General features: G+C 42.5%; 4 protein-coding genes and 2 long non-coding RNA genes across 29 annotated transcripts; 3 read left to right on the forward strand and 3 right to left on the reverse strand.

The window, feature by feature from the left end:
• Positions 1 to 1,417: 1,417 nt before the first annotated feature.
• KIF1A (kinesin family member 1A) lies at positions 1,418 to 131,848 on the reverse strand. 22 transcript variants are annotated; one of them, XM_079976819.1, is made up of 51 exons: positions 131,242 to 131,848; positions 110,798 to 110,958; positions 88,251 to 88,327; positions 86,935 to 87,114; positions 86,093 to 86,158; positions 84,730 to 84,908; positions 84,110 to 84,221; positions 82,921 to 82,998; positions 82,329 to 82,394; positions 80,991 to 81,008; positions 79,584 to 79,659; positions 79,081 to 79,159; positions 77,246 to 77,388; positions 75,907 to 75,933; positions 72,253 to 72,464; positions 71,703 to 71,782; positions 70,997 to 71,072; positions 61,872 to 61,951; positions 60,588 to 60,694; positions 59,670 to 59,750; positions 58,947 to 59,127; positions 58,508 to 58,580; positions 57,623 to 57,716; positions 55,989 to 56,137; positions 54,973 to 55,151; positions 53,703 to 53,840; positions 52,277 to 52,501; positions 45,402 to 45,520; positions 42,609 to 42,694; positions 41,366 to 41,504; positions 39,878 to 40,046; positions 39,257 to 39,347; positions 38,249 to 38,367; positions 37,619 to 37,674; positions 34,524 to 34,632; positions 33,138 to 33,204; positions 31,594 to 31,678; positions 30,312 to 30,417; positions 25,400 to 25,426; positions 20,240 to 20,263; positions 17,880 to 17,994; positions 10,702 to 10,835; positions 9,883 to 9,944; positions 8,846 to 8,991; positions 8,489 to 8,701; positions 7,553 to 7,630; positions 6,782 to 6,906; positions 6,499 to 6,645; positions 5,207 to 5,399; positions 4,607 to 4,725; positions 1,418 to 4,285 (listed from the first exon to the last, which is right to left on the reverse strand). In XM_079976819.1, the coding sequence occupies exons 2-51, from the start codon at positions 110,901 to 110,903 to the stop codon at positions 4,243 to 4,245; spliced, it is 5,454 nt and encodes a 1,817-aa protein (XP_079832945.1). In that variant the 5' UTR covers positions 110,904 to 110,958; positions 131,242 to 131,848; the 3' UTR covers positions 1,418 to 4,242. The 22 variants fall into 22 exon arrangements, with proteins under 22 accessions (XP_079832945.1, XP_079832930.1, XP_079832949.1 ...); XM_079976804.1 differs by having other exon boundaries at positions 52,277 to 52,525; XM_079976823.1 differs by having other exon boundaries at positions 52,277 to 52,525; positions 72,253 to 72,386; positions 131,242 to 131,847.
• A 5,663-nt stretch (positions 131,849 to 137,511) lies between these two features.
• LOC307216510 (allantoinase, mitochondrial-like) lies at positions 137,512 to 153,813 on the forward strand. Its single transcript, XM_079976893.1, has 12 exons — positions 137,512 to 137,677; positions 138,566 to 138,723; positions 142,752 to 142,903; positions 144,509 to 144,623; positions 145,295 to 145,441; positions 146,565 to 146,610; positions 147,124 to 147,217; positions 147,988 to 148,174; positions 150,472 to 150,610; positions 151,526 to 151,698; positions 152,469 to 152,501; positions 153,514 to 153,813. The coding sequence occupies exons 1-12, from the start codon at positions 137,647 to 137,649 to the stop codon at positions 153,673 to 153,675; spliced, it is 1,437 nt and encodes a 478-aa protein (XP_079833019.1). The 5' UTR covers positions 137,512 to 137,646; the 3' UTR covers positions 153,676 to 153,813.
• LOC307216539 lies at positions 137,736 to 171,060 on the reverse strand. Its single transcript, XR_013839128.1, has 3 exons — positions 170,936 to 171,060; positions 161,790 to 161,845; positions 137,736 to 138,443 (listed from the first exon to the last, which is right to left on the reverse strand). It is a non-coding gene; the product is annotated as an uncharacterized lncRNA (long non-coding RNA).
• LOC307216538 lies at positions 155,027 to 156,391 on the forward strand. Its single transcript, XR_013839127.1, has 2 exons — positions 155,027 to 155,557; positions 156,146 to 156,391. It is a non-coding gene; the product is annotated as an uncharacterized lncRNA (long non-coding RNA).
• AGXT (alanine--glyoxylate aminotransferase) lies at positions 158,512 to 169,036 on the forward strand. Its single transcript, XM_079976912.1, has 11 exons — positions 158,512 to 158,810; positions 159,873 to 160,065; positions 161,799 to 161,863; positions 162,139 to 162,239; positions 163,047 to 163,117; positions 164,625 to 164,709; positions 165,769 to 165,864; positions 166,356 to 166,425; positions 167,382 to 167,477; positions 168,135 to 168,263; positions 168,634 to 169,036. The coding sequence occupies exons 1-11, from the start codon at positions 158,544 to 158,546 to the stop codon at positions 168,739 to 168,741; spliced, it is 1,281 nt and encodes a 426-aa protein (XP_079833038.1). The 5' UTR covers positions 158,512 to 158,543; the 3' UTR covers positions 168,742 to 169,036.
• Positions 171,061 to 173,969: 2,909 nt separating the features above from the next.
• ARMC8 (armadillo repeat containing 8) lies at positions 173,970 to 226,709 on the reverse strand. Of its 3 annotated transcripts, XM_079976857.1 has the most exons (23): positions 226,442 to 226,709; positions 221,811 to 221,887; positions 214,358 to 214,429; positions 204,219 to 204,361; positions 204,039 to 204,136; positions 201,144 to 201,236; positions 197,940 to 197,999; positions 193,867 to 193,947; positions 191,334 to 191,409; positions 191,135 to 191,225; positions 190,004 to 190,064; positions 188,349 to 188,549; positions 187,759 to 187,854; positions 185,321 to 185,403; positions 184,358 to 184,439; positions 182,968 to 183,054; positions 181,676 to 181,768; positions 181,242 to 181,391; positions 179,713 to 179,808; positions 178,920 to 179,015; positions 178,331 to 178,403; positions 176,776 to 176,869; positions 173,970 to 176,035 (listed from the first exon to the last, which is right to left on the reverse strand). In XM_079976857.1, the coding sequence occupies exons 1-23, from the start codon at positions 226,484 to 226,486 to the stop codon at positions 176,002 to 176,004; spliced, it is 2,082 nt and encodes a 693-aa protein (XP_079832983.1). In that variant the 5' UTR covers positions 226,487 to 226,709; the 3' UTR covers positions 173,970 to 176,001. The 3 variants fall into 3 exon arrangements, with proteins under 3 accessions (XP_079832983.1, XP_079832985.1, XP_079832984.1); XM_079976859.1 differs by lacking the exon at positions 214,358 to 214,429; XM_079976858.1 differs by lacking the exon at positions 197,940 to 197,999.
• Between the last annotated feature and the right edge of the window lie 2,628 nt (positions 226,710 to 229,337).

Raw genomic sequence — 229,337 nt, forward strand, 5'->3', positions numbered from 1 at the left:
ACTCGATTACTTCAGTATTGTTATTTATACAGTGGTACAGGGTGTGCCCACAGCAATCACATATATACAAAGCAAGAGAAATGGTCTCCCAGCATTTGGAGATGATGTCACAGGAAGAACTCATTTGGACAAACTAGATAATGGAAGCACAGGCAAAATAAGATTAATAAAAAATAAAAAGTAACCACAACCTTCATTTTTATACAGTAAGTTCTTGATATTGAGTCACAGCTCATGAATGATAGTGATCCTCCCTACAGTTCATTGAACACACAACAGAAACAGTAAAAGCATATTAGAGAGTTATACATCTTGTGTTGTCACTTTTGCATGTTACCATATGGATAAGCAATCGCCTCTTAGTCCCACAGTTATTAGCTAATTGTGCTGCTTTTACTTGTTTCTCTGCTTTCCTGTTGCTCCTTGATAATTTATAAGACTACTTATACTGGGCTCTGCTATCCCCCTACTGAAGGGCAGTTCAGAGAGCATTTGATATTTTAGGTGAGCTCATTCCCCAATAATTTATTGGAATGGGAAAGAGTTTTATGTGAACAAAATAACACTGGCTTTTACAGTTACTGAAGGCCAGTCTCTAACCAATATATAATCTATGGAATAGGATAAGTATGACATAATCTGAAATTATTTTTCTTGTATAACATTATTATCTCTCACCAGCCTCCACCTTGAGATAATTATGATATGGTTGTGTAAACAGAGCAGAGATGGAAGTCCATCCTGTCAGTATTTTATGCTTCATTTAATAGGTTCCTTTTCCTGCAGGACTTTCCAAAATATGCTTTATTCAGAAATGCTGTTTCTTGCCCCCTAACAAAGGTCTAGATGATACTTGAAATTAAACAATTAATAAAAGGATCATTCAAAAATCTTTACATCTCAAATTAAGTAAAATGACAGTAAATCAGTGGAGACACTTCTCAGATTGTCTGAAGAGTGGTTGATAACTACCGTATTTTTTGCTCTATAAGACGCACTAGACCACAAGACGCACCTAGTTTTTGGATGAGGAAAACAAGAAAAAAAATATTCTGAATCTCAGAAGCCAGAACATCAAGAGGGATCGCTGCGCAGTGAAAGCAGCAATCCCTCTTGTTGTTCTGGCTTCTGAGATAGCTGCACAGCCTGCATTCACTCCATAAGACGCACACACATTTCCACTTACTTTTTAGGAGGGAAAAAGTGAGTCTTATAGAGCAAAAAATACGGTATATCAATGTGGCTTGACATTTTGGCAATGGATAAAGCCATAACCAGCAGAAAATATACCAAACATAATGATATGCTGGGTTATCTAAATAACACTATGATGGACCATTAGATCTCTGTTCAATATTCCAACCAAAGTACTAAACAAACAAATCCTTCCAGGATATCCATGCTAGTTGGAGACTGGATCATCTCCATTAAGCTACTGTCAATTTGTTGAGTTAACAATACTTTTTTTGTCATTGCATTTAAGCCCTGATTCAAACATTGCCTTTCATTTTTAGGGGCTTTGGGTCAAGCCTTTGATCCCTAACTCAAGTCAGTCATGTTGTCTGCAGGTTTGCTGGCCCCAGAAACATGGAACTCTTGAGCAAGACCAGACTGTAGCCCAATATTCACACTGTCGGGAACATGGTCTTCAGGTTGGCTGACCTAAGCCATGCCTCTTATCAGCCTATCACTCCCCATAAAATGCAGCTCTTCCAAGCTCTACTTCTTCATTCACAAGGCAAGGTTACATATACATTTTTGCATCTCTTGATTGTATGGACAAGGAAGGTACTGACACAACTACTTCATCCATTGCCACTAACATAATTAAATCTCTTGACAATTTGATATGGACATAAATGAAGTAAAATATTTTTAAAGTTGTGTTTTTGTATGAAAGATAAGTGTTGTGATCCTATATATGACTTCCTTGTTCTAGGACAGCCTTCAATCCTGTGCATAATTACTTGGGAGTAAGCCCCACTGAACACTGAAAGACTTACTTCCAAGAAACATGTTCAGGGCTGTACTTGTCCTGTTCTTTTTAAAAACAAGTTCAGATGATTTCTTCAATGTAGCCCAAGGTAGCTTTGAATTTATACCATGACAATCACTCAGGACATTTCAGAGAAATTCATTAGTTGGTTGCTGTCTGACTGCAAATTTTGTTGTTGAAAGGCTTCTACTAGATCAGACACTGATAAGAGAGTAATAATCACCACTGATTAGAAACTGAGAATCAGTTATGGATTTTAATTATATAATATTTAGACTTAGGCTGGGAAGTTAAAATGAATCAAAGTTGCCACCAAGGGTATTTAATTTTGCTGTTTATGCATAAAGGGAATGTAAACCATGGGGATTAACTACCACATATTGATTTGAATGGGCTGTAAAATAGGATCCTATATATAAAGAGTTAACAAGAGATTCTTAAAATCGGATATGAGTCATGCTTAATTGATTGGTGCCAAAAAACTATTATTTGTTTTACTTTGTCTTACCCAAATTTAAAATAAAATTGACTATTTGTTTTACCAGAAATAATTGCTTAAGATGCAGGTGTATTTTTGAAGGAGACTTTTAACATATCACTAGATACAAGAGTGAAAAGAGGTCTCTTTTATAACACACTGTTCCAGTCTTATACAAGGGTCCTATCAGTCTTGCTACATAAAGTAATCTATTTCAAACCTACTTTTCTCTTAAAAGAAAATGACAATGGGTATTTCTAGACAATCAGTTTTGAGTGTAATAAACATACAGTAGTTTTTCACTTATTCTGGGAAGCCCAGGGGTTGTCCCTTGCAGATGCACTTCTGCTGAGCAGATATTGTATTTCTCCCAAGTGTTCCCTAAATACTGTGAGAGTTTTTATTAAGTACCTTGGAAAATGCAATTCTTCTCTCAGATAGTGCAACTGTTACTATTTCAACTGCTGTGTAGGATGTGGTTGTGTGAGTGTCACAGGAACTTACTGAACACTGCCTGCAACAAGAATGGTGATAAAGTGGCCCAACCTGTTCATCCGATGTCATGAATAATTGCCGATGGGGAAAGGGTGAAGCCAATCCCCCTCCCACCATTCCTTTCTTGGGAAAACATGAACTCACCTCCAGCAAAACATCCCTATTAAGATTGAAGGTCAATTTCAATGTTACATGCAGATGCGTGTAGCATCCCACTAATAGACTGGGGAGGGAGTGTTGACTGTTTCTTTAAATGAAAAGCAACCTTGGGAGGTTGCTCATGGGAACAAATAATACTAATGGAGAGGTCGTTTAATCCCTTCCCTACCAGCTATTCCTTCTGCTCAAAATGGGCATCTGGAAGAGGCTGTTTAGAGAAGAAAAAATACAATGAGAAAAATTCGGTACATGCTTCACCACAAGCCTCACTGCTATTCCTTCACTTCTAATCACAGTCTCCTGAAGCTAGTTTTCATTATATAAAGAAGATCGGGGGAATGTTATACATATTTGCATGTAACATGTAGTTCGGCCCTTAGTTGAACAAAACAAACATTGGCTAGGTGACTGAAAAGAAGAAGAAACCTGCTAGGCAGCAAGTGCAGTATTTGAAAGAAAACCAAGATAGGCTCACAGAAAAAGCTGACAGGGCCCTCTCCCATCACTACACTGACTCACTTCCACATCTTTTCTTTTAGCAGAAATGAGATGCAGCATAATGTATGTGCGTAGGTGGAAAAAAACAACACCACATGATAAACAGAATGTACATTTTTCAGTGAAGTAAATAGAAATAAATACTTTATAAATATAATCTCATCCTACTCTTTCTTGCTCTATCAAGTAAAATGTCAATAAGTTATGAATTAGCTGAACACAATCCTATCACTTTTATCTCCTTTGAGTAACATGTTTTATAATGTTCACACATTTACAGATTCCTTTCTCCTTAAATCAAACAGTTGCTTTAAAAATTAAATCATTTTTATTTTTTAAAAAAGACTCTTGCTTTGTTAGTGGTCATATGTCACCTAGGTCACCCAATAAAGAGATGGGCGGAAGATCACATGTGCACAAAGATTCCAGGGTGTACCAGGCTTCTAAACTTACAACAGAAATGAATTTGGCCAATGAAACTGTAACTTGAGATGGATCGCTCTGTGGCGCAGGCATCTGGCGGGATGAATGACAGAAGAGATCCAAATTTAAAATGGGGACCCTCAAACAGCACCCATTATTTCACTTGGTTTGATGAGATGGGCGGCGCTTTAGGCTAAATTCTGGTTTGGGCTGTCCTCCGCCTAGACAGTTTGGACCTGTCAGAGAAACCAAGGAAGAAGAAAAATGAAAGGATAGGGAAAAGAAATAAGATAGAGGAATCTTCAGAATCCCAACCCATGTTCAAAGAGACAAAAAACAAACCCAGACTTCTCAGCTGAAGCCTCGAATGTTGCTCTTTTTCTAGATGGTGTTCTTCAACATTGGATCCTCTTATTGTTGGACTACAACTCCCATCATCCCTGACCACTGGCTAAGCTGTTTTGGAACGACAGGACTTGTAGTTCAACAACATCAGGACCCCCAAGGTTGAAGAATTCTGGTCGAGAGGGGTTTGGGATTTTAAGCTATTCAGTTACCTTATTGATCCAGCCAGGAGAGGATTAAATGCATACAGCCAATCATGCATATCCTTGTCGTTGCTTGCCTGCAACAGGATCCCACGATGTTCAGTGCACACTGCGAATGTGTTGGGGGTCTAAAACAGGGGTGTAAAGTTGCATGTGAAACTCAGTTGTAGAGGAGAAGCATACAAAGAGGCATACAGTAAAATACAATGAGTCCTATAAAACATACTTAAGACATCAAATCTGTTGTCGATTCATTGGTTTGTTTCTAGTAGACCAAAGTATTAGGTTGACACTAACTGCAATACCTGCAGAATGTGTTTCTAGCTGTCTTGACATGGCTTTGCACCCCCGCACGTTCAAGGGAGGAGACTCTGAAACCATCAGGTGCAATTGCCCTCAACAGACAGGCTAGATGTAGCTTGTTCAGAAACAGGTCTGGTTATGCCACTTAAGATTCTCTGGCTCTGCTGTCATTCCTTTCTCTGTACTTCACACTCTTCCTGGATTTTAGCCATTGCCATGGCCTCTTCTTTCCCTTACAGCCCAGTCTCCAATAAAGCACTAGCTGTGGACTCTCTGATTTTACCCAACCTATTAAGTTGTCCTTACTTTCAGCATCGCCTGCTGGTCTTCACTGTATTCCACCTGAGCTGATGAGAGATTGAGGACTGCTCTCTCCACAGAGTCCTTGTCGGTGTTGTAGATGTAGACATAGGGGCGTCTCACAACCACATAGCGCTTCACCCACCCATTTGTGTGGGGCTCCAGAAAGTGCAGGTAGCCTTTCCTGGAGACAATAGGGCTGTAGAGGAGACACATTGGCATCATGCTTTGTAACTGCATAAAAACTGCTCCACACAGATTGATTTCTAAAGATTCTTAGTACCATTAGAATTGTGCCTTTGCTCCTCCCTCTGCCCCAGAAGTTATACTCCTGTGGATGCTCTTGACTTGTTTGCTTTGTTTCTCTTTTTCTGCATGGCGATCCCTATCATGTGGGGAGGTGCACATGTTAAGTGAGAAGGCACATGTGATGCCATTACTGGACTGTGCAGTTCAGAATAGAACATTATCCACTGATATTGCTCATCCTCCTTATGATGTGGAATGTTACACCCCTGAGTTACATTCTAGTTTGGATGTTAATCTGAGCCAAAGAAGAACTCCTCCATTCCACAACCTGCCCTACCAGTGGCTGCTGCTGCTGTTTGGGCAGCAGCAAGGCAGAGAAAATAATAATAATAATAATAATAATAATAATAATAATAATAATAATACCCCACCCATCTGGCCACTCTGGAAGGCTTCCAACAGAACACTAAAAACAGAATAAAACTTCAAACATTAAAAACTTCCCTAAACAGGGCTGCCTTCAGATGTCTTCTAAAAGTCAGGCCATTGTTTTGTATTTCCTCCCCTTTCCCTCCAGGCCACCTGGTTCATTGGCACGGTCATATTCCAGGTGACAGAAAGGGAGGAAGGGAGGAGGGAAAGAAAAGGAGAAAGACACCCCACTCTCTCCAAGCCACCCCTGCCAGAACGGCAGTAAGAGCCACTATAAAAAGGTATTAGGGAGCTCATAGGGAGAGAGTGGACACTGTCCCTCCCAAAGAAACAATGGGGGTCCAATTTTAGTTCTTAACAAAACAAGCTATTTTTTGATCTATTGGAGGAATAGATTTGCTTGAAGGGTCTTGCCCAGAACCCATTTTCATTTCTTAGAAATAGCTCTGCTAAATTCAAAAGGAATGCACTCCTGTTAATTATTGCATTCTTCACCATGCAACTGCTTCCCTCCCAAGGGAAGAGGCACAGAGGAAAAAAAATGTACCATGTACTTAGGTCGAGCCCTTCCGTTTAGTCAAGAATAAGATCCTTTCCACAAAGCCCATAACTTTTACCTGACCCGGATCTCTTGAATATCAGGGACCAAAAGGCGCTGGGTCTCCTTTTCATCTTCAGGCCCACAGGTGGGGGATTTCTTTTGTTCTCCTTCAACTGTGGGCTCAAATTCAGGGCTTTCTGCCCTTGAAGAGAGCTGCAGAGTTCTGCAAAGGAAAAGCAGGTAGGTATGTAATTTCAGCTTTGACCTCCATAAAAAAAAGCTGACACAGCGTTTGAAACTGTGCTCATAAATGTGTCTGTAGACTGATCTGAAATTCTTAGCTTTGCCATCTTCCTCACCTGGCATCCGTGCCACTGTACCGTCCTTCAACCAATGATGGGCAGGTGGAGGAGGGGGTCAAGGTGGAGCCACCAAGGGCTGGCATGGAAGGGTCTCTTAGCAGAGTCACTGACATTTCAGATAGCTGTACACAAAAAGAATTAATCACTGTAGCTGCTTTACTGCAGGCCTCTCTAAACTAAGAAGTACAAGGTGAGGATGAGTATCAAAGTCAATTTCTATTAAAAGTTAATGTCTACTATTTTCAATGGGTATACTCTGAGTATGACTACTTTTACATACAGCCCAATGAGCTATTGTGGTACCTATGCCTTTTATTTTCCCAAACATGGCACTGTGGCAAAGGTTTTTAGGTGCATAGGAAGCTGCCTGATACAATAGATCCACCTAGCTCAGTATTGTTTACACTGACTGGTAGTGATTTCCCAGGGTTTCAGACCTCTTCTAGGCCTACCTAGAGATGCTGGGAGTGGAATATGAGATGTTATACATGCAAAGGATGAACTCTACCAGTAAGCTACAGCCCTTCCCCTTCTGTTTGCATGTTCCCTTAGAAAGACATAGTCATGGGGTGCTTTTTCAACATGCACTTTTATTCCCAACAATTCTGTACTTAAAGAGTCAGCTCTTTGCACCTGTCTGTTCCTGGAAGAAAAGTGCCACAGCTAATTGGCCACTGTGGGTACAGTTTCACACCACCATTTCCATCAGTATTCACACATCTTTGTTGAGTGACAGGGCACCCCACGAAAGCACAGAGTTTCTCTTACCTTGCTCTCACTTGCGCTGACACAGACATGGCTGTGGGTGTACTCTCTGTTGAATGTGTGTGTAAGGAGGCGCAAGCACTGTAGAAAAGATGTTTGGGTGAGGGGTTGGAAGAGGGAGATTAAGAGATACAGGTTGTAATAAGAGGCTTGGCCCTGACCAGGACAGAATTACTGTAACTATTATACTAAGCATGCTGTAGAGCAGGAATAGTTAACCCTTTTTCCAGTCTGAGGACCACATTGATGGTCCACTACATCTCTAAGGGTGCATGTCAGCAATGGGCAGGGCCAGTGTACAGTATATACATGCATGCACACACACACACACTCACTACATATACAGCACACATACAGAGCACACACACAACCGACACACATACAGACCACACATGCACCCTCACCATATATACTGCACACACAAAATCCACATCTTCATGTATCAATCTACTTAAACAGAGCTGGGCATCACAGTGCCGCCTTGTAACTAGTTGGATATAGATGAAGTGTGGGGATAGTGTTATTATATAGTTTAGCCGTAAGGTGACACTGGATCTAGTTGGATCTGGATGGAGATGGGAATTTCCTGTTGCTGTTTTGTTCCTGTCAGAGGGAGACCTTAAAGCCCTTGCCTAGCTTTGTAACCGGCATGTCCTCTAAGCCTCCCACGGCAGACAATATCGTTCATGTGAAAAATATAAACCAGCCCAGATAAATTTACGGCAAGACCACAATCTCCTCTGCTCAGAAATCTCATTTTCACTCCCTCCCTCAGCTCCTGCCTGCATTCAGGGAAGACCATCTGTTTCATAAACAAAAGACAATGCTGAGACCAGCAGTTTAGGCACCATGAGAATGCAGGTTCTAGCGATGCCATTCCCATGCCATGCCAAAGACAAAGATGTAACTGGCATGATGTTGCCCCAGAATAACATATACCTTGACGGCAAGTTCTTTCTGCCTCTCACTGGGGGTGTCCAGTGGCAAATTCCTCCCCTCAGGGGTACCATCTGCTGAGATTGGAGAGGAGACACAAGATGTACTGCGGGAATCCGAGTCTTCACAGGAGCTTGAGGAAAGGGAATCGAGACCCAAGCGCTGGGTTGTCTCTAGTTTCTCACGCAGAAGCAGGTAATGCCTTGTTTTCTCAACCTGCGGAAATAAAGCTCTGGCTAAGTCAGGTCACGGACATCTGCAGAGAGTCATCTCACACAGAGGTCAATCCACACACCTCATGTCTTCCCACCCTTCCCACCAACATGGACATGGACAAGGACCACTGGGCTTGAGTCTTACCTCTTGCAGGAGACTCAGTTTCTCCAATTCCCACTGATGATCCAAGATGAGACTGTCGCTACGGGGCCGCCAGCCTGCCAGGTTCTCCTCGCCTCGCACATACGCCACAGATGTGTCAAGCACACGCCTTCGTCTTCTTTGCATGCCTGCAAAAGACAAAGTTGCAGGTTGCATTCAGCATTGCTCATGCCCAGTCTGCAAAGCATGTGGGCAGTATTTCTTTTAAAGCAGATTTCCCAATAGCACATCTTCCCCATCAAGGCACTCCACAATTAAAAAAGAAGAGAGAAATGAACATAAAGCAGACTGTACTAGTGGTAAAGCGGTTTCTACATAAGAGTCTGTAGTTCTTCTCTACTATACAATAACTAACAGAACAAATGCCTTTGCACAGATTTAAATCCTAATTTGGTTGGCAAGGTCATTTTGACCAAGCTGTGCCCATCTGCTCTCATCAGGTAAAGATGCAACTTTGCAGGGGCCAATGATCAGTTGATTGTCTCTGCTTGCAAAGCGTTGTCACCTGGTGTTGTCATTGACAGGTGGGACAGCCCAACCTACCTGTTAAAAATGGCCTGTGAGGGTTGGTAAGGTAAGGGTCCAGTCCATTGGCTAGATCTGCACCCCTGTTTTAGGGGATCATATTGTTTAGGCATGCAGCCTTCCTCTCCCCCTCTGCCCCAAATCCTCAAAATGCAACCAGAGGAATGGTGCATTAATAGTTTTCACAACACTGAGTTTTCACAATACTTGCCCAAAAAGCATGATGTCTGGGCAGTTTTCAAGTTATGTTGCACTGACATTGCAGACAGATATGTTTCTGTGGATGTTTACAATTCAGGTGTTAAATGCAAAGGGCCACCCATATTCATTCAAGTAAAATAAATAAGTCTCATGGCAACAGTAAAATTAACTTTCCTAATGTTAGATTCTTTTCCTCTTAGCACAACCCCAGCATCCCCTATGGGCCTGTCATGATGACAGTGCTAATTAGAACGATCAGAAAGTGAAGCCAAAACCAAAGAGAAATTTCTCACCTGGACTGCCAGCATCAGCCACCCGACAAAGGCTGAGTTCATATACCCCAGTTACACGGTTACTGCAAGGAAAAAGAGTGAAACATCAGAGCATAGTGTTGGAATAAATGACCTTCATGTGCAGGTGGCACATTAAATGTAATGGCCAAGGTAACATAATTTTTTTTAAAGGAATCCAGAGAGGATCCTGGAAATTACAGTCTAGTTGGCTTTACATCTGTCCTAAGAAAACTGGTAGAAAGTACAGTATTGTTAAAGAAGGAATAACCATATAAATATGAGAGAACAAACCTCGTTGAAGCGTAACCAGCATGGCTTCTGCAAGGTTAAGCCCTGTCACACTAGCAAAGGAAAGTATTTCTTTACACATCACAGCGTTAAATTGTTAAATTATGGCATTATCTCCCACAAGAGGCAGTGATGGCCACCAACTTGGATAGAATTAAAAGAGGATTAGACAAATTCATGGAGGATAAACCTATCAGTGGCTACCAGCCACAATGGCTATTGCCTCCATGGTTGTGTAGGCAGTATGCTTCAAAATACTAGTTGCTTGGGAGACTGCTGTTGCGATTTAGTTCTGCTTGTGGTAATTCCACGGGCATCTAGTAGGTCACTGCGGGAACAGGAAGCTGGACTAGATGAGTCACTGAACTGACCTAGCAGGACTATTCTTATGTTCTTAACTAATAAACATTAGTTGGTAACCCCTATGTTTATATCTAGACTTATATGCATTCTTTCCAATAAATCAAAAGCTTTTCTTCTTTGAGGTATGCTCTTATTCTGCCAGCAGAACGGGAAATGAGACTTCTTTACCTTTCTGAGGCTCGAAGGCTCCCACTTCCAAAAAGATTGCGGATGGATCGAGAAGCAGGGAGTTTGGCGTCTCTGGAGTAGAAGACCATGCAGAAATCTTTGGTGATCACAGCTGGTTGGGTGCAGTTCTCCATCTAAAATAGGAGGATACTTGCTAGGTTTTTTTAATTTAAAAAATGCTTTCCTGGGATGCTCTTGGCTGTTGGTACACAATGAAAGGCTCTCAGATGGTGTGAGTTTGCCTTCAAGAGCAAAATGATGTTCTGCAGCAGGTTTCCCAATGATGCCATGCGGCATCATAATCCATAGATGTTTATATCACTGCTATTTGGAGCTACACTCATAAAACTACAGTCTTATATACACTTTCCTGTACATACAGCTACATGGAATCCTTGCTTTAGAAACCTGGCACCTAGCAGAGTACTAGTATCCCTTTTTTCTGTCTTTAGTTAAAAACAACAATGCATATCAGTTAGGTATACTACAGGCAGCAGCGCTTCATTGGTGTTACTCACTGCCTGCCTACCCATACTCTGCTCCAATAGCAAATGCCTAGGTAGGTATCATATATCATAGAGCTATCATCCAGCATGGCCCACTGTTATAATTTGGATTTGCTAATTTAAAAGATTTTTTTATAACAGCCTTCATTCTTTTTAGAATTTCAAGGCACTCTACATTCAGTTTTGTTGTTGTTTAGTCGTTTAGTCGTGTCCGACTCTTCGTGACCCCATGGACCAGAGAACGCCAGGCACTCCTGTCCTCCACTGCCCCCCGCAGCTTGGTCAGACTCATGCTGGTAACCTCGAAAACACTATCCAACCATCTCGTCCTTAGATCAAGCATAAAATACAACAATAAAATCATTGTTTTATTGCACTTCTTATGCCAAGAAATATAAGGTCAAATTACACATGATGGTGTCAGAAAGAAAACAAAATTCCCAATAAAAAATAAAAAGCAGTCAGTGAAGTCCGCAATCCTTAGCAGAAGACAGCCAGGTAGACAAGAGGTACATAACCCTTTCCCTTCAGGCTCCCTCTTTCATCAGGGCTTTTCATCGCTGGAACCCAGTTCTGGCACCGTTGCCATTCTAAGACAACAAGGGAGGTTGTTATGTACTGAAGTTCTCACCCTGGGCCAGCAGGGGGATACTGTAGATAGTTTTCACTCAGGTCCACGTCAGTTATTTTAGGCGGGAAACCCTGGGTTGTTGTTTCTACAATGTTGACAGCCGGCTGCCTATAAAAGCAGGCCGGCTGAGCTGTTTGCTGTTCAGTTCTGTCCAGCTTACAAATGAAGAGCTGCTCTGGAGAAATCGCTGTGTCGTCTGCTATGTTCGCCCACAACTTAACACTGGCGACGAGGATGGGATCGATGGACATCAGAGCACAGCCAGATGCAGCCACCTCTGAGCAGAGCTGAATCACTGAGCTGAATCACTGAGCGAAATCATTGAGCAGAACCAATTCAGAGCTGACTGTTCTGGCTAGAGCACGGTGTTCCATCGGAATCATGCCGGCATCGGAATCATGGCTTCACTTGTGCCTCTACCGCTGTTTGTGCCAGCCTCTGAATCATGGGACTCCTACCTCGCTCGGTTCAACTGCTACCTCCAAGCCAACGAGCTGACGCAAGTATCACAGGAGCGTAAGCGGGGCCTATTCCTCAGCCTCTGTGGGCCTGAGGTGTTTGAGACGGCCCGAGCATTGGTTGCGCCTGAAGCAGTCCAGGCAACACCGTGGGACACGATCTAAGAGAAGCTCCGCAACCATTACGCACCAAAGCCATCCAAGATTGCTGCCTGCCATGTGTTCTATCACCGGAACCAGGCAGAGGGGGAGTCAATCAACAACTACACCAACGCCCTGCGACAGGCTGCAATGCACTGCGAGTTCCGAGACTTAGACGATGCCCTGATGGATTGAATCGTCTGCGGGGTCCGGGACATCCATCTGCAACGGTTTCTCCTCGCCAAGCCAGACCTCACACTACAGAAAGCCACTGAGGAGGCTGTGGCCTCAGAAGCTGCTGAACGCTCCACCCAGGAGATCCGCAAGTCCAGCAGCCCGCGTCTTGCTAGGAAGCCAGTTCCAGTGCATCATGAAGAGGCCAGCAGCGATGAGGTATCCTCCAGTGAAGACGATGACATGCACCAGACAAAGCGGGAGCGCAGGAAGTTCCAACAGAAGTCCAAGGGCCAACTGGAATGTGCCGGCTGCGGAGGGAACCATTCCCGTGCCAAGTGTCGATTCAGAGATGCCATCTGTAGGAAGTGTTCCAGAAGGGGCCACATCGCTAAGGTCTGCTGATCGGCTCCGTCTGACACCCCCCCTTCACCGACTCGCAAGTCCAAGTCTTCACTCCAGTCTGCCAAGGAAAGCTGTTTCGCTCTCACCAACTGCCGCTGCCCATCTGGAACCACGATTGGCCAAACCGACTCACCTACGCGACGCAAGCTGAACGTCACGGTGCTCATTGAAGGAGCTCCATGTGACATGGAGATCGACACCGGGTCTGCCCTGTCCATCGTGTCTTGGAGCACCATCAAAAGACTGGTACCCAGAGTGTCAAAAGGCAACTCGACTCTCACTGCGTACACCTTAGAGACTATCAGGGAAACGACATTCCCGTGGTAGGCGTTGGCCGGTTCCAGATCGCCTTCAAGGATTTTTCGGGCCTGCTCCGGTTGGTGGTGGTCAAAGGTCAGCGGCCAAGCCTCCTAGGGCTAGACTGGTTTGATGCCCTCGGCCTGGAAGTCACCGGCATCAACTGCATCTCTAACGCAGAGACTGAGGGTCTGGTCAAAGACTTTGCCGAGGTTTTTGACGGCACTTTGGGGCAATATACAGGTATGCCCATCTCCTTTAGCCTTGATCCACAAGTCACCCCCATCAAGCTAAAGCCACGCCGAGTTCCCTTTGCTCTCAAGGCTAAGGTGGACGAACAACTGGACAAGCTGATCGCCCAAGGAGTTTTGGAGCTGGTTGACCACTGGAGCTGGTTGACCACTTGGCTGGTTGGCCAAGTGGGAAACCCCCATCGTCACACCTGTCAAGCCAGATGGGTCGGTGAGAATCTGCGCTGACTACAACAAGTGCACGATCAACAAGGCACTTCAGCAGCATGCTTATCCGGTTCCTGTTGTCCAACACCTGCTGCATTCCCTGAGTGAGGGTAAGGTCTTTGCTAAGCTGGACCTTGCCCAAGCCTATCAACAACTGCCCGTCGATGATGCCACTGCTGAAGCCCAGATGATCGTCACCCACCAAGGGGCATTCCGTTGCCGCCGGTTGCAGTTTGGGGTGAGTGTGGCTCCTGGCATCTTCCAAAGTCTTATGGAGCATCTCCTGCAAGGGCTTCCGGGCGTGGTACCATATTTTGATGACATCTTGGTGTCCGCAGACTCACACCAGCAGCTGTTCGAGCGCCTCCGTGCCGTGCTGACCAGGTTCCAAGAGGCCGGGCTCAAGGTAAAGAGGGAGAAGTGCCAGATCGCCGTTCCACAGGTAGAGTTCCTGGGCTATCTTATCGACGCCTTCACCCAACCACATCCAAGATCCGCGCTATCCAGCAGGCCCCCATCCCAAAGAACAAGACGGAGTTACAGGCGTTCCTGGGGCTGCTGAACTTTTATAACTTTTATAACAAAGCCATGGTGGCTGAGCCTCTTCATCGACTCCTCAGCACAAAGACGCCTTGGTCCTGGGGTCATCGGGAGACGGCGGCCTTCAACGCGGTCAAGACCCTCCTTTCATCGGACCGTGTGCTGGTACAGTACAGTGAATCCAGGCCGCTGGTCCTTGCCTGCGACGCCTCACCTTTTGGCATCGGTGCTGTCCTTAGTCGCCGTTTTCCAGACGGAAGAGAAGCACCGCTCACCTACTTTTCCAGGACGCTATCTCCGATGGAACGGAATTACAGCCAGCTCGACAAGGAGGCACTGGCACTTGTGGCTGGAGTGAAGAGGTTCCATGAATACCTCTATGGCAGGACTTTTGACCTCATCACTGACCACAAGCCGCTCCTGGGCCTCCTCGCCGGTGATCGTCCAACTCCACCGGTCCTCTCGCCACGCATGCTGCGATGGACTGTTTTCCTGGCTGCCTACCACTACCGGCTCGTCCATTGCCCGGGGAAATCGATGGGCCATGCCGACACCCTCAGCCGATGCCCTCTTCCAGCGTTTGTGGAAGACCTGGCTCCAGCTTCATCGCTCCTCCTGATTGAGGATCTTCCGGCAGCGCCTGTATCGGCTGCCACTGTGGCCTCCGCATCTGCCCAGGATCACACCATCAGCCAGGTGCTCAACTGGGTGTAGAGGGGGTGGCCACAAGGGCCTTTTGCATTGGAGTTCCAGCCCTTCGCAACCAGACAACATGAACTCTTGGCTCATCGCGGCTGTCTGCTGTGGGGAGACCGCGTCGTGATTCCCCAGGGACTCCGTCAGCGCGTCCTGGAGGCTCTGCATGTTGGCCACCCGGGAATTGTCAAAATGAAGGCGTTGGCTCGGTGTTACGTCTGGTGGCCTAACATGGACGATGCCATCACTGCCTGGGTGTCCACCTGTCAAGCGTGCCAAGAGTCGAAGCCTGCACCACCGGCAGCTAAGGGACACACCTGGGAGACGCCAAAGACACCCTGGTCGAGGGTGCACATCGATCTGGCTGGCCCCTTTCACGGCCGGACCTTTATGGTAGTGGTGGACGCCTATTCCAAATGGCTGGAGGTGGCCCTGATGCCCTCCACCTCTACCGAGGCCGTCACCTGGGTGCTGCGAGGCCTGTTTGCGACGCATGGGTGTCCTGATGTCCTTGTCTCTGACAACGGACTGCAGTTCACGTCAGGCACTTTTGAGCAGTATCTTTTGGGACTGGGCATCCGCCATGCCCTAATGGCAACCTTTCATCCATCCAGCAACGGGCAAGTGGAGAGAATGGTGCGCTCGGCAAAAGAGGCACTGGCACGCCTGGACCGGGGAGACTGGCACGAGCGGGTTGCCAAATACTTGTTCGTGCAACACATCACCCCTCATGCGGCCACAGGGTGGAGTCCTGCTGAACTGCTTATGGGCCGCCGCCTCAGGTCACCGCTTGACCGGCTGCACCCGGACTTTGCCGTGGCCGAACCCCCAGGCTGTGCCAATGCGCCACGGTCATTTGTTCCAGGAAACCAGGTCTTTGCCCAGAACTATGTGGGGGACATTCCTTGGGTGCCAGCCACAGTAGTGGGAGTCACTGGACCTCGCTCGTACCAGGTGGCACTCGAAGACGGACGCTTGTGGCGCCGGCACATAGACCAGCTTAGGTGCAGGGTTGGGGACTTGGACACTACCGTGGTGCCCCCAACTGCGCTTGTGGCTCCAGAAGAGACCCTTACAGATGGCGAGGCTCCACCTACACCTCCCTCGCAAACTGCCAGCGTGGAGCCGAACCAAGCCGCTTCAGAGGGTCTGCCAGACTTACCACAGACTCAGACCACTCCACTTGCGGAGGCTCCATCCACAGCAGCGGATCCAGGGGATTTGGTTTCAACACCACCTAGGGTCACACCACAGCCTCAGCAAGAATTGTGTGGCCCCCCGGACTTGGCTACCAGTCCCCGGTGGTCAGGCAGAGTTTCCAAACGCCCAACTTATTTAAAGGACTATGTTGTTGGACATGTATCACTGTTGGTCTAAGTATGGGAAATGTAACCGATATGCTTTTGTGCCTAATTGAACCATTACGTGTAGTGCTGTATATAAGGAAACCATTACGATTGTAACTAATGCCTTATCTCGGTGGGGAGGGGTGTTATGTACTGAAGTTCTCACTCTGGGCCAGCAGGGGGATACTGTAGATAGTTTTCACTCAGGTCCACGTCAGTTATTTTAGGCGGGAAACCCTGGGTTGTTGTTGCTACAATGTTGACAGCCGGCTGCCTATAAAAGCAGGCCGGCTGAGCTGTTTGCTGTTCAGTTCTGTCCAGCTTACAAATGAAGAGCTGCTCTGGAGAAATCGCTGTGTCGTCTGCTATGTTCGCCCACAACTTAACAGAGGTGTTCATAATGAGTTCCATCACCTCTTCTTTGTTGAAAAATAGCACTGTCTTTCATCTGAATGACTAAAAATCAGCTGAGACCAGAAGAGATTTCAAGAAGAAAAATGGTCCGGAGAAGTTTTAAGGGCCTCCCCCACACGCTCTGCAGCCCACCCACTGCAGCTGCATTTCATGTTACTTGCCACAAAAGCAATTATGGGAAATCATACATCATTTTATCATCACATTTAGAGCTGTACTATATTTTAAAACAAGATGGTGATAATGCCCATCATTTATAGTTCTCCAAAAGTAAGGAAGTCTTGTGGTCTAGTGGATAGAACAGGAATGGCCAGGTGTTGTTTGACTACTACTCCCATCATCCCTGACCAATGGCAAAGCTGATGGGAGTTGTAGTCCTGCAACATCTGGAAGGCCCCACACTGGCTGCCCCATAGATTGACTTGGATGAGGGAGATCCGAGTTTGAATGCTTGTTAAGCCATGAAGCTCATTGGATGATTTTGAGCAAGTCTCTGTAGGTCCATTTAGTCACTCTTCTATATGTACCTTAAATGCATGGAGGAAAGGACAAGACTGCTGCACATGCTGCCCTTGCAACTGATGTTGTCCCACTTCTATACATTAGTCTGAAAGAGGGATCTATGTAGCTGTAACTGTGTGCATGTAGGCATTCTACATGACCTGGAACCCTGTGCAGTTTGAACCCTGCTCAATCAAATTGCATGGTGCACCTACTCATGCATAGAAGGTGTGCACCCCATTAAGACCTTCCAACTAATGCATGGGAGCAATTCATTAAGACATTCCAGCTCCCCCAAACAAACTTCATGTACACACAGAAACAACATCTGAATGGATTTTATCACTCAGGGTAAAATGCTGGGCTGGGGCTGATGTGAACTGTAATCCAAAACATCTGGAGAGCACCAGGTTGGCAAATGCTGATGTAAGGGCTTCTTGTATTGCTATGTTATCCTAGTGTTTTCCAAAACCCCATATTAGTTTGAGAATCACAAGGAATTATGGGACTGCTTAAGACAGGGAGGGCTGGAGTAAATCAAGGTGGAAGCCCCTTTCTAAAACTCAGCTCTGTGTGGTCTATTTATAGGAAATGACACTGATGGGTCTTGCCTCAATGTACGCCGAGAGGGTCATGTAGATTTTCTCTCTGTATGGGGTGACACGATTCAGCAGCAAAGAGTTGTGCATGGAGCTATCCCATGCCGCTTCAAACTGGTAAAACGTCCTGCAAAGAGACAGCAAGATGGTTGGTTAAAAATAAACACTACCATCAACCACCAAACTGTGACAATTGCATCAGCAGCAGTACGCAAACATGCACACACAGAGAGACATATTTGTGCTGAATGGATGCAGCCATCCTGGAGTGCTGTGGCTCAAAAACACCCCTTCATTATGAACAGCAATAGTAAAGGCATCTGTGGGAATCCTCAAGGGAAACTTCTGTGCTGTGAATTCATGGTTGTTGTTTTTAATACTGCATATGAGCAGAGGTGATTTGGGGTATGTTTTAAGGTTAAAATTTAAGCCATGAGATGATGGGGTGCCAGAAAGACATAGACAGAGGGACACAGTGATAGAAAGAAAGTTGCATGCAGGTGGCATTCTCTCATCTAGAATTGGCAATAAACAAGTTTCAAGTTGTCTGTAAATATTATGGCTTAGCAGAAAAGTCACATGTTTCTGCTTACATTGCCATGGTAAAGCCAAATATCTGTTCCATACTTATACTGGGGTGTAATTTAAACATGCCCTCTGAGAGTGAATGTGGGCAAGGGGAAAGGAAGCAAGAGTCAAGGGGGAAAATGAGGAAAGCAATACGAAAACAGAGAGCTTCTCTTGATCCCTGAAACAATTGGGTATTTTCAGATTTTGTCTAAAGCACTCCAGGGCCATATCTCTTCAGTCAAACATAGCACACAGACAATCTATCTTCCTTCCACAGGAAGGAGGTACTAATTTTCAGCAAGCATGTTCAGAAAAGAAAAGAGTGAGGATGCTCAGTGCTGCAGTCAGTTCCATCTCTCCAGAAGCATTTGGCATTGCAGACCTTAAAAGTTTGATATGTTCATAAAAGTGCTTTCAGTGAATTCTCTTTGAAGTTCATTTCCCACATACAGCTACAGTCACCAAAGCTCCAGAAGAAAACTGACTATTCCACCAATCTCTGATTTATAGGGAGTATTGTGACTCTGAATGATAGGGAGATATAATTCTCTCCAGACCTAACATACCCTAGCCTTTTCCTGTTTGGTTACTGCTATCTCAGAACTACTTCTTGCTTTGTGAAATTAGGTACATAAGGTACCTGAGTTTAGTATGGGGAAAAGTGTGGTCTTTTAGCTGGCCCTATTAAAAAAAACACCCAGATTGTCTTTTGAGAACAATAACTGAGATAGTCTACCAGTACTGTGACATACTATCCCACTGAGGAAGCCAGGGTTTCCAGAAAGATCACCACACATGAAATAGAGGTTCAGTTTTGCATAATGGAAGCACCAAAGCAGATGTAAGCTCTGATGACATGAATGTGGCCCTTCCAAGCCTCTCCCTCAGATTCTCAGGATTCTCCCCAGGCCACACACCCTCTTCTAGTATCTTTGCCTTGCTGAGATGTTTATTTGAATGATGACAATTCCTTGTTTCCCTGGATGGAGGATGGAGAGATGGTTGTGCGGTGTTTGTGCATAGAACCCTCTGGCTTTCGTAGCCCATTGTAAAAGTCACAACCATGGTTTCGCCCACATCTGCCTTTGGCCCTGCCCGCCACCACTGGAATGCAGTCCCCAGAAGGCTGCTCATGAGCTAAAACAGATCTCATGCTGAAAATGGTTCTCCCTTCTGGATATACAGACACCCAAACGTCACTCTCATCCCCTTTCAGTAGCCTTTCCCATTATGATGGCATTCCTTTGGTGGAACCTTTTTGGCCCAGCATTTTTGTGCCACTAAATGCCAGAAACTACATTCAAAAAGGTGACCAAAATACTGGGACTTTAATATGTGTCTGAGCATCCTCGTGATTCAAAAACATTTCCACATGGACATTCCACTTTCACAGCTCACCAACACTCATATCAACATAGTCAGAAGTCTCTTTAAAAAAGAAGCCAAGTCTCCTCTTGGGAAGATTGTGCATTATAGTAGGTCCACCTCTCAGAAATAGTTGTTGACTCTTGTTAAAGAGGATCTGACTATTAGTTGATGATGCACAGTTTCTATCCCATTCTAAACATTGCATCTTGACACTGAGAGTCGCAGCATCTTGCCAAAACCAAAACTGAAAGAGCTGAGATCAAGATCACGGAGACACAAGCCACGGGAGAACAGGTAACTCCAATAGGAAGGAAGGAAAGAAGATTAGGAAAGGAAGAGGAAAAGGGAAGAGGAAACAAGGGAGAGGAGAAAGAGAAAAGAGAAGGAGGGAATAGATCAAGCAAGTGTGTGAGAGTAAAGTGAGGTAGAAATACCTAGTGTCATTTCCCAGTGAAATGCTATAAGTGGAAGGCAACCCAAGACAAACACATGTACACATACACACATACACAAAGAAATCAAAATGTCAGAAAGCATTGTTTATATGGTGCCCTGTGGAAAGCTACCCAGAGAGGCAGCTACATGGGGTAGATGGTGATTTGAACAGAGTGCAGCCATAGATTGTTGTGAATTTGGTAAAGGTGGGCAACAAATGAAAAGCAAAAATACTATTGTCCCTTCACTCTGGGAGCTTCTAGACCAGCTGTTTGTTAAGCATTGATCCTGACACGTTTGCACAGAGGCTTTACAACATTGCCTGTTTATTGAGCATTAATCTTGATATGTTTGCATGGACGTTATACAATATTGCTAGCTAGTGGTTGTTATCCTGCACTTTCCAGGGCAATTTTCTTATCAGACCTTTTCTGATGAGAAAAGTGACAGGATATTAGCACTAGAAACTGCAGGATAATAACCTCATCTTGTATAAGTGAACTGTCAATCTGGAAGTGCCCTCTCTTGGTAGAAGAGCATGGTCACAGAATGAAATTCAGAACATAGTTTTGCGTATTCAACACTCTCCTTTCACTTTTTAGTTGAATTTCTAATATCTGTGTCCATCCAGCTAGGCTCCCTTCCCCTGCATTAGGGGATCAAGGATCAAGACTGTTTTCAGTGGAGCATAATTCTTATCAAGATTTTGATTCACAGTGTGAAAAATGGACTAAAATGACTTGAGCAAGGTAAAAGCAGAAAGGGGTTCTGGGTGAAATTCGCACAAACAATAGTTTTCAGCCCTCTTCCAAAGAAAACATGCCAAATACAAATGAATCACTGAAAACACATTGCTAAGCAAATATTGTATGTGGTGGGGGTGGGAAGGTGAGGTTGTGGGTTCCTTTTAAAAGAAGAACACAGAATTTTGCACTGTCAAGAACTTAATGGGAATGCCACTAGTATGACTTTCAAATCTAGAAGTTAAGATGAAGGAAGGCTATTCTGGGGGGCTAAGTGCATGGAATTCTGATTATGTCACTTCATTCATTGTATGTGATATTTGTACTGAGAACCTTGGGTGTTCATCCATTGCCCTAGACTCATTCACTCAACAATAAACTTTAACCCTACTCCATAGGTTATGGGCTTGTCTACACTGATACACTAGAAAAGAAGAAATGTGTATGTGTGTGCTCTTTAATTATTGGATCCTTTGACAACACCAGAAATATATATTACTAATACAATCACTTTCCTAAGCATCTGGTATTCAATTTGGAGAATTTAGAAATATATTATCAAGCAGAAGTTGCATATAAGCAGAAGTTGCATTTTTTTCAACAGGCAATTTAGCTCACACATAAATACATTGCTAGTCAGATGGTAAGGATGAAAATAAAGCTTTAAATTCTATAATCTAGTCTAGAATTTACACTCAAGTATCCAAGGTAGTGAGTTAGGAAAATGTATTATCAAAAGTTTATTCAATTGGTCATTTGCAGGTCACATTTTAGAGAAGTTATTGAATCAAAGCCAGTCTGAATTATATAGAGCTGTTATGGTGGATCTGGAAAGCTATGAGTATGAACTTGCACCTCAATCTCTTGAACAGCCTTACTGTAGTGCTACACAAAAACGCCTCCGTGTTGAGCCAGCATAAGAATGGTAATAGAAGAGGGAGCATTCCCACTGTTTAACCCATGCTGCCAGCTACTGCTTTAAACAAGGGTGGTTCACTGCACAGGAGGGTTCCTCTAGCAATAGAGTAAGTTGCTTCGTAAGGCAATACAGGACTAGGACAATGTGGGGCATCTTTGCTGGTCCCTGGCAATCCATCCTCCTCAACTGGATTTGGGCCTGAAAGACCAAGGAAATTTGAGGGTACATGGAGAGCAAGTCATAAGCAAGCACAATTTGTGACACTGCACAACATTGTCACTGATCACGGAGGCATGCTTGTGAAGACATCAGGCATCACTTCCTATTTCCCAGCTTTGTGAAACTGAAGCCAACATGAGATAACCTTCTGGTCTTAAACCAGCAAGGTTTAGGAATCACTGAATTAAAACATACTATACAGTGAACTGTGATGAGCAATGGTGCTGCTAAATTGAAAAAGATCAACTTTTCTGGTCCAGATTACAGCATGCCCTGATAAACAAAGAGAAGGAGCAAGCAAGGTGTGCCATGCAAAGGTGCTATAGCAAGATACGGAATTCAAGATATAGCAATAAATACTGGTAAATATCAATTGTTGGAGGAAAATCAGCTGGTGTCTCAATTTACATAGAAGTGCTAAAAGTCTATCAGACCTGGGAAAAGTTCCTTCCCAACACCAAATACACACAACAACTGTCAAGTTCATCCCAAGGAGAACATTACCCAAGCTCACACACAAACCAATAATGGAACACAGTTCCACCAAGCTACCTGGAACAAGCAATAGAACACAGTGGACGAAACAAACAGAACTGCTGAAGAAGGAACTGAGCTCTGGAATGTTGTTACTAAGGCTAGGGTTGGGGAGCAATTAAATCCACTTCCCATTTAAAGCTGAATTTATCAAATTCACACTTTCTCAAGCAGTATGAGAACCAATATATAGCCATCCTTTGAAATGCACATGCATCTCAATTTTGAGATGCCATTCTCCAACTAGCTAATGCTTACAACAATTCATTTACCTGCGGGTATAGGGTGGTATACAAATTTATTTATTTAATCAATGATGATGATGATATGCATAAAATGAATATATTCATGAAATTTATACATAAATGCATTATATTAGGAGAAATTGCTTACAAAAGCCTTACATTAGTCAAAGCCGCATACAGAACTGTGCTTGTTAGGAAATATTGGCTAACTTTCATGTGGATTTTTAAAAAGAAAATTTGCAAATTGCTGCAGAAATGTTGGGACCCAAATTTAGGAATGGAAAAAATGAGAAGCTCAGAGAACTGAAGCTGACGAATACTTCCATTTCTATCCAAGACGGAAAGGCAGAATCTGAAGATTGAATCTATTTATTAGTTAACACTTATTGATATGTATTGTTATTTAACAATATATAGACCCCTGCCTTAAGCATGGGCTGCCTAACTGCACATGTCTAATTTGGTTCTTAGGTATCTGCCAAACACTGACGGTCTCTGAGTTCTGGAAGTACACTTATTCCCTGGAGTTAAAGGCCAGGCTAGTGATAACAATGAATGACTGGATGGCATATCATTATTTATTGGACTGCTATACCTCTGTAATGACTACCTGCACAAAATGGTGCCTGGCACCAATCAAAGAGCTCATTAAATAGGCCACATGTAAGCAATAAACCACATATTATTGCTTTGCAGCATCATTGTACAGTATACAAGGGTAGTACAGTGGCACCTTGGTTTAAGAACAGCTTAGTTTATTAACAACTTGGATTAAGAATACTGCAAACCAGGAAGTAGGTATATTGGTTTGTGAACTTTGCCTTGGAAGCAGAACATGTTCCACTTCCTGTTCGGTGTAAATTGAGTCCCCCACTGCTATGGGAAAGCACACCTTGGTTTAAGAACACTTTGGTTTAAGAACGGACTTCTGGAACAGACTGAATAGTTACTCCAGAGGAATCAGAGGGCACTTAGCATAGTCCAGTTTATTCCATTTACTCCATGAAATTTATTTCTTAGCCTATCTACACTTCCCTGAAATGACAACTTTTGTACCAAACTTTCAGAAATAGAAGGTCAATAAGCATGTGCCTCAACATAACCATCATCCCTAGAGACACCTCAGATCAATCAAATATCTGCAAATGACTTGCAATCAAGGTAAGCAAGAAAGGTCTCATTTTATTCCTATTCTGCCCATGCTGGACTATTGACTTCTGCCCATGCTGGACTATTGACTTCTGCAAATCCAAGGCAGCCAAGAACTAAGTCCTGGGCTCTCAATAGAATTCATTCAGAAAAACCAGTAAACTAAAACAAACCTTGATATCCACAATCCCATTTTCTCAGCATTCTCTTCCTTGGCTCTAAATAGAAAGGGAAATCCCAAACACACCTTAGGGGAAGGAGGAAGTCTTCCAAAGTTAAGTACAGTTTTCAGATTGTATGTAAAGATTGTCCACCTTGGATAATATTCTAAACATCAACCATTCCTGCTGGCTTGGTTTGCATGCAGTGCTAGGCCAAACCATGGCTCAGTGTGAATGCACAAGTGTGCAAGCTTCTGGAGAGGAGGTTGCAGCCACCTTGCTCTTCTTCCAGTCCTGCTGCACCTGTGAGTTAAGGTTTGGTTTAGTGTGTCATCTGAACCCAGACTCCTGGTTTGTCTCCTCCAGAACTGCAAACCAAGAACAAACCTTGGTTACAGCTCATGGAGTGTTCCAAACTACGAGCATGCTAAGTCAAACAATTGCTTGGCTCAACAGCAGTGCAGCAGCAGGACTGGAAGAGGAGCACATTTGTGCTAAACCACTGTTTGGCTTAGCATTACGTGCAAACCAATCATTGTCAAACTTGCAGACCATTTAATGCTTGAGTTTGTTCAGCTGCATTTTGCCAAACAGTTTTAACAGAAGCTGTTAACACAAGGCTCCTTTCCACAAAGCCTGTTAAACTAGGTTCTTTCCTCATCTCTCACACAGCAATGGCTCTCCTGCACCCCCTTCCCCTTCTTTTCATCACACCCAGCCCAGCTTCTCATGCAGCCTGCATCAGCACACAGCTATCCAAACTGCCTTCGTGCCAGAGCTGGGAGCAAGGGAAGGGGCTTCAGCATGGACAAGGGGTGGGGCAGCATAGTTTTGGCAGATGTCAGAAAAAATCACAACTGCAGCAAAACAGAAAGTAAAACCAGCCAAAAAAAGAACATAGATTTACAAGAATTTATTTTTTTTAAAGAGAGCTGTTTTTTTAAAAAAAAAATAAAGGAAGAAAGAAAGAAGAAAAGGAAACCAAACAAGGGGGTGGGGAGAGAGACCCAAGGAACAAAATGGAACAAAAAGTCCAATGATACAGAAGAGAAGGAGAAAGAAGCTGGTGTATTTGAGTGGGTGGAGGGAAGTTCCAACTGTAGCATTGGTGACCACAATGCTGACTTGGGTAGGGGCACCAGGGAGGAGGTCAAATCAATAAATAAATGGGGAGGGGAACAAATAATACCTAGGCATATCCGAATCAAGAAACTGCCTGCAAAAACACAAACAATCACATGGTTAGTGTGGGTTCAAATGGGTGGTAACAGCAGCAGCAGCAGTAGCAGCAGTTCCATAGTGCAGCTCCTCAAAAGCCCAAGCCCTATAAATAGCACCTCTCTCTGCCCACTGGCAAGCCACAAAAAGCTGCAGTAGAAAATAGCAAAGCATCCAATATCACAACCATTATGAGTGAGCGGAGTGAGTGAGTGTCCGACACTGACACCGAATATTGGGGCCTGAACTGGGGAGAGCTGAGCAAATCCTGGTATACTCATGAAGTCCAGTGGGTGCATCACTTTTTGCATGCTTACCCAATTTCACAGTGGTCTTGTGAGCAAAGCCCAAGTATGCCACCTTGAATACAAATGTAGTAAGGAACAGGACTACCCTCTTGGTACTGAGATTTGAATCATGTGATGCCAGCCTCATTTATTGCACTAGGATTTACCTTGAGTTCTTGGAACATAACTGCATCAACCATCACCCAATAAAGTTATTAAGGCCCGAATGAGCCCCTGAGGCCATTCTGTCCATGTTAATTCATGCTTAACCACTACACATTGGGGGGCGGGGGTTAATGCCATAGCAACAAGGAGTTTCCAAGTTCTTCACTGCATTTATAAGAATGAAGGCAATGGAACCTTCTCTAGTCTCATAGAGGTTTCAGTGGCCGGGGGATAGAGGGAATGAGACCAAAATATATTGTTATTTGGTCTTTGGGAAGGCAGCTAGGTAACACACAATAGCAAAGCAGTGAGCAGAAGCAAAAGGTTCACATGATGGGTTAGATAGGTTCAGACCCTTCTCGCTTCAGCAACATCAAGACCCAAAGCAAGCCCCCAGAGCCCATGCAGAACTGAAGGGTGGGGACTCTGGAAGATGGTCCATTGTCTTCTTCAGTTGCTCTAGATTGTCCTCCTCCTCCTCCTGCAAAATCTGGCCATCCTGCTAGCAAACTCTGAGGCATCAGCCAACAATTCAGTTATCATCCATGCAGGCAGCTGAGAATAATGCTCTTATGCCAGGCACAGATCCAGAGAGGAAGAACCAAAACATGAATGCTCTGTATATGTGATTCCTATCCCTCCCCAAGCAACCTGAAAGGTGGTTCATGACCCAGGATAAACCTTTTTATTGTTCGTGACACTTTTGAGTTTTAATTGCTTTCGTCAAAAGATGAATTTTAATGAGTTATGCTGCTTTGCCAGAGAAATTGATAAATGTTGTAAATGAAACAACCCAAACATGTCCTAAAGCATATGAATGCTTTGCTAGTTGATTTGAAAAGTCATTTTCAAGTATTCTGCTGAGAGTCTGAGTAAGAAAGAAGCAGAAAAATCCATTCCCAGAATATGCAGTACAGTGGGGTGGGCAACATGTGACCTTCCAGTGTTGCTGGACTACAATTCCCATCAGCCCCAGCCAGCATGGCCAGTGACCAAGGAAGATGGGAGTTGTAATCCAGCAACACTGGAAGGGCCACTGGTCCCCCATCCCCACAGTAGAGATATCCAATCCAATATGCAGAATTACCTAAATGGACTGCACATCCAGGATGACTCAGTTATTTTACTGATCAATATCCACCATACAACTACAGAAAATCTTTAATGTCAGCTTTATTCAATGATCCTAGAACATTTGCAGGTGGCTGGCATGCCAACAAGCTGGGCACTTGCAAACCAGGTTTGCTGTGTTTATCCCTAATAGCCAAATGTACTCACAAGATTGTCACGGGGGAGCAGCAACTGTTGAGCAAAACTAGGAATGATCACTTTGAACACTCATGATAGCAGTTACTTTTGCTGTGAGGTTCTTCCTATTTTGCTTGTGCATGCAGTGTCTGTTGCTAAAGAAACTGCCATTTGGAAATACTTTTCCATAACTGCATCTCCTCCCTCTTAATCCATGGAGCAGGTCTTTAGTAGCTACTGTTTCATAGAGACACTGCTGTATGCTGGTTGGACCTCCTTTCATTGATTTTTCTGGGTTGGGTTCACTTAATCAGCCCCATCACTGGAACTCCTGCACAATGACTTCTGCTTGTGCAACAGGCTTCCCCCCTCCTCCCACATACAGTACCCCAAAATTGGCTCAAGGGGGTCAGCAAAATTTCCAGAACAGCACATGGGAATGGGGGGCTTGTTCTGTATGGCAAGCTGCAATGTTTGTGCCGACAGAAGGTTCATCATAGCACAGCATGGAATTCCACTCCTTGGTTTTGTTATGTACTGAAGTTCTCACCCTGGGCCAGCAGGGGGATACTGTAGATAGTTATGCAAATAAGGGATCGAAAGTGACATTCAGTGATTGGATAGTTTTAGAAAATTGTTACAGTTACATTGTACTGGAGCTCTATATAAGCAGGCTGACTGAACCCTTCAGTTCAGTTCTGTTCTGGCCTGTGAATAAACAAGAGCTGTTTGAAGAATCGCTGTGTCGTCTGATATGTTCACCCACAACTTAACAGGTTTTTTAACATTTCACTTTATTTGTCATTTATATATTGCTTGCTTATTTGGAAGAGAAACTCCATTAGAGCTGAATACTAAAAAGAGTCTTTGCTCTTTTGTTAACATTAGGAAGTTCACATGCCAGTCTTCCTTGCAGTGTTGAAAAAATGGGTGAGGGGGTATAAGCTATGGGCTAGCCTTGCCTCCATGACTGACGTGAGCCACAGCTAAGCCTGATGAAATGCTTCCCCACCATCCAAACATTCAGACAGCACAGGAAAAGGGCAGAGCTAGCCTGTGTGGCCCCACAACCCCTTTCACCCATTGTTTCAGCACTGGAGAGCAGGCTGTGTGAACCTCCCTACTGCATAACCTTTGACCTAGGGTAACTCACCTCAGACAATTTGTCTTCTCTTCCAGCATTTCTTCGGCAGCTTCTGTTTTTCACATCACATACTAACACCTTGCCTCGTCCGCAACCCCATTTTAATCGTTCACAGCTCAACTATACAAGCTCGTGATGAGTGGGGGTTTTTGCCAGAGGGTCAGGATAAATGATGTTATGTTAAATGTCTGAATGGAGATGAGTATTGAGGGACCAGCCTGGGATGCTTCAGTAAAAATGGAGTAGCCACACAACTACAGGAGACATGGAAAGGGATATTCCCCACCCACCACCCAAAAAAGTGAAAGAAACTGAGATTGGAAGCCAAGTTGCCTCTTGCCTGTTGTTCTCCTGACATAGTAGCATGAGTACCCCATCCATGGGACCAAACTCAGTCCTTCATCTTATGAATTATAACTGTTACAATGCATTACCATCTTGGCTGTCTTAGTGCAGACCCAGGTCATTGAGCCTGAGCTTTCACAGCCGTCTCCCGCCATGAACCACCGTTCACAGGATGGGCAGCAACAGCAGCAGATATGTTCTATGCTTATGATAATATTTTATTTTCTTGCTAATTATACTGTTTTATTTAATGTGCATTTTATACTTGACCTCCTTTGTAATGTTTTGTTTTGAAATATTTAAGATAATTACATTATATTGCTTTGAATCTATACTTTATATTTGACGTTTTTCAGTAATGTTTTATTCTGGATTCTTTTATTTGACGTTTCAATGTGTTGTAAACTGCTTTGAGATATTTTTGTTTAAATATAAAATGATATAGAAATGGAATGGATGATAATAATAATAATAATAATAATAATAATAATAATAATAATAAATGACCCTTGGTTAAGTCCAGTCAAAGGCAACTATGGGGTGTGGAGCTCATCTCGCTTCAGGCCAAGGGAGCTGGCGTTTATTCACAGACAGCTTTCCAGGTCATGTGGCCAGCATGACTAAACTGCTTCTGGCACAACAGGACACCGTGAACGCTGTTTACCTTCCCGCTGCAGCGGTACCTATTTATCTATTTGCACTGGTATGCTTTTGAATTGCTAGGTTGGCAGAAGCTGGGACAGAGCAACGGGAGCTCACCCTGTCACATGGATTAGAACCACTGACCTTCCAATTGGCAAGCCCAAGAGGCTCAGTGGTTTAGACCACAGTGCCACCCGCATCCCAGCATATTCTGAATTTGCCCTGGTGATAATGTGCTTGGTGCAAGCATTGCTATTCCAGCTCCAAGGAAGCAAAACATGTCCAAGCAGCTGGTGCCAACTTTCAACAATCCTGTTCTATCTTTCCCCCAGAAAACCAGCTCTAAGTGCATGAACAAGGAGCAGTGATAGGCAATAATGTGATTTTTGCTAATGTATAAGGAACAGCATACCACAGGCAAAGCCAAAAATTCTGTATGTATGGGGTAAGACCATTGATTATTAGTAGAGCACAATATTTGCACATAGAAAGTCCCGGATTCTATGTGTGGCCGTTTAAAATATTGGTTAGCATGTGGTAGGAGAGATCTCTGCCTCAAACCTTGAAGAGAAGCTGTCAGTCATAATAGACAATTATGGGCTAAATGGACAAATAGTCTGAGCCTAGTACAAAGTAGCTTCTGATATGGTTCTAATTCACTGGACATTCAGTGATAAGGTGATGGATGTTCATGGCCAAGGTCAAACAGGAAAAATTAGGCCTGTTTGGCTGGAATCTTTGTTACCAGCCTGGTAAAACTCTTCTCAATCAGATGGATGCTTGGGGAAAATAATTTGGACAACTGTTGCTTTCCCTTTCTGCTACCTGGACACTGTAGTCTTGTTACTTAGCTAGCCTCAGCATGGCTTTAGCTCACTGGGTGTCTGTACTGCAGTAAAGGGGTGGGGCTTTCAGAGAAATGCCCCCCCCTCAATATATATTTAGGTATATACACTCCCTGAAAATCTACAGGGAGGTCATGTTTGCCTCAGGTTCAACTCAACTCAACTTTAAGGTTAAATGAGCAGAGCATGCTTTGTGGCCAGACTCACCGATCATCCTGGGAGGGGCGGATGTATCCTGATGACAGGATGTTCAGAGACAGGATGTTGGGGTCAATGAGGGATTCATCTCCTTCTGGGGTGTTCCGAATCCGACCTAAAAGCAGAAAACACCACATACACTTTATTCCCGAGGGAACTCAAACGCAGGTATATTTTTCAGCCTATCAATGAGGTGATCCTGTCAAGCAGTAGCTATTAAGAGAATCATATTGCTGTGACATTTTTGTTTCTCTCACTATACAGATCCATGCTGCCCTGGAACAAATAAGAGTCAGCAAGCCTACCACACCACTATAATTTGGAGACTTCTCAAAATCTGCCTGCATAAGCAACATAAATTCCCTGATATAGTAGCCTCGCAGCCCTTGAGGTTCTAGGGGCAGAATAGCTCCTCACAATATATAAATACCATTTTGAATGGTTTTCACTGCACCACATACCAGAAAAAGACACAGATCTCCAAAGTACAGACTGTCTACAAGTCAGTAAGAATGCTCAGGGGCCTACTTAGGGTCTCGGAGCACTGCTTTTGATGCTCAGCACATAGCATTTGTGTCTATAAACCTCTCTGGAGTCAATGGGAGTAAGGGGCTGCTCGGTTCAGGCAACCATTTGGCCACAACAGGGGTGGAGAACCATTCTCAGACTTAGTATTGCATTCCCTCATGGGGAACCTTCCAGGAGCCACATGCCATTGGTGGGTGGGGCTAGAGGCAAAAATCAGCAGAGCAATGGATGTGACTCTTACTCCTGTACTAGTGAAGGTTGGAGCTAGGGCACTGCCCCACTAACCTCCATCTGGCCTCATCTAACCCCCACCTGCCTGCCTTCTTACTTACAATCAGCCCAAGGAGTGGCACCAGCTATCGGCTTTCTACTCTTTAAGACTCAGGGCCGCCCTTGTAGAATTCGGCAGGGAGGAGAACAGAGACGAAACTAAAGCGAGTTGGTTTTGCCTGCCATTGGCTCTGTCTCTACTTCCTGTTGGCCTTCCTGCCTTCTGCCCTACCAGTTCCAATGGAAGTGAGCCACCCTTGCCCTGTTCATTCCAGTCGCACAAAAGCCACGAGGTTTTCAGCCCTGCACACACAACATCCACACATCTTCACCGTCCATCTAGGCAAACCATCCGCATTATCACATCCAAGCCCATCACAAAGCCAGACCCATGAGACGACATGGCCCAGGGTGCATTTTGAGACTCCTGGGCCTGAGACTCCACCCCCTTGGCTAGGAGATACATGAAAGGGTAGACACAAGCTTTACTTACCCACAACTAGCTCCCGCACTTCTTTCCAGCGAATGTGGCTCCCTGTCTCATGCACCAGGGTGACGGTGATCCTCCTCTGGATACCCTGTCATCCACCATGCCCAAAGAGAAAGGAGGCAGCGGTTGTGAGAACTTCAGCTAAGCAATGAGCAGCACTGGGTGGGTTTTGCCCTTTGCAAAAGGATATGTGCATGAACAGGGGCAAAACTATTGGCCAAGAGAGGGAGAAGGACATGGCTCCTACAGCAGGTTACCTCTTATAAACTGGCCCCTAAATTAGGCAATCTACAGTGCTAGCCACATAGTTCCCACACCCTCTTCTTGACAAGTGCTTTGCCAAGATAGGCAAATAAATACAGTTTGTCTTGAGGATAACCTCATTTAAAAGGGTCATTTGGGCACTGCTTTATTATGCGTATGAGCAAGATATACAACAGGGGACTTCCTACAGCATATCAAAACTTTTGGCTGCTTTCAATTTTGATTCTGTGTTACTCCTCTTTTATTGCACTGTGCTGCATCATAGTTACTAAGGGGGAAGGTATATTTTGTTGCATATGTGCTGTTGTTTAACCTATAAGAAGAAAAGCAATAAAAATACTTTTTAAAAAAGAAAAGAAAAAGGAGGAGGCATTTTAAAGGAGGTAATCTGCAGTGCAGAGCACAGCTGAACCTCTCCCGTTTCCTTTCCTGACAAAAGATTCTATGTACTGCTCAGCATGAAAAACAAATTTATGGCAAACCAGTAAAGTGAGAGCGTAAGGTACAGCAGTGAGCAAGTGCTAACTCAGTCTCGTAGCTCCTACAAATGGAATGAAGAAGTTAACCGAGCTAGGAGCAAGGCCAGATAACAGTCCAGTATCAGGACACAAAGTTCTAAACCCAACAAGTTTGATTGCCAAGGTGGGACACACACCTAATTAGCAAGAATTAGTTTTGCAAAAATGTGTAGCCTACAGGTGCAGTGGCGTAGCGTGGGGGGTGCAGGGGGGGCCGGCCGCACCAGGCGCAACATCTGGGGTTAGGGCAAATCCACGGGTTAGGGGGCGCAAATCCACGGGTTAGGGGGCGCAAATTACTTGCCTTGCCCCGGGTGCTGACAACCCACGCTACGCCACTGTACAGGTGCACACTCCATTGGGGTTGGTGCAGCTGTTCTCACCAGGGGAGGCATCACATGGCTCTGGGAGATAACGCCAGAACCTCCTGCTCCTCTGAATCCTGTTTAGCCACCCCAGGCCATGGCTCTGAGCTCTCTCCAGTCTCTGGCAGCAGTTGAGATTCCTGTTTGACAGGAGAGAGCTTTTTTCCTAACTGTCTTAGCATCCCCACCCCATTCCATCTCATGCACCTCTTCATGTGTCTCCAGAGTCTGCCATTCCAAGTCTGTGCCCAAAGATGCTTAGTTAATCATGGCAGGAGGCTTGTATTTTTATCGGTGTTTCACTACTCACCTCCAGTAATTTTTGGATGTAGAACTGAACCTAACAAAAATATCATTACAGAAAAGAGCCAATGAGCTTGGGTATTGGGGCAGAAAATACCTGGTGTAGAAGGAATGTTCCATGGCAGGGCATTCCTCCACGATGATCCACAACAGCAGGGATGTAGCTATAAAAGAAAGCTACAGTGAGACAGGATGTGGAATGTCAGCCCACAGCACCAAGTCCCCCAAACAGTGTAAGTGAAACACACTCTTAGAGATCCTTGCCTGTGTTGACCATGCTACCATGCTTGTATTTTTTGAACAAGTTCACTGAACATTGTATTTGCACCAAATGCATTCAGCCTGTATTATGGAATGCCCTGAGCCCGCATCCCATCAAAGGCCCCACATTGCAGACAGGGACGATTGCTACAGAACACACCACAGTGGTCCCCACAACTTCAGGGTCTATGCTAGGTTTATTTGCATCAGTCTATCCTTCGCCTTGTGGGAGAAGGGCAAAAGCAGATAAGAAACAGGGAAACACACAGAGAGAAGCTTTCAGACTGCTTCACAGTCACTCAGCAGGAGGGCATGCAGGATTAAGGTACCAAACTGCTCTTGATCCTGCATAGACCACACCCAGAAAAAAGGGTATGATCATACTGTGTGGCATGTAGGGATGGTGGAGAATTTTGATGCAGTATGCAAAATCTATCAATTTTGCAATTTCTGAAACAATATGTGAACCAAAGCACAGCTAACCTTCAAAACCTGCATTTATCCAAATTTTGCAATGCAGTTCTCCCAAGCAATGTTTACAAAAATGTATACATTAAGGGAAGGGGGGCAGGGAAATGAAAATATTAGAAAAAAAAATAACATGCAGAAATGCATTATACTGTATTAAGGGAAACTGACTGCAAAAATGTGTATATTAGTCAAAACTGCATACAAAAATGTATTTCTTAGGATAAATTTTCACTAAGATGTCAATGTACATGAGGGTTATTTTGGTGGGAAGGAATTGCAAATTGCTGCAGAATGCAGAGAACTGAATTAAAGTTTGGAAAAATGAGAAACAGAGAGAACAAAAATTAAGATTCTTCTATCCATAGTGGCATAAGGATACTCAGTTCAATTATTTGTGATGTACAGTAATTATTTGTGATATACAGTAATATATACTCTTATCTCATTAGGCAACTATTCACCCACAGCTTGACTTTTACATACAGGTTATGTATCCCAAATTCTCTGCGGAATTCTTTGCAAATATATAGCTTGTTTCTAACTTGCAGCCTTTGGATCAATCCAGTAGGGCTCTTCTTATGCATGTGCACAACTCAGCAAAATAAAGAATGAGAGAACTAAATGAGCATGTTCCTAAGAAGTCTCCTAAGTCATTCCTAAGACAAGTTTCAGGTAAGATGATCAGATTATGTCTCCTAGAACAGAAAGCTATCCCCATCCCACTGATCCATTGACAAATAGAGACACTTACTCGCCATTGGCCTCAAGCTCACAGATCTCAAAGAAAACCATCAGATCATACTTGCACTGGCAGGGGCCAACGCTGGGCCTTGTCATGGCACTCAATTTGGTTGCAGGCACTGCAAAGGAGAAAAAATGGAATTAGAGGCCAAAGATAAGGGCAAACAAGCCCTATCTTCTCAGATTGTAGACTGGCTTCACAACTTGGGCTTGTCCACATTGGAGTTTACAGTATGTATGCAGCTGTTTGCATTCCTATTTGATTTATGTAATCCACATGGTGTTACCCTTAAAGAACACCAATCTCAATGCTTCCCCCCTGCAAATTCAGGTTTACCTGAAATGGGGATGATCCAATAAATTGGGGGGGGGGGGGAATCAGGCTCCAAACAATTGCACTTGGGATTTCAGAATATTTGTTTCAGGGTTTGGGTGTAGGTGGATCAATCATCATTTTCTGCTACTCCCCTTTTCACACCCGCTATTTTCTTAATGCTTTCATTTATTTTCATGCCCAACTATTTCTGAAGTACTCCTGAATGCAGGAGCATAGCCTTATCTATATTTTTCTTTGGAACTCTCAAATTTGCACAAAATCACAAGCAAACCACATTAAAAACTTTATAGCATTTAATTGGCATAATAGAACCAACAAAGAAGAAGGTGGGGGCAAACACAAAAGGGAACTCCTATTGGTATGAACTGAAAATGCAGAGGTATAATTCAAATGGGGGGGGGGAGTGGATTAACAGCTAAATAATGCTCAAATATGGACAAGCCCTACGGCACAGCAAGGGCAGGACAGTCAGTTCCACCAACACTTACTATCTAAAATTTAGAGAGAGTCAATGGTAAGATCCATTAATGTTTGAAGAAGGCTTTTGGACCCAGATATACAAAGAGGAAGATGGATGGGGCTCTGTAAGCAAATGCATAAGCACACACAAAACACATCTTTTCCTGCACTGAGATCAGCAGACCCACATATATGAAAACAAAGTCTTAGTTTGTTTTCATCAGCAATGCAGTCTCTCTGAATGACAAACAAGAAGGACTGGGCTTAAAGATTTTCATGAAAGACACAAGACACACAAAGAAAGGGAGATGGCTAATGCTCACGGCATTGTTAAGTGGTGTAAAAGAAGAACCATGTAGGTAAATAAGCTTATTATTAAGAGCTAGAGGCATTTCTTCTGGAGTGGATGTTTGGAAAATATTGTGGTTGGCTAGCATACATATAGACAGCAATTCTGCATGCCTGAACTTTGAGACATCCTGAGGAGATCTATTGTACCATGTCCTAGGACTCCAGAAATCAATCCCATTAGGCATCTCAAGTGGAACTTTTCATTTCCCTCTACTTGTGTTCCTCACTGGTGAAATTGCAAATGTCTCAAGTTAGGTATTCTGTCTTTGCTTTCACCCGCCTGCCCCCCAATACTATTCTGTAAGGTGCTGTGTACAGTTATGGATTTATATGCATTTATATCCCTATCCTTAAGCATTTTCAAATCTATTGGGAGTGGCCAAACATTGAAGACAGGTATGGGGAACATGGAGTACAACAGCATCAGGACAGCCACAATTCCCATTAGCCCTAGCCAACATCATGGGAGTTGTAGTCAAGAAACATCTGGAGGGCCACAGGTTTCCTCACCCCTTATTTAAGAGAGGAATGAATGGCCCAATACCATCACTGAATCCCCTGAGCTGCACTAACAGCCCATAAATAAATCTAAGCACAAGACACACACACAGAGAGAGAGAGAGAGAGCTCAGAAGAAAGAGGTAGCAGGAAATCACATAGAACACTGCACACAGCAGAATGGAATATCCCGTTGACTCAGGGATCAAAGTCGTCCTGTGAGGGACTCACATATGTTGTGGATTCATTCAAGACACTATACAAACTAAACTTGGGAACAGAGAGCAATGCAATTACACTGCTTTATGTTGTCCCCTTTTTTGCTGTCCTTCTGAGTAGTGCATTGGTGCCTTTCTCAGGAGCCCTCCAAGTCAAGATCCCTGAGTCTGGGCCTTCCAAAGCTTTGTCCAGGGACCAACCAGGCTTCTGAGCCTTTTTCACAACACAGTTCCCAAGTAAGAGGGATGGTGTGGTGCTGGAATCCTCCCCCTCTCTGATGAGGAAAGAGGAGGCTGTGCTGGCAGCATACAACATGTGTCCAGAGAATGTTTCCAGGAGCTGGCCAGCAAGCACGTTGGGTATCAGACCCTTAATCATCAGGAGGGATCTCTCTTGTTCTTCACCAGGGAAACAGAGAGGCAAACAGAGAGCACAATACAATATGAAACAATTATGCACAGAAACATGATGCAGCCTAAACAAAATACATAAGCAACTCACCCAGTGCTTGCAAACCCCTATAGCCTTAAAATGTAGTGTGCCATTCAGAACCACAATGTGGAAGAATGAGGAAGCCAGCCAAGCATTTATCACGTTAGCCAGATACTTAGAAGTGGGGGTGATACATACTGGTGACAGTAATGCTGTACGTGGATATCACCGTGTTATCAACAAACCATCTATAGTGATTAAAGAAAGGGATGGCGCAGGCCTAGACAGTGTGCACACCATACATTTAAAGCACATGGCTTCCTCCAAACAATCATGGGAACTGTAGTTTACCCCTCATAGAGCTACAATTTCCAGCACCGTTAACAAATTAAGGTCCTAGGAATTTTTTTTGGGGGGAGGGGAGTTCCTTTGTGCTTTAAGTGTACTCTAAATGTATGGTGTGTGCACAGCTCAAGTTTAGCCTCACTGCTAGAAGAGAGCTGTGGAAAAGGCAAAACTTAGAAACTTGCTGAAGATGTATATTCAATTGCTGGAACAAAGCAGCATACAGCTTCTGAGCAAAAAAGAAGACCCCCCCACACACACACTTAAAATGGAGGGTATTCAATATGCCACAGCTATGGGGCATGCTCAGGTCACTTCACTGGCTCTGCTGAGACACCTGCTCCATCACATTCTTTCATCCCTGGCAGCAGCCATTCCATGAGACTGCAGCTGCTTCTCCTATCCTTTTGCTTCCTACATTTCTATTTACAATCATGCTAAATGAAAAGCAATTTCTCTCCTACCTGGTTTGGATAATGGCATGACCCGAGGGAAATGACGCCGGGATGGTCTTAGGGGGCTGTAGAGAAAGAAACACTAATTTTAAAAAGGGAACACAGGGAGAAGAAATTAGAATATATCAACGTAGGCCCAATAGGAATTTGTGCTTGGTCAAATAATAGGACCTGAACATGAGCTGATAGGGTACTAAGCAGTTGCTCCAACTCTTTACCCACCCAAGAATCAGAAGTTGCAACCAAGACTTCAGCATTGATTTGTCTAATCCAGCTGAGTGTCAGACTTGTACTCTGACCAGACCAAGACTTTTTCAGCTCTAACAATGTATATGTAACAGCAGCATCTGCCCTTATACAATTCCCTGACTTGGATGATATACCTGAGCATGCTTTAGTTGTTCTAACATACAACAAACTGCAAGGCAGTTCTAAAAATGCACCATTGATCCTTATCACTGAACACATGAACCTGATCAAAATAAGGCCAATGAAGAGAGCCCCAATGTCCTTACTGCTACAGCCACAAGCTTTTCGTATTATAAAATGGATGTAATCTGGGCTAAGGTAGGGCAAACCCCAAAGCCAGTGAGAGATTAATTCTATGACAATGGCAGTTGTTGTGGAGGTGACACTTACCTGAGGACATCCTTGCAGAGAGGCGGGAAAGGATGCTGCTGATAGTGTCCAAATACCTCGAAGACAATTGGCTGGCTCTTGATATACTCAATGAAAGATTTGGTGACCTCCACTGCAATCTGAGAGACAGGAAAGAAAAGAAGAAGAAAAGTCATTTGAAACAGAATATCTACAAGGTCCCATTCACTTATTTATTTCAGCAAATTTTAGGGTTAACATTGGTTATATGGCAAATGAAAGGCACTCAGTGCGACTACTGCTACTACGAATATCCTTAGTAAAATTATAAACTAAAAGCGGTACTTGGGCACAGATTTTTATTACTTCATTTCACAGATTTATACATGAACTAGATGGCCATTGGCTGAATTCAGCAGGACTCTAGTCCTGTTTTTATGTTAGGTTTGCCATGGACTGATCTGGCAAAGTCATGGCCTCTCAGTTCTCTAGCTGTGTGATGGTAATGATGTTGACTTATGAGGGTGAACACAATAAAGATTGCAAAGCACTTTGCAAATTCCAAGTGTTTATACCAATGATAAAAAGAAGCAGCAGCAAGTACAGCATGCGACACAGGGCATGATGTGCTGGTGCAATGGTTGTGCCTCATTTTGAATACTTGTTTGCTGTTGCAGCACATAGAAGTATGCAATACAGATTATAGTTAACAAGCTATAATATGCCTATAATACAGCTTTCAGATTGAATGGCAATCATTGTTATTGATGGCTCTTTTTCATCCAGAAGGAGGTCACCAATTATGCACAAAATGAACAGCTTGCTTCATTCTTCGTATAAGGACGGCACCCTGAATCCAGAACAATGTATTTTTTCATATCCTTGTTAATCAGGCTGTTTCAAGTACTGTTGCCTGACATTAAAGGTGTCACCATTAATACCATCTCTATGGCAATCACAAATCTGCTCTACCAGAGGCTATTTCCACCCTGGATGCAGGCACTGCCCATGGAGTTGTCAAAATGAAGCCTTCTCAGATTCTATACTTACGTTTTGTACATGATAGAAGCCAAGAGGTGGGCCTCGCCCAGTGTTCTTCAAGGGTTCTGTGGAGAAGGCCTCGTCATGGCGGTGGATAAAGCTGTGAAGAAATACAAGTTTTATTGTTGTTGTTGTTGTTAAATATATTTATCACAGGTATGTTCCATAGTTGCATATTGCTACACAGGCAGAAACCATTAAGCACTAGCTCAGTTGAGGTCTGATGGTCACCACTGAGGCTTCCTATACTTTGAGTGCTACGTTCCTGTTGGGAGCACTCACATACTGAAAGGCCAGTAGGACAAGGACCTGAGGGGGGATAATCCTCAAAGGGTTCCTCACTCTATCATGCAGGGATCCCTCATAGTTATTAGCTGTCCTCCTCTTCTCCTGTAATAATTAATGGCTTCCACCAAAGGAAGGTCTGATATCTTTACTCTAACCTTCATTCTTTAGCCTTTTAAATGCTAAAACGTTTTGGCTGTCAGGAATCAACTTCTGTCAATCTAGGTTCTCCCATCTGAAAAGAATGGGATAGTCACCGAAGGGCAAAGGGTGGAGAAACTACAATCTCCTAAGGTTATCTGAAATGGGTAAAGGGCAAAAAGAGAAGGAAAGACTGTAACTCACTTAAACTGGCAGAAGATGTCTGCATATTCTGCTGAGATGCTAGATGCCTGCAAAACTGTCACTCTGAAAGTGAAGATGCTGCCCAGCTTCAGGTGCTCAAGGGCTGCCTCTAAAGGCCCATCCACCACAGACTTCTCTGAACTGTCCAGGAGAAGATCCTCAGGGGTGGCTGGAGAAATAGAATATTAAAGTTATAAAGGACATTTCCTCATTGGTATAAAGCAGATGCTTCCTCATATCCTAAATGGTGCACACATCAAAGTGAGAGCAGAAGAAGGCGTCCTGGACACTGGAAGGAAAAAGCTTGCTTGTCCCATTGGTGAACTTTCTTGTACAAAATAGCACGGTGGGCACAACAGCTGAATTCTATGGCTTTGCCAGGTAGGGTTGGAATGACTCCTGCCTGAAACCCTGGAGAGCAGCTGCCAGCCAGTGTTTACAATATTGGGCTAGATGGCCAAAGATCTGACTTGGTAGAAAGCAGCCTGCTAGGTTCCTAATTCTCACAAGTGGAACTTTCAGTAACATGCTGTAGTGTCTAATCATCTCCTAGTAGGAGCATTCCTGTCCATGTTTCCTGCTATCTGGCTAACTTTCCTCCAGGATAGCAAAAGCTGTAACAAGCTCAGTCAGAGCACTCTACTCTCTCATACCAGTTCTCTGTTTACTTTTCCTACTGGAACCTAATATTCTGAAGTTATTGAGCATACTAAGTCCTCATTGGACTGTTTGGAAAAAAAGGTTGTCTCTTCGTGTGTGTTTTTTTAAAAATGTACTTCTGTTAACATGAGGGTTTCCCTTAAAATGCTGATACCTCCCTATTGTTTCTCAGTAGCCTAGTTGGGCTCTGTGTTTGTCAGCATGCACCATTAGTGCATTAGTGTTAGTGGGAGTGATGCCAGGAAAAAGCATATCAAACATAACAGAAACATGGCCACACAATACAATGTTTTTCCTCTCTCAGTCATTACACACACTAGGTTTTGCTTCCAGACAACCTGTTTACTGTGCATTCATACTGATTTGTTTGGACAAAGTCTGCAAGGTTAGACCACACTGACTGTTTATTGAGCATTTATTCCGAGTGATACCGTGTAGTGTCAAGCAAATGTTATCCCACACTTTCCATGCATTTTCAGTCACTTTCCTCGCAAAAAGTCAGATTCCGAGGCGAAGCGGGTTTGTTGAGCAAGAGTGCCAAATGAACTTTAATTGTGTAACCTGAATGTCCTGGCATGTGACTGAATCCCACCCCAAAATAGCAATGGTCTGGAAGTGTCCTGGAAGTCTTATCTTTTTAAAAAACATTCTTCTTTTTAAATCTCATTTGCTTCACTGTTTTCAACCACAAGAAAATATAGAGTGGCTGCTGATGTAGCTTTCCAATGCTCTTTATGAGGAGCTCCAAAAAGGGGCTCAAATCTTTGGCTTTTGCAGCTATGCACACAGTTCCTCAACCCCTTTCTGACCTAAAAAAAACCCCTTCACCTGCACAGGTGTTGTTGTTGACTTCATCTGCAGATGGTCCTATGTCAGTTACTTGTCCCTGTCCCTCTACGATACGCAGCTCCTCCTGTGAAGTTCCAGAGCGGGACATTCCCACCACAGGACAGGACTCAGACTGGAACTATAAGGAAACAAAGGATAGGAAAAGAATACAAGATAAATGTATGAAGGTTCTGGGTGGTGTCATTAGGTTTCCCTTGCAGTGGTGTATTTTGCTGTTCTCCTTTTAAAAATATGAGGTTAGGGAAATGCAAAGTCAAGCTCAAGATGCAAGTGAAACCAGCTGATCTAAGAAGAGAGGAACTCCTGGGCTATGAAGTTCCATTATTAAATAACTTAAAAGAGTTCAGTAAGATGAGAACATATAGACTAACTTATCTCTTCTCAGCTACTAGAATTTTATAAGCAAGAGAATAAACAGCCATAGTGCCATCTATTAAAAATGGCAGAACAAAATATGAGATTATACATCAATTGCCAAATTATCTTATTATATTATATTTAAGGATCAAACCTATAGGCAGGATATTTTCTTGTCTAAATTGATTAAGTTTGTAGAGAACTGTATTTAATTGTAGGAGATGTTAATTCACAATGTTTTGAAATTTAGCAGTGCTGTTGGAGTTTCTTCTGTCCCTTATATTATGTCTCTCCTTTTGTTCTCTGTTTTTGTATTCTCTTATTCAGACAAGGTAGAAATAAAATATAAATATGATCAAGGAAGAGAGAGAGGAAAAAACTTGTACAGAGCTTTATATTTATCAATAATAATCTGATGTAGTATTTGCTGCTAAATAGCAAACATTTCATAGAATCTGGGCTGAAATCTAAGACTTCAGAGGTCGCTAATGTTTCCATGTCACTCAGAAAAAACAAACCAGCCTGCTCTGTTTTCCATATGTTAATATATGTAAATTCATGTAAATTTAGGCCATCTTTTGCTTAGCTTTGGGTATAAATTACAAAGAACAGCAGGTATGGCATACAATTGAGCAGGGTAGTTTAAAAGAGAAGAGACAACAAGCTTTGTTGTAACTCAGACTTTAAGTAGTCTCTAGAGACCAACATTACTTTGCCACACTACTGAGCCCTCTGAAACTTCTGAATCTGCACAGCAAATTGGTTAATTAATAACCATTTATAACCAGTTAGGTTTGGGTCCAAGTGCTGAGTGTGATCAACGATCTGGCATGATGCTCAGCTAGTTCTGTCTTTCATAGCATACCTTTTCAAAGTGCTGATCATCAAAGGAAATTTTGGCTGTTCCAGATTGCCGCACTCCTGAGCCATAATCTGGCGCTTCTTCATCAGCTGGAAACAGGAAGGCATCAAGAGGTTATAGTAAGGAAAGAGAAGCTCAGACTCTCCAACAGATTGAGAGCCATAGCCAGGAACTCTTAAACTGCAGTCCTATATCCACTTCCTCATTGGACTCAGTGGGATTCCCTTCTCAGTAGAAATGCCTAGGATTGCACTTTTGCTCACTTATCTTTTCACATTTATATTTTCTTATGAGTACACTTTTATCCCACCTTTCCTACAAGCATCTCAAGAGGGCATGCAAGGTTCTCCCCCTCACATTAAATCCTCACAGTAATCCTGCGAGGTGCGTTGGGCTGAGAGACAATGAATAGCCCAAAGTCACCCAGAGAACTTCATGGCTGAGGGGGGATTTGAAGCTGGGTCTCCCCATTCCTAGTACAACACTCTAATCCACAAGAAGGCACTAGGGAACTGTACAGGGCAAATACAGTCAGCCACCAAGTGTGGTTGCATTTGGACTGGCATCACTCCACATTTATTTTTGCATGTGGTAAATTTCTTCTATGAATACCATTATCCAGCCACATTGTGAGGAAAGAAATATAAAAAGTGGGGATGGTTGGTTGTCTGGATGCACCTTGAATCATCCAAATGAATGAGGAAAGGTACCACTGGAAGTCAAACAGTAGATGGTCTAAGTTTCACTACATCAAGGAAGAGCAAATGCCTCTGCTAAAATTAAGCATGATGCTGAAAAATGTGGAAACAGAAAGCATCAATTAATCCATCTCTTTGCCATCAAAGTTACAATCTTTTGGCCAAGCTGCTCTGTCCTTATTTTAGCCCAGCACAACTGTGACTGCACCTCCAGAGAAATGCAGTTGGCTTATAAGGCATTGCATTTTATTTCATTGACCGATGGCTCCCTGTGAAATTTTGCAGGATATGCTTAAATTGCTCTTTCCTTGTATGACAGAGACATGGGGTTGTGCATTTCTCCGTACGATGCTTTGAAATACACATGTTATGTAAACATTTAATTTAAAATATTTTATAGAGTAATAACAAACACCCAGTCTATACATGAACAGGATGCAGAGAAGGCACACCTACACAGTCCAGGAACAGTCTTTTGGGAATAGAACAACTATTTAAAACACAGAGTCACTTCTGTTATAGTTGCAAAGGTGTAGATGGTTATGTATGAATTCAGTAAAATCAATATATGCAGTAATATGACAGCATGAGCTGTGACATGCTGCAATGCAGAATAACCCTAGAAATCTTTGAAACAATGTGCCTATGTTTGTACTAATTATAGATAGAGATAGGATATACATTCATTCCTATAGATCAAGGTGAACCCAACTGGTGCAGAAATACAATGGACACTGAGGATTCATACCAGTGATTTCTGCACTTGAAAAACAGCATATGTAGCAGCAGTTCCCCACTCCCCCATATTTTTTGATGTTAACCATACTGCATGTCTGGGCTATGCATGGAAGAAGCTCACAGCATACTAGCTTGGGATATTACACTGCCCTGGTGTAATAACTAAGGTATATAAGGTAGAGATAGGCAATTGGATGGACTCAACCTGGTCTCTAGAAGCTTCTCAATTGGCCTGAATTCCAGGGACCTGTGTTATTATGTATCACCTACAAAGGCTGAAACACAGGGCTGCTGTATATTCTTCACTTGATGGCTGCATGTGTATGCTTCACTGGATGGCTGCAACTAGAAGTGGTGAGCTGTACCTATTTCTTGTTCTCTCAGAAAACAGGATCTTCAATCATTTTTAAGTCCACCTTCTATTAATCACTGTGATTAATTAATTGCTACTGCTCAGCTTTAAGGGAGTTTGACTGGATGATCATATATTTACACCTTATGAAATTCTGCACACTATCTTGGAAGGGCAATCATTGCCTCCAATGCAGTTTATAAAATCATATAAAAATAAAACAATATAAATGTGTGAAGAAGGCATTAGAGATCAAGTACCACAAAGAAAACTTATACATCACCTCAAATGAAATGCTCTTCAGTGGATTCAGTTCACACATTCAGTTGTAACCCTTCAAATGCTGCCTAATCAAATTATGTATGAACTGGTCTTTGGTCAAAGGACTTGTCTTACCCACGGTGAATAGCAACAGGTGATTTGGCAGAGCCCTCCCCTTAGTACTAAACACTATGTACCTTAGTTTTTTTACCGTATTTTTTGCTCTATAAGACTCACTTTTTCCCTCCTAAAAAGTAAGGGGAGATGTGTGTGCGTCTTATGGAGCGAATGCAGGCTGTGCAGCTATCCCAGAAGCCAGAACAGCAAGAGGGATTGCTGCTTTCACTGCGCAGCGATCCCTCTTGCTGTTCTGGCTTCTGAGATTCTGATATTTTTTTTCTTGTTTTCATCCTCCAAAAAGGATGATGGTCTGGTGCGTCTTATAGAGCGAAAAATACGGTAATTCCAACAAAAGGCAAAGGGCTCTTCTGCTCTCAAGTCCTTGTTAAAAATGAGCTGCTTGCCAGGAGAAGAGGGAATGGCTGTATAAATGCAAGTGCCTAGAACAGGCAAGTCCTCTAGCCTGATGCCCTCCAGATGTTTTGGGCTACAATTCACATCAGCCCCAGCCAGCATGGCCAATGGTCAAGGAAGATGGGAGCTGTAGCCTAAAACATCTGGAGAGCACCAGGTTGGAGATGGCCAGCCTCGGCTGTCCCTCCTTCTCCATCTCCGGCCACCTCTTACCTGAGATGGCCTGAACAGCCACGCGCAGGAACCCTTTCACTTCCCCCTTCTCGCTGACAATGGCGACGCGGTGCACCAGAGGTACAGGATACAGCAAGTTGCTGAGATACACAAAGGCTCTGGAAAGAAAAGTGACATAGGAGAGTGGTCACTGCGCCTCACGCACGAGCTTCTCCAAACATACTCCATAGCCGATGGTAGCTGGGACCACAGTTCACCGCTCACATCACAACATGGTGCTGCAAAGCAAAACTAAAGAAAGGCAGCCATGGCCAGCCGGACAGAGAGGGGGAATTCAGCGTGCTTAGAACAGAGTTCCTGTGCTGAGCAGTGAAGCGAAAGTGTAGTGAGTTAGTGAGCGCTAGCATAGCGTACCTCTCGTTCTGTCATCTCCCATGGCTGAAGGGAGGGGAGGGGGCGGTGCTGGTGCAAGAAGGAAACTAGGAAAAGGACCTCTGGCAGGAGAGACTAGACAACTAGTACCCTGGGTGCTGTAATTCGTCCAAGGTCCTGCTGCTGAGTAACAGTGGGGCAAAAGGGACAGAAAAGAGGACAAGCAAAGACAAAGAGGATTAGAGGTTTAAGGCAGGGAAAGCAGAGGGGTGGGGAAGAAAAGGGAAGGAAGGAAGGAGATAGGTTCCTTCTAGAGAGGAAAAACTCCCCAGGACTTGAGAGACACAAATTGTGCTGAATTTTAGGCCTGCTTCAAAGGAGCTGTCAACTAATCAGAGTTCCTTCGTGGAAAGGAAACATGCCTTTAATGCAGGGGAAGGAGACCTGTGGTATTCCAAGTGTTGTTGGGTTCCCATCAGCCCCTGGTAGCACAGTCAATAGTCAGTGATGGCAAGGAATTGGAATCTAGCAGTATCTGGAAGACTACAACCTTCCCACCTGTCATAAAGAGTATAATATGCTGCAGCCAGCTTCATTCCACCCACTAATCTTAGGGCACAGATGGTTTCCCAAGTACCTGTCTTCCTTGTAAATAAACCCATGAACTGGGTGGGGCAGTATCCAATATCCTTGATATAAATAGAACCCCAGCTTCCCCTCTCTTCCTGTCTCTACACATACACACTTACTTTGCTTGGGTTATTTCAGTTTGGAGAAGACATTTAATAAAAATTATAATCTATGGGGGATATTGAATCTTTGACATGAACCTGTGTAGCCTATGCTTAAATATTTACAGTGAAAGTTGTTTTTTGGGAGGGGAGTTTACTGCTGCTGCTGTACTGTTGCAACCAATGGCTGCTACCCAGGGTCATTATGGTCAAGTTGGAGGTAGTACTCAGTGTGAGATGCATGGAGCCAGATACCTGTGTCCCCTAGTGAGCTCTATTTCTCCGCAACATCTGAATTGGGAGAGGCTATGTAGGCCCTAGATTAATGACTGGACTCAGTGGTGGGGTCAATACACTGAGCTTGAATCTGGGCAAGATAAAGGCTCTATGGGTGTGGTTCTGGAAAACTGGTCAATTACCTGCACTGGGAGGGGTTCTACTCCCTCTAAAGCAGTGGTGGCTAAACTTGGCCCTCCAGCTGTTTTGGGACTACAGTTCCCATCACCCCTGACCACTGGTCCTTATAGCTAGGGATGATGGGAGTTGTAATCCAAAAACAGCTGGAGGGCAAAGTTTGGCCACCACTGCTCTAAAGGAACAGGTTCATAGTCAGGGGGTGCTCTTGGACCTAGCCAGCATTATCATTGGAGGCACAAGTGTCTTCAGTGGCCAGGAGTACCTACACCTGCTTTGGCTGGTAAGACAGCTTTGGTTGTTCTTGGACCGCAATAGCTTACACACAGTAGATCACACACTGTTAGTGTCAGTACCTGATTGCTGCAACATGCTTTATGCAGGGCTACCCCTGGGTTGGGTCTGGAAACTTTAGCTGGTACAGCATGTCAAATTCCTGGCAGGAGGGACTTTCCAACAGCATGTAACACCTGTGTTGCAGGAATTGCACTGGCTGTCTGTATGCTATCAGGTCAGCTTTATAATGTTAGTCCTAGTGAACAAAGCTCTAAACAATGTGGGACCAGGGTACTTACTCCCTATAGGTTGGCTAGAGCCGCTAAAAATTATCACTGAGATTGTCATAGGCTGAGTTTTTAGATGTGCCTTATTACCCATACTCAAATCCCTCTTTACTGAGAAAGGAGCACTCAGTGCAATAGCCCTTCCATTATGGAAGATCTCCCCAGCAGATGTGAGGCAGATATTATTATTATTTCAGCAAACATTTCAGTAATGTTAATTTTTATCTGATCACTTTTGCAATAATAGCAATATATGTTTATTTATATTGAATTTCATGTTGGTTTTAGTTTAGGCCAGTGTTCCCAACTGTGACAATAACATTGAACCTTGTTTCTGTCTTCTCTGATATTACCTATCCCTCCCAGTTACGTGTCTTCTTAAAGTTTGACAAGCATCCCTCAATGCCCTCATCCAAGTCTTTTCTAAAACTTTTAAGCAGCACAGGACCTAGGACACAGTCCTCTGGCACTCCACTCAAAACTTCAGGTTTATGCTGAGCCATTAGTATTGTAAGCATTTGTTGGGTACAATTGCTCAACCAACTATGAATTCACTTAGCAGCAGTATCATATCACTCAACCAACATTTTCTCATCTTGTCAACAAGATAAAATAGGAGACCTTTTCAAATTCTTTGCTGAAATTAAGATATATTGTCTTTGTTGTTCCCATGATCTACCAGACTAATAACTTTATTAAATAAACACATATTAAGAGATTAAGAAAGAACCCATCCAAGATTAGAAATTTATAAACAGCCTTACAGTATTTATATTATTATAATAGTATACAATATGTTGTATTACTATAATTGTTCACGTCATGGGAATCAATAGGAAGTAACTAGTTAAAGGACTGGGGGCTGGTCACATTAACAGAAAGAAGGAATAAGTCCTACTGAGCCAGATGATACATGTCTCGGAACTTGTTGGTAGGGAATGATGGGCATTCTGGCATTGATTTGGGGTATATTAAGTCTCATATTTGATTCACTTCCCATCTAACTGTGAAAGAGAAATGCACCGGCCTCAATCTGGAAGCAATTCCATTCTCTTGGTGGCATGACTAATAATGTCACCAATAAACGTGTTGGCATTTCTTCAACCAACATATATCATAGATGAACTTCAACAACTACATCCTTAAATTTGTCAAGAAGGTTGCCGACACTGATAAACCTTTTAAACTGCTACTGAATTTTTGCTCTGCATTTTTTTTTAACATAGGGAAGACATACATATGCACCAGGAACTAACATCAGGGATGCTTTCCCCTTGGTCTTAGCAAAATAATCAAAACTGAAATATATCTATACTGCAATCAGGCTTTTAACTATGAAAATGTTTTCCGCTAACATATGCGACAATTGTCATTGTTTCAAGCCATTCTCCTAAATCTGTGCTCATAAGAATAGTTTAAAAATGATCATATTACATCAGAATCAGTTTATAGTGTGACTCTCTGGGAAATGTGTGGATGAGCATGATCCTTAATATTTTGAAAAGTTCCTCTGCAGATTAACACTTTAACTTTAAATCTTGTGAACAAGTGACAGCTCACCTAATACTCACAAATAGGGGTCTGTGCTTGGAAGGAAGAACTGTTAAAAAGAAACCAGAAATTGCTTTCTTCAGACAAGAGAAATGACCGGTGTATGGACTTATTCTGCACAGCTCACATCCTTGATAAAATAGGTTATTATTTAATAGGAGTAGCCAACACGGTGCCCTTGAAATGCTGCTAGACTGCAACTACTATTACCCCTAACCATTGGCTATGCTGGCTGGAGGGCATCATGTTGGAAGTGGCTGCCAGTGAGTGGAGAAAAAGATGGCAACAACTAGACTTGTTTTAAGTTGGTTGAGTCACTGAAAAAAAGGACACAGCTGAATTTATCTGGGACATTCAGAATATGAATCCTATTGGCCTCAAGCCATTATTTATTTCACCTTCTCCTTTCTGTTTATCTCTCCATCATCCCCAAATTCTGAACTCTTAGGAACAGCATAGCATAGAATAGCATTATCCTGTAGCATTATGAATCTTACTAAGAAGAAAGTATCAGTTTATTCTTTGCTTTCTGTTTGAAGAGAAAGCAACAACAGCTGTATTTGAGTTGGGGTTTTTAGTTTGATTGATTTTACACAAGAGGCAAGTTTCCATGTATCCTTCCAGACAGCATCAATCAAGCAGCAGTAAATGGGCCTGCCCATAACATGGTTAAGAAATGCCTAGAGTTGGGGTTGGGAACTTGATCTGGCAGGTGGGTTGGTCACCTGTCAATCACCTGATGTCAGGTGACTTTTTTGCCTTGCACGTGTATTGCACAGTGCATTGAAAAGCACTTGGTAAGACCCAGTAATCAAAATGCCAGGTCTTGAGAAGTCCCTTTCAAAGTGCTGTTTTGTACAGAACAGCACTACCTAAATGGGATGGCCTGGTGGACTGAATCGGGCCTATGGGCCAGAGATTCCCCACACCTGGCCTAGAGAAAATCAATGTACCCACAAACTTCCTTGGAACTGCAAATCTCCTTGATGCTCAAAACCCATGGGCAGATATTCTGAAAGAATGCAGATAACATCACCTTCTCAAATCTAGTCTCTCTTTTATTCAGCATAATCTTCATCTTCTTCATATGAGGTCTGGAATGTCCTGTTTTGAAATTGGATGGCTAAAAGGAAGCAGGAGGCATACATCTGTTGAAGTGCTGTTATGGTCACAGCCAACAAGGGCCCATTATGAAACAGGCCTGAAACCCAGAAGAATGAAGGAACTGGCAAACTGGAGAGGTGGAGAGGCAGAAGCAGTAAGAAGAGAAAGGGGTCAAGTCAGGGACGTTGGGAGGAGACAAAGAGGTAGAGGGATTGATAAAGGAAGGCCGAAAGAGGCTGTGTGTCATTAAAAGAATAGAGTAGGATAGAGGCACTAACCACAAGATTGGTGAGGTGCAAAGATGGCATGCTCAGACCAAAGAAAAGCCTTTCAAAAGGAAGACAAAAGTGAAATAACCCCCAATTTTGCTAAAGCTTTGGAGATAGAGCCAGCAGCTAAAATAATAATAATAATAAGGAAAAAGAAAAAAAAATCAAAGACAAAGATCCAATCAAAGCACACTTCATGAGAAATGTGAACGGCACAGCTGCTGCATGGGGGGAGTCAATTTTGTCTGACTCAAAAGACCCCCCAAGAACAGTTCACAGGATTGGGGGAGAGGGTGTTCCCTCATTGAGCTATTTGGTAGTTTGGCCTGTTTGTTGATTTAAAATCTCAAATCCCCCAGAAAAAAAGGAAGAAGCCAGCTCTTTCGGTCTGAGACTGCAGGACTCTTCCCCAATCTCCCTCTCTGGCTTTTCTAGGCCCTTTTCCTCCCTTGCTGGCTCCCATTTTCCTGACTCCTACTTAAAAGTGAGGAAACTAAAGCTTAGGACCTCTAGCCCAAATATCAAGGAAAGAACCTTATGTTAATACAAAGTTAAATTAATCCTAGTATAAAGTGAGCAGCTTCTGAGGTGCAGGTTTATGAATGTGGGCCCGTGAAGGGCAGGGCTTTGAAGGTAAAATTATGAATATTTGGTTCTGCCTGAGCAAAACAGACAAGGATATTGCAAGGACCCCAGTAGGATCCTGCCCCCTCATTTGTACAGAGTATGCATCCATTGCCAGAACGTGGTTGCTTTTCTGCCTTTGTGAGAAAATTGAATAGTGTGATGAAGAATCGTATCTTTCTTAACAGCAAACTCAATTTGCAATCCCAAAGGCACAAGGATGAAGCCTTTCGCTGCCAAATATGGAAATTAGAACTAACCATGTTTGCCTTCAATGAATAATTTCTCTCCAGTGCTTTTCTCTGCCAAATTGTAATGTAGCAGAAATAGCTTCACTCACTTACTAGGTGGGACAACAAATGGCACTGGTTGGTAGGGTCATCCCAAATCATTATGGTGAAGGACAAGATGGCATCCCACTCCAGTTCAGCTGAATCTTACTTGAAGACTGGTAATGGGACAGAGTCCTCCAGAATAGGCTACATGGCATACACAGCTCTGTCCTTCAGCACCTGCTGCCTGAGGTAGCTGCTTCACTCTGCCTACTGGCAGGGCTGGCCCTGCTGGGTGGCCATTCAAAAGCAACTGTACTTTCAAGCATATTCCAGAATTCGTTCCCAGAACTTTATTCACTACCCACTGCTCCTGTGTGCTGAAATCCTAGTTTCTATCCTTTGTCAAAGTTAAATACCCCAAATGCCAGTCTTCAGCATTTTCTGAGCAATGCAAACAAGATAAGTTTGCCTAGTTTCTTAATGTTTTCAGCATTTATTTCCTCTTTCTATATTCTAGTCCAATCAACTATCCTTCTCTCTGGAATGATGCCCTAGCGTTCCTTTATTCTAGAGCTAAATCTTAGTTCCCTCCATGTCTCCTAGATCAGAATTATCAGGGAACTGCATTAAATGCACACTCCTCACATCATACTGTACAGGAGCAGACAATGAAACTAGATTATCCTCCTGTTTTTGAGACCATAGGTATAAAATACTTTTTTAAAAAAAAACAGTCTTGAGAGAAGGCGCATAATTGCAGAAGCTTTAGCTCTGCAGGCAGGTTCTGGACATTCACTTCTAAGTTGTTTTCTCACAGTATATCTGATTCCTCCTTAGGTATGCTCAGACCCTTACTTTTTTGTTTTGTTGGTTTTGCCCCCTCATTTCTGGAACTTGTTAGAGAGCTCACCTGTCCCTGAGTGCCTTAACATGGGAACAGTGTCAGAAAGCAGGTCTCTTATGCGAAAGAGCTAGTTCCTTCCCAGCATGCTCTCCTAAGACCTCACCAACCTTCCTACTAAACTGAACAGGGGGGAGCGGTCGTAAAATGGATCCTGGCCATCATACAGCGGGTACTCCGGAAAGATGTCTTCCTCCAGGTCATCCTCCTCCTCCTCCTTCCCCACGTGCTGCTCGTCAGCAGGCTCGGTGATGTCGGAGTCAGGGTTCGAGAAGGTGGGGGAGGGGGTGAGATCAGCCATGCGCTCGCTCATGCATGTGTTGAAAATAGGAGAGCTGTTGCAGCCAGAGATATCTGAACTAAGGTTAGTACAACAAGATAGGAGACAGGTTAACACCAGCTATTCCAAACACACAGAGAGATTCTAGGCTTGCTCTGCCTTTTCTTTTAGACCAAGCAGCAGTGTTAATAAGGAGGAGGGAAAGGAATGGAAAACCTCCCAGGCCAGATACATCTAACAAAGGAACCACCAATGCCATCAGCTAAAAATGGTGAAGACCCAATAAATTTGATGCGAATTCCTCCAACGGTTCTCACCAAAACAACTATGGAGCTTGATAAGGTTCTTCTGACTCATTGGTATGGGAAGAAATTCCATTGTGAATCCTGACAATGGAATATATAATGCCTCAGATGTACCCAGATTTATTAAAATTCAATGGGAAACCCTTTCTGCCTGGCCCCCAACAATTCCCAGCTGGTGGCATCACATTTGTTTCTAACAGTTGCATGGGAAGCACATGATAACACACATTATATACTGGGCAGTATATAGGCAGATACACTCCAAATGACACACACAAATGTACAAATCCTACAGCAGGGTTTCTTAGCTGCATTCCATCCTACAAGCTATTTTTTTCTTCAGGTACAAGATCATATTACCTCCCCACAGCCAGCCAGAAGGATCTTCTGCATGGTAATACTGTACAGGTGGGTGGCCACAGTCCTCTATGGCATCTATTTGTAATGGTTCCCACCAATCCAGAGGTCACAATCTGCAAGCAGGGAATCCTGCTTGAAGGGCTACAATTTAAGACTTTAGAAGCTAAGGTGGTCCATCCTGGATCATGGAAAGACCAGGCTCTAAAAGCCTCTTTTGACCTTGCTGTAGGAAATTTCAGCCATCAGTGATGGTATTGAGAAAGAGAACATAACTTTGGACACCATGCACTGGACATCATGCGTAGCTTTGTGAAAGGGCTGTGTCAGCATATATGTGCGTGCATGTGCAGCTCACAGTAAAAGAGCTTCTACACCAATATAAATGGGAAGACAACCCACTCCATAAATCTGGAGAGCAGAAAGCGATCCCTACAAAAAGGGCAAGATGCTGTGCAGTTATCTTGTTGTGTGATCTAATCTCTACCCAACTGTGGAAGGAATGCTTGTGCAGCACAACATCAGTTCTTGGGCCATTTCCTTCCTTGGGTCTCTTCAGTTTGGCATGATATTTTGACAGATCAAAGCTCTCACCTGCCAACCAGCCTGAACCAAGGGAAGCGATCATAAAAGGGGTCTCCGCCTGTCACCACATTGTCACAGTCTTCTATAACACTAGAGGGCACTTCAGCCGCCCGGTCATACATCTCCCGCATCAGGTCCAACCTCTGCCTGCAATGGCAGAGAAAACAAATTAACTCACACAATGGTGGCTGAGTAAGCAATTCTCCACTGGGCTACTTGCACCTAAACCATTATCTTACCTGTGTGCCCTCAAAAGCTGGTGCTGAAATCTGCTCTGCTCATTAGAGGCACATTAATACATAGGAGAAATTCCCATCTCTCTTGGGACTGGCAAATAAAAAATGCTTCTCAAACAATAGTGGGAGCCTGTTTATACTGAATTTTGGCCTTTTTACTCAAGCACTAGTGCATGCCCAGAGGAAGTGGATGCATGATTATTCTGGCATGTGCAAAAATCAGAATTTGGTCCAGGTGATGAACTTGTCAAAATGTAGACTGATCAGAGGCATGTCAAATGCAATCTAGCTTTGATACATGTCAAAAGGTTTCTATGAAATTTCTGCATATATAATCACATTGCATCAAATAGCAATGTAAGATAAGGTGGTCATCCTGCATTGCAGAGACTATAAGCTAAAATTTATCTTTTGACTTTACCTAGCTATTTCAGGTAGTATTGGGAAGGAGTATAATTTGGAAACCAGGCACAGGTTGTGTTATTTTGCTGACACATCCACAAAACTTAATTCCAATTTCCATACTCGACTCACCTTGCCAGATCATTGCATACTTGAATGCTTATGTATATAAGTCCTAAAATAACCTGTGAAGGCAACATTAACACGTTTATAGATATACAGTCGTACCTTGGTTTTCAAACAGCTTAGTTACTGAATGTTTTGGCTTCCAAACGCCGCAAACTCAGAAGTGGCTGTTCCGGTTTGCAAACTATTTTTGGAAGCCAAACAGTCCAACAGGGCTTCAGCGGCTTCTGATTGGCTGCAGGAGCTTCCAGCAGCCAATCAGAAGCTGCGCTTTGGTTTCTGAATGTTTTGAAAGTTGAACGGACTTCTGGAATGGATTCTGTTCAACTTCCAAGGTACGACTGTATTTCCCTTTGTCAAGGGCACAGTTGGCTTATTGTGAAATCAGAGGGCTCACTACCATGTCAGACAATAATCCTATATTCGGTATCACCTTCCTCCCAGATAATCAAAGTTCCTTGACTTTCTGTCAGCCACCTAGTTGCCCATGGTGCTATTAAAATATATTTGCTTACCTGAGTTTCTCCAGAGTCCAGTAATGGGTTGCTCCATTCTTCTGGTCCTGCACCTCCACTGCCACAATAGTCCTTGGGAAAGGACGTTTCTCACGGTCTTTGGCAGCATCCGGAGGAAGCAGGTCTGGAGGCAGAGGTGAGTACAGGGTGTCTGTAAGGAGCACAAACTGAAATTGAACCTGGAAGGGAAGGGAAAGGAAGGGAAGAGTCATTGTTGCTGGCTAGTACTTTCTCATGCACAGAGGTCACTACTCAGGGCACCCTCTTCTCTCACACAACATATAAATTATGATAGCAGGATCTTCACTCAGACAAGAACCCTCAAAACTTACTTGTCTTTATCCAGGTCACTTGCAGTTGCAGCCAGCTGGTCTGTGGTCACTCCATTTCATATCTTAAATAATTTAATAACAGCAGCAACCACCACTGCCTTTCAACGGTTATACAAGGATACTTTTTTGCTAATGGACCTAGGTGAAAATACTCTGGTAAAATGCTGCTTTTTCTTATTATTCCTCCCACTCCCAAGTTTTTTTTAAAGAGTAACTGCTAGTCAAACAACGTAATATTTCTCTTAACTTCAAGGCCCTGTGTCCCTCCTCTCATTTATATGTTGGTTATTTCAATAACCATAAAAATTCCCTTGTGGGATCAAACAAAAGTCCATTTAATTAGTTTGGTTTTAAATCACAGGTAGATGCTTTTGGACATTCACAAATCTGGCATGGCCTTTTCCTGTTCTCCAGAGCACCTGGTAATCAGAGATATTATCAGTTTGTACACTTAAGTTCAAAATAGCTGTCATGGCTAATGACCAATTAATCAGGGCCAGCCACACCATTGGGCAGGGGGATGCTACTTCCTCCAGTGGTAGATGTGGGGGAGAGCACGGTGTTGAGGGTACAGTTGTAGGTGCCCAGTTCCATCTGGAATACTATTTCATCTGAAGAAACAGCAACAGAATGCGGAATAGACAATGCCAATCACCATCTGTCACTATGACAGAACCTGCTCACCTTCTTCTTCAGCTCCACACTGATGGCATTGGCCTCCTTCAAGAAAATGGCATTGCCCCACAGCTGGTCCCGAAGAGATGTAAACTGGTACCATTTCCACTTCCTGAAGGCCCAGAGTGCCTGCTCAAACTCTCGCTCTGTCCATTGTACTGGTGAGATAAACACTCCACATGGTCACTCTCTTCAAAGAGCAAGTCCTTGCTGACACCCCTTGATTATAGCTCACATTATCTTCTCCTCAAACAAACTGTCTACTGCAGGCTTCCTCAGACTCGGCCCTCCAGATATTTTTGAGACTACAATTCCCATCATCTCTGACCAGTGGTCCTGCAAGCCAGGGATCATGGGAGTTGTAGGCTGAAAACATCTGGAGGGCTGAGTTTGAGGAAGCCTGGTCTACTGGCAGATGGGCAGAACAAAATCCTGGGTGCAATGGCCTTCAGACAGATCCCCCAATCTCTTTTAATACCTTGGGATACATTCTAGTATGCCGAGCTTGAAAAAATATACTCTAAGGACTGGTTTCAGCGAACCACATCCCCTAGCTAGTTAACTTCCCAGCAGCCCCCCTACAAAGGCTCCAAAGTGAACAAGAAGACATTATTGCAATGTGGTTGCTCAGCTTGTTTGCATGAGCCCAACTGCCATTTATTTTCATACCTACCTGAACCTCTAGTTCTGGAGCAGCTAGCATTGTACCCCACATATGTTGTGAACTATAACTCCCATCATCTCTGACTACTGGTTGTGCAGCCTGAGGCTGATGGGACTTGTAGGGTGGAATTCAACATTGCGCTGATGGAACCATCTCCCCTCTCCTCCCCCTGTACACTGTTCTGGGGTTCTGCTAACTGTCCAGAGTGGATTTTAGAGGAAGGGGGAAATGGGGAGAGGAAAGAGGGGAAAACCCCATTGCACTTCCACTAGAGCACCAGATTGGCTGAATTCGGTGCCAAATCACCTGGAGAGCACTGGATTGGGGAAGACTGTTCTAGCTCATATTTGATTTCCTGCGTCTGCTCTGACTAAACTTGCTTCTGACTGAATTTTTTTTACAAACACAGCTTGTTACATTATGCAATCACAATCATTCAACAACATGACAAAACAGCAATCCTAACAGAGTAGTCCACTAAACAATGCAGTATTTATATTTATTTAGTTCTTGGAACTGGGTACAGCCAGACTGTAGCAGACCCCTGTCCTGGACAGCCACTTCTAATCAGTGTACTGTAGACATTATTCAGCTTGATGAGCCAAAGGCCTGAGTCAGTATAAGCAGCTTATCTGGAATGTATATGCCACATAATCAGGCTTCTATGTATGGGAATAGAGACCTAATCCCAGTGCTTTTTTCCTTTTTTTTTTTTTAAAAAAAAGTGCCCATACTCCCAATGAAGTTGTTACAGCAAGTGCCACACTTTTTAACAAGAAGAGGTGCCGGTACTTTGTACCTTTGAGAACCCCCTGAAAAAAAGCACCGCCTAATCCTTTTCAATATATTACTTCCATATAGTGAGTGAGCAGTTCAAAATAACAATATTTTGTTTGCATTTTATATTAGAATATAAGTAGCTGAATACAACTCACTGAATGATAGGTTTAATAGCTCTTTCTTTTCAATGAATTATTACCTTCATCCTCAGGCTCCTCCTCTTCCTCATTAGCCTCAGGATAATACCTTGAGTCCATCTGCTTCTGTAAAGCCTCCAGTTTACTCTCATAATCCTAAAAGAGCAAACAGATGAGCAGTTAATAATCCTATTGCCTGAGTTTTGATATTATGTGCTGAGTCCAGGTAAAACCAAGAAATTATTCCATTCCCTGATCAATACTTTCCATTTCCTTAGTAATCACCATTTCAGTTTAGTGGATTGTGAAGTTTCCTGAGATACAGAATTATAAGAAACCATACCTACATAGATTATTCATAATCTTAAACAATGTGGGACATTAGATGGGGACTATTATGTGGAGTTCTTGACCTTTTACAAATGTGATTATATAAGAATCTGGCTTGCTGGGAAATGCAAATCCTAGTCATTATTTCTCTTGCACTTTAGGTGGTATAGCGCAGGGGTGGGCAGATAGATTTTATGTAGATAAAGCAGGGATGTCTGACTTCCAACTGTTTGATAATGGAAACAACAAAATGACAGCCCCCCCCCTCTAAATTATACTGTAGAAATGGGGGGCGGGGGGCAGGGCGGCACACACACAGACCGGGAATGGGTGTGTGTGAAAACTGTGAGCTCAATTCTCTCTAGTACTCAAAACAAATTCCTGAGCTCAGAATTCTTTAATTTAAGTAAACATTTTTTGCACTTGGCTCCAGTTGCTGCTTCTCAGGACACTACTAAAACGCATACACACAGTAGATCCTGCAAGCCTAAAGTCTGCCCTGTGCTATATAGTGTCACATCCTGGAAATGATTGTGTCCCCTACCAATTACAGTGCAACTTGTCTGCTTTATGCTACTCTCGTAACATGTGCAAAAAGCAACCTGTTTATTACTTACAAGTCTTTGCTGCTCCAGAAGGTAATTGGCTTCTTCTCTTTCCTTCCGGTACTGATCTTCCAGTTCCTGAAGCCTACAGAGAAAAAGGAATGAAAGAATGTCCATGCAGTACTGAAAATTGCAGAGAACCATTACATTTCCTATTCCCCTGCCATGTTACCTTCTTCATATCCAACCCCTGCCCCCTCTCGTGTGTGTAACTGTGAAGTTGCCTTATACTGACTTAGACCATTGCCAGGTAGTCCAGTATTGTCTCCTCTGACTTCAGGATTTTCTGGCAAAGGCCTTTCCTATCAGCTGCCAACTGGAGATGCAGGCATTGGTTCTGGGACTTCTCTACATTCTCTGCATGCAATGCATGTACTCTGTTACTGAGATACCACCCTCTGAATTATGCAGCCCTGTCAATGAGCTCTTCTGCATTCTTCCTTCCGCTCACCTCTGTTCCATCTCCTGCTTCATGTCAATGCCTTGTTTCTCCAACAGCTCTCTTTGGGCAAAAGCCCAGTCCACTGGTTCAGCTGGGGTCTCTGCACATGGAGTTCGCTCCCGCTCCTGGCGTGCCTGCTCAGGGTGGTTAAATCGAAATACATGGCTCTTTCCCATGATTATGCGATTTCCTGTGCAGAGAGGGGAGCATATTTACTAGGGGGGTAGAAATAGGATGGGATTCCAGTAACTGATCAACACATTGCTAAGATGATGAAATTATGTCCAACTGCAAAGCTTCTGTCCCATGTCCTATACAACTCACCTGTCCCTAATGACTTCAATACAAACCATGATCAACCACCAGCCCATTTGGGACAAAGAGGCCCTCTTTCAGAAAATTATTTCCATGAGCATTATTTTATCAGGGAGAACTTTCCAACCATAAGAGCTGTTTGAAAGTGGAAGGTACTCATTCAGAAGGTAGTGGAATCTCCTTCATTGGAGATTTTTAAGCAGAGTTTGGATGGCCACCTGTCATCTCTAATTGAAATTTCTGTTTTGCAGGGGGTTGGACTAGATGATGCTCAGGGTCCATTCCAACTGTACAATTCTGTGATTCTATGATTCCACAAGTCTATCCCTCCATGGTAGAGAGCTACCTGATTTTATGGAGTCTCTTACAACACTTTTCTCCTATTCCTGATTCCCTTCTACTGGAGAATGAACCTACCTGATCTTAAGATGCTGGGCTCTGTTACTTTCTTTCCATTGACATAGGTGTCTGCTCCCTCACAAGGTTCTAGAGTCACCACTGCTATGGAAAACGCACAAAGGGAATCGGGAGAGGACAGGGAATAAAACAATGTGTGAGAATTACAGAGAACAACCTTCCCCACAATCTTCTTACAAATACAATCAATAAGCTTACTGAGAGGGGAACCAAAACCTCTGCATTAAACCTACATACAGAAAACAAGGCAATGCCTTCATTCAAAAAAACAATTTTTGTTAGATATGATACTTTAGACTTGAAGGTATCTGTTCATAATAACACATCAAGATATGGCCCAGAGGCTCCAAAGGAGCTATAGGGATAAGGTTGGACAAAAATATTTGCTGCTTGAGGCAAAGGATAATATTATGCTCATTCCCCCATAACATATACAAATGCAGGCTGGACTAGTGGTTGAATCTTACTTTAACACTCAGTGGGACAGTGTCCTCTAATGCTGGGAAGGGGAACCTGTGACTCACAAGAAGATTTTGGACTCCAACTTCCATCAGCCTCAGTCACCATGGCCAATCAATTATTATGCGAGTTGTAGTCCACAGGTGCCCCGTCGTTACTCTGTAGCAACCAAGGGCAACATATATGAAAGGCTAGAATTCAGTCTTGTGGCAGGACTGTTGTGATTATTGCTAAAAGCCTGCAGAGGTCAAACTGAGCTGATACAACCGAGAAGCAAAGAGACAGCACTTCCCAATGCAGTTACTTTCCAAAGTGCTCCATTTTGAAAGGCAGGTAGGGAAGAAAGTGGTATTCTGCATACCCATTGGCAGCAATGGAGACAAATGACTTAAAGAAGCTCAGTTCTAACTAGGTAGAAAAGGAAGCCCAAGAATCGTGAGGCTCTCTGTATGGGGGTACCTTCACTGCCAGCCTTAGTGTCACTTCGGAATATGCAGTGCTCTTCTTTGATGAAGTGACCGCTGAGGACAATGTCCTGCCTCCTCTCAGCATCTTCTCGACCAACCCTGTTGGGGCAAAACACAGTTGCTGAGGTTTCCAAAACAGCAAAGCATTTTAGGTGCTTTCTGATTAATAACAGAGCTCCTTGGACCAACCCTATTAGGGTCCCAATGGACAGGAAAGCTAGAAGAATGCCTTTGCAGAAAGCATCACAAACACCCCAAGTCTTGTTTACCTGCAGTAGCTATTGGTTTGCTTCTAGTCACTATTCTAGACGCAGGTTATATAGAAAGCCTTAAGCAGGCTGGGCCAAGTCTATCTTAGTGAGCACCGTCTCTCTTATGAACTACTGTGTCCACTAAAACCAACAGATGGGCCTGTTGGGGGATCTCACTTCTGCTCCATAACCATAAGGAGCAGGGCTGTTTTTGTAGTCTTGTTACAGCTCTGAAATGTCCTCTAGGCAATGACTCAGTCCAGATCTAGTAACACAAAAAGGTACTTAAGCATGAGTCCTTTACCAAAATGTGGGTGAGGTTCAAATACACATCCCACTGAAAGCAAACCTAGGCAGTATTTGCATTCAGATGCTTGTGTGATTTACACTCATAATTACTGTTCCAGCAAATTATATGTATATGGACTGCAGAAGCCTGCTTCCATACATGGATCTCTTTAGCCTTCCCCAACCAGGCGCCCTCTAGATGTTTTAGGCTACAACAATCATCAGCCTTAACTGGTACATAGTCCAAAGTATCTGGAGGGCATCAGACTGGAAGGCTGCCTTAGCTGAATGTATGTATGAAAGGAGAACTTGATCTGTGAAATCCTTTTAGCTTTGCCACTTTGTGGCTCCTAAATAGTTGGATTGTTTTGGATAATCCATCCTTTCGTTGTACATTTTTGTCGTTGTATTTTTGTATATTTTTTGCTGTTTTCCCTCTTCTTCACTGCTAGATATGCATGCACAGACTTGGAGAGTAACTAAGTGTGTTTTACTACTTTTAGTATTTGTTAACATTTTGTGCTGTACACTGCCTAGTGGGGGCTTTCTTTAGATGGAAAGGCAATGTAGAGATGTTATAAATAACCATGCACACATACAAAAAGGTACGATGTGCCAAATTCAGTCTGTGACATCTCCAGTTGACATTTGAATGTAAAACTGCTGGTGAAAATCACATCAATGTCCATCTTCTCTGTTAATCCTGGCAAAGTTGTAATTGTTACTATCATTATTACCTGGTTATTCCATCTTTAATGTAATACAGAAGGCACTCGGACATGAGTGGGTCCTCATTTAGGTTGACCAGATGTGGTGTCTAAGAAAGACAAGAGAGAGGTAGAGCGGGGGGCGGGGAGAGATTAACACCATTTTCTTTCACAGGCCAAGGCCTAGCCTTGCTCTTCCGACACGTCTGCCCTTTTTCAGAGTGACCTAAATGTGCCACAGCATTAATAGCCCAAGAAGTTTTGCTGCCCAAGGAAGGCAAATTCCACCCCCCACCCCCCCCCACATATTCTACATATTCCACATATGTGTGTGGGACTGATGAATCTTACCTGAACACAGGTTGATAGACAGTGCCTGCCACCAAATTTAAGGGGAACAGGCTAGTTCAACGGGTGCGGGGTAGGCCTGCACCCCCACTGCTCGCCCTTCCCAATCACTTACTGCTTGCCTGTGCTGCTCACCCTTGCCCCCCCTTCCCACTCACCCTCCTACCCAAACCCTCCCACCCAACTCGCCAGTGATCGACAACAGAGTCGCACCAGAGTGATGAACCAGAAGCCGCTTTGGTGCGACTCTGCTGACAATTGCCAGAGTGAGTGTCTTTTGGTCAGGCACTCATGCCAGAGCGCCAGACCAAAAAAACCAGGACATTCCAGGATAGAAACAGAAGCCGGGACTGACTTTAAAATGGAACAGTTGGCAGGTCTGCTTGTGGCACCTTAAAGACATTAAGATTCACTTCATCAGTATGATCCAATGGATGACATATGGGGACTCCTCCAATCACAACGTAGAACCTTTTCAGGCTGAGGGGTACATGGAAAGTTGTTGGGGGCTATGTCCCAGCATTGGCAGGGGCCAGATCCATACACCCTTTACACACACTCACACACATACCTCCCATGAAAACATAGCCATATTTTAAATTCTCAGTAACTCAGTTCAAGTTGCACCTTCCATTTTCCTCACATTCTTGATTTATAAAGCTTATAAGAAGAGGGAAAGCTCTGCTACCTCCATTTTCTGTCCTGACTGTGCAAAAAGCAGAACGAACTCGCTAATCCCTGCAAAATAATTCAATTAACATCAATGTATAACCAAACTGCAAGCCCCACCTTAATTACTCAAGGCCTCAAACTTCAACACGCATTTACATTCCAAAAATATTATGTATGCAGTCACAAAAAACACTGGCACTTTTCATATTTGCAAGGGCCAAAAGTCCACCTCTTTCAGACCCTCCAAGTGTCCCTATTTCCTAGGGACGTCCCTGATTTAGAGAAGCTGTCCCAGTTTCTGATTCAATCCCAGAATGTCCCGCTTTTCCTTATGATGTCCCTATTTTCATTGGAGAAATGTTAGAGGATATGGAGTTATCCAACCCCTTAGCCATCTGAGCCACCTTCCTGTATAGGGAAGGTTTTTTTAATGTTTAATGTTTTATTATGTTTTTATATGTGTTGGAAGCTCACAGAGTGGCTGGGGCAACCCAGTAAGATGTGTGGGGTATAAATAGTAAAATTATCATTCCTTCAATTTCTATGACTCCTCTCCAAAATGGAAATAATGAGCCATTTTATCAAGCATTTTCCCACACAATACAAAGTGATATAAAAATTATTAATAAAAATGTGAATCATCCTACTGAAACAACATGCTCACATTACCAAGTGTTCAGAAAAAAAGCACATTTTAATTTTAAAGGTCTCACTCTGCCATGTGCAAGGTCCTCATTTTGGGGGTTCAACAGATCAACATTATGTTAGATCAAATGACTTACAGAACATTACTGCCAATGCCATCATGGAATCCCTTCTTGGAAAGATATTAGCATTGCAACTTTCTTGGAAAGATATTAGCATTGCAACTATCACAGCAATCTGAACACCATGCACAGTGGACCAGATACCATTTACTCATGCAAGGATTGGAATCCCACAAATAGCAAACATGCATCCAAGCAGTTTTCCACTTGTCCTGTGCTTCAACTCCAGAAAACCTGCTCTTTAACACTAAATTGGAGGGGGGGGGAGAGGCTGAAAACTCAACTGCCATTTGTTCCAATTTAGCGCTAAACCATGGGTTTTCCAGGGGGTAAGCAGATGGGCAAATGGAAGTGTGGATGAACCCCAAGTTTCAACAACTGTTCTCAGTATGAAATTATCATCTTCACTGAAAAGCTGTACCTATGCACTTTAAACACTGATCAATCAGTCAGAAGTAAGGCAGTGAAATGATTACAATCAGTTGATTGACAGACCTGCTTATAAGTATGAGCAGTTACTGGAGCAGGCACGCAGATGCAATTGCCATGGCTGAGCTCTGTTCTCCTGCCTCTAAGCAGTCAACACCTGAGGCCTCTCTGGAGAGATGAGGCAGTATGATGCAGAGCTCTCTCCACTACTGAATTAGGCACCATGTAACGTAACATACTTTGCTTGTGACATGGGGCAGAGTCATGGGTGAACAAACAAGCTTATTACATCACCCTTTGTAATGATTTCAATTATGTAATTCATAGAAAACATTCTGAATGTTGCTGTGCCTTCCTTCTCCCTGAACTACTTCTAGTCACCGTGTACAGAATTCAGAATGTTTTCTTGGCACCAGACAGTACAAACCAATTGTCTGAAAAGGAATCACACAGATCACTCCAATACAACCCCTTAACAAGACCAACCTTCTTGGGGGAAAACACCCCTACACTCTCCAGGAAAACATCCTGGGGTTTAAATGGGGGTTTAACTGGGCGTGGCTACGTGACAAAGGAAGAAAGAAAAGGAAGAATTCAAATGCGCAATATGTCAAAATAAATCATTATCACAAACATATGAATCAAAGTGTTCTACTATAAACTGTTCTAGTAATCATATGTACATTTTGCTAGAGTGTTGAGTTCCCCACTCCTTGCTACCTTCTGAAATATGTTGTGCTATTGGACCTGTAATAATTTCACACATACCCAGGAGAACAGGGGTTGATAAACTGTATTAGAATCAGGACAAGGCTTCTTTTGGCTCTGCCTGAGCATAACTAATATGATGTAAGAAGACTAGTTCTAGACCAGGGGTCTGCAACCTTTAAGACAAAAAGAGCCACTTGGACCCGTTTCCGAAGAAAAAAAAACTGGGAGCCGCAAAACCATTGCGACATTTAAAACAAATATATCTCCGGAGCCGCGATCTGACAGCGGGCGGGAAGGTGATGTCGGGACGGTGCGAGACTAACGCACGCACAGCCCCCATGCAACGTCACAGCCAGTACAGCGCCCGCCACAGTGGGGAGTGTCGGGGCGCACAATGCGCCTCCCCCCCTCGCTAGTATCTGCCCCGGAGCCGCAGCAAAGGTGTAAAAGAGCCACATGCGGCTCCGGAGCCGCGGGTTGCTGACCCCTGTTCTAGACAGTTGGGTTATAGGGTTGTACAAACACCATTAGTTCTACATCTTGCCTCCCTATGCTGTTGGGTGGGGAAAGTGCTATCAAACAGTCCCCTTTTTGTGTTCACTGTACTGAAGAAAAACACCTTTAACATATCTATGTGTTTTAATAGCAAGAGAGTTTGATTTAAAATATCAATCAATGAAGAGAGAATATGCATTCTGTTGTGTATTGAGTCAAAGGATTTTATATCTGTATTATTATTGTCTGTATTTGCATTAGGGTAAAGTAACTGCCTTTTGGTTCCAGAGGGTACAGCTACTATTGGTTCATTTAAGCTGCTGTATTTGGATCCTCTGTCTTATTGGTTTCCTCCAAAAGGCAGGACTGTGATTGCCTGATATTGTTCCCTCCAAAATGTATCCTTTCTAGCTAGTTCCCTGTCCCTATAAATGTAGCTCTCCCCTCCTCAGGTCTCAGTCTTGTTGCTTTAATAAAGAAGTGTTACTAGAGAACTGTCTCCAGCATATTATGTCAAGAGAGCTGAAATCACAGACCCCACGTCACAACAACTGGCGACGAGGATGGGATCCGGAATGCCTAGGAGCGGTTAAACGCAGCCCTGCCTCAGAGTCCAGATTGTAGCTAAGAACAAGACTCACTGGCCAGCTGAGAAGACGACCCTGCCCACAGGACAATGGAGAGTCCAAGGGTATTGGAGCCCTTCCAGCCATCAGAGCCCCACACATGGGAAGACTATGTCGAACGCTTCGAGTTCTTCGCAGTGGCTCAAGGGATCACCGATGCCAGCAAAAGAAGGGCCACATTCCTGAGCTACTGTGGGCCTGAGATCTTCACGCTGGCCAAGGCATTGCTTGCCCCAGCGAAGCTAAGTGAGACATCTCTCAAAGATATTCTTGCCTGCCTAACAAGCCATTTAGCGCCTACTGAGACCAAGATGGCCCGGCGGATGGAGTTTCATAAGAGGCAGCAGCGTGCTGGGGAGTCTGTATCTGCATTTCTAGCTGAACTGCGGAAGCTCACTCAGCACTGCGACTTCCAAGATGTGGAAGAGACTCTCCTGGATCGGTTTATCGGTGGTCTGAGCAGCAAGAAAGCCAGAAGACGCATCGTGGCTAAAGAAGAGGTTACCCTTGCTTCAGCCTTGAAGGAGGCCACCACCACGGAGAATTATGAAAGAGAGGAGCTTGATGCCAGTCGCAGGGCCCCTAAGCCACAGATAGAAGTTGCGCATGCCATGGACGAGCTAGAGGCTACTCCGAGCCAGAGCCCAGTCCGTGGGGTCGAGTCAGTGCGTCAGGCCTGCACAGTGCACAAAGATCACCGAGGCAGGTGCCCTGGTTGTGGCGGAAACCATGAGCGGAAGAGTTGTCATTTCCGGGATGCTATGTGCCGGACGTGCGGAAAGACAGGTCACATCGCCAGGGTCTGTAGATCGGCGGCGTTGGGAGCGACAGGAGCACCTAGACTGGAGCATCGCAGATCGCCCATAGCAAACCATGTTCTAAAGGACTGCCACTACGTAACGGAGATCAACGGGAGGGTCGTGCAGTTTCCAGCGCAAGGCAAGGCACACGTCAAGGTGAAGACTGAGGGTCAGCTGTGCGACATGGAGGTGGACTCCAGATCTGGATTCACTATCGTGTCGGACCAGACCACGAGGACATTCTTCCCCAGGGGTAAGTTGCCCCCTCTGGAGCCCTTCCCGGCAACTTTGCAGTCATACTCAGCGGGCCGCATCCATGTCATGGGAATGTGTGCCGTGAGAGTACAGTTCCGGGACAAACAGGCGGTACTCAAACTGGTGATTGCGAAGGGCAGTCGCCCCAGTCTCCTGGGCACTGACTGGTTCCCCGCCCTGGGACTGAGTATATCAGGGCTTAATTCAATCCAAACCTGCCCTGAGATGAGCGAGGCATTATGCAAAGAATTTGCTGGTCTCTTTAATGGAAAACTGGGTTGTTATAAAGGGCCCCCAGTTGACTTCAAATTGGACCCTGGGGTGGCCCCAATCCGACTCAAACCAAGGCGAGTGCCATTTGCACTGCAACCCAAGATCGAAGCAGAGCTGGATAAATTGGTCAAGCAGGGAGTTCTCTCACTCGTGGACTCCGCTAAGTGGGAGACTCCAATCGTCACGCCCCTTAAAGCAAATAGGGAAGTCAGGATCTGTGCTGATTACAAATGTACTATCAATAAGGCACTCAGGGGAAACTAATACCCCATTCCAGTCGTATCACATCTGTTGGCTAAACTGGCTGGGGGCAAGGTGTTCGCCAAAATTGACCTGGCACAAGCTTACCAACAGCTGCCAGTAACCCCACAATCAGCGGAAGCACAGACTATTGTCACACATAAAGGGCGTTCAGAGTTAACAGATTACAATTTGGAGTTTGTGTGGCCCCAGGGATTTTTCAAGGGCTCATGGAACGCCTGTTAAGAGGTCTGCCGGGGATCTTGCCATTTTTTGATGACGTTTTGATTGCTGGAAAAGACCCACAGGAACTGGTTGCGCGTGTCCGTGCAGTGTTGCTCAAGTTCAAGGAGGTTGGGTTGCAACTAAAAAAGGAAAAATGCAGTTTTGGGGTGCCAACTGTGGAATTCTTGGGGTTTAAAATTGATGCATCAGGCATCCACCCCACAGATGCTAAGGTTAAGGCCATCATCGAGGCACCACGACCACAGAAGAAGACGGAGTTGCAGTCATTCCTGGGACTTATTAACTTTTATCATTCGTTCTTACCCCAGAAAGCTTCGGTAGCTGAACCATTACATAGACTGTTGCAGAAAAAGAATGTATGGCGATGGGGGCAGGAGCAGCAGAAGGCTTTTGACTCCTTGCGAGGAATGCTGAGTAGCAAGAGCGTCCTTGCTCATTATGATGAATCGAAGCCGCTGGTCCTGGCATGTGATGCCTCTCAATACGGCCTGGGGGCGGTGCTGAGTCATAGGGAACCGGATGGGTCGGAAAAGCCCATCTCTTTCTATTCCCGTACGTTGTCGCCCACGGAGCGCAACTATGCTCAAATTGACAAAGAGGTGCTTGCAATTGTGGCAGGAATCAAAAAGTTCCATGATTATGTGTACGGTCGTCATTTCTCCATTGAAACGGACCACAAACCACTGTTGGGGTTGTTCAACCCGAACAAACAAACGCCACAAATTCTCTCCCCCAGAATGTTGTGTTGGTCTATATTCCTGAACGGGTTCCAGTACACCTTGACCCATGTGCCGGGGAAACGGTTGTGCCACGCTGATGCGCTGAGTCGATTGCCCCTTCCTGGCGGGAGCAATGAGGATCCTGCTCCAGCGGAGCACATAATGATGCTGGAAACACTTCCGGGGGCTCCTGTAACGGCTACTGATATTGCTGAGAAAACGAGGAAAGATGCTGTTCTCTCCCGTGTGCTCACTTGGGGGGGAGGGGGTGGCCAGGTGGTCCACATGAAGACAAATTCAGGCCTTATGCGACAAGGCGGCACGAGTTATCCATGCATAAGGGTTGTCTCCTGTGGGGAGATAGGGTGATGATCCCAGCACCACTGAGAAACAGGGTTCTTGAGACGCTTCACATGGGACACCCGGGAATGGTCAGGATGAAGTCCCTAGCCCGATGTTATGTGTGGTGGCCTGGAATGGACCACAACATAGAACAATGGGTACGAACATGCAAGGCATGCCAAGAGGTGCGGCCAGAAGTGGCCAGAGCACCAGTTCACTGGTGGGAGCAGTCCAGATCTCCCTGGAGCCGGCTGCACTTAGATTTTGCTGGGCCATTCCAGGGGAAGGTCTTTTTGGTTATCGTCAATGCATATTCCAAATGGTTAGAAGTGGCGATGGTCCCTAGCATGGCATCAGCTGCCGTAATCAAGGTGTTGAGGCAGCTGTTTGCAACCCACGGGTTACCTGAGACCATTGTATCAGATAATGGGGCAGCTTTTGTATCCCAAGAATTCAGGGCATTCTTGGCTGATAACTTCATAAGAGGGGTCACATCCGCGCCCTTTCACCCATCCTCCAATGGGCAGGCGGAGCGCATGGTAAGAACAGCCAAAGAATCCATTGCGCGCTTAATGGAGGGTAACTGGTCAGCTCGCATCGTGCGAATGTTATTTTTGCAGAATGCGACGCCGTGTACTGTGATGGACAAGTCGCCAGCTGAGCTGCTCTTGGGTAGAAGATTGGTAACGGTGCTGGATTATGTCCACCCGGATAAAATGCCAAACTGTAATTCAAGAGCAAACCCCCGGGCTGAGACTGACACAACAAGGTATTTCGCCCCTGAAGATCTGGTCTGGGTGAGGAACTATTCACGAGGTTCGCGGTGGGTGGCTGGTGTGGTCACCTGGACTAGTGGACCTGTGTCCTATTATGTGACCTTGGAAAATGGGCAAGTTTGGAAGAGACATATAGATCAGCTGAGGCGCTGGGCGCTCAGCAGGGAGGAGCCTGATAATTCATCCCTAGCTAACGACGCAGAGCTGCAAGACCAGAGTGAAAATGGCCCAGAGGTGCAATCACCAGGGGCTTCAGCAAATGAACCAGGGTCTGCTAGTCCTCAGGATGATGAGGTACAGGTAGGGGACCCTGAGATGTCTGGGACTCCATCTGTTCCTGACGAAACCCCTATAGCAGCCCCCCTACCACAGGTGACACCCAATCCAGAACCGGCAACACCTGTTGTCAGGAGATCAAGTAGAAGTTGTAGGACCCCACAGTACCTGAGAGATTACGTCTGCTGTGCTCACTAGGGGGGGAGGGGTGTTGTGTATTGAGTCAAAGGATTTTATATCTGTATTATTATTGTCTGTATTTGCATTAGGGTAAAGTAACTGCCTTTTGGTTCCAGAGGGTACAGCTACTATTGGTTCATTTAAGCTGCTGTATTTGGATCCTCTGTCTTATTGGTTTCCTCCAAAAGGCAGGACTGTGATTGCCTGATATTGTTCCCTCCAAAATGTATCCTTTCTAGCTAGTTCCCTGTCCCTATAAATGTAGCTCTCCCCTCCTCAGGTCTCAGTCTTGTTGCTTTAATAAAGAAGTGTTACTAGAGAACTGTCTCCAGCATATTATGTCAAGAGAGCTGAAATCACAGACCCCACGTCACAACACATTCATAGAGTTTTTGGTCCTCCAGCAACTAGAGTGGACTGTTAGTGGGGATTAGACACATGCATAGAAGATGGGTCTATCAATGACTATTAACCATGAAGGCTAAATGGGACCCTCATGTTTGGAGGCAAGATGCCAGTGACAACAGGTTGCTGAATATCTGTCATGCTCTCCTTGTGGGCTCCCTTGTGCCATCTTGTTGGCCACTGAGTAGATGGATCTCTTCTTATGTTCTTATGAATAAGGGTGTACCCCCAAGTGTAACTACTCAGCAGGACAGGCCTAATTCTGTTTCTTTCAAGCAGCCCAATGGAAACAGAAACAAGCTACTGCTGGATCTTCTAATAGAAATTTAATATGGGCTATTGCTAGATGAGTACTAATTGTGTAGCAGCAGCAGCAAGCAGCAGCAGCAGCAGACCATTCAGAAAGGGGGAAAACATTCATTCAAAATGCTAATGAAAACATCTATGCATCACCAAAGTCTCAGGTGGAGTTTTGTCTCTATATTTAATTGATATATATATATATATATATATATATATATATATATATATATCGCCATTAGCAGATATCAAAATGCAATTGAGCACAGTGGAAGAGGCAGAAAAAGAATCCTACCTTTTTAGGTGAAAATACTCCCAGTGTACCACCATCTTCTCTCATAGCCACTCCCATTTCTGCAAGCAAAGCTTCCCTGGAAAACACCAAAGGATGCAACTAGAACTTAAACAACTCTGCCAAGGCCTGGATCTTGTAGCATTCAGAAAGAGACTGCACCATGCTCTCTAAACAAAATTGATGGTAACAGACGTAAATCATTAAAATGCTGGTCTTGGGGAAGTATTGATGTTGGGGAAGGATAAACAGGGGTGAGTGGAATAGTAGCAAAGGTAAGTGTTAACAGCAGGCTCTGAGGCACAGAAAGAGCCATGCTTTTAGAGGAAACATGTGATGAAATGAAAGATGAGCCCTCTTCACTTGGCTTTCTACTGAACTTGATGGGGCGGGGAGAGATTTCTTGCACTCCAACATGCACCATGCGTTTTTCAAAAAGTAACATATGAAATCGTTCTTCCTGGTCCAACAATTCTCAGCCTCTCGGGATCTCTAGTTATCATAAATGGGGAGTCTATGAGCTGAAACAGCCTCCATATGGCAATTGCTCCTCATGATGACTTTAACAAGTGGCTCTCTGCCAATACATGGAGTGTTTCTCTGTTATACTGAGGCCATACTGCGATGAAACAAAATGTCAAACCACAAAGACTCAGGTGTGAACTTTTTATATGAATATACCACACCAGACGGATAGCTTGACTCCTACCTCTCCATACGAATTGCTTCTGTCCTGCGCAGCTTTTCTTCCCATGTTTCATTCAGCTCAGCAATGATCTTCTCAGTTTCCTGCAATGGGAAAGTTGAACATAAAACATCGAACTAGGAATATATTGCCTGCAATGCATTATGTAGAGCTTATCAACCTTTCTATAGGACAGGGATGGTAAATCTGTGGCCCTCCAGTTTTGCTGAACTAAAACTCCCATCATCCCCAATCAATGGCCATGCTGGCTGGGGTTGATGGGAGCTGGAGTCCAAGAACTTCTGGAGGGCTTCAGATTCCCTGTCCAGGATGCAACAATCAGAACAACTTTATTCCACGACTGGAATATGCACAGTGCACATTCACTTTTGACCTGATCATAGTTAAGAGGTGGCTTCAGATTCTTTCCAACATTATCAGAACAAGGTTATAATATTTAAAGGCAACACTGGAGACTAACAATTTTTGTCTCTGCTATGGTCTCTTTCTACCAAGTTTCCCACCATCAATAGCCCTGTAGTACAAATATGGCATGCATAATCTTGGCTCTTACCTTCAGTCTCTCAATGGCTTCTTCACTACCTGGAGCAAACATGATGCGTTCGTGGAGACTGGAGACCGAAGCAGCTCGGCTGGACAAGGCTGAGAGTGAGGAGGATGGGCTCATTCCTACCAAGGCATTGGTCACTGTGGAGAGATTGTCATGGCGTTGACTCATATCTGCCACTCTACGATTATCATTATTGTTCTCAAAGTCGGACATGTCTAAGGGGTTCGGGAGGGGAGAAAGAAGAGGGAAAGACACAAAGACAAGAAGGAAGGAAAAGATAGAGAAAAGAAATGCAGTTGGGAAATAGCAACATGATGCAATGAGGAGAAAGGTAGAAATTCAACGAAGAGATACACAGACAATAATGTGGGTATGGGTGCCAGGGCAGGAGCCTAACATCAGCTTATCTTAAGTCTCACTTTGCTCATGCCTGTGCCTTGGGGGAAATGGACAGCTTACTGAAGATCTTGTCTACAACCACTGTGGACCCCTTCTCCTCTAGCATCATAGGCAGGGGATAGAAAAATTCCTGGATAACATGTCCATTAAGGCCATGCAGGAGAAGATTTCAGGACAGATGGGATCTGGAGTTTAACAAAATCTGGAAGGTCATGGGATCCCTACCCCTGCAACACATGTTCTAGATATGTAATATAGACATCTGCTCTCAGATAAAGGTTGGATCTTTGGCTGGTGTCAAATGCTCCAAAGCTTCCTGTCATTCCACATCTGTTGCATCATTACTATTGATAAAAACCAGAAAAGGCCCCAAAATGAAGAGCATAGAATAAATAAACTTTTTAGGTCTAACAGGAAAATTCAAACACTGTTGAAACAGGTAAAATTAGTATCAGCGTTTTTTACATCCAAGGGTATTGCATGTTAACAACACATTAGTTTTATGAGGTTCATGTCCAAACTAAAACAAATGAATGTTTCCAGCAAAAGTTTAGTGTTTTAAGAGTTAGTGTTAGCATAATATTAATGAGCCCAAGAGCTTGAATTTAGAACCAAGTGTTCAACTTTCCATCTGTTTGTGAAGGTCAGAATGGAAGTGTTGCTTGAAAAAGCAGGACCATAGACACGGCATCTTCCCTATATGGCTCAAAATAGTCATTGAGTATCAGCCATTTCAGTCAAAACTCAAAGAAAAAAGGGAAAGTAGGAGGTTAGCTGTTGGGAATTCTCAAGGCATTTCTTGTTCATTCATCTAAATCAGGATAAGATGGCTGCTGTTTCAGTTTTTTTGGCATCATCTAAGATTAGGACAAAAGCTGTGCCTTCTAATTTTTACCTTTTTACTGCATTTTAACAAGGAATAGGAAACTGAAAGAGTCCAGGGCATGCATCTTTGTAATGCCAAAAAGGCCAAACATACCTGAGATGCATGAAATCCAGGAGAAAACTCTGAGAGTTTTACATGATGTAAATCTCATTTTCTGCTTCCCTAAACATTATAAACAACAATGACCAGGAACACCTTTCTCAGACTGTCCAGGTAAATCTTTTTGCAGCAATGTATAACGCTCTGGCCTTGCAATACAGTTGTCCTCTCCTCTGCACCTAAATTATCAGCCTCTGTTCAGAGGCCTAGCTAGCAGAGGCCTAGCATGGGGGGGTTGCTGTCACCCCAGGCATGGTTTTGGGGGGCGGAGTGCCCTCCTGCTGGTCATGATCTGTTGCATCCTTCTCAGGCACTCTCCAGCAGGACGAAGCCAAAGGAGAAGGAAACAGCTCAGGCGTCCTGCGAGCCCTGAGCTGATCACAAAAGGAGCGCGGGGTTGGCGCTTGCCTGTTGCCTCCTTTTCAGAGGCTCTCCACCTGGAGTCTGGAGGGCACCTGAGAAGGGTGAAACAGCTCAGGCATCCTGCAAGCTCAGTGCTGAGCATTGGAGAAGCAACACTCCCCCTCTCCAATGCTGGGATCCAAGGCTGTGAGCCGGCCGCGCCTCCAAGCATTGGAGATACTGGAATGATCCAGGGCTGCGAGGGCACCCAGAAGGAACACGGCAGCTCAGGCACCCTGCAGGTCCCGTGCTGCCTGCAAAAGCAATGTGGGATTGGCACACGGAGCTGCTTTGTCTCTCCGGTGAGGAGAACGCAGTTGCTTCGGTGGCACGCCCCACCTTCATGGCGCGGCGCTCTCTCTCTGGCGTGTGCCCACCAGCCCCGGGGCTCCGCCGCCGCTGGCTAGCCAACACAGCCTGGCAACCAGGCACCACTCTCACACCATTACAAAAGTTTGTCTGCTTCCCCCATCCCCCACCCTTACAAAATCTCTTTTGAGTATGGAAAGCCAAGACTATGGCTCTTGAGTAAAGAGCAGAGTAAATATTGATGCACTATTTCCCAAGGCTATGTTTTAGAAAAGGGCATTAGCAAACAGGTTGGTAACTCAGCATATTTGTTAAATTAGTAACAACATCAGAAATCCAGGTGTAATCAGGTGAGCAGCACTGTTAACTACTCTGATTTGGGTTGGATTTCTGGTTCAATAAATCATATGTTCAATATGTTTAATAATATAAATAGATGTCTTGGGCTTTGTTCAGCAGATGGGTGGGGGGAAGGCAGAACCTGTGCAATCCAGGGGGGGCAGGCCTAGTTGGGTTTTTAATGCATGGACACTGGGTGGTTTCTGAGAATATACAAGCCCTAGAAAATTTGGTTCGCCTGCCTGTGGTTTAAATGGGTGTTTTAGATCAGAGCGTAGGCTGCACTGCTCACAAACAAGGCACAGACTGCAGCGCCTTTTAACATGCCAGCAAAAGCCAGTTCATTCTGTCACACCCATCAGCCAATTAACTATTCCAGCAACATTCCTAACAGGTACAACCATACAATCAGCAGGAAGGCCAAATAGGATCACCAGTAACAACTGTGCCACCTGTGGCCTGAAGCAGATACCTTAGTTTCCTTCCTCCTTCCTCCTTCCCTCTCCCACCCAGAACATATTCGTTAGACCCAGTCCCAGCAGAAGCAGAAGCAGCAACAGCAGCAAAAGCAGCAGGAAACACAGTTACAGCATAGAGAAAGGAAACCTCAAGAGCATAGACTGCCCAGAAGATTTTAGCAGGAAATGTTTCCTGGATAATAAGATTGTGAAAGACAAAGTCAAGGTATGGTGAAGAGCTGCAGGACCTCCAACTAAGGATGCAGGGCAAAATGGCCTGGAGGAGGTATAGATTGTGAAGTTTATTTTGTCTATGGGTCCATGTGTCAGTCAAGCCCAGAAAAGATCTCATTACAGGATTCTCAGGGTTTGGGATAGATCTTCTCCAGTTGTGAGGAGCAGTCTCACACTTGGGCCTCTTCATGGGAAGAAAGACCATTTCTATGGAACAAGGTTATAATTAGAGTGCAGGACTCAGCACAGCAATCTCTCATTGGTGCTGTTGAAAGCAGTGGGTGCCCATCAAGGTTATGTTTAACACGGTGACTGGATTATCGCTGATGCTTCTTTTTTCCCTCCTCCCTACAGGAGACTGTATGAATATCAGATTGGGGAGCTATGAAGGCAACCATGTTCCCAATAGCCTTGCTGAACTGTACTTGGGGAACTGTCTCCTTTCTCATGCTGTAGTTATGTTCCTTAGCTATGACTGAGCCTGTCAGAAGCAGAGAAGCACACAAAATATCAGCAATGGGGAATACACACATTTAGGTCCTCCTGGAACAGGATTGGCTAAGAGAGATAGGAGAAGGGTGCGGGGGGAAGACAAAGAAAACAAGAGTAGGTTTATCTCATAGGTATAAAGAAACAACACCTGAGGGCCTTTCCACATTACCAGAAACCTGGAATTTGTTCTTCTGTACAGTATGCCATGTATTTCCATAGTGCAGGATAGGAGTCAGACTGGCTGCAAGGGGATAGTCTTCTGTCAAACTAGTTTAAATTGGAAGATGTGTAATCACCTTTTCAGGAGCACACAACATCCAAGCTAATATAGGGGTGTGGAAAATGAAACTAAAATGCTAACAAAATGGTGGTTTTCAGCAATGACACAGTCACCGTCCAATAAAGGAGACATGAAACTTATAAGCCCATCTTCTCTGCAGCACTTACTCGCTGTAGGTGGTAGATTACATCTTCCTAGCATCAAAATACTGCTGTTTGATTGCTGTGGGATAAAGAAACCAAAATCCCTACATCTCACAACAAATGTGCTATCTGGGAGAAAGACATCTGGATCCCCTGCATCAACTGAACTTTTTTATTGCTCAATTTATATTATTGGCAGGAAAGGCCCTGAGATGCATATCCTTCACGTCAAACTATTTCTCCCTCATTCACAGCGTAGGAAGCTACCACAGCAATATAATGTGGTGACACAATTCTCCCAAGTCAAGAACTGAAATACTGCTATGATCCTGTGCAGTGGTGTCCCCCCCCTAAAAAAAATGTTTAGGGGTACTCTCATTTTCCTACTCATATTGAAATACTGCCCCTCAATGAGGCCAAACTTAGATTCACAAAACGTTTAGGGGTATGCGTACCCCTGCGTACCCCCAGAAAGAAAGCACTGATTCTATGACTGGGCCTGTAAAAAGCTATGGGTCATGTAGAGGTATGTGCCTGAAACCAGGTGTGCAAAGACGGATAATACTTTTAGGGAATCAGGAGGAAACAATGGGGAAGGAAAAGATAAGCAAGTCCAGTAACAGAGCTGCCTTGGGGTCATTTTCCATATTACCTCCATCTGGCAGGTGTGACAACACAGTGAGCTATTCATTTGCAGTAGCTCCATACTTAGATTGAGCAATTGTCACCATGTGAGAGCACATCTTTTGTTCAACAGTTTGTAGTGACAGCCATTGTATGCAATGACTTAGCTTCCACATGGTGGCTATAACATGTGACCTGACCCTTATACCTTCTTATTGTCACTTTGCAGTAGGGCAGGAGGAAAGGAGGGCTATCAAGCAGAAAGGGAAACCACACAGAGGGTGGATCTTGTTCTATTCAAGGTGGGGAAATGCGTAGAAATGTAACATACTGTCAATGATGTCTCCCAGGCCCTGGGCATACAGCAGGTCTCTCAGGCGAGCCACTTCATCCTTCAGTTCTCTGATCAGTTTGTTGTTAGGATCCTCATTAATGACGGCGTTACATCTGATCTGCTTAGCTCGGTCAGCATACCTGTAGGAGCAAGATTCATTCTGGGTAAACTAGGAAGGGCTGCTGACAGTGCCATACTATGTGGCTTCTACGGAAGCACACTGAGGTGAGCTTCCTCATTTCCTCAAAGTCTCAGAAAACCCAGCTATTTTCCCTCCCAAACTCAGAAAATAGCTCAGTTAATTCCAGTCCAATTCTGAGTTATACAAGACCTCGTTCCACACTCAGTTTTGGTAACCAAGGACACAGAGAGATCAATTCTTTTGCACATCACCCTGGTGAGCCTCCAACCCCACACCCCTTCCATCTACCTACCTGCCCACCTGCCTCCATCACTACACACACACACACATGCCCCCAAGCTGGAGAAAAACATTCAGGTCCATGCCACTTTTTATTTTATTTGCAGATTTGTAAATTGCTTCATAACCCAAAGTTACAAAAATGGTGTATAATAAAATAAGATAAAATACCAATACAAATGAAATATTTGAGGTAAGAACTAAAAACTGCCAATATTACTACTTCCACCAGGAAATACAAAATATGGTTACACCGCTAGTATAGTAGAGAGATTCTGTAGGGCCCTGGATAGGGGAGCATACTGGGACTTTCCTGGCCTCTACTGCACTCTAAGAGAATCGCCGGCAGAGCTCTTTAGAGTGGTGAACCAGCTGGCCCAGACCTGGGTTGTATCACTGAAAACAGACCAGTCACTAGTCTGCTGTGAGAGATTTGTGGACTACTTTGAGGGAAGAATCACTCAGATCCATGCTGAGCTTGATGCCACAATTGGTCTGGCTCCATTGGAGGTCCCCGGAGCACCATCGAATGACACCTTGTGGGACTGGTTTCAGTTGCTGCAGCCTAAGGATCTGGCCTCCTCAGACACATCAATAAAGCATCTTAGTCTGGCAGTCTGAATCGAGAGGGGCTGCTCACAAGTGAACAGGGATGTTTCATCCCTCTTATGCAGTCAAGCTGATAATAATAGCACAGTGAAACCCCTGAAGGACAACAATACGGACGAAGAAGTGGTGGAACCTCAGACTGTTCCTGTGGCAACAACATTAGTTAACAGCAAAGCATATTCAGTGCCTTCCATAGGAAGGAGCTCTGCTACACTATCAGCAAGGAACTGTGGGGATGTTAATAATGGTGGAAAGAGATAGGATGTTAGGAGGAGAATATACATGGATACCTTCATTCAACATTATTTGCATAGCTCCTACTATAAAATCAAGCTGTTTTTTCACCATGTAAATTTTCTTCCTGCTTGATGTATCTGATCAGCATATCAGGGTGTATCAGCATGTTTTTCCAGGCTCCAAAAGGACATACTGTATTCACCACTGCTGTTATTGTGAAACTACTGTGGGTTAATCAAGTGATCAAAGTGGCAGTAAGTTAATATACGCTCAGTGCTTTTCTGTGGAAACAACTTGAAATTGTTGTGATATGAACATTATATGCAAACCTGCATTTCCAGACTTGAAGGATCCAGATTTTCCATTAATTTATTTTTTTTTACTTCATATTCCCAAAATAATCCACTGGAAAAAAAGAGTTCTTGTTTACTCAGTATCCAAACATGTTTTCCTCCTGGAACATCTTGAGAGTAGTCTCATACAAGCAACATAGTCTAATTTCAAAAGGGGAATCTTTTACCCTTTGGCCGCATTCAGAGTGTGAGAAAACTTGCATGGGACCTACCTTAAGGTGCTGAGAGTCTCATCATAGTTGATGTCAGCTGGACTGAGAGCAGCAACCATAGCAGTCCGAGAGTTACCACCTGCCCAGGAAATTAACACAGAAAAACAGTGTCCGGTACAAATATAAAGTTACATACCACATCTCTCCTTTGGTTCCCTTCCTTTCCTTTCTAACACTCTTCCTCTATATATAGTATTTCACTCTCATGTTCACCATATCATTTTGCTCACAAGGTATGAGCAAACAATAAAACTGCCCCAAGCACCATGATAGCCTCATCAGTCACCCAAACGTTGTGCAAGTTGGAGAAAAATTGGGTACTAGCAATGTACTATCCATGCTTGACCATATTGATGCAATGAAATTTCTGGCAATGGTGCTGCTTATTGGAGTGTTACCCGCCCCTCCAATAGAAGGAGTCTTATAATAAACAACCTGCAGGGCCACTGCCAAGAAATCAGAGATTAAGGATAGATCTAAGATAAGTCATGAGAACAAAGTACCTAGATTTTCTCGGAGCAGCCAGGTAAGTACAGAATCCCGGTATGGAATAAAGTCTGTTTTTTTCTTCTTCTTATTCTACAGGGAGGACAGAACACAATTAAACATATACTTCTGATTCTGAAATTGTTTGCCAATCCAAGGAAGACAGAACATTAAGCATATGTACACCCCTGTTCTTTGAATCCATGTACGTAGTACCCAGAATTCACTTGTTTCTTCTGAAATTCTGCATTTTGTTGCAGTTTCCCCAAAGCCAGTTTCACTCTGCATTCAGCACTGTTTGAGTGGTCAATCCCAGGTACACTCATATGCATTGGAACTGTTTCCTGGGGGTGGTCCTACATGACTGATGACGGGGGCGATATATCGTGAAGGACCCCCCCACTTCCCACCCACCGCCTATCCTCAGCACAGAAGTAAGCCCCACTGAATCCATGGCAAGTGTGTTAGGATCTAGGCCATTTTATGGGGTGGGAGATAACAATGGGCTGGATCTGTCTCTTCTCGATCATTTTGATTTTATTTAAGGTTCCAACTACCAGGAGAAACAAAGCTGAGAACTTCAGCACCATGGAACACATGGGGAAACACCTATGCCCCTCTTGCTAACACCACCCCTGCTCTCTGCACAAGAGCCCATTAGTTGCATCAGCTGCAGCTGACCAGAAACAAATATGGTTGGCTTATTAAAAGGTTACATGGAGTAGCCATGGAGTTGGGGGGCAGAACTGACCTGATTGGCCAGTTAATTAAGTATTTCTATTGTTTTACTTGACTGGGGGGGGCAACTGCCCCCCTGCCCCCCTCCCTTGAATACACCCATGCATAGAAGGAAGACAAGTATGTGTGTCAGTTAGACAAAGGAGGGGATAGAAATGCTAACAAAGACTTAGCATGTCAAGTCTGTGATGTGCTCACATAGACTTTTCCTCTCTTGCTTGGAAGTAAATTCCATTGCAGTCGTAGCTCAGAAGTCGAACAGAATCCATTCCAGAAGTCTGTTCGACTTCCGAAATGTTTGACTTCCAAAGCATGGCTTCTGATTGGATGCAGGAAGCTCCTGCAGCCAATCAGAAGCCCTGTCGGGCGTTTGGCTTCTGAAAGAACGTTCGAAAACCAGAACACTCACTTCCGGTTTTTGATCATTTGGGAGCCGGAACATTCGACGCCCAAGGCATTCGGGAGCCGAGTTACGACTGTACATCTGGAAGATGTATAGGATTGCAGCTGCAGCCACAAGAAGATGTGGGCCTCCACAAAACCAATGGCAAAGTTGAAGCCCTTTGTTGCAGGCACCCACAATCTTTGGCATGAGGTGGCACCTATGTCTCCAAGCTAGTTATGGAAGAGAACAAGGGAGATCAGCTCATTCCTATAACCCCCTCCAAAGCACAGGTATTATTTACCTTATTTGGTCCTGAATCCTGGGGGAAAAACAAAGATCCTGATTAGAGTTGCATAAACATGTATTACCAAAATAGGTCAAATAAAAGAACAATTGGATTTGGGGACCAACTGAAATAAGAAAATGGGACCAACATCCTGACTTCTCACAAGCCAGATACAACACCCACATGCCCAGATGGAGAGCCTTTGCGACACAATCCAAACCTAGTTCTGTGCAAATGGAAGGGGTCAGGATAAGGTACAGGGAACCCTCTGACAACTTCCACTGGTGAGGAGAGCTCTGTACTCAGTGTGGCAGGAAACTACCAATAGCAGTTCTCTCTGGCCATCCGTAAAGTGTGGGAAAGCCCTGAGACAGAAAATTTTGGGGCAGGGCAATCCAAAGTCCTGAAGATATCCCAACCAATCCTGAGGCCTCTCTGCTGTGCCAGCCTCAAGCTGGTGTAACAAGAGACATATTCTGACCTAGTCAGCACAAGCAGCAGAGTTTGGGAAGCAGTGGTTGCTCCACCTTGATACTCCCCAACCTAGTCTTATGATTGCTCTGCCCATCACGGTTCAGAGGTAAGGTTCATAGAATTATAGTGGTGTGGAAGATAGGGTGCTAGACTTGACAAAATAAGGAGCATATGTCAGCCATACAAAGGTTTTCTCCCGCTAAGATCCATTCCTGAAATGTTCAGACCTTTCAGCTCAAATCAACTACATCTTGTATGATTAAGAGCTGCCAGAATGTTTTCAAACAAAAATAACTATTCTTTACAGATATTCTTCTCTGGCGTTTTAATTTTTAAAGAGACAATTAACAAAAATGTCCTGTCTTTGTTTTTGTTTTGTTTTTCACATAACATTTTTGGATATTAGACTTAATTTTAGAAACTTAAATGTATTGGAAATTTCCTGTTTTGATTATCACATTCCCTCCCCCCCCCCACCCAAAAAGCACATAAGGAGACAGGGGCAAAAAAAAAAAAAGCCTAATTGCACATGCATATTTATCTTCCACAAACTGAAACACAGGGCATCTTCCAAACTTTATTTCTCTTCTCTCAGGCCTTTGGCTAATTAAACAAGCTATGGCCTTTTAAACTGTAGAGGGGAGAATATTGCTTTAGTTTGTTACTATGGTATGCATTTTTTGTGTTTTTATACTATAAACTGCCCTGTGATCCTCAGATGATAGTATAGAAATAATAATAATAATAATAATAATAATAATAATAATAAAGATTCATAGCTGCTCCAGGGACCAGGCTGAGCAATTCTAGTGAAGCATTGCAGAGTGTGTATTGAGAGTTGTAAACTCTGTATATAAACTCACAACTATCAATCCTTACCATCTCAGCCAGAGCAGAAATCACCTTCCCCAGCGTAGTGAGTGATTTATTGATGTTTGCTCCTTCCTGTAAGAACAAGACAATCCTTATTTGGAGCAACTAATTCCAACACAAACTTTTCACAAAGAAATTTCAATCGCTGAGGACATTCTGCTTCACACAACCATCAGGATTAAGAATTACTCCCTTGAGAAGTTACCGCCTGAATAACAACAACAACAACAACAGTAACAATAATAATAATTTGGTGAAACTCCACTCCCATGCAGTAACAGACAGCTTTGCCTGTATCTCAACCAGAATGAATGAAGGGCAGCAATATGGGGTGGCATTAATAGTTAGGCAATAAGGAACCAGCAGCAAAATGACTGAAATGGAAAAGAATGGAATATGAGCAAGTATGGACTGCAGAAAAGGACTGGTACATGAACAGTGATAATTAGCAGGCCACTTTCAGACATTTCAGGGTTTTTTTGGTATTTTCCAAGAGATAACCTTATGCCATAGTGTCTGAGAGGCTTGGTGTACCCAATCCTACATACAATAAAGACACATGCATCCATTTCTAGTTTAATTTGGTCTCTTCTCTTACCTTCAGTCTTGTGCCTTTTGCTCCTGTGGAATCAGCTCGTTCACTCCCTGCAAGATCCACTAAACTAATTTTGCTGACCTGAAATCAGAAAAACAGATGAGGAACTTGTTGCCTATGATATCTACCACCTGAACAAGAGGCCACCTAGGTACTGACATATGCCACTTTTGAGTCTGATGCAAGAAAGGCAGGAAAGAAATAGAACGCACGACCACGATGATGTTTCATAACAAGGCACAACAGTTTAGCAGCAAATGCTTTGTTCAAATGAAAGTGTTGAACTCATACCAACTCTTGCTTGGCATGACACTAGAAAGGGCTACATGCAGTCGAGATGTTGGAAGCTTTAAGAGTCTTATTCGGAAGGAAATCCTTCACTCCACTCATCGCACAAGTGCTGACTAGACAGGCTAAACTGAGAACTGTTTCTGTGTTTTTTCCAATGTTTTTAAAAATTAAAACTTGTTCATTTCCTTTCTGTCAATAACAAAACTCAAGGCAATGTACAATAAAACAACCAAGAAACCATAAAAACACAAGATGCTTGCCCAATTGGGCTCTCCATGATGACCACATTTGTCCCAACTTTGGCAGCAGTCCAGAGGATCCAGTATCCAGAGCATCCAGGCCCATTAAAGGTTCATAGGCCTTAAGGCTAATAACCATGATGGCTACATGGCACTTCCATAGTCAGAGCCAGCAGCAGAGGACTACTGCCATTTAGCTCTGCTGGTGGGCTTATTGGAAACATCTGGTTGCTGGGTTAGATTGACCTTTGTTATGATCCCACTCTTTTTACATTCCTAGTATCCATATATTTTGGTGGAAGTTCTGACAACACAAAGCTGGAGCATATTTTGATTATTATTTTTATTCCCAGACCCAAGCCTAAATCATTGGTGGATGGAGGGCTTTGCAAAGGAAATGTAAGGAAGATTAAAGAATAGCAGGTTCGTCTTCTAAGCAGTCCCATCAAGCTATCCTCACCTCATTTTTTTGGAATAATGATTATCTTTGCCCCCATTCCATTGAGTCATGTTGTTTAGCTAAAGAGCCAGCTGAGGTTAGAGGCTGAGTCATGGCCGTGTAGTTATAACAAGGAAGGTGGCAGGAGGCTGCACCCATTCCACCCCTAACCTCTTGTGCTGCTGGCAGGAACACCAACTTTTACTGGTCTGCCTACACTCACCTTCTCAGTGGTAATGTCAGTCTCTGCATCATGCCGTTTCTGGGTGAAGATAATGTTGAAGACGGCATGTGAGCGGCTGCTGGTTTCATTCATATTGGTGGCAGCCACCGTCCTGTTGAGCAAGAACAACAGTGAAGTGTTAAATTTCTATTTCTGCTTAAGTTGGGAATCCAAGTTTCACTTTCTACTTGCAAAGATCCAATGCTATAAGGAGGTCTTTCTCCAAGGTCTCAAAAGCCTCATTCAATTGGGAAGCAAGGCTGACAAGGCAGGAGTCCAGGCTGCAGGAGTCCAGGAATTAAGATTCTAAACAGTGCTCAAGTGCTTAAGCAATTCTTTAAAACAGGGATGGGAAACCTGTGAACCTCCCTTCAGCTGCAGCCATCATTGTCAATGGTCAGAGATTTATAGTAGTTGTAGTCCAATGACATCTGGAGGGCCACGGGTTTGCTAGGGGGTCCTCATGTCCCAGTACCATCAACTGTCCCCTTAGGCAACCTCAGCTCCCCAATAACCCCCCTTGCCACAAAGACCTCTGGTGGAAAGAGCTCTGAATAACAATTATGTTCATGACTACATGGGAGAATGAGGTAGGCCTTCCTGCAGTTGTTGTTTTTTACCTGGCTTTGTTTCCAGAGTCCATTAGATCCTGGATGTCATTATAGGATGTGACAGCTAGTTTCGAGAGATCTTCGACGTATGGTCCAAGGAGTGGATGCTCTCTCACCCTCAGGTTTCCTTTGTTCTTGGGGTTCAGGAGGTCACGCACACGCTCACAGTATATTTCCATGTAGCTCACCTGTGGGGCACAGTGTGCAGACAATGAGAATTATGCACTGAAAAATTGGATCTATTTGAACATAAGCACAGCTGCATAGGAGAGGGCACATCTTGTGGACACCACCTGATACACACATAGTGCAAGTTATCTCTTCAGAACACAATAAAACAAAACCCCTCTGACCTGAGCCTACAATATATTATTTCTAAACAGTGAGTTGGGGAGAAGTTCTTTGGGAAGACCTCACAAAGAAAATCTATGAACAGATCAAAGGGGTTTAGGAACACAATTAAGCAGAATCCTGGGCACACTTATCTGAGAGTAAAGCCCATTGAACACAATGGGACATACTTCCAAATAATTAAGCACCTGATAGCTCTGTGTTCCACTGATAGCTCAGACTTTCTTTGGATTGCACTTTTTACCCAGTGCTCTCTTCACAAGCTTTTCAAACCCTGAAGACAGATGTGTAAAAAGAAATATGCACAGCAGATAGTGCTAACATAAACACTGGAAGCAGATTTTCAAAAGGGAGCTGCTTTGTGAGCAGAGTTGCATATTATTCATCCGATAAGGGGAGGAGGGAGCACAGCTGTGCGGGATCACCAGGTTCACACTGAAAGCTGACTAAAGGCTTGTCCACACTGCTGCTTATCCAAGCAGTTTTGCATTTGCCCCACCATTTCCCCCTGGAAAACCTGCTGCTTAGCACTAAATAGGAACAAACAGCAATCCACAGAAAACGCAACTGCCATTTGTTCCAATTCAGTGCTAAACTACGAGCTTTCCTGGGGAAAAGCAGCATGGCAAAAGGAAGTGTGGGTGAACCCTAAGGCAGTTGCTGCCCACTAAATTTGTACCTAAAAGTAAACACGGTGAACCCCTAGGGTGGAGAGATAAAAAGAAGAAGACAGGGCTGCTTCACCTAACAGTTGTGTAGAAAAGGGAATTTCGCGTTAAAAAGCCATAGCTGCTGAAATCCTTTCTTCTAAACAACTATTAAAGGCCAGGAGTCTTGTCTTCTTTTTTACCTGGTCACCCAAGAATTTAGTAGAACACTATTCTGTAACTTTTGTTGTTGTAATCCAATGACTTTGTGTTTCCACACGCCAATACGACTTTAATTCATGCTCAGAGTACCCATCCTATATTCCATCTTGCCCCAAAGGAAGTATGGACTATGACCAAGTACCAGTTCTTACCTCCACTGAGTATGACATGTTGTCATTTGTTGTGTCATTGATTCGAGAGAAAAGATCCTCACAAAGCTGCATAACATCAGAAGGAAAGAAAAAGAGCTGCATTTATCTATGACAATAGTACCATTTACTTAGAATCTATCAATAATCTGGCAGCTGCCTAGATTTCTATCTAGATGTTTGCTGAACAAGAAAATCTATGTCACTGGGATAGCTGGGATATAGCTAGGGTAGCTCCACATATAAGTTCATCCCTTCACTGAAACAAAGACAATTCTGGTAGTTTTGAGTAAATTTTCAGCTAAATCTCTTTTAAAGGTACAGGCTGCAGGCAGGAAAGCCCTGCTTGTCCAGCCAGTAGGCCTGAGCACCCTCTCATTTGCTCCTTCCTTCTAGGCTCTCTCCCCGCCAGTCAATGGTTTACTTCAGCCAACTGATGGACAGAGGTGTCAACAGAGGCCCTTAGCCTTGTGCTGCTTCGCAAATAATGAAATGTATCCTCCCTCCAACACCCATGCTCTCTCTTTCCCTGTTGTCCCTCATGGTTTCCTGGATTCCCTCATGGGTTGAATCAGTAGCCACTGCCCTTCAGCTCAGTTATGGCCTCCCAGAGATATTATTGGTGTCCCCTTTAACTCACCTACCACTAGGTGGTACTACATCTTTCCATTTTCTCAATGAGCCCATGGACTTCCACCCTCTCTTTATTGCCGCTCAGCAACTTAACTGTTCCACACACTCCTTACCTTTCTTATAGTTATTCACTTTCCAAATTCCACCCTAAACACCCCTTTCTTGGACCTGCTTGTTAGTTTGTAGCTGCATTCTCTTGTTGTTATAGTTACCTGGGGGATTATGCCTTGTTGGTCCTTCTCCTGTCTGCCCATCATAGTGTAGGACTTGCCAGCCCCAGTCTGGCCATAGGCAAATATGCAGACATTATAACCTTCAAAAGCATGCTGCAGCATCTCTTCTCCAATGTCCCGGTACACTTGCTTTTGAGAAGCATAGTTGATGTCTTCAGGCTATTAAGAAAAAGATGAGGGATACTGAGAAAGCATCAAAAGAGAAAAGAAGAGAACTTTTCTCCCCTTTCCATGGCATGCTGTTTGTTTGTTTTTTAATCAAGAATTATTCTAAAAACATCTCAGAATTAATACGACCTCACGTTGGAACAGTTTGAGCAGAATATTTTTTTTGTGTGCTAGTACTTCTGAGCAATTATGGAAGCAAAAATAAGAACTCAGGATGGAATTTGGAGCCTTCCAGCAGAGGAGGATCTTCTCAAACGATTTCTTTGGAGGCTTAGAAGACATAATGCATAGCGCTATGTAGCCATTTGGAAAATGGCAACTCAAACTGCCCTGCAGAGCTACACAGCAAAGGGGCCTTGGGCATGAATTCCACTAAAGTGTACAGCATAATAATCATCCTATATTTGATCTATATTTAGTTGACCCACTGTTATGACATGGTGGGTCTCAGAAAGATTTCTATTGATGTTATATTAGTATTGTAACTGAAGTAATAACTGAGGCATTTGACTCCAGCTTACGTAATGTTGAACAGCACTATCCTGATGAATATCTCCGATGCCGCACTCAACACTTCCCTGTCTTTTGGAGCATATATTAGGCAGATAAAATAAAAAGGCCCATAAACCCAGCTGTGCAAATACAGAGAGCAGCTGAGTCACAGTTTCCCCACTATTTGTCCATGAATTGCTTGTGATTACTCCTCAAAATTATTTCTTGTTCAAAAGCACTTACTGAATAATTGCCTTGAATTATTTTTAGACAAATATATATTCAGGAGCATCTCACTATACAGTAACTTCAAAATCCTAGCCCAATGCTAAGCCAATTTAATAGTACAGTGGTACCTCTAGTTACGAACTTAATTCGTTCCGGAGGTCCGTTCTTAACCTGAAACTGTTCTTAACTAGAGGCATGCTTTCGCTAATGGGGCCTCTTGCTGCCGCTGTGCCGTCAGCACACGATTTCCGTTCTCATACTGGGGCAAAGTTCTCAACTCGAAGTAACTCTTCCAGGTTAGTGGAGTTTGTAACCTGAAGCGTTTGTAACCTGAGGCATTTGTAACTCGAGGTACCACTGTATGCAAAAGCAAATGCATCCCCAGTTGTAGTCTAGTGTCTACTTACTGTTGTGTGAGACCAATAGGAATAGTCGAAGTTGAAACTTTTTGGTGTCTCCTTGGGCTGCTTTGGGTTAATGATAGCTAAGAAGAAACAGAGAGGGGGAAACCATGATATGATATGAACCCTCGGCAACCAGCATTTCTACATTTCAATAGAAGAATTGTTACTTTGAGGCATCCAGGTCCCTAGAGCCATTCAATCGACTGATTTGGAGCACACGTTCCACTAGCACTCACTATCAGGCAACTCGTACGCCACATGTCCCCACAGATGGATCCCCCAATAGGCCAGGCTACATCAGACAGAGTCCTGCCCCTCTTGAAACATGTGAACTAGTCAGCTACACACTGCAGGGCAGTGCCTTCAAGTACTAACTAGGCTTAAGAAATAGCTAGGGAAATACTCAAGCATAAAACTAGAGTCTCTTCTATCCTTGTACACCTAATATATTTGAGGAAGGGCCATAGCTCAGTGGGAGAGCACATATTTTGCATGCAAAGGATCACAGCAGCCGCTGTGAGCTGCCCAAGAGAGGAGGCCAGCAGCAGCAGCAGCCGTGGAGAGGCCATGGAGAGGCAATGGAAGCTCTCTCGTGGCTGCTGCCATACTCCTCCCTGAGCTCAGTGGGGGAAGCAATGGCGGGGGAAATATGGGCATTCCAGGATCAAATCAGAAGCTGGGATGAAGCCTATAGAGACATACATTCAACTATTATGTTCTTAAATTCAGTGGTGCCTCGCAAGACGAAATTAATCCGTTCCGTGAGGGTCTTCGTATAGCGGTTTTTTCGTCTTGCGAAGCAAACCCATTGACAGCTTAGCGGATTAGCGCTTTTAGTGGATCAGCTGATAAGTGGCTTATCAGCGGATCAGCTGATAAGTGGCTTAGGTAAAAGGTAAAGGTACCCCTGCCCGTACGGGCCAGTCTTGACAGACTCTGGGGTTGTGCGCCCATCTCACTTAAGAGGCCAGGGGCCAGCGCTGTCCGGAGACACTTCCGGGTCACGTGGCCAGCGTGACATCGCTGCTCTGGCCAGAGCCAGAGCCAGAGCCGCACACGGAAATGCCGTTTACCTTCCCGCTGGTAAGCGGTCCCTATTTATCTACTTGCACCTGGAGGTGCTTTCGAACTGCTAGGTTGGCAGGCGCTGGGACCGAGCAGCGGGAGCGCACCCCGCCGCAGGGATTCGAACCGCTGACCTTTTGATCGGCAAGCCCTAGGCGCTGAGGCTTTAACCCACAGCGCCACCTGCGTCCCTCGATAAGTGGCTTAGGGCTTAGGAAAAGGGGGGAAAAGGGAAAAAACCCCACAGAAACTCGCAAGACATTTTCGTCTTGCGAAGCAAGCCCATAGGGAAATTCGTTTTGCGAAGCACCTCCAAAACGGAAAACCCTTTCGTCTAGCGGGTTTTCCGTCTTGCGAGGCGTTCGTCTTGCGGGGCACCACTGTTCTTCCATTCAGCGATATCCTCCCACAGAAGGCAGATATGTTGACTGCTGAGCCATTAAAGCCATCTACAGCTGCTATGAGTTCTTGGATGATTTCTAATTATCAGTTTGGTTTAGCAATGTAAATGATGACGCAGCCAATGCAGGTGGCTCTTCACATCCAAAGAGACCTTAGCATGATGTGATGCCACCCTGCGGGGACACGCACATGAATGACATAACTACAGAAATAAGGCTGACTTCCTGGGTCTTTAGGCTGCCCATTCAATGGGAAAGACCTATGGAACCAGTTCCATCCATTTGCCCTTCTTTTTTATCCCCCCCCCCTCACACACACACACTCCTGATGTGGGATCAGATCACATGCATAAGCTCCCACTGCATAATATCCACAGCTCGATATAGTGTATTTATTTAGATTTTTTTTAATGTGGTGTTTTTTCAATGCATAAAACAGCTTACATAAAAATACAAGAAAACTTGCTTAAAACAACAATGCAAATTGGAGGGGGTGGGGACAATGATTTCATCCACTGAACATGATCATAAACAGCCTACAAATGAGTCAGCAGCCAAATGCTACTCAGCATAGTTGGGTTTCATGTCCCTTGGGGAATGCAGAGAGGGAAGGAAACAGCTCCTGACCTTGCAAGGGGGGCTATTTTTATTTAAATGGTTTCAGCAGAAGTTTCAAGAGCAGTTTACAAAAGCACGATAAAATACAAAGAAAGCATGAACAGCATACTTTAAAAATCATTAATACATTAGAATGCACATAAAAGCCTAGGGAAACAAATAAGGTTATTCCGCAACCTTGAGGCATTATCTTTTTGATTAGAAGCTTGTGGGTAGGAACATTGCAGGTCCCAGCCCAGCACACAAGCACCTGCATGCCAGCTGGGGGAGGGATGCATCACGTGACGTGTAACGTGACGCATCATGTGATGTGCCCCCGCAATGTGGGGGGCAAGTCAGCCTTTGGTAAGAACTCTGTATATTGTTTTCTACAGCTGTTCAATGTAGGCACTACATCATGTTATTGTTGTTGTTGTTGCATGTGCATTAGACTTTCAGTTTCAGTGTGCTGCTTCCTATCATACATAGGAAGGAGTGTTTGTACATCCATCTGCGGTAACAGTATGCCTCCATTTACAGCAACCAAGTGCTTCTCTTTGCTGGTATGCTATGCAGCAACAAAACAGGCCTAAAACATTCAATGCAGTGCTGGCCTGAGTAGAGAGACATGGAATGAGTGTATAGCAGAGCTTTGCCTTTGTAGCAAGCAATGCTCTTAAGACCACAGAAGGGTCATTAACCATGAGTCTTGATGTAAGGGACTCAGAGGTAATTGATAAGCATAGCTGACAGCAAACATGGGAAGGTCAGTGGTTATGTGCACCAATTACTAGAGCTAGCTGCAGACACAGCTATGACGAGTCTCCCACACGTCAGAAACAGCAAGTGGCAGAGTGTCCTTAATGTGAGCCACTCACCCTTATTATTCAGCCAGAAAGCTATCATGACTCATATGTACAGCAACTAGCTAACCAGCCATCTAACACTTCCTTATGGACTATAGAGGGATGGCCCTTGAGTCAGAGAAGGCATGAGAGATGTCTGTCCCTCCCCAGCAACAATTCATTCCACTTTCTCCCAGAACTGTCTGCATTTTAGGGTGCATAGAACTCAATGAGACTAGCTACTAAGCAGGAACACATAAGATTGCACTCTTGATTTTTATTATTATTATTATTATTATTATTATTATTATTATTATTATTAGGTTGCATCCAGTGCTGTCATTCCACTTGCTCAATGCAACTTCCCCATTCTCTCCTCTGCCCTGCAACCGGGCAGACACCGGGGTGTCATAAAATGCTTTTACATTCAGCTAGGGATAGAATTCAGTACAGGTTTGGCATCAGTTGGTGGGGTGGGGGTGAGGTGGCATTGCTCACCCAGCTTGCCAACATGGAGGGTGCTGCTGGTAAACATGAGGGAGAGGGATTAGGTGGAGGCAGAGGAGCCAGCTCCTGGAAGCCAAGGTCACTTCGGCCCCGCCAATAAAATATTTGAGGGGGCCACCCCTCCCAAGTTGCTGGGCATTGCCATTCAAATGGTGTGTATGTGCCACAACTTGTGATCAATTATACAGGGCAGGGCCTACCTCCCCCCCCCCCATTTTATTCAAGTTGGCACCTCTGGGTGGAAGGGAGTTTGGTGTGGTGCGGGCACAGTGGTGGAGCCAATCCAATGCTCCTGCCCCTACGCCCGTACCATGCCAGCTTCCTTGACATCTTGCCCATCGCTTTCTCAGATCTCTGCTTTGGGATGCCATGTGAACAAGGGCTCCCCCTACCCTGCTCAGCCCCACCAACTGCTGCTGCTTCCTGTATAGTTCAGTAAGTATAATACTGAACTCTTAGACACATGTATAATTTATATATATTCTGGAGTCCTTACTATCCATTTTATTCTGAATTTTAAAAATACATACATGTGTGGAAATACAGGCAACCACCCCACCCCCATTTACGCGGAGGTTATGTTCCAAGACGACATGCATTTAAGTGAAATTGCGTGTGTGTATTTGAAACACCACTGAAAACGCCTGAAAACACCCTGTACCACCACCACCCCACCCCTTTTTGATGTTTTTGTGATGTTTTGGGTCACTCCCAAGTTCGAAGTGATGCGTGTGTTGGGGTCACACACATATTGAACATTTGTAAATGAGGGGTTACCTGTACTATAGTTCTGAATCCATACATTTCTAAATTCTTAAAGACTTGCTTTTTTCCATAAATAGAAAAAACAACAACATGCTCTTCTTCTCTTTTTTTTTTTTAATGCAGTGCTTAAAAAGAAACCTTATTGAGATTGACTTTCGGCAAAGGATACAAACTTCTAAAGAGAGCGATAATTGCTTTTCACCCTCCCACGTTGCAGAGCTGTCATACAAATGTTTCACCACTCAGTACCAAACTCAGTATGGGATGGGTTGAGAATTTATGCCAAATTATCATTATAACACTTTAATCCTGCAAACTGTCCCATGAACCAGAAGGGGTATCCTGTCCATTGCGGGCAATTTTGAAGTGACCACACTTTCAATTTTTAGGACACCGCTTCTGCTGCCAAGGAGGCGGCATTCCAGCATGCAGTGTTGCCATTTGTCTTCCTTGCTCCTGGGTGGAGAAGCCAAGAGAGCAGCAACTCTTGGAAGAGTGCCCCGACGCCCACCTTATTTGGTGAGAGCCAGGGAGCAGCGTCATAACTTTTATATGCCTGTTGTCTTTGTCCATGGAGTTTTCTTGGCAGGGATACTGGAGTGGCTTGCCGGTTCCTCCTCCAGGTGGATCACGTTTGGTCAAAACTCTCCACTATGACCTGTTCATCTTGGGTGCCCTGCTCGGCATAGTTCATAGCTTCTCTGAGTTCTTCAAGCCCCTTCGCCACGGCAAGGCAGTGATCCATGAAGGGGATCCCTGCCAAGAAAACTCCATGGACAAAGTATCCATGCCAGTATCCCTGCCAAGAAAACTCCATGGACAAAGACAACAGGCATATAAAAGTTATGACGCTGGAAGATGAGCCCCTCAGGTCGGAAGGCGTCCAACATGCTACTGGGGAAGAGCGGAGGGCAAGTACAAGTAGATCCAGAGCTGATGAAGCGGCTGGGCCAAAGCCGAAAGGACGCTCAGTTGCGGATATGCCTGGAAGCGAAAGGAAAGTCCAATGCTGTAAAGAAAAATATTGCATAGGAACCTGGAATGTAAGAACCATGAACATGGGTAAGTTGGAGCTGGTCAAAAATGAGATGGCATGAATAAATATTGACATCCTGGGCATCAGTGAACTAAAATGGACGGGAATGGGTGAATTCAGTTCGGATGACCATCATATCTACTACTGTGGGCAAGAAACCCGTAAAAGAAATGGAGTGGCCCTCATAGTCAACAAAAGAGTGGCAGAAGCTGTACTGGGATGCAATCTCAAAAATGATAGAATGATCTCGATACGAATCCAAGGCAGACCTTTTAACATCACAGTAATCCAAGTTTATGCACCAACTACTGGTGCTGAAGAAACTGAAATTGACCAATTCTATGAAGACTTACAACACCTTATAGAAGTGACACCAAAGAAGGATGTTCTTCTCATTATAGGGGATTGGAATGCTAAAGTAGGGAGTCAAGAGATAAAAGGAACAACTGGCAAGTTTGGCCTTGGAGATCAAAACGAAGCAGGGCAAAGGCTAATAGAGTTCTGTCAAGAGAACAAGCTGGTCATCACAAACACGCTTTTCCAACAACACAAGAGACGACTCTACACATGGACATCACCAGATGGGCAGCATCGAAATCAGATTGATTATATTCTCTGCAGCCAAAGATGGAGAAGCTCTATACAGTCAGCAAAAACAAGACCTGGAGCTGACTGTGGCTCAGATCATCAGCTTCTTATAGCAAAATTCAAGCTTAAACTGAAGAAAGTAGGAAAAACCACTGGGCCGGTAAGATACAATCTAAGTCAAATCCCTTATGAATACACAGTGGAAGTGAGGAACAGGTTTAAGGATTTAGATTTGGTGGACAGAGTGCCTGAAGAACTATGGATGGAGGCTCGTAACATTATACAGGAGGCAGCAACGAAAACCATCCCAATGAAAAGGAAATGCAAGAAAGCAAAGTGGCTGTCCAATGAGGCCTTACAAATAGCGGGGGAGAGAAGGCAAGCAAAATGCAAGGGAGATCGTGAAACATACAGGAAATTGAATGCAGATTTCCAAAGAATAGCAAGGAGAGAGAAGAAGACCTTCTTAAACAAGCAATGCAAAGAAATAGAGGAAAGCAATAGAATGGGAAGAACCAGAGATCTGTTCAAGAAAATTGGAGATATGAAAGGAACATTTCGTACAAAGATTTCCATAATAAAGGACAAAAGTGGAAAGGACCTAACAGAAGCAGAAGACATCAAGAAGAGGTGGCAAGAATACACAGAGGAATTATACCAGAAAGAAACGGATGTCTCATATACCCCAGGTAGTGTGGTTGCTGACCTTGAGCCAGACATCCTGGAGAGTGAAGTCAAATGGGCCTTAGAAAGCACTGCAAATAACAAGGCCAGTGGAAGTGATGGTATTCCAGCTGAACTATTTAAAATTTTAAAAGATGATGCTGTTAAGGTGCTACACTCAATATGCCAGCAAGTTTGGAAAACTCAGCAGTGGCCAGAAGATTGGAGAAGATCAGTCTACATCCCAATCCCAAAGAAGGGCAGTGCCAAAGAATGCTCCAACTATCGCACAATTGCACTAATTTCTCACGCTAGCAAGGTTATGCTTAAAATTCTACAAGGAAGGCTCAAGCAGTATGTGGACCGAGAACTCCCAGAAGTGCAAGCTGGATTTAGAAGAGGCAGAGGAACCAGAGACCAAATTGCAAACATGCGCTGGATTATGGAGAAAGCTAGAGAGTTCCAGAAAGACATTTACTTCTGCTTCATTGACTATGCAAAAGCCTTTGACTGTGTCGACCATGGCAAACTATGGCAAGTTCTTAAAGAAATGGGAGTGCCTGATCACCTCATCTGTCTCCTGAGAAATCTCTATGTGGGACAGTTAGAACTGGATATGGAACAACTGACTGGTTCAAAATTGGGAAAGGAGTACGACAAGGCTGCATTTTGTCTCCCTGCTTATTTAACTTATATGCAGAATTCATCATGCGAAAGGCTGGGCTGGATGAATCCCTAGCCGGAATTAAGATTGCCGGAAGAAATATCAACAACCTCAGATATGCAGATGACACAACCTTGATGGCAGAAAGTGAGGAGGAATTAAAGAACCTTTTATTGAGGGTGAAAGAGGAGAGTGCAAAATATGGTCTGAAGCTCAACATCAAAAAAACGAAGATCATTGCTACTGGTCCCATCACCTCCTGGCAAATAGAAGGGGAAGAAATGGAGGCAGTGAGAGATTTTACTTTCTTGGGCTCCATGATCACTGCAGATGGTGACAGCAGCCACGAAATTAAAAGGCGCCTGCTTCTTGGGAGAAGGGCAATGACAGGCCTAGACAGCATCTTGAGAAGTAGAGACATCACCTTGCCAACAAAGGTCCGTATAGTTAAAGCTATGGTTTTCCCAGTAGTGATGTATGGAAGTGAGAGCTGGACCATAAAGAAGGCTGATCGCCGAAGAATTGATGCTTTTGAATTATGGTGCTGGAGGAGACTCTTGAGAGTCCCATGGACTGCAAGAAGATCAAACCTCTCCATTCTGAAGGAAATCAGCCCTGAGTGCTCACTGGAAGGACAGATTGTGAAGCTGAGGCTCCAGTACTTTGGCCACCTCATGAGAAGAGAAGACTCCCTGGAGAAGACCCTGATGTTGGGAAAGATGGAGGGCACAAGGAGAAGGGGGCGACAGAGGACGAGATGGTTGGATAGTGTTTTCGAGGTTACCAGCATGAGTCTGACCAAGCTGCGGGGGGCAGTGGAGGACAGGAGTGCCTGGCGTTCTCTGGTCCATGGGGTCACGAAGAGTCGGACACGACTAAACGACTAAACAACAACAACAACAGGGAGCAGCAGCAGAAGTGAGGTGCAGTGGTTGGAGCCAGGAGGCAGCAATTCCCATTTTGCCTCAGGTGGCGAAATGGGATGGGTAATTGTGGCCAAGCTATCTAAATTCAAGTAAGGTCACAGCTGGCATAAAAGTTAAAGCTGATAAAAGGCACTTGAAGCCACAGAGAGGCTACCTAAGTCTTTAATTAATGATGGTGCAGGATAAATAAGCAGTTCCAGACTGCAAACTTGATGCTTTAGGGAGAGTCCAACCACATCTAGAACAGACTGGGCATTGTTTGGTTGATAAACCAAAAGTACCTCCATCTTGTCTGGATTGACATAAGTTTATTTATCTTCATCCAGTTTCTTGCTGTACCCAAGTACTGGTTCAGAACAGCCATTTAGTAAAGTGGTATGGAAAAGAAATAAAGATTCAGTCCAGATAGACTGCATTGTAGCTTCCATAGCCACACTTCTACAGTACATTGTCAGGAACTAGAGAGACAGAGCTCATTTTTTTTTTGCTTTATTTTGTTGCCGTTGATGAATGGAGCATCAAGCAAAGTGCTTGGGTTGTAGGAACAATCATAGCTTATAGTGGCAGAACATATGGTTCCATGTTCAATCCATGGGAAATCTCCAATCAAACTGACTTCGATAACAGAACTGGAAAAGCAAAATAGGAATGGGTTTGGTACAAGGAAACCATTTCCTTATAGGAGTCTGGATCAACTGGACTATACTTCTGATGACCCTTCCAGACTTTTGATTCTAACCAAGCCAAAGAACAAGGATTTCACTTCAGTGTCATTTAAAATCCAAGTGCAACAAACATATACTTTTGAATTCTGTACCACACTTCTCCTCTGATGTGGAGAATGTTACCATGGCAATCCAAGAACTGAGACTGGCTTGCTCTGTCACTGTTCCTTAATTGTTTATTGCATTTTAAAATAAGAGACAGCAAACAGAGGCACAAACACAGAATAATGGCAAACCTTAAAATAGCAAATCTATAAGTTTAGGCGTCATTCAAATGACCTTTCAGAAGAAGAAGATGGTGCTAAGTGAAGAATTAGCAGGCAGCTGATGTGCCATGCAAATAAAAGAGGCTCAACTCTCCCAAGAGGAGGTTCTTTTATTGCAGAAGGGAATCAAAAAAAGTAAGTGACGCAGAGGAAGGCATGGAAGGGTGGCAACAAATTACAGCAAAAGATGGGAAAGACTGGGGTTGTGTATACTGTACATTAGTGGTTAAAAATGCAGCAACATTGTTTTCCTTCACTGTGTGCTGAGATGCATTACATGTTGCTGTACACACCACACAGTGATAAAATATGGCACACAAAATATATAGGGAGAACAAAAGACTGCATCAAGGATAAGTGGTGTTTGATGTGGAGAATTCAATGGAACTCTGATAAGAGGAAATGTTGCAGCAAGAATCAAAATAAATAAGGTGGGTATCTAGCAGCAACCTTAGTCATGGTGTATGCTATTTGCTTACACACTGATCTTGTGTGTATTGCTTTTTTAATAAAAATAAAACTAAAACAAACAAACAAACAAACCTGGGCCAGTTAAGCTAACATGTATTTCCTATGAAGGAACAATGCATGAGATTTTCTAAAAGCTCCCAGGTGCACCATATTTAAATGCTTGAATCTATTCTAATGAGTCAGTTAATTATTTGCACATCTGCCCTGCAGGAAGTGGTTTTCTCACCCATGCAGTAGTGCTAGCAAATTAACTGTACCTATAACAGCATGTTGTTTGTACAGTAGTCCAGAAGGAATGAACCCCAGACAACTATTTTCTGATGTCTTTATTCATCTTGGATCCTAAATTAATGATAAGCCTTCCTGCAAAGAGTGGTAGTTGCTAGGGAGACTGCCTAGGGATATAAAGTTGGTAGGTGTAGCCATCAAAAGCAAAGGCAGTGCAAGCCATGGAATAACTGAACAACATGCAAATCACTGCAGAAATAAACACAGAGCAAGCAGGTTGATGCCTTTACAAGATCAAATGACTCTCAAAATGCCATTAGTGGGCTGCTCAGTTAAAACTCATTCCAGCCTTGAAAAACAAATTCATGACTTTACTTTTATTCTGACCAGTTTTTTGCTTAAGTGTTCAACATTCAGTATTATAGCCTGTTATTCCCCTACACTTTTAACAGCACAATTCTAGACATGTCCGCCCAATTGAGTTAACCGCAAGGAAAGTGGATGTAGGATTGGAGCCTAAACATATTTTTTAACACTTATCTCAGTATTTTTTACAACAGTTTTGTTAGGCAGAGGAAGCTAAGAAGCAGAGATGCACCGGAGGCCATTGATTAGCATCATCCCAGGTAGGGAAAGCATAGCATAACAAAATGAATCATCTTACATTTTTGTGCGGGATTATTATTTGAATGCAAATATTAAAATATATTCACTTTATATTTGTTGTAGCACTGAGAACAAGAAGGGGACAAGGACTTCTAGACAGGGGGAGATGGCAACTTTTGAGAATCCTAACAAGATAGACAAGTCAAGTACAGGAAGAAGAAAGGCTGTGGTAAAAGGCCAATCTGCATCTTCCTAACTCTGATGCATAAACTATGCATCATAGTGTGTTCCTTTGTGTCACAGCTGATGCAATTCTCTGTTTTGCACAAATTGGTCCCTTAGTGACAGATTACATTCAACCTTTGCCCCATAAGCCTGCTGAGTACATGAACCCAGAAAAAAGGCTTCATTCCCTTTGTAATTCAGAGGGCTGAAAATCATGTCCATACACAGCTAACAATGGGCATTTCATTTTTAAGAGAAATTTTTTAAACCAACAAAGCAGACAACGCCCCATCTCTTCATCAGAGGTTTTACAGCCAACGTCTCAAGACTCATATGTCTTTGTCTGTTGTGGCAGCCTCTTGAGATTCCACCTAGCCCTGCTCTACTTTAAGCAGGTCTATGGCAAATACACAAGCCTTTGCTATTAAATAATGCAGGGAGCTTTGTGAATTTGCTTACACTTTTCTGATTTTGTGCACTGAATTCCATATATGCCAACTGTTTTATTGTGTAATGAATTTTTGCTTGTTCTGAGTCTTTTGTTCTCTTTCATTAATGACCCTCCCCTGCCCTGCCCCCTAAAAATCAAGTGCTGCGGGGAAATATTTACAATTTTACAAGCCTTTATTGTTTTCTATTTTAGCTGAATTTTCTTCCTAAGCTAAAAAAAGCACCAAAACTGTTTAAGCTCTCCCTCTAGAACAGAGGATTACCAGTCTCCCTGGTTGCATTAGTTGCCCTCTGTTGCTCCTTCTCCAACTATACTATATCGTTTTAAAGATAGGATGAGAGAAACTGAATACTGTGACTGAAAGAACACTACAGCTAGTTCCTTGTTAAAGCCATGCTAATGGAGGCAGCAGCAAGGGTAGTACTAGCCCAAAAGTGGAAACAGCAGGAAATACCAACGGTGGAGGAGTGGAGATTTAAGCTGTTGGACTACGCAGAGCTGGATAAATTAACAGGGAAAATTAGGTATGTAAGAGACCAAGTGTTCATCAAGGATTGAGGAAAGTACGTGGATTATCTGGAATGTATTAGTGAGGGACAAACAACGCTAAAGGGATTCAGAGACGCACTGTGAAAGACTAAGAGTTATTGTTTAAAGCAAATAGACTAAGAGTTATTGTTTAAAGACTAAGAGTTATTGTTTAAAGCAAATAGGAGACAGAGATAGGTTTAACGACAATATAAGCAGAGAAACGTGTGAACTTGATTACTGCTTCGAAAGATTTATGGACAAGCTGAAGGAAGTCCTGAAAGGGATGGATATGTAATAATGTCAGTGGGTAAATCATAAGTTTATGTATTTCTTATTCACTTTTTTTTTTGTAAATCTTTTTTTTTTTTTACTTTTTGTATACTGATTTTTCTATATGTGTTAGTTTTTACTTTCTTTTGTGGAATCAATTAATAAAAAGAATGATGAAGAAAAATAATAATAATAATAATAATAATATATTGCCCTTCATCTCAAGATCTCAGGGGGGGGTCACAGTTAAAATAAAAGCAATACAATAAACCCCCTCCCACAAACAAATTTAAAAGGATATTCATCAGCCTTATAAAACAAAAAAATACAAATTAACATACAACACTTAAGTACAATTTAAAACAACTCCACCCTGCTAAATAAACAACACCCAGCCAAGTTAAAAGCCCATCCCCATTAAAACCATAATTTTAGCACAAGGGGGCTGGTACTTGGTCCGCACCCTCATTCCACCCTTGAAGCACCTCCCCCAAAGAGATGACCCCCCTTTGGTGTCTCCCCTTCAGGGGCGGCCTCTCTGGGGGCAGGGGTGACCCCCCAAGACAGGCAGGCTTTATAGAGCTGTTCCAGCAACTGGTGCACACCTAGCTGGGGCAGCAGGTGTTTCAAATGCCTGCCAAGGGTACTGGTCCCTGCCCTACCCACACAGTTTCATCAAACACCAGCTCTCCATGCTTTTTTAAAAAAACCAAACAAAGAGATGAGCTTCAAAACCTTATTGTGGTGTGGCACATGGGTTTGCAGTTCAAAGGGGTGAGGAATCAAGAACTCACCAGGGAATGCCCAAACCCATGGGTGGTAAAGTAGCAAGTTGAATCTCAGCCTTTTATTTGGATTTGAGCCTCAACTGTGAATGTGAATTATATAATGGAATAATGATCTTCAGTGTTTTGTTTTCAGTGCCTTCTATAATCATTTTCTTTTTAAAAAATATAAACTGGGCATTTGCCCCAACAAAGCTCAGAAGATAAGAGCTGGTATCTTTCCAAAGATTCATTTGAGCATCTGAATCACTGTACAGCTGAAGTTGAAAGACCACATACACAAAAAGGAGCACATGCACAGGATATTAGTATGAAGAAATCAAGAGAAGACGAACAGGACAAATTCAGAAATAGTCTCTGATTTATAATATTCCCAGAAATACCATTAAGGGTCTCAGCTGTTCTCCACAAAGCAGCCAGCAGTTCTGCTTGATTGAAGCAGTGGGAAACAGTACATTCATACAACAAATCAGCTAATTACCAAAATGTCAGCAATTGCGTGCTTTATGCAGATGGTCTCCAGCAGAGCTTCCCAGAGAGCTATTTCAAGATAGCCCATAACTCAGGGCTAACATAAAGCAAAAGACACACGCTTCTATATGCCAGTACCAAACAGCATATTTAAGCCGCAACAGTATCACTCCCCCTAATAGCGAAGTCAAATGGTGGGTACCAACAGGATTGTAGCAAAAATAGAATTCTTGGAAAACAAAATGGAGTATTAGCATACTTGGGGAAACCTCAAGGTTTGCCAAAATACAATTTATTTTAATGAAAGGGCTGAAAAATCTGAAATAAGCCGATGAGTACAAAGTATGCTCAGGATTTAGATTCTACATTATAGAGTGTCTGTTGGAAAAGAAAAATGGGAAATCAGGGGTGAGGAGTGGAATGTCATTCTTGGTGGGAACTACTAACTGGCCAATTGTTTCTATAAGCTAGAATAGCCCCAGTAATTAAGACCCATTGTCTCTGGATAGATTCTATAAGATTTGAAAAGGATATCCAGGTGATAGTTACTTAAGGGTAGGATATAAATGAGGGCTATTCCTTATTTGTATAAATGTATATATAATAAAAGGGGAAGGCTGTTGTCATACAACAGTTTGCTTTGTCACCAACAGGCAGTGCTGTGAACTACAGCATGATAGCAGCCTTCAGAAAATTGCTAGGGAGGATAAGAAGGGCAGTGAAGTGTGAGACAGAGGAGGGCAGCACAGGTGAGCCATGGAAGAACAATTGTAGGGGAAAGGGGAGTCGTTTAGCAAGCTCTAAGGGGAGGTTTGGTTATCTCTAAGGAAAAGGGTGGGTTTGGCAAAGTGTATGGGAAGGAGGTTGGTGGGGGTGAGGATAGGTGAGGTTGGCAAGAGGAGTGAAGTGAGCAGGGGCCCAGCCTCTAGTATTTATATCATTTGTGTAGAAAGGGGAAATGCAGCAGGTGCCATTTTCCTCACATTTGTGTGACAAGTGGTGGTTGTCAAATTCTCTCTCTCTCTCTCTCTCTCTCTCTCTCACACACACACACACACACACACACACACTACATCCATAAGGCACAGGGTCCCTGTCTTCCTTTGCATCTGTTCACCCTACTTAGAGGTAGCATCTAGATGTCTTTGGCAGTGTGCTGCTTATTGGCCTGTGTCCTGTTACAAACCTCTTTCAAGTCTTGAAGCAAATCCAGCACAGCTCACTAGTAATCAAAAGCTGCTTCCTTCTCCGGTTGTTGTTGTAAATGGCACTCTCACAAACCACCCATTGAAATAGAGTGTTTTTTTAGCATCTCTTCAAAAGCTAAATCATTAAACGATGGAGGGGGTACCAGCATGTTTAGTATTTAAGCACATTGGAGAGCTTTAGTGAAGCAGATCCTAAATTAATGTGGATTATTTTGTGATCTCTTATTTTAAAAATGTAGCCTTATATTGACATTTTTCTCCAAGTAATATAAAGAGGAAGTGAGACAGCCAAGTGAGCAGAGCCTCATTTTCCCACTTGGCTGTGTGCTCAGCTGTGCCCTTTGTTACTGAGCAGCATCACCCAATATTTAAGATATGAAGCCACTAGGATAGTATCTCATAGAGACTGGCAAACAAGAAAATGTTACAGCTGTTGAAAGACGCTTAGGCATGTTCTCTGCAGCAAATCTACACATTCAAGAAAATAACAGGTGGATACAAACTAATGAACAGCTAATATAGAGACCCCTTCTAAAATTGGTGACAAGCCTATCATATATTTGCTCCCACTTTATTAGAATGACATTTTGCAACATGCAGTTATCTGGTAGCTGCAGTCTTTGATGCTGCTACAGTCACATGCTGGTAGAACCCCCTAAATAATGAAATGCTAAATGAATGTGGATTGTTTTGAGGATGTTAAAAACCAAATTTGAAAAGTATAGATTAGGGATAAGGATTTTATAACGTCCCTTCCCCCAAAGGAGCCCAGGGCAGCAATAAATAAGAGAGATAAAACTCTCTCTCTCTCTCTCTCTCTCTCTCTCTCTCTCTCTCTCCATATTTAAAAGACTGAGAAAAGCCTCAGTTTCACAAGTGTTTGATGGATGCAATAATGGAATACTGATTGGTATAGTTTTTGCAAAATATGCTGGGATTTAAGATATGTAAAATGAATCATGGGAAGAGAAGAAGGGAAGTCATTGATATCTAAAGGATGTAAAATGACTATTTGAAATTGTAAAACAGAAAATTTAATAATAATTTAGAGAGAGAGAGAGAGAGAGAGAGAGAGAGAGAGAGGTCTCAGCTTCAAAGCAGCTCCCTGTGAAAGGTCAAAGTTTGGCACCCCCGCACCTCTCGCCTTTCGTTTTGCTCAGTTCACTATGTCATAGTTGCGACACCCTGTGGCACCCAGTGCGATGGAACCAGTCATGCTGCTTTAAATCTGCCTCTGTTTAAAAGTTTTATTGAAAGAGAAATCTATCTTCAGAAATGGCACCTATCTAATATCCAAGGGCAGGGAATTTCAAAGAGCAGGTGGCACAACACTAAAGGCCCAATTCCTACGTTGTATAGAATGGTGATAACTGTAGGAGGCTCTCACCTGAAGAGCACAGTCATCAATGGAACAAGTCCCATTATTCTTGACCATTGGCCATACTGACGGTAGTGGAACCCAACAACATCTGTTGGACCCTAGGTTCCCCATCTCCAACATAGAAACAGGTATTTAGAGTCAAGAAATTGAAAACACCAAGTGGTAAACAATCTTCCACTTACCAATGTGATGCATATATTCCATGAACTATCAAACCAGGCCAGTGATGTGGAAAAGGACATAATTGTTCTTGTTCTGAATTTCTTTAAAAGTTTATCTACCTGTGTAGTCTATTTGAATTCTTGTATATTTCAGATTGATGGATATTTGTGACATTGGACCATCACATAGCTACGTTTTTCTTATTTGAGAAAAATATATTTTTAAAGGCTTCTGGCATGCACATTTTAAGACAGATGCACATATACTTTGGAAGTCAAGTATAATTCCCCAAACTACCACACATACCCCAAAATACCACATACTCTGCCCAGATTCATGCTAATACCCTTGTTGCAAACCTGCATACATCTAACTCTGGTTTGTTGTTCTTTTCTTTCCAGTAGCTATAAATGCTGCAATACGTGTTTTAAGGAAAGATAGCAGTGGCTGATTTGGTGGGGGTCTGTAAATTAAATGTTCTTTTCACTCTGAGAGTAGAAGCACAAAGCACAAAGTGTATCTGATAAAAATCACAACGTATAACTGGCTTAGCGCTGCACATATTGTGACAAATTTGCTGTCCAGTGACTATGAATGGATGTGCTTTTGCCTTCAAGTAACTATAAATCGGAGTACAGAAATTTTGTTTTTGTTTTTTTAATGTATTTTTTATTAAAGATTTATTGGTTTACAAAAGTATGTGCAATGTCTCTTTTTTCAAGTTACATTTTCTACATGTCAGTTTCATTTGCTGAGACATTAGTGTTACATTAGGAAGAAAAGGGGGGAAGTGGTGGAAAGGGCCATGATGGGTGGGAGTGGGGTCAGGTGGCTATATTTGTATTTTACTTAATATATGCATGGGGTTTTGTGTCAGCATCGTTTGTGCAGGTTCTCTTTGCTATTCGCTTGTGTTTCTTTGTTGTTGAGAGAAGTTGGGGTTGGCCTAGGCCAGGGGTCTGCAACCTGCGGCTCCGGAGCCGCATGTGGCTCTTTTACACCTTTGCCACGGCTCCGGTGCAGATACTAGCGAGGGCAGGAGGCGCATTGTGCGCCCCGACACTCCCCACTGTGGCGGGCGCTGTACTGGCTGTGACGTCGCATGGGGGCGGTGCGTGCGTTAGTCACGCACCGTCCCGACGTCACCTTCCCGCCCGCCCACCCGCTACATTGTAAGGGGCATGTACGCTGGTCACTGCATTGAAAGGGGGCATGTACGCTGATCACTGTTTTGAAGGGGAGTGAAGAACACACACACAAAAAAGGTAACTTGTTAATTTAACGTTTATTTCTATGAGGAGGAGTAATTCTGAGGGGTCAAACAAAGAAATAATAAAAAAGTGACAAAAAAGTTATTTTTTTAATGACGAGTTTTGCAGCTCCCAGTTTTTCTTCCTTCGGAAACGGGTCCAAGTGGCTCTTTTTGTCTTAAAGGTTGCAGACCCCTGGCCTAGGCTGTGGTTGCTTGTTTGTGATTGGCTGTGGTGAACTTTGTTTTCATGTGTGATAGGGGTGGGTGGGTGTTTTTGAATCAGGTTAGCCATATTGATTTATATGCTGTTGGTGGATTCTTCTTGTTGTCTTTTTGGGCTGTGTATGTGATAAAGGGGAGCCATGCCAGGGTGAAGGCATCTTCCTCTATTTGTCCCCATGTCAGTTTTAGTTGATTGGTTAATTTTTCTAGTAAGGCTGTTTCCCATACTATTTTGGTACAGGTCTCTCCAGGGTCTGGTTAAGATGTTTCTGGCTGCTGAGAGTAGGTGAGTTATGAGTTCTTTGTGATGTGAGTGGGCATTATTGTCTTGGAAGATGTTTAGTAGGGCCAGTTATAGGGTGATTTCTAATACTTGCTTAGTTATTTTACATTTGATAGAAACATTTTAAGGTGTCTTAGTGGCTACAGATGGTCTCCTAAATGGATAATTCACCTGCAGGATTGGATCTGGCAGACTGTGAGAAAGAGAGGGTGGTATGTAACTAAAAAGTGCACTAACACAAGGATTAGCACTAGTGCAGCAGGATTGTCTCCCCCCTCCCCATGCATGCCCTATTCCATCCTCATATTTGCTCCCCAAAACAGATTGGGGGGTGGGTGGGAGGGAGGAAAGAGGAGGAAATTATTCTGCTGCACAAACTGAACATTTGTCTTAGCACACATTGCATACAACCCTGGGTAATTTTGAAAACACAGAACCAACTCAGGCATGGTGGGACCTTTATTTATATGTCCACCTCATTCACATACAAAGTGGAGTGGTGGTAGAAGATCTTAGTTTCACAATAAAAGGAGTGTGGGTAGAGAAATGCTGAACCAACTCCCATCCCGCACCTAACCTCCCCTTCAGTCCGACACTCCAGCCATTTTTCTCTGCTCAGTTAGAGGCAGAATTGAGAAAAGTAGCTGGAGCAACCAACTGCAAGAATGCTAATGTGCCTCTGGAAGTAAAGCAATGCTCCTTTTTTTCCTCTCAGGGAAGGAACAGCATGCACCAGAAAGAGACTGCCCCATGTGTGGCTCTTAAAAGGAAAAAACAAAAACAAAAGATGGACTGGGGGATGAAGGAAATAAAGACTGATTCTTGAAGCTGTTTGAAAAGGCTGAATTGTGGTGTCCATTCCTGAAGTAACAGAGAAGAGTGAAGTTGCAGGGACACTGTGGTTGGTTGATGCGCTCTAGGGAGGGTGATTGTTCAATAGAAACAAAAGTGTGATGCTGGGAACCAACATTCTGCATCTGGAGCCAAGAGGCAGAGCAACAGGAATGCAAAAGTATTTACACTTTCCTTTTACTAGTTGAACCAGACCATGGAAATAACATTTGGAAGCAGTGCTTTTTTCTAGAAAAATAGGTGCCAGTACACACCCTGAAGTTGTTACAGTAGCAGTCAGATGGACAGGGTATGTATGTATGAATAAATAAATAAATAAATAAATAAATAGTAGTAATAGTAAGTACCACACTTTTTAACAACAACAAAAAGGTGCCGGTACTGCATACCTTTGAGTACCTCCTGGGGAGCACCGCTTGGAAGAAACTGTGGCTGTGAAGTATCCCACTTATTTGATGGATTTAAAGGGGCAGAACTAATTTCTGGATTGTTGTGACCTAGTCGCTCTATCCACAGTATCAAAAGAAAATACTTGTGGTCTGTGCTAGTGTGAGCCAACAACAATATTGGTCGGCTCCTTTTCCTGCTCACTGTGAAGAACACCTAGAATTCTGCTCACTACAGCAGTTGGGGAAGTTGGTAGGTGGAAAGACCAAAGGAGGAGCTCAGATAGGGGGAGAAATCACAGTTGCCACATGTGCAGCTCAATCAGAAGTTTTTAAAAAGGCAAAGCAAATATCTGGATTGTCATGAGACAACCAAAACTGCATGTTCAGAGACATGAAATGGACTCTGCATGTAAACAAATACAACAACAGTACAAAAGGAATTTGTGATGGGTTTGCATAAAGAAAGCAAGGGTTCCTTCTGCTGGGACAGGAACCTTGTGGTGTCATTCTGGAAGACGTTGCCTGCAAGACTTAGGTATTCCACAAAATACATGAAGATCCCCAAGTGGAGTCTACTTGAAACTCACCAACATGGGACAACAGTTTCTTCCATTTCCAGTAGGATTATTTTGAGTGCCATAGACCTTTCTCTGTTATGGCCCATACTCAGTTACATCTCAGCTTAAAAACTTTGTAAATAACACTTTAGGGGATGGCAGCTCAAGTGCCCACTTGCCTATAGATGTGCACTCTTCACCACTTCTATGCATGTCCACTTTATGCTCAAGTTAAGCCATCAGTACACCAAGCCCCAACTCTTCAATGACATTTTCTGTCCCCATCCGTGTTTCTTTATTTGCCTTCCTCAATAAAAAAATAAGAGGATTGAGCAATGTGTGACATTAAATCTGTTGTTTGTAAATATGTCAATGTTTGTTTGTTTAAAGTAGAACTGAAGTAGTGTCTGGGTGAAGAATCACAGCGCATGGGGATGCTTAACCTTTCTCCCACCCACAGGGAAGGGCAAGTTAGCCCTTCCATTCCCTGGCATGTTCCTGGGGGAAAACTGTCTCACCTCTGTGCTGAAAACAGCAAAGGGGAAAAATCTCTCATTGATTCCAATTAACTCTGGGGTTGCAGCGCTCATCTCATTTTATTGGCCGAGGGAGCTGGCGTACAGCTTCTGGGTCATGTGGCCAACATGACGAAGCTGCTTCTGGAGAACCAGAGCAGCGCACGAAAACGCCATTTACCTTCCCACCGGAGCGGTAATATAATAATAACAATTTATTATTTATACCCCACCCATCTGGCTGAGTTTCCCCAGCCACCTATTTATCTACTTGCACTTTGATGTGCTTTCGAACTGCTAGGTTGGCAGGAGCAGGGACCGAGCAACGGGAGCTCACCCCATCGTGGGGATTCGAACCACCGACCTTCTGATTGGCAAGCCCTAGGCTCTGTGGTTTAACCCACAGCGCCACCTGCGTCCCCCCAATTAAGTGTAGTTTGTTTCTTACCCCTATTTGTAGCATGGGGATATTTTTTTTCCAGGGTCCTGGTGGTGGAGGAAAATATTAATCCTCTCCCCTCAGCATGCTGTTGTCCTAATCTTGATCAGACTTCCTGCACTTGTTTTGTTTTGTTTTTGTCCTGGCACTTTCCCTTGGAAAACCCTCGTTTTCCCACTGAATTGGAGCAAATGGCAATCTGCAGAAAATCTGATTGTCATTTGCCCTGATTCAGTGGTTAAATATGGCTTTTCCCAGGGAAAGCACCGCGGGGTGGGAGTGGAATATTCTTGTAGCTTTAAAGCGTTGACCTGTGCCTCAAAACATGACACAAAAGAAATCTGGGTGAGCCCTTGGTGGGTGTACACACACACACACACACACACACACACACACCTTGAGGCATTTGACATCAAGTGTTGTTAGGCCTGAAGCAAACAGAACTGCTGAGCTGTTTGGAGTCCTTCAATTCAGTGAGACTCAAAAAGGAAAAAAAGGAAAAAGAACCAGCATTCATGTCCAGCTGAGGGGATTAGCTACTCATTTTGCTGCTTTGGTCTTCAATCGCTGCTTTTGTCTTCTGGGCAATAGAAACCTCACTGTCAGCAGGTCTCTGGGTCATTGGCTCTGGGGTCACTGTAGGCTTCTATTAGCATGGAAACACCAACAGCACCAGCACTGTTCAGAAAATAAGATATGCCCTTAAGAGGCTCATTGGGAGGGCAAGAGCCTCGCATCTCCCCAGTTCCTTCCTACTTGCTGTTTTATATTTGAATGTCTGTAAGAGCAGAACAGCGCATCACAAATAAAACACAGGGCTCCTATTTCTCATGTTTTCCTCATAAGGCAAACGCAGGTGTAAGGGGGCACCTCTGGGGAGAACTGGAAAGGGATCAAAGTCTTAGTCAAGGTCATTGCTAGGCACTTAAAATACTCAGGGTGCAGGCCCATGACACAAATCTACATATACTTTATATGTAAAGATGCACATTTTCAACCAGCTTTCAGGGAGAATTCATTAAGGGCACGTTAATTAAGGTGGTGGGTGAAGTCTCACTGGTATTGTGTATTGCAGTATACCCAGCTGCCCTGCTAACAAAGCTTTTTTTTTTTTTAATCAAAAACGTTTTTAGAAGTAAAAAAGGGCAGGAGTTGCTGGCCTTGGTGAAGAAGACCCACCACTCAGATCCCATGGGTAACACCTCCCAAACAATGCCTTTCCACCACCAAGCCACTTTTGCCGGCTGTTTGGTTCCAGATCTACATTTGTAAGATAAATGCAACTCCAGAACCATGGTGAAGATAAAGTGATTTAGGCTGCAATCCTAACCTCACTTACCTCAGACAAAACCCCATTGGATTCAATAGACAGAAGTAGTTATGTGTATGTGTGAAATAGCTGGTGGAGGTGGGGGGAAGTCTTCTCCAGGTCCTTCGCTTTCTACAAGTGTTGATCCCCAGCCCTCTCCCCTTTAATTCCCATGTAGGCAGCTCATGCAACTTAGCAATGCCCTCTAGGAGTACAAAGGAAAAGTTTTCCCCTTGGCAGCTTCAAGAATTCTGTGGAGGGAACATATGGGCTAGAGCCATGGTAAAGACTCAAAACATTAGACTGTCCCATGTGCCATGACCCTGAAATAAACCCCACCCCAGCTGCTTTTTCAGAAATAAATATTAATTTGGGAGTTATGACTACAGCATTTATGCAGTAAAGAGTAATTTTTTAAAAAAGTATTTTTATCCACAAAGAATTGGTATCACCCTATCAGGCCATTTCAGAAAAGAAATGAAAAGACACAATTGTTTCTATCTAGTGGTTGGTGCATTGCTGAGATGGTTCTCTTTTTTCAATACGTTGCTGGCCTACAATTCAGATGCTCACATAGCAATCATAGCAATATCAGATATTATGAGGGAAAGCAAATCCTTGGGGTAGACCTTGTCTGAAGCCTTCATAAGCAAAATTCTCTCTCTGTCCCCCCCCCCTCCAAAGTGTACTCCCAGGTAAGTGGAGTTAGAAATGCAACCTAAGTGTTTCTATGTTCTGTAATGCAATTGTAAAACCTCAGTGACTAGCAAGTACAATTGCATTATCTCTTCCACATTCTTTCCTGGATTATTGATCAGAAATGACAGAAGTAATGTGAGAGACACTCAAACCCACTCTGAAGTGTCTTGCAGAAAAATATGCAATGATTACTCACTTGTGGTGTTTCCTGTCATCTGTATGATACATTTGGAGTCCTTGCCCATTTCTCGGGAGTTGAAAGGACGCACCCGCACTGCCACCTTTACAGAAGCTCCTGCCATCCTGATGGTTTGAAGGTTTTACTCCTCTTGCTAGGATTGTACTCCTGAAAATGCCCTGAAGAAACAAGAAAGAGATGTTAGGAACGGCAACCTGGCCGATGAATTCTGCACCAACTAAGGTTTCGAAACCGTCTTCAGAGGCAGCCCCACACATTGCAGTAATCTAACCTAGAGAGTGCCAGAGCATAGACAACAGAAGTTAGGCTATCCTGGTCCAGATAGGGGCAAAGGTGATGGAAGTCTCTCCACATCACCAAGGCCACATGAGCCTCAAATGACAGCAATAGATCAAGAAGTACCCCAAGGTGCGTACCCAAACCTTCAGAATGAGTGTAACCCCATGAAAAGCAGGCCACCTCCCATACATCTGGTCTAGGAAACTGCCCACTAACAGTGCCTCAGTCTTATCTGGACTGAGCTTCAGTTTGTTGGCTCTCATTCCGTCCATTACTGACATATGATAACAGTTCAGAACATCTGCAGATGTTAAGGAGAAGGAGTGCTGTGTGTCATCAATATAGCTGACAATGTATTCCAAAGCTCCAGATGTCCCTACTTGCATGTAGATGTTAAATAGCATTGGTGGGGGGGGGGTGAACTCTAAGGAACCTCACATGGAATGCTCCACAGGGCTGAAGAACAATCCCTAAGAACCACCCTCTGGAAACAACCATCCAAGTAGGACCACTGGCGGAGGAAGAGGAGTAAGGGGGGAGAGTACCACCCCCGGCAGCGCAATCCTGGTGGGGTGCCATTGCTGCTGTTTCTCCCACCCGCGCTGAGCGCCACACCCCCACTGGCAGTGCACCACACCCCCAGGACGCACGTCACGCCCCCAGGACATGCGCCAGCCCCGCCCCCGCCTGCTCTCCGTCTCCCGGTGCTGGAGCATGAAGCTCTGCCACTGAGTAGGACTGAAACCACCACAATGCCACCAATTCCTAACTTGGAAAGCCACTCCAGAAGGATACCATGGTTGATGGTATGAAAAGCTGCTGGGAGGTCAAGGAGAATTAACAAGGGCACATTTCCCCTGTCTCTCTCCCAAGAGAAGTCATCATATAGGGTGACGAAAGAAGTTTCTGTGCCAAAACTGGGCCTAAACCCTGATTGCCTTCTTGGTTGTCAGAAGATCTTAACTGTGATATGCTCTTAACTCTTAGTTTGGCCTTTGGTCCTGCACCCTGATTGCCCTTGGGTCCTGGCTCCTAGCTCCTGACTCTCTCCAGGCTGTTGCCTGTATCCCAGCCCAGTCTTAGGTCCTGATCAAACTGGACCATCACTGTGGATTAATGCCATTTTTTCGGCATGGGAAATTTTGTAGGTTCTTATTTTTCGTAGGATTCATTGCCTTCTAAATTTGACAGGGTTTATCCCTGTTGGGTGCATGAGAGCTGATAAGAACCCTGCCCCAAGGAGACTGATGCATATTTGAAATATAGCTAGTAATTTTTGTCAACTGGAGAAGCAAAAGGGCCATCAGAAAGCACTGGTTAATCCTGGTGGATCAAATTAATTTAGCAAGGCTTACTTAAACAAGATTTTCCTTAATCTGTGGCACTATCTACTTTGCCACATGACCTTCCTTTTTCTGGAGAGAACCCGACCACCTGACAGCTGGCCATCTCCTTGCCTAAAATTCAAAAGGATTATTCACAAAGAAGGCAGCAGCTTTTGCTCTGCTTTCAGACAATGCAAGTAAAGAGACAGATAGTGCCCCCTGCCATGTATTTGTTTTATGGTAAGTTTTGAGAAAGACAGGGTTTGTGGGAATAACTGTCACAACACAAGACATCAGAACTAGTTCCCATGAAATGATGCCCTAGTAAAGTTGTACAGTATATGCAGGCCTGGATCTTTGACTTGATTTCTCCTCAAACTCATTGGTTACCCCCCAGCTTAAGGTGATGCCATCGTATTCCACAGTGAACAGAGGCTGCTCAAAGGGAAGGAGGACATTTTGGAAAATTCAAAACCAGTTTGAGTGGGATCTCCCCTCATGTTTTCTGCTTCCACTCTCCATAACTGGTATAAAATCACATCAGCCAGGCTTCACTATACATCTGAGCAGGGGCGCCGACTTATAAAAAATATTGGGGAGGGCGGGGGCCCATACCGACTTATAAAAAATATTGGGGGGGCCCAAGACCTCCAAACCGCTGCTGCTGGGGGAACGAAAGGGGCGAGCCCCGGGCTGCCCCGACCTTAAGTGAACCTGTGAGGGCCCGCCCTTTGCGGCAGCCGATTGGCTGCCGCCGTGGGCGGTGAATATTAATGAGCTAGGGGGAATCCCCGCGAGATTGTTGATGGGTCGAGAGCCCGCAACCCCACCCCCTCTCTAGATCGGGAGTGGCTTTGTTTTAACTCATTACTGAATGTATTTTAAAAGGTAACTATCGTCAAACAAGGAAAATAAAAAATACCAACATAATTTTGTGATTTTACAAAGCATAATATAACTAATAATTTTCTTAAATTATTGGGGGGGCGGAGCCCCCCCAAACGAATTTTTGAGGGGGCTCGGGCCCCCTCAGGCCCCATGGAGTCGGCGCCTATGCATCTGAGTAAGAGAGCTAAGCCTGCTGGACCCACCCTAGTTTATTTTCAGTATAAATAATTCAGTGAGCTAAGTGCAGTGCTCAGCTCAGCACAGTCACAACCCTCAGCTACACATCTAGGATTCTCTCCTTACTGGCGGAAGATACAAAGCACCAGAGAAACCACAGCGGAATTGAGAGGGAATGTCAGATGAAAACCCCCACCCCCGGCTGCCCTTTTCAGTGCTTTTCTTCAGTGTGATCTGCCAACTGGAATATTTGCTCTGCAACAAACTCAATAGCTGCTCCAGATTTGCATAACTTTATTGTATTTCATTTCATTTTAGTCATTTTAATATTTGTTAAGAGAAACAATCTTTCCTTTTTAAAGGGGTATGTTGTGATTTGTCAGGGAAATTCAGCATTCTAAGTTTCCTCATGTTATAGCTTATACATATATGTCCAAGTTAATTTCTATTTCTGTAATCTTGTTTTACATTTATATTCTTAAAAGCCTTGTTCTGCAATGGTCCAATGGCTAGATAAAAATAAATGAATCTGATCAGAATAGCTGCTGCTCTGTTCTATATAGTCACAGCCCTGCGATGTATAAACATCTACAATCGCTCACTTTTTATGAGGCATCCACACAACACAATCATTTATCCATTCTCATCTTGTATTTTCCTTGTGGTTCTTCCTTCTTTTCTCAGACCATGGAAACGTCACTTCCAGACAACCCCTTTATTGAGCATTTGTCTTGATATGTTTGATATGTAGAGGTTATACAATTTCCCAATAGTTGATTGCTATCCTTCAATTTCTAGTGCATTTTCCCATCACTTTCCTTACTGCAAAAAGCAAATTTATTGTACCAGAGCACTTTAATTCTGCAAACCAGGATTTGCTGGTATGCCATTGAATTCCTTCCATAAAATAGTGACATTCTGGAAGTGACCAAAGCGTGGCTCCACACACACACACACACACACACACACACAAAATCACTCCACATACAATCAATGCTATTACCCCTGTTGGTTAAATTGGCCCTACTGCTAAAACATTGAATATTTCAACTCAAAGGGACAATATTTTCGTTATATACACATGGGAGCACATTTTTCCTCCCTGTACTAATAAAACGGCTTTCTGCTACTACAGCTTAGGCTGTATGTGAAAAAATGAGTGCTGGAGCCACACACAGAATGCAGTTATTAAGTGATAGCCTCAAAACTTCCCCATCTAAACATCACACAATATCAAAAAGATTGTTAGCAGTGTGCATGTCTGAAATTGTGAGAACTGGACGGAAATTAGTTTTTGCAGATGCAAGTCACCAAGCAGATATTAAAGATGAAGATAAGCAGTCAGTATCTGCCTTAGTTGTTTGTCTGTTCATTGCTCATTTCTGCTCATACCCAAGAGCTGTCTGAATGTCAGGAGCTGTGGAAATGGGCATATTGAATGAGAAGACTTAGATATTATGGTGGGAAAACACGTTTTCTAACCCCATATTCCCTTCCTAATGCTTGGCTAGGTGGGGTGGCAGGGATGGAGATTTACAGGGGAGAACTGGCAGGTGAACCAGAGCGCTCGACCTTTCTCTTCAACACTCAATGGTTTTGTTCAGTCCACATTTTTAAGCAAACTGACCAGAATATCACTTCCCAAACTAATTCATGGATCAGAACAGTTATCCTTTGGCTTTAGCACTCCTCCACATTATGTAATATTATTTGGCTCAAGAAATGCACCACAACATTTATAGAAAAATGCATATTTTAGCCAAAATATATTTAAAACAATGAAAATATTTATGTGGTTTTTAAAGTAATCATTGCAGATTGATGTAGAAATGGAACAAAATGGAAATCATGAATGAACGTATGTGAAATAGATCAGAAATGGATTCCATCTCTACTCCTGCAAATATCGCCCCCCTGGTACGCCATTTAAGAGCCCAACTGGGGTGGGCTGGAGTTACCATAGGGCAGGGAAAAGACACCCCTCCCTCCTACCTGCCAGTTCTTCCCTGCAAGTTGTCCAATCCCTGTGTTTGCATTACAGTGGTACCTCGGGTTACATACGCTTCAGGTTACATACTCCGCTAACCCAGAAATAGTACCTCGGGTTAAGAACTTTGCTTCAGGATGAGAACAGAAATCATGCTCTGGCAGCGCTGCAGCAGTGGGAGGCCCCATTAGCTAAAGTGGTGCTCCAGGTTAAAAACAGTTTCAGGTTAAGAACGGACCTCCGGAACAAATTAAGTACTTAACCTGAGGTACCACTGTACTGTAACAAATGCATATTTGCTCAAATAATGCATAGCTCTACCTGAAAAGACAGTTTGCTGCACTGCTGATTGTATGATTTGTGCTACACCAGAAATGCATGAGCTGAAAGAGTAAAGGAAGAAAGAGATGCAAAACTGCACACAATGTTCCTGGAGAGTACATCAACTGAACTGTGTTTTCTGCTAGGCTCACTAATCTCTTAGTGTGCCAAAATGGACAGGCAGAGACACCATAGTCCCCAGATGGCTTGTGGCTATTAAGAGTGCTTACTTTAACAGCCAGAAAACACCCCCATCTATAAATGTCTCGAATGCTGCCTCTATTTTGAAGATCCATGTATTTAGTTCTATCTTACATTTATGAGTTTCTTAAGAACACTCTCCCAAAACCCTTCATAATTTTCATATAATACATTTTCTTTAACTAATAGATTTTTACTAATATATTTATACTCTGCCTTTCTGAAAATAAAAAAAATCAACTAGGGCAGCTTACTTATATAATAAACTACAAAAACATGATAAGCAATCCCAAATTAGAATACTTTTAAAATGGTAGATGCCATATAAAAAGGCATTGGGGAGGCATGTTTAAATAAAGATGCTTTAGACTTGCTACAGCTTCTGCTTGAAAATAAAGGTTACCCTTATTAATTCACAAGAATGCGGCTTCCAGAATGCAGAACAGAAGCTGTGTGTTTCCCAGAAGAGCCAATGCAACAACAGCCTTTTTTAAAGGAACAGAATACTTCAAAATGGCGAAGAGAGTGGGTGAGGGAGGGGGCCAGACCTCATTAACAAGTCAAAGGCATCCGAGTCCAAGATACGTCAGCAACATTGCACTTACTGCATAAGAGCGATACTAATATACATCACACAGTGATCTGGCTCTGGTTTTAATGGTTGGAATCCTACCTACAAATTGCAAACTCTTTCTCCAAGTGTGGATCCTTATGCAGCTATAATGGCATCATCAGTGGGCTTGGGGCAATCCTACGGTTTGCAAAAGTACCAAAAAAAAAGGGGAGGGGAGACAAAAATAAAGATGAGGGGGACAGGAAAATACCCAGCAATAAATGAGCATACTTGGTAGGCACAGAATGCTGACTGTCAGGATAAATGAAACTGAAAACTAAGAGAAATGGAGTGTCCTAGAAAAGAGCATGGCTGGCTGGATGACTGGTACCCTGAATAGCAATACAGTGGTACCTCGGGTTACAGATGCTTCAGGTTACAGACTCCACTAACCCAGAAATAGTACCTTGGGTTAAGAACTTTGCAGTGGGAGGCCCCATTAGCTAAAGTGGTGCTTCAGGTTAAGAACAGTTTCAGGTTAAGAATGGACCTCCAGAACGAATTAAGTTCTTAACCCGAGGTACAACTGTACTTCACACTCCAGCATTTTCTTGCCAATCCCACATGTCATTTATAAAACAGTTTACTGGAGCTATGTTTGTGTTCTGTTGTTAGGCTTAATGAGACAGTGCTAGGAGTGCCTCTTGACTGATGTAATTCTTCTAGAGACTAAGGTGACAATTTCTTGGTCTCACAGGGAATTTCATCCAACTTAGCCAATGTGCACTACAGTGTATCACCCTCTCAGTTCCAGCCCACTGAACATGACAACCAAACCTTGAGCGTTGGGAGCAGTTTGTTCCCTCATTCGCCAAACCAAAAGCAGGAAATAGATACCATAAAAGTTCACCCTCCGCCTGAAATTCAAAACACAGAAAACAAAACTAACAAAGAAGCAGAGATGTTAAAAGAATACCCATGAAGGAGCCATAGTAATTAGTAATTAAGATAATCACATGCATTTCTAATAGGGCTGTCTCATTGTGCAGTTCCCAACACAGCAAAGCTGTTACTCTGCTAAAAAGGTTTTGGAGTGAGTGAAGCATTTTTGTCTGTGGTACAGAGCAGGCTTCTGAAATATACCTAATCAACAGCCTGAATTTGCTGCCCTCTGGACTGCAGCCCCAAGATAGGATAGGTGGATATACGAGGTGCCTTCCCAAAACTTTCAGTTATTATTTTTAAAATGTAGTTTTCCAACCAACCAATGTTTACAAAAATGCATAAATCTGGTGAAAGAAAGTGCACATAAAATGAATATATAATTGAAAATAACATGCAAAAAAATGCATTATATTAGAAGAAACTGCATACAGATCTGCATCCAAAATATGTTAATTAGAAGAAATTTGCACTAAAATACTGAAGAATTTTCATGAGGATATTTAAAAAATCCTCATATTGCTGCAGAAATGCAGAAAAGCAAATTTAAGAATGGAAGAATGAGAAACTGAGAAAACCAAAATTGAGAGATCCTTCCATCCCTACTCAGAAATAAGGCCCACAGTGGAGCTTATTTCCCATTAAGTGTGTTCAGGATTACAGACAAACTCGCTTTGGCATATTAGACTACCTATATTTAGATTCTGATTCATTTTGCATTGAGTTGATAGCCCCCCACACATAACATGCACCCTACATCAGGGATGGGGGATCCTATGGCCCTCCAGATGTTGCTAGACTACAACTCCCATCATCCCTGACCGCTGAGCATGCGCCTGGGGCTGATGGGAGTTGTAATCCAACAACAGCTGGAGGGCCACAGGTTCCCCATCTCTGTCATATGCATTTGGCCTGCTCCCCACATAATTGCCACTATAATCCTGTTTGGAACCATTCAGAGTAGGTGAATTTGACTGTCAAATATTCTGCCATTGAGTGAAGTAATATTATAATTAAGAATTTCCAGAAGACAAAAGTTGCAACAGTAAAGTTGCATAACACCAATGCACTGCTGGCATTTTGTGTCTCTATTTTAGAAAGGACTACAATGCATTTATGTCAGGCAGCAAAGAGCTGACTCCCATTTTGCCTTTGTTCTTCAAATGACACACATTTTACTTATTTACTTTAAATATTTATAAGCCTGCCTTCACGCAGCAAATTCTAGTTTCCTTGCTGGTTTGGAACTTCCTTAGTTTGTTGTACACATCCTGCTTCAGCAGTCATATATTCAAACAATCATATGCCCCCGTCTGATGTTCTTTTTTAAAAAAAGTGGGGAAGGCAATTTTTGTTTTTAAGCTGAAAACCAGCTTTAGGTGTGCAATGATTAGATGTCCCTGTTTGTGTCTTCCCTCCAGTCATCTTGATCAATAGTTATTCTCCTTTATATTCATGGTATTCTTTTAAATACTTCACAAAATTTTGCTTTTCATAAACTTTGCTCATCTATCAACTGTCTACAAGTTTGTTTGCTTTTATTTATTTAATTTCATTTATGAATTAATCATGTCCCATAAAGCACGTGAAAGCGATTTAACAATAAAGACAGTGACAATAATGACATATACAATTTCAAGTCCAATACAGATGCAAACTAAGGTAAAAATCTCCACTTAAAAGGTTTGCTGAGAAAGGAAGGTCTTCAAAGGGCACTGAAAGGCAACAGAGGTCTCTGATATGTAATGAAAGCGAGTTCCAAAGACTAGGTACTGCCACATTGAAGGTCCAAGTTCCGCATGGTACAGACCAGATCTCTTGATGACCTTCTGCTGCAGGATGCAGTGGTCAGATGGTGAGATGATATTTTAGGTGTCCTGGCCCCAAGCTGTATAAGTACAACACTACCAGCCCATTGAACTTTGCCCAGTAATTTGATGATGATATTCTGCCCTAGTGAGCAGTCAAGCAGCTACATTTTCTACTAGCTGCAGCTTCTAAACCAACCATGGGTCCAACGCTATATGGAGTGCATTGTGGTAATCCAATCTGGAGGTAAAAGTACCTTTTACCAGCTTCAGCTGTTTCTTGTCTGGCATAGCCTGATTGCTGTTATCCCTGAACAGCAATCAAGCTATGCCACACAAGAAACAGCTGAAGCTGGTAAAAGGTACTTCTATCCACTGAGTTCACCTGGCCTCTAGACTACTAATTGTCAGAATTCAGGGCCGGTCAGAGGTATGTGCCTATCTCTCCAGGCACCGGCTGAATTCTTTTGACCTCCCTCCGGCGACTCCCGGCAGGCGAAATACACGAGGTCCGTTCCGGCGATTTTTCTCAGGCTGTGAGAAAAACACACCAAACTGCTTCTCCTCCTCCCTGCTCTCCAGCATATCCCCAGGGAGGGGAATCAGACACAGACAGAAATGTATCTACATGTTTTATTCCTGTCTTCAGCAGTCATATAGAGAAAACATGTCTGCTCTGTTCAACAAACAGAGAGAAACTCAAAACTCCACCCATGTACATCCTGTACAGGTCATATGACACACACACTGAGCTAACATCCGGTGCTCAGTACAGAATGGACTGCCCCTTTGTTCCCATGGCAACAGTCACACACTTCCTGTTTGGCTTTCCAGCCACAAGCAGCAGACTTGGCTGCTATAGCCTTTGCTTGCTGCTGCATTGCTGCTTTAGAATAACATACTCCCCCTAAAGTATCAATGCGTGCTGCGAGCAAAGCGTCATCCAGAGAAGAAAACAAACAGTTGTTATACTTATAACACTCCCCTGTTGTTTCAGTTCCACCCTTGGAACTACCCGCCACTGGTTTTACCAATGTACCTCTCTGGTTGTGTGACTTCCAAGGAATGAGTGCTTCTGCATTACCTTGGTTAGCAACTCTCTGTTGTGCCTTTGTCTCTGACTCAGACACAGCTTCAATTTGACCTTGGTCGTTTACAACAGCAACACATGCAATAGCTTGGTTGGCAAACTCTTTTGAATACCTCTTGGGTGGTACACCCTTCGTTGCTCTCTCAGACCTACGTAAGAGGTGCTGCTCTTCTCTGCTTTCTGGTTCAGCCTCTGAACTCTCTGAAGAACCAGTACTAAGCTTAATCAGTGGTTCATCCTCCTCTTCTGAGGGTCTAGTCATTGTGTGAGATTTCCTCTCAATGACTGTGACAACTGAGCTGTCTGAGCTATCGCTGTCATCATCAGTACTACTGAACTCAATAAGATCAAACTCATCATCATCATCATCAGAATCATCATCATCTCCTGTGGGAAATGTGTGAACAATCACTCTCTCCTGTTCAGGAGCACTCTCTAGCAATTTTGTGAGAATCACCTTACCAGATTCAGACAAAATTACTCTGTAGAGACCCTTTTCATAACCCACAAAAATGCCTCTGGCATTCTTTACTCCACCCGGAGCTTCTGTCCTCACATGAGACCCGAAAACCTTGAAATGGGCAACAGAAGGTTTTCTGTGGAACAGTTTCTCAAAAGGAGAACATCCCAAGTCTTTTGAAACCTTTCTCAACCACGTGTAACAATATGACATTAGTGACTCAGCCCAGTACTCATGTGGCAGACGTGAACTAAGCAATTGCGCATGCTTTCCCTTTTGCAATTCTTTGTTCACCCTAACACAGATACATCTCTTCCAAGCTTCTTCGGAAGCTGCAATTTTGTGTCTTATCCCTTTCTTCTTCAGGAACCTCTGGAAATCCTGTAAGAGAAAAATTGGCTTCTCATCTGTGCAAAGACAATCTATGTCAGCATCATGCATATTTTTAACTTTGTCACAAAACTCTTTAAACCTTTCTAAGGCTTCTTTCGGTCTCTCCAAAAGATAAATCCAGACAAAACCTGTAAAAGAATCAACACATATTAGGTAATACTTTGCATTGCCTCTAGATGGTGCTAAAGGACCAATCACATCAGCATACACCCGCTGAAATGCCTTGTCGACCCTCGAGGTGACCTGCTTGGTGTTCTTTTCAGCTACACCTGCAAAAGAAATCATGTTAGAATCACAAGAATTACATTCCATGTAATCACTTTGATTAAAAGTCAACAAATACAGTCCATCTTTCTCTTTGGCAGAAAGATACAACTCTCCATCTTTGTAGATCTCACAGTGTTGATCATCATAGGACAGTTTTAGTCCCTTCTTGGCAATCTGCGAAACGCTGAGCAGACTGTACTTCAACTCTGGAACCAAATAAACATTGTTTATAGTCAAGTTCAGACTTTTAAGATACACAGTCCCAATTCCGGTGGCTTCCAGCTCTCGACCGTTGGCTTGTTGTACAACGAAGCTTTGCTTCTTAAACGACGAAAACAAATCCCTGCGATGGGTCATGTGAACCGTCGCTCCCGTGTCTAAAATGAAGGAATTCCCCACTTGTGGTGTGGCTTTTAGGGACATCAAAGCCTTTGCAGGCTTCGCCTGTGACTTGGCATGACTTCTGCCTGACGCCTCAGACTTTGTGGAGCTTCCCTTGGCTCCTTTGTTCTGACGTGGCTTCCTGCAGTTCCGCTGAGGATGCCCAGTCTGTCCACAATTGTGGCATTGGACAACGTTCAAAGCTACAGCATTTTCTCCAGTAGCAACAGCAGTGGGGGTGTTAGAACTCCGTTCTTCCCTCCCCCTGTCCTTGACTTCCAGGGCAGCAAGTCTGTCATGTTCGTTCAGGACCACGGCAAAGACCCTGTCCGACGTTAGATCTTGCGCTGGGAGAGACCCCAGCTGACTGGCAACGGTTTTGTAAGTCCGATTCAGGCTGTTGATCACCATGAAGCAAAACACTTCCTCATCCAGACGGAAATTGCGTTCCACCATCTGCTGACGCAGAAATTTCATTTCCGTCAGGTGCGCTTGAACATCTCCATCAGGCGCAAGCCTCAGGTTAGTCAGCTTTTCAAAATACAGCAATGCTGAAGAACCTGCATCTCTCTGATGTGTCCTTCTCAGCGTGTCCCAAACATCTTTCGCGTGCTCTAAATCTTGTATATGAACAAGCTGAGAGTCCGACACGCACAGAATTATAGCGGTTCTGGCCTTCACATCCTGTGACTCCCAAGCACGCGTTGGTGCTGCAGGGATGGGGTTCTCAATCACCCCAAACAGTCTCTGATTCTGCAGCAAGGCCTTCATCTTAATAGACCAAGATGCATAATTGTCACTGGTCAAAAGGGTTGGAGAAGGCAGGCCTCCCCCCTTCTTGGCATCCATTTTGAGTCCTTGCATTGACTCTCAAACACAAGCCTCTAAAATCCAATAGCTGGCTTGTTTACACTCTGTGCACCTGGCAGCAATAACACTAGCCGCTTGGAAAGTCCCTTTCCAACAGTTCCTGTGTAAAGGCCTAGTCAAAACACGACTTGTTTGTGCCACTCTGGGCATAGCCTGACTTCCAGCCCTTATCTGCGTTGCTAAGCAACCACATTCCTTTCCTTGGACAGGAAAAACCACAGGAATGTTTGGAATGCAGACTCTTCTCTCTCGGAGCTGTTTTTCCCAAACGTTGCTCCCATGAAGCAGAGAATTAATCAATCTGCATTCACACTTTTAAGCCCGAAAATCTCATACCTGGGCTCCGTAGCTTGACTTTCAGCTTCCTCTGGTCAGCTTCTAGCTGCAGAGAATCAGCTTCCATCTCAGGCATCCATGGAGAGGGATGAATACAGTCTCCTTGATGCAGACTCCCATGGATCGTAGCAACCGTCAACTGCTACCAATGTCAGGAATTCAGGGCCGGTCAGAGGTATGTGCCTATCTCTCCAGGCACCGGCTGAATTCTTTTGACCTCCCTCCGGCGACTCCCGGCAGGCGAAATACACGAGGTCCGTTCCGGCGATTTTTCTCAGGCTGTGAGAAAAACACACCAAACTGCTTCTCCTCCTCCCTGCTCTCCAGCATATCCCCAGGGAGGGGAATCAGACACAGACAGAAATGTATCTACATGTTTTATTCCTGTCTTCAGCAGTCATATAGAGAAAACATGTCTGCTCTGTTCAACAAACAGAGAGAAACTCAAAACTCCACCCATGTACATCCTGTACAGGTCATATGACACACACACTGAGCTAACATCCGGTGCTCAGTACAGAATGGACTGCCCCTTTGTTCCCATGGCAACAGTCACACACTTCCTGTTTGGCTTTCCAGCCACAAGCAGCAGACTTGGCTGCTATAGCCTTTGCTTGCTGCTGCATTGCTGCTTTAGAATAACACTAATATGCTCTTTCAGGGAGAATATGACTCCATTCAAAGTGGGCAACTGACCGAGACTTCTGGGTTGGCACCTCCGACAATGGCAGAATTCCTCTGATTGGGAGGAATTTGCTCCGTGGAAATTAGGGTCCGGCCGCCACGGCGAAGGCGGAGACCCACTAAAAATCACAGGCGGGAGAAGCCTGTGAATGTGGGATTCGGCTGGCACCTTTTGCGCCTCCCCTACTCGCGGGGAGACCCGGTTTCGGGGATCCAGAACGACGTGGGGTGAGCGGCGCGGTGCTTCGAATTGACTGCTTCTTTCACGGAGTGAAGACGCACTGCTGTTGCCGGAGAGCGCTGACTTTTTCCTGTGGGTAATTTGATCCTAAACAACTACCCGTGAGTAGAACGTAAAACTGGATTTTTAAACGTCTTAATTTGGCACCGAAACGGGGAGGTTTCAAACAGGAAGTCCGCCTCCCCCTTTTGTAAATAGATTGAAGCAAAGAGCTTGCAAGCTAAAGTCTTGGAAAGTCCTCTGTAAAGGATTAAACTTCCATCGGCTAAAATCATTAAACCCCCCTTGGAAGCAGGAGAAGGGGGGGGATTTGGGATCGCGTAAGCCTGCAGGAGAGAGTGAAGAAAGTTAAATTACCACCGCTCTGAACCTGGAAACGGGCTGCTAGTAAGATTGACGTTTTGGGAGGGTTCATTGACTGTGAATAAAACGTATCTTGACAGCTAGTTAAATAAGAGAAATACATTGTTTCCATTGTCTCCTTCTGCGTTTAAAAAGGAGTAAAAGTAACTGAAAATTGAAACTAATTTTATTGCTTGAACTGTGCTTAAAAGGATTGATACAAATAGAAATTGTTTCCCTCTAGAGGGAGCCTTTGAAACTGTTACAAGAGTTGAGCTGGTGGAATCTCCAGCTGCAAGATAAAAAACCGTGAGAACCAGGGATTGACCTTGGATAGGTTAAGAATGTCGACAGAAGAAGCCTTAGTGATTGCATTATGTAAGATAAGTGATTCATTGGAACAGCTCCACAAGAAGACGGATTTGATGACTGTTAAAATTGATAACTTGGGACAAAGAGTGAACATCCATACAGAAGCCGTTCAGGAATCGATGCAGGAATCTACTTTGGCATGGCAGGCTGTGGAGAAGGCGAGGGAGAAAGTTGTTGTTGTTGAACCTAAAGTAATACGGGTGGAGAGGGAGAGAGCCCCAGCCTTACAGAGGCAATTTGATGACTATAAGTTGTTGCCTTCTATGATTGAATTCAGAGAAGGTCAGATTTTGAGGATTGGAGCCCTGCTCAGACTGGAGAAGGAAAGTTGGATAGATCACCTCATGCAGGGATTTACTGACCTTTGGGACCTGGACCTGAGTCAGGAGGAGATTGGAGTTGTGAGGACTTTCAGATTTGGAGGGATTTTGAAACACATCCTGAAATATCTTTTGGATTTTAGTTTTTATTACGGAGATTTGGCTGACCTGTCGAGAAGGAATAAAAACATTGCTAGGTCGGAACTTACTCGAGATCTACTCTTCAGCATCAAAGGAAGGAAATTAAGAACAAGATCAGCAGAAGACAAAGTAAAGTGCATGTATAAATATGAAGAAGACCTGCAGAAGGGACTTGGAAAAGAGTTAAGAGCCTCGGACAGAAGATCACCAGGTTGATGAACTATATGGAATTGACGGAAATGAATGGCAGAATTCAAGACCAGGGAGAAGAGACGGTGGAAGATTGGAAAAAGTTTAAAGTTTATTTATAGAAATACTGTAAAATTAATGAGTGTCAGAAAAATGTTGAAATGAAATTATAAGGCTTTAGTAGAAATGTTATAAGGAGTTAAGCATAAATAAGTATTATAGTATTAATGGAAAATAAGGTTAAAATAAGTTAAGATAATTATATGACAGAAAATATAGAAAGATGGAAAGGAATTGCTGAAACAATTAATAGAAGTGGAATACAAAAAGGGAGGTGAGAGGAGGTCGATGAAACAAGGGAATGAAAGATAAGGCATTGAAATGGTATGATGTATGTTTTTAAATTGTTTTTGCTTTGTTTTGTTTAGTCTAATGTGTTAATGTTGCGTTGTGTACTGTTTATATATTGTATCATATTTTTTTCTTTCTTTTGCTTCTTTTTTTCCTTTCTTTTTCTTCTTTATTGTAAGGTTTAAAAGTAATAAATAATATTTTTTTAAAAAACAAAGTGGGCAACTGACCAATTATCTGGACTTGAGACCCACTCACCCACAGCACTTTCATCTTGTTGTGATTCAGACTCAGTTTGCTGGCCCTCAGCCAGCTCACCACCAAGTCCAGGCACTGGTCCAGGGTTTACATGGCCTATCTTGATTCTTATGTTACAGAGAAACAGATATGTGTATATCACCAGCATACTGATTATACTTTGCCCCAAATCTCTTGCCAGCTGATCTCAACAGCTTCATGTAGATGTTAAATAGCATAGGGGATAAGATGGTAACCCTATGGCACCCCACAGCACAACGTACAGGGAGCAAAAAAACACCCAGTGCTATTCTGCGAAACCCACCCTGGAGACAGAATCAGAACTAATATAAAGCATTGCCCGCAGAAGCCATCTCACCCAACCAATTCAGATGGATACCATGGATGATGGTGTCAAAAGCCGCTGGGAGATTATTTAAGAATAACAGGGTTGCACTCCCCTTGTCCATCTCGCATTAAAGGCCACCCATCAACCAAGGCCGGTTCAGTCCCATCAACCCAGAATGAAATGGGTCAAGATTATTATTTGAGTATTTGCAACTGTCCCACCATGACTCTCTTGATTACCTTCCCTCAAAGGTATTTGTGACAAACTCAAGGGTCCAGTATGAGGGGTCCCCCCCCCCAGAAGTGATTGGATCACCATCTCTTTGAAGACAGCCAGGACCACTCTCTTCTGCTAGGATACATTGACTACACTCTGAAGCCACCTTACCATACCTGGTCAGCAGGCTTTAATAAGATAAGAGAGGCAAGAGGAACACATGGTTGGGTACATCGTTGCAAGCAGTTTGTCCACATAATTAGGCCATATAAACTGAAACCTATGATTTCAAAGTAGATGCTGCACTGGATACCTCATGGGAGAATGCAGTAAATGTGGCATCAAGATAGCTATGGGGGTGAGCCACTTTACTCTCAAAGTGCCTTGCAAACAAATCATAGTGGGCTTCCAAATGGTCAAAAACTCCATTCCCTGGAGCAGGTATTAAAAAGCTTCAGGCAATACAAAACAACCCCTCTGCTACACAGGTACGGTACTTGAAGATGTGATGGAAGCAAAGGACAATCTTCACTGCCCTTACTGCTCCTCAATAGACACGATTCTTTGCAAAATGGCATATCTGGAACTGGACCCCATCAGTGACAAAGAGCCTTTTGTGCAGATAATCCTTTTGTTAATGCATTTCAAAATAGCACTTGCCTTTTCCTGCAACCATCTCACTTTGTTGACTCATTCAGATTATGAATCATTTTTACTCAGTGTTATATAGCTTATATCTTGCACCTTTAAAGACAGAGGAAGGACTTATACTTTAGTGCCACTTTGTATGTCATGGTTACCACCTATGCCTGAGGCGGCCTGGATTCAAATCCCCACCATTGTCAGATCTTGGAGTCTCAAATTTCAGCAGGGCCCTGTACAATGCCAAAATTCAGTGCCCTAATGCCTCTAGCACTCCATTCTAAATCATAGTTGTGGAGCCCCCAACAGCACCCCTGAGGCTCTGTGACCAGTGCAAGTGATCCGGTCATGTCCCCTTAAATCTGCCTCTGTCCCCACTCAACCACAAAACCTACTGAGTGACCCTGGGCCAATCAGCATCTCTCCAGTGGTGGACTTTGGGCTTTAAAATTTCAGAGGCGCCTGAAATTCAGTGTGCCCCCTACCTCTGGCTTTCCATTGTTCGTCATTGTTGAAGTGCCCCTCGTGGAGCCCTCTCAGCTCATCACCCAGTGCAGGCGAACCAGTCAGGCTACCCTAAATCCGCCTCTGATCTCTCAATCTAATATACCTCACAGGTTGCTAAATAAAGTCTAGAGTGAACAATGCATACTGCCCTGGACACTTTTGAGAAAGAATGGTATAATAATACATAATTGTAGTGTGTATTTTTTAGGGCTAGGGAAAAACTCTCCCACTGGACCCTTGCTGCTAATGGGATAATGCAAGCATGGGTCATTCTTCTAAGAGAGTATAAGGCAGCATTTTACATTCTTACTGCTTTTTGCACCTTGTTCTGTTTTCATCTTTAAAGTAGCCTTTTGATTATTTTTATCTATTTTCTGTATTTCACTAGATTTAGATGCCTCTTGATTATAATAAAACCTCAAAGCAGATTACAAAATATAATAAAGCAATAGGGTTATCAGTTTAAAAAACAGTTAAAAACAACTCTTTAAAACATTCAAACAATAATTAAATTCACTAATAAGCTAAAAGAAAAAACACATGTCAACATTCTACAAATAAAGGAAATCAATGTGAGCTGAAGAGTTTGCATGGAAGAGACAAAGGAAGATAATTTGTGGGAAATGGAGCCAAGAGCTCACAAGAAGATAAAGGGTAACTATATAATAGCAGTTGTGAAAATATGATCTGCAAATGCAGTGATCCATACACCCCCTTACCCTTTGTCAGAATGAAGTTGGCTGAGAATTGAATATTCCGTAGTATCTTAGCTTTTACTCTGCCCTCCCACCATGTTGTCAGTGACCTTAGTCCTCCCCCACGAGCTATGAAATGGTAAATGGTAAACTATTCAGAGGATGTAGAAGACTGGGCCTGGCCTAGCTAGGTTTGCAAGGAGATATATCAAAAGAAACCCATAGCAAATCATAATGGCAAGTCATAGGAGTCACACTGTGACCAAAGCAAACTAAAGCTGAGCCAAAAGAAATGCTCTGAACTTCTGATTATTAAAAACTTCTGTGCCCCGGTTTGCAATGGCAGATGTAGAAGACAGGCCATAACCTTGTCAAAAGGCCAGTGTGGATGAACATGTGTTTGCATCATCCAGAAAACAAAAAAGCATGTGACCTGCTCCCTATTATTTCACTGGAAGCTAAAAAAAGGCAGAAGTAAAAAATGGTGATTATCTAGTTTTGGAAATTTTGGAGCGTAGCACTTCCTCTTCAGTGGTGCTGCAGGGCAGGACTTCAAGTACTCAGCAGAATGAACAGGAGGACCCCCAAATGCAGCAGGCCTGGCTTACAACATTTTTAAGTACTGTAATGCAGGAGATTATCTAAAGAGGGCACCCCACCCACAAGACTACGAAGCCCAGAGCCCAAAATTATCTAATTGAACCACAGGTCCTGTTCCCTCCTTATATGAACTATTTCATGAGGCTTACAACCCTAAAACAGCCACCTCATCTCTTATTGATAGTGGCAAAACCTGGTTGTTGTTCTGTGCCCTAAAGGAATGAGCGTTGCAGCAAATTCGTATTCCTTGAGGTGCTGTTTGCAACTGCCTGCCTGGAGGACTCGTGCTATGACATGCACAGATTCCTTCCACTTCTATTTCCAACTCTGAATTTATACTGCTGAAGTATAAAGGGTTCCTTTTCCTTAGCATACTTCATAGAGGACATGCTTTAGGCTGGGGATGGGGGAGAGATGTCTCTTGCTCAAAGCCCTTGGCACAATAGCATAAGTCATTATATTCAGCCATGTTGTCAGCAGGCATGTTGCTCCTAAGATGGCCTCGGTTGACTTCCAAGCAGGCCACACTAATAGTAGGGTCCCCTCCCTGCTTATAGTCATCACCTCTGCCATGTATTTAATGCCCGCAGGCCCTTTTGTCTTTTCAAGATCATTCAGGAAGATGCACCGTTTCTATCTGACACCCAAAAGCATTATGGTTCTGCCTGGGATTATAAAAGAACTAGTAAAGGACCTTGTGGTGCTCAAGGCAGGTGCTAGATTTAAGCATGGAGTCGGTGCCCATTTTTCACACCCTCTCCTTTACCCAAACAAACCCCCATCCAGGACATATTTAAGACCAGGGGATGCTATAGTACAAGCCTATCCAGTGATACTACAGCAGTGTGGGCTCTAAACCCTATAAAATGGCTGACACCCAGATAGATTCTCCACCCACATCAGAGCAGTCCTATACACACACACACACACACACACACACACACCCCTAAAGTATTGCCCCTAGCTAACAGCTTCTTTCCCCTCAAATGCGACAGATGACATTGTACCCACCTTTGTTTTGCTGCAGCCAACATTGTTCCATCTTCATCAAACAGGATTGTATTTTTATAAAGATATATGCCATGCCACAGGTTCCCAAGGTTCTCCACACACCCACACAGAAATTGGGAGCCATAGCATGTGCAGGAAATGGAGACTGGAATGTTATTGCTACTGCTACAACAGACATAGTTCCTTCTCACCCTCCCGCCCTTGTCTCTCATATGTGCTTTCATTAAAAGGATGCAGGGTTTGGTTCGAATCAAATAAGTGTGAATTATGGGGTGCTCAAAACATAGGTTATGCTGGCTGGCTGGCAAGCCCTCGCCCAGTCCCCATGACTCTGCATTCTTTCCATGGTCCCTGTGTCACAGCCATTGGCGCAGGGGCAGGTGGGGTGGGGTGGGGTGGTGTTTATTAGCAATGCATTTCTGTTGCCTAGCTGGACATTTTTCAGAAGCTTGCAGATTGGTTTGAAAGACAATAAGAGGGTCTTCTTTCTCACAGAGCAACACAGACTGATCAAGGGGAAAAGGTGCCTGCCCTCTCTATGATGGATTAGGAAAAATAAGCAAGTGGAGAAAGCACAGGAAACTAGTCAGGCATCACAATAAAAGCTGTGCCTGGTGGGTGTTTTTGTCTTTTGCGTCTGAGCAAATGGGTTATCATTGCAATCTAAACTGAATTTTATTGGAAACATCACATTTCCTTTTACGAGGGATGGTTCCTGTCTCCATTAATTCCTAGCATCATTTTCCAGTCTGACTGTTCTCTTACCTGCTACCATTACTGGCCATAACACCCCCTCATACTTCACACACACACACAGCGCTTTCCAACGGAAAGAAAAATAGATAACAGAACCTGTGTTGTCACTTAAATATTGCTCTTTCTTTAATAGCCTCACACATCCAAGGGACAGAAACAGTGGCCCGATGCTGGGGCCCATGATTGGACACACGCTGAACGCCAGACACACACCCGTGATTGTTCCCCCAGAGAATTCAAAGCAGCATCGGCTGGAAACTGGTGTCCATTGTCCTTTCTTGAAACCCAGCCAGCCGCAAGGGAGGGGGAGAGATGCGCAACTACCAGCTGCATTCAAAGCAGAATGAATAGGACCTGCGAGAGGACCTGCGAGGGCTCCCGAGGCCTCTCTCCCGCGGATACGGGCCGCTAGAGGGCCAGTGCTGCAAAAGGCGAGGCAGCTCCAAGGGCGAGAGAGGAGGAGGAGCGGGGGGTACCAAGAGAAAAGGCGATGGAAGGCTGCGGGCTTACCTTTTGCGGGCTCAGAGGCTCCGTGCGGTCCGCCCTCGGTTGGGAAATGCGGGCGCTGGCATTGGCGAGGCTCCGGGATGCGGCCCCTGCCTGCTTGCCCGATGGAACGAGATGCGAAGAGACGCGCCTGGCCGCCTCCCCGGGTTTGTGGTGCTGATGCTGCGCTCTCTGGGGATGCTCGATTCCTGCAGGTTCACTGCGCGCCCCGCCCCTCGGCCCTGTCAGCGCGCTGATTGGCTGGCGGAGCAGAGGAGCCTGTCGACCGCAGCCGCCAGAAGGGCGGGGCTGGCGCTCGGCCTCTGCCGCTGTTGATGCTGCCTCTCCGGAGGGAGGGAGGGAGGCGCGCCTGCTCTGGGCGCTCCAGAGGCCGCCGACCCGCTCACTGCGGAACTGCGATGCGTGGCCCCGGGGGAAAGCCGGCAGAGGCAGCCGTCTTCGCCCTGGGCAGAGCACAAGCGCCTCCCCGCCCACTCCGGGTATGACTCCTCAAAGCAGCGAGCGAAAATGGAGACGGCAGGCATCCGTGCCAACCGCATCCATGCACTTGCTCTATCGCAGGAGATCTGACTCATCATCCCCAGCCTGCGCATCCACACAGGGCCAGACCAACGCGCTTTTGGTGCTCGAAAGTTGCATTCCTCGCCGCCCCGCTGCACACACGCTAGCAAGGAAACGAAATCAGTGTTATGACAAAAACAAGCGAAGAAAGTGATCACATGTGATGTAGCAGAATCAAGTAAACACAGCTGATCTCCTGCCATATTTGTGTGCTCAAATCTTTTTGCAGAGTTCACATTTCGGGATTGTATGGAATTAATATTGTATGCATTGGTGGCATCAGCCACAATACGTTGATAACCTTTCAATTTTTCATATGATGATTCTGCAATGCCTCTGGTCTTCTTGGGATATATTTCATCTAGCCTTGACCAATTTGGTATTAGGAACCAAATCATCATTGCAGTAGCAGCATAACCACGACGACAACAACATCAACCTACCCTTCAACCCCAAGGTTCTCAGGGCAGTTCACAACATTTCAGTAAAATACAAAATATCCAGCATTTTCTAAAAGGGAAAGGTTGGACCATCCATTAATCAAGCTCCTTAAAAGGAAGGAATTCAACAGTGAGCCTTCTATAAGATACACAGATGATTGTCATCTAGTGACAAAGTAGAAGCAGGTGTTTCCCACAGTAGCACTAACCCTCTGGAACCCTTGCCCCTGTAATCCAAGAGGGGTCCAACTGTGGCATGTTTTAGAACTTCTTTTTAAAAATTGCTTGCATTTCCTGGCTTAATTTTTATATTGTACTGCTTAGTATTTTGTCTCCAGATTTTTATTCTGATATTGAAAGTACGTGTTTTGTTTTATTGGAATTTTCACTTAATGATTTTAGGGTGTCATTTTGTTAAATCACAGATTGGAGGTTTTTATGTATTAAATGAACTATATATGTTGATGAAATAAATATTCCATTGACTGCTTTAATATATGGGTTTTTTCGTTTTGCTATATTGGTATTGGTTTCAGCCGTAGTGTGTACAGTGGTACCTCGGGTTAAGTACTTAATTCATTCCGGAGGTCTGTACTTAACCTGAAACTGTTCTTAACCTGAAGCACCACTTTAGCTAATGGGGCCTCCTGCTGCTGCCGTGCCGCCGGAGCACGATTTCTGTCCTCAACCTAAAGCAAAGTTCTTAACCTGAAACACTATTTCTGGGTTAGTGGAGTATGTAACCTGAAGCGTATGTAACCTGAAGCGTATGTAACCTGAGATACCACTGTACATGCATTTTTAAATTGTAAACTGCTTTGTAAATTAAATTTGGCAAATACTGCATATGAATAAACAATACTGTATTCTGTGGATAATTGTTTACATTTTTGTTTTACTGTATTTTATGGACCTTGGGTTTTTAGTTCTGTTTTGTAATTTGCCCAGGGCTCTCATAAGCAAAGCAGGGTGTTACCCAAGAACAACCCCCATACCAGTGTTAATCTTGGCCACGAGCCCAAACAAGATCTCTTAGCACTTTGGATAGAGTTCATAGATTAATTAGGTAAATTAAATCAACTAATGTTTATAGTTGAATAAACAGTGGGGGGCAATTTTAATTAGTGATCACTTATTTTGTTTGGTGTTACTACAAGTTAAGCAGTGTTGTGAGCTAAACCGTTTATCTTTTGTAGGGTTATTTTGTTTCTGTAATACTTGTTTTAAAAAGTTGGCCCTTGCTTTAAACTGTATCTGAAAGCTGTTGTCAGGGGTTCAGGAGCAGAGGCACAGGGAAGAGAGGAGATGGAGAGCGAAGGGGAGGAATCCGAGGGGAGCGTAGGAGAAGAGGACAGTGGACCGAGGGATTCCATGAGCCTCTCCAGCGAATCGGAAGATTCACAGAAGGGGGCGCCAGTGGCCAGGGGTAGGGGGTTGCCAAGGGGAACGCCCCAGGAGCAAGGGGGCAGCAGGGACTCCCAGAGCAGTAGTTGGAAATCAGGACCAGCTTCCCCACCAGAGCAGAGTGGGGGGGAAGAGTCCCAAGGATCGGGGCCAGTGCATTCCCCACCAGGGAGAGAAGATAAGGCAGGGCTGACCACACCTCCATCGGAGAGTCAGACAACGGAGGGGAGGTCAGATCCGGCCAGTATCCCAGAAGAGGGAAGCAGTGACAGAAGTAGTGTAACGGTCAGGAGGAAGGTCACTGGGTTGGCGCGAGAGGCAAGTTCAAATGTACAGGAGCGCGGGACAGCAGAGAATGAGGATTGGGAACCGGGTCCTAAAGCCCGCCGGAGGGAGGGGGAGGAGCTAAGCGACTCAGCGTCGGAAGAGTCCAGAAAGGGCAATGCCCCAGCGGGCAGGAGGACCCAGAGGAGGAGAGAGCAGCGTAAAAGGTGGAGCAGGGCTAGGATCTTAAACTGGTGTCATAGGGGAGGAGACTCAGACGGTAGTTCGCCGGTCTAGGGTTTAAGACGTAGAGCTGCGCGCTGCGGCTTTGAAATGGAAACTGAACCTCAATAAAGACTTTTGTACATAACGACAGCCTAGCGTTGGTCCTCTGTGAGCTGGGACCTAGGGGCAGCTCTGACAGCTGTTAATTTCTGTTTGGTTCAAAAATATTAGCAATAACTTTCAACATAAATAATCCACTTGATACAGGAAAAATGTATTTAATAAAAGACTTATTTTTCTAATTTCAGGAAAATAGCATCCTATGCCCATCCCAGCATCAATTATTGTGCGCATCCAATAACACCTGTTACTTTTTGTCCCAAACTCTTCATCACATCTAATTACTTAATTTTCCACTTTGCTTGCTTACTCTACCATTTCTGAATCTCAGACACTTCCCCAGTATTCTAAAAGTGATGACTATATCGGTCCATATTGAAGCTTTTTGTTTGCTTGTTTTATCTCTGTCATCTAAAAAGTGTATACATTCTTGTCTTTGCTGCAGACCTAACTGCTTACGACGTGTGTATCTCCCTCAGCTGAAGCATGCATGTCACTATTTACAGCAAGGGCATATGAGGTTGGGCTTTGCATCTTTTTAGCTTTATCTCCAATTTTACTCAGGCTGGCATTTGCTAGTTAGAACACTGACCTTCCTGCCAGATGGAAATATTCATTTATACCAGTAAGAAAAGAAGCTTACATCCAAGTTTCCTAGCAAGCAGATGTTGAAAACAGCATACGGGTCATCCCTTGGTCACACACTCTTCTCATATATTCTTTTTGAACGAAGTTACAGCATTTCAAAAGCAAACTACAATGAGAAATTCTATACCTTATCTTGCTTTCTTGTGATATACAAAAAAAATTTTTACTATCATTATCGGTCCCATTAAAGGTACTGTGACCATGTAGGTTTTGAAGTTTTTCAAACTTATGGCTGCCTTTTAAAAAAATAAAATAAAAATAAATATTATTGTTGTTTAAATTTATTACCTGCCCTTCATCCTAAGGTCCTAGGGCGAGTTACAACAATTAAAACACGTTAAAAGCAGTTAAAACAACTTATAACTAAATTAAAAGCAACTAATTTTTGTTTAAAAATAAATAAAAAAGAAGTAAGAATTAAATACTCCCAGAAGTTATATGTTTCTGAATATCAGTTGCTGGAAACCACAGAAAGGGAGAGTGTTGTTGTGCTCAGGCACTGCTTGCAGGCTTCCTATAGACATTTGGTTGACCACTGTGAAGGAAGAAAGCTGGACTACACATATATGCTAGGGCCAGCTTTTTCTGGTATAGCCTGAGATTTCATTGCTTCTATAGCCTCATGCATTTATCCTCAAAAAAATGAACCAACCAAAATGGTTTCTCTGGAAAGAAAAAATACAATTGATCTTTTTCTGAGGAAGCAGCTGAGTGAAGTCATCTGATAAGTGTATCTGTCAGGAAAAAGACTTCAGGGACATGGGGAAACCTGACTGACTTCACAGGAGAAAGCACATTTGTATCCTCTCATCACTAAAACATATCTCAAAACCTTTTATTTGTCAGTGGTGGCAGATTTAACATTTAGTTATGAGTTAATGAGTGGTGAGCTATTCAATTGGATGATGTGCATTGTCTGACTTTTGTGTCCTCTAAGCCTTCCATGACGTACATGCATTTATGAATCCACCCTAAATAATAAGTCTGCAGGCTCAGAGAAACTTGGGTTTAAAAAAGTATGGTCTGTCTCCAGTCAGTATACTCAGATAAGGATTTTATCTGATAACCCTTCTTATCCAGATCTTAACACTCAGGATCACTGCAGCACACTAGCCTTTTGAGAAGAAGCATTTGTGGATTCCCTTTTGTGTTCAGGGCTGCTGGAGTTTGCATCATGCACCTTCTGCCTTTACTACACCCCCATCCCCTTATCTGGAAGAAGATTGTTTCCCTGCAGTTCACTAGTCCCAGCTGGAGCATTTCCTGTTTGACTCAAGCCCTGCTGGAATATATCCACTCCATTGCTCTGTTGTTATCTAATGCCTGTTTGGCAGGGTTGCAGAACTGCTGTTATGATGGCATGAAGGAGAGAAAAGGAAATTAATGTTTGTACTAAATTGGGTAGGATATTGGAGGTGTCTGCTTTCGAGAATTCATTACCAACATTTAGGATAACTACTTACACAAGAGCACCTTGGTTACAGCAGGACTCATCTCCATATTACTGTAAAATATTTGTCCCAGGACCCAGAAGCCACAGAGACAGCAATGGCTCATATAATCAGGCAGCCATGGTACATGGAAGCAAGCCATCCCTTATTACCAGCAGTAGGACATAACTTTAGCATTAATAAAGACCCTGGTGGAGCCATCCAAGCAATTTTTCCAGAATTTTCTATTCTGAAATGGATGGCTTATGCAGGGTTAAGGGATAAGTGCATTGTCAAATAAGGGGCACAGTTGCTCTATAATCAGTTGATTCCATAATCAAGCATTTTTAAAGTTGGAAGATACCTTGGAGGTCTTAGAGCCTACCCTCCTGCTCAGTTGCAGGAATTTTGCAACTACAAGATCCCTGAGAGGTAAACATGCAGCCTCTGCTTAAGTATCTCCAACAAGGGGTCTTAATTGCTTTCAGAGTGGGATGGGATAGCCTGGGCACAATGCTAGCCAGAATTTAAAGGAGATAGGCATTTTAAAGGCAAATGCAGTACAGGGTCTCCCATGGCAACTTTTCAAAATGAATTGGATAGATTTGGTTCAAATCCCATTTCAATTCTGAATTGTTACTGGATTGTTTTTATTGTTTGTTACTCTGTGTCACTTGCTTTGCTTAAGATTCCCCTGCAACTGACACAGAGCAAATATCTGCTTGGTCCTTATGGACCAAATTGCCCATCATCATCATTATTTATGAACTACTAGTGAAGTAGCACTGGACAGCCAACGTTGTTGGCAAATTGCAATAAAATATTAAAAGTAGCGACATTCAGCTGAGTGGTGGCAACGCCACTGCCCACCTGTGTTTCTTAGCAGAGGCATATGAGCTTCTTTTTGCAAAACCCTCTTATTGTATTTTATTTTCGTAACACCTAAAATATTATAGACTGTGGACAGAAGAGATAGTCCATTGAACACTTAGTGATTAATTGGGTCATTCATGAAAGAAAAGTAACTTTCTATTTGCAAAAGATTAAGCAATTAATGATTAACCCCACCAGTTCCATCACTAACTTCCAAGGTCTCAAAGTAGGACATGGGAAATGTATTTATTTGTTTGATTAATTCATACCATTTGAGTTTTGGTCAAGACCAGGTCCTCATCAATCTACTGTGAGGTTCAGAAAGTTTCTTTTCTTGTAACACTTCATGTCAATGTTTGCCAGAAAGCAAGAGAGAAGGAACTGAATGAGAGCCAAGCAGGCAGCAATACTTAAGGGTTTGGATCCTTGTTGCCAATCTTAACATGTCTAAAAAAAGCAATGCCACTCAGGCAGGTAAGTGAAGGGCCGCTGGGTAGAGGGAGCCTAAAATAATTTGATAAAGAGCCTCTGGATGGAAGATTGCATTTTGAATTAATAAAGAAAGCAGTAACAAGTAAGGATGGATGAATATGTCAATTTTGTTTTCTCTCTTTTACTAATTCAGTTCTCCACATTTCTGCTGCAAACTGAAACAACTCTCATGAAAATCTGTCAGTATTTTAGTGTGTATTTCTTCTGAAACACAGATTTTTGAATGCAGTTTTGACTAATATATGCATTTTTGCAACTTATATTATCTAATATATTGCATTTTATTATAATTGCCCCTCTGGATAAAAGGCAGGATATAGATTTAATAAATATAACCTTTTTTTTTAAAAAAAAGTTATTTTCCACCAATGTATGCATTTTTATGAACACTTTCCCCTAATATATGCATTTTTGTACACATTGCTTGGTCAGAAAACTCCATCACAACATTCAGAGAAGTGCGAATTTTGAAGGATAATTGAGTTTCTGTTCACATACTGGTTTAAGAAGAACAAATCAGGTAGTTTCTCACTCAAATGCAAACAAAATTGGATTTCCCTCCCATCCTTAATATCAAGCTAGCAAGAAAAAATATTAAACTTGGAGTAGGTTTGTTGTCTTGCCTTGTCATGGAGAATGCCTTCTAGTCAGCAGGACTCATCTTCTGTGTTGTGTTCAGAGTGTCATTATAGAAGCATCTGTACACATGGAGGAAACTGAAGCAATTTCACAAGGGCCTAAAATCATGCTGAAAGGAAGAGAAAATGTGGTATCTTACTATGAGTTTATAACAGAAACAGTAACATCAGTTGCAGAAGTTTGATTGGTTTGTTTTTGCTGAATTCTGCCTCTCTACTAATTTAAATTAAGGGCCAGCCAAAGTGGAAGTGGGTTCAGAGATTGTGACTGTAAGAAGCAACAGGGTCGTGCAGAATAATACCATTGGCCCAGCGGAGATTGTCATCTGTGATGGAAAGATAGCTGATCTTCTTCCAAAGAGAAACTGGGCCAGACCCAGTGGAGAAAAGGTATGAACTCATTTAACACTTTATCGTTTGTGGATTTCTATATTAGTGTTCAGGATCTGTTTCTAGCATGTTTCACAAATAAAACAGTAAAATTAAATAAAAATGCAATCCCATACAAAAGCAGCATAAAATACAAATAGAGGACCAAAATTCTTTTAAAAGCCTGGGAGAATAAACTATAACTGTGTAGGTGCTAGGCATCTCCATGAGTATCCTGGCTCCCCGCATTTGAACTTGAATTGATATAATGGCTGAAAGTTTTGGAAATTTTATTAATGAAGTCAGTGAAGTGTCCCAACATGGGTCTACAGTTTACAAGCAGGTCTACAGTTTACAAGCAGTTTACAGAGGACGTGACTAGGATTAGCTAAATATTATTGTTATAGAAAGTCTTAACCATTGTATGTGGAAATGAACATGCAAATATATTTTATAAACAGGTTCAATTTCCAATATATTCTGAAGTATTTAAAATGCCAGCAGTGCTGAAAGTTCAGCATTTAATAGCACTGACATTTTGAAGCACGGTTTTATATGCATAAACCTCCCAGAATGTTTCATTGTTAATCTGTGCTGATGAAAAATTCTAAGACAGCTCAAGGTAACACTGATCCCTTTCTTAACTGTGGTTCTAAATGAATAGCTACTGCTCTAAGGAGTAACACACAGCATCTTTCATATCTGTTACATCTTTCCTACACATTACAGTTTTCACAGACGATGACAACAACATACAAGTGCAATTAGGGGGTCCTGTGTAGTATTGCACAGTGGTGGAGTAAGATGGAAGTGATTTCACTTAAAATCCCACTTTAGCCATGAATCTTAATGGGTGACTTTGGGCCATTCATAATCTCTCAAGCCCAGGGTCCGCTGCAAGACTCTTGTGAAAATTTAACTGGAAGAAAACATGTATGCCACCCTGAGTTTCTTGGAAGAACAGTGGGATGCAAATAATATAAATAGTAACATTAAAATTGTATTTATAAAAAAGAATAGAGAGAGACTGACCTGACTTGCAGGGACATGAGTCAGGAAAGCAATAAAAACATTGTCATGAAATGCAATATGAAATGTATATAAATCACAGAAGCAACAGCCAAGAAACAGCAAAATCCAACAAGCATAAAACAAAACCCAAAACAGATCAGGTATAAGACATGCTGGAATGTCTGGGCAAATAAAAAAAAGAAGAAGTATTCAGCTGGTGCTGTAAAATGATGAAGATTGGTCCCAGGTAAGCTTCTTTGGAGAAGGCATTCTGTACATGAGACACCATTACTGAGAAAGCCCTCTCCCTAGTCGTTATCCTCTTAACCTGAGATGGTAAGGGAACCTGAAGAAGGGCCTCTTATGATGAATTATTTGTTCAGGCAGCATCATGCATTAGTAACCAACTTCAGATAACCAAGCCTCAAGCTATTTTATGAACGAGAAAGGAAAATATATTCTGGAGCATGGTATTAGGAGAGCTTTATGAGGGAGCTTGTGAAAGTGAACTATCCCAACACAAAACATCACATCCCTGGGGGCTAATTCTCCACTCAGTTACACTAGTTTCACGCCATCATGATTCCATTGACTTCACTGTAACTGAGTGGAGAGCTAGACCCTATGGTCATAATACCAGTGCGGAGCATTGAACCAAATTCACAGTGAATGCATTGGATAGGGGCCAGGGTAAAGTCTTCTCTTTTTTTTTACGTGGTTTTCCTTCTGGGTTAAACTTTTAGTTGCCTGACCAGTGACCTTTAGCCAGTGCCTGTTGCTGATCACAGCACACTCCACATTACCTCGACTAATAATTAACGCAACCTGCTCTGTCTGTGAATTGTCCATGAGCTGCGCATGAGATTCTCTCACTGCTTGGTTCATAGGGTAGATTTTGGCAGAAAAGCTATTGGTTCTCTTTCTGTCCATGTAAGTCATCTGTGTCAGATATGGCCAGTTGTGGAACATAAGAAGACCCTTAATGGAGCAGAACAAAGGACTATCAAAACCAGTATCCTGTTTTCAGGAAACCCACAAGCAGGATATGAGCGCAATAGCCATTTCTCATTACAGTGGTACCTCGGGTTACAGACGCTTCAGGTTACAGACTCTGCTAACCCAGAAATTGTACCTTGGGTTAAGAAATTTGCTTCAGGATGAGAACAGAAATCACGTGGCGGTGGTGCGGTGGGAGCGGGAGGCCCCATTAGCTAAAGTGGTACCTCAGGTTAAGAACAGTTTCAGGTTAAGAACGGACCTCCAGAACGAATTAAGTTCTTAACCCGAGGTACTTTTACCCAGAAACTGGTTTCCTGACGCAATCTCCCTTTGCCCCTCGAGGTAGTGTGCAGTCATCACAATAAGCAGTAATTGATAGGCTACTCCTCCATTAATTTCTCTAATTCTCTTTTAAAGCTATCCAAGTTGGTGGCCATCACCACATCCTGCAGCAGGAAATTCCATATTTTGGGAAATTCCATATGTACTGTGTTGAATTGCTACTACAAGATGAGACTACGGCTCTGCATGGCCTGCTACAGGGACCATTATGAATGAGAAATCTTTTTCTAGATACAACCTTAGCTGAACTTGGATGGCCTTGTGGCAGTTATCCATGGTCTAGTAAACTACCATCTAGACTATTGCAATGCATTATATGTGGGGCTACCTTCAAAGATGGTCCAGAATCTGCAGCTGACCCCAAAAAAGGCAAGAAGATTGTTAGTGCAGATTGGAAGATATCACCATATTATGACACTGGCTATGTCATCTTCACTGGCTTCCAGTCCATTTCCAGGCCCCAATCAATGTGCTGGTAGGAGGGACTGTGATAGTGATTTAAAAATGAAACGAAAAATGAAACAGAGAACAGTAGTATTTAAAAAAATTAATAGAAAATACTAGTACAGTAAATACTAGATGTGGTCAATGTTTAGTAGATCCTTGTCCTTCCTTGTTACAGTCTGGACTCCAAAGATAGTGAATGCTCTTCTGAGAGAGAGTTTGGTTCCTGCTCCCCTTAGAAAGGTAGGAATTAGATCTCAACTGGAGGGGAAAATTAGATTGGAAACTTCTCCAAGCAGCCTCTCAACCTGAGTCAGTCTTGTTATTTCTGCCTCTGTCCCTTTAAATCTGAGGCCTCTTTTGTACATTAATGCAGGGTGAGCATTTTAAAAGATACAGAGTACACATAGATAGATACAGAGTACGCATGTTCCACAAGGCCTCTTTTAAAAAACTTACCCTGTACAACCTAAATAAATGTTTGTGTCTTAAAGCATCTTAAGGGAATGAAAAATGACTGGAGATGAAAAGAGAGAGAAGCCTTCCTAATTAGGAATGTCATCAGATGCAACTTAACTTCTGAAAGTCAATGTATTTCCAAAAAGAAGGGAAAAGACAAAACAATGGCTATGCCTGAATTCATCCACTCGTGCAAAGCAGCTAATGAAGCATACTGTACTCATTCTTTAAGGCGCTGCAAGACTATTAATTGCTTCCAAGTAATTTGAATCTAACTTTCTCTTAGGAAATTTGAGAAATAGTTGAGCTCTCAATGACAATGCAAGGAAGATGAGTGTCTGATGAATAATGGTTTGCGACAAAGATGCAAGTGTTTTATTTTGTGTGCTTTTTTAAAAAAATACAATTCCTGGCATGTTGGAATTATGACAGATCTCTTACTGGATGAGTGTTCTAATAAGATAGAGTGAGCAGGAAGCCTAGCAAGAAGTCCAAATGATCAAATCAATTATGAAGCGTTCTTAGAAATCTCAACTGTTGTGGGCCACAATCCAGCAGAGAATGAATGGTTTTAAGAGCTCTTTTAGTCTGCAATGGATTGTGGCTGCGAGTTTTTAAAGTGTTCCTCCAAGCTTTCTATAGCGTTCCAAAAAGCAAAATACTAAACAGTGTTTTGAATTAAAATCCAGAGTTTTTAACAAGGAACCTGTACAAGCATTCTATGGACCACACTCATGATGAAGACAACTTTAGAATATTCTGCAATTAACCTGCAATTAACCTTCTGCCTACAGATCTTAGATGTTGGAGACCTCGTGGTCATGCCTGGAATAATTGACCCTCATGTGCATATATATGAGCCTGGACAGCCAGCTGGTGAAGGATTTGCATCTGTGACTCAGGCCGCAGCTGCAGGAGGCATCACCACTGTTGTTGACATGCCCTTGTACGTTTCCAGAGGGCTGGAGGGAGGGAATAAAGGGAGAGAATAAGGACTTTCCTATTTTAATGCAGAATTCACAATGAAATTCCCAGGTCAACTCATATAAACTACAGTGTAAGAGTTTATATGTCTCTTCCTAATATGATCTAATCCCTCATCCCATTGTAGGCCCTTGGCTCAAATCCTAAGACTTTCCTGAGGGTCGCTTGACCCTCAGGAATTGCTTTCCAAGGGGTTCAGGATGAGTTGAGAACCTGTGTGTGTGGTGTGCGTTTTTCCAAACAAGTTTTTAATAAACATTTCCCCAATAGGAGACTAAAGAGGTAAAGAAGCGACAGGGAATTATGCATAACTGAGCATTCTTGTGCTTGCACTGCATCTGGTAAAGGCCACTGTCTTTGTTGCTTTTTATTTATTTTCTTGTATTATTATTATTATTCTGCCTTCCATCCCACATGGAAACCAAGCGGTTCTCTGTATCATCACATTAACTTTCTTTGCACACCCATGTGCTCTGGCCCGTCTTACAGATTCCTAACACCTGTAGATAAAGAACACTTTGGGTGGAAGGCAACAGCTGGAGCAGCTTCTGCAGGGCAGGATTTCTGAAACACCGTATATAGTCCTGTAGTGTCACCTACTGGTCATATTCAGATATTGTAACCAAGGGTGAATTCCCATGCTCAATTTCCACACCAGAAATCCATGGTTGGTTGGCTGGTTTTCCTTTTTGAGGCCCCACCAAATGCCTAGACATAATTATACTGCATGAACAAAACACACACACCAACAGCACTGAGAGTCAGTGTGGTGGTCGTAGTTACTGATTTATCTATCAAATGCATAGCCTGCCTTTCCTGGTCATTTGAGGTGGTTCACTATAGGAGAAAAATACCAGACCTATCACTCCAGAATTGGAGATACTGATGTTCAAATCCCCACTCAGCCATTACACACACTGGGCAACACTGAGCCAGTGTCTGTCTCTCAGCCTCACCTACTTCACAGGTTGCTTGTTGAATGCTGGAATGTATAGTATTTTGAGCCCTTTGCTAAAAGAAAGCCATGATAGAAACATTATTTATTAAATCAATAAATAAACATTTATGCCTGGTGGAAGCCCATATGTGAATAGGGAAATCCATCATCTTTGGCATGTTAATGGGATCCAGTGGCAGAAATTCAAGTAGCTACCACAACCTAACAGAGGCAAATTTAAACTAAAGTAGTGTTTTTGTTGGAACCAGTTTGTGCACGGGTGGTACTGCTTTGGTTGAAAAATGAGGTCAGGATGTATTAAAGGTGTGTTACAGATTGGCAGCTAGACTGGGCTAGAAACGAGCACAGTTTAGTTGCCTTCTAGGTAGGAATGGTTCTACAATTAGGCAGAATGAGGCAACTGATTGTGTTTCTCATAAAAGGGCAGGGAGTGAGGAGACATGCTGAGATTTCTTGTTTCAGCTGCCATCTGCTCCCTGACTTTGATTATGGTGGTAGTGGTGGTGGAGGAGGAAGACAGGTATCATTTGCTGCTCTTAGGCAGCAAAATGTGCTGGGCCAGCCTTGTTTCCAAGTAACATCTTATTCTACTTCATCCCCTTAACTCAGGTACTGTAGTCCTCCAACCACAACCTTGTATGCCCTTGAGAAAAAGCTGCAGTCTGCCAAGGGAAAGTGCCATATTGATGTTGCATTTTGGGGTGGCATCATTCCTGGAAATCAGGTTTGTATCCAGCAATGAAATGGCATCAGCTCCCCTGTGTCCTATGTACTTTGGAGGGAGGGCCACGAAGGCAAGATAAATAGAGAGGGCTCCACAAATGAAAGCGTTCCTTTAGATAGCATGATCCATTAAAAGTAAGAGGCTGCAAATGGATGGAGGATTCTGCCATGTTTTTAGTTATACTAGGGTTGCTATATTTCAAAAAGTGAAAATCTAGACAGAAACTTTTTTGAGCTTTTCAGCAATTTCCACCCAGACACAATTTCTGACGGCCGATTGCCAGCTATGTACAGAAAATTCCATACATATGGCAACCCTAAGTTACACTGCACCCTATGCAAGAGCTCTGGAAACAGTACAGTACAGTACACAGTTTTGAAAATAAGAGATGTGGCTTGAAATAAATCACTTGGCTTGAAATCCCAGTTCTAATTCCATATATGTATGAACAAATTGCAGCAAATTGTTGGAAGTGGGAAATGAACTCTGCTCATCCTCATAGGGGTAGGTGAAAACTTAGATTCAGTTTGCATTTAAATTGAAAACTCAATTGTAGCTGAATATGTGCAGAAATTGCAAGAGAGCAGAACTTAATATGCAACTCAGCTATTCTTCTGCTTTCTTTGTATTATTAGCAAACTTTCCAAGTGCTTGTCCTTGTGCTCTCTTAGGCTGAGCTCCTACCAATGCTGAAGGCTGGGGTTCCTGGATTTCAGTGCTTCCTAATGGCCACTGGTGTGGAGGACTTTTCCCATGTTTGTCTACATGATATACATGTGGCAATGAATGAACTGCAAGACACAGACTGTGTGCTCCTGGTAAGGAGATGAGTTCCTACGCTTTTACTCGCTAGCACCTTTGACATTAAGTACCTGTTTTCCATTTCTCTTCTTTCTTCCAGTGAATTTCCAATCTGGATGGCAACATTTCACACTTTCTCTCCTTGGACATTACTTATTTTTAATTTTTTATGTATATTTTATTAGTGAATTGAAATATTCACTAGTGAATTGAAATATTCACTTTTCCCCAGTAGGTTATTCAGGTACTATAAATGACACAAAAAAGATGAATGAAGATTAGTACAATAATTAAAAGAATTTACTAATATCCACATATTAATAAAATTAAGCAATGCCCCTTCATAATAAAACATTAATTAATATTAAATATACAGAATTAAAATTTAATTGTGGTATATTAATTCATGATCTGCACATATTTTAAAGGTGTGAGAACAACTTCCCTATTTCCTTTCTTTTATTCTTATGTGTATAAGCTAATTCTTATTTTACATATTGAATTACCAAATCCCAACTTCTTATAATCTGCTTATATTTTTTTCTATCTTTAATCGTTGTGGTTTTCACTTATTTGGGTTATTTATACCTGCACTTTCCACCTCAAAAGAGACACTTAATGTGGCATACATTCTTCAGCAAACACAGAAAAATCCGCTCTTGGAAAACTGGCATCCAGCAAAAGATTCAAGGGAGAAAAGAACCAGGACCCACTGCTATAGACTATATTAGCCTGAGTACCTGGATTCTAGGGCAATAAGCAGTTTCACTGTTAAATTAGAGCAACTCCCTTCCCAGCACTGAATACTAGAATGAAAAGGTGCTGTTATGATTTGATATATCACAATAGTGTTTTGTTTTTTAAAAAACAGTAGGCAGTCTTCCCTGCTTTAAATTAAGCACTCTTGGTGACGTTTAGCTTTCATAGGCTTGTCTGAAACCAGACCACTGGGATGGGGTGGGGGTGAGAAGGAAGAAGATGTATTTTTAATCTTTGTTGGAAGCCGCCCATAGTGGCTGGGGAAACCCAGCCAGATGGGCAGGGCACAAATAATAATTTGTTGTTGTTGTCACATTGTTATATCTTCCTGTAGAAATTTTTATATAAACTTTCCCCCCCTTTTTGGGAATCTCTACACAGTTCCATCCAGAACAGGAGCCAAGTCACTCCTTGCCTGTCCAAGAGGGTATGTATTATGCTAACCAGTACCTTTACTTTTACCCCACCAGATATGTCTGCCAGGAGACATGGGAGCATTTCCCCCCTTCATCACAGGACCCTGGTCATCCCTTTGTGTTCTTCTGAATGGAAGTGTTTGCTCAGCTTAGAACTTGTTTTGCACCAACAAAGAAATAGATAATGGAGACCATCAATAGGGCAAATAAAGGAGAGTAGATAAGAGAGGAGACAGCAAGGAGTCTGGAGCAGCCCTGGGCAGTGAACTGTCTGAAGAAAAATACCTGAAGATTTCAGAATGGCCTCCCTCTGATGAAATAGGAGGGAGGGAGATTTCAGTTGAACAAGAAATGGGCACAATCTTTCTAGGATGTGAAGGGAGCTGGGAACCGTTCCCCTAAGGACCTTAAGTGCATTTTAATATACTAAAACACTAGAAATAATCTTGCTAGAACCCACTTAGTAGGGGCACCGGTATTAAATGTGTGCATCTTTATATTTTTCTCTCCCTTTCCCCAAACAGACACCATGGAGTACAGCACTTTCTTGGACACACGCCCTTATACCATGGAAGTGGAGGCCACCATCACCATTGCTGAACTGTGTCTCCAGTATAAGTGAGTGTTTCTTTCTGTTAAGCTGGAAATGAGAGAGCAGGCCAAGGACATAAAAAAGCCCTGCCGTATTACACCAAAATCCCATCTAGTTCAGCATATTGTTCTCCCACTGGCCAACTAGATGCCTATGGGAAACCACAAGCAAGACCTGTGTGCAAAAGCTCTCTGCTGGCATGTGCTTCCCAGCAACTGGTATCATACTCCAACTGCCCCAAAAATACCGGGATCATCACAAACACCCTTAAGCAACCACATCCTGAATTCCCAAGGGTCCTTCCCTTCAGTACTGGAAGTTCAGACCGTGCATCCCTCTAGAACATTTCTTAGATCTATGCCTCCCACTTCCTTCCTTCCCTCCTGACTCAATATGGCCCCACTTCCTGTTTATATGAAAACAAGATCCGGGTCACTTGAGGGCCCCTAATAAAGTTTTTCACTGTTTCCTTGCTCCTCGGTCGGTTGATCTCTCATAAAGAAACTGATGAGAGGGAGCTAAGCGGGCGAGGCCTTCCACAAGGTCACTGTCCACATGGTTGCGAGGGGTGCCAAGAGGTCACAAGTGCTGAAGAGCAGCTGTTACAGTCACTTGGCTCTGGTTTGCTTCGTTCAGCTACTGCATCTGAGTCCCTGCCCCAGCCTCTGAGGAGAAGGCAGGCTGGGGGGCACTGATGTAGAATATGACCCTATTTTCATCTGATGAATGTTGGAGGGCATGTGGTATTCAGAGGCATACCACCTCCAACAATAATCATATGCTTTTAACTTTACAGGATACCATGCCACATCGTTAATCTCTCCTCTGCTCAAGCCTTGCCCATTATCAAGGATGCTCGACAGAAGGGAGCACCAATTACTGTAGAAACAGCACACCACTACCTCAGCCTGGCATCTGAATGCATTCCTCCAGGAGGCATCTACTACAAATGCTGCCCTCCTATCAGGGACAAGAACAACCAGGTAAGAGCTATGGGAAATGGAAGTGGTCCAATCAAATGGCAAAAAATAAAAAGATAAAATAAAAATAAAGTGATGGCAGAGAGAGGACATATGAAGTAAGATCTGAGTACTATTAAAAAGAAATGCTTGATAATGTCTGCAATAATTCAGTAAGAAGAATAAGACAGGAACTTTATATGATCAACAGACTCCACTCATGTTGAAATTATAGGTTGTTCTGGATGAACAAAGCATGACAGGTTATTAAAATGGCATTCAGAAAAGAGTGAGTACACATACACACATACACACAATCTTATGCAGTTGACTCCTATAGATAATACACAGATCCAAACGATTGTCTAGAGACATATCAATGCAATGTTCAACTACTTAAATCCATCATATACATTATGAGAAACAAAAAGACAATAAAAACAAATAAAATATGTTAAAATTGACAGTGCAAAGTGCATTTGTGTCACATCCAGACATGTTCAAAGAGATGGTAGTTTAGTGCTTAATGTAAGTTCATTGTTCTTGTTTAACGAACTCAGCTTAATAAACCATGCTTGAGCACAAGAATCAGACTATATGCTACCTCCTTGTCCCTCTCTTCTTCCCATGATGCTATGGCTTCAGTGCCTCCATCATGGTTAATTTAAACCACAGTTTCCTGTTACATCTTAACTAGGAAACTATCATGTAATCTCGGACTACAAATACCAGGATAAGATGTTGGTTTTGCATCCTATTTGGTAAGTTGAGGTAAAACGGATGTAACTGGAATTTTTGGTTTAAAATAGCCATAATAAAAACACTGGATCCAAACAAGGGGGAGGGGAGGGCCAAACACATGGGTCTATTCTCAGTTTAATAAACTATGGTTTATTGGCCTTAATAATTGCCCCAAAGTATGAGGCACGCCTTCCTAAAGAAATAAGGGCACTAGAAAGGGAAAATGTCAGTTCCTGCACAATACATAATACAAGATTTTTGGGTATTGAATTACAAGAGGATCTGTCCTGGAGTGTCAACACAAGGGGGCTTGTGAAGAAGGCGCAGCAGAGACTGTACTTTTTGAGAATCCTAAGGAAAAACCATCTTCCGCAGAAACTGCTGCTTGCCTTCTATCACTGTGCCATTGAGAGCGTGCTCACTTATGGCTTATGTGTGTGATACGGAAGCTGTACTACCCAGGAGAGGATGGGGTTGGGCAGAGTTGTTAAGGCAGCAGAGAGCATTGTTGGCTGCCCACTCTCCACCTTAGAGCAGATTTATGCCACAAGGTGCCATAGGAAGGCACTGGACATAGTAAAAGATCCATCACATCCTGGTCACTGTCTCTTCGAGCTCCTGCCGTCGGGACGGAGATACAGGACGATGAAGACAAGAACGAGCCGTCTCAAGAACAGCTTCTTCTCCAGAGCGATCTCGGCCCTGAATGGGAAACCTGGACTTTGAAAGTCATCTAATCTTCCTTGCTGTATAATATGATATTGTTTTAATTAGTGTTTTTATAGTTGTTCTGATTTTGAGTGGAGTGCCCTACCTGGGTGGATGGAGCAGCCAAGTAATTTCGTTGTCCCCGAGAGGGGGCAATGACAATAAAGATATTATTATTATTATTATTAAGTGAATTAAGTGTTATTGTGATTCTTTATTGGGCCAGGATGCAAAATCCAGGAGTGGAATCATTGCAAAGCAATCCTTCTGTTCCCAGTTCCTTAAAACATTCCAGAAGGCCTTGGTGGTGGTGGTGAAGAAGAAGAATCAGCATGGCCAGAAGAATCAGCATGGCCACACTATCCTTATCTGTTTCTAAATGCGGATCTTTAGTCAAAGAAATTTTCTTTCCATGCCCATTCCTTCTTGCTTTTCCATTCTAAGGAGAGCTAACTTTCAGTGGCAGCTCTGTCACTGTTGCTTTGGACGGTCTATTTTCGAGCTGAAAGCTGATCCTGGATCTTTGGTACAAAGTGCATTACCTCTGTATGCATCAATAGATTAATGCAGGGGTCACCAATGTGTTGCTTGTGGGCACACATATGCCCACAGAGGCCGTTCCTGGTGCCTACGGGGTCCCCTTTCCCACTCCACTGAAATTAGTGTTGAAAAAAGCATGCTCCTCTTGCTAGTAGAACAGGTTGTGACGTGTGCTTGGCTGTGGTGCCCACAGCTGTGTATCCAGTTTGCAAATGTGCCACTGGCCCCAAAGAGGGATGTGACCCTTCCTTGATCATTCACTGGCTTCACCTTATTCAAGGAGAACTACAAAAGTATTTCCTTGGCATAAACTCTTCCTCTCATGTCTCCAGGAGCAGCTGTGGGCAGCTTTGGAAGTGGGAGAGATAGACATGGTTGTCTCAGCCCATACTCCTTTCTCCCGAGACTTGAAAGATTTGAACAATGTAGACTTCCTCAAGGCCCCAGCAGGGATTGCTTCACTACAGTTTGGTAATATGTTTATATACTATTTTATATATGCTGTTCTTTTTCTTATCCTCATCCAATGAGCATGTACTGCTAAGAATGGAAAGGATGATATCCTCATATCATGACTCAAGAATATACTACACTTACAGGCAGTATCTCTCCAGAATGTGGGGCCTCAGAGGTCTTTCCCATTACCTGCTAACTGGAGGTGTCTGGAATTAAAACAGTAACCTTCAGGATGCAAAGCATGTGATCCACCATTGAACTATGGCCCTACCCAAAGAATGACCTGTCATCCTGTTGTTCCAGGTGCCCTTAGTGTCCTCAAGCTAAGCCAACCAACACCCCATTCAAAATGCCCCATTTCATTTAAATTACAAATACTTTAGTTTTTCACTATGTAAATTAAAGCAATTTGTTTTAAAAAGCATGTTCAATAAAGCAAAGACTGGATCCCAAGCATCGTTACCGGTACTTCAAAATAAGTTCAATTGAATGCATAATAATTTTCTTTTAGGTAGGTCATGGCTTTCAGACAAAGACATCTTAATTGATCAGATCACTTTTCACAGAGTAGCCAATTCATTGATTAAATTTGCATATGTTTACATACAAAAATTCTGAAGAAAATAGCATGAATTTACTTCCCTGGTGCTCCCCCCCCCCCAATACAATCACACAATAGTGTGTGCGATTCAATGTGTGTATGTTTGAATGAGTGTGAATGAATGTCAGTGAATGTGTTTATCGGTGACCCAACGTATTGCCACATGTGGGCCTCGCAGGAAAGGACTGCTCACCCCTCGTATAGAATTTACCAAATGTTCAAGTCTCCTTTTTAAGTGGCATCAAGTGATATACTTTGAGAAGAAACCAGGGAAGAACAATCTTCTTAACAATAAATTCCTCTACTAATTGTGACTGGAAAATTCATAGGTCTCCCTCTCTTCTGGACTTCTGCAAAATCCAGAGGGTTCTCCTTCCATGACCTAGTGCAACTGATGTGCAAAAATCCTGCCATTCTGAGCAGGCTGGAAGACCGTAAAGGATCACTTGGCCCTGGGATGGATGCAGACCTAGTGATCTGGAATCCAGAAAAGGAGTTTGAGGTAAGGATGGGAGAGGATATAGGTCATTTTTAAAATTTTGTGAATCACCTTGGGAGTCTGATATAGAGCCAAAAAGAGGATATAACAAATCTAATAAAATAAAGAGTTATAACAAACAAAGACCTTACAGAAAACAATAAAGTGACCTAATACCAAATGAATAATTAAATGTGCCAGTTTTATGAGACAGAAGTCCAAAGTGTAGTTGTTGTTCTTTGAATTTCTTATCCTTACTTCACCATAAGGTCCCAGGTAAGATAAAACAATATAAAATAAAATGTTAAAATCAGTTAAAACACTTCGGTGTTGAATGTTTCCAGTATAAAAAGGCATAGCAGAATGGCCTTTTCAATGACCTTAGCAAGAGAGTAGTCTTGACACACTTAGGGTGTCAGCTGGGGCATTATTTTTCTCAATTTGGATCAAAGATACATCAAAACACCTATTATGGCTATGGTTATTAGCTAGAGAGATACAAGATAGATATTGATTGTGGCGAACATCATGTGTATACCCCTTCCCAAGCCTGCGATGGTAGCTCACTGGGTGGAAGTGTGTATTCAAGTTCTGTTTTCACCCTGTGAAACTAAGCTTTCTATGCTTTGAAATTTTTATAATTGATGATCTGGAAAGTGCCAGTTCTGATATTACCATTCTCTTTGATACAACACAGGGACAATAATATTAGGTTGTATACATTATCCTTAGTAAGCAACATTCCCCAAACTAATCTGTATTATAATTATTTTGTCTCCTTCTTTCTCTCTCAGGTGAATAAAAACATAATTCATCACAAGGATAAGGTATGGGAAGATTCATGTTTTCTGCATTATCCCAGTGTTCCTATTACTGCCCACTGCCATCCCACCCTCAAAACACCTTACTGTAATTTACTGTATAATTCATTACATTTTTTGCCTCTGCTTAGGGCAGGCTTCACTGTTCAGCAAATGGGACATCCCAAGTGTCATTTCTGTGGTGGTAGAGGCTATAATGAACTGACTGTTTAGTAATCTTCACCTCCATCTATCACTTTGCTTAGCAGGCAAAAACCAACAAGCAAAATACCACCAGGAGGGGTGAGCACAGCCGTAGGCTTTCAACATTCCTTGCCTTTTTGCAGCCTTGACATTTATGGACTATTCAGTCTTTATCTTTTCCAGGTCAGAAGTTACTGGGTCAGAGGATCTGCCTCATACAAAGGACTGGCCCTAGTAGGCACCCAACAGGACACATGTCTATGCTGAAGGAGTCTAAATCATTTTCATATCTGGTATCTTAGATTATTTATTAGTTTCATGGCCCTAACCTCAAGCTCAGAGTCAGAGGAGGATGAGCTGGCTGAGGCCAGGACTGCTGCACCACCAGGTTCCCTGGAAGTGAACCTGAGGCTAGTGGAACCTACAGAACCTGAGCCAGAACCCTCACAGATGCCTTTTGCCAAGTCCCATTTGCCTGAAAAGTACTTCTTGCTCTACAGGCCTACCCAACAAAATTCACCAGGCCAGCAAGCCATAAAAGAGAAAAGAAGTGCTCCAGGTTAGGGAGTTGGCCCTTTAAGGATACCTACTCTTTGGGCATGGAGATAGAGCTTGAGAAAGGTAAACTGGATGGAGGGGTTCATAAGGCCTCAATTCACCTCTAATCTTTGTTGTTCACTTAGAGCTTTATACACCGCTGCATCTGTTTTGCCTTGTGAATATCTGCTATGGACAGATCAGAACCACCATAAACAAAAACACATTTACCCAAAGACCTTTGATTCTGCATTCTGTTTATCCTTACTTTTCTCTCTCTCCCCGCTCCCTACTTTAGCTAACCCCATACCTGGGTTTCCAGCTTTATGGTGAAGTCTTTGCCACTCTTGTACGTGGCAGGCTGGTTTATCTGAATGGGAAATTTGCATCCAAGCCAGAAGGGGACCTGCTTGTGACAGAGAGAAAGATGTCTACAAGAGTCTCATCACCCTACTACTAATGAGGAAGAGCGTATGCCAAATGTACTAGCTAAACACAAATCTGGGCAGAAGAGAAGCTGGAAGAATAGAAGAGGAGAGTGGAATCTACACACATACAAAAAACGCTGTGAAAATGCTTTTAAAAAAAATGTTTTGAAAAATACATTAAATTTTGCACTGTGTCACTGTCACCATCTAGTGTCACATTTGTATATTGCACTTTACAACACATTTAAAATGTTTTATTTGCAGCTGTATATCGCTGTGGGTTAAAGCCTCAGCGCCTAGGGCTTGCCGATCGAAAGGTTGGCGGTTCGAATCCCTGCGGCGGGGTGCGCTCCCGCTGCTCGGTCCCAGCGCCTGCCAACCTAGCAGTTCGAAAGCACCTCCGGGTGCAAGTAGATAAATAGGGACCGCTTACCAGCGGGAAGGTAAACGGCGTTTCCATGTGCGGCTCTGGCTTGCCAGAGCAGCGATGTCACGCTGGCCACGTGACCCGGAAGTGTCTCCGGACAGCGCTGGCCCCTGGCCTCTTAAGTGAGATGGGCGCACAACCCCAGAGTCTGTCAAGACTGGCCCGTACGGGCAGGGGTACCTTTACCTTTTTATCTGAGTCCAAGGATGAGTAACATAAAGAATAAACTGCAATCACATAGTCTATTGTCTCAGTGAGAGCAGCTGCTACACTTTCTGAATTTTTCTATAACTGCTAAATAAATAAAATGAGGTCAACAGCTCCAGCTGATATGTAAAGGATATGCAACAATGGAACAGTAAAAAGTTATTGGAGCCACTCCCTCATGCCTTCTTGCTTTCCAGAAGTATAAATAAGGCTAATAAAAAATCAGGGTGATGGGGGGAAAGGACAAAAGGTCTGGGTGATCTTGCAGCTCTTGAAGCTTCATCTCAAAGTGTTTATTTTGCAAATCATTGATCTGATTTTCAAATTTAATGTAACACAGTGCTCACAGTGAATCAAACAGCAATATGCCAAAGTGTGATGAGTTCTGAATAAGTATTCTTTCACTATGGCTATGACCTCAGAAATTAGATAAAGAGGCTTTCGATATAACTCTTTAATCAAAGTATGATCTATTGATTTCCTGATCAGAATATGATCAAAATGGGATGTCAAGTAAACGTGTTTGAATTGTGCATTTTTCGATTCTTGCAGTTGCTCTAACCTTTAGAGCAAGGATGAGAAACCTGCAGTCCTCCACAGTGGCGTAGCGTGGGGGGTGTGGGGGGGCCGGCCGCACCGGGCGCAACATCTGGGGGTTAGGGTTAGGGGGCGCAAATCCACGGGTTAGGGGGCACAAATTACTTGCCTTGCCCCGGGTGCTGACAACCCACGCTACGCCACTGGTCCTCCAGATGTTGGACTATACCTCTTATCATTCCTGACCATCCTGGCTGAGTTTTATTGGAGTTGGGAGTTAAACTACCCCTGAATTAGAGGGTTACATATTTTAAGTCCTCTCTCAGACAAACTATACTAAATGCAAAACTAGGCACAGTGCTCTGCAACATCCATGAGGCTTTAAGACTGCCACTGCCAGCCAAGCAATCCTGAATAATTTATTTTTCTCCTATTTGACTTAATTTGAAAATCCATAGAAACAAAGTAATCACTTTGTCAAAACTAAAAGGCAGCATTTCCCTTTGACAGTGCTGTGCTAGAACATACATCCTGCCAGAGTATTTGGACCTTAGTGTTTATTAGCTGGCAAGGGCTCGTGGTACATAAAAATGCTAAACAAAACATTAGAGGGCTTAATATCACAGAAATACAAGTGGTCCCAGTAAATGGGCAGATTCTCAGAATGAAGTACAGTATATGGTCTGATACAAAGTGAGCTTCCTTGAAAATGCAAATGCTACAAAGGAAAATTGCGGAAAAGGGTAGAAGGGAAGTACCGTATTTTTTGCTCCATAACACTCACTTTTTTCCTCCTAGAAAGTAAGGGGAAATGTCTGTGTGTGTTATGGAGCGAATGCCTATGGATGGCGGGGGGATCTGCTGCAGTCGTGAGCAGAGGATCCATGGTTCCCCTTCCTTCCCTCCTCCGTGGCTCGCTTTGAAACAGCAAAGCGGGAGAAGAGCCACTGAGTGGGGAGAAGAGAGGGACAGAGAGCATGGTTACAAAGCACGGATCCACATGGATCCTCAGGATTTTTGCACTGGGTCACCCCAAATTCACCATCAGATCACATAGCATGTCCATGGCTACAGCTTGCACCAAAAAAATCACACACCCACTGTTGCCTGGGGCCTCAGTGGTGCAAAAACATGGTTACAAAGCATGGATCCACATGGATCCTCAGGATTTTTGCATTGGGCTACCCCAAACTCACCGTCAGATCACATGTCTGTGGCCACAGCATGAACCACAAAAATCATACATCCACTGTTTCGTTTAGAATATTTTTTTTCTTGTTTTCCTCCTCTAAAAACTATGTGCGTGTTATGGTCGGGTGCGTGTTATAGAGTGAAAAATACGGTAATTCAGTCACTGAAACCAGAGAAACTGTTGCTCTTCTGGTGGGATAATGGCATTCAGATGGTGCAATTGAAGATTATTGGTGCTCTTGTGAAACAAACCTTCCTCCAAACTTTATGCAAAAATGAAAGTGATGAAGAAATGCGCTGGAAAAACAATTGTTTGATGCAATATTGTCTAACCTCCCCTCAGACAAATCAGAATGAATGTTGAATAAATAGCTGGTGTTGTCTAACCTCCCTGCCATCTTTGTGAAAACCAAATCAGGGTGAATGTTCAATAAAACGGCTGTCTGGAGGTCCCATTGGCCCCAGTCCAATGCTCATCATAGCCAGTAGATATACTTGGTTTCATCACCTCAGTCTAGAAATAGGACTTTGCCTTGTAAAGGAATTTTACAGGGATTCTGGTGAAGCAGAAAGAATTCCACTTCTCTTCCTCTCCCCTCATTGTGCTGAGGTTGCTCAAGCTCAGCTACTATTTACACTAATTGCATTCATGAAGTTAATGTCTAGTCTGGCCCTCAGAAGTTCAAACTACTGTATTACAGAATTTGGCCAGTTCTGCCCCCTCCTGTCTGGTCACCATTGTTCTATTACTGGATTGAAGCTAGGGGCAGTGGGTGGGAGGTGGGGAGGTTGCTCAGCAATCATGAGAGCTCTGAAAACTGTAATATGGACCTGGCATGACACAAATGCATGCATCTCAGCTACATACATTTTTAAAGCACAAAAATAGTTGTGGTCTAACCATAGAGAAGTTGCTGCACTGCACATTGAAACTCTTTGTAGATTAAGTGAACCCATTAGGAAATTAAAAAAGAAATAGGAAAGCAAGATAAAGATATTTACAGTGGGCTGTTGTCTACTGAAAGGGACGCGGGCGCTGTGGGTTAAACCACAGAGCCTAGGACTTGCCGATCAGAAGGTTGGCGGTTCGAATCCCCGCAATGGGGTGAGCTCCTATTGCTTGGTCCCTGCTTCTGCCAACCTAGCAGTTTGAAAGCACGTCAAAGTGCAAGTAGATAAATGGGTACCGCTCCAGCAGGAAGGTAAACGGCATTTCCGTGCGCTGCTCTGGTTCGCCAGAAGCGGCTTAGTCATGCTGGCCACATGACCCAGAAGCTGTACGCCGGCTCCCTCGGCCAATAAAGCGAGATGAGCACCGCAACCCCAGAGTTGGTCACGACAGGACCTAATGGTCAGGGGTCCCTTTACCTTTACTATTGTCTACTGACAGCTGAAGGTGCTCTACTGTGATCTTAAGGAACATGTGCAACTTACATTTTTATACTACTCGGCCCAGGGGAAAACAGTTAGTGAAGTTGTAGCATCTGTCCCCAGACTACAAGACAGTCAGGACACAGTTGTGTGTAGTGAATTGTTGCTTGTCTCCTATTAATTGCCTTTTGCCACTTTCAGCTTTACCTGGTTACTTCAGCGTCCAGAAGCAGTATTCCTCTGTGTACCAGCTGCTCTTACAATATGTCTGCATGGTACTTATTTCAGTTCTTAGATGCACTCAGCTGCAGTTCCCATACATATCAGGGACAGGCAGAATGCTGGCAAGTGTGTACAGGGAGAAGGGGGGCTGGTGTCTGACTCGGGAGAGGGGGCTAATGATTTGTGGGGAACTGTACCAGGCAGGAGGCAACAGTCGGAGGCAGAGGAAGCTTCAGAGCTGAAGGGTGGATCACAGGATGGGTTGGAGGGAAAAGAAGGAGCAAATCAGGCAAAAAAAGGAACACAGAATAACACACAGGTCACCCTATTTCTTGCGGGGAGGGGGCATTACTTCAGTCAGGCTCTGCCAATAAGCAGGCAGGCACAGTTACTTGTTAACCCCATTATTAATCTAGAATTCACTGTTCCTGGCAAACAATAACCAGCGAGTGCTCAGCATACCAGTGTTAGACAACTACAATAAAGAATAAAGAATAAAACTTCAATTTTATATAGTTTCGGGGATTTCGGACAGAACCAAACATAATGGTCCAGTTGTCCAGTTTCTCTCCGTTCTGTGAGGGAAGCAACTTCTACAGAAGTTGAGACAGCATAGGAAGCTTCTCTGTGTTGCCCAAAGAACAAGGAAAACACGTCTCCTTCAGATCTTTGTTTGCATGATATTTAACTTTCCAGCTTCTAACAGGTGTAGAATTCCCAGGCAAGGAAGGCCAAAGGCATTAGAAAGCACAGAACTCTCTGGGAGAAAACCAAGGAGTAAGTAAGTTGGAGGCTGTGTTCTAAAGATAAGCTCATATTCACAAGGAGCCTGGAGACCAATGACAGTCACTGGAAGATTTTTCAGAAGAGGAGAGAAACAAGAGGGAGGTGTGCTAGCATTTATCTGATCTAAGATCTGTTTGTTTTGCTCAACCCCAGCTTGCCATGTATTTAAGGTCAGGGGTGAGCAGTGTGTTCCCAGTGCTGCAAGCAGCAGGTTGGACTCCTGTTCGGCGGCCTCTGGTTTTAACTCAGTGTTGCCGCACCATGGCTTCTCAAAACCTATCTCTGCCCCCTCCAGCACCTCTGCTACAGCCACTGTCTGTTCCAGACAGGTTATTGCTGGGCCCTGGGCCCTCCAATTGCCCTCCCCGGATCTTGTCTGCAGGCTGTCGACAGCTCATAGGACATGTCCACAAAGAGATGATCCAGGTAAGAAATAAAATCCTACCTAATTCCTTGTGTGCTCCTACTTCAGCTTCTACTTAATGCTTTTCCAGCTTTCAAGTATCACCCTGACTAATTATTCATTAGTCTATGGATTAATTTTTTAAAATCAAAAGTAATGTTCTTAACTAATACAATCTAGATTTATGGAAAATCATTATTATTTAGCCACAGAATTTCTTGATAACCAGAAGCATGATTTTCTTCCTCTGTGATGGGACTATTATTTCTGGTTATTTCCCCATTTTTAAGAACTTGATTCCACTGAGCTCATGAGAGTCTCAGGCTTTCCTCTGATCTAGATTCACTAAGCAAATATAAAACTTTGAAAACCCAACTCTTTAAATCTAGACAAACTTCTGCTATTTAGATCTCATGGTGCTTATTCCTCTGTATGTCAGTCAGGAAGACAGATATTTCTTTGAGATCCATTACCCAGAAAGGATTGCTAACTATTCATGGGAGTCATCTCAGGTTTAGTAGCAGGCAAATATATCACTAAATTGGAGGCATGTAATTTCTGTGTATAATCTGGCTAAGAGCCATGTTAAGAAATAGGGAGTTCCACGCTGACCTGCATTTTGAGGTCCCATGAGAGCAGACTTGTATATAAATACAGACACCTTCTGTGTTTATGATGCTTGAAATCTGCTCTATCAGAAAACCTACTTAATTCTCACCAGGGTGTGTGAGGCTTTAGGATTCAGCATTTCCACTTACACAGGAGCATGGCTGTTCATAAAGTGTGAGTAATCAATGTATTATATGATGCAAAGAAATAAAGAAGCAAGAGCAGGATCTCAACTGCGGCTGAGTAACTCTACTGTGGGAGTATTCTCTTCCGTAACAGCATTTTGGACTTTGTTCAGCCCTTTCCGGCTGTTGTCGTTTGTCCATCAAAGTGTATAGAAACTTTTAATGGGTGCCACACTGTTATCTCTTCCTCCTATGAATGCCACTGTCAGAATCCACAGACATAAATGCACTTGCACTGCCAGCCTTGAGAAAGTTTCTTTGAACACTGATTATCTTCTCTGTTACCCTCAGATAATGGATGAGATCAAGCTTGGAATCCAGTATGCATTTCAGACACAGAACCCTCTCACATTGGCTGTCAGTGGCACTGGCCACTGTGCCATGGAAGCAGCCTTCTTGAACATGGTGGAGCAGGGAGACAAAGTGCTCATAGCTATGAATGGATTTTGGGGTGAACGTGCAACTGGCATTGCCAAAAGACTTGGTATGTTTTTTGGAACCTTTTCCTTCAAACCTAGCATTCCTTTATAGTATTATTTATTTTGTTTATTCATTGCTTACTGCATAAAATGTTTCAAAGTAACTTAAGAGTTGTAAAACCATACTGAATGCAAAATTTGCAACACCAACCACCACCACTCATGTAAGGGTGAGAATAATGTCTGTATAATATGAAATCCAGTGCAACAGGATGTACTGGGGCTACTGCAATCTGCTGTGCAACCAAGCCACAAGAACCTTCTCTGCTACTGCGACTTGTACACCACTATGGGACTGTAGCTTAACACTAAGTTGAATTCCTCCCAATTTGTTTTTAATAATCAAACACTTCTTTCCTGCTCCAAGTTTAATCATCATATACTCTGGAGGTTCCCATTGAGCTTGAATGGACTTTGGCAAAGGTGCTGCTATGTACTTGTTAATACATGACCCATTTCAAACAGAAGCACCTGTGGCTTTCTTAACATACCTTGTTGTGACCTGCTACCACGTGAGAAGTGATTTGCTGTCTTCCCATCAGTCCACCAGGAATGGTACTCCACCCCTAAACCTAAAACTTGCATTCTCATGTGTTGGCTATTTTGATGGACTTTGTTGAGCTAAATCAGGGGTAGGGAACCTTTTTCACACCAAGGGTCTGATCAAGAGCTGATTCATTCCCTGCAGGTCAGTTTTGACAGATGGGCAGGACCATACACCTCTCAAATCACCTGACGTCATAATGCCGTCAAGTGAAAATGTCAAAGGAGCTCACTGTCATAACCAGTCAGCTGAACCAACAATCCAGAGTCTTCAACCTGTGTCTAGATTGTAATTTCTCCTGGTCCAAACCACTTTTCAAATATAGTTTCAGGGTGCACTGAGGCATACTCAGTCCTTATTAGCCACAATAATGCACACGTCTCATTCCTTTTCAGGGATCAGCAAAATCCAAACTAGTCAAGTGAAGCCTCTAAAAGCTGCTTAGTCAGACCCTCTTCTTTTAAATCCAAGGAAACTGAAACCCAGCAAAATTACACTCTATGAGTGATTTTGAGCCAGTCACTATCTGCCAGCCTAACCTACTTCAGAGGGTCATTGTGAGGATAAAATTGAAGTACCAGTGAGGGACACCATGTACATCACTTTGAGCTCCTTGGCAGAAAGGTGGGATATAAATATAATAATAATAAATATAGAATATTATATCCTACCTTCCCCTAAAGGTAAAGGTAAAGGTAAAGGTACCCCTGCCCGTACGGGCCAGTCTTGACAGACTCTGGGGTTGTGCACCCATCTCACTTAAGAGGCCAGGGGCCAGCGCTGTCCGGAGACACTTCCAGGTCACGTGGCCAGCGTGACAAAGCTGCATCTGGCGAGCCAGAGCCGCACACGGAAACGCCGTTTACCTTCCCGCTGGTAAGCGGTCCCTATTTATCTACTTGCACCCGGAGGTGCTTTCGAACTGCTAGGTTGGCAGGCGCTGGGACCGAGCAGCAGGAGCGCACCCCGCCGCAGGGATTCGAACCGCTGACCTTTCAATCGGCAAGTCCTAGGCGCTGAGGCTTTAACCCACAGCGCCACCTGCGTCCCCTTACCTTCCCCTAGAAGGGCTTTATTATTATCTAATTGGAATGAATGTTGGTGCTTCCCAGGAGTCTTAGGAACAGTTTTGTCCTTTGCTTCTCCTTTAACAAAGTTCAAGTAACATTATTTGTAATCCATTACCTTTTTTAGGAGCAGACGTTCATCAGCTAGTAAAGGCCCCTGGAGAGTTTTTCACTCTAGAAGAAATAGAAAAGGTGAGTTATGTGAGCAAAGTAGCTGAAAGTAGCAGCAAAGAGCATGTTTATTGGGTGAGTTTGTATCCTGAAAGGCAGGATATTATATAGATAATTTAGATACATAAATACAGCTCTGAGTGAAACCTGCAGTCTATGTCTTTCTTATGTAGATGGTTGGGACAACCAGTTCATAGCAATTTAGCCTCCCACCTACTAGGAGAATATTACTGTTCACCTACTCCTCCCCTGTTTTTTGTCTTGTCTGACTCTTTCCCCCCTGTTGCCTCTCCTAGGGTTTAGTGACACATGCTCCCTTTTTATTTTTCATCACACATGGAGAATCCTCCACTGGAGTGCTTCAGCCCCTGGATGGCCTTGGAGAACTCTGTCACAGGTCAGTGGGTCATGGAGGTCAAATACTTATTTGCCTCAGAAACAAAGGCCTCAAGGCTGCAGTCTAAGCTGCTTGATTTACCGTGGGCCCACCCATATCTCAGTTTAGTGTGGATTGTGAACCCCTTGTGCCTCCGTTAATTCCCCCTTGCCTATGTGGCATTCTCCTTCAACTACTGCTGTACCACACTTTCTTTTCCCTAAATCCAAAGATTCCCTATGCTTAGAAAATCTGAATAAGAGAACTGTTATCAATTGCTTAAACCAAATGAAACACACAAGGAGCTCCACATCTACTATATATTTTGGAAAGTTGTTTGTTTGTTCACTGTGCATTTGGACCTCTCTTAATATAGCATAACTAAGTTTTCTTCTTACTCAAACCTCAGTGTTTATTTATTTATTTATTTTTTAGAATTAATATTCAATCAACCACAGAAAAAGTACAAGCCTCCATTTTGCTCATTGTGAAACATGGTAACTGGTTGGATAAGGATACTAACATTTACTCTTACATTCTTGTGCACTTCCTGGATACCCACATCTGCCCAGAATGGAAAAGAGAGAGCAGCAGGGGAAGACCAATTGAGTGGGGAGAGAGAGAAACCCAGCCCAGATGCATTCCACCAAGCTCTGCCAACTGGCATCAATGGCTAACAGTGAAATAGCAATTAATATGACTTAAAAACAACAGAATGTGTGGTAGTGCCCTTGCACACAGAGAAATCTGATCTAGATGACCTGTTTGCAAGTTAAGCCCTGCCTTCCATAGCATGCTAAATCTCTATTCTTTCCTTCCTCATTTTAGATATAATTGTTTACTACTGGTGGATGCTGTAGCATCACTGGGTGGAGCTCCAATTCTTATGGACCAGCAAGGTGAGCAAGATGTAACAATCTGTCATAGTAACACAAATGTTTACCATTGATGTAGAAATGGTTTGAGGTTCCTAATCAGAGTAACTTGCATCTTTCCTTCATCATCACTAGAGAAGGCAGAAGATAGATGTATATTTGCTAAGAGAAGAGAAATACAAAAGATAGCATAGGAGATGCTCTCTGGCCAAAGTGATTGACTTTATGGGACTGGCAGAAATGACCGGCAGAATCCGCGACCAAGAGAAAGAGACAGTGGAGGAAGATTGGAAGAAATTTAAAGTATATCTTAAGAACTGTTGTAAAATAGAGGAGTGATAAAATGTCAAGGGGAAGGGAGATGCAGAATTGCAGCTAAAACTGTTTGATGATTTAAGATAAAATTGAGAATGATAATGAGCTTAAACTTAATTGGCAAAAAGAGTTGTTGAAAAACTGTAAAATAAGGATGCAAAAAGGGTGAGGTATGGGGAAGTCCGAGAAAAGAGGCTTATGAAAATGAGGTTAAGAAATGATATCTTTGTATGTGTTTGCATTTGTTGATGTTTATCGGTCCCAGCGCCTGCCAACCTAGCAGTTCGAAAGCACCTCCGGGTGCAAGTAGATAAATAGGGACCGCTTACCAGCGGGAAGGTAAACGGCGTTTCCGTGTGCGGCTCTGGCTCGCCAGAGCAGCGATGTCACGCTGGCCACGTGACCCGGAAGTGTCTCCAGACAGCGCTGGCCCCTGGCCTCTTAAGTGAGATGGGCGCACAACCCCAGAGTCTGTCAAGACTGGCCCGTACGGGCAGGGGTACCTTTACCTTTACCTTTATGTGTTGTTGTTGTTGTTGTTGTTGTTGTTTTGTGTTAAAAATTGGAAAATTAATAAAAATTATTATTAAAAAAAAGGAGATGCTCTCTGGCCTTTGCCACATTCTAGAGGACAAGTAGGTAAATCTGAAACTAGTGTCCAAGCTTCTCCCTAAGTATATGAAAGCCTTCCCCAACTTGGTGTCCTGCAGATGTTCTGGATTACAACTCCCACCAGCAAGAAGTGCATCCAAAACTTCTGGAGGTCACCAGGTTGGGGAAGTAATTTATGACATTAGTAATAAACAAACAAGTATCTTGCCTAACTTCTCAAATTTTCCTCCCATGGACTACTTGAAAATTGCTGAGGGTCTTGGCAGACCACTTAATAATTTTCATGCCTGTTATAGCAATTGTAATGCACTGTGTTAGGTGCTGTATGATTATTTGTGTTTTTACAGACATGCAATGGAAACTTGTGGTTCACAGGCCACCATTTGAGAACCACTGCTCTATACATATTGCACTTATATTGGCTTTACTATACATATTGCACTTATATTGGCTTTACTATACATATTGCACTTATATTGGCTTTATTTCATTTTTAATTGCTACAACTTTCCACAAAGAATCCTGGTAGCACAGAACTGAACAGGATATCTGCCATAGTGAAGGAACACTTATTAACATTTTTTCTCCCCTGTTGAGCACACAGGAATTGACATCCTCTACTCAGGCTCCCAGAAAGTCTTAAATGCACCACCTGGTGCTTCACCCATTTCTTTCAGCCAGAGAGCAAGGTAAGCAAAAAAATATTCGTTTTGGGAAGATGTTATTTCCAACTGGATGTTAGGCAAGTCAATGCTTTATAGAAGACAGTCATTGAGATATGGGAAATGATAGGAGGCTCATTTCCCTCCTAAAGACACTGAGCTGGATCCAAAAATGGACTTCCATGTGCAGAAGGGGTCCTTAGCTAACCAAATAACTGTTTTATACCTTGACAGTGTTGTGAGAGAAGACTGAAGCTCCTCCAGAAATGCTCTTCAGCTTCTGCAACAGCTTGTTTATGCTCTACATAAACTACAAATTATAAAAAATGCCATGGTGTTTTCCTACCATTCCATTCTTTGGGTTCAACTCAGTGAACTAAGTGACCCTCACATCTCACAGAATTCAACCTCTGTGCCTTCTTGCAAGCTCCAGGTTCAAGCACCTCATATTATCTACATTTTCCTGCTTGTTTCTAACAAAGGGGCTAAGTGAGGCTACATGGCACTGAAAATCCCACATGAATCAATTCCACTGGGCAATACTATTATATACATCCCAATCTCCCAACTGTGAGTGGTTTCCATGGAATGAAGGTCACTGGAGACTAATGGCATTTGTGATCTAAAGCTGAATTTGCATACACACAGGCTCAGCATGAGATGGAAAGTTCACAGCATTACTGCTCCAATAGTCTGCTCCTCTACTGGGTTTCTAATAGACTCCTCTATGCCAAAGTACTGGATTCTCATGGAGAGAAAATCAAAACCTCTATGACTCTTCCAGGTTCTGTTCTGGCACTGCCACTCCATTGCTCTTTCACACACACATTGGCACTATTTAGTCTTTGTGGAAAGTAAATATGTTGTTGGATTCCAACCCCCATCAACCTCAGCCATCATGACTAATGGTTAGGGATGATAGAAGCTGAAGTTCAACATCTGAAGAGCCAGTTTCCTCCCCCCACTTTACTGATGCTGAACTGTGAGGTTTACAGCAAGTACACTAGGGGTAGGAGGTGCACAAAGAATGTGATTCACTGGTAGATTTCCTTCGGGTGACCAATATTTGCATTTCCATTTTGTCAGGAAGAAGATTTACAGTAGGAAGACGAAACCAATCTCCTTTTATCTGGACATGGAGGAGCTGGCTCAATACTGGGGCTGCAACGATCAGCCAAGAAAGTGAGAGCTAATTCTATGGCTTCTCATTCTCCTCACTTTTAAAGTAGTTTCCTGGCCTCCAAAAATGGATTAGGCGCTGGACCATTATTGAGCAGCAGATCTGCACTACCATTCCTTCCCCCAATCTTTCTATCATATGGCTGGGAAAGCAGGTGGGGTAAGAGAAAAGGCTTTGAATGGAAATATGGCAGGGAACAGCTCATTCTCTCACATGCAACTCTTGGGGGGGGGGGGAGAGCGACAGAGAGCACACTTGCTGCTTGCTTACAATGAGTGATTCAAAACACAAAAACAAGCACTGGGCAGCACCTAGTTTGACATAGGCTGCAATTGAGAATATGACAATACTTCCTCGCTTCACTTTCCTGTCACTATTTTGTTTTGGCGTAGGGGAGGTGTTGATAGGTAGGATATATATTGTGAAGCAGTTTCTGATAGATTGGTCCATGCAAACTGAGCATCTCCCTAACATGTTGCATGTATCTTTGCAGGTATCATCATACTGCACCCATCAACACGTTTTTCTGTCTGCGAGAAGGCTTGGCAATTCTTGCAGAAAAGGTCAGTCAGTGTGGGAGACTGAAAGGCCTACAGGCTGAAGTAGTAGAGAAACAAAGGAAGATACTGAAATCAAGATATGTCTGCTGCTTAGTTAGGAATGGGCATATTAGAGTGGATCCAGATATACAACAATCATATTAGCCGTGACCCCATTAATAATAAACTTACAATGCATAAAAAGTCAATGTGTTCCTAAAAGGTGTAGTAGATTAATTTTTGTCCTGAATGTCCATCCAGGACTTGCCAAAGTATGTCTCCCCTATATGATTTTCTGGAAGCAATAATGGTTATAACACCTGTGAAATTATGGGGGGAAATGCTTCATAATGTATGAAGCACCTTAGTTCTTATAGAAGGAACTAATATAGAACCAGTTTCACCCTTTCTTGACTGGAAGCAGAATGAGGACTACTGAAGGCTGATGCCTGCCTGATGCAATCCTAACCCTACTAACTTGAGCGTAAGCCCCATTTTATTCAACAGGACTCACTTCTGAATAGACATGGTTAGGTCTGCAGCCTTACTTTCTAAGCAAGCCCTTGGCTTAGAAAGGAGTATATTACTTTGTATGACGTGGACCCTAAGAAACAAATGAGTACCATACTAATTTTAGAGTTTTGCTAACTGGTCAGAACTGACAAAGCCAAACTCAATTACAAACCTATAATTTTTAAAGATGAAAGGGCAGTATCCAATTAAATAATTCTGCTAGCACATACACTTTGGGCTGCCCAGCACAACTTCCTCTCCCTGCTCACCAAATAACATATTTAGGGGGCACATGAGAGAGAGGAAATTCCATTGCACAGTCAAAGGTACTTGTGATAGCAGAACTGTTTAGTTGGATACCACCCACTATGTCCATTCTAATATAATATGCCTGCTATGTAGAGATAGTTGCATTTGAATTCGTTTTATTTTCTACACATGAAAATAAAAGTGCATTTTGTATACAGGGGATAGAAAATTCCTGGAAGCTTCACAAGGAGAACAGCCTGGACCTGTGTGCAGGGCTACAGAAGTTAGGCCTCCAACTTTTTGTGAAAGAACCGGTAGGATGCAAACCACAATAATTAGCTCCACATTCTGTGCTGAGTAATCACCATTAAGTGAACAAGAGAACTAAGTTGTATGTGTGCTGAGGCATTTTATAGGACCTGCATTGAGATGGATGGAGAAAGGAATAGACAATGACAGTAACTGCAGGCCTGTTGAATATTATATACCAAGGGTAGTGAGGTATGAGAAGGGAACCAGAGATAAGCCAGAGAGACTTTGTTCTAGCAACATTAGTCTATTAACTTAGGCTGGCTCTAAGGCAATAGTGTTTCCACAGCTGAATGTAGTTTGAAAGCACGATAGTTGATCATTTACTGCATCTCACTTTTCAGTACCAATCAACATGTAATCAGAAATGATAGGGAGACCAAAATGTACAAGATGGAATGTGAAACATATATGAAGCCAACTTTTAACACTCAGAAACCATTCTCTCTAGCCTTGCACAGAATCAAGCTCACCACAGACAAATGGTCAGTGAGTGCAGATTCCTAGTGTGAGAAGGTCCCATGCAAGCAAGGAGAGAAATCATTAGGGTGAGGGCATTTCATCCAGATGGTGCAGCTTGCTAGAAATCCTGGGAAATTGAAGCATTTACACGCATTCAGAAATTACCTGGGTGCCTTTGACTCATTCTCTTTGTTTTTCAGGATGCAAGACTTCCAACAGTCAACACTGTCTTTGTACCTGAGGGATATGACTGGAAGGAAATCACTGACTACATTATGAAAAGGCATGGGATTGAGATTTCAGGAGGCCTCGGTGCTTCAGCAGGCAAGGTAGATATTGTCTCGGGGCAGGAAATGAGAAATAAACTAAGGTGTTTGAAGACAGGACTGTCTGGTTTTCAACAAAAAGCAAAGCATTTTGTAAATATTTTATTTCTCCACAAACCTGGCTTTTACTACTTTAGCTTTGTGTGTGAAAGCAGATGAATATTCAAACATGTAATCCCCCACCCCACCCCCCAAGAGAAGTGAATCAGTTATTTATACCTCTAATTAGAATTAACCTTATTTACATGGTTTCCATGCCATTGAGATGCTGAACTCAATCACTTTTTCATTTAGACTAAGATGAGGGCTGGGCCCTTCTAAGAGAATGAGTTGCAGAACACTTACTCGATTTTTTATATTATCTCATCACTAGGTTCTCCGAATAGGATTGATGGGCTATAACTCCACTAAATACAATGTTGACAGAGTCCTCCATGCTCTGGAAGATGCTCTCCAGCACTGTCTCAAGAACAAGCTATAAGACTTCACCCCATTGTTTTTTACACAGAAGATCCATAATAGTCAGTGACACTTAAGACATGCCAGGTATCAGAGGCACATTCCACATAAAGTGCCATCCCTTTTCTTTATTCCATAATGTACCTATAGTTTACAATTCACAAGAGTAAACTTTGTTTCCACTGCATGCTATACTGCACACACTTACTAGTGCTGTTATGCCCTTTGTATTTTTCTTCAACAAATGTGTGCTCCCATTGTGCAAGTTGTTATATGCTCATAAACCCATACATATGTCTGGATGTATGTAAATAGAAGAGTCTCTGTAGTTTCTGCCTCTCATTTTGCTGTTGAATCATTGTGTGAAAAAGTCTTGAAAGGATAAGGAAAGAAACACAAAGGCTGGAACCAGATGCCAGTTTTCAGAAGAAAAGCCATAACTTACTGTGAAGTGCATGCACTTTCAGTCTGATCAAACAGCTCTTAAACTGTTTTTGAAGAGCTTAAAAAATGAGTACGTATGTGCCTCTAGTGTCAATGGTGTGATTATACCACCTACCAATGTCTGAAAAGGCTACAACATGTACCTAGCCTACTGACAATAGAGGAAATTGGATGAAAGCTGGGAGGGGGGGGAATCACCCCAAGATATGATTGCATGTTAGCTTTAGACCAAGTTTAAAACAGAAGACCTATCCCTAAGCTACCTGTACAAAGTACAAGATGATAAACATCAACTCTCCCACCCCATGCTGCTATTAAGAAGTTTGAATACACAACTGATGCCTAGTAGTCTGTCATTTACACCTTTGGGACTTTCCCATGAATGTTAAGCTATTGAAAACGAACCAGACACTGTTTGTGTTCTGACCTGAAGTGTACTTTAGAAGATAATTTTCTTCATTTCATGTTTAGCCAGTTCTCTCTGAATATAGAAAAGCAAAAGGAAGCTGTTCCTCCAAGAGACACTTAACTGCAAAAATTCATCTTCCCAGTCTAACACCTATTTTAATCAGAGTAACTTCTTTCATGTTCATTTGCCTTGATATAAATGAAAAGCCTACATTTGTAGGTCAGGGAGGTGAAGAGCGCAGCAGTAGCTGCTCTTTCTGCATCTCACTCTTAGTCCTACTTACCGTAACTTAGCTGCTGCTAGCTCAACCCCTGGAAAAGATTTTCCTATGACTTCATCCTGATCAAGAACTATAATATGTCTCTCCTCCATTCATTCTACTTTGGATTATACCTGGCAACCAACTCTACACATGCAAAATGCATGTTTACAGAAGAGTGTGGTTGCATTTTTCTTATCTGTCCTACGAATCCAATTTCCATTCTATTCTAGGAGCACAATTCTTTATAGCAGGCATGCACATCACCACCTGGATCTGGCAGATAAGAAGGGCACTCACTGCTGGATCAGATCACGGGTTCATTCTGTTGCCTACAGCAGCCAGCCAGATGCTTCAAGGAAAGCCATCAGCCAGGCATAAAGACATTAGCCTTCTCTCGTTTGTATGTCATGGTAAACCATAGTAAGTTTCTAATGAATGCAACTTTCTGTGTCATTTGCCTCCTCCCTGCTAGCCCATATAGCAGGTGGGGGAACTTTTAACTCCCATCATCCCTGGCTATCTGTTCCAAGAGTTGACCTAGCACCTGGGGCCAAACGTTCCCCACACCTGAAAGATACCACCTGTGATCCTTGTCTTGGTGCTATGACTGAATCAAGAACCCTAGTTTGTTTCATTCCAGATTGACTAGAGATAGTGGTTTGATGGGGTTGAATCAAAACTACAATCCCTGGTTCAGTGATAATACTAAGCCAGGGATAATGGTTCGTTCCCTCCATGTACTAGTAGGGAGACAAACAGCACAGAAAGGTGAATTCAGAGGAAACCTTTACCATTGTTTAGCTCCAGTAGCAACTGGTATTCAGATTACTGCCATATCTGAAACTGGAGGTTCCATTTGCCTGCCATAGGTAGAACCCATTTGTTAGGTCTGTCCTCCCTCATATTATTAATTGCTTTCCAAAGGCAGGGAAATACACAAATATTCCTGCACCCTTCCTCATGACTCACTCCCAGCCTCACAGGGTTGTGAGGATAAAATGAAGAGGACACCTACATACATCACCTTGAGCTCCTCGAGGAAAAGGTGAGATATAAATGCAATCAATCAATGCTTATAGTTTAGAAAATGGGAATTCTTACCATGAATTTTTGTTTGGGCATCCAGATGGAGAATATTCCTCTGATAAGGATGACATGCAGAGTCATACAGTTCTCTGCCTCCTCTTTCAGGGGATAAGCCATCTCCCTCACCAAATCAAGTGGCACACCCCTAAACAAATTCACTCAAATAGGCAATCAACAGAGAAAACATGAGAACAGGAAGGAAAGGATACCCCAGGCCGAGAAAATGCAACTAGTCAAATAAAGGTAAAGGTAAAGGTAAAGGTACCCCTGCCTGTACAGGCCAGTCTTGCCAGACTCTAGGGTTGTGCGCTCATCTCACTCTAGAGGCCGGGAGCCAGCGCTGTCCTCAGACACTTCCGGGTCACGTGGCCAGCGTGACGAAGCTGCTCTGGCGAGCCAGCACCAGAGCAGCACACGGAAACGCCGTTTACCTTCCCGCTATAAAGCGGTACCTATTTATCTACTTGCACTTAAGGGTGCTTTCGAACTGCTAGGTGGGCAGGAGCTGGGACCGAACGACGGGGGCTCACCCCGTCACAGGGATTCGAACCGCCGACCATGCGATCGGCAAGTCCTAGGCGCTGAGGTTTTACCCACAGCGCCACCCGCTTCTCTCTAACTAGTCAAATAAGGGGCACCCAAACCCTAAAAAGCCCCAAAGACACACACAGACACACTGATTTGGGACAACCCTCCAAAACCCCTTACTTCCAGCAAAGGAAGTGAGAGGAATGTCCTATCTCTAGACACAGCCCCCCCCCCAGGCAGAAATGTTGGGAGTCTAAATAAAAGTTCACCCCCAAAAGACTCCTGTAGGAGAACCACTACTGACTGAGGAGTAATGACAGAAATAAAAGAGGGGGCAGCATGTGTCCTCAGACCAAAAGAAATAGTGCCCACCCAACTTGCCTCTGCTGAGTGTTAAATAAGGGGGTCAATGAGGCCAACAGCCCCCAAATGGAAGCAGACCCACTACAAAAACTAAGGGAACTGTCAAATACAGAGCAGAATGGAGCATAAAGGATGGCAGGTGGGTGTGGAGAAAACCCTGCTCCAAAATGGAACTCCCGCCTAGACAATTTATCAAGGGACCCTCCTCACAGCTGCTCCACTTCCTCAAAAAATGTGCTGAGGTAAAAATATAATCCAAACACTCAAAGCAGACCAGAAACACACTCACAACAACAGTAAAAAGAAAAATGACAGGAGAGGTGGGTGAAAAAAGGCAGGAAACTGAGTAAAAAACACAGCCAAAGAAGCGGGAAGACAAGCCTCAGTGACAGCCGAACAGGCCCAAATCTTCATGGAACACAGTCAGGATCAATTTGGGGAGGGAGATGGCGCCTCCTCCTGTACAGAAGGCAGAAGACTGTGTAGGACCCACCCTGTCAATATCAGGGGAAGAGGTCATTCCTATCAAAGGAACTGTTTACCATCTGGATCCAGCAAACATGCATTTTATTTGGGATTGCTACATGTCATTGTTTTATGTTGCTTTTTCAAATGTTTAATAGGCTTTTACATTTTGAATTCCTTTCAGTAAGATGCTGGTTCCTTATGCATGAAAAACAGAATAAAACTGAGAGATAAGAACTAAATTATTAGGAGAGAAGACTTAAAAGTGAACTTATGGTAGTGGGGCCAAGACTATTTTCTCTTTGAAAGGGTTTAGATTAATCTCCAGCAACCTAAGTGTATACTTGAAGACAAAAAAATACTGACCCTCAGGTCAGTTTCTCCACCATACCCAGGATCTAGTCAGTTTCTTCAACTGGATCTCAGCCTCTGGAATGGACAGAACACCTCTTTCACTTTTGTACCCTGCTTTCAGGATACTATAGTTTGGACTACTATAGTTTGGACTATATATAGGGACGTGGGTTGCGCTGTGGTCTAAACCACAGAGCCTCTTGGGCTTGCTGGTCAGAAGGTCGGCGGTTCGAATCCCCACGACGGAGCAGTCCCTGCTCCTGCCAACCTAGCAGTTTGAAAGCACGTCAAAGTGCAAGTAGATAAATAGGTACCACTCCGGCGGGAAGGTAAACGGCGTTTCCGTGCACTGCTCTGGTTCGCTAGAAGCGGCTTAGTCCTGCTGGCCACATGACCCGGAAGCTGTACGCCGGCTCCCTCGGCCAGTAAAGCGAGATGAGCGCCACAACCCCAGAGTCATCTGCGGCTGGACTTACCTGTTATGGGTCCTTTACCTTTGCCTTTTATATGTGTTCAGTCAAGTTGGAATAAATATAATGGCTCGAGCAGCCTGAGGTGTAAGTGGTGGACCAGAAATTTTTGGGGTCACTTCAAGTCCCTAAGATTCTTCATATAAAAATGTTTTCCTTAATAAAATGATTATTGGGTCTTGAATTATCATGCATATTCACAAAGCTTAGCTCATCTGTAAGTTTCGCAAAGCTGAGGAGAAACAGCTTGGATGTCTGTAAGAGGTAAATGGGGGGAATACACCAGAGAAGGTGTAGTATGGATCAGAATAGAATGAACAGTGCTTTTTTTCTTTAAAAATTGTTTAGGGGTACTCTCATTTTTACTCAAGAAAATCACCATTTTATAGTTCAAATAGGGAAAAATAAATACACTAAATGGATAAAAGTACAAAGATTCACAAAATGTTTAGGGGTATGTGTACCCCTGCGTACCCCCCAGGAAAAAAAAGCACTGTGAACGAGTATGAACAGCTTTGCGACATGAATCAAACTTTGTTTTTTAACTCTGTCCTACATTACAGCACTCCCCAAGCATTCAAAGCATTTCACCACCCCAAATCATGAAGACATTTACACAATTGTGATTCCTAGTTTCTCAGCAACTATAAACAAAGCATTTAAAGTAAAAAGCAATAATTTTCACTCTGTGTGTCAACTTGTAGTTTTATGACCCCGAACATCATGACATTTAGAAGAATTTGAGATGAAGCTATTTATCCTTAGAATAGTTGTCTAAGAGACTAAGTGTATAGCTGAGTTTGACTGCCTTTCCTAAGACTGTAATCTTTCCTTCAAGTCAGGAAAAAAACCATATCAATAGGGCCAAGTCATTTTAAATATGTTCTCCAGTAAAAGGTCATTTTTTATTTACAGTGTTTTCTATTTGTACATATTTATAGCAACATCAAAAAAGTATTCACAATGCTTCACTGAGTGCAAAATGCCACTTCATTATCACCTACCATCCTAATATTTCACCCACCTTTCCCCAACATTACCCAGATTGTCTTAGCATAGTTTATATCCTTCTCGCACATATCGGGCCACACTATTAAAAAGCAACCTTCAAGTGTGAAGATGAAAATTTGCACATCTCAGCTGTATTCAACACAGTTTTAGGCATATCTATATTTCAAAGTAAATGGATATGCATATGAGTGATGGAGGCATGACAGCAATATCAGAAGTGCAGGTGTAATAATAATCCAGAGTGCAAAAGCAGCAGCCAGGCTAAGGGAGCCTTCCCTTCTTCCCACCCCTTTATTTCTAAGGAGTGGCTTTGGACAAACCCAACAAGGAAGTGATTTTTCTCAGTATTATTAAGGCTACAATCACGTTAATGACTTAAATAAGGCTTTATTTCTGAGGTACTAGTTGGCAGGTAGGCACACACCGTGCAGACCTGCAGAAGTCCAACCCCAACAAGCTTGTAGCAATGACACTGAGAAATGGCATCACTTACTACTATCCCTGAAATCACTATTACTTGCCTTTCAGAGTAAAGCAATACATTAAAGACTTATATAAAAATTCTGGTGTTGTTTTGTAGCCTCCTTTCAGTTTATTAACCTTCCCAGCCAGAAGCCCTAACTCTAACCTTTGCTTTGACTATAAATGCGATGTGCCTAGTTATTAATTATAAATAAAAGTTTGGGATGACCAAAGCTGGTGAGTGAAATGAGATTAGCCTCTGACTGGTTCTCTTGTCCCTTGACATGAACAACTTTGGACTGAGCCCACAGAAAACATACTGGTGAACCAAGAGGCCTGAAAAAGATAGTAAGCATTTTTGCAGAATTGAAAACATCCTACTAATCATTTTGTACTTTTGCTGGAGGAAGCGTTTTGTCCCATCATCATGCACTTCTGGAAAAATAAAAAAGTAAAAAGATTTGGTGTCTGTTTTTCACCCAGATCTTCTGTGGGGTTGTCCTCTCACGTTCATCACTGCACGGTTTCAAACAGCAGCCGCCAGTTGTTGTTTTTTACTTTAATCAATCTACCATCACAGCTTCAAGTCATCTAAGAACAACGCAGAGCTTTTTTAACAAGTGTAATTTCTCTGAGGCAGCAATGGCACTGGCACGGGGACTGTATTTTTCTTGCTGGGTAACCCAGCAGGTATGATTTCCACAAATTCAACCTTGGTATCAAGTGTACTTAAGGCTCCACCTTGGGTTCTCTGAATTTTGCTTTCCCAAGTCCAGGGAGCTGGCGCTAGTAACACACGGCAGTAGGAGGCTAGCGTTAGTCACATTATGTGTGCTACCAGTCATCTAGATGTCACTTCATTTTGTTTCAAAAGAGGAAGTACAGGTACATTAAGCTGAGGTTTAACAAATGCATATATTTTACTTAAAAACATTCATCTGATCAAAATAAACTTCATGGGACAAAACTTTTTAAATAACATTTCAATTCAAATCGTATATAATTCTTTAAAGTTTTCATACAGCAAAGAATGGTTAACCCTTGAAAATCTGTAGAAAAAACACAAAAAGGAAAACAAAAGCTCTGAGGTATCACACCCACCCAGACACAGCCACAACTGGCTGTGGTATAAGCAGAAAATTGTAGGCCCAAAGGAAAAAAGATGACTGATTGTTCTAGTAGAGTTCAGGTAGCTCAGGAAAATAATCCCAGAAGAGTCCTCTGAGTAAAGGAACTACCTCAAAAAAGTCCTCAAGTGCATTGGAGACCTGATCACTTAAACTGCTCCTGCCAAGCAGCTCCCTGCACCTGAGAGAAATGCAGCCCAAGGTGCCTTGTGCAAAAGATAAGGAATTAGGTGCGGCTATTTCCTGTAATTCCTTATTATATAGCTTTGAGAGTTGTACAGACAGTTCGACTTGTCTTTGATCATGCAAGGTACTGCTGGAGTGCTGTCTTTGCCCTGTAAGGAAAAACACTGTCAGCTACTGGGATGACAAAAGTATACTTATAAAATACAGGATCTTTAACAGTGTCGCTATGCAAATAGCCAACTGGAGTGATGGAAAACTGAGTCAATGAAGTTTCTCACAAAATTAATCAACATTTCTTCTGAAATTCTCTAATGGCCTGTCCAAAAAATTATTTGTTTCCTTAAAAGTTTGTTTTGGATTGAAATCAACAACTATAAACCAAGAATCCCAACAGTATTTCAAGCAAGTGACTGCTTTAGGAATCCAACAATACTTCAGTTAAATATGATAAATAGAGGAATAATAGAAAGGGATACTTCCAATAAAGCAGGCTTTTAGATCGCCCTTTAATAATCTGCACTGCCCATTTGCAGTTTGTGGAGGCATAAAGACATGCCAGAAAGGTATATAAATTTCAGCCTTTGTTTGAAAGAGGAAAAGCCCAAACTCCCACGGAGAACTTGTCCTTGTAGGGTATGAAATCAAAGTTAAATCTTCTGTGATATTTCAGACCTGCTGATTAAACTATTTTTGAAAGACAAGGGGCAACTCCAAGGTTTGCAGGAAAAGTAAACAGTAACAATATCCCATTTACAAGAAGTGCATTTTCACTAATAGCTCTGCACAGTCAAGTCCAAGTATCTAATCTTATCTGCATAAGACCACTGCAATGAGTTTTAAAAGTTACCAAGCTCCATAAAATTTGGTTTTGGAATAGTTTTATACTTACTTATCACAAAGATTTGGATCTGCTGACTGACTCAATTTGTGTAGAATATCTACTATTCCAATATCTCTGAGTTTATCCTGACGGTCTTGGGAACCTAAGACAAAAACACTGCATATTGTTAATGATATGTTCCATGCAGTTTGTCAAGAACAACTAAAAAGTTGCAAGGAATGCAATACAATCCGATGCAAAGAATTCTTACAGCCAGAACACCACTTAGCTCCAGCTCCCACGTGCACACACAAAAATGCAGTATCTTATCCCATGTGTTTACTATGTGAATGAGGGTTAGGAGATGAGGACCTTCTTTAAAGTCACCATCAGTGAGGCAAATCAGTACCAGAATGCAGGGCCTTCTAGTGGCAGCCCCTTATTTCTGAAACTCCCTTCCAAAGGAGATAAACCAGATCTGTGCCACTGGGCCAACTAAGAGAATTGTACATTTTGCAGTTGCAGTTTACTGACTTTGAGAATTATAAACTTACAATATTATTAATTTCCATACACACTTGACAGTTGATTACAGTAAATGAAATAAGTGATCAACAGCTTCTTGGAGGAAGGTGTAATATAAAAAATTTAAGAAATAGAAATGCATTTTACTCTTCCAATAAACAATAGCTATTCCATGCTTCTAATTTAGGTATTTTTTTCTAATCTCCAGTATTTGGCATATATGATCATTGCTGTTGTAATAATGAACGATAATTCTTGATAATTCCTATTTAACAAAAAAATTTCAAGCCAATAATACTACAATGTCCAAATTCAACTATACAATAATTCTGTAGAAAGCATTTCTTATATTTAACTAATGTGTCTTATATGTGACTTAATGTGAACAATCCTAGCACAGATGTGGATCTCAATATTGTGTTGTATCTAACCCTGCATGAGTGGAGTTCCATCTATGCAAAAGGACCTTCCTTCCCTTCCTCTCCTCCTCGCTCTGCAGCACTGAGAAGAGGAAAGGGAAGTCTGCTCTGTGCACAACTGCAGCACTGGATACAATGCAATGGAACTACTTAGTGCTGCATATTCCTGTGAGCAGATTTATATCAGAAAGAATTTTGATGCTGCAAATCAGCCTCTGCTTGTATGCAGCATTTGGTAGCCCTGATGAAAATCTTAACATGAATGGCTGCTTTTGCAACACTTTCATTTTCTGAAGACAGTGCAAATATGACTTCAGACTCAACATCTTGATTTCTTCACCTCAAGATGTTTCATGTTTCAGTCATAATTTAGCTACTGGCATTTCCACATTACTTTAATTTTCCCCCAGTCAGTATGTCTTCATAACTTCCCTTGGTATCGAGGGAAGGTGAATATGGTTGTTCAGTTTACCTTTCTTTTAATCTACTCATCCCCATACTGAGATGAAAATGAATTCCACATGCTAAACAGCCTATCTTTGTTTCTTCTTACATAGGCTAAATTGGGGGCACCCCCCCTGTGAAATTAAGAGTCTTTCAGTGGGTTTCCCTATACCTCTGGAAGTAATATACAAGGTTTGAAAAACATTTTAGGGACAACACAGGTAAGTATATTTTACCTTCTTCTTCATTCCATATAAGATTAGATACACAAAACATGGCAGCCAGCTGAAGTTTAGCATTCGAATGACTCTAAATATGAACAGAAAGGGGTTTAGATATTAGAATTAAATGTTTAAAAATGTGTTGTTTCTCTCAAAATTACCACCCTTCAAGCAATCAGAAACAACATTCACAGCGTGAGGAGGGTACTACTGCCCTTCAAGAGGAGGGAAAACATTACTAAGAGGGTGCATCTTGTGCTCTGGAAAATTCTGCAGACAGCTGTTAAGTTCCTATTGTGCAACTAAATGAAAGCCACAAAGAAAATCAGTATTTCACTCTGAACTATTAAAAAGGTAGAAAACCCACCTTTTTAACTGAACGTATGAAGCTGTCTTGTAGTATGTCAGACCCAGCTACCTGAATCACTATTTGAACTAGCAGCAGCTATCCAGTCTCAGATAGTGCTCTCAAGTCCTATCAGAGAGCCTTTTAAATGGGAGATGCCTTTATGTTAGATCACATACAGAAGGTAACACTGAGTTGTGGCCCCTATGCAAAGGATTTTGTATATGGCAGAAATGCCTGTTCAATGAAATTACATACCATGTAATATTTTATTTTTTGCAAGATGTCATCATTTGTCATAATAAGTTCTTTAGCTGTTGTTCCATCTGCTATGTTGGCAAGTATACATAACGTCTGGAGGGGGAAAGGGGAGGACAGAAATAAAAGGCATTGAAAAAGCAGTCAATTGTAAAGTTATAATGACAGTTTCAATAGTTACTTAACTGAGGCCACACAGTGTACCTAAAAGTAACTTAGTGTGAGATCTTGTCCTGGGGCGAGCACACTATTTTACACCTCCTCCAGAGACCCCTTGCCAGCCCCCACAATGGGTTCAGGACGAAAAGGGAGAGAGGGAACTTGCTCCCTGTCCCATTTGTCCCTTGCAACTATCATCAGGGCTTGCCTTAGGCCTCCCTCCTTCCTCACATGTCTCCCTATAGCTCTATAATTCACTGCAGGGTTTTGTTATTTTTACTAGGTTTATTAGCACACTTTCTTTCTTAACTTCCTGCCCCAGCGAGCTAAGAGCGTCAACCTGCTTATTTCCTTTTGCTGTCTCAACATTTCCCTGGCAATATGTATGTCAGTTTTAGAAATTTTGCCTGTGGGATATTTTTTTTCTTAAGAAGGATGAGGAACTCTTCAGAACCCTTAAATCTTCACCTTCAAGGTCCGCATGTCAGGAAGTTACCAATAAGATTTGTGCAAACATCCTTAGAATGCTCACCAAATCCAGGTTTTCTAGACATAATATTTCTTTGTTCAACAAAGGTATACACCATCCTGCCTGTTATGTTATATATGTATGATCAATACAAACAATGCATACCTGTTCTTTGACTTCTACATTGTGCTCTCCTTCCAAAATGAGGGTCACTGCTTGCATGATTTGCTTCCCATGAGTACTTATTATCTGATCTATGTGCTGCCAAGTTTCAAAATATAGCATTAGCAAATAACCAGTTTTTTAAAAGTCAGACAAATTATTATTATTTTTTTTACAAAAAAAACAAAACGTCATAACATAGTTCTTATTGCACATGCACTTGAGGCTGGGCTTCCCTTGTGCTTGATCTGGAGGCTGCAGTTAGTGTATTGGGCAAGGATTGTCATAAGGAAATGTTAATAATGCTGGAAAACCACATCCCTCTACCGTCAAACAAATCCTACAAAGTACATTTAACAAATCAAAGGAATTAGAAACTTCTCCTAGAAACTGGATGAATTTAAAAGTGGGATCATTACACAGAACTGCTTTCTAGAAGCCGATGAGTTTTTTTAGGTTAAAGGAGATGACTTTAAAAGGGATATATAAAGGTGGTACACAAAAAAAAATTATTCAGCAGACCCACTGAAATGATCATGACTAAGTAACAGCCATTAATTTCAACAAGTCTACTCTGAGTAAAGTTTAGTTGAATGCCACCCCTAAAGTCTAAGTAGCACTTCGTTTAAAGAATCAAATTTCTCACAATCGAATTAGTCAGATCTGGAGGTATTGGGTGGCATTCTAAGTATAGCCAAGGAGATCAATTCCTCAAGGCAAGCATTTCTGTTTTCCTGATGGAGCAGCCTCCTCTCTTCTTCCCCCATGTGCTACTCTAGGGGTTCTCCTGACCCTCCAAGAACCAGGGGGTGGGGAGCAGGAAGGAAAAGCCCTGCTGTGCTAGTAGGACTCATTGTGCTGGCTCCTGCTAACACAAGTATTTGGTTGAATCCAGCTCATTGCTTATAAAGTTTTAAAACTAATCTGGATAATTTCATAAAGAGTAGTCTGTGGCAACTTTTATTCCCATACCTAAGAAGAATTTTTCTGTTTAACTACTGTACGTTTAAGATCCCTCTCAACACCAACGTTCCATGAAGGATCCAAGTGAGCAATAATCATGTGTAATTTGGTGTGTCGATTAAGATCATATACCAGTTCAACAACAATTTGTGCTATTTTTCAGCATTCTACCACTATTTCCACAGTCTCTACCATGGATCTGTAACAAGTCAAAGATTAACTTCCTTTAAAGATAGATATTTGTATTTACAGCCTGATTCACGAAATACTGCATCTCACAAGAATGATCCCTCTGTTTATGACTTTCAGTTGAGAAAGCTTTTACTCCACAAGGCTCTGAGGATGTGGTATTAGGGATTTAGGAAACACTTTGCTCTAGTCATTGCCATAGCTTTCTTTATATTGTAGGTTGATCAAGAACTATTCTCAAGCTGTGATGAAGGTGAGTGCTGTGACCTCACTCCAGTGCCAGGTGTATGTAACCATATAAGTGATATCAATTTAAAGGAACTGTCCACTTAATAGTTTTTTAAAAAAATATCAAAATGCTGTTTCATTATTTTACTTACTGGGCGAGTAGACAAAAGATTTCTAAGTAGTCCCAATGTCTTCATTAGTACATTTACATCAGAATCGGAGAGTAACTGGAATAATTGCTCTGTACTCAAGCCTCGTAAGATGTCTGCTTTGATCTTCTGTTCTGCTTGAAATGCCATATTCTAAAGACAATAGATCAAAAATAATCATTTTTTCCACAAAAGGACACAATTTCATTACAAAGACTGTTGCAACCTGCTACATACATAGAAACAATTATAATGCACAAGGAATGTACAAGGAACAGCAAGCAAGTTTCTCCATATCCTTGAAAACATCCTAGGGCTCAACAAGACTTTTAGTTTAAGATTTTCCCACTGATCCCATTTTCAATATAATTGTGGTGTCATCTTGGGGAAAGGAAACAGGGTGCAGCCATAGCTATCGGATTAACATTAATTCTTACCATTAAAGCCCAAACTCCATTCACCCTCAAGGCAAGATTGTCGCTCTGGGTTAAACTACAGAGAAGTTCTATGGCTCCTGATTCTAAAATAGGCTATCAGGACAAAAACAAAACAAACAAAACCACAATCATTTTTTTATAACTCAGTTATAAATTTGCCATACATGCATATACAATTATGCTACTTTTAGGTGCCAATCCATAAAATGCACACTGGTATTTAAGTTGTTTACTTGCAGTTTGAAGATTTATCAGGTTAAGAACTTAAATTTGTTCTGGAGGTCTGTTCTTAACCTGAAATTGTTCTTAACCTGACGTACCACTTTAGCTAATGGAGCCTCCCGCTGCCGCCGTGCGATTTCTGTTCTCATCCTGAAGCAAAGTTCTTAACACAAGGTACTATTTCTGGGTTAGCAGAGTCAATAACCTGAAGCATCTGTAACCCGAGGTACCACTATGGGGTGATAACCAACTAAGTTGTGCTAAGAGTAGATCAACTGAAATAAATTTAAGTGACTTTAAGTTCATTTATTTTGATGGGCCTGTGAAGAGTATGGCTAATGATGGATATCACTCATGATATAAATGTAGCTGAAGCAGGTGGGTAGACTACCAGAGAACTGTTAGGATTCTTGCTTCATGTTTGCAGTCATGGGATTGTTTTATCACATGACGGTGTATGTTTTCATTCCACAGCGTGGGAAGTGACGGAGACAGGATGTTTGGTTTACTGTGTTTCCGTGATGTGGGACTATTGTTCTTTGTTCTCTCTCTTTGCTGTCTGATGAGAAAGAGAAAGGAGCTAAGTCAGAATGCTCCAAGTGTATTATATGTAAATAAAGTAATTAGCCAAAATGCTGTGCTGCTGAGTTTGTTACGCAGACTACTAATACTCTGCTGGTTCCAAAGAATGCCAATGCCTCTTGACATCCGTCGCTGTGATGTTCGGTCTGGAGAAAGCTTTTGAAGCTCCTGAACGACCAACCAAGAGGGAGAGAACGTGCTAGTCAGGCACGTGTCTCAGCCAGGGTCCTACATGCGAGCAGTGCCATATCATCCATTAAATTATATTTAGCAGCATTATTCCAGGTGCTGAACAGCCTGGTAAATCAGGGCTTTGATAAAAAATACTTCTACAGTTGGAAATCAAAACTGGAAAGGACCACAAAGACTTCAAATCCCAAGAAAGAACTCTATCCACATCAGTCCAGTGCCTGTTGATTCAGGACACACTTTTTATGTCATAAAAAGAACATAACACCAATATATTTTTCTGGTTAAAAAAACCAAACCTCTTTGCTTGGAGAAAATTCCAAGAGAAGATTGCATAGAGTGGAAGATGCTACCACTAAGATTTCATCTGGAGCATTCTGTAAAACCTAAGGAGAGATGGAAGGAAAACACTATTATTATAGTGCAGAGTCTAGACCTGGTTGTGGGCTGCACCTCACCTGAAGCTGAAGATGGGGGACTTGCAAGTGCGTAGTTCCACTGTCCAAAATACAGGTAAGTTATCTGTTTTGGATAGGGCTGCACCTCACCTGAATATTCAGGTATGTTAGTCTGGGAATACTGTACTCCTTGATCTATTATTGTCATTGGAGGCTCAAATAGCCTCGGTGACCAGGATGTCTTTTTACTAGCTTTGGCTGATGCATCAGTTATGACCATTCCTGGACAGGGACAGCTTGGCAGCAGCAGTCCATACACTGGTAACCATGTGTTCTATGTGGGCCTGCCCTTACATTTGGTCTGAAAACTGCAGCTACCACAGAACGTGGCAGTGCCCTTGTGGCCAGGCCAGGGTTGACTTCCATCAACAAATTAATATCACTTAAAAGACCTGAACTTGCTGCTAGCATGTTACTAGGTCAAATTTAAAGTTTTACTGCTAGTGTATAAAGCTTTAAACAACTTAGGACCAGCATTATCTGAGAGATCATTCCCACCCACCCCCGCAATATACCTACCCCTTCACTGTGGTCATGCATTGGAGCCCCCCTTGTGGTGACACACGCACTGGAGGCTTATTCCATGATGGCAGTTTAGAAAAGCACTGTTTTATGGACCCCACTGCCAATTTGAGTTACACAGGCTCTGACATTATCCAGATTTCATCCAATGCAGAAAAGCTATTTCTATAGGCTTTCTCAGAAGGATGCTTTGATTTGCAGGCAGTCTCTGACTACTTTTTCAGAACTGTTTTACCTGGTTTTATATATTGCACTTTTATTGTTTTATAAGGTATAGGTAAAGGGACCCCTGACCATTAGGTCCAGTCGTGACCGACTCTGGGGTTGCAGCGCTCATCTCGCTTTATTGGCCAAGGGAGCCGGCGTACAGCTTCTGGGTCATGTGGCCAGCATGACTAAGCCGCTTCTGGAACACGGAAACGCCATTTACCTTCCCGCCGGAGCGGTATCTATTTATCTACTTGCACTCTGACGTGCTTTCGAACTGCTAGGTTGGCAGGAGCAGGGACCGAGCAATGGGAGCTCACCCCATTGCGGGGATTCAAACCGCCGACCTTTATTTCATAATATCCTAGTAAAGTACACTCCTGATTGTTCAGTGGCAATCAAGGCTTGCTGTCAGTGTCAATCAGTTGACAGTGAGCCCTTCTGAAGCTGTCAACTTATATAATAAAGAATAAACACAATTATTTTTCAAGCATACACATACCTTCATTAAAGGTTTCCATACAGCATGGTCTTGGAAACTAGTTCGGAGCTGCTGCACGGATCGTGACAAACTGTGCAAACATCTGCAAAAGAAAAAATGTAGTACAGTGGTGCCTCGCAAGACGAAATTAATCCGTTCCGCGATTCTCTTCGTCTAGCGGTTTTTTCGTCTTGCGAAGCAAGCCCATTGACGGCTTAGCGGATTAGCGCTATTAGCTGTCTAGTGGCTTTTAGCGATCAGCTGAGAGGCGGCTTATCAGCGGAACAGCTGATAAGCGGCTTAGCGGCTTAGGAAAGGGGGGGGGGAGCGGAAAAAAACCGCAGGAACTCGCAAGATTTTTTCGTCTTGCGAAGCAACCCCATAGAGAAATTCGTTTAGCGAAGCGCCTCCAAAACGGAAAACCCTTTCGTCTAGCGGGTTTTCCGTCTTGCGATGCGTTCGTCTTGCGGGGCACCACTGTATTAATTACAAGGAAGCCTTTTCCAAGGTTCAGAGGATCCCTGTTCAATGGGGTGAGGACAGAGACAACTTTTACCAGCAGTAACTCAGTTTTCAGAAGCCATTGCCACCCAAGTTTCAGGAATTCCCCCTTCCTTTCACCCACTACAGCCAGGTCCCTCAACCCTTAAGAAAGGCTTTTTGAGTGGCAGACAGAGAGAAGAAAGGGCAAGAAAGGCCACTTCTTCCATACTACTTCAACAAGTTTAGTGCTGAAGCCAACCAACTTCCAAGATAATTTTCATTCCTCAGATAACCTTATGAGAAATGTTTACAGAAAAGGTAATAACGCAAAAATTACTGAGAATTATCTGAACATTAATTCATCTTGCTTTTCAAGCCATAGTTATTGTGGATTTGTAGTTTTAATGTTTTAAAATCAATGTATTTCCTAGCTAATGAAGTGAAAAATAGCAAGGCAAAGCACCCTGGATGTAAGTCTACTCACATAAGGTAACTTCATACCTGACTGCAGCTAAGCGCACCTTGATGCTAGATTCAGACAAGCCATTCACAATCCGATCCATCATATTTTCAGTTTCAATTATCTGAGGGTAAAGTTATGAAATCAAATCAGTTAGCTGGAACATGTGGCAGTAGAATAATTCAATCTCCAAAACAGAACATGGCATCTAGTACATTTAGCTCAATATTCTAAACTCTACAGAGAACATATAAAAATGTTAACTGGAAAAAAAAGTTATTTCCCCTAAATAGAAATTTCTGATGGAAATGTTTCGCACCTGTATTATGACACTTAGTGATGCAGATTTACATTTTAATATGTATAATATTTTCACAATATCTTTGGAATATTTTCAGCCATCACCTTTTCTTTTTTTAATAATATTTTCTATTAAGTTTACATTTTACCATAATCACAATCCATTAAATAATCTCATCACCAAAAACATTGCTCAAACTGAGCTTCGACTTCCCCCCATCCCACTCTCTGGCTTTCATAAATATTCACTTACATCTTAGCATTTCTATAACCACCTATTTACCTTCTTTTTATCTTAATAAAATTTACCTTATTAATTGTAAACCAGCTCCCAATATTAACATTACAAAATATTTTAACTCAAACCTACAAACGTTTTCAGATGTTTACAATGTTCTTTCATATATTGTATAAATTTACTCCAGTCCTTTCAGCCATCACCTTTTCATATGAAAAACTTCATGTTGCAAATAGCACGTTTGGACACAGGCTGCGACCATTTTGCATAGGCGTTCCATTCCTGGCTTCCATGAGCATCAGTGGAGCAGACATAAGTCCACCTTGCCCTGTTCCGCCCTCTTCCAGGTCCAAAAGGACCCGCAGACTTGTGGTCAGGCATCAATTTGACGTGTGCAAAAAGGTCACCACTTAGACTATGTTTTCTTTGTGGCAAAGAATGTGGTAAAAAGGTAAAGGGACCCCTGACCATTAAGTCCAGTCGTGGCCGACTCTGGGGTTGTGGCACTCATCTTGCTTTTATTGGCCGAGGGAGCCGGTGTACAGCTTCCGGGTCATGTGGCCAGCATGACTAAGCCGCTTCTGGTGAACCAGAGCAGCGCACAGAAACGCCGTTTACCTTCCTGCCGGAGCGGTACCTATTTATCTACTTGCACTTTGACGTGCTTTCGAACTGCTAGGTTGGCAGGAGCAGAGACCGAGCAATGGGAGCTCACCCCGTCGAGGGGATTCGAACCACCAACCTTCTGATCGGCAAGCCCTAGGCTCTGTGGTTTAACCCACAGCGCCACCTGTGTCCCTAAAGAATTTGGTAGGGTCTCCTAATTCACTTCCTTAAAGTCACATATCTATTTGTGTACAGAGTATTTCCCAGATAGTGAAAGAGTAATGTTCTATACCAGGGATGGTAACCTGTCCTATCCCCTCCACCTCCCCTTAAGGGCTGCACTGTCTCAGGGGGAAGTGATCCCAGGGCCACATACCAACAGTGGGTGAGACCAAAGTATGTAAGGATACACCCTACTTAATTACTTAAATACTTACTTACTTACTTACATTCATATACACCCACATACACACACACCTTTGTCTCCATTACTACACACTGAAAAAGCAGTGCCTCCCTCCCTCCTTAGGCAGTTGCATCACTGTTTCCTACTTATCAGCCAAGGGAGACTTTAGGGAGGGGAGATTTATGTCTCCTTTCCTCACAATGCATCCCTAACAGTGCTGCTCAGCTAACTGGAGGGAAATAGCGCAGCGGCTGGAAAGAGGGAGCAATGCCTAGAAAGAGAGGGGCAGACCAGCTGGGAAGGCTTTGCAAGAAAGACACGTCCCACAGGCAAAAGGTTCTCCACCACCTAGGAAAATGCAACACTTTCTTCACAATGCTCATTTGTTATTTTTTGCATGCTGTTTGAGTGTCAGAAGTTTCTGTAGATATTATTATATTAACCAGTAACAAGCGAGGCACACCAATGGAAATACTTTCCCTTCTTAGGATGTACTCTCCCACCCCAACCTCACTGGATATGGTATGATTCCACTTTCATACAACTTTTCAAGAGTGACAACAGCAGAATGGCTATCAGCTGCTAAGAATGGTGACTCTTATATATATCTAGACCCCTGCCCAATAATGATGCAGAAAGTTACGGAAAGGTAGAATAGCAAAGAAGGGTTTTTTAATGTGTCTTGCGAAAGTGCCTGAAGGTCAAAAAAATCTGGGGACTGACTAACTAAGGATGGAAAGCAAGTTCAGTAGAGTTTAAACAAGCAAGAAAAAGACCACCAACCTGTATCTCAGTGTACTAAGTCTTTTGCCAAGGACACACAATCACTGTACTTGCCTGGAAGGTCAGGGCAACTACTTTGACTGGACTGTACCACTTCCTGTCTGCAAGCTACTGGTATTGGAAAATACATTCACGCCAAGACTCACCTTCTTTCTTATATCTTCATCATTTGCTCCAAGTGCAGCATAGAGCTTGAATGCAGCCTGGCGCAGTTCATGAGCATGCTTTAGGTCATGATCAAGCTATTAAAAAAATAATCAAATTCAAGTTATACTTGGCTGTTGATAGAACAGTGCCTATTTCCAATGTCTAAGTAACAAGAGCGTGAAATAAACCAAAGCCTTGGGCAATATACTTTTTAGGCCCCTTCCGCTACCACCTATTAGAGTCACATTTGCACCTGTCAATGTTTGCTGCGTTTGTACCAGTGAATACTGTTCACAGTTTATACAGCTAGGACTATATTCTGTGTCTTGCCCCAAGTAGTACTCATTCTGTTTTGTTTAGTTATCCAGTTAGGATCTTACAAAGAACGTATTAATTACAACACCAAACAACTCAGACAAAAAGGCATTTGATTACAGCAACAAAGAAAACTGGGATATCTTATACCTCCTTGAGTCTAATTATTAGCCAATCAATGAGAACTGAGTGCTTAGCTACTATATATTTTAATTTTTCACACACAATCTCCCCACATACTTTTGGGAAGTTTCCAAATTTATTGAAGACATACCCTTTTTATATCAGTGATGGCACTCACTGAACTTGGATATTTGAAGTAGTCAGCAAGCATTGCAATAAGGTGGTCAGTAATACTGGCGATTCTTTGTAGCTCAATATCTGCTTCAATCAAATAGGCAAGAGTTTCTGCTCCATCTACTCTCTCCTCTAGTAGCCTCTCCTTACTACACATCCGCGCCAAACATGGTAGTGTCTGAAAAGTACAAAAACTATGATTATTATTTTGAAGTAATTAATCTATACATGCTTTTGAAATTTGTTAGGTTTGTCATTTAGATCAACTTTCAGATAAAAAAGACATTTTCTAAGCATAGATCTTCGCAGAGATCTAGACAAGTCTCTGTACAAATGCAAAATTTAAAATAGCCACTGCCATTAGTGTTCCTGCACCATCAAAGTAACTTGTACAAACAATACAAATTTATATGCAGCTAGGAACCTGCAAAAAAATTAACTGTCTAATATCCACTTAGACTTGCCAAGGTTTACTTGATCTGCCGTACACAGCTTCATGATTTAAAGGCCAAATGACTTAGCACTAAGATGGAACTTAGCACTAAGTTATCCAAAAGCAAACTGGTCAATAATTCACTTATGGTAGTGGTCATAGGGACTGAAACAATCTACTTCCCCTGCAATAACTTTGAAAAATAAAGTGACACCAGAATGCATGGTAATCTCTCTCCTAAAGGGAGCCTTCACAAAATCAAGACCAAGACAAGTACTAATCCTTAAATATTAACAGATACAAAACATGATTTATCTACTACGGGCTTGAATTTAACGACTGGGCTGCTAGCCACAGATGACTAGGCTGATGGAAGAAGGATGGATCTGTCCCAGCCATATTAGGAAGGAAAGGCCTTTCTTCTGTGAACACCACAAAACTGTGTGGAGTGACAGAGGAAGAATACATCACTTTGCCCCTCCTTCACCCTTTTGCTTGGTACAATTTTTTTCTTCTTCTTGCACTACCCTGCGCATTCCTGATCTAGTGAACAGAACCCAGAAAGGAACATATTTTTTGTTCTGGTACAGCAATGTAAGTGAAGTGCAGAGGAACAGGGGTATTTGTTCATGTTCTGGCACCATCCAGAATAGCTGCTGGAAGAGGGCTATAACCTACTCTCCATACAACATTAAATGCTTTTCAAACTGCCCTTTGTATCATTCAATCTACCCTAAATTCCTCAGTATGATCCCAAGGCTGCTCCATTCCCAGGATGGAGAGCATCTCACATAGGCAACAACTGTGCAGCAGAACTATCATCCAAGGCAGTGTACTCAGCATAGTGAACTAACTAACTTCTAAATCAACTTGACTTTAGTCAAAACCTGAGAAGCTAATAAAGGTATGTTGTATTGATGATACATATGCAACTTTAAAAACAAAAACTAAAAAACCCTTCCGCTCCAAAAAACTCTTCACATAGAACACATTGCTGCAGTCCATATGGTTAACAAGGACAAGCCAACAGAGGTCAAGAGAAAAGAGGGTGTATATTTCATAACCATACTACCAAAAACTAGCAGCTGCTAATCACCACCAAGTAGGAACAGCTTTATTAGTGCTTCCTAAATTCCTAGGCGAGACCCTGGTGCAAAACACAATTGGTCTAAGTACAGCTATATGCTTAATCAACTTACCTTTAACACAATGCAGGTATCATCAGTGCGAATTGCTCCAGCTCTGCACATGTAAGTAAGGCTACAATGAAACATCAAAATGCTGATTAACTGACACATGTAGTATATACAGAGATTTTTTAAAAAAAATCATTAGAAGGCTTACATTAGAAGGCTTATAACAGGTCAGAGAATTTGTTCATCTAGCCCATACAGTCTATTCTGACTACCAATGAGCCACCAGAGCTTTAGGCAGAGACAGCCCACTCCCATTACCCCCTTTAACTGTAGATGCCAGTTACTGAAGCTGGAACTTTCTTCATGTAAATCTTCTACTCTACCACTGAGCAAGAGCCCCTGTTGGTAGTGTCATAGTAGTGTGAGTGATCAACTGGACACAACTACATAGTTTAACTATGCACTCTGTGAAGAAGTACTTTGTTTTGTTGGTCCTGACTCTTTGCAACATTCAGCTTCACTAGATGTCCCCGAGTTCTAATGTTATGAGAGGGAGAAAAATTGCACCTGTGCGTGGATCCAGGAGCATTTCAGAGAAAGCTACCATCAGCATCCTACCTAGCAATCTAAAGTTCACTTCCTGGGCCTCATAACTACATTTGCCCATGTCATTGTGCCAACATGCACCAAGATCGCCAACTCCTTACCATGCTATCTAGACAACAAGCAACATCTGCAACCTTCACATTAGGTGGCCAATCTGCATGCCCAGGTATTTAATGCTGCTGTTGTGTGAGCAGAACATAATTCTGCTTGCAAAAGTAAGTCTTTCCCTTCCTCTCCTGCCCACCTTCAGCACTCCTTCACACCCTTATCTATTCCAGAGGCTTGGAGGATCCTCTTGAGCAGCAGGTGAGAGTGGAATACAACCCTTTGATTTTGCTAATTTGCTGTATGGGTTGACATAGTTGTGTATTCATAATTTCTTGTGACAAGTAAATACGTGTAGCATTTAAAGCAGGCTTCCTCAACCTTGGCCCTCCAGATGTCTTTGGCCTACAACTCCCATGATCCCTAGCTAGCAGGACCAGTGGTCAGGGATGATGGGAATTGTAGTCTCAAAACATCTGGAGGGCTGAGGTTGAGGAAGCCGGATTTAAAGTGTTACTCCTTCTTGAGCCTGAAGAATATTACCATTTGGCTGATGTGAGCTGCATTTCAATAGGCTTGTCTCTTTGTAACATCTTCACAAAAATCTGTGGTAATAGTTCTCCATCAACCAACACTGAAAATGAGAAAATGGAAGTGTCAGGAATTAACTAAATTGTAATTACTTAGCAAAATTGCAATTACTTTGTGAATCTGTATATTGACAGCAAAGTGCTCAGCTTACCATTTACGAGAGTCAACGATACCTGGGGGTTTTCAAAGGCTAGAACTGCAAAGCATTTCAGGGCTTGCATTCGAACCTGTATAAAAACACACATTTATAAATTTATGTTTTATGTAAGGTCAGTCAAAGCTACTATCACTTAAATATTTGTCAGAGGTCCACTGAAAATGTGGTGCAAATACGGAGGAAGTCCTTTAAAAAAGCTAGGAGGGTTAAGTGATTAGAGCCACAGTTCTCAAACTGGGAGGGAACTCTGCCAAAACAGAATCTGAATGATCACTAGAGCAGAAATCATCTTCTCCTTCACTCTGAAACTTTTATGCACTCCAGTTTGTGCAGAATAAGTGCTCACCCACGTCTTCCTGCTTCCTTCCCAATCAGTATAATGAGCGAGTCTCCTTTTTGCTGAACAAGAGTTAACACTGCCAGTCCCACGTTCTTCATTCTCCTCCCTTCCATTTGACATGCTGCAAGGGCCTGTCAATCAGCTTCTTCTTTGACTCTCTACCCTCCCTTGCATCATAATTGCATTTGATACTTGGGCAGTTACTTTCCCACATAATGTAAACAGGCTCAGTGCAGCCTAATTTGAGAAACGACCTTTTGCTACTTATAATGAGTCAAAATAAAATGCCCACAAGGTTTCTCGCTGCCAATGAATATAAGGCTAAGCACACAGGGGATTTTCACTTTCCAGAGCTATCAGGAAACCCCCTTTTTAAGGAAGTGTAACTTTACGAGTCAACGTCTAAATGCATTGAACAGAACATATTTCTGATTAAAACTACAGGATGTTCCATTCCGAAAGAATGCAACAGAAGCCTTAATATTTGGAACTTGCAGAGTATTTGTATCCAGTGAATATTTATTATACAATTTGTAGCACAGGTCCTCACATCCTTTTACTCAATTTACAGATAAAATCAGAGTTGCCAATGAACTTTGTATAAAGCCGATTTGGCTGGTTCAAAAAGATCATAGGAAGCTACTTTCTACTAAGTCCTTTATACTTGTCCATCTAGCCTAGTACTGGCAATTCTGACTGGGAGTGGCTCTTCAGGGTCTCAGGCCAGTCTTTTACTACACTTGCCACCAAAACAACCAAACTCTTCCAAGAGGCCTCTTCATCATAGCACGTCCCCAATAATATCTGACATGGACCAGGTTCCATGCTAGGAGAATGATCCAGAACTATTGTAGATGGCATGGAATGTTTTCAAACATCACGAATGGTTATCTAAGTAATTAATCTAATTTTTGCAGGTTAATTTTAAAACTGACCAGGGGAAGGAAATAAAAACCTTCCTAAAGAATGATGTGCTGGGAGATGCCAAATACAGAGTTCTCCCTGCACAGTCTCCCAAGCAGAATGTAGCAGGGATTTACTTTCAATCCCCTTCCTCCATTTCCCTAAATATTAAACATATACAGTGGTACCTCGGGTTACATACGCTTCAGGTTACATATGTTTCAGGTTACAGACTCTGCTAACCCAGAAATAGTACCTTGGGTTAAGAACTTTGCTTCAGGATGAGAACAGAAATCATGCTCCGGTGGCGCGGCAGCAGCAGGAGGCCCCATTAGCTAAAGTGGTGCTTCAGGTTAAGAATAGTTTCAGGTTAAGAACGGACCTCCGGAATGAATTAAGTACTTAACCCGAGGTACCACTGTACTTGAATTCAATAAAGTACAACTTTATTTTCTATGTTTCGGAAAGTTAACTTTAAGGAGGTCTAGTTTTCTTTTATTACTTCATGTTATGTACTATGTAATCGTCTTGGGCCAAAGTTAATGTTATTCACTGAAGGTAGAAATGACTCAACTCAGTATACACCTTGCTTTGAAGAATTTAATTGTTTGAATTTTTTCTTAATTCTGCCATTGGCCGTTTCTGCCATATAATTAATTTGTAATTTGAAGTTTCAGGCACTAATTACCAGTGCCTGTTAAAACTATCCTCTCCCAGGGCACCTGATGGAATAAGGTGAGCTGGTTTGCCATGGTTTCTTTGTTGGTGATGTTCTGAGTAGTTCATCTTATTTTTGCTTTCTTTTTGGAGGTCGGCATCCTTTTCAATGTTACAAGGTTAATTGCTTATAACCATTTTAAACATTTCTACATTTTAAAATTTGTTGCAAGTAGTTGGTATTAGGACAATAACAAAACAATTAAGTAATTATTAAGCATGCTACTTCATGACAGGAATAATGTTGTCAGGAAGAAGCCATCAGAGATATTTCTTCAGCTTCACTTTCCTCTACCCATTTCCATTATGTTCCCTTCTACTCTCCCACTGTCTTCCTTTTTTACGCCTCTCAAGTATACAACAGAAGAGCCCTTTATAGGAAAATATGCTTTGTGATGTTTCCCCATATCTGTACACACACACTGCTAATAGTGAAACACTTGCAGTCTCTTCTGTACCAAAACAGCAGCTTCTGTTGCACTTACTTCTTATCTCCAGCAATAATGCTGCATCAAGATTCAAACTAATGGCTTACTTTATAGAATAGAGGTTATATTAATGCCTTACTTTATAAGATGTAGAAGTTAACAGGTGAGCAATATTCTGCACTGCTCCATGGTTAAACAGGACTGTCTGATGGTCTGGACCCTATTAAAAAAGAAAAAAGCCATTGCTCCTTAAATGTAAAGGGAGAAGAAATAATTATTTACTGTACATAATGCATATTAAATTGAAAGGTTACTCATTTTCCAAGTTTATTATTGTTCATTCCAAGCTAAGAATAGATTGGATTTTTACAGCATCTTCCAAAATTGCTAGCAAAAGAGAGTCAAGCTAAATTTTAAAGAAAGAATCCAGCAACTCCAGTAAGGGCTAAGATGCAGAGTTTTCTGTTGTGCTGCTTTTCCATATAAAGTAGCAGCCGATCTGAGGGGGGGCAGTGGGCCAGAACTGCAGGGAAATGTTTAACCCTCCACCAATATCCCAGGAAACTGCCCCCTCACCACAGCTGTAATTTGCTATGGAAAAGTAGCTACATGGCAGCTGGGTGGCGGTGGCAGCTTGCATTAGAAAAGCTGTGGTAACTGCTAATTTAAGATGAAAAAACCTGAGACACATACCAATAACGGCACATTTAATGCAATGTGCAGTTTAGCTGTAACAAATTTCGTTCATCAAAATTGTGCTCTTTCTCATATTAGACTCAGAAAACATTTATTTTCTTTTTAATCAGGCACTATAAATTATTCAATTTTTGTATTTTTAAAAGACAAGCAGCAAAATATGAAAGCAAGCTTCTGATAAAAATCCAGGCTTGAATCCAAAGTTGTCACGAACAAAGTGCTGCGACTCTCACAAGACAGCCCTGCCAAATTCTTCCAGTTTTCCCTTCCATTGTAGGACACACACACCCATTATCTATCCCATGCTACAGAGTGGCTTCAGGGGAGCACAAGGGGTGGAGGGGAAGTGGCCCTTCATTCTCTGGATCCAACCCATACACCAGACATCACACAGTACAATGCACTGGATTACCACCTCCTGTGATGTTGAGGTACCTTGAACCCTAAGGTCTGATGCTGCAACAGAGTCAGACCCTCAGCTTTCCCTTTATTGCAGGAATCAACCCTAGCTATAGTGGCTAGAAAGAAATTTTGATGGCATGGCACATCCTACAGCAGACACCAGGATCTAGTGGTTTACTCTGAGTACATGAGATTTTGGGTGAGCAGAATAGCTTCTAGAACCCCGCAGGCCATTTTCTTACTTGTATTTCAATATCCTGGTTTAGTAATTCAAGAATGTACAGACAGACTAGGAGTTGTAAACTGAAGAAGAGATCCAAAGTGCTTTATAAAATGTGCATCTCAAACAGACAACTGATCATTCCAACTTCAATGACAATTAATTTTCATAACTCTTTTGTGTCTACTTTCTGATAATGCTTCCCCTCCCCCAAATGTAATGGTAACAATATAGAACAGGTGACGATCCTCCCATTTTTTGTGTCTAAAGTGGAAGCTCCCAGCCTTTAAAGCTGTGCAGTTCTTGGGGATGACAGCTGGGCATCAGAGCCTAAAGAAATATTTCTCAAATACCAAACTGTGGTTGAACATGACCAACAGTAGGCAACTCTGCTGAAACCCTATTACTACTAAGCACTTTGCCCAGCAAAGTTTATCAGATCCTGGATGGGCTTGAAATGTTCAGAGAAAGGGGGGGTGTCTGGCAGTGGGTGCAATTTTTGGAGGAAATAGATGCAGAATACATGTCCATGTGTAGTCTCAGCAAGCTTCATGAAGTTAGTAAAGACAACTGTCAACTGGGGACAGAAAATACTGCAAAAGAAAGCTAAATCCACAAGATGGAAAAAGAAACACAGATTGCAAGAACTTTGTGGGAATGTGAGAAAAGAAGGCCTTTGAGCTGACAGAGAAGCAGCAAGGAACAAGGACGGACAGGCATATATATACTGGGAATATTAAAGCATTTGTATCCCGCCTTTCCACTGAAAAATGCTTAAGAAGGTTCATAATTTGCAATTCCCCCCCAAATGTCAGATAGTTTAATAAACCTACACCCCCCCCCCAATGAAAGGCACAGGCAATAATCATTCTTCTCACGTGTGTCTTACATCTAATATCATAGAATGGGAAGCCTGTAACAGAGTTTAAACTCTGCAGGAAATATCCTGCCAGCTCGCCTACCAATTGACTTTTAAAAGCAATATTCTTAAATAGGAAGACATGAAAAAAGGAAGAGTCAAAAGAAATCCCAATATATATGAGTATAATTAAAGTATAGTGTTGTCCATTTGATGTTGTTATTCTACACCCTATGATATTTTACTTATCTGTGGCATTTTATATGTGCCTGTTTTGTTCATTTACAACTTTATTTTCAACCCACCCTTTTAATAATGGGTTCATGTATTTCCTTTCTCTCCCTCCCCTCAACAAGTCGGTGTTTTAGATATTGTAAAGATTATGAAAAAGTTCAAAAATATAAATTTATACAAAACAGTCAGATTTTAAAAAGCAGAAAATTGCATTTGAAAAACATGGGCAACTAGATGGCCTCAAACATACTAGTCATCTTTTCACCCAATTCGTTTTGTTGCAATAAATATCAGAAACCAAAAGATACGCAACTCCAATATGGTGGTGGTGGCTGCTTAAAAAGAAAAAAATGTTGTTTGGCTAGTTTATCTTTCCTGTCTCTATTCCTTCAACATCCTAGAGCAGGCTTCCTCAACCTTAGCCCTCCAGATGTTTTTGGCCTACAACTTCCATGATCCCTAGCTAGCAGGACCAGTGGTCAGGGATGATGGGAATTGTAGTCTCAAAACATCTGGAGGGGCGAGGTTGAGGAAGCCCGTCCTAGAGTATCTTTTTAAACAGGTAGGTTGTAAGCCTATGGCTGGACTTCCACAAAGAAGCTTCGCCCTAACTATGTTTTTCCTTGATGATCACTTGTAATTGTGTAAGAATATTTTACACAATATGACTGAACATAAATTATAAAAGATATTCCTAGTCCAATTTTTTATGATGCAGATAAACAATTAGATTTCAGAAAGACAAGGTAAAATACCTATTCACCTCATCTGAAATCGAGGCCCTAATTATGTTACTTTAAACCAGGGGTCAGCAAACTTTTTCAGCAGGGGGCCGGTCCACTGGCCCTTAAACCTTGGGGGGGGGTTGGACTATATTTTTTGGGGGGGTGAACGAATTCCTATGCCCCACAAATAAACCAAAGATACATTTTAAATAAATGGACACATTCTACTCATGTAAAAACACGCTGATTCCCAGACCGCCCATGGGCCGGATTTAGAAGGTGATTGGGCCGGATCCGGCCCCCAGGCCTTAGTTTGCCTACCCATGCTTGGCTGTAGTCAAATTAGACTAGTGCAGTGTTTCCACCAGTTTCCATCACATCCATTTTGCCACCCACAACGATTGCCCCTCTCACAACAAAAGGATTAAAACTTTAGAATAAGTTGAGGATGTTTGATTCCTCGGTTCTGCTTTGTGTTCAGAGTCTAATGGATTCTCATAATGGGATAAGGGAAGAGTTTCTTCCCTGGCCAGTTGACTACTGAACCCTCCCACCCCAATTCTGCTCTAATGTGCAATTAGGTTCAACTGACTGAGTCACCCAAAGTCATTTTCCGTAGAAACCTACAGAGTGATGTAAAGTTCTGCTCTATTTACAGTACTTTGTGTGGGGAGTTGATAGATGAGAGTCTTGGCTTGAGGTTGACAATTTGGACTTTATGGCTATTTGTACTCTTCTGGTACTATGAACATCAACATCCATACTACAAAAACCGGCCCTACTTCATATATCACTCAACAGTGTTGTTTTTGCCACAATCCTCTCATAAGGCTGGTGGCTCCAAATCAGAGCAGCAAAACTTTTCTCTTACTATTAAAAAAATATGACTCGATTAGCCAATAAAATATATACACAAGATCTGGCTCAAGTAAAAATCTGACGTTATGCAACAAGTAACCAAGTTAACAGCTGTGAAGAATCTGGACTTTTAAGACAGACTTCAGCTACTACCACTGACAATTTGTTTAGATAAAATGCAATTAATATACCATTTTGAAGGAGGAAAAAAAACTTACATTGGCACATAGAAGTGGCTGAGGCGAGGATTTAAAGCCGCAGCTATGCCAGTGTCGGAGCTGAAGAACAGATATTAAAAGATATAAAATTAAAGTCAAGTATCATTTTATCCTTTTTAACCTGCAACTTATCTGAGTACTGTGGGCCTAGCTCCCTTCCCCTACCACCCCGCCTCCCCACATGTTCTCTCAAATATTGATTTATAAACTGAATTTTGATCTTTATCAGATGGATCTATGTCCAGTATTTTATACAGTGGACCAATCTAGGCCCCTGTGTGCATTCAGGAACTACTACTGAATATACCAGACAGAAAAACATTTCTATAGAAAAAGAGTACATAAATTTCAAAAATCAGATATACACAGTGATTGAAAACTAGTGTAAAGGCTATGAAAGGGAGTAGGAAATTTAAAAAACACCTACTTTTAGCATAAAGTGTCTCAAATCGGGGATTAACAAAAAGTAGATTGGAATAAACTGGTAGATCTGTGGGTGAGGTACAGTGAGGTAGAATTTGTCCTCCTTATTCTACTGTTTGTATTAAAATTTGTTGTTATGTCACTTTGAGACTTTTGTTTGCATACAATGACAAACAAATAATAATACATTTCTCAAGAGATAAAAAAGAAGACTTTTAAATAACAAAATTCTCTACAATGACTGGGTTAGCACTAATGGATTACTATATTTCAGCCTCAATGTTCTTCACTAGTAAAATACAAGAATAAATTGGTTGCCTTTGGTCAGCTTTTTGTGCAAACTCTATTGCTCAGTTTTAAAATCCTTTGTTAGTATCCCCAATCTGTAAATACTCAGGTGTAGATTTGCATGTGTAGTCTCCTGAAGGTTCAATAAGATAATTGGCATTGCTCTACAATTTTGCAATTGATTTCAAATGATTTCATGGTTTTAGTAAAAACATAAAAGACTCTATACAGCATTAAGCTGTATAGCTGTAACTAGTTTACCCACTTCAGTCCCCAATTTGCAACATAGGGAAAATATTGACCTACCTTCCTACAATATTTCTATTGTAAGGCTTACAATGTAAATGACATTTGAAGACTCTAAATGCTAAATAAATGTTATGCATTATTGCTGCACACCAACAGCTGCTTGAGACAGTCTGTCCAAATATACTGTCTTGAACTATTTCTGAAACTCTGGAGAGCACAGTTGCAGAATAAAAATGGGGGGGGGGGGGGAGAACCTTGATAAGCAGCAAGATACTAAAAACAGATAAGCTGACTTTCCCCATTATTCTAACAGTATTTCTGGAAACTTTAAAATGGTATATTGTAACTCTTGCAATTTTCTGTATGACCTCATCAATTCACTACTTTTTTGTTTGTTTGTGCTAAAATAATCTATATGCCAAAACTTAAGATTTAGGGTGCTAAAAATTGTATTTTGATCATTCTTATTCACACAGCATTCAAAACGTCACAAGAAATTATCTCATTTGCCAATGTTTTGAGTAAACATTTTAGGAAGCATTTTCTATTCAATTAGCTCTGAACATCAACATACACATTGTTTATGAAAGTTATATTTGTGAAGCCAGATATTTCAGGAAGTAACCTCTATTCAACTGCCAGACAATATATGGAAAACTTGACCCTGGTAATTTGGGAGTAGAAATTCAGACTCATTTCTAATATGATACACATTCCTTGAAAAAAATACTTAATTCGTTTTCCAGTCAGACATCAGCTGCTACAGTTTATTTGCGCTCTGTAACCTTTGCATCTGTTTGAGCTATAATTGCACAAGACCCTGAACAGCAGGAGATTTTGTATCTGTCACACAAAACGGGCTGATACAGGCATGCAGAAATAGCAAGGGATAGTAATGTTCTACTTCCATGATACCACTTCAGACTGCAGCAGTGAAATCATGCATTTGAATGCTCCCTCCTTGCCTAGTTTTGTCACAACTTCCAAAATTAATCTGGTTCTGAATGTATATGAAGAGAAACAGTGGCATAATTTGAGATTTCTGGATTGTCAAATGATCTGCTCCACATCAGACAATGCAATAATTTATCTTCAGTATCAAGCATGGGCTTTTCAAAGCTTGGTGAGCTCATCTGAGTTGCCCTAATCACAACCTGCGCTAGTTCTAGACACATGCGGGGCGTAGGAAATGGCAGGGTGAACAATAAGAAGAGGAGTTTGGATTTGATATCCCGCTTTATCACTACCCTAAGGAGTCTCAAAGCGGCTAACATTCTCCTTTCCCTTCCTCCCCCAGAACAAACACTCTGTGAGGTGAGTGAGGCTGAGAGACTTCAAAGAAGTGTGACTAGCCCAAGGTCACCCAGAAGCTGCATGTGGAGGAGCAGGGAATCAAACCCAGTTCACCAGATTACGAGTCCACTGCTCTTAATCACACCACCACACTGGACACCTTTATAGGGCAGAGATGGGAAAGAAAAGGACTCAAAGATAACAGCCCAAGTTTTAAACCAGGGTGGAGCAAGAATATAGCTATGCATGGTTGTGTCACTTTACTCAGAAACCTTGGGACAATGGCTACATCTGTCACACATTTGTAGGTGTCAAATGCTGGAGACACAGATGAGATAACACCTACAGAAGAGCAGACAGAGTAGGAACAACTCTCCAGAAAAGTATTTATATTGTTAAGATTTTGGACTGTGAAAATGAGGTTTGAAGCATGTACCACATAATTTCTGCAGAAAATAACTGCCTATTTTCAGGCAGTCAATTTCTTAAAAAATAGACAGACAGACAGACAGACAGACAGACGCATGCAGAGAGAAGTTTGTAAACAGAAATAAAGCTATGGTTGGTTAAATCTGGAATATATACAAGTTCTGAAATATTGTCCAAAATTTAACTGTTCTACAGAGCAAAAAATTAAGGAGTGGTTCATTCACGTTGTGCTGATTTGAGAGCTTTAGTGAGAAACCTTTATATACAGTCACCCTGAGAAAGGCTTGTGCCTTGCTAATTTTTTAATGAAATGTGTATCTTAACTTTTATTTTCTCCTTTTATTTTGCTTTAAGAGCAACCCTGCTTAACCCTGCAAGCAAATCAAAGAAATATTCTACTACGTCTGGCCCACTGTTTCACTCTCACACAGTTATCTTAACAAAACAGTATTTTTAAAGCCCACCAAAAGAGAATATTTGGTTTTACAGACCCCAGTAGAATGTTTCACGCTCCTTTCTTACTTTGCAGCAATGTGAGAAGATCTGACATATGTATTCTTGAGTATATCGAGACCTACTGAGCAGTGCCATGAGGTGGGGAATAACTGTAGCATCCTAAAAGAGTCAGGAGAGAAAGCTGAACATTACAACTAAAATTTTCAACACCAGCAAGCAGTTATTGTGTATACACTACATGCACTGGGTTATTCCCTTTTTCTATTGAGATTCACAAGGAAACAAACAGCTTGGAGCCTTATAATGGGATTTTTTATATATTCATAACTGACCATCTCTAACCAGTGATTTTCGAAATCTATACAGCTGTGACATTGTTCAGAAGAAATCTAGCAATAGCAGAGAATACAGTAACAGTCTCAGAATACTGACATTTCAGCTCTGCTTATAACAGACTTATAGCCTTCAGCATGGCTAGAAAATGTCTGGAAACAGAATCTGTGAAGGTGGTAATAATAATAATAATAGTAATAATAATACTTTATTATTTATACCCCGCCCATCTGGCTGAGTTTCCCCAGCCACTCTGGGCGGCTTCCAATCAAGTGTTAAAAACAATACAGCATTAAATATTAAAAACTTCCCTAAACAGGGCTGTCTTCAGATGTCTGTTAAAGAGAAGATAGCTGCTTATTTCCTTCACATCTGAAGGGAGGGCCCCTGTTCCACAGGGCAAGTGCTACTACCGAGAAGGCCCTCTGCCTGGTTCCCTGTAACCTCACTTCTCGCAATGAGGGAACCGTCAGAAGGCCCTCGGCGCTGGATCTCAGTGTCCGGGCTGAACGATGGGTATGTAGGGTGGCCGCCAACATTTTTGGGCCCATTGGCACCACCAGCTCTGGTTCCTTCTCTCTCCCAGTCACTTTCCCTCCTCAGACCAACAGAAAAAAGAAGCACACACACACTGCTTTCCCCGAAGTCTCATTCAGTAGAATTAAAACGGATTGTTTTGAATTTGCATGATTTTACACGGGGTCCTTCCCAAAACACCACAAAATTAAAGCTTACAATGAAATTCACTGATCCAGTGCTTGCTAGCATCACAACACTGATTCTAATGAAACCACCAACTTATAAAAGAAAACATCTGCGGACACTGAGGTGACTTATGCTTCATTGCTATTTTTTAGGGAATCCTCTGCAAAAATCATGCAAATCCATAATACCATCTTAAATATTTATCAGGAGGACTATCTCCCTGTTAAAGAAATTTGAGTTAAGTTTGAGTTTATTTATTAAGTTTGTATACCGCCCTTCATCAAAAGATTGCATAAAAATACAATACAAGAACACAAAATACACAACAAAACAAACCAATAAGCCCCCTCCCTCAAATGCATTTTAAACATATTTTAAATGACATAGAATGTTAATCGGTCACGGGTCTGGTTAAAAAGAAATATTTTTGCCTGGCACCTAAAGATAAGTAATGAAGGTGCTAGGTGAGCCTCCCTGGGGAGAGCATTCTGCAAATGGGAAGCCACTGCAGAAAAGGCCTATTCTCAAGTTGCCACTCTCCAGATCTCTCATGGAGGAGGCAGAACGGCCTGAGCTGGTTCATATGGAGGAAAGATGGTCCTTGAGGTATTGTAGTCCTGAGCCATTAAGGATTCCTAGGTCAAAACCAGCACTTTAGTTTGGGCCTGGAAATTAATTGGCAGCTAGTGCAGATGAGTCAGGTTCAGTGTTATATGCTCATATTGTCTTGCCCCAGTGAGCAACTTCCACCTAAATTTGTATAAAAGTAAAATCAATGGGAGATACCCAGTATCGCATGAGCAGACTTCTACTCACACAAAAGGATTTCCCTTGCTTTCTTCGTCTTTGCAGCCCTCCATGCCCCTTCCAAATCTCCTCCAGAGGATTCCCCAGAGAAATGCTCTGCTCCTCCATCACATACCTCTGGCTGGCAAGCTCTCCAGCATCCAATCCCAGAAACAGGCCCAGATCTTAGAATAATTAATATTTATTCACTTCTGGCTGCTCACTTAGCACCATAACAAGGAGGAGATCTGCTAACAGTAGCAACTCAGAAAAAGCAGACACACATGAGGCTCCAGGGAAAAGTGATCTGGGACAACCTAGCCCTTCCTTTCAGAAATGGAGTTTCTCAGATTTCTAATAAGACTCTACAAGCTGCACGTTGTCCCGTTTAGTAGTTTTCCTTTGAAAATGAACATAGGAACCTTTAATCCTATAAATCAAGAGGTTTTTCCCCTCAGATATCAGTATTACACTGGGTTAATGTTAACCAATTTTCCCACTGCAATTGAAACAGGTTTCTTACTAGTTCACATAAAGAAATAATTTGTGAATACATAATCCAGTAATAAATATCTCCCAAAACTTAACACTGAATAAAATTGCCAACAGTTTGAGTTAAAATCATTCAAACTCATTTTACAACACAGATAACATTGCAGTGCAATGTTTGTTTGCTTTTTTCTTGGTGTTTCTAATATAGTTTTCACAAACCTCTCATATGGACGAATAAGAAAAGGTCCCACAAATTTCTGCTGCAACAGATGGCAGTAGTGACAGACACTTACTGCAATACAGTTCACTTTTTGAATTGCCTTATATATTAGGATGGCGGATATAGGTCCTTAAGGGTTGTTGTTGTTTGTTTAGTCGTGTCCGACTCTTCATGACCCCATGGACCAGAGCACGCCAGGCACTCCTACTCCACAGAGCGGCAGAACTTTAGAAATACTTTTCTAGCTTCCAGTTCCCGTGAAGCCAGTTCTCCAACACACATATGCCGTCGTGTGGAATCCTTTCACAATCACCATCGTTCAAAATTCCTTCAGCAACACACACTCTCATACACAAGTGTGTTCTAAATGAGCTACAACGTGTGACCAGCTATTGCAGAAAACATACCTGTTGCATATAACTTACCGTGTACAATAGTTCTTCAGGAGTTACAGGGCTGGTAAAAATGGTGCGAAGACATCTGAGGCAAGCTTCAATAAATTTAAGATCTGGCGACAGTAACCCTGTGAATACAAGTTGAGAAACTTTTTCCAGTTCTCAAATGCTGTGCAAACAAGAGGATAACAATAATGAAAATGAAGGTACCTTGTAGTAAGGCTGGTATGATATGGCAGTCCAGAAGAGATTTAACATTGTTTTCTGTACCCATTGCAAGGCTTCCTAGCACCACTGCACATTCAGTTTTCAGCTCAGTGCTGGAGGTTTCTTGCTGAAGCAAGTATAGCAACCTATATATGGAAACACAAAAGAAAAGTTTGACTTAGCAAAGCATAATTCAAACAAATAACTATTTTATGTTAAAAGTAAGCAGGTACTATGGAAAGGGGAAACACTGCTCTACTCTGTGTTAGCCCAAGTTGTGAGTTAAGTGTTATACACAGAAAGGACACAATCCTAAGCTGGAGACTGTCCAGTCTACATAAGATGGACTAATGGGGATAAGGAGACAATATCAGATACCAACACTAAGGAATAGGTGTGTAAGAACCAAAAGAAAATGGAAGACTGGTAAAAGCAGGGTAATATCTAAGGAATCAGAGTATCTCTTAATTGTAATTATATTGTTCTATAAGAAAGCATTAAGCAAAATAAGTTTGAAACCTTAGAACAAATCTAGAGCACATTGTCAAAAAACAAAATCTAGTATTGGGAACCTTTTACCTTCCTAGCCTCCTCCCTGCTATCACAACTAAACGGGACCTCCAGATGCCCATTTATAAAAAGGGATATGCTGTAACACAACCCTAAAGAGAGAGTTGGAATATTTTTTCCCCTCCGACTTCTGCTGAGGCATATGCAACTTGTTAGACAACAACAAATCTTAGCCCTGCCCAACATGACAACATGCAACACTGGTGGAGCTGTCACATAACCTAGAGCAGGGGTAGGCAACCTAAGGCCCGTGGGCCAGATGCGGCCCAATCGCCTTCTCAATCCAGCTCACGGACGGTCCGGGAATCAGCGTGTTTTTACATAAGTAGAATGTGTCCTTTTATTTAAAATGCATCTCTGGGTTTTTTGTGGGACCTGCCTGGTGTTTTTGCATGAGTAGAATGTGTGCTTTTATTTAAAATGCATCTCTGGGTTATTTGTGGGGCATAGGAATTCGTTCATTTCCCCCCCCAAAAAAATACAGTCCGGCCCACCACATGGTCTGAGGGACGGTGGACCGGCCCACGGCTGAAAAAGGTTGCTAACCCCTGACCTAGAGTTACAGTTGCTGTTCTGCTCACAAAGCAGACTTTCACTCAACTTCCCCCTCCTCTCCCCTAAAGCTCCCTACGTACCCTCGAAATTAGCCATGCCCACCTGCCAATCAGGTGATCAGATGACATACAAACTGGGCCATACCACTGGCCTGATACTGATCTGGCCTTTGGAGCCAGAAAAGTTCCACACCCTGATCTATGAGATTCTTTTACAGACATACAGAAAGTACTCCTTTATTCTAGACATCAAATTCCATTAAGACTTACACTGATACAAATGATCTGTTCACTACAGCTGGAATTCACTTTAACTGTAAGCAATTGATCCTACTGCTTTATTTCATTCTATCATATGAATTCTGTCTTTATTTGGGAAGATGGTGCAGTTATTTCATAAAATGTTCTTTCAACTGGAGGACTTTTAAATCTAAATGTATTTTCAGACGACTACTTTATCAGTCACCAAGAATAAGGATCAGTTTTACATCCCTCATCTTTCTGAGATGTATTTCAGAGTTTTGCAATGCAATCTTATCCATGTTCATTCGCATATCCTACTGAATTTAATGGGTATGACCCTGTGGTAAGTGGGGTTAGGATTAAAGCCTTACTTTATTAGGAAAGTATCCCATTTCAGAAGATTACACAAGTTCACCAGAATGCCCTCTGAATGCTGCCTGAGGTGCCTAATTCAGTAGCTATAGTGCCATGTGCACAATCCTTGTATACAGCCAAACTGACCAAATCAACCAAATTAACATAAAAATATGAAACACTGAATTAATATTCATGCCATTTTTAACTCACAAGAACTCAAAGTATCACTGTCAAAGTGGCTGGCTTAAGTTTGCTTGTCTAAAAGCATGTACAGCTAAATGTGTAGTTTGGCTGTCAGTATCCCGCCACTTCAGACTAAAAGAAAGATTGGGGATGGAAGGTGAAAAGCAAAAGCTGTTGCAGGTAGAAAGCCACTACAAGATAACTAACACCATACCATTTATCCAAGCTTCTTAGTCCTGTGCCACCTCACTACTCCTGAAAGTAACCTGTATGACTTTCCCCCTTTAACAAGGAAGGAAGCCAGAACTGAGAGAAGCTTCAAAATCTTTAAGACTTTATTAGCCCCCTTTTTGCCCAAAGAACTAAACAGGGATGAAGAACTATGTTTGGCCTATATTCTTAAGAGAACTAGCCTAATTTGCACTTCCCAGACTAATACATGGACCTGAACACAGTACTTTGGATTTTGCACTTCTCAAAATTTCGTGATACAATTCACTGCTCAAGATTTACACTAAAATGTGCATTTAGGATTAAATAAGTTTAGAAATACATACATCAAGATAATTCATATCTGCATTTGGATTTATTTTGTGATAATAAAATACACATTTAAATATAAATTTTCACAGAAGCTAATAAAAATGCAGATTAATGCAGAAACAGAAAGGAACAGAACTGATAAAGACCAGAGAGAATGATCCATTCATTGAACTAGAACATACAGTCATGGCTCTCTGCCACCTTCATCTATAAGAAATGCTTGTAATACATCATTTATCCTCCTAAAGCCACAGTTTAATCACTGAGAATGGTACACTGAGGAATACAAAATATCCCAACAGAAAGTGATGATGAGGTCATAACAAAATCTGACCCATCTGATTAAACACTCAGAGGTTCAAGGGTTTAGAAGCAGTAGTCACCAACTCAGATCCACAAGGCACTACACACAGTCTGGCTAGATAAACTGCTCAAACTACTCTTAATGTGTGCCAAGAATGTGTGCTACTCTTAATGTGTATGTGTGCTACTCTTAATGTGCATCAAGAAGATAACTATCTACAAACATTTGAAAGGCTGTCATATAGATTACTCTAATTTGTTTCCTGCAGCCGAGAGGAACCAAACCAGTGGGTGCACAATTATAAGAAAAACAATTTAGACTGAATATTATGAGTAACTGATGTCTTAACAGCTTGTACAGTGGAATAAACCATTTCAAAAGGCTGCAGATTTTTCCTTAGCAGCAGAGATTGAAAGTGGTTGTAGATTCCTGATTTGGCAGAAGGTTAGACTAGATGACCATTAAGATTCTCTTAAAACTCTATAATTCAAAGCCCTTTGACAGTTTTTTCCTTATAAACATTAAGAATACAAACATAACATCCTTTAATCCCTCAGACTAATAAATTACTTCAAGAAGGGTTTGTTTCTCCCATTCTTGGCCTAGGTTCTAACTCATCTGATCAGTTCACTACTCAGGCTTCCTCAAACTTGGCCCTCCAGATGTTTTTGGCCTACAACTCCCATGATTCCTACCTAGCAGGACCAGTGGTCAGGGATGATGGGAATTGTAGTCTTAAACAGCTGGAGGGCTGAGTTTGAAGAACCCTAGTTTAACTCAAGATATCAGAGGAATATTTCCTTGACCCAAAGTTTCTAAAATCATTTTTCTGCAACAATCTGAATTTGCCATTTCCCAGGAAGATTTTTAAAAGAGAGTATTTAGGCCTTTTGCTTTGTCAAGGTATTTTATTCAATAAAAAAAAACCACACAGGTAACAGTCAAGAAAGCACAACACAAATAAAACAAGTATGATGAAGTATATAATTCCAACTATCAGTAGTTCTACAAATTTTTGTTCCAACCACTGTCTTAGGGAGAACTGCTCCATAATTTTACCCTTCTAAATGGTTAAAACATGATTTCCAAGCCAATATTTGATCCTATGGATCGTTTAATCTATGTAACTACCATACTCTTGTACTCATATCCACAGAAATGTTAACTATTCAAGCATTTGACCAGTAAAGAGAGATTTGGTCAACATAATAGATAAGGTTTTTTGTTGTTTTATTTTAAAAAATATTAACAAAGATACTTTATCCATTAAGTTTGATACTTTCATTTTTTACACAAATTATTTTCAAACAACAAATGTATATGTTTCTAGACTCAAGTCCAATCCGCTGCTTGACCTTTACAAAACAGATAGCCACAGCAGATTCTCAGGATGCTGCAATAAGTAAGAGGGAATCAAAGAGAGAGACTTATGGCCCCAATGACTGCTTGCAATCCTGTTCAGAAATACCTATGGTTCTACAAGGTGGCTAGTAGAAGCAGCCTTGATATGTTGTTATTTTTGATAGTAGTCAACTGACCTAATTTGGACCAGTCAACTGACTGGCAGCCTCAACCTTACATGTATTCAGACATTCTTCCTCAACTTCCTTGTCCTATACTACTTACTGCAAGTACTTCACCACTTCGTATTTATGTTAATTATACAAACCAACCTCTTACTTTACATCCCATGCAGAGACTACAGAAAAGAACTTTCCTTAATAGGATCATGAGATTCTGTTAATTAATCCTCTTCAGAAAGAATCTCAGTAGCACATTCCACACATTTGCTTAGGACAGCACACAAAAGGTATGTAAAAAAGGTATCCCTCACCTTTGCAAACACACACATTTTAACTCTTCCAAGCAATATGGAAAAGTGATTAACTGGATCTCTTACTGAAACAACTGAAGATAATTAAGTACAATGGATGCTCGGGTTGCGAACGTGATCCGTGTGGGATGCACGTTCGCAACCTGCAGCGGCGTGTCTGCGCACGCGCGGGTTGCGATTCAGAGCTTCTGCGCATGCATGGCCACCGAAACCTGGAAGTAACCCATTCCGGTACTTCTGGGTTTTGGCAGGTGCATAACCCAAAAAAAAGCAACCTGAAGCGGCTGCAACCCAATGTATGACTGTACTCTTAATGACATTTTTATATAAAAAAATGAAAAGATGTCAAGTAGAAAAAGTCACACTTACCATACTTGACGTTATTCATACTTCACTATTAAAATTTTAATATCACACATATCTCAAAGTGTATACTCAATGCACTTCACAGTGAATCACACTTTCAGGTGAGTGAACTTGTATAATGGATGTGTTTGTCACATTCACTACACTACACTTTAAGTGCAAACCTAAAACATTGAAAATATGCACAGAAAATGCAATTACTCAGATTTCACTACTACAGTGGTCTGGTTCACATATCATGGTAAATCATAGACTGAAACAAACTATGCTTTACTGTGAACCATTTGCTTTCTCATGCGTACAGCTCAAAAAAGCTAGCTCACATGTAGAGACAAGTCAGTATTATGGTCTGTTCCCTTCTAGATTGGGTAAAGGAAGGAGTGAGGTAAGTGGGATTTGACCATAGCTAAACCACAGTTTGTTTCACACTATAACTTACCATGAAGGCAAACAGTGCCAGTATTATTAGTAGTAGTCCACAAGTAAACCCATCCAGCTATTATGCTGAACTTGTTAAAACTCCTATGGCATAAAAGACTGAACACAAATGCAGCAGGTCTGTGCTAACTCATATGCTCTGGGTACATGAACATGTGCTGCAGCATTTAAATTCTTTGGCTCAGGTAGGTATAACTGCACAGCCTTTCCCCAAAACCCACCCTGCACCCAAGAGTAAGGAACAGTACTTGAAAAGAAGACTGTCCTGGGTGGTAAAGGGAAGAAAATTCAATATTACAGCAATTCCAAGCCATCACTTCTGCAGGTAGTCAATCTCAATGCTTATTCCAGAAACAAGAGTTGAAAAGGTTGCCTGTGATTATATATATTTTTTAAAGTAAACTTTAGTATCTGCAGCAGGTCCAAACAACTCCAAACACTGAGAATGAACAAGCCTAACAGGATAAGCTTAATGGAAGAAGTCACTCTGTTTATCACTATGATCAGTTTCTCACACCTAGCATATCAAGTAGAGTCTTGCACAAACTACATAATGGCATTATAGGCTTTGGTCATCATAATCAACTACTTTGAAGTCATTAGAATCAATAGTATTATCATTTTTAGGTATCTCCCATAAGATTATTTTCTTTGTAAGGAATCTAAAGGCACTCTGATCCTCAGAACATTTTCACGAAGAGTGTGTCACTTAAAATAGAATCATCTGCTTGAAGCTAAGCTGGTCTGGTCAGCACCAAGATCACCTGGGAATCACATGCACACCATTTGGGTTTCACAATGGAATAAAAGTGGGATATAAATGTAATAAAGTTAAAAAATAAAGAGAATTTGAAGACAGAAGTCCAATGTTACATATGCACTGCAGGATTCCATTCACCTGCTAATCAATTTGAAGTATTAGGCAATCATACATGACAAATACTGACAAATTGCCCTAGAGCAGGGGTGGCCAACTTCCAAGAGACTGAGATCTACTCACAGAATTAAAAACTGGCAGTGATCTGCCCCTGTTTTTTAGGACTTCAGGTCAAAGTTGCTGAGCTTTTCTTAGGGAGTGGATAAGCCCCGTTTTCTTGGGGTTCAGGGTCAGAAGTGGTGGGAAAGATGGGGGGGAAGCCCTATATTCTAACCTCTCTTTAAAATGAGGGTCAACTACATGTATTGTAAGCCAGTGTATAAATGTACACAGATGCAAGACCATTTCCTTATGAATCCTGTTCCCTTACATACCATTCCTCTTTCTCCTACACTGTTGTTGTTGTTTAGTCGTGTCCGACTCTTCGTGACCCCATGGACCAGAGCACGTCAGGCCCTCCTGTCTTCCACTGCCTCCCGCAGTTTGATCAGACTCATGTTTGTAGCTTCGAGAACACTATCCAACCATCTCGTCCTCTGTCGTCCCCTTCTCCTTGTGCCCTCAATCTTTCCCAACATCAGGGTCTTTTCCAGGGAGTCTTCTCTTCTCATGAGGTGGCCAAAGTATTGGAGCCTCAGCTTCACGATCTGTCCTTCCAGTGAGCACTCAAGGCTGATTTCCTTAAGAATGGATACATTTGATCTTCTTGCAGTCCATGGGACTCTCAAGAGTCTCCTCCAGCACCATAATTCAAAAGCATCAATTCTTCGGCGGTCAGCCTTCTTTATGGTCCAGCTCTCACCTCCATACATCACTACTGGGAAAACCATAGCTTTAACTATACGTATCCTACATTACTATACTACAATTAGGCCAGGCTTTTTAACCAAGAATGGATGATCATCTCCTATAATTTGCTTCCACTTCTGCTGACAAGTGTCATTTGTGCTTACAAATTACAGGACACAAATTAACACACCTACAAAATTGCATGAATTTTTCTGCTAGTAATGAACTTTGAACATTTGCCTGTTTCAGCACAGCTTCTAGATGCAATCCTATGGTATTACAACGGATAACTGCATCTCAGGTGTTTCATAGAACTGTAGAATTGGACAGGATCCCACTGGTCATCTAGTCCAACTCCCTGCAAAATACACAAAGGTGCATTCTGTGTGTATTCTTCACAGAAAAGCAGACACTACTAGTACTACCCTTCCTCACCATTGCACGATTCTTTTGCCTTCTTAGCACTAAATCTGCACCGTGCAATATTAAACATAGTTTGATACCAAGATTAGAAGTAGGTATGGTTAATATTTGACAATGTACAGATGCAATGTTAATCACAGCTAGCAATGAGTGGGCAGGATGAGGAATGCACCAATCCAAGAGGGAAGAGCACACCTGTCAATCACTGAAAATTCAAGTCATAGCCTACCAAATATTTAGAGACATCATTAATTTGAAATCTGATCAAACAGATGCCATGATTTCCAAAAACAGCCTCCTTCCAGTCTGCTCCAAATAAACCTCAATGGTTATGAAAGAAGTTGTGATTATGAAGAAACTGACTGATCAAACCAGCATAACTCAGGGTCTTGGGCACTATCAACCTCTTTACTTCCATCTGTTGTTACGGTGGAGCCCCAATTCACTGCTCCAGAAATATTGGACTATACTTATACTGAGCACTTTCAAAACAGTTTTTCCAGAAGACTCATGATGTACAGTTTCTTTAATTACTTTTATATTCTGGTAAGCCAATAAATCATTAACAGTGAAAAAATAGAGAGTATTATACATTAATATACATTTGCCATTGGATTCACAGCTGAGTTATGCCAAATAACACTGCCTTTCTATAAATTGGTTTGTTTTCAGTGACTAAGAATTCATAAGAAATAGTCACTGACAGTCTGATAAAAGTTATCAGACACACAAAATTCCTTCCAGACAAACAGCCATCAGTACCTTCTGTCCAATTTATCAAAACAGAGGTACACATAAATGAGTGGGGTACTGCATTTGATTTAGTAAGGCTACAAGAATTCAACATAAAGAATCAAGTTGTGGTGGCTGTGGAAATTGCACTCCTGTACAGTGATGCTATAGCAGGAAAGAAAAGCATGAAGATTACAACAAAAGTCAACATCTCATAAGCTGTACACATTTCAAGCACAAGTCAAGAACCTAAGTGGCAGCATTCTTCTTTTATAAGTAAATTGAAACTGCACCATGTGATACAGTATATTAGTTTAAGAGTTTGTCTTGAAAAATTTCCAAATAAACTCTTGTCTGAAGGTAAATTTACAAAACAAACCTTCTTGAAGTGAATGATATTAGAGGGACTTTAACATGGGTTGATTTCAGAAGTCACGCCACCTTATGCACAAATTATGTTTCTTTTTTAATGATAACATCTAATTCATTCAGAGAAGGCAGTGTCAGCAAAACCTGACAAAATTCTGAAAGATGGCCTAGTAAATGTGTCTCTTCCATGGAAAAGAGGCACAATTCAGTTAAACTTGCATGTCTAAAACTTGCATGTGTCTTCAAACATCTATTTTTTAATTATCATAAAACTTAAGAGAGATTCATGAAGTGCCTATACCAAGTAGCTAAGGTATGCTGATTATGTTTATAAATGACAGTTACTGAAACTTTTTTTATCGGAAAAGTTAATACAGTTATACCTCGGGTTGAAGTAGCTTCGGGTTGAGCATTTTTGGGTTGCGCTCCGCAGTGACCCGGAAGTAACGGAGCACGTTACTTCCAGGTTTCGCCACTCGCGCATGCGTTCGACATGACGTCACGCGCAGGCGCGGAAGTGGCAAATTGCGTTCACTTCTGGATGTGAACGGGGCTCCGCAACGGATCCCGTTCGTATCCAGAGGTACCACTGTACATAGCAAAATCTAATACCCACAAAATACAGTGGTACCTCGAGTTACATATGCTTCAGGTTACATACACTTCAGGTTACAGACTCCGCTAACCCAGAAATAGTGCTTCAGGTTAAGAACTTTGCTTCAGGATAAGAACAGAAATCATGCTCTGGTGGCGCGGCGGCAACAGGAGGCCCCATTAGCTAAAGTGGTGCTTCAGGTTAAGAACAATTTCAGGTTAAGAATGGACTTCCGGAACAAATTAAGTACTTAACCTGAGGTACCACTGTAGAAGAAAAAGACACCAACCAGTAAAAATGCTAAACAATGTTCCAAGAAATTATGGGGATAATCAGCATCAGGTAGACAGACTGAAATGCAACTATTTTGATGTTTTACGACTAAAGGGTTTTCCAGAAGAAATCAACCAGTTCCCATTCTTGTTTGTTTGTTTTTTGTTTTTTTAAAAGGCGACATGAAGCTAGGAATTCTAAACAAATTGCAAAAGGGATGCAATGCAAGACTAACAGTCAGCAGGTCTCAGAGTCCTTATGTTTATTCAGGGCTACAAAAAAACGTGGTATGACCTACAAAAGGCATTAAACTTTGCAGCCCAAACTGAAACATCTTACAGAAATACAAAAATTATATGTTTTGTTATACATTTCTTATTTTTGGTAAGTGGGATACACAGAAAACTTAAAGCTGTTTCAAATTGCATTGAATCTTAAGAGGCTTTACTAAGCAAGTATGTTTGGGAAAGTGTTTTCTGAGAAATGTGGGTATCACCCATAAAACCCAACTTTTGTAGTATAAATATGTCTGCATAATTAGTTTTATACTAGGAACTGGACATACTAATCTCAGTTACAGTGAAGAAAAGACAAATGCAATGACAGACAGTCAAATTAAAGTGCCAGTATCTTAATAGCTTAACTTGAGACCTGCTGTGAATCAGTGAAAAGGAGAGTAGCAGAGGACATACCTTGGAACTGCTCCCAAAACAATCAAGTTGGCTTTTTGTTTGTTGTTTCCAATTACAGCATTTTTCATATCTCTGTAAATCCAGAAAGAGAAAGACCCTAGTAAATTATGCTGAGGTACTAAGGGCTCAATTTTGCAGAATTTAGTTCCACCAAAATCAATAGTCTCTAAAAAAGCTAAGCACTAAAAAAAACAAAAACTAAAAAAAACCCAAGCAACAGTCCCCACGACTTTCAGTAACAATTTGAATCTCTGGTATTTTTCTATGACCCAGTTATTTAAATAACAGAGATGTTCATTCTCACATACTGGGGTGAGCTGAGGTGAAGAAATCATTGACAAGGACAGTTATCAATATCAAGAAAATAAGGATGTACAGAGTCAGTGCACAGTCAATGAAAAAATGGAAAGGAAATATGTAATAAGATGAGAACCTATCTTGTCTTGAATTTAAAATCACAGTAGAATGAAATACTGAAATATTTTCCTCAGTGGAAATTACAGTCATACAAAGCTTCCTTGATGCTAATCCTTATGCCAACCATCAACTTTCAATCATATTTATGATGCAGCACCACACACCTGTAGCTATTCTCCTCAAACCTTTTCTAGTTTCTTCCAGCAATTTCCTCATTCCAACTTCAGTTCAAACATAGTGAATGTAGACTTATTTCCTAACATCATCTTACCTTTTCTGCATTTACAGAAAAGCTATTTGCCTACTTCTCTTTATATTTTTATCAGTCAATTAGATACCGAAAAGGAATTAATCTTTTGGAACCAAAGAAAGTGATGATGTTAATAAGAATTTTAGAGGACGACAACACCGTTTGTTCCTCTAAAAACAATTGACAGTACAATTCAAATACCCCTTCAAATATTATGCAGAAGCAACAAAGAATGCTCAAGTGACTGTCTTTCCACACTTTTGAGTAAAGAGGAGATGAACATTTAGCTATGATATCACATTTATCTCCCCAAGGTGACACTGATCTCTTATGAAGACCTTATTAACTTTGCATTGGAAGAAGTTTACCAGTTTTAGATTTAAGTAAATATTTTAATAATAAAATTACAGTGCTAAAGTTTCCAATTGAACGGCTACATATTTTTTAGCATGCCATTGTTAAATTTCGTAGAGTTGTGAATTAAAGAGATTAAGGTTGTAAAATTAAACACACTTTCAAGGGAGAAAGCCTCATAGACGGAAGTCCCACTGTGTTCAGAGTAAGCCCTGTACTGCAAGTCTTTGAATAACATGCAACAGTCATGAGCTTTATATCATTGAAGTAGGTCAGCCCTGGCCACCAACCACAGGGGGAGAAAGTAATGTTACTCACTAGCAATACTCTTAGCCTCACTCCCACCCCATCTGCCTTGATACTGAGGCCCCCCAAACCACATGGTACCTATAGAGGGACTTTTGAATCCCAGCAGAAGGGGAACACATGGGCAGGGAGTCCTGTAATCTGAAATCAGCCCATGACATGCCAGAGATTGTTGTAGCCCAGACTGAAAAATTGCAATTCCCAGCAATTGATCTTTGGAGCCATACTACCTCCCATGCTGCAAGCAGAACAATGCTTTTGATTATCAGAAATTTCATATTGTTTTAGAATACAGTGGTACCTCGGGTTACAGACGCTTCAGGTTACAGACTCCACTAATCCAGAAATAGTACCTCGGGTTAAGAACTTTGCTTCAGGATGAGAACAGAAATCACGCAGCGACAGCGTGACAGCAGTGGGAGGCCCCATTAGCTAAAGTGGTGCTTTAGGTTAAGAACAGTTTCAGGTTAAGAACGGACCTCCGGAACGAATTAAGTTCTTAACCCAAGGTACCACTGTAATAAGGTGCAAGATTATGCACAACTGTATCAGTAACTGGGAAGGTGTGTTGATATGTCGATGTCAGCTGAGAAATTTATTAAATAGTTTTACACTTAACTGCTTTAATTTTTATCTCCTTCGATTTTAAAATTATATTTTATACAATTTATATATGTTATATTTTGGATAACAGTAACAAGACTGATAATATTATGGGTGACATTCAATGATGTCTGCCCACTTGTGCAACAGAAATTCACTTGTGCAATGGGACTTTAGTTTCTCGTTTCCCTCTCCAGCTCTCCCTGTACTCCCAAAATCTGCTCAAGGGTCTACTAATCCTCCAAATCTGATTCTGGGGGCATGCAGGGAGCTGAGAGCAGGAAGGAGAAGCCGTGTTGCCTGAGTGGACATTCACAAAGTTGCATGTCACCATATGCAACTAGGTCACTGGATATTACTTCATTCAAAGTCAACTATTGAGTTCATGGCTAAAACAGGATTTGTTTCTGGGACCCTCAGCTTGTTATAGGCCAGGGACCTAGATAACTAAGGAAAAATTGTGTCTTGTTCCATGAAGACGATGGAAGACATGTGGCCAGAATGAGCTCCTTTTCTTCCTATGTGATGGAAATCCACAAAGATCAAATACAGTGGTGCCCCGCAAGACGAATGCCTCGCAAGACGAAAAACTCGCTAGATGAAAGGGTTTTCCGTTTTTCGAGGCACTTTGCAAGACGAATTTCCCTATGGGTTTTCGTCTTGCGAGTCTTGCGAGTTTTTTCCCTTCCCCCCCCCTTTTTCTAAGCCGCTAAACCGCTAATAGTGCTAAGCCGCTAAGCCGCTAATAGGGATGCTTTGCAAGACGAAAAAACCGCTAGACGAAGAGACTCGCGGAACGGATTATTTTCGTCTTGCGAGGCACCACTGTACATTCTGGATCTGAATATCAAAGGAGATGAAGGAAGTACCAAGATATTGTTAGGATTCTTTCCCCGTGTTGCAATCATGGGATTGTTTTTATCACATGACGGTGTGTGTTTTCATTCCACATTGTGGGAAGTGACGGAGATAGGATGTTTTTATTACTGTGTTTCCGTGATGTAGGATTTTTGTCCTTTGTCCTTTCTCTTTCCTGTTTGATGCTGATGAGGAAGGAGCTGAGTTAGAATGCTCTGAGTGTATTATATGTAAATAAAGTAGTTTAGCCAAAATGCTGAGCTACTGAGTATGTTACGCTGACTGCCTATACTCTGCTGTTCCTGAAGTGTGCTGATGCCTGTGAGGCATCAGCCGCTGTGATGTTCGGGCTGGAGAAAGACTTTGAGTCTTCCGAACGACTGACCAGGAGGGAGAGAACATGCCAGCCGGGCATGTGTCTCTGCTGGATTCCTACTTGTGTGTAGGACCTCCTGACAGATATACAGTAGTTTTACCAGTGATCAAACACAATTTTATCTGGCTAAGTACAGCAAGAAATCTCTATTCTGTATACTGATGAAGCCAGAATGGCCATTGCACAAGTATGAAGTACAGTTTAAGGGGAAAATGACAATTGCAAGTTCTGGCACAAACTGAGATGCATCCCCCAACTCCTCCCCATTCTGTGAAGAAAATGGAGGCATTTAATGCATACTAGATATAGGCAGGTGCTGCTAAAGAATGGTGAACAGAAGCCATCTGCTTCTGCATTCAGTGCTATAAGCTTCATTACAAAACCTATCTGCAATATACATTTCCTAATATCTACCTACTGGCAATAAAATATATCCTTTTAGTCTTTCCCCATGCCAGTCCCTCCTCCCATCTTAAAAAGTAATTTGACAGCTCCACTCAAGTAAAATTAGTTGTAGTCACCTTGTGAAACCATAACATTATATTTAAACCAAAGTGACACCTTCAAACAAAGCATTTTGCAGTCCTAAAGAATGTAGATCCAGTCAAGCTATGCTCATATGCACTTGCAAATACGGCACATGAATACTGTTTCTGAAGGCTCACAGGTGAAAATCTTTGGAGCAAAAGGTTCCAACTAGACCAATTAAGAGTTAAAATGCTTTGTTTTTGGAACACAGACAGCTAAATGTAGGTGAAATCAAAGTGGTGTCCTAAAGGCTATTTTGATTAACCAAAAGGGAAGGATTTTAGAGCAATAATCCACCTTAAAGAAGGGTGGCCACCATTTTTACTCCATCACAAAATGGGAAATGATAACATATGATAACATATGTAATACTTTTCTAGTTTTATAGCAGTATGGCATATACACAAATTAATTAACAAAGTCATTTGTAATGAAAGTGATTACATGCTCTTCTAGATAAAAAATGGAAATATTTTTCCCCAATGTACTGCAATTTTTGTTCTACTTCAGATTTTTTCCACTTCTGCAGATGGAATTTCACATGAGGATAGCAATTTGGAATTCAGTAAGTCACTAAAACATACAGAATTCCACATGCACATATGACCAACATCACAGAACAAGAAAAGGCAACAGAAATTGCATTATTCAAATATTTATGGACAAAATCTTATAAGTGCTCAACAAATGCCAAATATGTTTCTGTGTTCAGAGAAAAAGACATGGTGGTCTTAAGACACTACACTCCCAAGTTTACAGAAAAGTTACACGTAAGATGTGAAAAAATAGTGCCATATAAATAAATCTCTTCATTATAGGATAGCTATACTGATAGATTAATAAGCATGCACTATCACATATCCCAAACAGGGCAGCTTCCACCTCCGAAGTAGGAAATTCAGGTTTACTGACAATCACAGAATACCTATTAAACATTTCAGTGCAACGAAAGCTGACAAATATCACCTTCTTTCAGCATACCTGCCACAAAACTAGTTTACATTGTCAGTTTACCAGAGGTACATATTTTGATGTATATGCACTAATCCCTTATTAAAGTGTCTGGAGAAATGGCTAACAGATTAATATACTAAAACAGCTGTAACTACCTAAAGTCCAAGGCTTGGGAAGGAGAGGAGTATTTGAATTGTTCTGAGATTTGCATAAAGAGCTGGAGAAGGGTCAGAAAATTATATATTTTAGGGCATTTGAACCTCACTCTCCAGCCAAAAAGGCTCCCAGTTTACATACAATCCAACAAGACAGTGCCTACTCATGGGCTTCCAATCTAAAAAAACCACAACAACACACACAGGCAATGAACAGGGAAAGAAGAGGAAAATCAAAATCAAAACTCAGGCACCAATTTCTAAACAGTTGTTCCTGGCAAATTTCAGGGGCAGAAGGTGTTTGATGGAGCTGGACCTCCAGCAAAGCTGATGGGATGATCCTTCTGCTTCCTATCGCTTCCACTTAGGCTGCCCAATGCAATGGCTGCCCCAAGGTGACAGTTGAGGGGAGAGGACTGATGGAGTTGGCCTGTCACAGCAAAGCTCATGGAATGGCTCGAAAGCATTACTCATTTGAAAGCTATGGGTCAAATCATGTGGGGGACATAATATCCTCAGTCACATATGCTATTAGTTTTCCTCCTTTGTGTAATAGTGCTATTGGCAGGAATGAGATTATTTTTTAACAGATTGGTGAAAGAATCAAATTGAGAAATTTATTTTCCTGGTTTACTTTTCCTGTTCTGAAAAGACCAGCAACTTTTGTTTCAACCTCTCACTGAAATCTTTCCAATTCAGATGGTTACTGCAAGAATGCTAACTAACAAATGGTGGCAGAATTAGCTTCCACCCCCCTTCCCTCCCAATCGCCTTTCCTTGTGTGTCATGCCCTTTAGGTTGCAAGACTAAGGGAAGGAACTGTTTTATTGCTGATATCTGTAAGCCACTCTGGGAGCCTTTTTTGGCTGAAGAACTAAATAAAAATAGTTTAAATCAATATACATTGGTTTGCTAATAAGAAGTATCTTTGTACAATGAAATATACTCGGAGTCAAGAGTGGATTTCATGCTCTTTATTCAGCTCATAGTGGTGAGGAGGAATGGAAGTTCCCCCACAATATCTGCTTTATATACATTATTTACACAATGGGCTGCACGTGAATGGCTAATTCCGGGATTCTCCTGTAGGCCAATCAGGTTGTGAATTCACTTTCACCTGGAGCTGGATTGGGTGGCTCCTGGAGCTGGATTGGGTGGCTCCAATCATACTGCTGCATTGTTCTAGGACCAATCAGACTGCTGCATTCTGAATCCTATTGTTCTAGGACCAATCAGGCTGCTGCATTTTGGATCCTATTCAACTCAGTACATAACATACAACCTAGAAGTATAATCCAGACCCATCATGGTCATGCAGCCCACAAGCATGAAAAAATCTATCTTCTTAAAGATCGTTTACTTGAAGTTTAATCTTTCTGTCCAATGCTGCACCTGTGGGGTTCTGCTGCTGAAAACGGACTTCTGTATTCCCGCCCCCCGCCCCGGCTGGGGTCTTCAAAATCTGTTCTATGCCGTTCCTAACACTGGAGCGCTTATCTTCAGAGTGCAAGGGAATGAAGGTAACAAGAGAGGAAGAGGAAGCTCCACGGAACACATAAAAGTCAGTTGCACCAGCAGAGCTGCAGTACTGGACACAGTCCTAAGCATCCAGACCTTTCCAGAAGCAAGGACTAGTGGATACTAGGCAATGCTGTTTTACCAAGATGATGCTTGGCTTCTAGAGTCATAAATAACAAACTTTGAGAACCAAACAAATTGCAGAGCACATGATTTGGAGGGTATAGGAAAAGAATACAAGAATAGTTTCTCCTTCTCTGACATGTGAAAGAGATGCTAAAGCTTTAGGCCTGCCATATCGAATTCACAACAGAGGAAGAAACCATAGTTTCCTTCTTGTGTCTGAACTGTGCTAGTATATTATTTATAATAATCAATTTCATAAATCAGAGTCTCCAACACCACAGTCTTACCTCATTTGGACTGTATGCTGAATCAGTTTAGCATTATGAGAAGGATCCTGTGTGAGTGTCAAATATATGAGCTCCCTGTTCCAAATGGCTTTTTTTGTTTTTGTTTCCCAGTGCATATAAAAGTTATGCTTATGCTACTGTAAGCCAGGCCCCGCTAGCTGCAGAGGCAGCAGGAGGAAAACCTAGCTCCAGCCCTAGCCAGCTCCGCTCCTGTGGCTAGAAGAGGGCCAGCAGTGTGGGGCTTTCTTCCCCTGGAAATGGCTGGGCTACTTACAGCTGCATCCATATTGCAAAGTGCAGTAAGTGTGTCTGTATTTTAAAATATTCTATGTAGGGATTCTCATCCCAAGTGCATGTGAGTACTAGCATGGGACAGCAAAGAAGGAGATTTATATCAGGCTTGGAAGATAAAGCAATAAATACAATTCAGAAAGTAACTTAGAGACCTTCGTACTATCAAAAGAAAACGATTAACAGTGTTATCCTGACCATATCTACTCAAAAGTAAATATCTCTGACTTCAATGCAGTCGGTACTGCAGCCTTAGTAAAGAAGAGAATTGTTACCTATTCTACATGAAGGTAGTATCAAAATACATTTCATCAGTAACACTTCAAGTAAGTGATGCACAGCTATACACCTGTAAAAGCAAGCTCTGGAAAAGCGTCACACAAACCCACAGAACTAATGGCAAGATAACATACAAGTAGATATTACTTACATGACACCCTGCAGGACATTTTGGGGATCAGGATCAAATAATCTGTCAACATAGTGGCGACTGCTAGCCGTGACTTCCTGGAAGCAAAGATATTTACAGACATTTAGCATTCTAAAATTAAATACTCAAGGAAGCAACAGTACATAGGAAGCTAACACACCAATATAATTTAGTATTTTGTATGCATTTTCCAACAAATGTGAGCTCAGAACAACTCACAAAACTTCTCCTCCCTCTCTTCCCAGGTACAGACCTCACACACCAACCTAGTAGGGGGCTTCAAGGTAGGACAGGAATTCTGCTCACAGTGTTGCATATCAGCCCATTTATAAATACATTAGTGAGCATGTTTTGATTCTTGGCACTGAAATAAACCATTATGCTTAACAATAATTCCTGTAAGAAATATAAACCTATGCCAGTTTAAGCACAAGCACTATAGACACTCAGGAGCCATGCTTAGTTATAAGCAATTATCAGAAATAGTCAGATATTGCTTTCAGATGTATTAGATGAACATCATCCACTAGTGAGCTACTGTTCAACTGAAGCCCTTTTAAAAACATCCCCTATGCGTACTTTCCAAATTCACAGAATAGATATGAAGAACTAATTTCAGAATGTGCATAAGTATTTCCAGCATCTTAAGGACATTTTGCTCTGCAGAGAAATAACGTTGTAACCTGCTTTTTTGCTGATTTTTTAAACCCCTAGTTTGATATTAAGACTGTCAACATTTCTTAGCTTATTTGAATTCCAGTCAGATTCTACATATGTATAGTCAGATGGAAATTCTACAAATCCAAGCAACTTGTTCCAAACAAACATGTAGAAGATTGCACTTTAGTTCCTCCTGGATTGTTAGCAGGCTCTGCATAATTAGCTGGGCTCTTTTGGGTGAGAGGAGGAAGTTAGGCTTAAAGCAGGGGTTGCAAGGTTTACCTCGCCTGGGCCGGTTCACTGCAGCAGAGATCGCTTCCTGGGCTGGATCGTGTGCACCTGCAATTTCCGGCATCTGCGCAGATACGATTTCTGGCGCCGCAGAAGTGAGTCCCCACGCTGCACTGCGCCAGTTTAGCACAGTGCACCGGAACTCACTGAGCGGGCGGCTCAGTTCGGGAGTGGCTCAGGGGCTGGTTAAATGACCCCCGTGGGCCGCTTGTGGCCCATGGGCCTTAGGTTGCCGACCCCTGGCTTAAAGAGTTGGTTTGTGTGCTTGCAAGGGGTTACAGGTAAATTGGCTGCAGAAAGCCACTCTCCTCATTTCTCAGCGAGGGGAGGGAAAACAAAGCAAGGAGAGACAGTGTGAAAGATAGAGTTTGCTGGTTTGTGGGAGGGCTTTGGAGGGAGGGAGGAGAGAGAGAGAGAGCAAACAAAACAGAAGAGCTGGTGCCTGCAAAGTACCTGCAAAGTATCCATTCTGGGAAGTACCCCCTGGGAAGCTGTCAAGTCTCCACCTTTTGTTCACAGGTATATTGCCTTGTTGAAACACTTATCAGGATATCATTTCAATGCTATTTCAATATCAGCGATTTCTTGCACAGCCCTATGGCTGGCAATCTTTTTCTTGCTGGTCTTCCCATAGGAATCTGGGATAAGTTCTGGAGGGTTTCCACAGAACACAGTTTAAAGCCATTGGCCAATAGCATACAGATTATGCTCCAGTTTCACTTAAAACCCAGCGATTTCCCCAACAAATGACTAGATCTCTTTGCCAAGAAATTAAAGATTCTGGACAAAACGTTAATGCGGAAATAACTTTTTCCTTTCATAATTAATATGCACGTGGCTCTCATATATATACTTTCAAGATCAAGTATGAGCAGAGGAGTTGGCTACTGAATTCAGCATGCTGTATCTCCAACTCCATCATCTTCTTTATTTATTATCTCTCACACACTAAGTCTGACCATTACCTGTACATATACCAGGGTGCATCTCCCTTTTCAGGTGCCATGAACTAGAATGGGACATTTGATGACTGAAGCAACTGGAAAACTCTGAAGCTGGCATTACAAATTTAAAATATTTTCCAGTGCTTGCAAGAGCTAGCACTTCAGCATTTGGTGCTGCTGCCTATGAATCTGATTTTATTGGGTTATTACATACATGAGCCCATTCACTCCTAAAATCAAAGTGCTCTTTTAATTTTATTTAATATTTGTATACTGCTTTTCCAGCAAGCAAGCCAACCCTATCTCTTACCTAGGGTATATGCACTCCCCTGCCATCACTCACCCTGTGGAGGTGGGGGTGAGAGAGAGACTGGTTCCACCAACAGGCTCTCTCACCTTGGGGCAGCCAACATACTGAATAGTCATTTAATCCCATATTGTAATAACAGAGCCTAGAGAGAAAATGGGGAGACACCCTCACCCCGATTCTCATTCCTGTCACCTATGGTGGAGGAGCAAGATCCACAGGAATGCAGACAATCTCATAGTGGAAGGAGTGCCACCACAATGCTTCTAGACTTCCAATTTGTTGCTATGCAGCAGGAAGAAAAGATAAAAGGTTCTGCCAGGATTCTGAGGTGGAACTATCCAGAAAACTTAGGATGCAGCAGCAGAAGAGATTTTCTCCAAATCTTTTAATCCAAGTAGCAGTTCTCTATCTATGTGGGGAACTTAATTAGGTATCCAGTTCTCCCAATAACTGACCAACAAGCTCAACCTTGATGGATAAGACTTCAAAATAGAGAGAGGGAGACAGAAACCAGCCTATTCAATGCAGATAGGTGTTTTATAGATATTGTTTACAAAAAGCTTTTGACAGAAAAAGCAGCACTATTAAGTTTAGCATTAATAAAAACTGCCCATAATTCAACTTAAGCTTTTATTTATTTCTCTGCAGCTGATAAAGGTGGCTATATGAATACCTGAATTATACTTGTCTGCAACTTTTAGGGCCTCCATCTGACTGTCTAAGGTAGCAATTTGTAAATGATGGCTCATTTTTGCTGGAACCAAGAGATATGTACCAAGATTGCCAGAAGTGAAAAAGCATCAAGTAAATAGAAGATCTGCAATAGTCTCAAGCAACAAAGTGTACAGCATCTCAGAGACTAACAAGTTTAGTGCAATTAACACTTTGTAAACTGTACCACCCCGTGACATCTTGCAGGAGATGTGGAATGTTGTGCAAACTGCTCTTATTGTAGGGTTTCACCATCCAGATAGGGAATCATAGAATCAGAGTTTGAAGGACCTCCAAGGCTCAGCTAGGCCAACCCCTTGCAATGCAGGAATGCAGTAATCTCAACTAGATCATAGAAAGAAACTATGAGACACTAAATTTAAAAACTTTACAAAGTTTGTTCAACTTGACTGCCCTGGTTTTTAGCTTGGATCAAGCATTGTTTTACACATCAGAACTATCAAAATGAAGTTAAGATCACTACATTAGGTAATAACCCTTTTCTGCAATTAAGAAATATTTTTCTTCTACCAAATTAGGCAATGCTTTCTGTCCCAATCTAATTCAAGAGGGAGATCCTAGAGAATTCTAGCATTTTGTCAGAAGAGTAAAAAACTTTGATATGATTTGTAATCAAGCCTGACTGCTGCCAGGGAATGAGAATGGAATCATAAATGAGTCCACACAAGCAAGAGACAGCATACCAGGATTGAACAGAACAAGCTGACAGAAGTTGACACAGCCCCTGGCAAATGTAATCAAAAATTTCAATTCAGTTTCTTACTTGGGTGAGTTGAAAGAAAGCTTGTATACAAGCCTCAATCCAGGTAAGTTAGTTTAAATTCATTCATTTCTATTGGTTTTAACCGCAACTCACTTCCTGTGCATAAGGTTCAACAAGCAGCAGAACATGTAGCTACTTTCTCTTCTCAGGGTGAAAGTAGGAGGAATTGCCAGTTTTTGTACAAAGGCAGCAAAACTGGAACAAACTTTTTCTTTAAAAGATCTGGACATACAAGTCCAACAAGTTAAGTGGCCAAGTTTGCAATGATGCCTAAGTCACACAGTACACCTCCACTAAAGACTGGACAGCTGCAGCAGGACCTTCATGAACCTGGCACATGGGCAAGAGAACACGAAGGCAGAGTGTGCATTGAAAAATGCAACATTTGGAAGGTACAGTCGCGTTGCAATGAGGACTTCCTTTTGTGCGTTGTGAAATAGTACAGTAAAAATTAAAAAGTAGTAATAACCATGCGAGGCCATAAGTAGCAGAGGAAAAGAATGCAGCTGGGAAAGCTATTCACTCCCACAAGAATCCAACGAGGCCGGTTGCCATCATGCCTGTGACATCTGAGCAGGGATTAAACGCAGAAGTGGTCTGACGCGGCACGGCTAGCCGTCGCCCTCCCTCCGAGGAGCCCTCTCTCCTTCCCACGGACGTCCGCCAAGGGGAAAGGGAGCCAGTGCGAAGACGAGGCCGCGGGGGGAGGCGAGGGCGAGGACGGGACGGGCAACCAGCGAGGGCGGGACCCGCGGCGGGCAACCTAAGGAGGCAGTCCCTCGCTCGCCCCGCCAGGCACCGCGCGGCCGGACCCGCCGCCTCCAGGCCGAGGTAAGGGAGAGCCGTCCCACGGAAGCCTCGCCACGCCTCACTCCCTTCCCCAGGACCGGCGGCTGCCGCCGTTGCCGCGCCGCCCCAGGCCTCCACTCACCGACAAGACACTCATGCGGAGCGGCGTCTCTAACACACACGCCATCTTGGTGCGCGCCAGAAGTGCTAGCCGGTCAACCCCACGCGAGAGCCGGAGCCACGACTGCTGTTGCTGCCGCCGCCGCCGCTGCCGCCATGCGCGGCCACATCGCCGGGAGAGGAGAGCGGGGAGAAGGGAGTACGCCCCGCTCGGCTCGAATCAGCTAACGAAAAAAACAAACTGCTTCTCCGTGAGGCGGACACTGCGCACGCGCCAACGGGGACTGGTCGGCGGGGAGGGAGGGATGGTGGGCGGGATTATTGCCGGAAGTAGATGGATTTACTCCCACCTGCCTGCGGAATTTAAGGATGAAGAAGAATCGTTACGCGCCAGCTCTACTTTTAGAGACGGTTCGGCGCTGGGCCAATGAGAGACGGAGGGAGGCTAGCGAGGCTTCCTGCTTATGCGCGTGCGCAGAGTCGAAACCACCTGTCCGAATCTGTCCTTGGAAGTGAGTGGGAGGAAGAATTGAGCTATCGCTGTTTGTGTGCGAGAGACAGAGAATTTCACCAACCCCGGACCATAACCCTATAAACGCTCCCATTGACTTTCACTCGGTGTTCTTTGGTTATGGTTACATGCACGGTAATTTTCAGAATCCGTACATCCCCTTATGTTTTATGATTAGACAAATTAGGTGCTGTACAAAAGTGACATAGACTGCGTTAAAGGGCTGCATCAACACTAGATGAGCAAGGGAGGAAAAATGAGCAAGAATTCCCAACCCCCAAAATAATTTTTATTAGTTTTCATGTAAATACAGGAACAACATACAAACTTGCCCTGTGGTACATTGTTTCATATGCAGTACATAAGCAAGATGATCAAGAATTTGATGAATAGCAGAGATAGGCCAACAGTGGAAAGAGAACACGATCCCTTCCAATCATGCACTCTTACTCTGAAGTGAATCCCACTGTTTAATGGGTTTCACTCTCAGGTGAGTGCACAGAGATTGAAATTGTAGGATCCCGGAAGATGAATAGATAGGTGCCAGGTGTTCTAAAACGATAAAGGGCTCATCATCTGTATGGCTGCCCAGATCTGGCTGGTCAATTTCTAAGACAGAGCAGCAGACTGCACTTGAGCATATAAGGAGTCTATTGACAGGCCTGTTGCAGAATGCAAACAATTAGCTATTACTAAACAAGCAGCTACCAGCAAAAATGTCATTTAAAATAAAAAATAAAACACCCTTTTGCACAGAACTCTTCCACAAACAACTGTATTAGAACTAAAGTTTGTCCTTGCAGATCCAGGAGGTGGGAAAGGAAGAGAGGGTGAAAGGAAGTGGCAGTCTTCATGTGTGTGATTCCAAATTGTTGTCTGGCTTGAAGCAGCAGACATTCTAAAATTATTTAATGCTTTTTTGCAAATCTGGCATATCAAAAAAATTTTCTTTTTTTAAAATGTGCATGTACCCTATCTAGCTAGAATTAACCCCAGCAGCTCAAGCAATGCAACCAGCATAGTTTTGAACATATGAGCAAACAAAACCAGCTGCAAACATGTGCTTAGCATAGACCTGGAGTGCAGAGGTACAGGGAATAATGATACAAATAACAGAGATGTGACTAATTTTCAGTTAGTCAGTCTCCAAGATCCCAAGACAAAGCAGGGCCCCTCTTCCTCCTCTCTTTTGTAAATGGATGTATCAACCCATTTTTAATCTATTTTTACTGCACTATGCAAATCTAGTAAATTTTAAAACTTTCAATGGCCACTAAGCACATGCTCAGTCTTTTTGGGTCTGTATTGTGGGAGGCAGTGTTTTTTTGCTCCTTTAGTATTTTTCCTTAAAGATTTTTACTTCTGCAAACTTTGGGGTTTTCTGAGCATGCTGATACTTCCTTCTTGTTTCTCAATAGCTCCATGTTGGCTATAGAGCCACTGTAACTCTAATTTGCTATTAGAGATTCTGACATACAGCAGTTTACCATAACCCATAAGATTACCACAGGCAGATCTTACTTAGTTTTGCTGCTTCTAAACTGGTACAAATATTGAAGATCCTGAAAATTAAATATTTTTTTAAAAAAAACAACTATGATATTTTGCTATATTGTGATTGGAGCAGATTGTGTTTCAGATAGGGCCCACAACATGCGTTATGTCACAGAACCTTATGAGAAAAGCACAAGCAGACCACTGAATTTAAGAGAAAGCAGAAGTTCAAACACAACAATGTGACAAGCAAAACTTTCTGAAAGCTAGGTATCATTCTTTGCTACTCCCAAGAAAGGGAACCAAATGAACTTAATATAGTTTTGGTACCCCTGAACTAAATAATTAGTTTCTAAACAGATGGGAGGTCCTGACAAATAGTTGTTTGTTGGGTTAAAAAAAAATAAAAAATAGGAGACAATTGGAAATTGCCGAGTTTGGAGAAAATGAAGGATAAAGTGCGAGACTGGTTACATTACGCTCAGATTAAAGAAGTTTTTAAAAATGACAAAAAGGTAGGGTTCCAGGTGGAGAAATCGAAGTTGGAAACAGAATTGTTAGAACCAAAAAATAAGGTACTATCAAGAATGTATAACTTGCTGTTGAAATGGAATACACAAGACGAAATGGTTAAATCGGTTATGATAAAGTGGGCTCAGGATATTGGGCATAATATCTTGTTTGAGGACTGGGAAAGGTTGTGGACCACAGGGCTGAACTTCACTGCATGTAATGCTTTGAAGGAAAATGTAATGAAAATGATATATAGATGGTACATGACCCCAGTTAAACTTGCCAAAATATACCATTTGTCTGATAATAAATGTTGGAAATGTAAAGAACATGAAGGAACATTCTTTCACCTCTGGTGGACTTGCCCTAGAGTGAAGGCCTTCTGGGAAATGATATATAA

The sequence above is a fragment of the Podarcis cretensis genome (genome assembly GCF_951804945.1).
Source record: "Podarcis cretensis genome assembly, chromosome: 5".
Classification (NCBI taxonomy): domain Eukaryota; kingdom Metazoa; phylum Chordata; class Lepidosauria; order Squamata; family Lacertidae; genus Podarcis; species Podarcis cretensis.

Excerpts from the sequence above, each read along its gene's own strand:
- LOC307216510 (XM_079976893.1), top strand. The coding sequence starts at position 137,647 with ATGTCTAAAAAAAGCAATGCCACTCAGGCAG. Across the intron at positions 144,624-145,294 it reads GCATCATTCCTGGAAATCAG|GCTGAGCTCCTACCAATGCT; the intron begins GTTTGTATCCAG and ends GTGCTCTCTTAG. Across the intron at positions 151,699-152,468 it reads ATCCAGAAAAGGAGTTTGAG|GTGAATAAAAACATAATTCA; the intron begins GTAAGGATGGGA and ends TTTCTCTCTCAG.
- ARMC8 (XM_079976857.1), bottom strand. The coding sequence starts at position 226,486 with ATGGCGTGTGTGTTAGAGACGCCGCTCCGCATGAGTGTCTTGTCG. Across the intron at positions 214,430-221,810 it reads AATGTCCTGCAGGGTGTCAT|AGATATGAAAAATGCTGTAA; the intron begins GTAAGTAATATC and ends CTGGATTTACAG. Across the intron at positions 179,016-179,712 it reads ATGTAGAAGTCAAAGAACAG|ACGTTATGTATACTTGCCAA; the intron begins GTATGCATTGTT and ends TTCCCCCTCCAG.
- KIF1A (XM_079976804.1), bottom strand. The coding sequence starts at position 110,903 with ATGGCAGGAGCTTCTGTAAAGGTGGCAGTGCGGGTGCGTCCTTTCAAC. Across the intron at positions 17,995-20,239 it reads TCACTGGGAAATGACACTAG|GACGTTTTACCAGTTTGAAG; the intron begins GTATTTCTACCT and ends GTCTCTTTGCAG. Across the intron at positions 9,945-10,701 it reads AGCCTTCGAGCCTCAGAAAG|TAACCGTGTAACTGGGGTAT; the intron begins GTAAAGAAGTCT and ends TTTTCCTTGCAG.
- AGXT (XM_079976912.1), top strand. The coding sequence starts at position 158,544 with ATGTATTTAAGGTCAGGGGTGAGCAGTGTGTTCCCAGTGCTGCAAGCA. Across the intron at positions 160,066-161,798 it reads TGGCATTGCCAAAAGACTTG|GAGCAGACGTTCATCAGCTA; the intron begins GTATGTTTTTTG and ends TACCTTTTTTAG. Across the intron at positions 166,426-167,381 it reads TGGCAATTCTTGCAGAAAAG|GGGATAGAAAATTCCTGGAA; the intron begins GTCAGTCAGTGT and ends TTTTGTATACAG.